The 256,321-nt window shown below is 40.9% G+C and overlaps 7 protein-coding genes, 1 non-coding gene and 1 pseudogene across 16 annotated transcripts; 3 read left to right on the top strand and 6 right to left on the bottom strand.

Annotated features, from left to right (window-relative positions):
- Positions 1-21,681: 21,681 nt before the first annotated feature.
- On the top strand, positions 21,682-29,758 carry LOC116644657 (MARVEL domain-containing protein 3-like). Its single transcript, XM_032424409.1, has 3 exons — positions 21,682-22,067; positions 24,636-24,769; positions 28,517-29,758. The coding sequence occupies exons 1-3, from the start codon at positions 21,682-21,684 to the stop codon at positions 29,125-29,127; spliced, it is 1,131 nt and encodes a 376-aa protein (XP_032280300.1). The 3' UTR covers positions 29,128-29,758.
- Positions 29,759-33,175: 3,417 nt separating this feature from the next.
- Positions 33,176-34,707, top strand: LOC116644658 (MARVEL domain-containing protein 3-like). The gene has a single exon (XM_032424410.1). The coding sequence runs from the start codon at positions 33,251-33,253 to the stop codon at positions 33,851-33,853; it is 603 nt and encodes a 200-aa protein (XP_032280301.1). The 5' UTR covers positions 33,176-33,250; the 3' UTR covers positions 33,854-34,707.
- A 1,965-nt stretch (positions 34,708-36,672) lies between these two features.
- Positions 36,673-112,645, bottom strand: PHLPP2 (PH domain and leucine rich repeat protein phosphatase 2). 2 transcript variants are annotated; one of them, XM_032424175.1, is made up of 19 exons: positions 112,517-112,645; positions 105,379-105,641; positions 91,172-91,305; positions 75,860-76,050; positions 68,938-69,063; positions 67,463-67,617; positions 65,290-65,436; positions 64,686-64,916; positions 63,124-63,326; positions 60,028-60,088; positions 56,234-56,329; positions 54,278-54,433; positions 51,792-51,992; positions 48,388-48,550; positions 48,055-48,185; positions 47,319-47,429; positions 46,327-46,521; positions 44,242-44,473; positions 36,673-41,886 (listed from the first exon to the last, which is right to left on the bottom strand). In XM_032424175.1, the coding sequence occupies exons 1-19, from the start codon at positions 112,613-112,615 to the stop codon at positions 40,732-40,734; spliced, it is 4,050 nt and encodes a 1,349-aa protein (XP_032280066.1). In that variant the 5' UTR covers positions 112,616-112,645; the 3' UTR covers positions 36,673-40,731. The 2 variants fall into 2 exon arrangements, with proteins under 2 accessions (XP_032280066.1, XP_032280067.1); XM_032424176.1 differs by lacking the exon at positions 112,517-112,645 and adding an exon at positions 111,808-112,190.
- LOC116644778 lies at positions 78,754-78,873 on the bottom strand (annotated as a pseudogene).
- Positions 112,646-119,198: 6,553 nt separating the features above from the next.
- AP1G1 (adaptor related protein complex 1 subunit gamma 1) lies at positions 119,199-196,524 on the bottom strand. 2 transcript variants are annotated; one of them, XM_032424101.1, is made up of 24 exons: positions 196,183-196,523; positions 171,462-171,665; positions 159,580-159,704; positions 153,530-153,671; positions 151,674-151,770; positions 150,424-150,500; positions 149,586-149,594; positions 146,922-147,017; positions 146,397-146,477; positions 146,100-146,198; positions 143,453-143,508; positions 142,168-142,281; positions 139,005-139,145; positions 138,185-138,239; positions 133,909-134,031; positions 133,646-133,735; positions 132,900-133,027; positions 131,663-131,767; positions 130,854-130,995; positions 130,536-130,662; positions 125,923-126,030; positions 125,652-125,812; positions 122,764-122,862; positions 119,199-120,595 (listed from the first exon to the last, which is right to left on the bottom strand). In XM_032424101.1, the coding sequence occupies exons 2-24, from the start codon at positions 171,660-171,662 to the stop codon at positions 120,494-120,496; spliced, it is 2,478 nt and encodes an 825-aa protein (XP_032279992.1). In that variant the 5' UTR covers positions 171,663-171,665; positions 196,183-196,523; the 3' UTR covers positions 119,199-120,493. The 2 variants fall into 2 exon arrangements, with proteins under 2 accessions (XP_032279992.1, XP_032279994.1); XM_032424103.1 differs by lacking the exon at positions 149,586-149,594 and having other exon boundaries at positions 196,183-196,524.
- On the bottom strand, positions 141,798-141,882 carry LOC116644793. Its single transcript, XR_004301829.1, has one exon. It is a non-coding gene; the product is annotated as a small nucleolar RNA SNORD71 (small nucleolar RNA).
- Positions 196,525-206,346: 9,822 nt separating the features above from the next.
- Positions 206,347-221,805, bottom strand: LOC116644470 (IST1 homolog). Its single transcript, XM_032424043.1, is given in 10 exon segments — positions 206,347-206,538; positions 212,140-212,250; positions 213,338-213,421; positions 213,766-213,775; positions 213,906-213,983; positions 215,102-215,254; positions 215,256-215,280; positions 218,211-218,262; positions 219,883-219,949; positions 221,732-221,805. Coding segments are annotated over 10 exon segments (846 nt in total).
- A 431-nt stretch (positions 221,806-222,236) lies between these two features.
- On the top strand, positions 222,237-233,090 carry ATXN1L (ataxin 1 like). Of its 2 annotated transcripts, none has more exons than XM_032424407.1 (3): positions 222,237-222,343; positions 224,242-224,309; positions 225,431-233,090. In XM_032424407.1, the coding sequence occupies exon 3, from the start codon at positions 225,548-225,550 to the stop codon at positions 227,612-227,614; it is 2,067 nt and encodes a 688-aa protein (XP_032280298.1). In that variant the 5' UTR covers positions 222,237-222,343; positions 224,242-224,309; positions 225,431-225,547; the 3' UTR covers positions 227,615-233,090. The 2 variants fall into 2 exon arrangements, with proteins under 2 accessions (XP_032280298.1, XP_032280299.1); XM_032424408.1 differs by having other exon boundaries at positions 225,428-233,090.
- Positions 233,091-234,888: 1,798 nt separating this feature from the next.
- On the bottom strand, positions 234,889-252,110 carry ZNF821 (zinc finger protein 821). Of its 6 annotated transcripts, none has more exons than XM_032424359.1 (9): positions 251,853-252,110; positions 251,142-251,204; positions 248,935-249,924; positions 248,425-248,541; positions 241,545-241,670; positions 238,712-238,857; positions 237,935-238,039; positions 236,611-236,777; positions 234,889-235,844 (listed from the first exon to the last, which is right to left on the bottom strand). In XM_032424359.1, exons 4-9 carry the CDS (start codon positions 248,462-248,464, stop codon positions 235,190-235,192), a joined length of 1,239 nt encoding a protein of 412 aa, XP_032280250.1. In that variant the 5' UTR covers positions 248,465-248,541; positions 248,935-249,924; positions 251,142-251,204; positions 251,853-252,110; the 3' UTR covers positions 234,889-235,189. The 6 variants fall into 6 exon arrangements, with proteins under 6 accessions (XP_032280250.1, XP_032280249.1, XP_032280248.1 ...); XM_032424358.1 differs by having other exon boundaries at positions 249,837-249,924; XM_032424357.1 differs by lacking the exon at positions 248,935-249,924.
- Positions 252,111-256,321: the final 4,211 nt, after the last annotated feature.

Here is a 256,321-nt window from a genome sequence, read left to right as displayed (position 1 = left end):
GAAAGTGGAAGTGTCTTTTGTGAACAAAACATATTTTTTGCACACTGTGGCTGCAGTATTGGTGGTAGAATGTACTATAATATGGATCATCTCAACTTCCATATTTATTTATTACTAGACCTCGACCAGTTTCTTTTCTCCTTCCACTTCTTTGCCGGGAGGATGTGCTCTATGGAGTCATGCACTTTGTATTAATATATTAGAAATCTACAAATCTGTCCAGTACTTGTTATACGGTTGGATATTTATAATCAAAATCTTTACTAGGATATTGGATATATTTAGTCTTACTAGAAAATAAACAAAAACAAAACCCTATCCAATATCAGGAGGACATGGGCTTGGAATGGTTTTACCATGAAGAGTCTCCTGATTGGAATACGTCTGCAGGCAGGACGGAACAGACTTGAGTTGGATGATACAAAATCCTTGTCCTCACTGCCATCACACTGGAACACGCAAACCTCCGCAGAATTGCTAGCCCCTGGAGCCTATTCTCCGCGTTCCACAACTAGAGAGATCTCAGACTTTACATTCCTCCTCCAAACCTTTGGAGAGCTTCTCATTCTACTTGGAAGAAAATCCAAACTTTTCATAAGTCCCCACATGACCTGGCCCCTAACAACCTCCTGGACATCACATCCTACCATACACCCCTCACACTCCACGCTTGACCACACTGGACTTTTGGGTCCTTGAACAACGAGCCAAACTCATCTCCACTTGAAGACCACTGACCCAGACAGATTAGGATCATAGTGCCACGCCTTTCCAACTACTTAAATTGGGCAAATTACTTAGTCCTGTGCCTCAGTTTCTCATTGGTAAATATGAGAATAATAATAATAATAATACCAATGTCACAGGGTGGTGGTGATATCTGGGAAATGAACATACATGAAGCACTTTAAACAATGCTGAACATGTAAATGTTCAATAAACGTTAGCTATTATTATTTCTGGTTCTGGAAACTCTTGTCTTTTGTACCCTTTGTTCCTATTATCCAGAACTGTTTGCATGCATGAGCATGGCTACTGGGCAAAATATCTTACAGAGAAACTATGTCCAAACAAGTCAGTTATTTCTTGGTAAACAGAGTGGTTTCAAGTATACTAATAACATTGTTCTGGTTAAACTTTTTCCTTGGGGGTAATATTAGATATACAGAAAAGTTGTAAAGGTAATACAGAGATTTTCTGTATACCCTTCACCCAGCTTCTACTAACATTGATATAACCACAGTATAATTATAGAGACTAAGATATTAATATTGGTTTGGTACCTACCTAGACTACAGATTTCATTCATACTTCACCACTTTCTCCACTAATATCTTATTTCTGTTCAAAGAGCCCATCCAGGATACTACATTGTATCTACCACTAATAATATTTTAAATGATGATTTTATTAAATAATATGGCTTTTGACTTCTAAAATATGAGTGTGAAGATACAGGGGTATATTTAAATTGCAAACTTATACCATATGCAAGTTGCAGACCTTCCCAAGTTCTCTGTGATCCTCCCTGCTTTAATTTTTTCCTTATCACTGATTCTATCTAACATGCTCTCACATTACATCAGATCTGAGGTTCCATCGATTGAAATGTGTATCATCGTTTTATATACAAAAGAAAAAAACGCTAGCAATTACAATTGCAAAATGCTATCAGTTGTAAGACGTATCTCAATTTCTGAGATATTAATACATGAAAAATTGTGTGTCTTAAAATCTATAAAACATGGTATGCATTTTACAGGTTCTATTTATTGTCTATTTGCTTCATTAGAATGATGATTCCATGACAACAGGATTTTTGTCTGTTTCCCACTCAACGTATCCTGGTGTCTAGCATACAGTGCTCAAAAAATATTTGTTAAATGAACAAATGAATAATAATATAATACCAGCTAATATTTACTGAGCACTGTGTCAGGCACCATTCCAAGCTCTTTATTTGTATTAACTCTTCTGATTGTGTTGGATATTTTATCAGAAAGGGAATTTATCATAAATAAGCAAAAACCAGACAGTAGTACTTTTCAATACCTAGCCTACCCAGAACATAAAATTAAGCAACTGAAAGAAAAATAGATTATCTAGGGGCACCTGGGTGTCTCAGATGGTTAAGCGTCTGCCTTTGGCTCAGGTCATGATCCCAGGGTCCTGGGATCAAGTGCCACATTGGGCTCCCTGCTCCTTGGGAGCCTGCTTCTCCCTCTGCCTCTCTCTCTCTCTCTGTCTCTCATGAATAAATAAATAAAATCTTAAAAAAAAAAAAAAAAGATTACCTAAATATCTTCTTTAACAATGAACTGAAAATTAAAAAATAAAAATTTTATTCATTAACAAATACTGATCAAGCACCTCTCTATTCTTGGCACTTTTGCAAGTTCTAAATACTTTACAAATGTTAACTCCTCTAATTCTCACAACAGGAGGCCGGTAGTATTACAAGGCACAGAACCCAGGCACAGAAAGGTTAAGGAACTTGCCAAAGGTCACACAGCAACTAAATGGCAGAGTCAAAACTTAGGCCAACGCAGCCTACTCTAGCACTAGCATTCTTACCCACCAGGCTATACTACTCATAGCCACTAAAACATCCTACCCTGTGTTCATGGCACTTAAGTGACAGTTAAAAAGTCAATAAAGCAATAAAAATCATTAACTTTTGTGACCACCCCCTTAGCTCCTGGTTAATTAGGCCATTCAGTTTGCTGGCCAATTATCAAATGACGAAAGGAAGGCAGAGCCCATCTGCTCTGGTTGGCTTTTGTTCTATTGACATTTGCTGAGTGCCCTTGATGTGACAAGCACTGTGACAGGCACTGGGGAGAGATACATAAAGAGGTTTGTAGACAGATGATCACCACCATGGAAGCCTGTAGAAGATTCAGGATGCTCCCAGAGGAGCAGTGAAGGTTTTGTTGACCCTTGTATGGAAACCTGAAAGAGGAGTCAGTTTGCCAAGCAGACGAGCAAAGGAAGCCTGGACTCACTGCCCTGCAAACCTCCTGGCCTCCAGACCTGAGGCCAGCTGGATTCCTTCCCCTCTTTACAAACTGATTTTCAGTCCCCTAGAACACGAGAGCAGCTCTAGTTCCCTATGTCTCTGCCAGAGCAAATATTGAGAAATGTCCAGCTCAATGACTTCAGTGTTGCACCTTATTGCGTGTGCCACAGAATGGATCCATTCCCCCACCCCCGGCTGCCCAAATGAGAATCATGTGGCCGAGGCGAGACAAGTCCCAGTAAATCAGAGTGGGGAACAATGAGGGGCTGCCGAGGAATGCAGACGGTGACAAAAGAACAGAAAGGGTGACCAGAGACTGATCCTGCAGTTTCCTGCACACCAGGGCGCAGGGAGTGCAGAGATGGTGATGGAATATTGCCTGATGTCAGATCAATAATCCATCCCTGCAAGATATGTGAATGCCAACTGTCTCCCAGGAACCCGTCTCCCTTCTTTAAAAATAAATAAAATAATAGTTACAAGCACACACAAGAACATACATCAGCGTTTCTCAAGAGATTTTGTATATGACCAATCTATCAAAGTGACCAATAAATTTGCTTACAAAAGTTAGATTTTTACTGCTCTATTGATTTTTAACTACCATTAAGTTCGCACTTAGATGTCAGTGAGCCCTAACATGAAAATTATTAACTGCAATGCTTCAAGTGTCTTGTGGATATTGGATCAATGTGTTCCTGGCTTGTGCTTGTGCCAAAGTGTGGACTCTGGGAAAGTGTATATATCTCTAGTTCTTCTCACGTTTGTGCATTTCTGAGGGCAGGGGCCATATCTGTTTAACTTGTTTTATACAGTGCTAGGTCCATGCACAGGGAATACTTAATTCAATTTAATCAAGAGGCAGATGCTTATTTCCAAGAAGGGGTTAAAATAAGAGCACATTCACACATCTCAATTTTTAAAAAAAACTCATAAAACATATATAATTTACAAAGTGCCGAATAAATCAGACCAAAATATACATCCTAACTAATAAAAATGACGGGGTGCCTGGGTGGCTCAGTCGTTAAGCGTCTGCCTTCGGCTCAGGTCATGATCCCAGGGTCCTGGGATCGAGCCCCGAGTCGGGCTCCCCGCTCAGCAGGGAGCCTGCTTCTCCCTCTCCTTCCTGCTCCTGTTCTCTCGCTATCTCTGTCACACTGTCTCTCTCTCTCAAATAAGTATTTTTTTAAAATAATAATAATAAAAATGACAATTTGGGCAAACTCATATATTTTGGCTTGTTGGCACTGAGTGACAATTCTCACCTGGGGACAATGACTGGGGTCTGAGGTCGGCAGGGTCAGAAGAAAATTGCAGCACAGCTGGAGAGTTTCAGCTTCCAACTGTTCTGCTCCATGCATCTTCAAGTCATGTCTATCAATGATTGTTTCCTCTCTTAAAAAAAAAAAAAATTTCATGGTTGTGCTTCCCCTCTTGTGCACAATATAGGAGGATTCAGGTGCAAAGGTATACAAGAGAAAATAAAATAAACTAACACATAGGACTTATTATTTTAAAGATTTATTTATTTTAAAGATTGAGAGAGCGTGAGTGGGGGGAGGGGTAGAGGGAGAGGGAGAGAGGGAATCCCAAGCAGGCTCTGCACCGACTCGAGGCTCCATCTCACGATCCTGATTCACGACCTGAGCCAAAATCAAGAGTCAGACGCTCAACGGACCAAGCCAGCCGAGCATCCCTATAGAGAACTTATATGTCAGTCTGAATTCTAGGTGTTTCATATATATTAACTCATTTAATTCTTACAACTACCCTATGAGTTCAGTTCTGTTATTACGCTTACTTACAATGGAGAAAAAATTTTCACTTCACTGAAGGAAACCTAGGTCCAGAGAGATTAAATATCTTGCTCAAGTTTACAGATCTATCAGGTGGTGGATCTGGGATTCAAACCCAGGTAGTCTGGCTCCCAGATCTATTGTAACCACTAATCAACGACCAGAAAGAACTTCAAGAACATGCCAGTCACCTTTATCTTTATCATGAGTGGCTATGGACTTGGATGCTTAGTAGGTGGTACAATTAACCTCAAGATTTCTTAAAAACCACAGCAAAGGGGCACCTGGGTGGCTCAATCGGTGGAGCCCGCGACTCTTGATCTCAGAGTTGTGAGTTTGAGCCCCATGTTGGTTGTAGAGATTACTTAAAGATAAAAATCTTAAAAAAAAAAAACAAACTTACTTTATCAGGTATATTAATGTGTATGTCATGTGCATTTTGGTAACATGATAGTTAATGGAGACTCCCTCCTGAAAGCTTGGGGACCTCTGATGATACTCAAGCTATTTCTCCAACTTTTTCCAAACATCTGGTACCTACAACTGCCTCCTCCATATTTGATATCCGAGAGGTAACTTAAACTTAACACGTCCCTATTAGTGAGACCAATCAGCACTAACTGCTCTAAACAATCTCCAGTCTCAGTGGCTTAATGAAATTAATGTTTATTTATCAAGCACGTAAAGTTTAAAGCAGGCATTCATGGTTGGGATTTCTCATAGGAAGCTTTTTTCCAGCAGTGATTCAGGGATCCAGACTCTTTCCATCTTGTGGTTCTGACATTTTCACCACATAGCCTCAATGATAACCTGCTTTGGGGGAAATGAAGGTAGGGAAGACAGGGAGTGAATGTAGAAAAGGCAGAACCATTCTTTTTTTAAATTAACATATAATGTATTATTTGTCTCAGGGGCAGAGGTCTGTGATTCATCAATCTTATATAATATTCAGTGCTCATGAGATAGGTTACAACATATACCCTCCCCAATGTCCATCACCCAGTTACCCCATCCCCCTACCCCCTTCCCCTCCAGCAACCCTCAGTTTCTTTCCTATGATTAAGTCTCTTATGGTTTGTCTCCCTCTCTGGTTTCATCTTGTTTCATTTTTTCCTTTCTTCCCCTATGATGCTCTGCCTTGTTTCTTAAATTCCACGTATCAGTGAGATCATATGATAATTGTCTTTCTCTGATTTATTTCGCTTAGCATAATACCCTCTAGTTCCACCCATGTCGTTGCAAATGGCAAGATTTCATTTTTTGATGGCTGCATAATATTCCATTGTATATATACACCACATCTTCTTTATCCATTCATCTGTCGATAGACACCTGGGCTCCTTCCATAGTTTGGCTATTGTGGACATTGCTGCTATAAACATTGGGGTGCAGGTGCCCAATCAGATCACTACATTTGTAGGTTTGGGGTAAATACCCAGTAGTGCAATTGCTAGGTCATAGAGTATCTCTATTTTCAACTTTTTGAGGAACCTCCATACTATTTTCTAGAGTGGCTGCACCAGCTTGCATTCCCAGGGCAGAACCATTCTTAATGGTATCAAACTGGAAGTGACGCATATCATTTCCTCTTAAAATCTATTGGTAAGAACTAGTTGGATGGCCCCATATCTATTACATTCTCCCCTGAAACCTAGTTCTCCTTCAGGCTTCACTTACTGAGTGGATAATATCCCCATTTGGATTGGTTACCTATTAATGCAAAACAAATTGCCTCAAAACTTAGAGGCTTAAAACAACAATAAAAATTTATCATCTCTCACAGTTTCTGTGGGTCAGGAATTCAGAAGCAGTTTAGTTGGGATATTCCTACTCTTGTGGGAAAGCTTTAAGTTTCTCGCCATTAAGTATGATATGACCTTTACATTGTTTTACACATACTCTTCATCAAGTTGAGAAAACTCCCCTCTATTCTAGGTTTACCAGAGTTTTTATCATGAATGGGTGCTGGAGTTTATCAAATGGTTTTTCTGCATCTATGGATATGATCACGTGGCTTTTCTTCATTCATCTGTTGATGAGATAGGTTACATTAATTAATTTTCAAATGCTGAACCAGTCTTGCATACCTGAGATAAATCCCACTGGGTCATGGTGTATAATTCTTTTTATACATTGTTGTATTCAATTTGCTAACATATTGTTGAGAATTTTTACCTCTGGGTTCATGAGAAATATTGGTCTGTAGTTTGTCAGGTTTTGGTATTAGGGTAATGCTGGACTCACAGAATGGGTCAGGAAGCATATCCTCTGGTTCTATCTTTTGAAAGAGATTAGAGAGAACTGATATACTTTTCTTCCTTAAATATTTGGTAGAATTCACCAGTAAGCCCATCTGGGCTTGGTACTTTCTGTTTTGGAAGATTATATATTGTTGAGTCAGCTTCTTTAGGAGATATAGGCCCATTCAGATCATCTATCTCTTACTATGTGAGTCTTGGCAGATTGTGTCTTTCAAGGAATTGGTCCATTTCACCTAGGTTATCAAATTTGTGAACAGAGAGTTGCTCATAGTATTCCTTTATTATCTTTTTAATATCCATGGAATCTGCAATGATATCCCCTCTTTAATTCCTGATCGCGCTGAGCAGGGAGCGCGATGTGGGGCTCGATCTCAGGACTCCGGAACCATGACCTAAGCTGAAGGCAGATGCTTAACCAACTGAGCCACCCAGGTGCCTCTATTTCATTGATTTCTGCTCTAATTTTTATGATTTCTTTTCTTCTGCTTACTTTAGATTTGTTCTTCCATTTCTAGTTTTCTAGAGTGGAAGCTTAGATAAGTGATTTTAGATCAATCTCTCTTGGTGAATGTTCCATGTGAGCCTGAGAGGAATGTGCACCCTCCACATTGGTTGGATGAAGTAGTTTATAGACGTCTATTATATTCCTAATCTTTTTCTTTGTACATAAGCATAAATATAATCTCTATGTGTATATATACATACACATACAAACAAGTACAATTTGCGTAAAGTCCCCTGAATATACAGGTAAATTTGCATAGCTATAATCTGATGGTATACTCTACGCATCAAGTTTTTTTTAATCACACATTTTCGTATTTTACCTTAATCTGCATATTCATGACTTTAATAATCCAAACTATTGACATATGCTTGGAAAACTTTACCTCTGCCTGAGTACTACCACTTTCCAAAGTGAGGAAAAGGGAAGCCAGAATCACCAAAGAGACTCTAAGCACTATGGAGAGCATTAATTTCCCCATATTCTATGACTTCTCGAGGTCATACTAGGGGGAGCATACTAGTTTACTAGGGCTGTGGTACAAAGTACCAAAAACTGGATTGCTTAAACAACAGAAATGTATTGTCTCAGAGTTCCAGAGGCCAGAAGTCCCAGATCAAGGTGTCCACAAGGTTGGTTCCCTCTCAGGGCTGGGAGGGAGAATCTGTTTCATGCCTCTCCCCAGCTCATGGTGGTTTACTGGCAATCTCTGGCATTCTTTGACTTACAGGTGCATCCTCTTGCTCTCTGCCTTCATCTTAACATGGGACTCTCCCTGTGCACCTGTCCGTGTCCAAAATTCCCCTCTTAATAAGAACACAAGTCGTATTGGAATAGAGGCCCACTCTACTTCAGCAACTAATTACACCAGCAATGACCCTACTTCCAAATAAAGTCACATTCTGTGATACTGGGGAGGGAACACAATTAACCCAGAACAAGGAGCAAATAGGAGGGTTGGTGTGACAAAATGGAAAGATATAACAGAATCCGGGTTCCAGTCTTAGGCTGTCGACAAGCTATTGCTGACCTTGAGCAAACTGGGCAAATAAGGGAGATCCTATAGATGATAGCAAAGCTTCTCTTCCGGTCCTGTTGTTCTCAAAATAGCATTGCTGTGCGAAGACTTAGAACGTAAAGTTTTAAATTAGATGTTGGATTTGAAACAAGCCATCCAACTCAAAAGAGAGATCTTTTGAGAGGACTGTAGAATGAAGAGGCCCAGGACACAAGGGGCAGGGTCCCTGGGACTGGTTTGCAAGAAGAGTTGCCCTCACCACACACGGTGTCACAGGACCACTGCCTTCAGGCTGTAATCATTTCCAGCCTTTTTGGAGTTGCAACACCCAACACGTTACGGTTGTTTATTTGATTTCGTGACACTGCCCATTACTCTCCACCTCCCCAAAGCTTCCCTCTCCCCCAGCCCCAGCCCAAAGGAATGGCCAAACATGGACTTACTTTTAAAAGTTAATTAGGTCTTGCAAATTTTGTCATACCCTAAGATAATTCTATCCCCTCTGTCAAGGATATAAACAAAAGCAGATGGCCACTGGGCACAGAAATGGATGGAGGAGAGAATACTTTGGACCACCCACAGGACCATCTTTAGGAAATTATAAATTATTATTTTTTAATACCACCTTACACTATTTTAAAGTACTTTCACGATAGGAAGTATATAAATTTGGATGTGAAAGTTACTGGAAAAAAATATAAAACACTAACGTTACTTGGAATAAAGGGTTATAGATATATGGGTGGTTTTTTATGGGTGATTTTAATTTCTTCTCTACATCTTTCTCTATCTCAAATATTTCTACTATAGTAAGTGCTAATAATCCAAAATAATAATATTGGCTTAATTGATTTATTTCTTTTTAAAGATTTTTCATTTATTTATTTGACAGAGAGAGAGAGAGAGAGCAAGAGCCCAAGCAGGGGGGAGCGACAGAGGGAGAGGGAAAAGCTGGCTCCCCAATAAGCAGGGAGCCCAACACGGGGCTCCATCCCAGGGTCCTGAGATCATGACCTGAGCTGAAGGCAGTCACTTAACCACTGGGCCAGCCAGGCGCTCCAATAATATTGATTTTAAGAGATTAAGTTTATTCCTCAGTAAACAAAGGTTTATTGAGCACTTACTACATGCCAGGCACTATCAGAGCAGTAAGAAAACAACAGCTCCTGTGGGGCTTCTGTTTGGGGGAGGGGTGAGTGATAGCATTAGCACGGATCACTTGTTCATCTGTGTAAAAGTTTACTTTGAGCAGATTTTTTGGGGTGGGTGATATAAGGGGAGAGGGGGTCCCATGTGCCCCCCAAGAAGGAAATCATGCTGAATGGAGAAGTCAGAAGGTGGTGAGCAACACCCTCTGTCTGTGTCCAGATTTTACTGGAAACTGGTTCTTGAAGTCAGAGCTCCACCCCCCCTGGTCCCAGGCTGCCTCTTGTACTCAACTGCCTTCCCAGGGACATTGTGAAACCAGAGCTGGGAATCACCCACACGTGGGTGCTACTGGTCAAGGTGGCGCTAAGAACAGGACAGGGCATTCTGCTGACGTCAGTGTGCAGAAAGCCAACAGCTGATGCAGGTTCGTTCCTGGGCAGGCCAGTGGGTTCTCTCTGAGTCACCTTTGAAGGCAACCGGCTGGACATTTAATGAGATGAAAAGATTGAAGGAACCTGTTTTTGGTTATTGCACATGTGTTACTACCGATGTCCTAAGATTCTGAGAACTGCTAGTCTTTGCTAGCATCCCACAGACTTTTTCACTGAACACTATAATGGAAACGATGATGCTCAGAGGGCAGAGGGCATTACCAAGTGCGCAAAGCCCTGGAGAGGCCCAGAACAGAGACAGATAATTACCCAGGACTTTGATTTGCTAGGGCCATGTTTCAGACATGGACCACCAGAGTGGCCCTTCGAGAAAACAAAGTGGTAAGACACATCAAGAAACAAAAATATCCATATTCCCTGGAGGGAAAAATGAAACAAGACAAAACCAGAGAGGGAGACAAACCGTAAGAGACTCTTAATCTCAGGAAACAAACTGAGAGTTGCTGGAGTGGAGGGGGGTGGGAGGGATGGGGTGGCTGGGTGATGGACACTGGGGAGGGTACGTGCTATGGTGAGCGCTGTGAATTGTGCAAGACTGTTGAATCACAGACCTGTACCCCTGAAACAAATAATACATTATATGTTAATAAAAAAAATCCATATTCCCTGACCCCAGAAATCCCACTCCTGAGAATTTATCCTAAAAAAGTAAACTATTTCTGCATTAGCTATAATACTGTAGCACTGAAAACATCCTAAGTGCCACAGTTGGGGAACAGCTAAATAAACTGTAATAACAGCATTCATTTAATGAATACACATTATAATAACCAGTATAATCACAATTGTAAAGGTATATATTCCATCATAGAAAAGTGTCTGTATTAGTTTGCTAGTGCTGCTATAACAAAGTGCCCCAAACTGGGTGGTTTAAACAACAGAAATTTATTGTCTCACATTTCTGGAAGCTAGAAGTCCAAGATCAAGGTGTTGGTAGGATTGGCTCCTTCTAAGGGCTGTGAGGGAAGAGTCTGCTCCAGGCCCCTCTCCTGGGCTTGCCAAGGACTGTCCTCTCCCTGTCTCTTCACATGGTCTTCCCTCTATGCATGACTATCTCTGTCTTTAAATATCCCCTTTTTTTAATAAGGACACCAATCATATTGGATTAGGGGCCCACTCTAATGACATCATTTAACTTGATGACCTCTGTAAAGACTCCATCTCCAAATAAGGTCACAGTCTGAGGTACCAGAGGTTAGGACTTCCATATATCTTCTTCATTCCTCCCCAGAAAGACATAACAGTGTTTTATGACATAACGATGTTTTATGAAATAATGCTAAGAGAAATGGTAACAATAGCAAATTCTCATTTGACATTTTCTATGTCTCGGGTAGTGTTATAAACACTTTAAATATGTTAACTCATTCAATCTTCACAGTACCCCTATGAGGTATTAGTATCCTCCTGTTGCCAATGAGAATATTGAGGCATAGCAACGTTAAGTCATTTCCTCAAGGTCATGCAGCTAGGAAGTGGTGGAATCAGGCTTTGAATCCAGGCAGTTTGGCTCCACAGAGCAAACTTAACCTCCTCATCATATTGCAAAATGGTATGTGTCATATTTACAAAAGTATTAAAATATGAAAAAAATATATATTTCTGCAAAGTTTTAATAGAATATGCAAAAATGAAAGTAGTTTATAATTATGAGGGGTTATTTTTTATGATGTTACGTTACTTTTGCAAATAATACATACACGTGCATTTAATAGACTTTTCTTAAAAAACAAAGAATGCTTTGAAATGTCTCCACGATCTGAGAAAATTCTTAAGGATACCATACATCAAAAGATTAGTGATGGGGCGCCTGGGTGGCTCAGTCAGTTGGGCATCTGCCTTCGGTTCAGGTCATGATACCAGGGTCCTGGGATCAAGCCCTAAGTCGGGCTCCCCGCTCGGCAGGGAACCTGTTTTTCCCTCTCCCTCTGCCACTCCCCCTGCTTGTGCGCGCGCTCTCTCTCTCTCTCTCTCTCAAATAAATAAAACCTTTAAAAAAAAAAAAAAGGATTAGTGATAACAACCATCAGGGATAGTCAGCCTCCACAATGCCGCCAGTGATCCTTGCCTTCCAGTGGTCATGCCCTTGCATGGTCCTTCCACATGTAATAAGGGTTGACCTGCGTGATCGATGATTCCACTGAAGAGGTGACAGCATGTGACTTCCAAGGCAAAGGTCAAAAAAAACCCAAAAACATTGCAGCTTCCACTATGGTCTCTTGGATCTCTTGCTCTGGGAAAAGCCAGGTGCCATGTCTTGATACCCAAGCAGTCCTATGGACAGCCCCACTGAAGAGGAGCTGAGGCCCCCCAACAGCAGCAGCATTAACTTGTCCACCGTGTGAGTGGATGACCTTTGGAGCAGATCACCCGGCTAGATGATGGTAGCCCTAACCAAACTCTTGGCTGAAGCCTCATGGGAGACTCACGAACCACCCAGCCAAAGCACTCCTGAATCTCTGACCCACAGTGCCCACCTCCAAGATGTCCACAGCCTACTCCCTGGAAACTGTGACTATGTCACCTGATGTGGCAAAAACAACTTTGCAGATACGATTAAGAATCTTAAAATAGGAAAACTGTCCTGGATTATCTGGGTGGGCCCAGTGCCTGGAGCCCGAACTCTATCCTGCCTGGGCTCTAAACCTTTTTGTTGGGGAGGGGGAGGAGAGCTCTAAACCTTTTGCAATCTTTTGAAATGGTAGCTACTGTAGGAGGAGTGATTCTTAATTATGGAGCCACCCAGGCGCCCCATCACTAATCTTTTGATGTATGGTATCCTTAAGAATTTTCTCAGATTGTGGAGACATTTCAAAGCATTCTTTGTTTTTAAGAAACAAAATTAATTAATGAGCTTACACTGAGAGGCATTCCCCAGGCTGTGAGGATTCAGCCTGCCCTTGATAATTTCCTTTCCTCTAGAGAAATGGGTGCTTGTGGATGACGTACAGAAACTATTTTTTATTCTATTTTGTAGAGTATTAAGAAAAATTATTCAATGCTTGGAAATGAAGCAGGAGATAACTTCGTGTTTTCAATGTTCTAAGAAGCATTGTGGAGCAGGCCCACCCCAAAAGTACTGATTCTCTAGTGGTAGTGTGCTTCTGTTTGACTTATCACTGGCTCTTGATCTGGGCTCAGGTTCTGTAAACGTGGATGCTCTTTTGGATTGGTCGATTGCAAATGCTTTTTGGAAACGAAAGAGTGAAGGGATTTCTTGTCTAGTAGAAAGAATAGCTTCAAAGTTTATAGCTTATGGTCCTGTAGGTTGGGTGACCAACTGTTCCCATTTACCTGGGGACGGAGGGACTTCCCAGGACAAAGAACTTGTAGTGCTAAAACCAGGACTGTCCTGGACAAACCAGGGCTATGGCTCATCTGACACGCAAGACATTAGCTAGTTTGGGAGCTGACTTGACCATCTTCTTTTGATGTGTTGTCTTTCATTGGCTGGAAATACTTTGGTCTCTCCCATAGGCCTCTGAATCAGTTTTCTCATACTGCTGTTCTGCCATTAGTAATAAACAATCCAAATTAATAAATAAAGCTAAATAAATAAAAAGGGATAAATAAATCTTTGACATACAATTTATATTTGTGTAAGAGTCATGCTTGTTAGGGGTGCCTGGCTGGCTCTGTCCATGGAGCCTGCTACTCTTGATCTCAGGGTTGTAGGTTCAAGCCCCACCCTGGGTATAGAGATTACTTAAAAATAAAACTTAAGGGGCGCCTGAGTGGCTCAGCTGGTTGAGCATCTGCCTTCGGCTCAGGTCATGATCTCAGGGTCCTGGGATCGAACCCCGCATCAGGCTCTCTGCTCGGCGTGGAGTCTGCTTCTCCCACTTCCTCTCCCTCTGTGATCTCTCTTGCTCTCTTTCAAATAAATAATAATAATAATAAATAATAACTAAAATAAATAAATAAAATAAAAATAAGACTTAAAAAAAAGTCATGGTTTTTAACCATTTTAAATGAGCACTTCGACAAGATAAGGGGTTTCTTTGGTGAGGGGCAGTGGAGTGATACTGAGGGGAGCAGGCCCTGGGGAGGCTCCTGGAAAAGCTGTTTCTATTTTTCATCCCTTTAATGCCCTCTCTCTTGAGCCTATAGATACGCTTAAGTCTCTTCCTTCTAGAAAAACCATCCCCCCTTCCTCCCTGCAATGGTCCTGGCTCCTACTCTTCTCACCCAAGAGTGCAGTCTGGCTCCTTCCTAGCAAGACGGAATCATCGTCCTCTCATGACCTAGTTAAGGTCACTTTTACAGTCCAGATACAACTGACAGTTTCCAATCTTGGATTTACTTATTTCTCTGTAATAAAAAATGTAACAAAAAAAAATTTATAGCACCGGGCGCCTGGGTGGCTCAGTCGTTAAGCGTCTGCCTTCGGCTCAGGTCATGATCCCAGAGTCCTGGGATCGAGCCCCACATCGGGCTCTCTGCTCAGCGGGAAGCCTGCTTCTCCCTCTCCCACTCCCCCTGCTTGTGTTCCCTATCGCTCTCTCTCTCTCTCTGTCAAATAAATAAATAAAATATTAAAAAAAAAAAAAAATTTATAGCACCAATATCTGATAGTCATTGGGGACCTGATGTTCTTTGAGTGTTCTTCGGTGAGCATTTGACATTCTGTTCCCCAAGCTCTCGGCCACCTGGCCACTTACAGATCACCTGCTCCTTCTTGGTTGATGGAACTAAATACCTCCTTAATATCACTCAAGTCCACGCCTTGTCGTCCCCCGTGCCAAGACCTCAACGTGGGCCAGCTCTCCTTCCAAGACATTCTGGAATGTTATTGCTATCACTTCCATTTAAAGCCATCTCTGGTGGCTCTGCATGACCTGTAGTCATAAACCTAGCATGCACCCCAATATACAAATACGGCTGACCCTTGAACATGGGTCTGAACTGTGCAGGTCCACTTACATGTGGATGTTTTTCAGTAAATACAGTACATCATTGTAAATGTATTTTCTCTTCCTTATGACTTTCTTAATAACATTTTCTTTTCTCTCACTTACTTTATTGTAAGAATACAGAATGCAATATGCATAACATACAAAACATGTGTTAATTGACTGTTATGTTACCCTTAAGGCTTCCAGTCAACAGTAGGCTATTAGTAGTTAAGTGCTAGGGGAGTCAAAAGTTATACGCAGATTTTCAACTGGGCAGGGACTTGGTAGTCCTAACACCCACATCATTCAAGGGCCAACTGTATTTATTTGTAAATTTATTTATTTATTTATAAATTTATAAATTTATTTATAAATTATATCTGTATATCATTGTACTAACACATTACTTATATTATAAGTCACGTACAGAGAAAGAAATTCCCAAAAAGGTAACATTTACACATTAAAGCTCTAATATGTCCTTCCTATCCTGCAGTGGAGGTTGTATGCCCTTGCTTGGAGCCCACAGACCGTAGCAATAAGCCCAAGTCCATATGGCTGACTTTCAAGGCTGGTCATGATCTGGTCCCTGCCCCTCTCTTCCCTTTACTTCTTCCCTGTTCCTAGTGCTGGTCCAAGTGGAAGGATTGGAATCTGAAGCTCCCCAAGCCTGCCTGCTTTCTATTTGCTGCCCCCTCCCACCTTTGTTTAGAAGGCTACCCCTTGTCTTTGCTCCCCAAGCCCCAAACCCCTTTGTCTTATTTATTCCTAAAAGCACTCCTTCCTCTGGGAAGCTGTGTTTTGGAGGCTTCTGCCACCCTCCATACCCCATGTACACCCACGCACAGCTTTTCCTTTGCAATATCATACAGTATTTCCCTCTCTGCCTCTTAGAGCTGTGAGCTTTCAAAGACAGTCCCAGGGGCGCCTGAGTGACTCAGTCAGTTAAGGGACAGACTCTTGATTTCAGTTCAGGTCATGATCTCAGGGTCGTGAGATTGAGCCCTATGCAGGGCTCCGTGCTCAGTGGGGAGTCTGCTTGAGATTCTTTCCCTCTGCCCCTCTCCCTGCTCGTGTGCACACGTGTGCGTGCATGCATGCTCTCTCTCTCTCAAATAAATAAATCTTAAAAAAGTCTCATTCACCAGGAGTCCACAGTGCCTGATAAACAGTAACAGTGACAGCAATAACAGCTAATACTTTTATAGCATTAATATATCCTACAACCTCTTCAAGTGTTTTATACATATTTACTTGATTTAATCCTAGGAGATGTGTACAGATCCCTATTCTGCAAACAAGGACACCTGGGCACAGAGAAGTTGAGAAACTTCCTAAGGTCACTTACATAGTATGCAAAGTTCAAGGAATATTGAACTAAACTGAATTGTGTGCTTTCTATCACACCTGTGATGAGAGAAACAGTCACCCAGGCCCAGGTGAGCAGGAAACGCTCAGGCTGAGGAAAGGGAAGATGGCGCAGTCGCTCCAGCCTGAGCCTGCGCTGCCCCCTGCTGGCCATCTCTGCCCTCGCTGCAGACTTAACCCCATCAGAAGCCCCTCTGCCACCTGAGCGTGAGCCTGGAGTCTGGCGCCCAGCACAGGAAATTCTAAGAGGGAGAAGGAGCCAGGAGATCATGCAGGGAATATGCAGGGATTGCCCGTGCATCCACACACCTTAAGGACTGTCTCCCTGATCGGGATGGCTGCATGAAACCACTCAGAGTTAAGAACAGAATTGGGAAAGTAAATCCCTCTCCACACTGCCCCCAAACTGCCATGGAATGTACCCAAAACCAACAGGAATGTTTACTTTTTAAGTAAAAACTTAGGTGAGTATTTGGATTCGTCTCACATTAGGCTCTCCTTTAGGATGGAAAATTGAATGCTAATTTATATTAATAAATTAGTTCTCAAACGGGATGCCTCATGGAACTATTGAAAAATGCAGATGCGCAGGCTTTGCCGCGAGCCTGCTGAGTCAGAAGAGGGTGTGTATACTTCTTCTCCTCAGGGCTAGCCTCTCGCTACATTTTCCCAAACCCACAAATCTCTAAGACCATTTAGCATCTCCCTTTCCCAGTTTAAGTGAAGGCAATGCCCTTCCATTTGTGCCTCAGCAGAAAACTACATTATTTCACAACTCTAAATTGTAATCGATGGCAATGCAAAAAAAAAAAAAAAAAAAATTCGACTATAGACATGGAAATTCTATCTTGTCTGGTAAAGGTGCAACTGATTTTCCTTTCCCTCGTTGCAAGTAATCAGTTTTGCCTCCTTCGTACACTCATTTCATTATTCCTGGCCTATCCTGGGTGTGTTCTTCAGATTTTCTTTTGCACTTGTTGTAACATCTGCCTGATTCCCTCAGTGATTACTGAGTTAAATAAAATGTTTAGCATGTGTCCGTTTTATATCTGAATGAGAGTTGTGATCTTACCTTTTCGGAACATTTCTCTTTAACACACCAATGGCGAGTACTTTCCTTTTCCATTCTTTGGCCGTCTTCTACTGGTGCTCTTTGCTTTGGTTGAACATTCAGGGGTTTCCTCAGAAAAGGGCTCCTGCCCTTGTAACCATCCACCATATGCATAATGTCTGTCCAAGGGTTCCTGGAAGAAGGCAGAATAACCAGAAGATTTTATACTTCTAACTAAGTCTAAAGAAAGGTCAGAACATTGGTTCCGAATCTTTTCTACAAAACCGAAAAGAACACACACGAAACTAAAATTAAATAAACCCATCAGTTTTTCATTGGGCTCTAACTCAGCTACCTTACTTACTCCTTCCTTATTTGTGTAGTTGATTGATTTATAAAAAATTACACATAGCTGGAAGCTTTTATTTTTAATGCATCTTATGCCATCTTGTACCTTATGCAAGACGTTATGGAACATACAAGGTCCCTGTCATCCTTCTCAGAACACAGATTCATCTATAAGAACTAATGTTATTTATCCAACAATTAGTTATTGAGCACCTATGTGCCATGCATAATGGCAAAAACATTGTTCCAGGGAGCTGACAGGCTAGAGAGACAGACAATACAAATAAATGTAAATTTTCAAATATTGGGACCAACAGATAAACTGCATGTTTTGAACCAAAATTGCAATAAATCTGTGATTCAAAAAAGTTCCCTAGTCAGAGAAAGGAGAGGCCAAGATGAGCTAGAGTCATGGAAGGTACAATAGTTATCTTTTGCTGAGTAACAAATCCAATCCCTCTCCACACTCCCATCCCCCCACTCCCCGCCAACTCAGAGGCATAAGACAACCATTTACTATGCTCATGGATTCTGTGGGTCAGGAATTTGGAACGGCCCGGTGGAGATGGCTTGTCTCTCCTTCACAACAGTAGGAACTGAGCAGGAAATCCAAAGACTGGAGGTGATTCAGAGGCTAGGGTTGGAATCAACTGAGCGCTCATTCACCAACCTCTGGCAGGTGACATGGGCTGTCAGCTGGGACTGCAGCTGGGGCTAACAGCCAGAACACCCACACATGGCTTTTTCATGTACCCTGGGATTCCTCACATTACTGTGACTGTGGTCCAAGAGGGAACATTCCCAAAGAGCCAGGGGAAAGCTGCATGGCTTTTTATGACAGGCCCTAGAAGCCATTTTGTCCCTTTGGCACATTCTATTCAGGGCTAGCTTCACAAGACGTGACCTGTGCAGTCACTCAGGACTCCACGCTTAGAGCAGCCCTACACTTGGTTTAACGCTCTGCTGTCACCATATTGAAATTCCTAATAACATTTACACAAAGGGCCCCATATTTTTATTTTGCACTGGACCCCACAAATTATGTAGCCAGCCCTGAATCTCTTCATCCAGGCAACCGCAAAGGCCTGCCTAGGCTCCCAGGGTGGGGATACAGACCTTCCATCTTGATGGGGCAGTGGCATGGTTCTGGAAGAGTATGTGGGACTGGAAATATTGTTGGGACCTTTTTTAGAAAAGGCAATCTGCCATAGACAGTTTGTGGAGAAGTTAAGGAAAGACTTTCCTCCACAGCCTCCCACAAAGATATATCCAGGTCATCCTTGTTCCACAAAGCATCCTAAAGGGAGTAAAAAAGCAGTATGTATCTGTCCATCCTTCCATTCAGCAAATACTGACTGAGCACAGAATGGGGAGTGTTTACAGATGACTCTTAGAGACCCTGCCTTCAGTGGACTTGGTGTTCAGAGTGATGGGGTCTGTGAAGGGAAAAGAGAAAGCAAAGGGTGAAGCACTGTTAAAAAAGAGAAAACAATTGGGCACCTGGGTGGCTCAGTCGGTTAAGCGTCTGCCTTCAGCTCAGGTCATGATCCAGGGGTTGTGTGATCGAGCCCCACATCAGGCTCCTTGCTCAGCGGGGAGCCTGCTTCTCCCTCTCCCTTTGCAGCTCCCCCTGCTTGTGTGTGCTCTCCCTCTCTCTCTCTGTCAAATAAATAAAATCTAAAAAAAAAAAAAAAGCCCAAAATGGAGCCATTTGCCTCCCCCAACAGAAAACCAGTAAGTAGTGTATCAAGGTAAAGATACAAAACAAAACAAAAACAAGGGACACAAAAAGATGGGGTGGTAAGGGCGTTGGTTTATTCAAAAAGAGTGTTCCAGGGGCCCAGAGGGAAGGTCTGAGAGAGGCAGCACTTTGCGACCTCACTAACCATACTGTGTCTGCCTCCTGGATGGCCACAGCTGTCTCAGGGTCAGAACAGGGTGCTGCTCACATAAGTATTTGTGGGAGGCCCTAGGATTTGGCCCACAGTGCTTCTGCAGGATGACGTCTGGCAGGTAGGCCTGGTGACTTCACCCTTCTGGATTTCCTCCTACCTCACTCACCACTTCTTCTTAATCCTTTAGCTCTAAAGGTTAGATTTCCCTGGGGCTCTGCCCAACGTCTTCCTCAGCTTTCTAACTTCCTCCCTCCTTAGGGGGAGCCCTTTTATTCCCACAGAGCATCTCTGCGCCCCACCCCCACTCATTCATCTATCCCTTTGCAACTGGACATCTACACTTGGATGAATCATAGCCACCTCAAATTTAGCATGTCCAAAATAGAACTCTCCACTTTTCCCCACACCCCGTTCCCTCCAGTCTTCCTATTTCAGTCAGCGGTTGCCTCCACCACCCTCACTCCCCCACATCCAAACCATCCTTTAAGTTCTGCCTCCAAACCACAACCCGGATCCACCCACTTCTCACCAGCAACTTAGCCACTATCTCCCCTCACTCGGGTTGCTTTGGCAACTTCCTAATTTATCTCTTGCCTCTACCCTTGGCTGCTTGTCATTCACCCTCTACACAAAAGCCAGAGTGGTTTTTTCAAACCATAAATCACGGGCGCCTGGGTGGCTCAGTCGGTTAAGTGTCTGACTCTTGATTTCTGCTCAGGTCATGATCTCAGGGTTATGAGATCAAGCCCCTTCGGGCTCCATGCTGGGTGTGGAGCCTCTTAAGACTCTCTCAAAAAAAAAAAAAAAGTAATAATAAAAAAAAATAAAACCGTAAATCAGAGTAGCTCGCTCTCTTGCTCAAAATCCTACAATGTTTTCCCATTACTTTCAGAATGAAAACAACTCTTGACGATGGACACCCTACGCCACCTGCCTGCTCCACCTCACAGTCTCATCCTATCCCCACTCATTCCCCTGGAACTTTGTTTCAGCTCTCTGCATTACCCAGCTTCTCTTTCCAGAACATTCTCTCAGCTATCCCCAAAGCTGCCTTCCAGGACTCAATTCAAAGGTCCCTTCTCAGATCTGCAGAAAGAAACCTGCCCTCCTCCATTTTAGACATTGTCTCTTTCTTCGTTTAGCGCCCTTTCTCTCTTCCCACACACGCCAAAAGGGAAACGCCACGCAATGCGAGTTCACCACTGTATCTCCAAGGCCTGCTAGGGTAGGTGCTCACGTATATTTCTCTAAAGGATGAATTAACAGACGGCAGTTTTATGTTTTTAAATATCCTTACTTGGCAAAAGGAAAAGATGCCTATTCTGTGTGGTTAGTCATTTTTAAAATAAAGTTGGTAAGTCCAGGGCCGTTGCAGTAGATGAACTGGCCTCAAGCCCCCTGAACAACACAGTTGTAAAGGATAGCGGGAGACGGAGGAAGCGAGGGCGGGCCAGTGGAGGGGGAGACCACTGGGCGGCTGGAGGGGCAGGAAAAATGGTTGGGCGACTGGATGAGCACGCGACGGGAATGCACACCCGAGGGGCTGGTAAAGTCCAGAGCTCGCTTCCCTATGCCACCCACCTTCCGGGGTCACGGAGAAGACGTTCCAGGGAAGACTAGGCTCGGCGGGCGGGCGGCTGTGCGCTCCGCCGGGTGCTGAGCAGCGAACCACTCGCTTCCCCAGCCCCCAGCCCCGCACACGCTCCCCGCGCGCCTGCACGCCGGCCACGCACAGCCGCGCCCCCTGCCGCCGCGCGCGCTCAGGTGAGCGCTCTCTGAGCCCGCCGTGCCGCTAGCGCGCGTGCGCGCAGGTGAGCGTCCCGCCCCCTCCCGCCCCCGCCCCCGGGCTTGGCCACCTGCCCGCGAAACTTGTGGATTGTTGCCCTCGGGTCGCTCCGGGGCGTGGACAGGGAAACGGGCCATGGAAGGTACGTCGGGGGCTCGCGAGCCCCGGGCCCGGCCGAGAGAGCGGGACCCAGACCGGCACCCCCGCCCGGACCGAGACCGCCATCCCGAGCGACAGCGGGACCGACCGGGGGACCGGCGGAGGGAGAGAAACGGCGGCGAGCGGAGGGACGGGGACCGGGACAGGGGGAGGGACCGAGGCCCTCGCCAGGACAGACACCGGGTCGGGGACCTTCGCGCCGGTGAACAAAGAGTTTGGGAAAAGTCCCACCAAAGCCGGACGCGGGACGGACCCCGGAGGCCGACCTGGGACGCAGCCCCGCCCCCCTGGCCCGCGCCTTGGGAAACCCCGGAGCCGCCGATCCAGAGGAAGGAGCGCTTCGCACCCGGTGGCCCGGCAAGGTGAGGTGGGGCTGCGGGGCGCCCTGCGACCTGGGCACCCGGAAAGCCTAGGTTTGAGACCCACCCCCCACCCCCCGGAGCTGCACCGGCGCCCCAGGCTCCGTGGCCTAGGAAGCCGGCTTCAAGGAAGAAAGTGCCATTCCCCCCTTCTGCGCTCTTAGAGGTGACCTGGGAGGGAAGGAAAACCTTACGGTGCCCCCACTTCTTGATCCGAACCCGATTAACAAAGCAGAAACCACCCCTGTTAGCAGTGGCAGGGCCGGGGACCAAGGAAGGAAGGAGAGAGAACTTCAGGACCGGAAAGGGAAGGGGTGGGAAGGAGTTTAGGGAGGTGGGGTTAACCTGAGGCTCCTCTCTGACCTCCCCCCACCCCACCCCAACGTGCCCACAGGACTGCTCCGTGGGGCTTCAGATTCTTGTCCTGTGTTCCAAAACCGGCCTTCCAAAGTCCCGTCAGGGCCTGATAAGGTCAGCCCAATGAAGGGTTAATAGTTTAATCTGGCCTAGGGGTATATGCATTTCAAAACAGACAGCTGGAAGAAGCTACACTTTTAACCAAACAACTACATCTACCTAAACCCCCCCCCCCCCCCCCCGAAGGGCAGAGATTGCCTACCGCTGTCACTAAAGTCTTTCTGGAAAGCCTCATTCAAATCCCCTCATTGTTTCAGATCCCACCTCCCTGAATGAACCAACTGTGCTGTCCCTGCCTTGTAGAGCACAGAGAATTCCCTTAAGGCCTTGTGAGGTGAAAGCCTCATGCTGTTCTGGAAGGCTTAGGGAGCTAGGAGAGGGTAGGGATGGAAAGGAGGAGAGGAGGCAGTCAGTCCTAGACTCCACACCCCCGTCGGGAGTTGGTCTTTTTTCCATTCCATCCAGCTCCACAAATACTCCTGAATGACCAGATTATGTGCCAGACCAACAAGGAGACAGGTACTGGGGTGATGACTGCCTTCTGGTTTGGGACACCTGCCCTCTTCTCTAAGGAAATGTCAGGCTCCTCTCTGCTGTAGGATTTGGAGGCTTAAGCTCAGTCTCCTTCTCTGTTGTGTCCACACAGCTGGAAAGCTGTTATCCTGAGTTTATGTTCCATTATCTAAAACCAACTAGCCAAACTCTGACAAAGGTTGTGCCCAGATACAGGCACGAGCTGTTGTGCGTCCCTGACTAAAGCCAAATTGCGTTAGTATCTCCTGAGCTGCATTTTGGGTTTCCTTATAAGCCAGTGTCCTGGTCCCCCCCAGCCCCAAGGTGAGTGAAGGGAATACTTTTGATTTTTTGGCTCACAGCCAGTTGGTGGTTTGAAACCAAAGGACAATTTATTTCCACCTTTCCTCCACACAATAAGCTTTTATTTAATGGGCAGGATGGAGGGAGCCAGGGCTCTTACTTAATGGGTGAGATCTACTGACCGTGTCCACAGTCTGGTAGGAGACTGACAGGTAAACGTGCAGGGGAAACAGATTTGGAGAGAACAGATCCCCTGCCTGAGATCTGGAAGATTTCCTGGAGGATACTGACCTCAAAGCTGAGTTCTGGAAAAGGAGCAAGAATGAGGGCACCTGAGTGGCATCTACCTTGGCTCAGATCATGATCCAGGTTCCTGGGATAGAGTCCCACCACAGGCTTTCTGCTCAGAGGGGAGCCCGCTTCTCCCTCTCCCTTTGCCCCTCCCCCGCCAGTGCTCTCTCACAAATAAAATCAAAAAAAGAAAAGGAGCAAGAATGGGAAGACTGGGAGAGGAAATGAAAGGGGTTCCAAGCGGAGAAATAGCTTCCCCAGTGACCTAGAGCATGGGAGTGCAGGTCATCTTTTTGGGGGGCAGGGGGAGAGGAGCAGTTCACTATGGCTGGGTCTATTGAGTGTGAGGTTGTGAGTGACGGGAGATGAGCAAGGGCCTTCTGTGCTGTGCTAAGTTTGGACTATATCCAAGGCCATGAGAGTTTAAGGATTTCAAACCCCAGAGATCCATAGTGAGAACACTGGAAGGATCCCTGGCGCCCAGCAGGTAGAATGCAGCCCCCACCATTGCATCCTGGACAAAGGTCAGGATATGCTGGATAAAGGGGAGGAAGGAAGGAAACTAGCAGAGAAGTAGAGATAGGAAGACTTCCAAAGTTATCTGTATTACCCGTATGCCTAGAGGATTATTGCAGATTCAGCCCTTTTCAAAGTAATAAGAAGGAAGAGAATACCAGCCTGGGCATCAGACTCTTATGCATGTAAACTAGCTTTAAAGAAGGCCCGGTCCGTGCTGAACTGAAAAGTTAGGCTCATAAAGGTGGCTCCCGGCTACCTGGTTAGGTAGCTCCCGCAGCTGGGCAAACCAGCATCCAATCAGCGCTCAGAATTATAGGGATATGCAGCATGGTGCCTTAGCAGTGTTGGGCCAAGTGTTTGGATACCCTGTGGGGCCATTACACCAGAGAATTCTCTGGAATATGAAATGCTGCAGCAAAATTTGTTTCTGTTCTGCACGTCTCTTTAATGACAGCATGAGATGTTCAGGGTTCTAATACTGAACAGGGCGTTGAGTTTGAAGACCCTAATGGCCATGTATGTTTTCAGTTACAGTGAACCCACTTCAGGGAGATACCTGCCCTCGAACCCCAGGTCTGGACTAGAGGAAGTGGAATATTACCAGTCAGAGGCTGAAGGACTCCTGGAATGCCATAAATGCAAATACTTGTGCACTGGAAGAGGTGAGCCATTTGGGAGGCATTTTGACCATTTATGTTTGCTGATGGTTCTGGAAGGGGTCTGAGCTAGTGAAGCAAAAATTCAAGCAGACTTTCCTTTAGGGTTCCTAGCATTTTCATTTATAAAACTGCATGAGGTTCTCATTCTACCCCCCAAAAAAATTGTAGGCACATCTGAAAGGTACACCTAGATTTCCAGTGCTTGTCTTCAAATGTCTGCTGAGGCGAGCAGCCATGCTTGCAGGTTTCAGGTTCCAGGTGGGACTGCGGGAGAACCAGTTATGAGCTGCTGGCTGTGGGAGGGCTGAGTTAGACACAGAAAGCCACCTGGAGGGGCAGCCTGGTAGCAGTTCATGCAACAGCGTGTCTTAAAATTTGTTGAGTGAGATCCATAGTAAGAAATATATCTTGCATGAAGACCCAAGTTCACACACATACACATGTTGTGAAACGGTACTTACCTTATTAGATACCAGCTACGTGGGTAATTTCTATTCCACCCTGTTTCATTGAGAACAGACAAAAACAAAAAAACACAGTTATTGGAACGAGCACGGTTTGCAAAACACATAAATAATATCATGTGTCAGCTCCGAATGTGGTGCCCAGAGTTCCCATCCAAGCATTCGTCCTGGCCTTGCCAGCAATGAAGAAAATCTGGTTTGCCAGGGTGAGCCCTTGTGGCTCATGTGATTTGGTGAGAGATTTTTTCGAGGCTGCATATGACTAAGGGAGGAAACTTCTCAGCCTGAGGGAGAGAAATCAAGGAACTTGTACCTGAAAATGTATCGTAGGATGACTCCAATAATGCAGGTGATTATGGGATTCTCTGGAACTTCCGTTAAAGAGCTCTAGGCAATGCAGGTACAGGAATTTGCACTCTAGTTTACATTTATTGGCACAACCGCATTGCTTCTAATTTGCTCAATGATCCCTGAAGCTCAGAGAGGTATAGTAAGATACCCCAAGCCACACAGCTGTTAACTTGAGAGAGCTGGAATGGAAACTCAGAGCCTAACTCTAAGGCCGGAAATGGTTTACTTGCTTGACCTTTCTTTTTTTTTCCTTGATGATAAAAATAATAGGAGTAAGCCAGAGGCTGGGTTAACAGGTTTCTCAGTAGAAGTATGTTTTCCATTGTGATTATTTTACCAAGAGGGGAGGGCAGGACTTGAGCTTCCTGACCAAAACACACCTTGATTTAGCTTTGACTGCTTCTGGCTATTTGGCTTTGGACCTAGAGATCATTTCTGAGTCAAGGTAGTGAAAGGCTGGTTTAACAGTCAGAAGCTAACCACGGAGGGCTTATAAAGACCTCTGGATATGCAGAGACCCACATCAGTACACAGTACTTGGTGTTGTGTTGAGAGAAAGAGCCATTGAACACCTGGAACTTGTCTCCAGCAGGAAATGCAGGCCTGGATAAAGGTCACCCAAAGATTTTCAGCCCTATCTTAAGAGTAGATCTTTTGTGACTTCTTTTCCTTACTGGTGAAATCGTGTCCTCTTCCAGCAAACTGGTGGAAGTGGGAGGCAGCTATGGCCCTCTCTGACTTCCTAGGGAGACCCGAAGTTTGGGCAGTGAGTCATGCTTTGCAAGTTCAGTGGAACAGTCTGGACACTGATGGTCAGAGATGGGTCTCAAATTCACTTACGAGCAAGTCCCCTGAGATACTAAAATCTTTAGGCGCTGAGACTAAAGATGAGATAAAAAGCAAGTACAGCTGTCCCCATGTGCATATCAGGTCACCAGGGGATCCTGTGCGTGTACAGGTTGTGCTCATTTATTACTTGGGTGAGGAGTTGCAAGACCCCTGGGAAGAAGGCGCATTTCCTGCTCCCCTCCTTGGCTCCCTGCTTTGTTTGGAGCAGTTTCTTTTTTGCCTTTGTTCTTTCTGTCCCTCCTTCAGCTGGGTAATGCTCACATCGTGATGTTTGCATTCAGCTTGTAGCCTGAATTACACAGCTCCCCAGCCCTCCTTATTCTTTCCTGGTTCTATTAAAGCTACAACAGGAACAAGGGGGTTGTAGGGGCTCTGCCCTCCCCACACTGTATTAAGAAATATGTGTATGTATATGTAATTGTCCCCATACAGCAAGACATTGGGAAAACCCTAAATGTCCTTTACACTGGAATTATTTAAATTTATTGTCTTATTCTATACATCCTCTAAAAATATGAAGTAGATTTATATTTGCTGAGATAGAAAAAAAATGTTCATACTATATTCTTAAGTGAAAAAACAGGTTATATAATAGTTATAGAATAGTAGGTAGAGTAGGACCCTGTTCTTCACGTAAAAGCAAATAGCAGCAAAAATGATGCATATATGACAAAAGTCCAGCAGAAAAAATAATGGTCACAGTGGTTGTATTTTTAAATAGTTGGATTTTAGGTAATTATTATATTATATGTTTTTGTCTTTATTTTTTTACCATCAGTATATACTACTTTTATAATTAAAGACAACAATAAGGCTCTCTGCATTTTGGGGGGAACTGAAGAGTGTAAAGACAGTACTTGAGAGTATATCGTTCCATTGGAGAGTGTGTAGGTGTAACACAGCTTCATCCATAAACCACCCGGGCCCAGGAGGCACAAAATCTGGTTCTCTAAATACCAGGGAGCTGCTGACCGTCTACTCCGAGTCAGCTGACCTAGCAGGACCGTGGCAGCATACACAGTTTCCAGCTCAGAAACACCCAGCTTTGTAGAATCCTGAGAAAAAGAAGCCACACACAAGAGTACTTAATTGTATGATTCCATTTACATGAAATTCTAGAAAGGCCAACCTAATTCCTAATGGTAGAAGGCAGATCAGTGATTGTCTGAGGAGGGTAAGGGATTGACCACAAATGTTCTCTTGGGAACTTTCTGGGCAGATAAAGATGTTCTGTATCTTGACTCTGGTGGCGTGGCATGTATGTTTGTCAGAACTCAACAAGCTCTACACTTAACAGGGGTCATTTTGTCCCGTATCCATTATATCTCCATGAAGTTGATTTTAAGGAAAGCAGCCCAGTTTGGGCAGAGAAGCTGGAGCTCTTTCCTTGTCCAAGACAGAGAAACCAAGGGTCACTGAGAGAACCTAGCCCTGTGACAGTATCACGGCCCAGATTTGCTCTTTAGGGAAACTAAAGAAAACAAAGTTAAATTGTAAAACAGACTTACTGAGTTGAAATCTAAGAACAATGAAGCCAATTACGTTTCTTTAATCCAGTAAGGCTTGTGGGTTTAATTAATCTTTCCTGTTTCCAATATACATGAACACGGTTAACATTTGGATGTATAACTTCCATACTTCATTGTATTTTTTTAAGCTCTATGTTCTTTCTTTCAAACTTGGAGAAGTTTCCTCTTTCAAACTGAAGCAAGCCACAAAACATATCTAAAGAGGAGATCACTCTCAGTCTCTTTGGCAGGGAAGGGCTGGGGCAGAGAATGTTCTCGCCTTCCATATAGGATGCCTTTTTCTGGTTGGGAGCTGGCCTGGTTTCTCCCACCGTCTTCCTGCACCCCAGCAGGGGCAGGCTCTCTGGAGAGTTACTCTTTTTAGCTCCGAGTACCTCCGACAGCATTTCCAGAGCCCATCTCGTGCCCCTCACATGGCTGGGGCAGCTCGGGCCTCCCGGGGCGGAATACAGAGCCTGCGGTGGCGTGAGCTACCGCGGGGAAGAGGAGCGCCGAGGCGGAAGTCTCCGAGGACAAAAGAGCAGCTCTCAGAATGGTAACACGCCCTTCTTTTGCAGCCTGCTGCCAGATGCTGGAGGTGCTGCTGAACTTGTTGATCCTGGCCTGCAGCTCTGTGTCTTACAGTTCCACAGGGGGCTACACGGGCATCACCAGCCTGGGGGGCATTTACTACTACCAGTTCGGAGGCGCTTTCAGTGGTTTCGAGGGCGCCGACGGGGAGAAAGCACAGCAGCTGGATGTCCAGTTCTACCAGCTGAAGCTGCCCACGGTCACTGTGGCGATGGCCTACAGCGGAGCCCTCATGGCCTTCTGCTGCCTCCTTGTCGTCCTGGGCGTCCTGCGGGTCCCGTGGCACTGCCCCCCATGGCTGCTGATTGAAGCCTTGTTGGACGCGCTCATCGCGGGGGCCTACGTCCCCGCTCTCTACTTCTACATCCGCCACCTCTCGGCTGCCTACGCGTCCCCGGTGTGCAGAGAGAGGGAGGCGCTCTACCAGAGCAAAGGGTACAGCGGCTTCAGCTGCACTTTCCACGGGGGAGATATAGGAGCTGCCCTCTTCGCTGCCCTGAGCATCGGGCTCTTTGCTCTGGGGGCTGTGCTGGCCATCCGGGGTTACCGGGAGGTCAGGAAGCTCAAAGAGAAGCCTGCAGAGATGTTGGAGTTTTAGGCTTTTTAAGCCGTCCTGCCATATGTGAGCAGTGGAAGTTACTCTGAACCACCGTCTTTCATGGAATAATTGGCCGTGGGCCAACGTCGGTATCCTGGGGGGAGCTCTGGGTTACACCGAGCGGCCTTCTCTGAGGTAATGAGTTCTAGAGTCCTCTGTTGGTGAGCGAGGAGCCAAAATTATTGAAACAGAACAAAACTGGAGGTCAGGACCCACGAGGAGAAGGCACGAGTTGCAGCAATGCACTTTCTTGCACTTTCGATTAGCTCAAGGGAATTAACCAAGTGAGTCTGAAGATCCTTATCTTCAAAGTCCTCGGAAAGCCATATACACTGGAGACAACATTTCGGCTTGAGCTTTTCTAAACACAACTGTCTTAAGCAGATGAGCCCCAAAGTTTTTCCACACTGAGGTCTCGGATCCTTCACTTCCTTAATGCTCTGGATGCAGGGTGTAGAGACACCGGGGAGACTCCGCCTGTACGTTGGAGGTGGGCGTGGGCCGAGCAAAGAGGAATCAGATTCATTCACTGGGTTGCAAAGAAGCTATTCTAACAAGACCCCCACAGTGACCTTGAAAACTCAGTAAGTGTTTTGTACCTCTTGTAAATGTACCATTGTATGAAGAATTAAACCCAACATCTGGAATTCAGGATCCATCCAGAATAAAAGAATGTAAAATCTTTCCCAATGGAAGAATGCTACTTTTGGCCAGACAACTTCATGGGTTCTTACTGCATGTTAAATTATGACTCCTGGAATATTACAATATATTCTTGGTACAAGTGAATATGTTCTTTGCTTTACATGAATCCAGTAAAAGTCCAAAGAAAAATTTTAACTTGGAGGTGATGCTTCTCTTTACAACATATTTTTAACAGGATTCCCTTAAATACAGGCAACTTGTCACATTTAAAAGGTGAGTTCCATTTGGGTTTAGAAAACAAAATAAATGCTTGGCTATGATTAGACGATTTCTTAAAGAATACATAAGAAAGCATGAAGAGTATTTGCTTCCAGAGAGGAGATTTTATTTTCCATTTTAGCATAACTTGACTGCACATCTCAGTTTTTTTTTAGATAAATAAAAAAAATTTATTTTCTCCCCTCTTTGTTCACATTTACAGTGCAAAGGCAGAAGTAGATGTATAATTAAGCGGAGTATTACATGATCAGCCACAAAACCAGCCTCACCCAGAAAGACCCCATTTATAACAAAAATCCCATGTCTGTTTTGGTCTCCACTTCCCTCTCCAGAGCCCTCTGCTCTCTTTCCGGAGACTTGTCCCATCCCACTGTCGAGATAAACTGCTAGCTCTGGCAGTCACCCTTGTTGTCTTCTGAGGGCTGTGAATCTTTCTGCACTGACAGCAAGGTTAGAAACACATGAGCCTGGGAGCGCCTGGGTGGCTCAGTCGGTTAAGTGTCTGCCTTCAGCTCAGGTTATGATCTCAGGGTCCTGGGATCGAGTCCCTGCTCAACTGGGAGTCTGCCTTTCCCTTTGCCCCTCCCCCTGCTTGTGTGTGCTCTCTCTCTCAAAATCTTAAAAAAAAAAAAAAAAAAAGGAAATACATGAGCCTGTTTGATATTAATAGCTAAGCCAGGCCAGGCCTGGCTGGTACCGTGATGATACTCAGTGGCCATATTCCTTCTGCAGACCCAATAGCACTGGACCCGGCAACAGACCATTATTGCTCTCCACTGTCATAGCCAGGGGGTAGTTGACAAGATCTAGATTTATTTCATTTCAGCCTGGCAGATACATGCATGGATCACGACTCCACTGTCCCAGAAGGAAGCGTTCAGCTTCCCCCATCTTATAGCAGGGCAGTGTTCCTGTCTCCCTTCGGTGGGTGAGACGTTAACGTGTGTGCGGAAGGAAAACCAAGGCAGAGAAGAGTATTGGATGTGGGGTAGAACTGCTGCCCCTGAATTAGAGTGATGTTTGGGCCAATTCACTTGCACTGCTACAGGGGGCAAGTGGCCAGTCCCTTACAGCGCCTGGGTGGAGAGTGGGCAGTTCTGATCTGATGCTATTTTCAGATTTAAATTAGAGGAATGTAGTTCCTCAACTGTCAGAGCCTTTGGCTGCTGTGTCCCATGGACCTCCTAGGAATTTGTGTGGGCCCAGCAGGAGTTAGGACCAGCAAGCCCAGGAGCTGGTGCCTCAGTCTGTTAGACTGGTATTTCGCCGCCCCGTTTTTAAACGTTGTGGTACTCCCTAGTGTATTAGCAAGGCTTCCCGATTTCTGGGAATCCACACTTCTCATAATTTGTCCCATTTCTTAAATCTCTCACTAAGCCCCTTCCATTGTCTAAACATTACTGAGTAGCATCACCATCTGCTTGCAGTAACATTTTATGATTTTCGAAATCCTTAGATGTACTTGCTTTCATCAGGGCCCTGTGGAGTAAGACAGGCAGGCCCTACCTTCCTTTGTCAGATGGAGCGTGTGAGGCTTCGTGTCAGTGACTGGGGCAAGATCACTGGCAGCGAAGTGTGGGGACATGAGCCTGGCGTTCCCACTCTAGGTTCATATGCTTTTCTCTTAGTTCTCTGAGCCCTGGAGCATGATAGGAGACATTCTTCCAGAAGTATGCCTAAGCAGAGGCCAGGGCCTCTGTCAGTGATGAACGAAAGCTGACCTTGGACAAGAAGATACTCGGTGTCCAGTCACCTCTTGGTTCCTAAAACTCACCAGAAACCCCCAAGTGAACAGCCCACGTGTCTGTCAGCTGAATAGACTGGTCCATCCACACAGTGGCGCCGGAGCCCATGTAACGAAGTCTGTGGACACTGTGGGAGCGGATCAGAACACACCTCCAGGAACAGTAAATGAACAAGACTGTGTGGTATGCTTCCTGGTGCAAAAAAAAAAAAAAGCAGGGAAGGGGGATGAAATGCAGATTTGAGCCTGCTTTTATTTGCATGAAGGAACACTGGAAAGTTATATTAGGAAATAATGAAAGTGGGTGGGGGCAGACACAGGACGGACAGGGACAGGAGTGATTTTTCTCAGTGTATTCCTTTTTAGGTCATTTTATAGTTTCAAAAAAAACTTTAAAATTTGAAATAATTATAGATCCACGAAATGGTAACAAAACTAGGGCGGAGATCTCGCGCGCCCTCCATCCCGTTTTCCCCAGTGCTCCCGGTGCTCCCATCTCGCGTAACCAGAGCGCGGCGCGGCGCGGTCAGCTCACCAGCTCTACTGCACTCACGTCCGGGTGCGTGCACACACTTCCGTGCCATTCGGTCACGTGTACGTTCACGTCCCCACCACCACGATCAACTACAGAACTCTTCCATGCTCCGGCGTCGCTAGGGCTCCCGCACGTCTCCCCATCCACCGACAGCCATGGGTCTGGGCTCACTGTCCGTAATTGTGTCATTTTGAGACTGTTACATAAATGGAATCACACAGTGTATAACCTTTGAGCCTGGCTTTTTTCTGCTTATCGTAATTCCCCTGAGAGCCATCGAAGCAGTCGCGCGTCTCTGCCGCGCCTCCCCTTTGACCAATGAGTCGAGTTTCCCGTGGTATAGATGTACCTGACTGCTAACCCCTCCTCGCCTGTGGAAGGACATCTGGGCTTCTGATAATGAGGCTATGACAGATAAAGCTCCTGTGAGCTTTCATGCACACGGTTTTGGGTAGACTTTTAGTTTTTGTTTCTTTAGGATAACAGTCGCAGAGATACACCGTAAGTACAGGTTTCTGGTTTTTTTTTTTTTTTAAGAAACTGACAAAATTTTTTCCAGAGTGGCATTTTGTTTTTCGAACATATGAATATTTAAAAAAAAAAAAAACACACAAAACTGGGGTGCCTGGCTGGCTCTGTCGGTAGGATATACAGCTCTTGATCTCAGCGTCATGAGTTCGAGCCCCACATTGGGCATGGAGCCTACTTAAACATCCATCTATACATACATACATACACACATTTAAAAAACAAAAACCAAGGATGTTATTGTTGAATCGGACCGTGTCCTTAAAACCAGGGCACCAGTGGAACTTCTCGAGTCTGACCTAGAGTTTTCCCGGGTGAGTGATGTCAGCGTTAAATCCCAAATCTCTCTCCTCCTAGGTGTGGTCCAGATAGTGGAGGTGATACTGAATGGGATGGTTCTCATGTGTGTCGTGGCCTCCTACTTTGTCCTTGCTGGGTTCACTGCGAGCTTTACCAGTGGCGGAGGCTTTGGGAACAACTACTACTCACCATTCGAGGGCACCGAGCTGGAGCAGGTTCGGCAGCTGGACCAGAAGTACACAGTGCTCCGGGCACCCCTGATCTACGGGGGTGTGGCTGTTTCTCTGGGCCTGGGTGTCCTCACTATGAGTGTTTTACTCCAAGGAGCCAAAAGCCTCACGGAACTGTCGGGGAAGTGGCTCCTCTTGGAGGCCGCCTTCAGCCTCCTGGCGGCGGTGAGCTACGGCGCGGGCATTGGCATTTACCTCCACGTGGCCTTGCGGATCAATGCCACAGACACCTGCAGAGCACGAGCGAGGCTCTATGCCCGCAAGGGCCTCACCTGGATGAACTGCCAACTGGCAGGCACGGACGGGGCGGCGGCCACCTTTGCCTGTCTCCTGGTGGTGATGTACGGCACCAGCGTGGTGCTGGCCCTGCGGAGCTACCGGCGACAGAAGCGCTACAAGGAGAGCCAAGCACAGCACAGTGGCTGCAGCGACGCGCCCGAATACCTGTGGTCGGGAACTCTCTGAGACCGTCTTCTGGAACCTACAGGGCAACGCACCTCCCTTGTTTCTCTCAGAAAGAGGTATCTTTTCAAATGACACATTAGACAACTGTGGTTTTCACACTCTCGAGGTTACAGATGGTCCTGTCGGGACCGACAGAACTAAGGAGCCAGAGAAATTCGGGAAGAGAGGGGAGACTGACAGGTCAGGGGGTAGCAGGCCCAGCGCTACAGCCGAAATAATCTTGCCTGGCATAACTAAAGTCACGACAAGAAATATGCCATTGCTCCCCGTGTTGGGTCCCAGGGGAATGATTTTAAAGCAGTTGTATGATTGAATTCTAAATGAGTGATTACCTTCTGACTCTCCGAGCACGAAGCCGCCATGACTGCCTGGGGCCCAGGGAGCCTTCCTCCCTTCAAGATGGGAAGCAGGATTCCTGAATAAAGAGAGATGCCGGGAGCATGCGTGGTCCGCCTCAGGATCCCTGCAGTCGGGCTGAGAGAAAAAGGGTTTTTGCCAGCATTCCAAGTTCCTTTTTTTGTTGCAAGTCATTCATTTGGATTTCACGTTCCTAAAATATGTTATAATTTTCTTAAATATGAGGCTTTCCAGAGAGTGAGAAATAAAATTCATGAACTTCTTAAATGTGTTATTCAACTGATTTCAAAAATAGAACAGTTAATTTTACTAGACTAGAAGGGCTTATTGGAGGCTTCCCCTTTTCTGCCTTCCCTGACGGTGCCCTCCAGAGTAGGCCTTCAAAGGCAGCTTGTGATCTCTCATGACCCTGGATTGTTTTCATAATGTAATAGATCATTAACACTGAATATTAAAAATAAAATTCTTTCAATTATTTTAATCTCAAGTTTTATAGCTGTTCTTATACTTTATGACTGGTCTCAGATTTTCAGTTCATGTTGGGCGTACCTCGAAATACACACGCCCTTATCATAAAGTTTTTCCCTGATTGCCCTCTTGCTTTTCAACAGCTAGTCCTTTTTTCCCCATAATATCAGTTTGACTTTCATATTATAAATGAGGTTAAAGCTATTAATAAATTAAATTTTTAGTACATTTCTAAAAACAATCTTTTTCCACAATGCAATTCTGACATCATTTTCAGATTCTCTAATTTCTAGTTAGTAAGAAACCAGCAAATGTAAGCCTCTTTCAACAAAGACCAAAATGGCTGTTAAAAGAAAATTAAGTCAGTGTCATTTTCCTCCTCTGCACCTTCCAACTGCTCTCCTCCCTGGAACATACTACTTTTCCTCTCCTCTCAAATCCTTTCAACAGCTCTTTCTTACGGAACCTCTCCAAGCCGAAAGGTCAAAACAACCTCATACAGAAATGGGAAAATATCTAATTGTACTTCTCTAAGAAGTAAAGCTTGGAGGGAAATAATAATCAACTGAGAATCTACATTATTGGGGTTAACGTACAAACACCTGTGCCACTGAGAGTCGCTTCCTCTCTCACCTTCAGCCTTGAGGCAGTGGCCAGAGTCGCCCAGTTTTCACCGAGTGGTAGACAGGATGTTTAACAACAGCGGAAATCAACCCATTCATTCCTCACACACTCCCCCAGAAAAGACTATCCTCCCTCTCCTAGCTCTTCTCAACTAGCATTCTTCCCGGAGACATGTCCCTACATCTGGGTCTTTCGCTCAGTAAAACGGTGACTCTGGCCCATCCAGACCCCAGCGCCGTGCCCGGGGCGGCGACACTCCTGCTCTGGAAGCTCCCCTCCTCCCGAGGGATCGGAGGCCATCCGTCACTGTAATCATAACCTTCCACCTGTGGAGTTTCGTCACGTCCAAAGGCCTGAGCAAACCTGGTCTTATTTACTACCACTTGTCTGATAGGCAAGTCAGGATTTATTGTTCACCCGGTACAGATGTTAAGTGGCTTACCTAACAGCTGACATTCTGTTGACGGCTCACCATTTGCCGGGCCCAGTACTGGGCTAAGGCAGCATTTGCATCGTCTCATTCAAGCTCACAACTGTTGGGAGAGATGGTATTATTCCCATGTAGCAGTTGAGGAAAACGGAGTCTTAGGTTATTTAACTTGCCTAAAGTCAATTTTTTTTAAGAGAGGGAGAGGGAGAGAAAGAATCTTAAGTAGAGTCCATGCCCAGCGTGGAGCCTGATGTGGGGCTTGATCTCATGACTATGAGATCATGACCTGACCCAAAATCAAGAGTTGGACACTTAACCGACTGAGCCACCCACCACCCAGGTGGCCCTAGTCAAATCTTTTACGTAGTAGAGACCAAACTTACCCAATATGTTCAGAACATGTTCTGAGAGACTAACGCATTCTTTTGGCTTTTGTTGTACCAGGGACTATCACACGAGGCAGAGAACACATTCAGAGGACTTGACTTCTGCCGCCCTGGAGTGGGGAGGGAGTGTCTCAGAGAACTGAGGCACTAAAGCACATAGATGGTGGCTCTGAGCCCAGCACATGCAGGTGCTAACGAACAGCTGATGTACCAAAGTTTTAAAATGTTCATTCTGTTAGATAAGGAGGAAACCTGCAAAATGATTTCAATTGGCTTTTATTTAGAGAAACCTGATCTTGCTTGGGAGTCCAGAGATTATGGGAGACAATTGGTGGGGGACGGAGTGGGGTGAAGATTTAATTTAGAGGCTTAACTGGATTTTAAGTATTTTGTGAGTCAGAGTGCACTCCTACATCTGAGGTTCTGACACCAAACCCTTATATTAGGACAAACACGACGACTAGATTATCCAATTGGCTCTTCTATGTCATCATCAGCTCTATGGTTTAGGATCCATCAATTACTTACAACTGAGTTTCCTCTAGTCAGCCAGCAACCTGCATGCAAATAAGGACTGTTTCCTGTCTTTGGATTTATTTAAACATATAAGTCAAGTCAGAATATGTTTAACATAAAAAATCTTTATTGCTATTTCAGCTTAAGAGGTGAAAATATTTATTCTTGCCTTAACTCATAGCTTCATAATGTCGTGGAATGTGGTTTCATTTGTTATCTTCCTCTAAAGCAAACAAAAAAAAAAGGGAGGGGGCAAGAAAAATCCTAAAGGTACTTTTGGTTAAGAAACTAATTCTATATACAAGTTAGAGAAATTACAGTTTCATGCCAAAATATTTATAAAATAACAGGTATTCCATTTTAAAACAAAGCCATGAAAAAGATATTCCATTTTATTTTATTTATTATTATTGTTATTGTTATTTTTTACAAACAATAGATTTGCTGCAACATGCTCTGGCTCATATTATTGAATTAAAAAATTTAACACATTTCAAAAATATCAAAAATACACTATAATGAGTCTTAGGACTACAATACAACGATTGCACAAAACCATAAGATATGAACTCACTGTCTGGATGACATCCACTGGCAACAGTGAGAGAAAACCCTATAGCATCTGGGAGAAGTGCGTGAAATTTAGAATACAAGGATCACCAAATGAAAGAAACAGCAGGATTTACTGTAGCTGCTTTCCTCAATCTAGGAAGTGCTTACCCAACTATGGGGTAAGAGTCACTAACTGGAGAGAAAGATGAACTTGCCTCCGAGACTGGGGGAGTCTGAAAAGGCCCCACCCAGAGGGAAGTAAAAAGTGACACGACGCAGTTCTCTCGTGATGCTGCAGGCATCACTGAATGGCTTGGAGACTAATTATTTAATAAATGGTACATTTATCCATAACAGCCAGATGCTCCCTTATGGAGGTGTCTTCATTAATAATTATTGAGTAGATAGAGAAGGTGAGCCTGTGGCTTCCAAGTACCTGCTTTTGCTGAAGGTCTACATGGGAAGAAGAGCAATGTTTGATATTCAGTAGCTAAACCCAACCCGGCTGGCTCCACCTCCCGGAACATAGCACGGGCTACAGACAACTCTAATAGCACCCAATGATTACCAAGCTGCTTGTGCTGGCTCTTCCATACACCAGGAAAATGAATTCGCCAGCTTATTGCACACATACACTCTACAGTAGTATAATAGTAACGCCCTCAATTGTATGAGGAGTGCCAATTCAATGACTCTCCGGTAGACTCGTAATGACACAGCGGCATTCAAACTTTCGAACGTATTTCCAATCCATTTGGATAAAAATAAGAATACCATGGCTGTCAAGACTCGTGTATTTTTCTTTCTTCCATGGGACTCCTGAACTGCTCCCAGAAGCAGGAGTGATATTCTTTCACAAATTTCTCTTACAGTTCTCTATTAAATGGGAGGTACACGCAGAGACCTGAGAATCACACAGAGGCCAGAATCTCTGGGCTAGAGATCAACAGTACTCTACCCACCGGGGGTACACATCCTCTGGGTAAAGTCCTGGGAAGTAGATTACATTCACCTGGAGAGAGAGTCCTGGATTTCACCACCTGACAACCTAATCAGATCACACAACTGTAAATGACCTCATACATAGGTCAAGAGTTCTGTATGCTATTTTTGGTAATTAATGGACTATGGCCTTTTTTACCCTCTATTTTAATACAGAGCAATTATAGAGGGAAATGAATGAAAAGAAGTTACAGAAAATAGTTTGGTACTAACTATATGAAAGCCTATATGAAAGGTTTCCAATGCAACCTAGTGTTTCCTGAAAATAAATCTACCATGTAAAACAACATCTGGAATTTTAGAGTTCTTCTGACAAAAAAGCAAATACTTTTGGTAAAGTCATTTCAGAACCGGGTTTCATGGTGGTTCCAATAAGGAGAGTGGGAAACGAAGACAAGAAAAGGGTTCACAGAGATAAAGGACTATTTTTAAGAAACTATACTATGAAAGTGGTATATTCCCAAAGTAACTTTCTTCTGCAGACAGCATCAGTGTTGTGTGACTCAAAGGTTCTGCTGTCCGGAAGCAAGACGTTTCACATCACCCATCACTAATATTTTGGGCTTTTTCTTCATTTTCATTTCTCCTTCATCCCCCCCTCCCATTTCCCCATATAAAAATAGGGCAGCAACACACAATTTGTTCCCTTTTCTAATGGCATCTAAACGTTGTATGAACTATTATATTCCCCGCTTCAAATCAAGACCTGAGTTCTAAAACTTTTTAGTAGCTGACCAATAGTTTGATACAGAGAAGTCAAGTTTTCCTGACAATATAGAGACTCAAACTCAGATTCTTGAGGGGTTGAACTTCAGACAGCCACTGGACTGGTATGGAATCCCCCAAGAGTGAACCTCACACACACACACACACACACACACACACACACACACACACGGATGTGGGGCTGCTGAGAAGATGAGGACACTAACCATCTGAAGACAGGTCATCTGGTTTTCTACTATTGCTTTAACAAAAACTTCAAAAACCCCCTCAAAGATATAAATAGATGGACAGACAGATCTATATATATCTCAACCCTATCTTTAACATTTTGTTTCTCATACAGCAAATTCATGGTTCCACACTATTTGCTTTTTAATTGTGAAAGTATTCTAAAAATTCAAAGCACATTCCCCATTGGGTAAAATCAAGCAATGTCAAAATTTTATAGGAATTAAGTAGGAATTAGTTTCCTAAGTAAATCTTGTAATGGAAAAGGCAACAGAACAGAAACATGGAAGGAACTGTATTTTGCTAGGGTTATGTGGAATGTGCAAAAATACAGGAAACCAGGTTTTCTGTAAGCTTAGGATCTTCTCAATTAAGTCTTTCTTCCATTAGTAATTGAGCCCAGTACTCCGAAACCATGTGAGGTGGATAAGCAGTTTTCAGAAGAGTACTCTGTTCAACGTTAAAGATGTGAACTCAACTCATTTCCGACACTTTAGAAAACCATCCCTCTGCTCTAGAGTAAGAAAAGGAACAGGTCTAACCCATGAGCTCCGTTCATCCATCTGCTCTCATTCAGCCTCAGTCTGTGCAGAGTCACCCGCTACACTCAAGGTTACTTGGATGCGAGCAGCATCAGCCTTGGCCCTATACATGAGGAGGCTGGCTGCCAACTCCATCATATGTCATGGGAAGAGGCCAGTCCCAAAACACTTCTCTTGTGATCTGCGGGGCAATTCCTTGCAGGTGTCACATTTGTCAAGGAGTTATTCTCTTTCTCTGATTGGGGGGGGAAGCAGTCTTAGTTCTCTCTCCTTCCCCATCTTCATCCCCAAAGATCCTACTCCCCCAGGTTTCTCAGGAGCTTGCCCAGTCTGCCCTCCAACAGTTCAAAGATTTCCCAGGGCCCTCCCTAGTACCCTCACAGAATGCTCCAACACCTGATGATCACTCTGTCTACAGACAAAGGTGCTGGGCTGCCTCTAAGAAGATTGGCTCGAGTGCAGATTCAAAAATAAAAAGTTCACAGTCAATGAAAAGTGCTCTCATTACATTACATACATAAATTATCTGTGATTGGTTCTACATTTCCAATAAACATCATTTCGAAAGGCTGTATTCTCGTAGAGAAGAATGAAAAGCCATGTGACTAGTCACATCACATCCCATCAGTTAGGCTGAGATATAAGGTGATTTCTCTGTCACAGAGATCCATCAGCAGCAATAAGTAAAGAGAATCAATCTTCAGTTACTTCCTCCACAGAAAGAGTCCCTTTCCTGCCCAGGCAGGCAAATTCTCAAATTATCCTAGGAGAGAAAGGGTTAATGGCAGGTGGTAGGACTGATACAGAACAACATCTGCTTTCTTCCCAGTAACTCTGGGAATTCCAATGCAGGTTAAATGTGAAACTTAACACTGATGGTGTTTACTAGCTTATCCGGAGCAAGACCCTGATAGCTCTCACCATGTCTGGCTCCAAGTTCTACCCCCCTCAGCTATGGTTTAGAAATGCAGAGGCACAATGCCTCTGGAAGGACCCCTACCCCCACAGCGCACAGCCTTCCCTAACACTCCGGCTCCTGGGGGAGGGTTACAGAGCCGTGTCAAACTCCTCCGGGAGCTCGGTCCGACCCTCTTCGTTGGGCTCAGGCTCGGGCCTGCTTTCCTGCTGTTGCTTCATTTGCTCTTTCACTTCTTCTTCCAGGTCACGAGGTACAACAAACTGATCCTCTGGCTCCAGCTGAGTGGGGGCAGCGAAGTAGCCAGTTTTCCTCTTGGGTGCTTCTGTGGCCACTTCGATGAGGTTCAGGCTATCTTGCAGGGGCACGATAGAGCCGTTCGAGAGTTTCTTTCCATACAGACAGGAAGTGGAGGGGGACTTCTGTAACTCCATCCTGTCCTTGCTCACTGGCAGAAGTATGCCACTATTCACACTGTTCTGTCTTCGGATCCCAAAAAACGATCCTCTAGCATGTTCCTCAGGACATGGGGTAGGAGAATTCTCTATAAGAGTGGGAGAGTTCTCGAGATCCCTTCCCCTACAGCAGTGGATATCCACTTCTACTTCTACTTTGCTGCCATTTGTTATGACACCTTCAACAGGCTGGTCGTCATCACTGTCGAGGCCATTGTCAGACTGGTTACTTGAGAAAGTCGCACAAGAAGGCTGGCGCTGAAACACCCCAGAGGTGGGTGTTGGATGGAGGCTGCAGCGCCTCTCTGGCCTTGGAAGCAAGCCAGCATCCAGCCCGACAGTGTTGTGTTCATCAGAAGCAGTGGACCCCACCTCACTGCTCACCTCTGAGGTGGACATCTCGCTGCTGAACTCAGAGGCAATGCCACTACTGGAGGAAGGAGTGGTTGGCTTGGGGGGGTCCTTGATGATGGTGGTGGAAGCAAATCCCACAGGACCCGGGAGGGTGAGCCCATTCATTTCACACGTGCACCCTTCCTCACCGATGTTCAAATAAACCACCATCGCCCCAACATTGTCCTGACAACCATAGCTCTGGGCTAATGTGCACAGCTTCTTGGCAGCTGCTAATGGGTCTTGCACATGGCGTACTGCATTGACAGCTTCTGGATATGACAAGTGTTCCCACAATGCTTTGTTTCCCAGAATCAGCAACTCATCTTGAATAGTAAGTGGAGTGGCAGATATGTGGGGCTTAGGGAGGATCCAAGGATAGAGGTATGTACAGCCCAGCATCCGGGTACAGCAGGTTACCCCATTTACTTTGTTGTCCTAGGAGACAAGCAGAATGCAAATTCTGAGAAACAAGCAACAATGACATACAATTTTTATCTTAGATCACAATGCCTAGGGCTCTACAGTAAAAGAGAACAGACGTATGGTTTTTCCTCAGATCTCTATAATTTAAGGGGACTTACAAAAATGAAATGTACAGAATTCTTAAAGGACAAAATATCATGTGGTTATTATACCAAATAGTTCATAGGACTTGAGGTTAAAACCAATTAAAATTAAGTGGCTAAAAGTTTATAGCACCTGCACCTCAAAAGATATTTGCTCACATGAAGTACAGGCCTCAGCACGTCCTTAAATAGAGAAACATCTGTTAGAAAAACAATAAGCAGAACTGTCATTAGTTCTCCATCACCAGTATTCTCACAAAGGCCAAAACTCAGGTGGGTCACTAAAAATGATTTCTCATTACAGGCACGGTAGGGACGGAAAAGATTCAGTTAGATACTAAGTGGCTAAGAGAATCTTTGTAGCTAAAGCATTAAATGATCTCTACAGCTATTTAGTCTAGAAAAGTAAAGTCTGAAATCCATAGCATAATTTACCTAATCTGTAGGGACTGTACCAGGAAGGATTAGCAGATCAAGTCACAACTGATAGAATTCTAAACTCAGAGGAAAAGGAATAACTTGCTGTCATCTGTCAAATACTTTGTACTGATTTCTTTTCAAGATAAAATCAAACAAAACCCCTAAAGCCATCAATGTATTTGTTTCAGAGTTGTGGTCATTCTCTGGGTGAAAATCTTGGCTCTCTCATTTACCAGAATTTGTCACAAACTCTTAAGTTTTATTTTCCTCATCTGTAAAATGGAAATAAAAGCACTTCTTTCATGGGGATTATTGTGAAAATTAAATAAAATAATAGGAGTCAAGTGCTTAGCAAACAATACACGCCAGAGGTTAAACTGACATTTTAAGAGTAATTCTTGCTTGCCTACGGCATCCCAAGAAAAACCAACACAACATTATCTACATTCTGGAAAAAGAGATTAATCAAACACAAAGTTATCTTTTATCTTTCATTTGTTTTGACTGAAAGACCTTCCTGAGACTAATACCTCAGTATTCCAGAATCTTCTTAATACCAACCCACATTGTAATGGTACTTTTTTTTGGTTTTGTGTTCCTTGGGTGGAATTCTGACAGAACAGACAGCCCAGAAACGGACCCACACAAATACGGTCCCACTGACGGCTGCCAAAGGAGCAAGGGCAGTTCCATGGAGAAAGGACTCGTCTGGTCAGTGAATACGCTGCAACAGCGGGACATCCACATGCAAAAAGGAAAAAGGACTCTAGACACTGAGCTTATATCTGTCACAGATTAATTAAAAACAGATCACAGACCTAAATTAAAACATGAAACTTCTAGAAGCTAACACAGAAGAAAATCTAGGTGACCCTGAGTTTGGCAATGAGTTTGTAAACACCAAAAGCATGAACCCATGAAAGAAAAAAAATGGTAAGTGGGACTTCATTCAAACTAAAAACTTCTCGGGGTGCCTGGGTGGCTCAGTCAGTAGAGCATGTGACTCTTGATCTCACGGTCATGAGTTCAAGCTCCACCCTGGGTGTGGGCGTACTTAAGAAAGAAATGTTTAAAAATTTTAAAAAATTCATACTAAAACTTACGCTTTGCAAACAACACTGTTAAAGGAGTGAAAAGACAGACACGGACTGGGAGAAAGTATGTGCAAAACACATGTCTGATAAGGACCTGTATCCAAAATACACAAAGAACTCTTAAAACTCAACAACAAAGAAACAATTAAAAATGGGCAAAGTATCTGAGCAGAATTCCGCTTTGCAGTAAACAATGTTCACATGCAATTGCTAAAGTCTCTTTGAAAGCAAAAATGTGATGCTAATTACTAAAAAAGGAGACAAGCTATAAAACAGTAGAGATACTGATGCTTTGTTATTAAAAAACAAAACAAAACCACCAGAGCATACTAAGCCATACATAATATAAACTGTAAAAATATTTTAAAACTTTGCATTTCAGAACAGCGATGTCAAACTGTAGAATCTTTTCTTCTTCTGTTTGGAATAACAAACCAGAGGAGTTGGAAATTAATCAAGGGAGACATTTACATTCATTTTACATGCTAGCTATACATCTGAAGGATCACAAATTAGGATTTTTCATTTCTAATTTGTCTTTTCTTTTTGTTAGTCATTGACTATTCATTAGATTTTCTTCTAGTACTATTATCTGGATTGGATACAATTTACCAGGCTTGACAGGAAGAAAATGGACCCTCAGTGCCTGTATGCAGGGCAGCATTCCCTAGATTTGGGAAGAGGAGTAACTGGTAGAGAGCGAGGTTCACCTCTGTTATGATGGCCTTCTGGGCCTTCACCCTCTGAGCCTCCTCCGGGTCCTGCTCCAGGCTGAAGACTTTCGAGAGGGGCACTGGTTTCCCACTGCGGCACAGCACCGCTTGGCACGTGCCGACGTTGGCTACAGTCAGGCTAAAGCTACTTGCTGGGTCGGCAGTGTCAGGGCGGATGTAACAAAGGAGAGCAGAGGAGCCCAGCTTCTGGCCAGCCATTCCCAATTTCCTGTTTAGAAAAAAAAGAAAACAAAGTTTTCAAAGTAAGTGGCAGTCCTTCATGCCCATGCCTGCCTTGTTTCTCTGCCACGTGACTGTGAGCCAGCCGCCCCGTGTTCACCTGAAGGCAGGCTCTTACTATAGGACGTGCCCTCCACGCTCAGCGGACTGAGAAGAGATTTTACAAATAGGCTGAGGGTAGGGGGAGACAGTGAAGATACATCTTTCTCTACGGCTTCTGCCTGTGTCTGATCACAGACTGTTTTTCATTCAGTCATTTTCAACTTCAGCACATCAGAGTCACCTGGAGGGCTCATTAAACCAGATGGCTGGGCTCCCTCCCCAGAGTTTCTGAGGCAGTGGGTAAGGGGCTGGGCCCAGTAATCTGCACTTCTAACAAGTTCCCAGTGATGCTGAGGTGCTGCTCCTAGAACACCACTTTGAGAACCACTCACTTAGGCTGTAAGTTCCTCGAAAGGACCACACTCTTCTTTCTGTATCTCCCATACACACGGCATCCATCCTCTAGTGCATGGCACACAGTACTAAGCACAGAGCAGATACTCTGAGAAAGATCTGGTTGCAAATTCCAGCTCTGCCAATTGCTCACTGCAGATCCATAGCAAGATATTTTTCTGATAAAATACCCACTTCTTTGGCTTGTTTGGAAAATTGAAGATATGGTATGAGAAAGACAGATTGGTCTTCTGCCTGGCTCATGGGGGTGCTTCATAAACAGAGTTCTCTTTCCCAAACTCTTTATTTCACCAAGTTCCTAGCTCAATTCTATTACTGAAAAATAGACTCCTTTCCCAACATCTTTGCTTTGTGTTATAATGAGAGATAATACCAGCTTGGGCTCCAGGCTATTCCGTCTCACCTCGATGATACAAGATTACAACCTCTCAGTTGTGCATGGCCTTCACACAGCCCACCTGGTGTACTTCATGCTGTATTAGCTACTAAGAGATTTTCAATAGTTTGGTTATATAGAGTTTTTGCCCTTAAGTGGCTGAGAAAATTAATTGGTAAATCCCCAATAATAAGTATTCTAAACACACGAATCTGATCAGTGCTTCACCTTTTGTAGATCACTGACTCTTCGTGAAGAATCTTACAAAAGCTTACACCATCTTCCTTCCCCTGAATGTACAAATGCACTTATGCACACACAACCTTCTACACACGATTTCTGGGTTTTCCAGATCCTCAGCAACCTTGGGGTCAACAGGGAAAACAGATGGCTCCACAGGCTCGCTATTTTTTTTTATTTTTTTAAAGATTTTATTTATTTACTTGACAGAGAAATACACAGCGAGAGAGGGAACACAAGCAGGGGGAGTGGGAGAGGGAGAAGCAGGCTTCCCGCAAAGCAGGGAGCCCGATGCGGGGCTCGATCCCAGGACCCTGCAACCACGACCCGAGCCGAAGGCAGACGCTTAATGACTGAGCCACCCAGGCGCCCCTCCACAGGCTCTTTAAAGGACCAAAGTCCCCAGGCCCCTAAGTGGCTCAGTCAGTAAAGCATCTGCCTTCAGCTCAGGTTGTGATCTCAGGGTCCTGGGATCGAGCCCCGCATTGCATGGGGCTCCGCACTCAGCGGGGAGTCTGCTTCTCCATCTCCCTCTGCCCCTCCCCCTGCTCATGCTTTCTCTTTCTCTCAAATAAAAATCTTAAAATAAATAAATAAAGGACCAAAGTCCCCATGTTCCTCCGTGCTGATACAGAGAGCAGTCATAGCAGAAGGATCAAGGTCTCACCTTGATCCTGTACCTATAAATTTAGACCCTGACCTTCTGGCTTAGTGAGATTTACTTTCCAAAAGTAGAACTGAGTTAGGGATTATTCAACCCACCTGCTTACCTGTGAGATACCAAGAAGGTGTTAGCCATGAAAACCGTGTCATTTGTCGACTGCTGTACTTCTTCCAGAAGCACATCTGCCATCGTGCACTGGAGTAGGCGAGGGAGCTCTTCGTTTCGGTCCCCGTCAAACATGCCATACACAGCGCCCACCCCTTCTGCAAAGTTATCCACCGCGAGGGCAGAGACACACAGCCTGTAACACAAACAGGACAAAACCAACAGCAAAGCAAGTTATGTTAAAAGGATTATTCTCCAGGGAGCCTTCTCTGAAAAGTATTAATTAAGGTGGAAAAAACAGTAGTAAATTCTAATCTACACATGAAAACAGTATTAGGTAATTAGTAGCACCTGAAAGAGCTGATGTCATAAGAAACGGGGGAATCCAGCCACACTCAGGGGCAGTACATACTCGCTTTGCAGTGCTGCCCAAGGCTGGGAAGATTCAGCGTTTTCCCTTAGTAGTGATTAAGGACTAGTACGGTCAACATCCTTCAGCCAGAGACCCCCAGGAGCACAACTATGGCGGACTGAGTCGGGCTGATCATGCCTTGCAGCAAGGGAGAATGTGCACCATGGAACTCTGCGGTGAATAGGTAAGTGCGTGCTGGAAAGAACCCACTAAAGGATTTGGGCTTTGGGTGGGTCATTTTGGGGAAGGTCTAATGAAGTGGACCAAGATTAGGTGCTGTCAGAAAGTGGGGCCATTCTACTGGTTATCTCAGTAAATCTTATCTATAGGGAAAGATGATGAGCATGAGGAGAAAGCAGCAGTCACCATTTTAGCCGTGAGAGGGGGTGTGCGGTATTTTGTGGACTGTGCATTCATCTTGTTTCTGTGTCACTGCACCATGGTCTCAGAGGGATCTGCTCTGACGCTGGCATTCTATGATGTGTTTAAGTCCCACAGGAATCAATATGGCCCAGCTTTCAACATCAGATCAGATGTCAGGGGCTGCCTTTTTAATTTCTTTCCATGGCCAAGATACTCACTTATTTCTCTGCCCTGCCATCTCAGCCAGTCCATGGCTCCAGAAGCTTGATGTAACTGTAGGATCGGTGGTTGGCAAAGGTTTCTGATCAATTTTCAAGGTGGTGATATGGCTGTGGGAAGTGTAGGAAGGGAAGATGAGACCACACAGGCTTCTGGGTTTCACAAGAACTATCCCAAAAGAACATGTGTTTTTATAAAATCATCTGCTGACAGACCAAGATTCATCTCCAGAGAGAATGAAGGAAAGTAGTGTGCTGACCCACGGGCCAAGGAGGAGAAAGGAAAAGGGTAGGAGGAAGAAATAGGGGCCAAATATTGTGGCAATTGGTACTGTTCATTTCAATGAAAAACCGAGCACATCCAAAGATTTCAAAGTCTTAGCCCACTATCTACTTAAATATTCTGATACAATGGAGGCTTGGTACAATGAATGAGTTTGCATCATCTCTTAGATGATGTAACGCAATGTAATCGGTGCCACCTAAAATGTCTATGTGAAAATATTCAGTGTGTGGCTGAGCAGGGCCCATGATGCTGAGTTCTGATATAAATGGGCTGTCTACTGGATAGAATATCTATCCATAACTGAATTAAGTAAAAGAACGGAGGGGCTCTATGGCCTGATTCATTCTCTTCCTTTAATTAATCAAGATCCCTACACACCTCTACAGGAGATCCACACATGGCTGGTGGAACTAAGAGCACATGTGGATTCAATTTCAAAATTTTTCCTACCTAAATGTGTCCAGCGTCTTGTGTTCCAGAACCAGATTCGTATTTCCGGTCAAGTCAAGGTCTTGTAAAGTAGCAGGCAGAGCCTCTGGAATCAGGATTTCTGTCAAGTCATTGCAACTGAGGTCTACAAACTGAGAGGAAAATGGGGAAATCAAAAGAAAATACATCACAGACAGCGAATTCTTAACTTCCTAACACTCAGTCCCCTACTATATCCTCAAAGGAAAGAATTTCTTCCCAGGAATCGATTAAATCTGTTGTGATCCCGAACTGTCAAGAAGAGAACGACCCGCCATTTCCCCAGCAGGACACCATTCCGTCACAGAAAAGTACCTGGATCTGAGGCAGCTGCAGGATTTCGGGGAAAATGCTGATGTTGTTGGAGTGTGCCACAAGGGTGTGAAGCCTTTTGCAGTTGCCTATGGTCGTGGGAATGGTTTTAAGCTTGTTGCCACTTAGGTTCAGTTCCTCCAGTTGCTCCAATTTATTTAGTTTGCTGAAAAAGAAACAGCCACATAGCACGGTGCACCTCCAACGGGCAGCCGCCAAGCCGGGGTGACAGCAGCCACCCAGAGTGCAGCGGCGGCCTGGCCCGCTGCCAGAGGGCTGGTCGGAATCCAACAGCCAGACCCCAGCAAAGGGAACGGCTCCCCAAGGTGACTGCTCCCCGAGTCTCAGCCTAACCTGCCTCTCACTGGGTCTCGAGGGTGGAGGCTTCCCTTGCTTCTCCTACAGCTGTTGGATCTTGTGGATATGAACATCTTCCTGTGATCTGACTTACAGGAAGAGGCTGAATCAGCACTGGCCCACGGCTGGTAGATGACTATGGTACTTGCTTGGCCACTAACTAGCTGCAAAATACTGCATAATTTAATGTCAGTGGGCATCAACATCCCCAGCTGTAAAATAAACAAGTTGTACTAAATCATCTCTAAGATTCCTTTCAATGTTAAATTTCTATAGCTACCTGTTCATAACATAATCCATCTTCAGTAAACATTTCAGGAGTGCTTGCTATGCATACCGCAATGTGCCAGGGACTATGATATAAGCAAGTCACACTGTTTTGTGGGACTAAGCAAAGCTTTCTACACAGCAAGCAAAATATCTTCAGACAGCCTAACATCTTTATCTAGATTATTACAAACTGCTCTGATTTATTTATAATTTATTAATTTAAAAATTATAAAAATAATGAACTCCTATAACGTGGAAAGAAAGTTTGGAAAATAAAATAAATAAAACACTAATACCACCAATCTCAAATTACTATTACTCTTTTGGCTAAATTAGATGCATATTCAGAATTTTCATATGCATATTTGTTTTACATAAAATTTATATCCCACCCTTTCCATGTATCATAAATAATTTCTATTGCTAGAAAATTCATAAATACTTTTGAATAATTAAGCGCAGTAAATTAGAACTGTTTTCTTTCCTACTACAAAAGTAATGCATACTCATTGGAAAAAAAACTGAAAAGTAGAGATAAACAGAAAAAAAATCTTTTAATCCTTCTACCACAGATAATCTCTCTTAACAGTCTGGTGGAGGGTATTCTTGTCCTTTTTAATGCAATAAACTATATTTTTCAAATTAAAAAATGTTATATATTGTTTAATAACTTGCCTTTTTTTTTAACTTAACAATACATTTTAAAAGTGTTCCCCTGTCCAAATCTCATGCTTTTCTCTTATACTTATAACTCCCTGCTTAGACCTAACTTGTAACCAGAAATGCAGGATCCCTATCTCACCAGCCTCTTACTAAGCACCCAGAACTATGCTAGATTCTGAAAGTAGTCCAAAAGAAACAGAAGATTTGGACTGTGCCTGTGTAATTAAACATTGTTCAGGAGATGACAGTGGGTTTATGATTCAGTATAGAACAAACATTTTCTTTAATATACTGCTCCTAAATTCCATTTAGTTTTATTACCTGTATTCAGAGTACTCTAATTTTGTGTAATCTCCTATTACTTTTTAGCTTTATTTCTAAGCTGTCTTCATAATCTTATTTTAAGTTTTGTATCAGTCTGCTTTTAATGCTTCCAATAAGAATGTCATCAGATTAAAAAAAATAATAATTAAAAAAAAAAAAGAATGTCATCAGATTAGGAAGAATTCATCAGCTTCAGAGCATTCCATCTGCTATTTCCCAAAAGCTTCATAAACCAGTATGACTTGTCAATGGTCTGTTGTTTCCACTTTACAGGAACATATCTGAGGCCAGTGGAATTAATCTGATAGGATTTCAAGAGATCTTTCACATGCTGAAATTAAGATTCTGCCTTCACTTTATTTTATTTTTTAAGATTTTATTTATTTATTTGAGAGAGAGAGAAAGAGAAGCACGCTCCCCGCTAAGGAGGAACCCTGACGTGGGGCTCGATCCCAGGACCCCGAGATCATGATCTCAGCTGAAAGCAGACGCTCAACTGACTGAGCCACCCAGGTGCCCCAAGATTCTGCCTCCACTTTAAAAGCCATTGTTCAAATTCTTTGAAAGAAGCAATCAAGTTTATCCTGCTTGTCTTCTATAAGCTCCAAATACCTCATTTCATAAACATTCACAAAAATTATAATCTCTATGAATTTTTCTAAGTTTATCACATTTCTAAGAAAATCTGTTAAATAAAATTAGAATCAAAATAGTTTTGTTTTCAAATTATATCAAACATATAATTTCAAATTACAGCAAACATAATTTTATATGATATACATAATCTCACTCAAATTATATCAAATGTCATTTCCCTATAGTCTTCATTTTTTAAAACATGATTTTTGGGGCACTTGGGTGGCTCAGTCAGTTAAGCGTCTGCCTTTGGCTCAAGTCATGATCCCAGAGTTCCAGGACTGAGCCCTGCATCAGGCTCCCTGCTCAGCAGGGAGTCTGCTACTCCCTCTGCCCCTCACCTTGCTGTTGCTTATTCTCTCTCACTCTGTCTCTCTCTCAAATAAATAGATAAAATTATTTTTTTAAAAAAGGAAACATGATTTTTAATGACTACTTTCATGGTATAGGTGGATTTTTCTGGCATCAAATTTTCCAAAATTTTTTTTATCAAATATATTTTGGAAGATATTTATTTCTCCACTGACACTGTTTACAACTTTGACAGCATTAATCATCTCTCTTATGTTTTCTTGTGGGTATAGCCATATATATATGATGAATAAATTAATGGACTCAACAGTATATTATAAAACAGAGCTGACAAGGGAAAGAAAAAATTGTTTTTAGAATGTATTTCTTTTTTTTTTTTTAAAGATTTTATTTATTCATTTGAGAGAGAGAGAATGAGAGAGAGCACATGAGAGGGGGGAGGGTCAGAGGGAGAAGCAGACTCCCCGCCGAGCAGGGAGCCCGATGCGGGACTCGATCCAGGGACTCCAGGATCATGACCTGAGCCGAAGGCAGTCGCCCAACCAACTGAGCCACCCAGGCGCCCTAGAATGTATTTCTTAAGCTTGTACTTTTATAGGTTGAAAATTGAGACCATTATTAAGTAATTAGAACAAAGAATTAAATGCATTTTAGCTACGACTTCTCTGGTTACTGATATTTAACAACTGGGTACAATCAGATTTTCTCATTCAACTAGTGGAATCACCAGCAAGTTGCTCAACATAAAGCAAGAGGATCCAGTAAGATAACTGTAAGGTAGGCTGGCAAATGCAGATTTCACCCTACATGGGTGTCTGAAATGAACAATGGTTGCATTTGCTTACCTTGCAGGAAAGGTCTGTAGCTGGTTGTTGGCAAGATGCAAGATTCGCAGGTGTGGGTGGCCCACCAAAACAGGCACACACTGGTCTGTCAGGAGGTTGTTGGTCAGGTAGAGCAGCTGCAGAGCACTCAGACTCTCCTCGCCCGCGCCAGCAGACGGCAAAGACTCTAGACTGTTTGCAGAGGCATTCAAGTATCTGAGACTGACACAACACACACAAATCACCATTTCCTTTATGGTTATTTGTTACCATCATACCATCTCAGTATGGAACACGGCCATTTCATGCTCCCAAACTTGTGACACAAGTAATTTCCTTCAGGGTATTTTTTTTCTAATTGATTCTATCCACCCAACCAAAGTTCCTTTTATTCAACTCATGCAAGCCAAGCAGAGAGGAAAGAATTTAGGCTTGCTTGTATTCCCAGGCTTCTGCAGTGGCCTGATTCTAACCTAGTTTCATCTTTTACTGTCTGTTGTCCATGGAAAAGGTGTTTTTGAATGTCATGTTCACAAATATCCCAATTGTGAAGACACCCTTCAGAAAAGTTTTTGTCTGACTTTTAACAGGATCATATTTATTTAGCCAATTCCCTGAAAGTCCCCTAATAATGGGCATACAGGCTGTTGGCTACTATTTGCTATTATAGACATCATAATGAGCAACTTTGTGTCCTTATCTAATTATTCCCTTAGGCTATATTCCCAGAAACAGAATTTGTAGGGTCAAAAGATACATCTATCTTTAAGATTTGTGTATATATATTGTCAAACTGAACTCCAGAAACGCAATACCAAGTTATACCTTCTACAAGAAGGATATAAGAAAGTCCGTTTGCTCAATCCTTTGTCAACACTGAGTATCATAATTCATTTTAATCTCCGCCAATCTAACAGGTAAAATATGGTATGATTTTAAAAATTTGCCCAGCATGGTGTCTGGTATATATAGAACATGCTTAATAAAAGACAGTTATTATTATTAACCTTGTTGTGTGTTAAGTCTTCTTATTATGTGATCCACATCCCTAATTAGCTTTTTAGTTGTTGAGGGTAGTTTGTATGTGTGTATATCTTTGTATGTCCCACAAGTTCTCTGTGCAGAGTTAGGGTTAGATTAATATCATTGACAGTTTGCTATAGCTACTAAGTAGCCTCCTTACTACAAATTCTAAGGTTGTAAACTAATTTTATTCAGACTGTCATTAGAACTAAATGCAGTGGGGCGCCTGGCTGGTTCAGTCTGTGGCGTGTGCGACTCTTGATCCTGGGGCTGTGGGTTCAAGACCCATGTTAGGTGTAGAGATTGCTTAAAAATAAAAACTTAAAAACAACAACAACAACAAAGAGGGCACTTGGGTGGCTCAGTCAGTTAAACATCTAACCCTTGATATCGGGGTTGTGGGTTCAATCCCCACATTGGGTGTAGAGATTCCTTAAAAATAAAATCTTGAAAAAAAAAAAAAAAGAAGGTGGTTCAGTCGGTTAAGCATCCAACTCTTGATTTTGGCTCAGGTCATGATCCCAGGGTTGTGAGATCAAGCCCTGTGACGGGCTCCATGCTGGGCATGGAGTCTGCTTAAGATTCTCTCTCCCTCTACCCTTCCCCTTCTCTCTTAAAAAAAAAAAAGAAAGAGCTAAATGCAGTGTTATGCATTACTAACAAAAACTTGTTAATCAAAAAGTTAAATGTTACCGCATTAAAATCCCATATAAACTTTCCAAAAAGAAAATTTCCCTCAACACTTGTGAGCTAAATGCCTTTTGTATGTATCCTATATAGCCTTATGTTAAATTACTAATGCTTATCTCTGTTTTCTCCATTTCTATACTGAAGACAATATTGCAGAAGACTATAATTAAAACTAATTTTCACTTAATGGTGACATAGGCATGAGATAAACCAGATTACAGGAAGTAGCAGGAAGACACACTATTTGTTAATTTACAATGAGAACGCAAATAACACCTTTTGGAACAAAGTTACCTTTAAATGCACAGTTTTCAAAGTAGCTAGTAAAAAAGCACTGCACATTAAGAATGTAACTTGATGATAACCTGGTAAAGCAAGAAGCAAAAACTAAATTAACTTTAGTGATATGTCCTTTTCTCCCATATGCAAAAGCTGAAAATTGCCCAAGAAAGCTTTATCCGAATGCTGTAATTTTTCTTCAAGAGGTCATAAATGTATTCATTTTCAGAGATGAAAGCCTGTTTGAAATTTCCCAAGCTGCTTGAAATTGTTTACAACACTAAAACTTCTTCAGTATTTGATGGTTATTTCAACTTTTGAGTTAAAGACTACTGCGTCATACAAGAGTGCCCTATCTGATTTCATATAAATTACTCATATAAGTAAGTCTCCACCCATAGTTGGGCCATGCAGCAAACACTGTAAATAGAGTTCCAAAGGTCACTCCAATGACAAGTCAATACTGTTTGTTTCGCCAGTGGTTCTCTCTTCTAAAAAAACTCTGTGGCACTTACTTTAAGGCCTTGGAGAAGAGCGTATCTGGCAGCCTGGTGAGTAGGTTATGCTGAATATCCAGCGCCTCGAGAGGGATGTGCTCCACCAGCACCGGCAGGCTCTGCACCTGGTTGTGCCCCGCCATCAGCTTTCTGAGACTCAAGCTACTAAGGATTCTAAGGGCAACAGTACAAAGAAACAAATGAAAAACTTCCTTAAATCATTCTTTCTAGTCCGCCCTTGACCATCTCCCTGAAATCAGTAAACTAACAGAAGCCTATCCTAGACAGTCTCATCACCGGCAAGCACCTGAGCCAACAGAGTGGCCACGACCATATGCTTACCCACCACCCACCAGGAAGTCATTATAAGGTCATTTTGGGAAAAGATGACTTAATGAAAGCAAACAACACAGAACAGATCTAAACAAAAAAAACAGTTTCTAGAATAAATTGATTTATAAGTCTAGACAGCATCAAAAATTCAGTGAGTTTATTAATACAGTTTATCCTTGAACAACATGGATTTGAACTGCGTGGGTCCATTTACATGTGGATTTTTTTTTTTTTAATAAAGGCAGTAGAGTACTGTAAATGTATTTTCCTTATGATTTTCTTAATGAGATTTTCTTTTCTCTAGCTCACTTTAAGAATAGAGTATAAAATACATATAACATACAAAACATGACTGTTTATGTAATCAGTAAGGCTTCCAGTCTACAGTAGGCTCTTAGTAGTTAAGTTTTGGGGGGAGTCAAAAGTTACACGTGGATTTTCAACTGTGCAAGGGTTGGGACCCATAACCCCCACATTGTTCAAGGGTCAACTCTAACTATAATAAATAACAAAATTTATTATAACAAAAACTACTACTTATTTAGTGTTTAAAATGTGCTAGGCCATTTGAACTATGAAGTTCAGAAGAGTTAAGGGACTTTGATTCTCACACTAAATGTGGGAAATAGTATCATAATTTGAACTAAGGTCTGATTCCAAAGGCTGTGTTCACACCTACTGTGTTGCAAGCTGCTAGTTTATTTTAAAGACTCCACTAGGTGACCCCCACACATTTCACACCTCAGTGCTTTTGAATATTCCATTCCCTCACCCCAGATACCTCCCTCTTTCCCCTTCCACATACAGAAATTTCACCATCTTGTAAAAGGTCAAATCAAATATGCAAATCTCTCATGAAGCTTCTCCAATTGTTCAAAGTTGTGAAATTCTAAAACATCTGATTCATACAGTGTAATGATGAAGAGTGAGGGCTTCAGAGTAAGAACAACTACACTCAAATGTCAGCTCCCATCATTTCCTAGTCAAGTGTGACCTTGGGCAAACTACCTAACCGCTGCAGGCCTTCATTCCCTCATCCATAAGATGAGAGTAAGTGTGTCTATCTAATAAGGTGGTTAAAGCTTTAATAAGATAATAAAAGTGAGGTTCTTAGAACATTACTCAGTTCCTAACAACTTATCCAATACAAATGATCTATTATCACAATCAGATCCCTGACCTATGCCAATAACTCTTGTTACATTTTATCACAGTTATCTTTGCACAAGTCATCCCAACTATCTGCTTACTGCAGTTCCATGCAGGCCAAGATTATGCATTAGCCATTACTGTATTCCTTATAGCACTTCACAGTGCCCTACACTCAGAAAGTACTCAATATTTATCAAACAAATGAATGAAAATACCTTTGAAAGGCAACCCAAGGGGCGCCTGGGTGGCTCAATTAAGCGTCTGACTTTGGCTTAGGTCATGATCCCAGAGTCCTGGGATGGAGCCCCATGTCAGGCTCCCTGCTTCTCCCTCTGCCTCTGCCCCTCCCCTTCTGTCTCTCTCTCAAATAAATAAAATCTTAAAAAAAAGAAAAGAAAGGCAACCCAAATCTAGGAAAATAATTACACATACATACAAACACACAAATTAATATATATATACATAATACATACATTAACACACACATACCTCATGGGAACCTCTGTCAGAAGATTATAGCTCACATCTAATATTTCCATCTTCTTTGCTTCACAGGCCCAGTCAGGGACACACTCTAGCAGGTTTCTACAGAAAATATTTAAAAGGCATCACTGAAGATGACAAGTGGAACTCATTTCACTAGTCTGTAAGGTATCTGTTAACTGGCCTGTGAGCTCCTTGAGGACAGGAGCACTCTCCCCAAGGCATCCCTAGCACACCACCTGGAATATAGTAGGTGCTCAATGAATGCTGTAGCTAGGCAGAGAGAGACAAACACACGAACATGTATTATATTGGATCAATTATGCTATCCGCTCAAAGAAGACCCTGAGGAGGCTCTGAGCACTACAGAAAGCACAGAGTAGAGAGATGGGGTGAGGAAAGACAATGAAAGCAGTGGCATTCTAAACAAACTTTCAAAGACAAGTAGGATTTGAACAGGTAATGAATGACTGGAGGAGAAGAGAAAGAAATTGTAGAGAAAATGAACCAAGTGAATACAAGTGAGGAAGCGGGGACAGAAGGTAAGTGGTGGCGGAAGCTGCAAGTCATTTACAACGTGACCCAGACTACCCGGCAGATACTTAGCACAAGAAATTCTATGTTCAGATGCTACTTAGCTTTGCTAAGGCTCAAAGGATCTACTGATGGACAGATCACATAATGAGGCAGAAAGAAGCAGGTGCTGTAGGAGATGCGCAGATACTGTTACAACAGCCTAGTGAAGGATCAGGGCAAGCTCCCCAAGATATATGACATCTGGGTTAGAATCTGAGGAATGTTGTACACTGACCCAAGATGACAAAGACATACTAAGCAAGAGGTGACAACATGAGTTAGAGCAGCAACAAGAAAAGAAATGGCATGATGTATGTGAGGAATAATAAGCAGTCTGGTGACGCCAGAGCAGCAAATATGGAGCCCAGGGGTAGAAAAAACCTGGAGAGACCTAAATCATGTCTAGAAGGTTATGACTTTATCCTGCAGGTACAGGGCGACCACTGAAATGTTTGTAAGCAGCGGAGAGACACGGTCGGTGTTGCACCTTCAACAGCTCACTCTGGGGATACTCAGAGGTCTAGCTGAGGTTCTTTTTTAGTAAAAGGAAGCTGTTATAGATTTCTAGACAAGAAATGGTATGGGCCTAAATGGGTGGTAATACACATGGAAAGGAGGGGAGGGATTCCAGAAACATTTAGGAGGCAAAAATCAAAACAACTGGGAGATGAATTAGACATGGGAGTAGAGCAGAGGGAAGAATAAAAAATGACCTTCAGGCTTCTCGTCTAGAAAGCCAGGGAGAAAAATCATATCCCAAGAAAGGACTGGTAGACTCCAAACAAGGTTGGAAATATTAGTCACAAGTCGTGTCCATCTGATAGGACTATCTTACAATAATGCCAAAAGCTGAAGCAGACACAAGACAACAAGCTAAGCTAGGGCTGGAGGAGTGGATAAGGAGTTTCATTTGGCACATGTGTGAGGTACTTGGAGATGGGCAGGTCAAAAATGCCTAATGCACAAGTAGACACATGGGTCTGAGGCTGGAAGAAGAGGTCTGGGCTGGCGATCCAGGTGATGCTGATGCCGAAGTGTAGCTGAAATCACTGGAGTAAATGAGACTTTGTCACATGAGAATGCAGCAGGTAAGGACAGACCCGGAATAAGTGACCTGTGAAAGGCTGGCTGAGGAAGAAGAGTACACGCAGGAGACAGGAGTGGTCAAAGCAGCATGAAAAAAAAAATCAGATCATATTAGGCAGCTGAGAAAAAAGCATGCTTGAAGAAAAGAGAGCAGGATTAACAGTGTCAATATAGAGAAGTTCCAGATGAGAAGACCGAAAGCAAGCTGTGATGGGATAAACAAATGGGAACCGAGGATCCTGAGAAATGTGGACAAAAAGGGAATGCAAAGAACTAGATAGGACCTAGAGGGGCTGCAAGTATCTGTCTTTGTTAAGACAGAAGAGGTGTGAGTGTGGGCAGACGGAGAAAAAGGAAGACCCTGACCACACCGGAAGGGGAGGAAGTGGTGACTCACAGAGCAAGGTCTGGAGCAGGGAAGCGGATGCCATCCCGGGCCCAGAGGCTGCACTGGACTTGAACAGAGGAAAGCAGCTGAGAATGGATACGAATCTCCATGCATTTAAGCAAGGTGGGAGGAAGCTGAGGGAGATCACCTAGGATGATCTCTCTTTTCCCAGTCAAGTGAGACGCTAAGCTCTAGAGTGAGGAAGATGGGGGGCGGTGCAGCTGAGGGAAGCTGAGCAATGTGGAGCAGATACCCAGGACACTGGAAGGACGTGACAAGAGAAGAGACTGATAAGCTCCAGATGAGGATGGAAACTGTGACTTTACAGTGGTGTCCATATGATTTTCTTTAGCAATGATCAAGCCCAGAGGAGAAGGTAAATCTTAGTACTGACCCATGCTGGGGTTTTGCTGAGAAGATATGACAGAAAGAAATGGATGGAGGGGAATCTAGAACAACAGCTTAATAATAATGGTAACAAAGTAACAACAACAAAAAGAAACCTGGCTCTAACAGTTCATATTTCCTGAAAGACTATTTTATGCCAGGGGTGCCTGGGTGGCTCAGTCGTTAAACGTCTGCCTTTGGCTCAAGTCATGATCCCAGGGTCCTGGGATCGAGCCCCGCGTCGGGCTCCCTGCTCCGCAGGAAGCCTGCTTCTCCCTCTCCCACTCCCCCTGCCTGTGTTCCCTCTCTCGCTGTGTCTCTCTGTCAAAAAATAAATAAAAAATCTTAAAAAAAAAAAAGAAAAGAAAAACATCTTCTTAAAAAAAAAAAAGACTATTTTATGCCAGGCACCATACTAATATTTTGCATTTAGGATCTCATTTAATCTCTGACACTGACCATATAGGACCCCATCCACTTTCTACCTGCTCTATCACTCTATAATCACAGCATTTAAGAAGCTACCCTGTAACTGCTTGTTTGGTTGTCAAACTCTCCACTAGGCTATAAAACTCAACCACCGAATCCTCAATGCCCAACAGCGTTTAAAAAAAAAAAAGGAAAGAAAGCAAACCTCAGTTATATTTGTTCTTGACCACCAATGGAAGTAATAAAATCCTGAATGTAATTAATATCACTCTGACCATCAGACCAACACGGATCATAAGAATACCAAAAAAAATAAGAGAATAAAAATTTAAAAATAAGGCAATAAAAACCAAGAATTATCTGAATTTAATCAGCAAGAAGGAAATCACTACCATGAAGGAGATAAAAGTTCTTCTTTGTTTGCATCTCATTCTAAATTCCCAGACTTTGGGGTGCCTGGGTGGCTCAGTCGGTTAAGCGGCTGCCTTCGGCTCAGGTCATGATCCCAGGGTCCTGGGATCGAGCCCCGCATCGGGCTCCCTGCTCAGCCGGGAGCCTGGTTCTCCCTCTTCCTCTGCCTCTCCCCCTGCTTGTGAACTCTCTCTCTCTTTCTCTGTCAAATAAATAAATAAAATCTTAAAAAAAAATAAAATTAAATAAATAATAAATAAATAAATAAATAAATAAATAAATAATTTCCCAGACTTTAAGAATGAGTAATTCACAGGCACCTTTCTGTTTCAAGAGGACCTTCCCTTGAACTAGATGGTATGGCAATTAAAAGTATTCCTCCACTCATCCTTTCTCCCTTCTCTAGGCTACCCAAATATTTCAGTGTATTAGATCTCTTATACCTCAAAACTACCAAAGTATCCACATCTAACTCTTAAATATTAATAATCAAACAAGCACCACTCTCATGAGACACACTCACCGGGAAAGTTCTAGAGAAGTGAGTTGACTGGGTACTGGATAGACATTCACTGCTGTCAGCCCTAATCAAAAAACAAACAGATGTTAGTGACACTCTCCAAAGAAGAAAGTAACTGAGACTAAACAAGAGCAAGTGGCTCAGTGAGATCACCAGAGAGAAAACTAATGTCATCTACTGAGATGGACTGAAGACAAAAACCTGGGTAACTAGCAATGACTAACTTTGACTACCTGATCCTGATCTGAAACCAAACAGAACAACTAATAGAAGGATCCTGTGTATTGGTCTGGACTCACACTAGCTCAGGCAGTTGTTAAATGTCAGCAGTGACTACTTAGCTTTTAAACTTAAAAAAAAATTAATAACTGGATTTTTACTGGCAATATTTTAACTTTTAATTAAAGTAAAACTTAAATACCGAAAAGTGCAACAATCTTAAGTGTATAGATCAACGAATTTTTACAAACAAAACCCAACGGGGTAACCAGTACCCAGATCAAGAAAGAGCGTATTACCAGTTGCCCCCGAATCCCCTTTTCGTCACTCCCCAGCTGGGCAACCCCACCCTTACTCCCAATACCACAGATCACTTTTGCCTAGCCATATAAATACACACATATAGTCTGCATACTTTTCTGTCCGGCTTTATTTACTCCACACCGTGATTGTGAGATTTGGTCCTATTACTGCATATGGCTGTAGTTCATTCATTCTTGTGGCTGTATCAAATTTTTTATGTAAATATACCACAATTTATTTAACCATTTTAGAGTTGGTGGGCATTGAAGTCTTTTCCAGTTTGGGGTTACTATGAATACTGCTTCCATGAACATTTCTGTCCATGTCTTTTGTGGACTAATGCAAGGAGCATTTATGTTAGATATAAGATAGGAGAGAGAGAGAGAGAAGATAATTCTACGGGTTTCCAAACTGGTTGAACTGATTTACACTCACAACAGCGGACACTGGCATTTTTAGTCTTTTCCATTCTTGTCACTCTGGTGGGTGTGCAGTGGTGTCACACTGGGGTTTCAATTTGCATATCCCTGATGACCAGTGAGGTTGAGTGCCTTTACCTACATTAACTGATCACTTGGATAACCTCTTTTGCAAAGCTGCGTTCTTTACTTTTGAGGCATCAGAACTGCAAGTTTTGGTGTGAATTCTTCCAGGTTGTAGAACTTAAGGATTCCTTCCATCAACAGAGTGGCTAAATTCAAGCAAGCCCCATTTAGTAGGGCTCTGTGAGAGAATCTCAGTCCCCAAAGACAGCGTGTATGTCAATGAGGCCTTTTCTAGCAGGACCACTCATTCAGATTCTCTAGATACATTTAGAATAGAGAATGGGCCTGATAGCAAATATTTATATGACAAAAAGACCGACTACCATCTCACAATAATATCTATATAAACAGCACAAGTGGACACTCATCAGCTTTGACACTATTTTGACCTAAGCAATTAATCTAAGCTACAATTTGAAACTTCTCTAGCATGATAAAAGGCCATGAAAAGAGAAGTCCTTGTCTTTTATCCTAATAATGTATTTTAGAGTCACAGAAAAGAGAATAAAATAATGAACACTCGTCCACCCATCAACCAGCTTTTAACAAATCTTCACATTCTGCCTTATATGCTTCAGACTTTTTTAAGAATTAAAACACTGCATATACCAAGAGGTTCACACCATTCTGAATATGACTTTTATCCTTCCCATGGGTTCTTTTATACTGTTATGGCATACACAGAGCTAAGGAAATAACATTTCTGTGTGTTTGAAAATCTGATACAACTATCTTGGTGTACATATAATTATGCTTTTTTTCCCCTCAAAAAATGTTTATAAGATTTACCCAGATTAATACACAGAGCTTTAGGGCATTCATTTCCATTGCTGTGCAATATTCTACTGTATAAATATTTATGTCACTGTTTACACATCTTCCTATCAACAGTCGTATTTTTTTCTTATTTTTTTTTTTCACTGTAAGGAACAACGCTGTCATGAACCTTCCTGGACACAGCACCTTATGCTCATGTGAGTGTCACTGGGAGATATCTCAAGCAGAGGAACTGGCAGAATATGGGCTACACGCATCTTTGACTTCTCTTAACACTAATTGCTCCCCAAAGTGGCTTTACCAACTGACCCTCTCATTGACCAAGTGTGAGAGCTGCTTCTCCACATCTTCAATAGCACTTAGCAGTATTTTTTTTTAATTTGGTGAGTATACAATGGCATTATCAAAATTTGCATTCTCTGACACTTAGTGATACTGAACATCTTTCCCCATCCCTTCCTTAAACACAGAAAAAGTAATTATAATTTCCTTGGTAAAGAACGCTCCATAAAAAGAATGGTCCCAACAAATATGGGGCCTTTTCTACTGAAAAATATTCATGGAGAAAATCACATTGAAATGAGTGGCTTCTCGTTCTAGAACTGAGGCGGCACAAAGTTTTAGACTAGAGATGGGCAAAACTTTTTCTGTCAAGGGCTAAGCCTGTGGTAAATATTTCAGGCTTTGCAGCCTCCCCACCCCCAGTCTCTCTTATAGCTACTTCATTCTGCCACTGTCTCATGAGACCAGTAACCTGTAAACAAAGACTGTGGGCATGTTCCAATCAAACTCTATTCACTGATACTTGAATTTCATAGAACTTTCCCAAGTCAAATTTATTTTTTTGATTTTTTTTAACCCTGCCATTAAAAAATGTAAAAACCCCTTTCTCATGGGCCATATAGAAACAGGTGGTGGACCAGATCTAGTCCCTGGCCTGTAGTTTGTCAACCCTTGTTTTAGGCTATTATTGATACTCTATTTTGAACATGTTTGCCCACCCTCCTATCCCTTGTTATTTTGCAAAATGCCTCTTATTATACTCACTTAGTGAATCTCCAAGTATCCTGAAATGCCTTTTTATGCCTATCTCAACCACTTAAGTGTTGACAGCAAACTTAAAAAATAAAGCTGGTCTCAATAAACATCAAACTACACTTTGCAGAGTGGCTGAGCAACACCACATGCCACTGTTCTTCGAAAGCTCAGACGAGAGCTACAAGACAGAAAACAGGAGGCTGGATGGAGAACTCACTGTTGGAACTGGCGTAGAGAGTTCGCAGAGAGAAGCCACTGAGTGTCAGCTCTCTCAGCTGGTTCCGTTCACAGTGAAGCTGCTCCAAGCTACATAAGGAGCTAAGATCTAAGTCAGCCAGTTGATTGTCCCGCAAATCCATGTGGGTGATGTACTTATTTCCCTCCAGATTTTCAGTAACCATGGTTTTCAAATGGTTCATCCTTAAATATTCAGAAATAAGGAAATCATTACAAATAAATTCCACTAAATATGCTTACCAAAAGAAAAATAAGAGAGGTATGATCCCTTTCTCTTTCCTAAACAACTCAAAAAGTTCACTACTTGCTTCATTTTGCAAGGTATTAAGTAAATAATCACAGACAGCTGTACCTTGAGTTCTCTGTTTATAAAGTCAGACAATCCAGACTTGCAAATACATATACAAATTAAATAAAGAGAAAGGAAAAAGGGACCATGCCTACAAATTGTTAAAAAACTTAGATCCAAATACTTAATAAAGTTAGGCAGGGATGAAGAAGCATGAACAAGAAGATGAACATAACCTTTCGGGTGAGTAGCAAAGCAGTTGTGGTATACCATGTAGACGACAAGAGGAACCAGCCATACTTTCTCCCGGGGCTCCGCCTACTCTTTCTTGTGCTAAGATTCACATTACATTAATTAATGAAGAGGAAAATAATCTGTATCTATATGGAATAGTTCAAGGGCGAATAATAGAAAATGGCTTCTTAGTTCTCTTCTACACTTGTAGAGAACACACAGGCATGTTCTCATTCCTCTGTATTTCAATAAATTTTTCTGACTACCTTCATTCCAAATCCCAGACAAGCTCCTTATGCTGCAAGGAAATAATGTGTCTAGCAAAAGTCAGATACTTACTTTAGTAGACTGCCAACCTGACTCAGCAGGTCATTACTATTTCTTTACAAGGAACATCAATGGCTTAGTGTAAATGATAGAACATTTACACTATGCATATTTGTCTTTTATGTATATGTGTCTTTTACCAGTTCCCTTTAGGAAAAGATTGTAACTAGAAAATAAAACCTACAAAAACTTCACAGGAAAACCTTAAAATTTTAATTGTAATACAACGGATATCAAGAAGAAACCCAATGATTCAATAGAAAAATGGTCAAGTGTAAGGAAAAATACAAACTCACCAATTAGCATATTAAAAAGATGCTCAACCTCATTCATAAATAAATGCTGATTAAAACACTGAAGTACTATTTTCTCCTACTACACTGACAATAAGGAAAAAGACTGCTAAAATCCAACACTGACAAGGACGTGAAGAAATGGGAATTCTATAAAAGGTTGCTGGGAGGGTAAGTCAGAACAACCTTTGTCAAAGGTAATGTGAAAGTCTCTATCATGTGGTACACCTACCTCACTCATAATCTCTCTGCTACTGAGTGGAAAATGAAGCTTTACTATAGTTTGGAAAATATACACTGTTCTAAAATCCTAATGTTTTAGAGAAGTTTTTATAAAGGGAAAACATAAAAACCATGAGAGGTCCATCTAAAGGAGGACACAGTGAAGAATGGCCTCACCTTAAATCCACGTGTTTGATATGGCTCATCCTGTTCAGCACCCCAAGGTTTAGGACTTCCAGGCGATTTCCTGCCATCACCACTTTATCTAACATAGTGAGTTTCTCATAAACCTCAGGAATTTGACTGAAGTTATTAAAGGAAATTCCCAGGGAAGAAAGCTGTTGCAGATTTCCCAATTCTTCCGGTAAAGTCGTCAGAAAGTTGCCATCAAGACAGAGGGTTTGAAGACTGTAGTAAGAAAACAAGACTTCATGAAAGGTTTTAACTGGAATGGATAGAACTAGAGCGATAGATTCTGACTTACATCACTAATTTATTATGAATCCAATAATGATAAAATAGCCTATCTATAGAGACTCAATGACATACATAACTGCCATGGATGGTCCCTCCAACATCAAAAATCGTCAGAGCTTCTGCTGTTGAAACTGGGGGGCTAAGTAGTCGCCCCTGCAAGCAAGTCACAGCTGCTGTCTAGAATCCTCATAATTACATGACTTACTTCACTGCCAGAGCTCATGCGACTACGTTCATTCCAAATGCCAGACAAGCTCCTTATGCTGCAAATAAAAAATGAGTCTAGCAAAAGTCAGATACTTACTTTAGTAGACTGCCAACCTGACTCGGCAGGTCATGAAATCCGTTACAGGAGAGGTTGAGCTCAGTCAGGGTAGAAATCTCACATAACAATACAGGAAACAACCCAAGTTTATTATGGGACAAGTTCAGGCCCTTCAGCTGAGAAAATCTAAAAAGCAAACATACAAATTACAGTACTGAATGAAAAAGTCATCTGTTTTAAATGTCCACTGTAGAATCTGTTCCACAAATATCTATGAGCACTCACTACATGCCAAACATCATGCACAGCACAGAACACTAAGATGCCTAACCCCAGCTCCATACCAACAAGGAAATCAGGTCTAGGGCAATGGGAGTTCTTCTCTCTTCTCCTTAAAAAGGTGCAAAATCTTAAAAAGCTCATGCTGGTATAAGTATTTTATATCTAGTTATACTGATACGCTTGAAATCTCTTCCTTCATCAAATTTCTATATGCAATATAAAAAACCTTGTAACAATTCATCAACTCATGAACACAGGAAGAACAAAAATGTACACCAAATCCCATTATAAGCAACTTCTTTTTACATATTGAAATTATATTGGCTCAAATGTCACTTGAAATGAATGGGACACTTAGAACTTACAAATATGTATGTGATATGGAGTTTTACTGCAATACAATCTAATAGAGAACATGAAATAGTAATTTTTAGTGCTTCTGTTTTGTTCCTAGAAGTAAAAGTATCTATACCGTCTTACCCAGAGACAGTACCATCATACACTGGATCAACAGGAATCACGCTGGTAATTCTACTTAGGAGTATTATACTAATGATTATACTAGTGCAAGAGGGTAAGCTGAGGTGGTGCTCTCCACGATGATGATCTCTACCACCTGCTTCTAGACTGGAGTCATTGGTACCTCACTCCAATGCTCCTCTTTTAAATTTTCAACTTTTGATTTCCAATTGTCCTGACCTTGAGTACTGATTATTCCTTTGGCTTGGTGTCTTGACTTCAGAATTCCTAATCCAGCCCTCAAACTACATGAACCTTATTTTCATAGTGACTGAGAAGAAAATGCTAGAAACCCACTTCCTTAAAATTATAGCTTCTGTTGTTTTTACATACTAATATAATTAAAATTATTATCTCATTACTAGATGGAGGCTTGCTTATACCTAAAAAGCTTTGTAAAACACATCATATGGGACAAAAATCACAGTGCTTTCTCAAAATTATTTTAGAAATATTAGTTATTAAGTAAAATATGTAATTTCAATGCGTAATTTCAATGTATGTTATCTTTTTTAAAAAAATTTTATTCATTTATTGAGAGAGCAAGCAAGAGAAAGCACGAGTGAGGGAGGGGCAGAGGAAGAGGGAAAGGAACAAGCAGACTCCCCAGTGAGCTCAGAACCCAACACAGGACTCAATCCCAGGATGCTGAGATCATGACCTGACCTGAAGTCAGACACTTAACCGACTGAGCCACACAGGCGCCCCACAATGTGTATTATCTTTTTAATCACCACTTAATTTGAATGCTTTAATTTCCAATTTCTCCCCTGCTCACAAGAAGCCCACACAATTACTTATACTAAATACTTACTTCCATCCACTTTTAAAGGGTGGAGGGTTGGAAGGGAGAATATATTCTAACAAGGAAATTGGAAAATATATGGGCCATAGTCCCTTAGGAGTGAAACGGTTCCTTTATCAGAAGAGAGAGGTTTCACAGCTGTCAAACAGCTTAGAAGCTAGCATTAGCAGGTACACAGGAAAGATAAAAGCCCCAACCTGGGAGTGGAATTCTTGAAATTAGGCCTATTTCCTTTAAGCTATTTAAGTTTGACACTTATGATTCAAAAACTTGCCATATACTCAATCTCCCAATTTACCCTGGCTTCAGATCATACATCACTGTCAGTGACTTATGTAACAAGATTATCCAGATCAATGGCAGCTCAACGTTGCCTCCATAATAGAACATTTGCATCTATCTTCTGTTTGATGGAGGAGAAAAGGGGGTAAGAAAAGGGGTAAGAAAACTATGAATAAAAAATTTTACTTCCTCTTCAAAATGGGAGGGGAAATTTTCAAATATATATACAATGGTAAGCATGCTCACTTCCAGGTACAAACGACTAAGGCGGTGGATCACAATTTGGTTTGAATAAGTTAGTAAGGAAATCCATTCCCCACATACCTGTAAAGAGTGTCAAGGCCCCCAGGTCTCTCCAATTGCATGAAGTTGTGTCGCAAATTGAGGTAGGTGATATCTTGACTGTAGAAGAGATGCTCAGGAACCTCCTCAAGGCTGTAACAGGACAGGTCAACAGTGCTGATTCGCTGGGACACCACCTGAATGGGGTCAAGGAGAATAGCCATCTGAGCTAGCACCAAATGTCTCTCACCCAGCATAGGAAGGAATGACATTTACACAAAAAGGCGCTAATTTTAAAAATGCGAAGGAGAAAAAGGTAATGAGATCCAATTATTCATTTATAAAAACCAGTTCATTTTTGCTTTTTCCTAAAACCATAAGCTGCTTGAAACATGCAACAGTGTAAGTTTTAAAGTGTCTATAAGTAAAAAGTAAAAAAATACAAATCATAAAGATGTAAAGTTAACATTTCATGCAAGAAGTTGAGAGGATTCAAAATAACCATACAAAACTCTGGCAGGCAGTGTGATACTGAAAGCCATGGCCTTTTCTATCTACACGGGCTCTGCTACTTACCAGTGCAGTTGCTTCGTCTGTTGTGAGGATAAAGTTTAATACCCCAGCACACAGCACACTCCTTAGTATGCACAAGGTGCTCAAAAAACACTAACTTCTCTTTATAAGGTCAAAAGAATGGAATAGCTACTTAAAACTGAAACTAGTTTTATTCAGAAGAGATTTTATTACCACTACAACGCATGTACAGAAAATTTAATAAAACCAAAACAAGTTTATATTTCTATAATAGTATGCTCATAAAGAAAGGTTGTGGAAATTGGTCTAAAAACCAAACTAAATGCCACGGAAAAGTCATTCATGTTTTATGGCATCTCATTATACCAAAACAATCCTTTATGCAACTGTTTAGCTCTGCAAAGAAAAATGTGCTAAAATTCTGCAGATAGCTAGAAGAACAAGGGAATTCAGGAACTGCCAACACAATTTTAGGGCACTTCATCTTTAAAGACTAAAAAAGCAGAAATCATGCTGAAAAGCTAATTATCCTCAGCATACAGGAACACAGGTCACATTCCATAATAAGTTCAAATTTAAAGTGGTTCATCACAGCCGTGCTAAATATATACAAGACCAAGAAGCACTAGGCTAGGAATTAGGGAACGGCGCCATCTCTCACTGACTACAGTGGTTGAGGGAAAGTCATGTGAATCTCATTGTGTCCTAATTCCTTCAAGGCCATAGTCTTCTCACAGAGATGGTATAAAGGTAAATGCACCTGCAAACACTTTTGAAAGCCTTCTGTACTACACAAATATAAATGATAAGTTAAGGACCTGCTGGAATTCCATTATTTCATGCATTATATACTTAGAGGGGCCTAAAGTAAGATCCATAAAAATTATAATTCACTCTCCTGGGAGCAAGTTCAGTTTCAAACTACATCTCTCATGGGCTTTTACAGTCTTATCCCCACATCAGGACGTCCGACAGCTTATCACCTTGGATGCTTGTCGCTGCCATCTCTGGCACTCAGCCAACGTCTCAAAGCTGACATGATAGGTCTGAGCTTGGGCTCCGGCTGAGCTGAACGCAAGGGAGTGCTGCCGTCGCTTCACTTCTTCCACCTGAAGAGGAAGAGGGGAGAAAACCAGAATCAAGAAAAAAGATCCTTGTCAGAGAGCAAAGGACAAAAACGAGACAACTCAATTTTCTAAAATAGGCAAAAGAAAGGGGCGCCTGGGTGGCTCAGTCGTTAAGCGTCTGCCTTTGGCTCAGGTCATGATCCCAGGGTCCTGGGATCGAGCCCCGCATCGCGCTCCTTGCTCTGCGGGAAGCCTGCTTCTCCCTCCCCCACTCCGCCTGCTTGTGTTCCCTCTGTCAAATAAATAAATAAGATCTTCAAAAAAACAAAAAATAGGCAAAGGATCTGAATAGACATTTCTCCAAAGAAGACTGAAAAATGGCAGTCGTGACAGGAAATGATGTTCAACATCGTTAGTTATTAGATACATGCAAATCAAAACTGAAAGATACCATGTCACATCTGCTAGGATGACTAAAATTAAAAACAGAAAACAAATGTTTGATAACAAGTATTAGCAAGTTATGTGGAGAAACTGGACCCCTCATACGCTGCAGTGGGAACATAAAATGGCGCGGCCACTTTGGAAAACAGTCTGGCAATTCCTCAAAAGGTTAAATGTAGAGTCACCATGTGACCCAGCAATTCCACTCCTAGATACAAACTCAAGAAAACATACATCCACACAAAAACTTGTACGTGAATTATAGCATTATTCCTAATAGCCCCAAAGGGGAAACAACCCAAAAGTCCATCCATCAACAGGTATATATATAAACAAAATATGGTATATTCAAACAACAGAATATTATTTAGCCATCAACAGAAGATACTGATGCACACTACAACACATATGAACCTTGGAAAGATTATGTAAAGTGAAAGACAGTCACCAAGAACTGTATACGATATTATTCCATTTATATGAAATATCCAGAGTCAGTAAATGTGGGCAGAGAGAAAGTAGATGAGTCGGTTCCCAGGGCTGCGGAAGGAATGGGAGAGATGATAACTAAGGAGTGCAGCGTTCCTCTTCAGGGTCATGGAAGTATTCTAAAACTGATTGTGGTGATGGTCACAAAACTCTGAATATACTAAAAGCCACTGAATTGTTCACTTTAAATGGGCGAATTATATAGCATATAAATCTCTCAATAAAGCTGTTTAGAAAAAGCAAAAGGAATACTTTGTTGGAAGTATGTTGAAGGAATAGGACTCGGGGCATACTCATAAGTAAATCTATTTATTAATTCCTCTGTAAGTCACGACACAGTCTCAATTTGATAATTAGTATTTGTTGCATGAATATATTCTACTGTTCTGCGTGCTGGGGACAAGCAGGGGGAAAACAACAAAGCCCCGCCCTCCGCAGAATTTGTATTTGAGAAAGGGACAAACACTCTAACACCAAAACGGTGACATAATATAATACATAATGAATAATATCAAGAAAAATAAAACAGGGAAAAAGCTTGGCGAACAGGGTGGGCGATCTGAATTATGAAAGGGCAGTCAGGGAAGGACTCACTGAGGTAACCTGTGAGCAAAGACCCTAAGGGGGTCCAGGTGTGGAAACCCCTGGGCGAGGAGTATTCCACACATAGCAACAGCAAGTACAAGCTGCGATGCAAGGCTGCAGGCTGTGTTTCAGAACAGGAGTCTCTAGACCCACGTGATAAGAGCCAAAGTCTCCACTCCACAGTTCCAATCCTTTCCACCTACACTGGCACAATGGAGGTAGCTGCCTGCCTGCAAAGGGTGCCCTGGCCTGGTTTTTGGACTCCTCTCCTTTCTTACTAAGCGCTGGGCTAGATGCCATTTTTGACCCCCTCCAGGGCTGAAGTAGAAAGGGAGGAAGGACAGGAAACTTAAAAGTCCAAAGGTTCTTACTAGACAAGCAGAGTCCTCACGTGACTTCATAGTCTCTGGGACTAGCAGATTTTAAAGAGATGCTTTTCCTCAATGGGTCCTTAAAGGGTTCTTTTGGTTACCCCCCACTCCACCCCAAATAATGATGGCTTCTCACTTACAGATCCCTTGACCTGGCTAATGCATGCTCTTCCAGCACTGGACTACTCCCTCCTCAGACATGAAGGAATCCGGTGGTCCACTGACAGCCTGTCCTCAAGGGAAGCCTATTTGCCCCTCAAGATGGCCCTACTGGACAAGTTCTAAGAGAATCCACCCACTCATCCACCAATTTACCCACTGGTTTTTCCTCTCTCAACCCATCTGGATCACAAACTAACAAACCCAAGGAGCACACAATGATCCCAATGCATCAGCTAGGCTCTCAGGCTACCTGGCTGCTTTGGTTACAGACTCATCTCTGTCCTCAAGACTTCTTGGTCAGAAGGCAGGACACCAATCCACTATGCCCCCCTTACTGCAGGGGACCCATATCAAGCTCTCTTGAATCCTGCGGAAACCTCTTTCACTAGGCTTGAGGAAAAAGGCAGAAGCCATTCCCAGTTGGGGTGGCTATAGGGATTCACAGCACAATAGCAGTTCTCGTCAAAGCAATTCTCCCCCAAAATCCAACAACCCAATTCACATAGCTTTGATAAAGATGAAGTCTTTATAGTTACGAAACCACTTACATCTTTGTCTGACATCTCACTTTGATATGTCATAACTATTGAATCTTGGTGAGTCAGCTGGAAACTTCCAAATTACACTCGTAAATCATTAGGTTTCTGGTGCCAAGTAAAGACTGAATCAAATGGCAAAAACACAAAATAAGCAAAAAGAATCATATTAAAAAGATCCCAATAAGGGGCACTTGGGTGGCTCTGTCAGTCAAGCGTCTGCCTTCAGCTCAGGTCATGATCTCAGGGTCCTGGGATGGAGCCCTATATTGGGCTTTGTACTCAGTGGGGAGTCTGCTTGTCCCTCTCCCTCACCCTCTGCCTCTTACACTGCTCATGCGTGCACACGCTCCCCCTCTCAAAGAAATAAAATCTTTAAGAAAAAAAAAAGATCCCAATAAAATTAAATAATATTCATAATGTTCAATTGCGATCTCAAAACAGGATCATTTTTTGCAAATGAGTGAGTCAAAATAAAGGATCTTATTGAAATGAAGAACAGATATTAATGATTGTTTCAGAATAACCTTTAAGATTTTACTTATTTGACAGAGAGAGAGCACACAAGCAGGCGGAGCAGCAGAGGGAGAGGGAAAAGCAGGCTCCCTGCTGAGCAGGGGAGCAGGACCCTGGGATCAAGACCTGAACTGAAGGCAGACGCTTAACCAAATGAGCCACCCTGGTGCCCGTGTTTTAGAATCAACTTCTTAATATTTTACTATGGGGTATTTGACACAGAAAAATATACTCATACAATGTCAAATACTGAGAAAGATTTGTAAATCTGAGATTCTCTGCCTCTCCCTCTGCCCTTCCCCCACTCCCATGCTTGCTCACTCGCTTGCACACTTGCTTGCTCTCTCTTCTTCTAAAATAAATTAATTTAAAAAAAAAAAGAATGTTTTTAAGATTCATCCTTATTTTGGTGTATATCAGCAGTTCATTCCTTTTTATTGTTCAGTAGTATTCCATTGTGTGGAATGTGCCACATTTGTTTATTAATTCACAAGTAGTCAATGAACATTTGGGTTGTTTCTAGTTTTTGACAATTATGAATAAAGCTGCTATGAAAATTCACATAAAGTCTTTGTAAAGACAGATGTTCATTTCCCAATACCTAGGAGAAATGCTGGGTCGTCTGATATGCATATGTTTCAGTTTATAAGAAATGAAAAACTTGAGGCCCCTGGGTGGCTCAGTCGTTAAGCGTCTGCCTTCGGCTCAGGTCATGATCCCGGGGTCCTGGGATTGAGCCCCACATGGGGCTCCCTGTTCAGCAGGAGGCCTGCTTCTCCCTCTCCCACTCCCCCTGCTTGTGTTCCCTCTCTCACTGTCTCTCTCTCTGTCAAATAAATAAATAAAATCTTAAAAAAAAAAAATGAAAAATTGTTTTCCAAAATGACTGTACTCCCACCAATGATGTGAAAGCATTCCAGTTGCTCCTCATCTTTGCTAAATTTGGTACTCAGCAGTCTTTTGATTTTAGTCATCCTAGTGGTATGCAGAATCTGTCTGTGATATTGATTTGCATTTCCCTAATGACTCATGATGGTGAGAATCGTCCTATGTACTTATTTGCCATCTGTAGATCTTCACTGGTAAAGGATCTGCTCAACTCTTCCGCCTAGTTTTTACTAGGTTATCTGTCTTTCTCTCACTGTGTTGTAAAAGTTCTTTATATATTCTGGAGACAAGTCCCTTGTTGCAGATAAACTTTCATAAAAATGTTTTGTATGATGTTAAGATAACCACACCATTTTCTTTTGGTTCCTATCTGACTAGCACGATTTTCCCACCATTTCACATTCAACCTTCTAAGTGTTGGGTATGTCTCTTATAAACAGCAAGTACTGGGGGCGCCTGGGTGGCTCAGTCGGTTAAGTGTCTGCTTTCAGGTCAGGTCGTGATCCAAGCGTCCTGGGATCAGGCCACACGTTGAGCTCCCTGCTCAGCGGGGAGCCTGCTTGTCCCTCTCTCTCTGCCCCTCCCCCTGCTCATGCTCTCTCTAATAAATAAATAAAATCTTAAAAAATAAAATAAACAGCAAGTACTGGGATTTTAAATGACAACTTACATCACAATTATTATGATTATTGATATATTTCTATATGTGTCTGTCACTATAATGTGTGATAATTTACCATGCTAATCATTTTGTTCCTTTCTCTCCACTCTTTTCCTGCCTTCTTTTAGTGTTACAGAATGTTTTACATTTTCTTTTCCCACTCTACTCTTAGTAGCTATCCTTACAATTTTTACATTCACACTTAAGGTTTTTTCCTAATCCAGTTAAAAGTTATTTGGTATTTCTATTCTCTAATTCCAAAACTGTATCACACGTTACTTATTGAACGTACCACTACATCTTAAGTATCATTTTGAGCTTTAAGAGTTTATATTTAAAATATTTAAAAAATTTAAACTTTTTACAATCAATATTAACTTTACCATCATATTTTATCAATGTCTGCACTCATTGTTTCTTATTTCTTACAACTTCCCTTTGAATTTCCTTTCCTGTGTTGTATTCTTTTCTCTTTTTCTTTTTTTGGGGATGGGGGTGTCATTTTCTTTTAACCTATTTTCTTCATTCTGTCCTTCAGCCTCCAAGACCAGAACCAAGTCTCACATCAGTAAGTGGTAGGCTCCTGCCCCCTGGCTGATACTGGAGTATGCACATTCATTCAGTGGGGACTTGTTCACTTCCTCGTCACAGGCCACATAACTGGTTCCTTCCACCTTTTTAGGACCACAGCAAGAACAAGACTTGATTCCAGTCAGTGGTTAACAGCTGTTTTGGGCTGGTTGGTTTTTTTTTTTCTTTCCAGCTTTCCTTCAGGAGCAGAGTACCACTCATCTCCTGCTTCAAGGAGTAAGCCTGGGCCAGGTTCTTCTCATGAGCAGAGGACTTTTAAACCCAAATACTTACAGGAGCTGAACTCCTGGGCTGCCACGACCTTTCAGGCCCAGAACTCAGCAGGCCCTCAGATTCAGACCTGCTCACCACATATATTTCTAGTCTACATTCCATAGCCCAGCTATGTCTTTTTATATATTTACCTTTCAAATATATCTATTTTATCGATATTGCTGTGCATCTGGACCAGATTGGACCAAAGCATGAATTCACTAAGTCATTTTGTCTGGAAGTTCTCTACAATTCCAACTGTTTTATTGATATTCAAGATGGAAAATAAACAAAATGATGTATAGCTTCATATAAATATTAACATATCTGTTTCCAGTCATTTGTCCGTCTGTTTGACAGACTTGCAATGAACTCCCTGCCTAGGATGGGGAATTTTCTAGCACAGACCAGAAATGGTATGCCTCCACCCCCTTGCTGCTGGACAGGAGCTTGTGACCACCCCCGACTCTGAATTTTAGTCAAATGGGGAAAAAGGAGAAACTGGAAAGAATCTGTTTTGGGGATGGATGTGGCAGGAGGCTGCAAGTGGCAGCATTCTCTGTCTACTCAGGTGTTATGGGTGCCTGACAGTGGGGACCAGGGTATCATCAACAAATGGGTGCTGCAGCGGAATTTGGGGTATGGACAAGGCTTTGGGCCTCCCAGAGAACCTGTGATGTAAATAAACCTGTTTTATGCTTAAATTAGTCTGAGTAAGGTGGGGTGCTTGGGCGGTTTAGTCGGTTAAGTGTATGACTCAGTTTCAGCTCAAGTCATGATTTCATGGGTCCTGAGCTTGTGAGATCATGAGATTGTGAGATTCAGCCCAGCGCTGCGTTCCAAGCTCAGCAGGGAGTCTGCTGTTCTTCTCCCCTTCCCTCTGCCCCTGCCTCCGCTTGCGCACTCTCTCTCTCTCAAATAAATAAATGAATCTTTAAAAAAAGAAAAATTAGCCTGAGGTTTCTTCTGGTTAAACCTAAGAACTCTAAAAAACAAACTTTGTAATACAATCTTTATTAATGCTCATATTGGCTTCTTTAAAAAGATGTGGGTTAAGTGCTGAAAAGTAAATGTGATTTTATTTATTTATTTTTTTAAGATTTATTTATTTATTTGAGAGAGAGACAGTGAGAAAGGGAACACAAGCAGGGGGAGTGGGAGAGGGAGAAGCAGGTTCCCGCTAAGCAGGGAGCCCGAAGCAGGGCTCGATCCTAGGACCCTGGGATCATGACCTGAGCCGAAGGCAGACGCTTAACAACTGAGCCACCCAGGCACCCCTGTAAATGGAATTTTAATTAAGAAGATCAAACAAATGAAGAATAATTCATTTTTATAAGTCTTACCTTTCCCCCAACCAGAGGCAAAATGTGCATCTTTCCAGTCTGACAATCCTTCACTGAGGAAACGATGAGGCAGGTGCCACAGAGAACAACTAGGCGTTCAGCCCACTTATGCAGCTGGGTCTTCCCCTTGCGTACATTATAGATGCCAGACAGAAGGATTCGATCCAGATGATCCATCTGGCATGGTTTTTCTAAAAGAAAACAGAACTTCAGAAGTCACCATTCAAGTATATGAGACTCTTGTAAGGAAAAAGAAAGTACTGTGTGTCAACATTCAACTACCTTGTTTACAGATTTAAGTTACCAAGCAATGTATCACAAAATAAGATCTCAGTTCTAAAATGTTATCCATCACTGAAGTTATACAATGGGAGTACTGTGGATTTTGGGCCAGGGAGCAAGATTTTATTTTGGATGCCATTGTTAATTCTTCTTCTAACACAGTCCTATCTCCCATGTACACAGAGAAAGGCAATCTGGCAAGTCATTAAGATCATAGACTTGGGGGCCAGACATGCACACCTGAGCTTGAATCCTAGTTCTGCCACTTACTTTGTTTCTTTGAACTACTTAATATAATCACTGAGGTTGACTTTCCTCATTTATACAGTTTGGATCTGAATACTACTTATCTTAAGCGTTTTCTTATAAAAAATTTGGATAATTTATGTAAAGTACTGAGCATAGTTTTAGGTAACAAAAGAAGTACTGAATAAATGACAGCCACTATTGTGATTAGTCTATTCTAGAAGGAAGAAATTAATAAGTATGGGAGCACTCTAGTTCTGTACACATTACTCCATTTTCCTGTTCCTTGTGAGGAAATGCTTATGGCTGATACTTCAATCAACTATCCCAATCATGGTGGCAGAAGCTCCTATGTGCATACAAGAGTTTCTTTTTTTTTGTACCCTCCCTCCTCATTAGAATCTTTTTAAGGCTGAGATATAATGAACAAACAGCACATTATGACAGGAGACAGGTTCTTGATCAAAGCGCAGTGAAAAACAGACTAACTCTACCCAGAAATGACAGGAGGAGCACTAGTATGAGGCGGTGCAAACAGCAAGGAACTGGCAAGAGAGAAAACTGCATCGTATTTGATATTATTACAGGATTGATTATGGAACCTGGGCATCGTGTTGCCCTTTTAACTATGTGTTTCCCATATATGATCTGAGGAAATAGGTTAGATCACTTCAAAGCTTTAAAACTTTGCATGCGAACGCTAGCTCTATGGGAGAGCCATCTCTCCTTCTATTTGAGGCCAATCCTTTCATCTATATTCCAAACTCCACCTTTCTCAGGGAGTTTGGTTCTTCTCTCTTCTCACTCTTCAACTCCACCCTCCTTATTGTTCCTGTCAAAGCTACAAAAGCATTCATGTTTGCTCCCATGCCCTCTCAGTCTCAACTGTGGAATTTCTTTAGTTCAGTGACTCTCTGAAGAGAATGCCCAAGACTTATTATGTGAGACTTGTGTGTGCCCAAGACTTATTATGATGAAGCAGGGCTTCATCCCAGGACACTGAGATCATGACCTGAGCAGAAATTAAGAGTCAGAACAGGTTAAAATGTGGGACGATGACACCCACCCACGGAGAGTCTAATCCACAGGGCCTGGGATGGAACACAGAGAAATGTATTTTTAACAACTATTCCAGGTAGTTTAAATGCAGATGGTCCACAAATCATATTTTTAAAAATTTAAGTTTACCCTTTTGAGGCTCTTTTGTTCTCATTTGAGCCTCTATATTAGCTATCTCCCTGTTACCTCACCTCCTATTTACTCAATTTTCTTCAATCTGGCTTCCAGCCTCCAAACTGCCCTATTCATACGATGATAATGGCCCTCAGATTTCTATCTCCTGCCCCAATTTTCCTTTGGTTCTAATCTCATATATCTAATTGTCTGCTAGACATGTCCAAGAGATGTCCCCATCCACCTCAAATTTCCAGTATCAGACTAGAAAGAAAGAAACTATCTTTATTTGCAAACTATAGGATCTTGTATGTAGAAAATCCTAAGTAAGCCACAAAAAAGACAATTATAACCAATAAATGAGTTCAGCAAAGTTGCAGGATACATGGTTTTGTTTTTTTTTTTACTATATTTAAGATTTATTTATTTTGGGGGTGCCTGGGTGTCTCAGTTGGCTAAGCATCTGCTTTCAGCTCAGGTCATTATCCCAGGATCCTGGGATGGAGCCCCGCATCAGTCTCCCTGCTCAGCAGGGGGTCTGCTTCTCCTTCTCCCTCTGCCTCCCCCCTCCCATGCTCTTGTCTCTGTCTCTCTTTCAAATAAATAAATTCTTAAAAAAAAAAAAAAGACTTATTTTTGAGAGAGAGAGAGAGAGAAAACATGCAAGCGGGGGAAGGGAAGGGCAGAGGGAGAGAAATCCTCAAGCCGACTCCCTGCTGAGCACAGAGCCCAATGCAGGGCTTCATTCAAGGACACTGAGTTCATGACCTGAGCAGAAATCAAGAGTCAGATGCTTAACCAACTGAGCCACCCAGCCGCCCCAGATACAAAAATTTTTTTAAAAATCAACTGTATTTCCATGCATAAGGAATAAACAATTCAAAATAAAATTAAGGAACTTACTGCATCTAAGATAGCATCAAAAAGAATAAAATGAAAATAGTACAGTGAAAACTACAAAACATAGTTGCAAGAAGTTACAGACCTAAATAAATGGACAACATCCAGGGTTCATGGGTTAGAAGATTTAATTTTGTTAAGATGGCAAAACTCCCGAAATTGATCTACAGCAATGTATTCCCTATCAAAATTCCAGCTGCTTTCATGGCAAAACTGACAAACTGATCCTAAAATTCATATAGAGAAGTACAGTAGACTCAGAATAGAAAAAACAGTCTTAAAAAGAACAAAACTGAAATTCCCCAATTTCAAAACTTAACTATAAAGTATTGAGTTGGCAAATAGTTTTCAATTAGCAATAATCGCGCCTCGGATAAACCTCATTGGCTATGATACTGCCACTGCGCAAAGCTTGGAGTTGGCATATAAAGTACAGTACTTGGGGCATCTGGCTGGCTCAGTTGGTACAGCATCTGATTCTTGATCTTGGGGTCATGAGTTCAAGCCCCACATTGGGTGAAGAGATTACTTAAAAAAAAAAAAAAAAAAGTACAGTACTGACGTAAGAATAGACATAGAGCAATGGAACAGAATTCACAAATAAACCCCTACACTTATGGACAATTGATTTTTGAGCAGGGTGCCAAGATACTCACTGGGGAAAGAATAGTCTTGTCAACAAATGGTGCTGAACAGCTGGATAGCCAAAGGCAAAAGAATAAAGTCAGATCCCTAACTTCATATCATATACAAAAATTAATTCAAAATGGATTGCAGACCTAAATGTAAGAACTAAAACTATAAAACTCTTAGAAGAAAACACTGGAATAAATCTTGTGGTCTTAAGTTAGGCAAAGATTTCTTATGTATGAACACAAAAAGTAAAAGTGACACGGGGCGCCTGGGTGGCTCAGTCGGTGAAGCGTCTGCCTTTGGCTCAGGTCATGATCCCAGGGCCCTGGGATCAAGTCCAGAATCGGACTCCCTGCTCAGTGGGAGTCCCTGCTTCTCCCTCTGCCCACACCCCCACCCCCTGCTCATGTTCTCTCTCTCAAATAAATAAAAACCTTTAAAAAATAAAGTTAAAAAAAGAAAATATAGAAAAATGGACTTCATCAAAAATAAAAACTTGTTGTGCTTCAACAGACACCATCAAGAAAGTAAAACGATGAGTCACAAAATAGGAGAGAATATTTGCAAATCATATACATAATAAGAGAGTTGTATCCAGAATAAAGAACTGTTACAATTCAGTAATAAAGACAAACAGCACAATTAAAAAATGGGCAAAGAATGTGAACAGATATTATTTCACAGAAGATATATAAAAGGCCAACAAGCACATGAAAAGATGCTCAATCTCATTAGTTACTAGCAAGATGCAAATCAAAACCACAATGAGATACCAGTTTACATCCCCTAGGATGACTAGAATCGAAAAAGACAAACACTAATAAGCATTGGCAAAGACGTAAACAAACACTGCTGGTGCGACTATAAAATGGTGCAGCCACTTTAGAAAACAGTCTGGTAGTTCCTCAAAAGTTTAAACATAGACCCACCATATGATCCAGCAATTCCACTCCTACATCCATCTCCAAGAGAACTGAAAACACATGTCCACACAAAAACTTATACACAAATGTTTGTTCATAGTAGCATTACTCGTCATAGCCAAAAAGTAGAAACAACCAAAATGCCCATCAACCGAGGAATGCATAAGCAAAAGGTGGCATTATCTATACAATGGAACACTGTTTGGCCACAAAAAGAAATGAAGTACTGATACCTACTATAACCTGGATGAGCCTTGAAAACATTATGCCAAGTATAAGAAGCCAGCCACAAAAAGCCACATGTATATGATTCCACTTACATGAATTGTTCAGAATAAGCAAATCCATAAAGACAGAAAGTAGATTTGTGGTTGCCAGGTGCTGCAGGAGTGTGGAATGGAGAATGATGTTAATGGATATGGGGTCTTTTTTATGGTGATGAAAATATTCTAAAATTAGACTGTGGTGGTGGCTGCATAACTCTCTGCACATACTAGAAAGCACTGAATTGCACACTTTTAAAGGGTGAATGTTATGGGATATGAATTATATCTCAATAAAACTGTTATTTTTTTAATCTCATTGTTCTCTCCAAACATGCCAATGGCTTCTATATTCCCCACCCTGGTTAACAGTATCGCCTACTACAAAGTTTGCTAAATTATCTAAAAATGGGACTTCATAATAGTTATCATGTTTTCAAACTGCCTCAGTCTTTTTAAAAGTTTACATGAAAGAGATGTTATATCAATTGATATGTAATTCTCTGAGTCTCTTCTTTCTTGGCCTTATTTCTTTGTATTTTATTACAGAGAAAACTCCTAAATCTATCCACCACCACTCTCAGAAGGGAACATTCAACTGTGTTTTGGATAAGTTATATATGAAATAACATGCTGTTTTATTAATTTTGGAGTGTTTGCTAGACATCCAGTCTCTGATCTTCTTAAAGTGATACAAAAAAAAAAAAAGAATTAGGGGCGCCTGGGTGGCTCAGTCGGTTGAGTGTCCAACTATTGATCTCAGCTCAAGTCTTGATCTCAGGGTCGTGAGTTCAAGCCCCACATTGGGCTCCACGCTGGGTGTAGAGACTACTTAAAAAACAAAAAACAAAAAAACGAGAATGAGAAAGTTCTACTAACTATTCAGAAAGTGTAACGGTTCTAACTAAAAAATAGTTTTACAATCTCAAAAGCCAAGGTTCTAAGTGGAAAATTAGGGATGATTTTAATTTCCTTATATTTATACATCCAAATGTTCTATAAAGAAAATGGAATGTTTTTATAATTTAAAAAAGTTGCTAAAAAAACAATCAAGGGCAACCCTGTAGCAATGAGTTCCTCTACTGCCCAGAATGAAATCTTTAAATACTATCTTTCATTAAAATGAACCAGGAGTCCTTAGAAAAAGGGTCTATTCCTGGTCTGAGTCAGACAATGAAAAGATGAGCTTAGGACATCTTGTTGTGCCAGAACTTAATGGAAAATCCAGAATGCTATCAAAAACTCCTGGGGTCACGATGGAAGGACAGAAGCCAATGTAAAGAGCTCCCACTAGCTGAGATGGGACAAACGGAGCAACAAAAAGAATAACGGCTGTAATGAGCCAAAACAAATATATACAAGCCCATGAGCTCACAATGACAGACAAAAAGACTCATACGGACTGAATATAAATTGAAAGACAAAACAATAGAGCTTCTAGAAAAGGTAAATTTAGACTGTTCAATTGGACTATATTAAAATGAAGTAATCAAAACACACCATTAAGGTTCTGGTTCTGAGTAAGATGGAGAAAGCGCACTCCACCTTGTCTCTCCCACTAAATGCACCTATAAGACCTGGACAGAATGCATGGAGCAGCTATACAAGGATGCTGAAAAGTAAACAGTAGCAGGCAGATTAGGGAAGAAGAACACAATCTGAAATACCACCCAAGCCGTGGCAAGTTTCTCACTGTTTCCTCTTGTGACATCTCCCAGCCCAGGACTTGAGAAAGCCCAAGATCCAGAGGCAAGCACTGGTGTGGACAGAGAGCTCTAGGAAAAGCCCTCAAGTTCTAGCTTCAGGAGTAGAAAAGGGGTCTCCTAACACTCAGAGAGAGTGGGAGAAATTCCTCATTTCTCCCCCTCTTTTCTTCATTTTCTTAAGTTCTAGCCCCCAGGAGTGGGGACACAGGCACCTAAAACTCTGAGGGGTGTGACTTCCTTCTCTGATTGGAAGATCTGCAATCCCAAGAGAGCGGGGTGAAAACCCGTTGAATTTTTGGTCTCCCCCTCCCACTGGGAGCCTTGCAGTGTGGATGCCCTTGCGGGAAGTGCCCAACAGGGCAGGTTAAGTAAAGCCCCAAGAAATCGCAAAGAGGAAGGAGCTCTGGAAAAATGACCTCTCTAGAGCTGTCTACGAACTCCTGGGCTCACCCTTGAGGTTTACAAATGTGGATGTGACCCCAAGCAGCAGGCCAAAAATTCTGAAAACTGAACTAAGAGATAGAGCCAAAGGAAGAGAAGAAACAGCACAATGTTGAAAAATGATTTGAAGAAATAGGGGAAAACTCCTCAAGTGAAAGATACAAATTTATGAATTCAAGAAGTTCAGTGAACCCCAAACAGGATAAACCCAATGAAATTCTAGCCCAGATACTATATAACCAAAGTGCTGAAAATTAAAGACAAAGTCTTGAGAGAAGCCAGAGAAAATGGAAGCACTATTTATACCAGAACAACAATTCAAATGACAGCATGAAGGGTGTGCAGGAGCTCTCTGTACTATCCTTCCAACTGCTCTGAAAATCTAAAGTTAGTTCCAAATAAAAAGTTAAACCAATAAATACTGGCTGATATGTAAGGAGGTGAAAATTAAATATTTACTTACATTTAAAGAACAAAATAGGAAACCTCACAACAAATTTCAAACTTGCAATAGGCTCTCATACAACACAAAAACTTCTATTTGACGTATTTCACTAGAAAACTTGGCAAAGCAGTGGTGGCTAAGGTAATTCCACCATCTGGTTTCATGATCCCAAACAAATCTTCTTACATCTTCAGGCCTTAGTTTCCTGAGTTTTAGACCAAGAAGTTGGATTAGATGTTCTCATTTTATGGATTCCTCATACTTCTCTAAACTCTCTCTCCAACAACTAAATGGTGGAGTAAGTTAGAAGTTAAAAGGATGATATTTAGAAGCAGACAGATTTATCTGCTTCCTGGCTCTGCTATTTGACTGGGGCATATTACAGCCTCTTGGGAATAATAACATCTATCTAGAGGGTTGTAAGGATTACATGAGACAAGGTATACAGAGTGCTCAGCACTTGAGCAAGCGCTCGGCATAGAGGAAGGGTATAAAACACAGCTCGTTATTATAATGAAAATTCTGCCTGCCTTAAGCCCCCTTTCCCTACATATAAGAATTCTTTTCAAGGTATCGTAACAACTTCCACAGCTTTAACATCCCCATGTACTCTACTCCCAGATCTGTATGTCCTAAGCTCTAGTTCCACATTTTCAACTACCTGTCAGACATCTCACCACCACTTAATAAGAAACATTCCCAAAACCAAGTCATCACCATCCCCATGAACCAGCTCCTTCTCCCAACTCAAGTCCTGACATTCTCCTGTATGTAACCCCAGCTTAAAATCTCAGTGTCAGCTTCAACTCTCAGGTTCTCTTCCTCAACTCCCTTTTCAATCAGCCATCAACTCTTACCAATTATCCCTTCAAAATGTCTCTGATATGAATAATTCCTTCCCATTCTCCACTCCAGACCCCTATTAATTCACATCTGAATTATTATCCACACTGGTGCCAGATTCACCTTCTCTGGCTCACTTGGATCCTCTCACTTCCCGCTGTGATCTGCCAAATGAAGACTAAACTCTTGATACTGCCCTCGACGCCCAGAACAATCTGGACTCAAATTATCTGTGATTCACAGAACAGACACTGAAGGGTCTAATCTCCCATCCCGTGTCCTCCTTTTCCTTTCTGCTTAATGAAATTCTGTCAATTTTTAGAGAACCAACTCAAATACTGCTTCTTCACAAAGGCTTCTCTGATTCCAGAGGTCTCCCTGATTTTTCAAAGAACAGTGATAAGGTATTTCCCTACCAGCTATCAAAATATGTCATATACGTCACGAGACAAATTGGTCAACTGGTCAATGTAACAGGATGGAGTCCAAAAATAGAACACTGACCGTATAAGAACTTAAGAATAATAATGATGATATTTCAAATCAGTAGGAAAAGGATGATCTATTCCATAAATGTTGTTGGGACAGAAGGCTATCTACCTATAGAGAAAAAGTAAAGTTAGATCCCTATCTTATGCATATTTTAAAAATATAGAAGTACTGAAAATACAGAATACCTTTATGACCTAGGATAAGGAATATAAATGCATTAAAGGAAAAGACTCATCAAATCTGACTAAATAAAACTTCTGCACAATAAAAAACAATAAAATTTAAGGACAAGTTACAGGCTGAGAAAAAATTTTGTTACAAATATAGTATGCAAAGGATGTACACTTAGAATATATACACAAGTCCTTTAGTAATATCAACATGAAAAAAAGACAAAAATGTGCACAGAAATATCAATGGGTTATTCAAAGAAGAAGAAATCTAAAAATCCAATGAAAATATGAAGCAATATTCAACCATACTAGTACTCAGGGAAACAAAAATTAAAACAAGGAAACCATCGTATTAAAGAGGGCACGTTCTGCATGGAGCACTGGGTGTTATGCACAAACAATGAATCATGGAACACTACATCAAACACTAATGATGCAATGTATGGTGATTAACATAACAATTAAAAATTTTTTAAAAAAACAAGGAAACCATCATTTTATTTATCAGATTAGTAAAAATTTCAAATGCTAATAATATTAAAAAATGAAATTGTGGGCAAAGAGGTACTTTAATATACTGATGGGATATATATTTATTCTGCAGTAGTATTAATATTTTAAATGCAAATATTCTACAACTCATTAATTTCGTTTTTAGAGATCTACTCTGAGGAAACACAGGGGCACAAAGAGGAAATTTTACTATGATGCTGTTTGCAATAGTCAAAACTGGAAATACTGTAAATGTCTATCACTAGCGAAATGGTTACATAAATTATAATACACACATGATATTCAATACTATGCAACTTAGAGGAATGCATATAGAAGATAGCTAAGGAAAGATCTCCAAAACATATGGTTAAGTGAAAAAGCATGAAGACCACAATAAATAATACTATTTATATAAATAAAATATATTTCTACAAATACATATTAGATATGAATATAAGTTAGAAAATTCTGAACAGATATACACCAAGTTGATAGCAGTGAATAGACCTGGGAGGTGATTATAAGAGACTGAAATACTATAGATAATGAGACTGTATCCACATCTTACTGTGTAATTAAAACTGAATTTTTTACAAAGGAAAAATATATGGACACAATGATTACAAATGTGAAATATGCATATAAAATATGACTAAGACATGCACAATCATAAATGTAATTGTATAAGGGTGGTGGAATAGTTTTTTTGGGGATTTTTTTTTTTAAATATTTGAGAGAGAGAGAGAGCATGCGTGCAAGTGGGGGGAAGGCACAGGGAGAGAATCTCAAGCAGACTCCCTGCTAAGCATGGAGCCTGACTTGGGGTTCCATCTCAGGACCCATGAGCCCATGACTTGAGCTGAAACCAAGAGTCAGACACTTAACCAACTTAGGAACCCAGGCACCCTGGAATGTTTTTAAATATATTACTCCTACAGTTTAACAATAAAGTTTAAAATAGGCAAATTAACATGAAAGTATTTTTTGAAAATCGGGACAAAGATTAACTTTTTAAGATTTTATTTATTTGACAGAGAGAGAGAGAGCACAAGCAGGGGGAGTGGCAGGCAGAGGGAGAGGAAGAAGCCAGCTCCCTGCTGAGCAGAGAGCCCAACATAGGGGTGGATCCCAGGACCCTGGGATCATGATCTGATCCAAAGGCAGACACTTAACCAACTGAGTCACCCAGGTGCTCCGGGACAAAGATTAACTTTAACAATAATACCTGATGTCAGCAAAGGTACAAGGAAATGAGCATTCTCAAATGCTATTGATGAAAGCATACATCGGTATCGTCTGTGCAATTTAGGAATATTTTGTCAAAATTTAAAAAATATATACAGGTATTGACTCAAAAATCGTATTTGTAGGAATCATGTCCTTGTCCCTCCACCCTAGAGATCAGCCACTCTCCTGACTTTTATAATAATCATTTCCTTGCTTTCTTTATATTTTTGCCACTTATGTATGCATCCTAGATCAGCTATAGCCGGTTAAACTACTGCAACGAAAAGAACATAATGGCTCAAACACAACAGAAATTTAATTTTCTGTTAGGGTAGACACTGTGGGTTTCCAGAGGTCAACACTATCAAGAAACTCAGGCTGATGGCAGCTCTGCCATTTTCAACACATGACTTCCAATACAGCTCCGAGCCCACGGAAGAAGACAAGGGCACTAACCAGGTGCAGAGGGACACCGGGATGGCTCAGTCGGTTAAGCATCTGCCTTCAGCTCGGGTCATGATTCCTGGGTCCTGGGATCGAGCCCCACATCGATCCCTAAGCAGGGAGCCTGCTTCTCCCTCTGCCTGCTCTCCCTCTCTGACAAATAAATAAATAAAATCTTAAAAAAAAAAAAAAAAAAAGAACTAGGTGCAGAAGTGGTACAACAATTCCACTCCGTACCAGGGAAGAAAATTATGTCACATGTGTGCAAACCTAACCGCAAAAAAGGCTGGGAAATGACGTGTACCTGGGCAGTCATGCACCAACTATAACTCTATTATTATGGAAGGAAAGAACAGATTTTGATGGACAGATAGTAATACTGCCACACATCTCTAAACAATATGGCTGAATTTTGCCTGGTTTTGAACTTTAAATGAATGGAAACTTACTATGTGATCCTTTTGTACCTGGCTTCATTTGTTTTGCTTATGCTCTTTGGAAAAAACTGTCTTAAACAATGTGTGCACAGAATATGGTAGAGGGGCGCCTGGGTGGCTCAGTCAGTTGACATCCAGCTCTTGATTTCGCCTCAGGTCATGATCTCAGGGTCCTGGGATGGAGCCCTGCGCTGTGCTCCGTGCTCAGTGGGGAGTTTGCTTGAGGATTCTCTCTCCCCCTCTGCCCTTTCCCTGGCTCATGCTTTCTTTCTTTCTCCCAAATAAATAAATAAATCTTAAAAACAAAAAAAAAAGAATATGGTACAGAAAGAAATGCTCAGGCTGAGACTTATGCTACCTGAGCCATAGAGCCCCAGAATTACAACTTCACTAGTAAATCACACCTTCTAGACTCCTCCTTTTCCTCATACACAAATAAAGAGTTCATTAATGTGCTCTCTTAATCTCTGTGATTGATCATGCTACCTAATCATCTTTAGTCAATTATGTTTCCACAGCTTTTATCATGAATTTGCCCTGAGCCAGTCATTCCACTAACTCACTTTTCCCCCAGAACTCCTTCTCCAGCAACACTGGTAATGAACATTTGCATGATGGCTGCTTGGTGCACAGGGTATCTTTGAGATCCAGCAAGCACAGCAACATTAACTGGTTTGAACTTAGGCCTTTATGACCCTGGCCTCATTAACACTATATTCTAACTAAGCTAACTTACCAAAGACTCTACATATAAAATATTTAAACTGATTACTAAGCAATTTGCTTCTAAGAGAATATTTCACAGATATTTTTCCTTCTGGTAACAGTGGTTGTCTTCTGGATTCAGGAACAGAGATGAGGAGGAGAAAGGTGAAAGGGAAGCATACTTTTTGTGATGGTTTTAAGATATGTCCACAAATTCTTTGATAGTTCTCTCTCCAAAAGGTGGGGCCTAATTTCCCTCTCCATAGGGTAGGCTGTATATGGTGGCTCACTTCTACTAAACAGAAAGTGGTGAAAATGTAGGTGACTTTGAGGCTAGGTCATAAAAACACTGAGGCGTGTGTGTGTGTGTGTGTGTGTGTGTGCGCGCGCGCGCGCGCATGAGCACGTACACATGCCCGTCCGTATGTCTCATCACTGACAGAAGCTAGTAGCCATGTCATGAAGACACTCAGGCAGCCTTAAAAAGAGGTCTATAAAGTGAAGAACTGAGATCTCTGTCAAAAGCTGGTGAGGAACTGAGACCTACCAAGAGCCATCTGAATCAGCCATGCTAGAAGTTGATTCTTTCAGCCTCAGTCAAGCCTTTGTATGACTACACCTTCAACCAACAGACTGAATACAATCTCATGCAAGCCAAACCAGAACCATCCAACTAAATTACTCCTAGATCTCTGACCCACACAAACTATACAATAAATATTTATTATTATTTTAGGTCACACAGTTTGTTTTTAAGTTTATTTAGGTTTTTTAGTAATCTCTACACCCAACGTGAGCTGCGTGTTGTACCAACTGAGCCAGCCAGGCACCCCATAAGTTACTAAGTTGTTCTTTTTTTAAGATTTTATTTATTTGGGGCGCCTGGGTGGCTCAGTCGTTAAGCATCTGCCTTCGGCTCAGGTCGTGATCCCAGGGTCCTGGGATCAAGCCCCACATCGGGCTCTCTGCTCGGCGGGAAGCCTGCTTCTCCCTCTCCCACTCCCCCTGCTTGTGTTCCCTCTCGCTGTCTCTCTGTCAAATAAATAAATTATTTAAAAAAAAAAAAAAAAGATTTTATTTATTTATTTTAGAGAAAGAGGGAAAGAGCGCATGGGTGGGGGTAGGAGCAGAGGGAGAGGAAGAGAATCTCAAGCAGACTCCACACTGAGCATGGAGCCTGATGCAGGGCTCAGTCTCACAACCCCTGAGATCATGACCTGAGCCAAAACCAAGAGTCAGACACTTAACCAACTGAGCCACCCAGGCGCTCCCATATACTAAGTTTTGAGGTAATTCATTACATAGACAATAGATAATTAATACACTGATATTTTTTTTTACTTTTGTTTTTGGTGCTATATATACATACCATCTAGTTTCAAAAATAATTAGCTTTAAAAACCTCTTTCCCAAACATAATTTTCTCACTCAAATTATACTAGCTTCTCTAAATTAATAGAGCCCATTTTTGGAAATGTTCTCTGTTCAAGACCTCCTCCCCTCAAAAACACAGTAAGAACTACAAACTAGTACTCTTTTAGACTCTACTAGAAATATCTTCTTACGAGTATATGAAGATCCTGGGCATACTATCATGTTTATCAGGTGGTGCAAAAGATTAATGTATCAGGGCCAACAGTTGTGCAATATACAACTGAGTGCAAATGCAATCTCAGTGGTTCAAAATGAGCTCACTGGCACTTTAAGGCTCAACTTTCACCTTAGAATAAAACATATAATGAAGAACTCATTTTCAACCACACTCACAAAAGGAGCATGTTACTGCTCCAAGTTGCTCTTTTTTTAACCCAAGTTTTATAGGTTTAAATGGACAATGCTCCTCAAATTAATCTTAAAGGATGTGCCTATTTAATTTTTTTTTTTAAGGGGGGGTGGTGGGCAGAGGGAGAGGGAGAGAGAGAATCCTAGGCAGGCTCCATGCCTAGCGTGGAACCCGACACAGGGCTCAATGTCACAACCCTGAGATCATGGCGTGAGCCGAAATCAAGAGTTGGACCCAGACGCCCCATGGATTTTCCTATTTAATTTCAATCTAGCAACTATTTTCCTTCCATGAACTAGCAATGAAGAGAAATCAATGGAAATAAAACAAAACCCACTTTTAAGGAACAACATGTCACAAAATAGTGTAATGATGAAAAATTAAACATAAAATCTTTTGTGAAGTGCATTAAATGAAGCTGGCTTGTGACACTGTGTCATAAGAGTTCTATCAAGAGGTATACAGAGGGGTGCCTGGCTGGCTCAGTTAGAAGAGCTCTTGATCTCGGGTGGTAAGTTCAAGCCCAACACTGGGTGTAGAGATTACTTAAAAATAAACAACAGGGCGCCTGGGTGGCTCAGTCGTTAAGCATCTGCCTTCGGCTCAGGTCATGGTCCCAGGGTCCTGAGATCAAGTCCCACATCGGGCTCCCTGCTCAGCAGGAAGCCTCCTTCTCCCTCTCCCACTCCCCCTGCTTGTGTTCCCTCTCTCGCTGTGTCTCCCTCTGTCATATAAATAAATAAATAATCTTTAAAAATAAATAAACAACAACAAAAGAAGTATACAGAAATTTAATCAATAATCTAAGGAATGAGAGCAGGGAATTTCAATAAATGACTTTGCCTACATACACTAATCATTTAGTTTTAGTTCAATTGTTTGATAAGTGGGTCATATTAATTCAAAATTGTTAGGTATTAAATGGCTCTCTCACTTACTAGCTGTATGACCTTAAACAAGTTGCTTAACTTCTCTGTCTCAGTTTTCTCATCTGCTAAATAAGATAATAGTTCTATGGCATAAGGTGGTTGTAACAAACTGGGTAATTCACAAGCATAAAAGCACACAGTAAACAATCAATAGTACTCAACAGTAATAGTATTAGTAGACTATGTATATTTGCAAAGCAATATTCAGAAAGTATTTAGTTTTAGTAAGTCTAATTTTATTATTGAAGTGATCAGGTGAAAAACAGTTGATGGGGGGAAAAAATGCACCAAAAGAGAAGGGAAAGTTAAAAAATCCTAGATTTCAAGCCCACTAAATTTAACAATATATAGATTTGACAAATGTATTCATCAAATGTCAAGTCATATATGATTAATGACCACCTAGCTCTCAACATTCTTGAGCTATCCAGAACTCCGTGGTTTTTATAAGGAACCTGAAAAGTAAAATTGATCCTTTAAAGCATGATTTGATCAAGACTCTGTGACAAAGGGATAAAATGATTCTAGTAAGTAAAAAAAAACAAGAAGAACAAAAATAAAGAAGGGAATGTATTTTGGCTAATACTTTTAAGTCTTCCCTTAACTATACCCCACCTTCTTGTTTTTGTTGTTTTTTTAACCACATTAGTTAACTGGCTTAAAAACACCATTTGCTAAAATACTTTTAAAAAGCTGAAGACAGGGAGAGGCACAAATGATCAACTTAGTGAAGTAGTTAAACACATTCACAAAGCCACTGATAAACTCTTACCACCATAAAATCGAAGCATACAGCCAAGGTCAGGATCTGTTGCCTCTTCCTGTATGCGCACAGGGTCATCAAAGCCCAGCCTGGATAAGTAATCATAAACAATCTGCAGAGGCCGTTCAGTAGGTTCCAGTCTCCTGCTTACACAATTCAAAAGAGAAGTATTTAGTAAGAAATAAAAATGCTTCATTTAATTTTTAAAATCTTTCAATACGTTCTAGATTTTTACTTCTCTATCAAGATTTTCTTTACTATCATATGATACAACTAATCTAAACAGGAAGTGCTCAGAGGTTTTGGTCTCAGGACCCCTCTTTAGTCTTTGACGACCCCCAAAGAGCTTTTGTTTACATGGGGTCTATCTATTGGTATTTACTGAATGAGAAGCTCAAACTAATAATTTCCAAATAATGGGGATGCGTGGGTGGCTCAGTCGGTTAAGCATCTGCCTTCGGCTCAGGTCATGATCCCAGGGTCCTGGGAACCAGCCCCACGTGGCTCCCTGCTCAGCGAGGAGTCTGCTTCTCCCTCTCCTTCTGCCCCTCCCTCCTGCTCATGCTCTCTCTCTCTCTCAAATATAATCCTTTAAAAAAAAAGAATTTCCAAATATTTGTTCATTTTTTAAAAACAATAAACCCATTATATGATAATGTAAATAATAGTTTTTGAAAAATATATTTTCCAAAATCATACAAATTTAGTGAGGAGAATGGCAATTTTAATGTAGGATGGCGAGATTCTCAGATCTGCTTCCACATTCAGTCTGTTGTGTAACATGGTATGTAGCCTCTAGAAAACTCCACTATAACTTCTGAGAGACTGAGAGTAAAAAAGAAAATTAATATCTTACTATTATCATGAAATACTTGTGACCTCATGTACTTCTTCAAAGATTCTCAGGGACCTCCACAGGGTGCTTTGAGAACCTCTGGCCCAAACTTACAAGCAGTGAAATTATGAAATATAATAGATTACACTTGGCCATAAGTGATTTCATATAAGCTGCCCACATAATCAGAGATGCAGTCTTTGAATTTGTCTACTGTGTCTCAGGTACTACGTATTTCTACTGGCTTCAGAGATGATTCTTGCATAAAAATTAGGAGTGAATAACTCCCCAGAAATCATTCTACCATAAGGTCCCAAATGAAAGCTAAATTAAAGTCAGAATATCTAGTAATTATTTGTGGCCTCTGGGGACACTACACATTTTAAATCATATAGACGTAAAACACTTAAAATATTTAAATATTAAAAATATTTTAAAAACAAAAATCTTCCATGCATATTTTGATAGAAAGGGCTACATCAGTAATAACACAAGACAGCCCTTTTACAATTGTTTTATCAGAAAGTAAACAGTTATAAATACAGTCACTAAGAGCACAGGCTCCAAAAGTCAGACTGCCTGGGTCTGAGTCTCAGTTCTGCCACTTGTCAGCTGCATGCCCTTGGACAAATTATTCAACCTGTCTTAAATTCCTCTTCAGTATAATGGGAATAACAGTAGTACCCAACTCACAGAGTTGTTATTAAATTTATTTACTTATAAGATATTATACAGTAAGTAAAGTGTTTAGCAAAACATCTCATATATAGTAGTGTTCAGTAACATACTGATGACTATTATTCAAAAAAAATTCTTAGGACAGGAGTCAAATTTTAATTAGAATAGAAATAGAATATTTCCCCCATCTGAAACAACAACCAAGAAACAAGTATAGGAAAGCATGTGTGTGCTCAAAAGGTCTTGAAGAGGGGCGCCTGGGTGGCTCAGTTGGTTAAACACCTGCCTTTGGCTCAGGTCATGATCTCAGGGTCCTGGGAGTCAGGCTCCCTGCTCAGCAGGGAGTCTACTTCTCCCTCTCCCTCTGTTCCTCCCACCCACCCCGCTCATGCTCGTGCTATCTTTCTCTCTCTCATAAAAAAATAAAACCTTTTAAAGGTTCGTCTTTATGTCTTAAAAGGATTCTGTTTAGAAAACTTAAGGAGCGCCTGGCTGGCTCAGTCAGTAGAGTGTGTAACTCTTGATCTCAGGGTCATGAGTTCGAGTCCCACTTGGGTGTAGAGATGACTTAAAAATAAAACCTTTAAAAAAAATAAAAGAGGGGCACCTGGGTGGCTCAGTTGGTTAAGCATTTGCCTTCAGCTCAGGTCATGATCCCAGGGTCCTGGGATTGAGCCCCACATCAGGCTCCCTGCTCAGCAGGGAGTCTGCTTCTCCCTCTCCCTCTGCCTCTCCCCCTCCTTGTGCTCTGTCTCAAATGAATAAATAAAATCTTTAAAAAATACAAAATAAATAAAGAAAAAGAAAAATAAAGAAAACTTAAGAATTGTATTAATTAAAAGAAACATGAAACACCTCCCATCGTTGCAAAAATATATGAAGGACTTCTGTGTTTTATGGTGAAAGGAGTAGAAAATTCTGTTGGCAGTAAGATTTAAGTAAAAATAACATGAAATAGTAATACTACAAAGCTGAATGTAAACAACTACCAAAATTGTAGAGGCTGCTTTTAGGCAACAGGCCTGAGCAATGGAAACTTGAGCAAGGCAAAAGGGCCCACAGCAACTACCAAGCTGACACAAACAGGCTCATTAAGCCACAGGTCCTAACCAACCAATGGGTCACTTACAACCAGGCATAGTTCTTAAGATTACCAAACAAGGTGTAATTCCATACATCCCATATTCTCTCATACCAACTATAACCTCTCACCACCACCTTGTGGCAGACAGTCTCTCCTTTGCTGTCCTGTCCACTACTCCCTTGCAGTGCACTCAACAAACTTCTACCTCTTCTGCTCTGCCTTGGGTGAATTCTTTCACGGGCCGCACCACCAGCCCCCATCCAATCAGAACGCCCCACAAAAAATGATAATTTAGGAATGTAAATCATACTGATGAGCACAAAAACGCAAAAATAAAACAACTTGGTCCCTCCTGGCTGCTCAGTGCAGGCTTTTACCCATAAACTCAGAAATACCACACGAGGAATGACCAAAGAACTAAAACCCTACTAAGACAAATAAATAGTGAATTTAATAGAAATAGAAAATAAACCTTTCAGAATAAAAACATCATCAGTTACAACTCATCTCAAATAAAATAAAATAAAATAAAAATTCACAAAGGATTATAGTGATAATAGGTACTTTCCCAGTACAGTGGTAGAATTCTTCTAAGGAGGATGTATTGTAAGAGAGACTTCTAATAAGCTGTATTCTGGAGGGGTCAATTAGCCATGTAATCTGAACACTGAAGGATTAACTCGAACACAAGGGCATAAAGAGCTATCTCTATCTTCCAGTGTCAAGAAGGATTAGACTTACTCTGGATCACTCCAAAGAATGGGACTAGGAACAACAAAAAGTTGCACAGGTAAACCTGGATCAGAAATGGGGAAGAACTTTAATAATTAGAGATGTCCAATAATGAAACAGGCTACCTCTCAAAATAGCTCATGAAAGCTAGAAAGCCATCTGTCACAGAAATTTTAGATAAGAGTCTGCTGAAAGAATCAGGATGAGGGGCATTTGGGTGGCTCAGTCAGTAATGCATCCAACTCTTGATCTCAGCTGGAGTCTTGATATCAAGGTCGTGAGTTCAGGCTCCTCATTGGGCTCCACGCTGTGTGTGGAGCCTACTTAAAAAAATAAAAAAATAAAAATAAAAGAATCAGGTTGGGCCAGATGATCTTTAGGTTCTTTTAGAACTCAAGGGTCTATGAGGTATCCAAGACACCTTCCTAATATAATGTACATTCTACCTAAATCTTGCTATCATTTTTAGATACATAGTTCAATGTACTTAAATATCATAATTCCATATAATGATCACATAGCCAGGACCAAGAAATAATACTTTCAGACTAAATCTCACTAGCTCAATTTTTCAATTTCTGTCTAGAAAACCAAGAGAAATGGAAACATCCTAATTCTGATGTATTTTACATGATCAAATTTCCTTCCTAAAGAGGCGCTGTAGATTCTGAAACCCTCTTTATACATCGCCACCTAAGGAAAGTATTTTTCCTGGTAGGAGAAAAAAAAAATCAGGAGAACCTCAACATCTGCTTTTTTTTTTTTTTTTTAAAGATTTTATTTATTCATTTGAAACAGAGAGATACAGAGAGAGAGCGAGAGCATGAGCAGGGGAGAGGCAGAGGGCAAGGGAGAAGCAGGCTCCCCGCCGAGTCAGGAGCCAGACGTGGGGCTCGATCCCGGGACCCTGGGATCATGACCTGAGCCGAAGGCAGATGCTTAACCATCTGAGCCACCCAGGCGCCCCAACATCTGCTCTTATTAATTTAGCATAAATGAGTAAACAAGAAATATTTCAAGAACTGCAAAAACAAGTAAAAAGAGGGATTAATTCCATTTACTCATTAAACTCACCTGCTTAAGAGAGTAGAGAGTATGGGGGGAGGGATATGGTGTAATATGCTTACAGATCAATTTTGTGTTTCAAAGTTCCCAAACTTTTACAAGTTGATACTTAGCTATTTGTTAAATCTCTCACAAATCAAAGGAAAATTATATACTGCAAAAGGAGGTGTAGGAGAGTAATGTTGGCAGTGAAAGGTTCCGTTCAGCATTGGGAATACTTCTGCTACTGCTTTAAGGAAAGACAAAGGACTGTGATAGTTTTAGTCTGCATCCAAGGCTCCTAGGAGCTAGTATGGTCCTTATAAATCTGAATATATATGGTTATTTTTCTCCAAACCAGCCAACCAATACCTTAATGCTTTCAACAGCCATTTAGAGCTCTTAGCCAGGAGTAGCAGTCAACAGTTACTCTAAATGGTGCCCACAGGTAAGACCCAAGTAAGAGAAAAGGACATTTCATTCCATGTCCGTATCATTTCACAAGAATTCTAGTTAACAGTGGGAGGCAAAAGTACATATAATTAAAATATCATACAGGTAATAAAACATTGTTATCAAAGACCCTAACAAAGCACAGCAGCATTCTCTACATCAAATTCAGATTAAAACTCAATCTCTTGGGGTGCCTGGGTGGCTCAGTCGGTTAAGCGTCTGCCTTCGGCTCAGGTCATGATCCCAGGATCTTGGGACTGAGCCCCAGGGCGGGCTCCCTCCTTGGTGGGGAGCCTGATTCTCCCTCTACCACTCCCCCTGCTTGTGCTCTGTCTGTCAAATAAATAAAATCTTAAAAAAAAAAAAAGAAACAAACAAACAACTCAATCTCTGGCTATCTATAAAGGTAAAATTTGCAAATGTTAAGATCAATAATACAGATAATACAAACAGCAATAATAAGGATACTTCAATGAATGTCTACTCCATGCCTAACACTATGCTGAAAAGTGCTTAACATTTTATAAAGCTAGGCCTATTTTGCAAATAAGGAAAACTGAGACTCAGTCACACAATTAGTACATAGTGGCATCAAGGTTTGTTGGTTTCATTACAAATCCTAGTTTCTTTTAGGTAAACCACTTTATTTTATATAGTTAATTTATGCAGAAGAGAGCTCAAAACACTTCATATGTTAACTTACACCAAAGAACCTAAAAAGTTATGTCTTAAAATTATTGTATTCCAGGCTAATACACCATCATTTGAAGATACACTATTTTGTGTGCATCACTGTATAATACAGAATCTTATACTAGTCTTCGTCCCTGATTCTTTTTTTTTAAGGTTTTATTCTTTTTTTAAATTTTTTTTATTATGTTATGTTAATCACCACACGTTACATCATTAGTTTTTGATGTAGTGTCCCAAGATTCATTGTTTGCGTATAACACCCAGGGCTCCATGCAGAACGTACCCTCCTTAATACCCATCACCAGGTTAACCCATCCCCCCACCCCCCTCCTCTCTAGAACCTGTTTGTTTTTCAGAGTCCATTGTCTCTCATGGTTCATCTCCCCCTCCAATTTCGCCCCCTTCATTCTTCCCCTCCTGCTATCTTCTTCCTTTTTTTTTTTTTTAACATATAATGTATTATTTGTTTCAGAGGTACAGGCCTATGATTCAACAGTCTTACACAATTCACAGCGCTCACCATAGCACATACCCTCCCCGATGTCTATCACCCAGCCAGCCCATCCCTCCCACCTCCCACTACTCCAGCAACCCTCAGTTTGTTTCCTGAGATTAAGAATTCCTCATATCAGTGAGGTCATATGATACATGCCTTTCTCTGATTGACTTATTTCGGTTAGCATAATACCCTCCAGCAGTTCCATCACGTCGGATCCCTACATTTGTATCTTTGGGGTAAACACCCAATAGTGCAATTGCTGGATCGTAGGGTAGCTCTATTTTCAACTTTTGAGGAACCTCCATACTGTGTTTTCCAGAGTGGCTGCACCAGCTTGCATTCCCACCATCAGTGTAGGAGGGTTCCCCTTTCTCCTCATCCCCGCCAACATCTGTCATTTCCTGACTTGTTAATTTTAGCCATTCTGACTGGTGTGAGGTGGTATCTCATTGAGGTTTTGATTTGGATTTCCCTGATGCCGAGCGATGCTGAGCACTTTTTCATGTGTCTGTTGGCCATTTGGATGTCTTCTTTGGAAAAATGTCTGTTCGTGTCTTCTGCCCATTTCTTGATTGGATCATTTGTTCTTTGGGTGTTGAGTTTAAGAAGTTCTTTATAGATTTTGGATGCTAGCCCTTTATCTGATGTCATTTGCAAATATCGTCTCCCATTCTGTCTGTTGTCTTTTGGTTTTGTTGACTGTTTCTTTTGCTGTGCAAAAGCTTTTTATCTTGATGGAAGTCCCAATAGTTCATTTTGCCCTTTCTTCCCTTACCTTTGGCGACGTTTCTAGGAAGAAGTTGCTGCGGCTGAGGTAAAAGAGGTTGCTGCCTGTGTTCTCCTTTAGGATTTGGATGGACTCCTGTCTCATATTTAGGTCTTTCAACCATTTTGAGTCTATTTTTGTGTGTGGCGTAAGGAAATGGTCCAGTTTCATTCTTCTGCATGTGGCTGTCCAGTTTTCCCAACACCACTTGTTGAAGAGACTGTCTTTTTTCCATTGGACATTCTTTCCTGCTTTGTCGAAGATTAGTTGGCCATAGAGTTTAGGGTCCATTTCTGGGCTCTCTATTCTGTTCCATTGATCTATGTGTCTGTTTTTGCGCCCTGATTCTTGACGGGAGATTCTAACGCCTTGGAATTTCCTGAATAATACGATTGTCTTAGCCATTCATGAGCCTCTGGCATCACCCCTAACAGATTAGATGACTCAACATGGGGGCTGGTCACCATAAAGACCAAGTGAAGAAAAGGTTGGGGTATGGAGCCAGCCTGACTATAGGGAAGGAAGACAGGGCTGGAAATTGAAGGCCAAGCATGTGGTCAATGAATCAATGAAGCCTACCCAATGCAATGCTAATAAAAACTGTACTGAACTTCTATGGAACTTTCTGGTGAGTGAATAAGAGGAGATATGCTGAGAGGATGACAAGGGAGAGGGCATGGAAGTTCTATGTTCATGACCCTCCCAGACCTCATTCACCCTATGTGTCTCTTCATTTGGCTAGTTCTGATTTGTATCCTTTACTATCCTTTACTAAAACTATAATCATAAGTATACCACTTTTTGAATCTGAATCATTCTAGTGTATTATTAAACCTAAAAGAGTCATGGGAACTCCCAAATTTATATCCAATTGGTCAGCAGTGTGGCTAGAATCTGAAGGGCAGTCTTGTTGGAGACAAGGGCCTTTAACTTGTGAAGTGTGTGAAAAGTCTGGGTGGTTAGTATCAGAACTGTACTGCAGCAAACCAAACAGTATTGCAATAACCATTAAAAAGAAAAAAACACTGCCAATTAAACTATGACCCATCAACAAATATAAAATACAAGATGATTTCAGCAGTATTAAGATGTAAAAACAAAAAAAAATTAACAAAAATTACTTAATGTATAATGGATCATTTTTAAGTTTTAAAATAGCACAGAAAAATGAAGCAAAAAACAAAATTAATCTCCTTTTCCTTCCTCAGCAGTCATCAGTTCAGTATGTATCCTGAAACAGGATTGTTCACGCTACTTTTACAACACCATAATATAGTAAACAAGATTTTAGTGACCTGCACAAGGTCACCCAGCAAGTCAATAACAGAAAAGTAATTAGAATGCAGGATCCCAAACCCCAAGGGTATTTTCTGTTATAAACATCTTAGTGCCTCCTAGCTTATCTTAAAAGATAGTCTATCAAATACAGAAATCTTACTCATTTTGATGACTAAGAATAAAAGTAAATATACGACCATGAGCCAAGGGGCACTCCACTTTGTCATATATGATCTTGTTACAACTTTTCAGGCAGAAGGCAATGATTACACTAAACTTCACTAGGAGTCAGTTATCACTTAAACAGTTCAATAAAATAGACAAACCAAATATCCTCATGTCAGAGCAATGGACTGGGACAGCGACGGACCAGGCAGCAGCAGGAACATGCCTGTTTCACATCAATGAAACAAACGGAAATGGTCTCAGTTATTCCCACTGGGAGGTTACTGGCCTTTTGAGCAAGACAATTCTTGGTTGTACAAGTCTATCCCACACATTGAGGACATTAAACCTTTCTGGCCCTTGCCCCCTAAATGCTGGTAACTTTCCCTAGTAGTTGTGACAACCAGCAAACCCTGCCCCACACATATTTCCAAATGGAAAGGGCAGGGGGTAGGAGGGGGCCGTTAAGTTGAGTAGACTTTGTTTCCCTAGTAGATGATTTCTTTCAGATTCCTTCAAGTGCTACAATTCTATAAATTAGTAATCCTTTAGTTTTACTGAAGTGACAAATCTGTGACTGAAAAGGAGTACGGAAAGAAGGAAGTCATGGGTGATTTAGATAAAACAGGTGGTAATTTTCATCCCAGTAATCCCATTTCTAGCATGAACCCTAGGGAGATCAACAATATAAAGATTCATGAGCTAAGGTTTAGTCATCACAACACCACTTCTAAGAGCTGAATGATCTGAAACAACTCAAATAGGTAACACTCACTGAGCACTTATTGGGTGCCAGACATAAGAGTAAGCACTTTACTTCCTTGCCACTCAAAGTGAAGCACATCACTTAGGAGCTTAATACAGGATCTCAGGCCCCATCCCAGACCTTCTGAATCAGAATCTGTACCGTAACAAGCTCCCAGGTGAATATTAGAGTTTAAAAAGCACTACTTTATAGTATTAATTCATTTGATCTTCATAAGGTGTAATTAATTTTCATCATGACAGCTCTATAATGTAAATATAACCACCCTCCATTTTACACATTAGTAAACTAAGGCACAGAGCATCATATAACTTGTACAAATACTGTCAGAGAAAGGATTTGAACCCACACACTCTCGTTCCAGAATCCAAGCTCTAAATCATCATTGTCTATTATTTCTCAATTTTTAAACAAGTTATAGTATTTCCATAAATTGGAATATCCTGTAGCGATTAAAACTGATGTCTAAGGAATTTTTAATGATGCAGGAAATTAACTGAAGTATGCAGTAAATAAATTGAATATATGGTATGAGCCCCAATACGTAATTTTTAAAAATTACATACACATTCACTTTGAAAAAGATCTGGAAAAAAAAATGGAAGTATGGGGAGTCAATATAAGGGATCTGGTGTCAGAATGCCAGAGTTCAAATTCCAGCTGTATTGCTCATTAGCTCAGTGATGTAGAGGCAGCTCTGAGGTAACAAGCTTGAGCATGGGATACCTGAGTAAGGAAAAGGGGCCCACTGGGACCACGGAGCTGAATGCAAACAGACAATGCAAACAAGCTCATTAAGTGACCCACCTTGAAATAACCAAAGGCCCTAAATGACCAATTACAACCACGCACAGTTTCCTAAGATCACCAAAAAAGGGAAAATTCCATTTGTCCCCATAACCTAACCCCTCACCCCGCCCTCTAACTGGGGCCTCTCTCCTTTGCTATTGTGCCCATGGCTTTCTTGCGGTGTATTGAATAAACTTTTATCTCTTTTATTCTGCCTGGGGTGAATTCTTTCATTGCCCGTGAAGCCACCTCTATCCGATCAGAGCGCCCCACATTTGGTGGCCTCCCCATCCGATGGGGACACCCCATATGTGATCTTAGGTGAGAGGCTTAACCTTTTTAAGCTTCATTTTCTTGATCGATGAAATGAAAATAATATTTACCTCACAAGATCGTTGTGAGGATTCAATGAGGTAATCTACAAAAAGCACAAGCACTGAAGATTATTATTTCTCTTTATGCTTTTATTTGCCAAAATTTCTACAATGACTATATGTTACACTTCAGTAAATAGTAAAAAAAAAAAAAAAAAAAAAAAAAAAAAAACATAATGCCTGAGATTGTCAACTATCTCACAGGCTATTACAAAGAAAGTACCTATTCCTCTGATTAGATAACAAGACTGAACTCACGCAGTAACAGCTGAGTAAGAGATCTAAAAAAGATCTTTAAGTAAGTATGATTAAACAGCGAAACTGAGTAAGGGACGCACTGCCGGTCCTCTCCAGGAGGGCCTTTCCTCGAACAAAGTCCACCACCTACTTTCAATGATTTAGACATTCCAACTGCCTGGCCGTACCTGCCTGACCTTGAACAGGTTACCAGACCTCTTGCAAAGCCTCACTTTTCCTCATCTGAAAGAAAGGATGCTATGGCCCTTGGACTTATTGTGAGGATTTAATGAGAATATGTATGTAAAGAGCTAAGCACAGTGGACAGGTAAACAAAGCACCTGATGTCAGCTCAAATCTATCCTCGTCACCAGCGGCATCACTCTTCGGCTGAGTGACACCTCTTGAGCTGGTCCACCAGCAATGAAAACATACTCATTCTCCAAATGGCAGCTCAACAGTGTTTTCATTATTTTCTAATCAATTAGATCTACGAAGAGCTATTTCATTACAAAATTATCGAGGCCACTCTCCATTTTAAGTAATTTAGATTCACTAAAGCAAATTATTTCACATTTGGATTCTTAACTACACAACTAGTGGTAGCAAGCCAATCCAGGTGGGGGTTTGTCCACATTTCTAGTACCTCTGTATACAAATACATTAGTATACAACTGAGTAAGTCTTAGGTTTAAACACAGAAACTCCATCAATCACTACCAGCTATAATGTAGGTCAAGGCTTCCCACCTGATAAAATTAGATCGGAATCAGTGTTAAGATTTAGAAAAGCCTAAGGATCACCCAGTCTGATCCTTTCGTTTTGCAAATGGATTTAGGAAATGTAGTTAACTAGTGAACAAGGAAAACATTCAAATGCTAATCTACTTTTTCAGAATTAGTCCAAATCCTAAAAGGAAACCTCAGTTTAGACTGACATCAATTTTTAGCTCAGCTAAAGGTGTTACTATTATTACCACATTCTGAGGTGTAAGTGGGAGCTTCCTTTCTCACTTTCAAGAGTACTGAATCTCCAGCTCTGACTTGTTTCAAGACATTTATTTATTATAGGGAAGAGGGAGGAGAGAAAGGTTAGTCACCTTAAACTCTTATTTGATGTCTAATTCAAAGAACTAATGGTCATTTTCTTTTTAATTGAAACAAAGAGTTCATAACCACAGTAAAAGATACTATGAGAATACTCTCCTTCACATTCATATAAAAGATTTTAAACACAAATGGCATTTGAACCTATGAAAATATGCTCTAAAGATATTTGCAAATGACATATCAGATAAAGGGCTAGTATCCAAAATCTATAAAGAACTTATCAAACTCAACACCCAAAGAACAAATGATCCAATCAAGAAATGGGCAGAAGACACAAACAGACATTTTTCCAAAGAAGACATCCAAATGGCCAACAGACACATGAAAAAGTGCTCAACATCGCTCGGCATCAGGGAAGTCCAAATCAAAACCTCAATGAGATACCACCTCACACCAGTCAGAATGGCTAAAATTAACAAGTCAGGAAATGACAGATGTTGGCAAGGATGCGGAGAAAGGGGAACCCTCCTACACTGTTGGTGGGAATGCAAGCTGGTGCAGCCACTCTGGAAAACAGTACGGAGGTTCCTCAAAAAGTTGAAAATTGAGCTACTGTATGACCCAGTAATTGCGCTACTGGGTATTTACCCCAAAGATATAAATGTAGGGATCCGAAGGGGTATGTGCACCCCAATGTTTATAGCAGCAATGTCCACAATAGCCAAACTGTGGAAAGAGCCAAGCTGTCCATCGACAGATGAATGGATAAAGAAGATGTGGTATATATAGACAATGGAATATTATGCAGCCATAAACACACACACACACACACACACACACACACACAAAACCGAAATCTTGCCATTTGCAATGACGTGGATAGAACTGGAGGGTATTATGCTAAGTGAAATAAATCAATCAGAGAAAGACATGTATCATATGACCTCATTGATATGAGGAATTCTTAATCTCAGGAAACAAACTGAGGCTTGCTGGAGTGGTGGGGGGTGGGAGGGATGGGGCAGCTGGGTGATAGACATCGGGGAGGGTATGTGCTATGGTGAGCGCTGTGAATTGTGTAAGACTGTTGAATCACAGGCCTGTACCTCTGAAACAAATAATACATTATATGTTAAAAAGAAAAAAAAAAGATAGTAGGAAGGGAAAAATGAAGGGGGGAAAATCGGAGGGGGAGACGAACCATGAGAGACTATGGACTCTGAAAAACAAATTGAGGGTTCTAGAGGGGAGGGGGTGGGGGGATGGGTTAGCCTGGTGATGGTTATTAGAGAGGGCACATACTGAATGGAGCACTGGGTGTTATACGCAAACAATGAATCATGGAACACTACATCAAAAACTAATGATGTAATGTATGGTGATTAACATAAAATAATAAGGGGCGCCTGGGTGGTTCAGTGGTTAAGCGTCTGCCTTCGGCTCAGGTCATGACCCCAGGGTCCTGGGATCGAGCCCCGCATCAGGTTCCCTGCTCTGCGGGGAGCCTGCTTCTCCCTCTCCCACTCCCCCTGCTTGTGTTCCCTCTCTCGCTGTGTCTCTCTCTGTCAAATAAATAAATAAATTCTTAAAAAAAAAAAATAACATAATAAAATAAAATAAAAAAAAGAAAATATGCTCTACTTCACTCATTAAGATAAATGAAAATTAAAATGACAAAAATAACAAAATTCCTATCAGATTTGCAAAAATATAAGTCATTAGGCTTAAAAAAAGATTTATCCTTGGAATGCTAACTTTATAATTCCCTAATTTAAAAACTGTTGACAATCATTTCTACTCACAAGCAAGTATGCGTTCATGCATGGGTATGTGTCTATATTTATATATAAAATTTAATGCTAACATGTTCTGGAGAAACTAAGGGGAAAATAGGCATACTTTTGTATTATTTGTTGAAGTTTAACTTCTGTGAAGAGAAATCTGACAATATGTATCAAAATTATAAATGCATATATCCTTTGACCAGCAATTCCACTTCTAGGAGTTTATCCTACAGATTACTTCCACATAGAAGAAATATCATAGGTAAAAGAATATTCACTGCAACCCCACTTGTAGAAGTAAAAAACTGGTAACAATTTGAATGTCCCGTAATAGGAGATCGGCTAAAATGATGGTAGACTCATAAAACAGAATATTATACAGCCATTAAATAAATGAAAATTATAAAAATATTAATATAGAAAGATCTCTAAGAGATTTCAAGTCAATAATGTGCTGCATATAGCACCATTAATTTTAAATTTACATATAAATAGAAACATACTTATGCATGAGCATATACACTTCTCATTCTATTTCTTTCTACACATTTCAATTTCATTCTATTTACATGTATTATTTTTTTAAATAATTTTTTTTTTTTTAAGTAGGCTCCACGCCCAGCATAGGGGGCTTGAACTCATGACCCTGAGATTGAGACCTGAGCTAAAATCAAGAGGCAGACGCTTAACCAACTGAGCCACGCAGGCACCCCTATTTTTTTAAATAACTTTAAAATATTTATTTTAAATTTAGATATCTGACCTGTGGTGTCATCCAAATGAAGTAACTATCAAATTTCCCTTCACTGATAGCTTTTAAGTCCAAGAATCATAATTTCAGCATTCCAAAGACAAATCTTATTTCAAGCCTAGTGATCCCATCATCAATATCAGTTCTAAGCACAATTAAAATCCTAAAGCCCGCTTCCAAGCAGAAACGCAGATCACTTATGCGGTGACAGAGTCAGAGGGGTAAAACTCCGAGCTTACCTGACTAGGTCCCCGTGAAGCTGTAAATAAAGACTTTCCCTTCCCTCCCCAGCACAGATTTCTGAGGCTGGCGTCTCCACGGTGCACAGGACAAGATGTAAGTCAGACGAGGTGGCGGCGGGTGTGGCAGCAGAGGTCGAGTCGGCTCCATACAGGTAGACGCAACCTCTCCTGACATCTTCTCTCAGCCAGTCTCTTTCTCGAGAACCAAACCTACTTCGCCTATTCAAACAATTCCTGCTCCCATTGCGTTTCATATTTCTCTAAAAAACATCAAGAGAAAGAAATCATTAGCTAGAATGTCTGGCTCAGTTAAGACACGTTCAGTCCTCACTCCACCTTTCCACTCTCGATTCTCCAACACCTCCTGTCCTGGGGCCTTCCACACCTGCCATGCCCATTCCTAAGCTGGAAAACCATTTTCTCTCCTTCAGCTGTTCATGCCTCTGTCCATCGCTTTGTCTGACCCTTTCTTTGTCTTACGTTTTCAGAAAAATATAAGAATAATAAAACATCTGTGGACCTACTACCCACCTTTCACAAATTTTAATATCATGTCATATTTATTTATTTCAGATCCTTATTCTAAAGAATTCTTACATATAAGAATTACATGTCTTACATACATGTAAGAATATATATGTATATGTACATATATAGCTGAAGTCACCTGATACCCCACCTCAATCCCATTTCCCTCCCTCTCTCCCCAGAAACACTCTACTGTACCTGCTATTCACCATTCCATGCATTTTTATATGTTTGCCATATATGTACATATCTATAAACTAAATACAATTGTTTTCCATGATTTAGAACTTTAAATCCTAACATACTTATTTTTCATTTGGTTCAAAATTGGTCATGCTAATACACCCAGCTCATTCATTTGAATAATATCTCATTATATGAATATACTGCAATTTATATATTCTCCTGCTGATGGCATTTAGTTTGTTTCTAATTTTTTCACTATTAGAAACAATGCTGCGTTAAACATTTCTGCACATGTCTCTACAACGCAAACTGAAAGTTTCTCTAAGGTCCTGACCCTCTGCCTCATATCCCAAATAAGCAAGTACAGAACACGGCACAATGTTGAACAAATGTTCTTTCCATTCTAATCATGTTTCTAAAAAAATTAGTGTTGCATTTGATAATTTAGGTATGTGAAATTCACACACATTACGGTTACCTCAAAGAAAAAACTGCTACAGCAATATGACAAGTCTCTAAAGATCAATATTGACCTACTCTATTTTTATGATGCGCCATTTCTGTTCCCCCTTTTTTTTTAACATTTTATGTATTTATTTGAGAGAGAGAGAGAGGAGGGAGGGGGAAGGAGGAGGGTATGGTAGAGAGGAGGAAGGGAGAAGGACAAACAGACTCACCGCTGAGCATGGAGCCCTACACCTGCAGCCCCATCTCACAACCCTGAGATCATGACCTGAGCTGAAACCAAGAGTCCCACGCTTAACCGACTGAGCCACCCAGGCACCCCTGTTCCCTTTAATATAAAGGCATTTCCGCTAACACACTGCCATACCTCTCTAGCATCATTCTCCATTACCTGTCACTGTTTCAGTCACATCCAGCTATTTGTAACTCCCCAAACACACCACGATTCCACAATTCTGTGACTTGTTTGAAATGTCCTTCTCCGTCTTGTCCATCTGACTAGACAGCCTTCAAAACTCTACTCATATGTCACCCTCTCTTGTGTTCCCTATGGAGCCTTCCATGTATCCCATCCCCATTTTCTCTGCATAGCTAGAATTAGTGACTCTACTTTCTCCACAGCAGAGCCTCTTCACCTTGAACATATGTCTACTACTAGGGGGGTCACAATGGGTTTTAATCGTGTATTTGATACTTCTTCCTCTCTTCCACACTGAGAATCTATTACAGTGCCTTAATACTTGAGTGGCACACTGATGCATGCAGAACTCACAGAAATCACATCACAGAATGTATTCCCAGTTTCTACTACAGCTCAATTTGCTCTGGCAAGAGGTTGAACAAACTTGAGGGGAAAAAAATCTCCTTTTTTACAAAGAACCCTAAAATCTTTTTACCAACCACAAAGTAAATAAAAGACTTTTGCTACTATTCCTCATTGGAAGTCAGAAATACCTATAAATAAAGCAAATATTATTTTTGTAGTTACCGAGATTAAGTATTTGAGGATAACTGTGGCACCTAAAATTCAATTTCTAAGATGATAAAGAAAAGTGAAGGAAAAGTGAGAAGGTATTTCCATATGGGAAGAAATAAAAATATGAGTGAGAATGGCTTCATTGTTTAAATTAAGGATAACAGGTAAATCCATCATTTTACAGATATTAAGGATTAGAATATAGCTATTCAAAACTATGAGGATCATTACTGATTCTAACTTTAGATAAGCAGGATAAACCCCTGCTACAAGTAGGAATTAGGTCTCCTCTTGTCCACAAGATCATTTTCTCAAAGCTGAACTTTTCAGAATTAACAGAGGGCTTTCAATGAAGTCCTTATTTTATAAAGACAAAGGCCATCATATTTGTATCGGTAATTTTAGTCACTGAATACAATTAACCACTGATTAATTTTAAATATTCCTTATTTTTTAGTCTTTGGGAATGATCAACTGGCCCATCTAAAAACAGTATTCTATAAGGTACAGTAACATTTATACAAAGAAGCTCTGCATTCTGCACTGACTGGAGAGAAATTTTGCTCCCCTGCTACTTAAAGAGAGAGCAAGTAGATACTATTCCACACAAACACCAAAAGCATCTTTAAAAAAACTTTTTAAGGTCAAATAATGGCCCAATGATCTTCTCAATCTTAGAAAAGTCAAGAAAAATCCCTGGAAGTTATTATATTAGTTCATCCAAGATTCTTCTTCTGGGAAGATTTTTAAAGTCATTTTTAGGGGCGCCTGGGTGGTTCAGTCGGTTAAGCGTCTCCCTTCGGCTCAGGTCATGATCCAAGGGTCCTGGGATAGAGCCCCACGTCTGGCTCCCTGCTCAGCGGGGAGCCTGCTTCTCCCTCTCCCTCTGCCATTCCCCTTGCTTGTTGTGCTCTCTCTCTTTCAAATAAATAAAATCTTTGAAAAAAAAATTTTTTTTAAGTCATTTTTAAATGCATTTATAGGGGTGCCTGGGTGGCTCAGTTGGTTAAGCATCTGACTTCAGCTGGGGTCATAGTCTCGGTGTCCTGGGATCAAGCTTTATGTCAGGCTCCCCAATCAGAAGGGAGTCTGCTTGTCTCTCTCCCTCTGCCCCTCCCCCTGCTCTCTCTCTCAAATAAATAAAGTCTTAAAAAAAAGTGTTTATATATTTCCCTTAAGACTCTAAATCCTTGGCAGCTCTTTCTGCCCATGGGTCCTGTCCCTATGCTTTAATAAAAACACTTTTTGCATGGGGCGGGGAAGACTATATAAATTCCTTAAGAACTTTATCGAAACACATGTGTTGTTGGTCAAAGAATGATATCTCCTACTTATATGATATATTCCACCCGGTGAAGATAAACTGCGGAGTTAGACCTTTAGTAGGTATCATTCCCTTAAACCTGCTCAATAGGCACTTAAAAGACCTAGATACCAAGCAAGCATGGCCTTCTAGCAACAATCTAGATGGACTGTTCAGCTATTATTAGTTATTGCTGAATTACCTAGTGCTTCCTTCTCCCCTGCGAAAAGCATCAGAAAACCCTGGAAAGGCCAATACTGTCCGCTGATAGACTGTCAGCTTTTAGAATCACTTTTCCACTGAAATTGCTAGATTAAGAACATGCTATTGCTTCCCTTACTCTTATGTAAATCTGCTGACAAACTTTTCTAAAAGGGAACAGGTCTATAATCAACTCTCACATCAAACAAGTGTAAAAGAGCATATTTCAGATTTAAATAGGGGCCCCTCGGTGGCTCAGCTGGTTAAGCGACTGACTTGATTTCGGCTCAGGTCATAATCTCAAGAACGCCAAGAGGCTACAGAGCCTGCTTGAGATTCTCTCTCCCTTTGCCCCTCCCCCACACATTCTCTCCCTCTCAAAAAAAAAAAAATTTACACATACATTTCTAGAAAGTGCAAGTCTTTAAAGTAGGCCATGAATTAAGTACCCACTTCAGTTTTAAGCTTTTAACTCTCTAAAAATTAAAATAACACATGAGGGCTGTGATCAGTTCAAAGGTGATAAACTATTAAACGCCCCCGTACAATTAACTCTAAGATATGTATGGGAAAAACAGAGTCTGGTCAAGTAACTCTCCCTACTCACTGAGTTCTATTAGAATGTGAAATACCATAAGGTAAGAGATAGGCTCCTGCATTCAAAACTTTAAAACAATAAGGGCTCATCTCTAGGAATATATGTTAAGGAATATTTTGGAAAGGGTGGGATGAGATAAGCAGAGGAAGAATATTTCAGTTCATTAAAAATCATTTTAGTATTCTTTGATTTTTAAAAACCATATACACACATTACTTGGCTAAAAACCTGAAACTAGTACTGATGAAAATTGATCTCATGGCACTTGCTGCCCAGTTATAACTTCATATCTTCTACAGTCTGAGTAAAAAAATAATCCCAAAATTGTAGCAAACATCTGGAAAACTATGCTTCATAGCTACTCCCAATAATCTTAAGAGTATTACAAATAGGGCGCCTGGGTGGCTCAGTCATTAAGTGTCTGCCTTCGGCTCAGGTCATGATCCCAGGGTCCTGGGATCGAGTCCCATATCGGGCTCCCTGCTCGGCAGGAAGCCTGCTTCTCCCTCTCCCACTCGCCCTGCTTATGTTCCTGCTCTTGCTATCTCTGTCTCTGTCAAATAAATAAAATCTTTAAAAAAAAAAAAGAGTATTACAAATATCGTACTTATATTCCAACAATAGTAAAGGGGTACATTCTAATTAGCAATTTGCTAAATAAATCTGGGAGTAGATTTTGAATCAAACTTTCCAATACCCCATACTGATGGACCTAGATCTAATCTGGCTAAATTATATTGGCTTAGTTATATTAGCCTTTTTATGAAGATCTGTATTATTTGACAATAATGATGCTCATAACTTTGTAGTTAGTATAAAAGCATTACAAAAAAGAACAGTAAGCTTTTTTCAAAGGGTCTTCAAAGAACAAGCAGGAGATTATGACTTCTACCTATATATTCTTTTCCAGTTTCACTTGGCACAAAATTCAACCACTCAGCTACTTAAGGAAACTTAAGTGTGCAGAACACACAGCACCTGTTCTCCATAGCCAATCCCATTTATTTGCAAGGATTATTTAAAGTGTTAACCATATGCAATAAAGCAAGAGACACAAGGGCATCAGACACTGTCAGCCTCCCATACCACCAACCCAGTACTATAACCAAGATTAATTTCTGGCATCTTTCTAACGGTCCCCAGATTAGAGCCCTAAGGAACCAGCAGTAAATTTTACCACTTCCTGAAAGTCCAGGAAGGCAGGACCCTTTGAATCAAGAGCCTCCTTTCTCAATTCCTTCCATCTCACAATTCACTCCCTCCCCCACAAAAAGTTGTTATTAAAAAAGCCAAGGTTATCTTCTAGACCAGAGGGCATTACCTATCTCTCAGACCTGCCATTTCCTGATAAGCCAGAGCAGCACAACTTTTTTTTTAAAGTTCATTCACAATTTACATTTGATGACCTTATAGTTTTAAATAAATATCTAAAAGCCTTAAAGTAATTATACTTAAAACTTACGGTTAAATAAGTTAAAATAAATATGTACAAGGTTTATGCAGAAGTAAAGGTAAACTATGAAAAGTTATTGCTTTAAGTCACTGCATTAAGACTGAGAGGTAACAGCAGAAAAAAAAATGTTTTATATTTTAGAGAGCTCTATTTTATACTGTTTCATGGATGGATTCACCAGATGCTTCACACCTATTTTTTTTTTTTTCGGTGTTCCCATCTTTGCAGTGTCCTACAAATAATCTCAATATACCGTGCTCACCCTTGATTCCAATTAACAACTATTACTTAATGTATTTTTTAACATCATGTATTTTCACTGTTTTGCAAAGTATTTTTGAAAGACACCAAAACCTCTTAATTTTCTATCCTCTCTTCCGTCTCGCTGGCAAGTTTTAAATACTGCTGATTTCCTCTTCTAAAACTCTAGAAGGAATTCTATTTCATCTCCAGAAGGACATCTAGTTTATATACTTGACCTACAGAAAAAAATCCTCTCCAACTATTTCAGAGGCCAGAAGAAAACCATGCAGAACCCCTCCTTTAAATCATCTTCACTGTCCCCTGCCGACCCTTGTGCATTTAAACTTCTTGCCATCCCCTTCAAGGCTCCACTCCCCGCCTTGCCAGATTCTGCTTTCATTTTCCTCCTACTCCCCCCAATTCCTGCCCCAAAACCCCGCTAGCTGCCTGTTGCATAACCTCTCCCCCATTACCGTCTCCCTGGATTGTTAGCCCGGCTCCCGCAAACAGGAATGCCCTTTTTGCCGAACCCCTCCTCCCTGCTGCAACACGCCCAGAGATTCCCCGAGATTAAGCTCCTCCGCGGATTCTCTCTCCAGGCGGGCTGGTGGAGCTTGCAGGCCGGCGCCTCGGAGCGGAGAGCCGGGTCCTAACTTCGGTGGCGAGCCCCGAGGGCAGAGTCGGCCCGCTCCACCCGGCGTAGCCCCGAGCACACGGCAGCGCCCGGCCAATCACCGCCGCCATCCTCCCGCTGGGGTGATGTCTTCAGGTGTCCGGGGAGAAAGCCCTGCGTACTTCCAGCCCCGCTCTCGGGCCACGGGCGACCGGTCCCCGGCCCTGACCGAGGCCGAGGGCGGCCGAGGCGAGCCCCCGGGTCCCAGAGGAGCCGGGTGGGCGGCGGCGGCGGGGCGGACGCCGCACCGAAGGCGTGGGCCTGCGAGGCGGGTGGCGCGCGCCCAGGGATGGGCAGCGGAGGGGAGACGGAGGCGGCCGAGGCCGAGGTGGGGGCCAGGCGCGGAGGCCGAGGCGGGGACCGCGGCGCCCCCAGCCGGACTGCGGGGCAGCCGGGCGTTGAAGCGGACAGACTGACGCGGCGCGGGGGTCGCCGGCTGCCTCGGCCACTGCGCGGAGCAGGGGCGGCCTCTCCCCGCCCTTGTTCCCTCCCCAGCCCGCCCGCCTCACCTTCAGGACCCGGATCCCTCCCGGCAGGCGGCTCGCGGGCGCTTCGGGTGGCTCCGGGGGCTCGAGCGGGCCCGCGGGCCCCGGCTCCACCTCCCCCATCGGCGGCGGAGGCTGCACAGGGACGCCGGGCCGGCGCGACGGCGCGCGAAGCCTCGGCGGCGCGCGCGAGCAGCCCGCGGCCCCGCCTCCCGCGGCCGCTCGCCCCGCCCCGGGCCCCGCCCCTCCCGCAGCCCCGCGGGACCTGCGTAGCTGCGGGCCCGGCGCGGCCCAGAACTCCGCGAGCCGCATCCTGGCTGGGCGGCTGTGCGGACCCCGCGGGCGGAGCCGGGCGCCTCCGCAAGGCTGGGCCTGCGCCTCCGGCCGCCCTCAGTTTGGAGGACTGAAGCACAGGGAGAGTGATTTACTGCTATCCCCGCCTCCGAAGTATCGGCTGGACTTGGGGCAGGTGGGGTCTGCACCTGTTAGTAGTGACAGGACGCTGCCCTCCGCAGAGGGTGGCTCTTGTAACTTACCTCTCCCAGACGTTTCCTCTTTCACCTCCAAAACTGGCCTGGCACCCTCAAATGCAAAGCCCCACTGAACGGATTGTTGAGAACAGTCACCTTTGCAAGGCCTTTTCTCTTATTAGAGATGCTCACGATGTTCTTTAGCAAATTCGACCCAACCTCGTGTACAAAATGTCAACTCACCTCCCAGCCATATTGTAATTCCCTTTTCTCCTCCTTTAGTAGAAGTATCAGAATTCTTTACTCTGCCTCAAGCCACAATATGGTCTAAGACCATTTTATTATTTGCAAGGCTAATTCAGAAAATCTTTAAAAGTTAATTTATTATTTTAATTCCTGCAGTGATGTACTTTGTGGCTAGCCAGTCGGCCAAATTTGGAGTCAGCCCAATTCCAAATTTGAGCTTTACCTCTTATTACACCTATACCCTTGTGCGATTTACCTGATTTGAGCCTTTGCTTCTTAGCTGTGAAATAGAAATTAGTATCTGTCTGGCAGTTATCATCAAGATTTTGTAAAGGCATACAAAGTGCTTAGTAGGGATTCATAATAGTCATTATAATCCTGATTTTCCAAATTTAGAATTTACTCAATTCCTCAGAGTTCTCTTCCTGTAATTTCTACTCTAGATTTGCCTAGGAAACCTTTTAGACTTCTGGATTTTAGGGCTTTCCTTCTTAAACAAGTGTTAAAGAATCTTCAAGCAATATGTAAGGAATTAAGCAGCAAAAAATCAGTAATTCCCTGAGCTTTGAATTGGTAAAAATAGTATCACCTTATCTACTGCTCCAGCTTGCCTAGCCCATACCAACTATATGGTTAAAATATTTTAATTATAGGCTTAGTACAAGAGAGTTTGAGATCTAACAGTACAGTCTGCACGTGCCCCCTTTCTACTATGAGATATGTATCCATTTGGAGATCTTTTCAATTACAAGACAAAATCTGACTCTGTACAAAAGTTTGGCCACTACTTTCTCCCTTCACATGAACTACTTTGCATATACTAAAATTCCAATGTCCAGTAGTCTTCATTTGTCTCATTTTAAAATTAAAAATGACTTCTATGAGTCTGGTATAAAGTGAAAAAAGCTCTCAGGTTGACTACCTCCTGGGTCTTCCTTCTACCTTGAAACTACTTTCAAGAAAGCTACTCAAAGTAGTTGAATTCCCATTTCCGTGCTTACTGGGTAACTTCTTCCCGCAGGAACACTGGTATATAAGCTGTAAGCACCCATATGGGGAGAGAAGTGGATTTTGACAGAGGAGGGAAGGGACTGTGGAAAGACCAAAATGTGGTTCAGAATTAGTGTTTCTAAAAAGCCTGTTTCTTGAGATTTTATATGTTACATTTTCCTGATCTCATAAGAAGCTTTTTATTGATTAATCACCTGAAGGGAAAGGATTTTATCCCAGGACCAGCATTTTGAGTTCATGCTGGGGAACAGCAGTGGTAGATTGGGTTTTTTAATTAATGGAATAAGGGCTAACGCATCAATTCAGAATACAAGCATATGCTAAAAGTTATGTATTTCCTACTTCTTCATTCATCAACAACAGTAGTACCTCTTTCAAAAGGAAAACCAAAACCAAAAAAAAAACTACCAACCCAGATATTCCAGGGGATCATTTACGATGCAACTCTTGAAAGGTCTCCATGTTTTAAGATCCAATTCGGCAATCAACCAATTGGATTCTCCTTTTTCTTTCCAAATCATGTACTGCCATTAACATTTTATATTGTTTCAAAGGTCATATATTCATGTTCTTCCCCAGTTCAAGGCAGTGTGCATTATGTATGCCAAGGGTTATGTAACTACAATTTCTGGAAATGGTAAACAGCTGAAACTAACCCTAAAAATAAAATCCTCTGGGAATTTCTGTGCAAAAATCCATCTGCCCTCACTGCAGGTTCATGGTTACAAAAATCACTGTTTAGATCAAGCCAAGAGACAGAGAAGTCATTTCTGCCTCCTCTCTGTATCTTTCCTATAAGCAGCTGTATATACCTCTCTCTCCACCTGGGGAGGGAAGGAGACACACACACACTTTATCCCAGGAGCTTTTCCTAATCCTCACTACAAAATCGAAACAAAGTCTAGAGAAGAAAAGTTTGTCCAACTATGGTAGAAGAGCCATAAGGTCTTACCACATTCACTTATTTATAGCTAGTTCCCACTCCTTTAATGATCACAAAGTCATCTGGAGGCCTAAATCTCTTTTCTACCTTAGGTTGAACAGATTTAGATTTTTTTTTTTTTTAAGATTTTATTTATTTGAGAGAGAGAGCACAAGAGTGGGGTGAGGGGCAGAGGGAGCAGCAGACTCCCCACTGAGCAGGGAGCCCGATGCGGGGCTGGATCCCAGGACCCCAGGATCATGACCTGAGCCGAAGGCAGACGCTACCTGACTGAACCACCCAGGTGCTGCAGTTTTAGAAAGTCTTTATTTTAGTTCCAAAGAAACAGGTAGTATTTACCTGGCCTCAGGGTTTGAAGGGATATATTTTCAAAATATGGGGACAATTGAACTAGGGGAGGAAATAGCATGGAAAACCCTTAAAAGTGATAAAAATTACCTCAGTCCTTCTGGACTGAAGTTCAAATCTCAACACTATTCATTGTATTGTTGAGTAAATGCCTGAAGTCTATTACTAGCTAAACTTTTCTATTGTAGCTTTTATATTTTCCTCTAACATGAAATTACATGCAGATGAACATGTTAACTAAATTTAATATTAGAAACAAAAATGAATTTTAACTAAACCACATATAAGATTACAGAAATGTCACTTATCAAACAGTGCCAAAGGGCACTTCTGCATAAACTAGATATATGCCAAGGCTTCTCTTCTCCTTCTCACTTAGGGGGCTTTCACGATCTCCCCCTTCTCAATCAAGGGAGTATCAGGGATCACCCAAGCAATAGAAAGCCTATAGCTTCCAACACCCAGCCACTCTCACTTCTATGGAAGAATTCACATTAAATAGATCATGAAATAGAATTCATTTTGGCTGGTCAAACCTTACTCTTCCCAGTCACAGATACACTTAAACAATTTACAAATAGCTTATAACTAAAACCCCATGACCACCTCTAAATACACATTTCACTTTGATATGATTTCTTTGCCTTGTTTGAAAGTTCACCCATGTGGAGAAGTAAGCATGAGTTAATAATCATTAGTTAAAATTCCCAATTGCACTTTTGACTGTTATAGACTACAAGTTTTTTTTTAGGTTGTTCAAATTCTTCTAGGTGAGATTTCTGCGTAAAAGGAACATTAACAGGTCAGTAAGTTTGGCTCAAAGCTCTGGAATAAGAATTCATTCAAGGCTTCTCCAATCCACTTATAAGAAGCAAGGAAGCAAATTTTAAATCATTGAGTATTGACTTTTTATTATTAGTCACTGTTCATAATTTGTTTCAACCAAAAGACAATACACACAGCAGAATTCTAATGCATCCCATGTAAATGTTTACATCCATTTTATTCCTCACTCGCCTCTAAGACTTATCATTTAATTTTAAATTTTTTTTACATCTCAAAAATATGTCTGCAATAATTAGAATTAGCTGTCCCACTTAGAAACAGCCTTTTAATATTTTTACAGTAAAGAAGATGTGATGGGGCTTAATGAAAATGTAACTTACAACAATTATGAAAGAAAAGGGACTTTACAGGGACACAGTGGGAGTTCACAAAGGAAAGAGTCCAGAAGCTCTTTCCCATGAGCCCCCCCCCCAAACTGAAAACAAAAACAAAACACACAAAGCGCAACAGCAGGTTCCAAAAACAAAAACAAAAAAACTCCGATGCTCCATCCTGAAGCCAGAATCAGCCTCACGGAAGTTCACGGAAGCAACTGTGCAAGCTACTTCATTCAGCACGTTCTTCTGTTTAAGTGCGCTGGGTCCTGGAACCCTGCAGATGGAGCCCACTCGCTACTATTGCTTGAAAAAGAGTGATTCACTTCCACAAGCAGCCCCACCCTCCTGAGCCAAAGCCGGTCAACGTGTTTTAAACTTCAGGACTTTCGGCTCTTCAGTGACCCTCCCCACTCCCAAACACATGAGTATACAGTCATGAACCACCTCTGCACCAACCACAAATTCGTAAATATCCACTTTTTGCTCGCTAGCTCTCATTCGGTTTAGGGCAATGCAGATAAGATACATTCACTAGAAAAAAATAAGACATATTCAAACTCTTTCTTCCCCCCCTAGTTCTCATGGCCCAAGTATTTTCCAATGCATAAAATAATAAAGATGAACCTCAAAAACAGTATCCCCTAACATCCAACCTCTTCCAGAAGAATGTAAAAATGAAAAGCATGTTATACCGTAGATGGAAATACTCAAACCGTTAGTGCTGAACAGTTTCAAATGTCTACTTTCTTATATGAATGGGACAAATAAAGGGTATGAACCACATCTTTAACCCAGTTAAGAGGAAAAAAATCCCCTCCCAAATGTTACACTGAGGAATGTTTCTTTAAATGAGAAAGACCTTAAAATGAACAGATGATCACTACAGACAGCATAAAACATTCCATGACTGTCCCAATCACCTCAAGGTAACAGCACCAGAGCATTGTGGGAGAAGCTTCTCGGGTAGAGCACCCTTCCTGCAGTTTTTTGAGATCACTTAGATGAATTGTCCCTTAGGATTACTTGGGTGGAGGGGGTGGGAGTGATAGGATACACTACTCTGAAAGAGGGGGGGGGGAAATGAGGTAAAAACGCATGTGAAATTGTCCGAGTATGTGTAGGCTCACTGCTCATCACCCTGGGGTTATTAAGACAGCCATGGAAATCACTCTTTCCTCACAATGGCTCTGACGTAAATCTATCCAAATTTGCTCCCCCTTGCATGGTCATACCAGGGAAATAAATTACTGAAATGTGTAAGTATTCATAGAAAGTAAGAGATTTCTCCTTTTAGCAGCAAGGCCAAGTACGAGGAGAACTAATTCTGATCCTAGAAACTAAGGCACGCTGAAGCCTTCAAAGATCCCATCATTTGAAAGAGTCGTCACAACCATCAGGATCCTAGGCAGCTTTCTGGCCGCTAGTTCTTCAGTGTGGTGCTCAGCTTCACTTTCCAAAATCACTCCAAATATTCTAGGCAGCACCCTTTGCGTTAAGGCCATGATTTTTATCCCGTCTAGACAAAGCTATGGATAATCACATAACTCTACCTCAAAACTATAATCACGCACGGAGATGCTTTGTTACTAGAGTAGACCCTTTCCAGCTCCACTAGCTAGCACTGTCTTATAGCATGGTCTTCGGCAGATTTCTCAGATTCAATTCAGTCCAACTAAAGAAACTTGAGCTGGTCAACTATTAATGTGAGAGAAAAATAAAGCCTCTAACCCAGAGAGGAATGTTAGATAAATTCTGTTCGAGAAATCCACCAACACTATGTTAATCCTATTCTGTTTCACAGCATTAAGTATCCATCCAATGAAATCAGTCGGCAAAGAAACCTTGAAAGGCTATTCTCCATTGCCCAGGCTGAACAAGTTGTCTGAAACATACACTAGTCCACACTTGCCTTTACTAAAAACTGTGCATGCACAAGGTAATATCCTGTTCTTGACTCAACCATTTACCCAGTAGAGTAAGTTTTAGCAAATCTTGCTCTTGTTTACGAGTAAGACCAGAAAGTTTCCCCTTTGAAGCCTTTTAGTTCAACCCCAGTTTGTCAAATGTTAGGAATAATCTAGCATCTGATACAGAGCTAGATTTGACAAGACACTGAAGATTTTAAGTAAAGGCTTGGTGAAATGAGGGGGGAGAAAAAAGAGTTTTGTATCCAGGTTTAAGACCAAAGCCAAAGTAGTCCTTATACTGTACTCAATACAGTAATGATTGCAAACATTCTAAGAGCAAGGCAGTCCTGACTCGTCCTCTCTTCTTGAGCACATCAGACATGGCACCTGTGCACGCGAACGTACACAGGACATTCACCATGTGCCACCGAAGTCACCTTACCTCATCCCAGCAACTCAGTGTCAAGGTTTGAGAACACAAGGGTCCTTTCTAAAAAGCACTCGGCACTCTCCCTACTTTCAAAAGCTCCAGACCTCAGGTCTTTGATGCAGATGTTCATGAGACCGGCCTCTCTCATGAGACCAACTTCTCAGACTCAGGAAAGGATACGCCTACTCTATGGTGTCCATAAGACTTCCTCTCACAAGGGGGCAAGGAAGCTACAAGGCTTCATTCCAACACCATAAAGTACAATATAGGAAAGGTTTCTTTAACCGCGTGGTCTTTATTTCAGTGCCAGTGTTACAGATACAACACAAATGTTCCAGTTAGAAGAAGGAATTCAAACGGAATGCCAAGGTCCAAGCCAGGCTCAGGAAATAAAAAGGAAGGTTTGGAGTAATGGAGAAGATGACTCCAATATGCTCTAGGATGAGTCTGATACTCACTCTTCCTATGGGCAAAGGTGCTTTTGTTAAGGAGTCTGATCTTAAAAAGCAAACTCCTCTTTCCACCCATTTACCATAGTTCAACAGGCAAGTTATGGGCTTAGGAGAAACTTTAAAATTTGTGGTGGGGATAGGGGCATTAATAACTATTAATATGCCTTTTAGAAGTTGTCCACTTTGCACTTTCAGGGGAATCAATTTTGAAAATCATGGGGAGTATTCATGACTACAGCTAAAGAATGGAGAGAAAGGGGAGCTGGAAGAGCCTTGGGAGTTTCTATTACAAAGAGAGCACCATATCCTTCATGCCGAATCTCAACACAAGCTCTTTTTAACTGCATCTGTCCAGTGTTTACAAATAACCTCTCCAGGTCTGCCCAGGTCTTGGTAACAAACATACATACATGTGTGTGTCTGTGTGTATACAGCAATGCACAGAAAAGGCTACCAGGAGCCTAATGCCTCTTTCAAACATTGGGGGAACCAGTAGAAAAAGGCAGGGCTCCCTAATGTCCATTGTTAACATTTCCATTCCGAATGCCTGATGTAAAAAGCGCCTGAAGATGGTAACCCAGCTAGTGAGGAGTGGATACCCCCACCTCGCCCAGTCCACAGAAAAACACAGTAGAAAGAAGGGGCAACTCTTTGCTGCAGAGACAGAGTGAGTGTTTTCTTGCCATGGATTCCAGTCCTCTCCTCCAGACCAGCTGCTTATTTCCTCAGGGGCCCAGGGAATGTTGATTCTGGCTGTAAATGTGGGAGGGGTGGAGAAGTGCGGACAAAGGAGAAGAGGAGGAAGAGTGCAAAGTAGCCTCCAGAAGCAGCCGGCCTCAACAGTGGAGGAGAGGAGATTCGTCTTTGACAATGCTTCAAGGTCAGCAATAACTTCAGGAAAATCCTCCTCAACAGTTCTCTTTAGCTCCTCATGCCCATGGTACAGTTGGGGGGGACTTGCCAGCAATCACAACCTCCTTCCCAGGGTTCCTTTGATTGAGTGGGACAAGAATGAGAATGGTGCCGGGCCCTCATTGCCAGGACTGAGGGGGAAAGTTGTTCACTTCTGCTAGATCTTGCATTGCTGAGCCCTTGTGGTTATATGTGAGCTTGATTCGCATTCGCAGCTGTTGCTGTAGAAGAACAGAGAATTGTAAATTACACAGTGAAAGGAAATCTGTAGAATCTGTGTGGTCCACAAATAGACCTTTAACCCAAACAAATTATTTTAGAGCAAAGCTGCCTCTTAAAAATGACACACAGGCGGGCGCCTGGGTGGCTCAGTTGGTTAAGCGACTGCCTTCGGCTCAGGTCATGATCCTGGAGTCCCTGGATCGAGTCCCACATCGGGCTCCCTGCTCGGCAGGGAGTCTGCTTCTCCCTCTGACCCTCCCGACCCTCCCCCCTCTCAGGTGCTCTCTCTCTCTCAAATAAATAAATAAAATCTTTAAAAAAAAAAAAAAAAAATGACACACAGGCAAATAACCACTACCACCACCGTTACTGCCTAGTACTCTGGCCAACATCACGCAGTCGAGTAGAGAAAGTGCATCTCCGGAACACAGCATCAGCTTCAGTCCGAGAACTGCATTCACGGGACAGAACCACTCGGGAGCAGTTTCATAGTAACAGTGGCTGAGGGCTTCTCAAAAAGATTCAACCCTTGTATCCAAGTTTCCAGAAAAATGAGGTAAACATACTCATCTTTTTTTTTTTTTAAAGATTTTTTATTTATTTATTTGACAGAGACAGAGAGAGAGAGCGAGAGCAGGAACACAAGCAGGGAGAGTGGGAGAGGGAGAAGCAGGCTTCCTGCCAAGCAGGGAGCCCGATGTGGGGCTCGATCCCAGGACCCCGGGATCACGACCTGAGCTGAAGGCAGACGCTTAACAACTGAGCCACCCAGGCGCCCCTAAACATACTCATCTTATGCTCTACATTCAGAGATACTGTTGCTCTGTCTGTAAAACCAATAGTAAATGTGAGCATAAACTTGTTTTATTCCCAAGACATAAAAGAAAAAAAAATTATGTTACTTATGGTAATAGAAGTCATTTTAAGAAAACTCAATTATAAACCCCTTTACTTTACGTGGCAGATTTCAAATATTAATGCATTAAATAAATTTTTACCCTTCTGGTATGTTATAATTTTAATTATTTATAAAAATAAAAACAAGGAAAAAAAAGAAAATTTTTACTCTATGTATCAGATCATCAAAGGAATCTAGGCTTGTGCTACAGGCAGATACTCAGAATCCAGTGAGTACCAGAGGAAAGGCAAATGCTGTAAGAGGAAGAAATCATCATGCTGGGGTTATAAGACACTGCTGGACCTCTTTCAAGGTGAAGAAATTCTCTGAACCATTTTCAAAAACTGTTTGAAAACTAGTCAATTGATTGCTATTAAAAGTGGAGTCAATTTACTTCTTTGAGAAGATATAATGAAAATATTGCTTAATTTCAGTTTCTAAAGCTACTTTTCATTTGGCTGCTTCATTAAAAATGCTTCCACTTGTACTGTACACACTTAATAATCACAGTAGTAAATATGGATATATGTGGTTCTACAGATACTCTTACCCCAGACTGCAACTGGTATAAAAATTAAATTGTCTAAGGAGCACCTGGGTGACGCAGTCGGTTGGGCATCTGACTCTTGGTTTCTGCTCGGGTCGTGATTGCAGGGTCGTGATACCAAGCCCCGCGTCAGGCTCTGTGCTCAGCGCGGAGTCTGCTTGAAATTCTCCCCCTCCCCCATGTGCTTTCTCTCTCTCTCCCTCTCTCTAAAAGAAATAAATAAATCTTTAAAAAAAAAAGATTAAACTGTCTAAGCTTTCCCTCTTCTCTTGATAGATATTAGATCTGTAGATAGATAGATCTAAATAGATAATTCCTTAAAGCTGCATTTTAGGGATGCCTGGGTGGCTCAGTTGGTTGAGTGCCTGACTCTTGATTTTGGCTCAGGTCATGATCTCAGGGTCATGAGACTGAGCCCCACATTGAGCTCTGTGCTGGGTGTGGAGCTTCCTAAAGATTCTCTCTGCCCCTCCCGCCCCCTCTCCCTCTCAAAAAAAAAAAAAAAAAAAGGCTGCATTTTAATGCTGCCACTAAGCCATTTCAAGTGTCTAGGCTGTGTTTATTATCTAATCTACAAAAGAATAAAGAGGATAGACTAGACATTTTCACAGATTTCTTCTATAACTATGAGTCAGAGAAAACCTAGAGAAACAAAGCAGAATTTTATTTCAGGAAATATGCTTACACGTCACTCAGACACTGTCTTCAAATGTGCTACTCACCTTCTGCGGGTTGAGAACTTTAATGACTTGTGTAATGGTCCCCGTATTAAATGCTGGGACAACGCTGCTGCTTGGAGACAGAAGCTGCAGCTGGAATGTCTGTGGAGAACAAAGGGCACACTCTTCAGAAAAAAGAATACACTCAATATTATGTCAGAGATGTCAACAAATAAAAAAAGTCAGACACCCAGATAATTACTCAAGTAACAGACTGACCGACTACTACGTTCTGTTTGTTCTCCAGATATCAACAATTCAGAGTATGTGGGCTGACTATAACCTTCACGTTATTTTTAAAAACCCCACTGTTAGGTCTTTGATCATGAAAATTAGCAATGAGCCACCCTCCTCTTTCAGGCAGAAGGAACTTTAGCCTACCACTTTTCAAAAGGTGACCAATTCTTGTTTTGGCAACCTCACTTAATAGTAACTGATCAACTATGCAGGTAAAAAAACGGGTGTGTGTGGCTAAAAAAAAAAAAAAAAGCTAGAAAGAAATGAAAAAGAAAAACAAAAAACCCTTTCTACAAATAACAAACCAGCATACCAATCACCAAGTACAGGCCTTTATGCTTTTGTGTATTTGGATGGTTGGGATAGGGAGACTTAAACTTTTGTTTTCTCAAGTCTACATAATCTGGAATGTGTCAAGGGCTACATGACAGAGGTAAGGAAAGGCTGGAAAGAGCCAAGCTGTTAATATGTATGTGGAATACTCAGGATCTCCCCCATCGGGGTCACAGGTCTTATGAGAACAATTTCCTGCAGAGCTAGCCTATACAGCAAAAAACCTGGAAAAGCCAATTGCCATAATTTGTAGTGTTGGGGGTTTTATTTGTTTGTTTACAGAGAAGAGAGATAAAAGTGCTATCAGCAAGACAGGTAAACCGTAACTGTTAGCACAATATAGTATGTATGTAGCTATTCTACATACTAGGATTTTGCTTTATTTTTTATTTTTTTAAGTAGACTCCATGCCCAGCGTGGAGCCCAACTTAGGGCTTGAACTCATGATCCTGAGATCAAGACCTGAGCTGAGATCAAAAGTCGGACACTTAACTGACTGAGCCACCCAGGCAGCCCCATACTAGGATTTAAAAAATTTTTCCTGAAAGTATAGTTTTCTAAAATAATGGAGAGTGCGGAGAAAAAATAGAGAGGGAAAGAGAGGCAGAGGGAAGAGTGACAGAGAGAAGAGGGAGAAAAAGAGAGAGAGAAAGAGAAGGGAAAGGGGGAGAGAGACAGAAAAAGACAGGTGGGGAGCGGCGCTGGCGGGGGACAAGAGGAGGAAAGTCTATCCAGCCTTCTCTTAGGACCAAAATTGTAAGAGTGAAGAGATTTAATATCAACTCAGACTTATTATGTTGGGTCTTATGATAATTCTATTATCAAGATAGATTATGTAAGCTGAAATATTATTATGTACATTTATTTCATCAAATGTAAGATGCCATTGTTTTTCACACCATTATTTTATATGCACCACTGAGAAAGAAAACAGGCTACCAACTAAATTACGATAAAGTCCCAATTTTAAAATGCATCTCAAGTTCAGAGATAATAAAAAGTAACAGCAGAATCTATGAAATATGATTATTTTGAAGTTCAAGATACATCATGACATGCAAAAAGGTATTATGCAGTCCAACACCAAAAATAAGGCCATACTTTAATGGCAGAGACGCTATGTTGCTAGAGCACAGCCTAGAGTAACGAGTGTAAAACCCAAAGTTGCAGCAGTTAATGTTTACTGAGCAATGAACATATGAAAAGTGCTTTAAAACAGTCCAGAGTACATAAAACTCATCTATCCCTCAAACGAGCCCTAGGAAGTAGGTATCACTGCCACCATCCAGCCTCCCTTTGTAAACAAGAAACTGAGGCACAGAGCCTAAGTGTGCTTAATGTCATACAACTACTACTGAAACCACCCCACTCTAGTGCTTCTAAAAACATCTACATTACTCTGGCTCCTAAAAAATGCAAGTAAAGGAGGCTACAAAGTCAGCAGTAACCACAAATAAAAGGTCTTCAATTTCCAAAAATGTGTTGTTTGAATGTCATACTTCACATGTCACTGCAAAGATTAGATTAGCTTATTCTAAAACAAGGGGTGGCAAACTATGACCCATCGGCCAAGAATGACCCAACATCTGTTTTTGTAAATGTTTTATTGGAACAGAATCACACTCTTTCATTTATATATATGGCTTTTTGTCCCCACTATATCAACAGAAATGAGTAGATGCAACAGAAACCATATAGCCTAAAATACTTACTATCTTGTCTTTGCCAGAAAATTTTGCCCATTCTTCATTCTCAGTATTTCTTTATACAGAACTTTTCATTTTTCAAAGACGGACATAAATTTTCCTTAAACTAAGATTTGGTATAAACAAAGCTTCAATTTACAAAAACAAGCAGTCATTGTATCAATACTAAACTAGATATTAATGAAGAAGGAATGTTTCTTTCACTTAATAAATATCAAGAGATGAAAACTTTTAATTCGGATCCAGTAACTAGAAGAGAATACCAAATAGATAAAGTCCTTCATCTTAATGAATTTTAATTCCATGTTAGAATTTGTGTTTTTTAGGTTTTTACCACTGTATTACTGAACCCCACCCATCCTCAATGACCTGAGCATTAGCAGACCACTTTGTAGAATTCTGCTGTGAATCTCACTAGCTATTACCAGAATGTCCTTTCTTTATATTGTAAGAATATTTCTGACCAAGTAAAAAGCTTTCGAAATGACATGCTTCAATGAACCATAATACATTATTGTCAATTTGGGTTAAATCTGCAAATTTAGTTTAACTTCTAAACATGAAAATATATCACTTATCAAATGCATGAAAAAGGCAAAGAAGACACTGTAGTACCTTTGGTACTGCAGCCTGAAAAACAAAGTCTGTCATGTCCAGCTCCGTGCTGTTGGAGGCCTGTATCGTTATCACGGTGACGCTAGGGTTGGTATTTGACCGTTCAAAGGTGAATTCTATCTTCAAGCCGTTCTTACTGTATGCTGTGATGGAGGGGATGCCTGGAAAGCACAGGAAGATCAGTCTAACTGCAGTCAGCTTAATGCTTACAGAATTATTCTTTTCTTCAATAACCACCTCTCACCGAGGGTGATAACACCAGTAATCGTACCTGTAGTGATGTCATTGAAAAGAGGCTGTGATGAAAGCCCATCCAACAAGAAGGGGGGCTGGGCTACCTGTGGGACTGAGGCAGGGGCAGGAGCAGCAGCTGGAGCACCTAAATGAAACATTCTGGTGGTAAGTCAATCTTAGCCAGCATGACAAAGCTCACCAAAAATAAATAAATAAATAATTAATTAATTAAAAAAAATACAGGAGAAAATTGTTATATCTTAGGTTAAGAGAAGGATTCCTTAAACAAGATGCGAAAAGCATAAACCAGGGGCACTTGGGTGGCCCAGTCAATTAAACATCCCATTTTTGGTTTCAGCTCAGGTCAGGGTTATGAGATCAATCCCCGTGTTGGGTTCCATGCTGAGTGCAGAGCCTGCTTAAGATGCTTTCTTCCCCTCCCACTCTGCCGCTCCCCCTCCTCGCACTCTCTAAATAAATAAATATATATATATAAAGATTTTATTTATTTGACAGAGAGAGAGACACAGCAAGAGAGGGAACACAAGCAGGGGGAGTGGGAGAGGGAGAAGCAGGCTTCCCACTGAGCAGGGAGCCCCATGCGGGGCTCACTCCCAGGACCCTGAGATCATGGTCTGAACCGAAGGCAGACGGTTAACGAATGAGCCACCCAGGCGCCCCAATAATATATTTCTTAAAAAAAAAGAATAAACCATAAAGAGAAAGAACTATTCAAATACTTTAAAATGAATAACTTTTATTCATTAAAAAATACTATAATAAAACAGAAAGACCACAAGCAGGAGAAAATGTTTGCTACAAAATAGCAAATGAATGAGTATCCAGAACTATAAATATTTTCTACAAATCAATAAGAAAAAAAGATAACCCAAGTTAAAATAGTAAGAGATATAAACAAGCAATTCACAGAAGAGGGAACCTTAATGAAAAGAGAATCATATGTGAAGAGACACTGAATAGTACCAGTAATGAGGAATATAAAGTTTAAAACCACAATGAGATACTTCTTCACATCCAATAGAATGGTGAAAATTTCAATGTCTGATAATACCAGATACTGGTAAGAATATGGAGCAATGCAGACTTCTAATCTCTGTGGTAGGGATATAAATTAGTACAAACAACCTGGAGAACAATTTGGCAATAGTAGAGTTGAACATGATTATACCTCTAAACTAAAGTTCCTCAACCTCAAAACTAATGAAATTTTAGGCTAATTATTTGCTGTAGAGGGCTATCTTGCGCACTGCAGGATATTTACCAGCACCCTGGCTTCTACCCATTAAATGACAGTAGCATGCACCCAGTTGTGACAATCAAAAATATCTCCAAACACTGCCAACACCTGGTGGGCAAAGTAATATTTTAGTAATAATAATAATTTAATAAGATTTTATTTTATAAGCTAAGTAGATCAATACTAAATTTTATAGATGTTAAATACTGCATAATAAAATTTTAACACACATGCACCCAGGGAGAGGTGGTATGAAGTGGAGGAAAGTCACCAAATTACATCTTTAGCTGATCCTTCCAAATAAGAACAAGCTGAGGATCATGCAAGTGATAGAAAATGACCATGAACTGACAGAAATCAGGATTCCAAGAAAAGGCATAAGAAAACAGCAAAATAAAGAGTGCATTTTAGGTTTAAATAGATTTCAAACTACTTATGAAATTATCTGAAAATACACCATTTCAAAAAAGATTAACAAAGTGAATGAAGGCTAAAATCTTTTTTTTAAAAAATACCCAAGTACAAGAGAAAAAAATGACATATTAAAAGTGAGCAAGAAAGGTAAAAATACATATGGCTAAGCAAACCATAAAAAATGTGAACACCACAGCCAAGTGCAGTCAAGCACATTACCAATAAAATATACAAAGAAATATTCATATAGTTCTCCTAACTTTTATAACTCTAATCTAGTAATTTTCCCACAATTTCCATTTTCAAAACAATTTTCAGAAATGCATTCCCATGGAAAATCAGAGGCTACTCAAAATATATAGGCAGCATTATGAGTCCCTAAGCCCCTCAGATTTTAGCTCTTTTCTCCTGTAAAGGAACAATAAGTAGTTTTGGGAAACAACAGAAACTCACTGCTCCAGTTCCCCTAAAAACACACACTAAATTTATTTCCTAATTTCCACTTGCTTAAATGACTATGCATTAGGATATATGACTGTAAGGATGGCTTAAAGAATGTAAAACTCAAAAATGTTTAACCTAATAACGAAAATGGGAAAACGCGTTTAAAACACATTGGAATAAGGAAAATTCAGGCTCTTTAACATTTTATCAGTTTGCTTTTTCATGTAACACTAGGAAAGTAAGAAAGTAAAAACAAAAAACAAAAAACAAAAAACAAAACGCTAGGACCCCCTGATGAGTTAAGATACAAAAGGAATATGCAAAAAAGAAATTCATGTGTAATGCAAAAATATGGATAAATGTAACATTCTCTGTGATTGAAAAAAATAAAAATTAACAAAATAATAGGGCCAATCTTTCACCTGTTACAGTTTTTAAAAAAATGATAATACAGAATACTTATGAATATACAGTGAAACTGGTAGCCACATGCACTGAGGAAAAGATACAACCTTTACTAAGTGCCTACTATGTGTCCTGCATGTACTGAATAAGTCCCCATTCCTCACAAAGAGCTCGTAAGGTAAAGTATTTATCATCCTTTTTAATTTTTTTTAAAAGATCTTATTTATTTGACAGAGAGAGAGAGAGCACAAGCAGGGGGAGCAGCAGGCAGAGGGAGAGGGAGAGGCAGGCTCCCCGCTGAGCAGGAAGCCCGATGTGGGGCTTGATCCCAGGACCCTGAGATCATGACCCGAGCCGAAAGCTAATGCTTAACTGACTGAGCCACCTAGGTCCCCCCCATCTTCTTTTTATTTTAAAAGATTTTATTTTTAAGTACTCTCTACATCCAAGGTGGGCTCCGACCCACAACCCCAAGACGAAGAGTTGCACGCTCTACTGATTGAGCCTGCCAGGCACCTCTCATCCTTACTTTAAACAGAACCAGAAAGACTGAGTAACTTGACCTAAGAATGTAATCTAAAATAAGAGGAAATCCGGGGCACCCGGGTGGCTCAGTCGTTAAGCGTCTGCCTTTGGCTCAGGTCATGATCCCAGGGTCCTGGGATCGAGCCCCGCATCAGGCTCCCTCCCTGTTCTGTAGGAAGCCTGCTTCTCCCTCTCCCACTCCCCCTGCTTGTGTTCCCTCTCTTGCTGTGTCTCTCTCTGTCAAATAAATAAATAAAATCTTTAAAAAAAAATAAAATAAGAGGAAATCGATAGAATAATGATATTTGTTGAGGTACATTAATTACAAGAAAAATCTGAAACAAAATGTCCAATAGCAAGGAACTGAGTAAATAATGATGCGAACTTTTTAATGCAATATTAGACAACCATTTAAAATTATAATTGTGAAGATTATGGACTAACATGGAAATGCTAGTATGTTAATAAGTAAGTAAATCATCTATACATTATGTTTTCACTAAGGGGTTGTTTTTGCCTTTTTTTTTTTTTAAAGATTTATTTATTTGACAGAGAGAGACACAGCGAGAGAGGGAACACAAGCAGGGGGAGTGGGAGAGGGAGAAGCAGGCTCCCCACTGAGCAGGGAGCCCGATGTGGGGCTCGATGTGGGGCTCGATCCCAGGACCCTGGGATCATGACCTGAGCTGAAGGCAGACACTTAATGACTGAGCCACCCAGGCGCCCTGCTTTTCGATACATCCAGTAGAACTATGGCACCTGAAGATTTGAAACTATTTGGGAATGACTCAAAAGTATACAACAGTAACATTTTGAAATTTTGTTAAGACATAAATATAAACCATAAGCTCTGGGAAGAAGCTGTATTAGGAAAAATCATTTAGCCTCTGATAGCTTGTCTAGATGACCATCCAAAATCCTTATCCTATGGCTATTTTCTGTTTGAGGGCATATGTGCAGTAACTCACCATTATCCTTTTAGAGAAATCACTTAAGATAGAAATTATATGCTACAGTGATATGCTTGGGACTCGGGGGTTCATAATGTCACTGAACACATCAACAATTACTCATGTCTACTACATATAAACAAACATAAGAAAAAAAATGTTCCCAAATGAAAAGTGATGTTTGAATATTATCATCAAGGATGATTTTCTCCCTCCATTGCTTATTAAGAGGGTGAGAGGAAAACAGGTTAACATCTCTCCACTCTCCACAAATGGCCTTGGCTCCTGAAAGCTAATCATGAGTAGAAAGAAACGTAGAAAAAGTGATGTCTTAGGACACTAACTAAACGCAGAAGTGACTTGAGATATATTTCTTTTCTAGCCTAAAAGAGAAAGTCCTTTCTATCTTAAATACTGTGAGAGCAATTTATCCTCCCAAAATTAAAAAATTGGACTTTAAATATTCCTTGTGAATTAGCTCTATAATGCTAGCATGGCAGTTTATATCCCAGATGTTGTGAAGATTCCATTCCCACTTCTCATTTAGCCTTTCCCCTCTTTAATTGATTCACATGCCAGAAAGTCTATGTTTGTGTAGTTTTTCAAGGCCTTTATCCCCAGCGAAGGCATTAAATAACTCCAGTCTGGTCTCACCTGTAAGGTTGATGTCTCCCAGCAAATCAAGAAGTTCTCCACCAGCAGAAGCTGGTTTGCTCGTAGGTGCAGTTGGAATAACAGGTGTTATGTCATTTCCTCCCAACAAATCCAATAAATCATTGGCCTATACAAGGAAATAATATCTCAGTTCATTAGTCATTTGTCTAATCTGCAGCTAAGGCAAAGCTCTTTCAACACTTAAAAATAAGGAAGAGAGCCATCAATCAATCAATCCAGGACTGAAAGGAATCAGGTGAGAGTTTATAAGGAACTATAAGATAATGAGGATTCCCAGATAAGCAAGTGAAAAGCTACCTGGCTGGTGGGCTGTGGCCCAGAGGGTGGTGGTTTGGTCTCTAGTGGAGCTGGTTCTGTCTCTCCATTTGTCTGCACAATCTCAGTAGGGCCATTTGTGGTCACTTTTTCCATGACAGGCATTCTCTCAAGGAGGGCAGACCTGGAAGAATCTGAAGTGGTTAAATTCTAGGCAGTTAACCTAGATTCCCTACCCAAGACAATCACTGTTACTACACTGGAGTCAAACATGGACAGCCATCTCCCCTCCCCACCCTGTAACACACACACGAAAATAGAAGGTAGATTACAAGAATACATGACCTAAATTCCTGGCTGGATTAAGGGCGAGTAAGAAACCCTGAATAGACAAACTGTCCACCTAAATCCCAAGAGACTGGGATTTCTTGGTGGTAGAAAAATTGGAATGAAAGAAAGGTAAATAAGTAGGTATTAACAATTTCCAATCAAGAAGACACTGCATAAAAGAAGTGGAAAAAAGAACATGCATCACAAAGTTAAACACTGGAATGAGATTCTCTTGAAAAAACACAACTCCCACTTCTTAACCAAATAAAACGGAAAATGAAGCAAACACTTCATACCAAAAGAAAGGGGAGAAGGTGAATGAGAGGACACAGGTATCTTAAGTCTCTACAGGGCAGGCACAATAGAAGATGGACAAATAAAAGCAGTCAAGCAATTAGGACTAAATAGAACTGTGATGTCCAGTTAATAAAGCACAAGGAATGAGTCTCCTTTGCGGATTATCATGACAATGTGTTCAGGACACTAACAGCCACAGGCACTGCTTAGCTTCTTTCACTTACCTCATATGGTCATATTTCTTAAAAAGTGCATTATATTCTACCGCCCTCTGCTGGAGTTCCACATCAATGCTGCTTCCATAGATGGAAACCACTTTCTTAATTCGGCTTTGGGATAAAATGACAAACAAATTCAAATACCCAAAAGAAAGTTCATAAACAAGCAGAGAGAATAAACAAACCAGAGTTTTCTGGTTAAAAATCTGAAATACTCCTCTCTCCTTAATTTACATATCTTTTCAAAAACAAAACACCTTTCCTTTGTCTTCTTTCATCCAACATATACCTCAACACCATCATTTACCACTATACTTGTTCTAATTGTGCGGTGCCTGGGTGGCTCAGTCGTTAAGCGTCTGCTTTCGGCTCAGGTCATGATCCCAGGGTCCTGGGATCAAGACCCGCATCGAGACCCGCATCGAGCCCTGCATCGGGCTCCCTGCTCGGCGGAAAGCCTGCTTCTCCCTCTCCCACTCCCCCTGCTTGTGTTCCCTCTCTTCCTGTGTCTCTCTCTGTCAAATAAATAAATAAAATATTAAAAAAAAACAACAACAAACCTGTTCTGACTGTAATGCTAGATTTTGTCTGTTAAATGTCCCATACCCCAAAATTTGCTAGAAAAAACTACCAATTATTAACTTCTTTTGTAACAAGTGTGTAATGTTCATTCTCTTAACAACTTTAAAATAAGCTTTTATCAACAAAGGGTTACTACCTGACAACAAATTTTTCTAGTTCACAATTTAAAGAGTTAATAAAAAATACAATTTTTCACAGGGCCTTACAGAAAGTCTAAGAGAACTAAGTCTGCCTTAAATATGCCTGGCTGGGAAACTAATCCAATTGACTTTTATTCAAAATAGTGAAGAGAATTTAAACATTTAACCACTAAAACGTTTGTGATTTTCTTCCTCTTCAGAATCTCAAAATATTATAATAAACCAGAACCCTTATAATAGTGAAGTAACTTTTCTACTTTAAAAGAGAGAAAAGGCATTAGAAATCAGATTTTAAAAACATAACTTTTTACCTTCAAAATAATAAATGGTGGGGTGTGAGGATAAGAGGGAGCAAAGTATAGATAAAATAAGGATGAACCATAAATTAATTATTATTGTGGAATAATGGGTATATATAATTCATTTTACTATCCTATTTTTGCCTTTGCTTGAAATTTTCCATAACAAAGTTTTTAAAAATTACAAATAACATGTCCATCCTACTTTTTCTCCATACTCACTTTACAGTACAGGTGAATCGAGTAGAAAGCTTCATAATGGCAGTGAGGGCATAACCTCGGGTCACAGAGGTGGACATATTAGAGATTAAGACACTTTCTAAAATATCCAACACTTCATCTTCCGTTACCTGGTGAGGCAAAAAAATGTAGGATGAATTCTAACAGTAAATATCTAAATCTGATATCAAGTTACAGGATGCCACCAAAAAGACAACCCTACCATCATTACCAAAACTTCTAACACAATCTGTGCTTTGTCACGGTAACTGTCCAAGCTGCCATCAATCAGAAGCAGGTAGGAGGGAGGTTTAAAAAAAAAAAAAAGAGTGGAAAATACCCAGTGAGGGCTGAGAGACACATTATATTAGTTTCAAGAGGCAGAAGTAAAGGAAGAAAAAAAAAGGATAAATAGAGTTCAAGTGTTGTTGCCACAACTTCTCCTAAAGCCAGTCTTTTAATAAGCAAATGCAGACATGTATATGTCTCATTTCTTCTTATCAAGCCACAGGGTAGGAGAAACAATATATTTCAGTCTGATGGGTGAGAAGTAGGTCTGCAGATGGTTTTAAAATCTCACATAGGGTTAGTAAGTTCCATCTCAAAAACTCCCAAGTTTCCCAATATAATTCTGGCATTAACTTCTTTAACAGGTTTTCAAGGAATCAACCTCAACTCCTCATTAAACACTATACTCCTATAACCAAAAAAACTATTTTCTCCCCTCCTGAAAGAGTAACAAAGGGTACCTGAATAGGTTCTTCCTCTTCGCACTGGCCTGATACAAGAAGATCTCCATATTCACCTATACACCATGCAGCCACTTGTACCAAAGGTTGCTGTCAAAAGAAAGTCATCATTTGTCAAAGGCTTTTAACCCTTGCAAGGATTAATGCAAATCACAGGTCATCGAATCATAAAGGTCAAAACCAAGGCATATCCAGAGTGTTAGTAATAAGAACACACCAGGAACATAATGGGTAATTTCCCCACCAAAGTAGGAAGTACCTACTTGAGAATAATCACCAAGAATTGCTTTGTACAAGCGCTGGACGGTATAGGCATGCATCTCCACACTATTGGTTATTAACTGGATCAAGTTGGGGACTGCATCATCACGAACATAGCTTCCTGCCTAAAAGGAAATGCAGTTATCCTTAGAAACATACTGTAATGATAAGAAATGTTAGCTATTGCTTTTATTCAAAGGAGACTACTACAAGGCATCCTCAAAGATAAAGCTGGTTCCAATTCTCAGGTTTATATGCCCCTCAAACTTCAAAGTCTTACTTATTCAAATGACTTATTTCTCATTTAAATGAATATCCAAGTTTTTTATTTTATAAAAAATTAAAAAGTCTCCTTTGTCAAAGTAAAAGTAAAATATAAAGGACCTTTATACATTTGAGTAGAAAAGAAAGGCCTGTTCTACTCAAAACAGATTAGGTTTGAGATTTCAAAAATTTAAGAAGTACATTCACTGGGAACTTAATTACAACAACCTCTCCCTTCTCACAACTCCCCAACACAGTTAAATTCATATGGGCTACTTATAGAAGCCACATTTACTCTGGGGGACGGAGAGGGTCATCAACAGTCCAAAAGGGCAGCAATTTTTAAAATTTTTTTAAAGATTTTATTTATTTGAGAGAGAGAGAGAGCATGTGCACGCACGCACGAGCAGAGGGATGGGGCAGAAGGAGAAGGAGACTCCCTGCTGAGCAGGACCCGGGAATCATGACCTGAGCCGCAGGCAGATGCTTAACCAAATGAGCCACCCAGGCACCCCCAAAAGGGCAATATTCTAAATAAGAATTAAATAAATAGTAACCTTTTTAAAACTTCATTTAAAACATCAGATTGTCCTTTAAAAACTAGAGTTTATAAAAATTACAGAACCATTCGTCCCAGAAACGGGAAATACTTTGTATTTAATCATCCACACTTTAAAAACAGAAACAAACCTGGTCTCTTTAATGTCCTCTTGACTAGTAGAATCTGAGATAATATTTGCAACCATGGAACAAAGTAAAGCTATCTAACCTATGAGGAAACTAAATCTTGGCCTTGTCAGAGGATTATGATAACCAAGCTGTGCAGGACATATAAACAGCGGAACCTGTGACTAGTATCAGCCCATCTTGATCAAGCTCCCATTACTGGACAGAGGAGCAGATCTGATTTACAGGAATGAGACCAAGAAAAAGGAAAAAGAAAAGAAGAAAGAGACAGAGACAGAAACAGAAGCAGAAAAAGAAAAAACCCTAGGTGATTGGGATACCTACTCCTGCTAAAAAAACACAAAGCCAGAGAGAGAAGTTTGGGGAAATGGTCAAAAAGGAATGGAGAGAAGCTAAAAAATAAGTAATTTGCTTTACATTCTTCTTCCCTAATGGGAAAAAGCAGTGTTTTATTTATTTATTTTTAAAGATTTTATTTATTTATTTGACAGAGAGAGAGACAGCGAGAGTGGGAACACAAGCAGGGGGAGTGGAAGAGGGAGAAGCAGGCTTCCCACTGAGCAGGGAGCCTGACGTGGGGCTCGATCCCAGGACCCCGGGACCATGATCTGAGCCGAAGGCAGATGCTTAACAACTGAGCCACCCAGGCGCCCCGAAAAAGCAGTGTCTTAAATAAGAGAAAGCATCAACATGATCTAATTGACATTTATACACCACTTCATCCAACAGCAGAAAACACATTATTCTCAAGCTCAAATGAGAGCTTTATTCTCTCATTATTCTCTGTCTTCACCAAGACAGACAACATTCTGGGACACAAAAAACATCTCAAATTTATTTTTATTTATTTATTTAAAGTAGGTTCCACATCCAACGTGGCGCATGGGCTCATGACATTGAGATCAAGAGTCACGTGCTCTACCAACTGAGACAGCCAGGCGCCCCAGAAACATCTCAAATTTAAAAAAATAAGTCAGGGGCGCCTGAGTAGCTCAGTCGACTAAGTGTCTGCCTTCCGCTCAGGTCATGATTCCGAGGTCCTAGGATGGAGCCCCATATTGAGTTTCCTGCTCAACAGGGAGTGTGCTTCTCCCTCTGCCCCTCCCCCCACTTGTGTTTTCTCTCTCTCTCAAATAAATAAATAAAACCTTTTTAAAAATAAATAAATAGGGGCGCCTGGATGGTTCAAATGGTTAAGCATCTGCCTTCAGCTCAGGTCATGATCTCGGAGTCCTGGGATCGAGCCCCACGTCGGGCTCCCAGCTCAGCGGGGAGTATGCTTCTCCCCCCTCCCTCTGCCTCTCCCCCTGCTTGTGCGCTCTCTCTCTCTCTCTCTCTCAAATGAATAAATAAAATCTTTTATAAATAAATAAATAAAAGCCATACAGGATTTAACTAGAAACCAGTAACACAAAGATAGCTAAGAAATCCCAAAATATTTGGAGATAAAACACAGAGATCAAAGAAAATTATAGACCAGTATCTCTCACCAGTATAGATGCAAAAATCCTAAAAAATATATTAGCAAATCAAATACAGCAATGTATAAAAAGAACTATACACCAAAACCATGTGGGATTTATTCCAGGTATGGAAGGTTAGTTCAACACTCAAAAATCTATTAATGTAATCCAGCACATCAATAGGTTAAAGAGGAAAAACCAGAGGACCACAGTAAGATTATATAAGTCAACTGGAAAAATGAAAAGTAGGAGCATTAAAAAGAATGGTTTTGATTTTGACAACATTTTTTTTCAAGAGCTCTAATTTTTCTCTTCTTTTAAGCCTTATAAAAACTAAAATGTGTCCAGATTCATAGTTCTTGTTAAAATATAGTTTCCCCATCAGTGCATTTATTATTACAAAGTTAATTCAAGTAAACTAGAAAACTAGCATGTCACAGACAGTATTCCACAGCAACAAATATATATACACGCATCATAATTTTAATGATATCACTCCTTCCTACAGATGTTTCATAACTTGCTTAACCAATGCCCATTTGGAGACTTGTATTTATTTCCAGTTTTCTCCCATTATATATGGGATGGGATGAACATCTTTGTATATACATTTTTGTACACTTGTCCTTTTATTTTTCCAAGATAAATTCCTAAAAAGAGAATTAATGAGTTCAAAGGTACAAACTAGGTGCGCCTGGGTGGCTCAGTCAGTTAAGTGGCCAACTCTTGATTTCCAGAAGTGAACATGGGAAAGAGGGCACCATTTTATACCCAATATGAAGTGGAGAGTACTGCCTATTTCTCTATTTCCTAATCAACACTAGGAATTAGATTAGAAAGTATGACAAGTAAAAAATGATGCCTCCCTTGTAATTTTACCAGTAAGTAAAATTTCTTTACTAGTAAAGGTATTTGTCAATGTTAACTAGCCATTTCTTTCTTCTTTTGTGAAATGTCTGTTCAAATGCCAATTTTTTCATTACAGTGTTTGATCTTTCCTATCAATTGTAAATTACTTATAGATTAAAGATATTAACATGCTGTCACATGTTACAGTGTTTTTCCCCCACTTGTCATTTGCTTTTTAACTCTGCAGATCTTTTTCCTTTTGCCTTACAAGTTTTAAATTTTAATGTGATTAAATTTGTGAAAGTTTCCCTTTATGGTATCTACTTCTGGGACAGCAATTAGACATAGGTAGTTATATTTTCCTTATATGCCACTACACTTTCATTTTGACTGTTAAATCTCTGATCCCTATTAACCAAATGATAAACAGAGAAGCTCCAAAACTCTGGAAAACTGCCAAAGAATATCTTATAAAACCATAATTTTAAATCCAGAATAAATTGTCATTCGAAACCCTCCACTGGCTTCCTATATATATTTTTTTAAAAATCCCAAACTCTTCTAAGGCCCTATATCATCCAGCCCCTCCTTCAGTCCTACCATTCTCTGCCTCTCATGCTACTGGCTTCATTTGCCTTCTTATTGCCTCCAAGCAGGCCACACTTGCCACTCAAGGGCTTTGCAACACTTGCTATTCCCTCAAACCTTTGCATGGCTCCTCATTTCACTGAGCTCTCTCCTCAAGTGTTACCTCCAAGTGACCTGCCCTGACTACTCTACCTAAAAAACTTGGCCCATTGCCCCATATTCCACTCTCCCCTGCCATGACTGGTGCTTCAGTGTTTCTCGTAGTATTTTTTTCTTGCCTAACAGGACAGTACATATTTCCCCATGAATTTCCTATCTCCCCCACTAGAACCAGAATATAAAGATTCATGAGAACAAGGGATCTGTCTGCCTCATTAATCAGCACATCCTGCACTTAGTGTATGTTGACTAAAAAAACACTACTTACCGTTGTCAGAACACGCATAATTGTGTCTATATGCCACCGTTTGGAAGGTGCATACCTGGGGAAATAATGGCACCAAATGAAACAATTGGAACCTGTGAAGTATTCTGTGCTCAGTGACTTTCAAAAATCCTGTCCTAGTCTTTTTTAGGTTTACTGGTAAAGTGATTACTTTTGGACACATCTTACCTTCAAATCTAGCAGTTACCCGCATTTCAAAGCGTAATGAAATGGTACACAAACTCAGTTGTTTCACATAATAACTGCAATAGGAGTTACTGAGCTGAGACATGGGACTCCATCTCCAGTTTTTCAGAAAACAAATCATAAAGACAAAGCATGAGGACAGAGAAGAAAGAAGAAAAGGGACTGTTCCCAGACCCAGGCAACACCAGGACTAGAAACTCATTCCCTTAAACTCACAGTGCAGAGAGGAGAAATAACCATACTATTACAGCTGAGGTACTTCTTCCAAAAAGTTTTATACAGAACCACAATTTAGATGCTATGATGCTATAGTTTTTCTATTCTCTACCCAAAACCCACAAACAAATGACAAAAGCTTTTTCTAAATTCTCTTCTTCATAGATGAGAAGCTAAAGAACAGATAGAAGAGGAGATTTTATAAAAGTAGGGTTCTTTTTGGGCTTAGCATACTTAAATAATGGCTAGAATGGCCTTCTATGAAGCAAATTTCTAACTGGGAGCCTGAAACATACATTAGACATTTTAAAGAGGTTTACAACACTTTCCCTATGTTGTAAAGATGCTTTCAAAAAGTTCCAAGCATCTTTTACCAATAAATGTAAAAATTAAATCTTACTTTTCTGCAGCAAGAAAGATTCCAGATGCACAGTCTGCTTTAAATTCTGGCTCACATGAATCCAGAAAATAAAGTAATTCCTTCATCATGCCTCGGATATTATTCCCATTTACCAGGGCAAAACTCAATTCCATTGCACGCCTTGCAGAGGGAAAAATTAAAAAAAAAAAGTTATGATATTTATAGTGGGAATGAAAGACCCAGGTGTGTTGTCTCTGAACATCAAGTACTGGCAGATGTACTGATGCCCTTCCACAATCTTGTGATCCCAATCTTTGTACACAAGATACCAAAGTTAACAAGGTTAGTTTTAACATTCTCAATCTTCATTCAACACTCTTCTTCAAAAAGCTCTAAAAGATACATTACTTATGACCAGAAATGCAGTTTGGGTTCAACAGTCTATGAAGCTGAAATTCAGAATAGTTAAAAGGCTCAAAAAGAGAAGCAACAAAAATTATTACCAAATGATAATACCTCTTTGCATTACTCCTTAAAAATGTGCTAAAGCCACCATGTTCTTTGACTACACCCACTTCTGTCCAAAAATGATGTAACAGTCTACATCAAAAGATATATAGAAAATTGGAATAAAAACATACCTTGAAGGTATTATGCTAAGTGAAATAAGTCAGAGAAAAACAAATACTGTATGATGTCACTTAACACCTGGAAGCTAAAAAAGTCAAAAGCATAGAAACATATTAGAATGGTAGTTACCAGGGTCTCAGGGGTGGGGGGAAAGGGGAGATGTTGATCAAAACTGGTCATAAAATGAGTAAGTTCTGGGGATCTAATGTACAGCATGATAACAACAATTAATAATAATAAAAATGTATTATATACTTGAAAGTTGCTAAGGGAGGGGCGCCTGGGTGGCTCAGATGGTTAAGCGTCTGCCTGTGGCTCAGGTCATGGTTCCGGGCTCCTGGCTCGGCGGGGAGCCTGCTCTTCCCTATCCCTCTACCTCCCCCCGTGCTCATGCTCTCTCTCTGTATCTCTGTGTCTCAAATGAATAAATAAAATCTTTAAAAAAAAAAAAAAAGAAAGTTGCTAAGGGAGTAGATCTTAAATATTCTCACCACAAAAAAGAAATGGTAACTATGTGGCATGATACAGGTGTTCACTAATGCCATGGTGGTAACTATTTTACAATATACATCAAATCAATGCACCTGAACACCTCAAACTTACACAATGTTTATATGTTAATTTTATCTCAATAAAGCTGGGTGTGGGGGGGGGAGGGGGATGAAAGAGAGAATGAGGGCCATGCAAAGGGAAAAAGGGCATGTGCTATGTGGGCAAATAAGAGTTTCCATAACTGCCTATCAAATTTGACAACCAAAGCAAAATGGAAATGTTTAACATATAAGTTAGAAGATTACTACATATATCTTTTCATATTTGGTCAATAATTCCAAACATGGTATATAAATTGACTTTCAAAATACCAATCTAATAAGTAAGAAATACTTTCATCTTAGCTAATCTATAAACAACATTCAATCTTTACAGGAATACAATAATAGCTAATTCTTATACAGTGCTTAAGTACTTTATATATAATAATCCAGTTAATCCTGCATAACCCTTTGAAGTGGGTGCTCTTTTTTTTTAAAGATTTTATTTATTTATTTATTTGAGAGAGAGAGAGAGAGAGAATGAGTGGTGGGGAGGGGCAGAGGGAGAGAGAGAGGGAAAGAGGGAGAGAGAGAGAGAGAGAGAGAGAAGCAGGCTCCCCGCTGAGCAGGAAGCCCAATGAGGGGCTCGACGCCAGGACCCAGAGGTCATGACCTGAGCCGAAGGCAGAGGCTTAATGGACTGAGCCAAACAGATGCCCCTGAAGTGGGTGCTCTTGTATTTGCATTTTACATATGGGACAACCGAGGCAGAGAAAAGTTAAGTAACCAAACCAATTTTAATAAAGACAGAGCCAAAATGTGAAATGAAGCATTCGGGCTCCAAAGTCTGAGCTCCTAGTGTTAAACAGCCTGTCAAGGAGACACAGGTTTTACTTTTGAAATGCAAAGCCAAGTCATGAGCAACAGAGTCAACACAATAGGAGTCAGAAGGTCTAATTTCTATTCCCAGGTCTGCCCTGTACAGGGGTAGGTTTAGAGGAAATAATTTGATTCCTATGGGACTGTATTTTAACTAATTTGTTAAGAGGGGACAGAAGTAATTGTCTTGTCTGTCTCATTGGCTTGCTCTGAGAATCAACTGAGAGGGTACTTATAAATCCTGTGCAAAGCACACTCCCACAAAAAAAAAAATCCTGGGGCGCCTGGCTGGCTCAGTTGGTGGAGCATGCGACTCTTGTAGGGTTGTAGGTTTGAGGCCCACGTTGGGTACAGAGATCACTTAAAAATAAAATCTTTAAAAGAAAATTTTTTTTAGTTAAAAAAAAAATCCTGTGCAAAGCACTAGATGAGTTATTGTTGCTGAGTTTAGGTCTGTCTTTAGATTGCTCACGCACTTAGCATCTGCTCTCTGCAAATAAAAGGAACCCAGTTATCAATAGATATTTGTTAAATGAATGGTTTCAGAGATCATTTCAAATCTAATTTATTCTGGATTTGAACAAACAACCACAGTTCACTGAGGCCAACTATAACTAGGTTTTACAAACATCTCCAGTTCTTCCAATAGATTCAGTAGAGTTACTCCAACAGGGGAAAGAATTTATGCCTTTTCAAAGTGCTATCTGCTGCCTAACGGTCATTCCTAGATGCACTGTTCTAAAAACCACAGCTGCTTCTAGTATCTTGGGGCGTAAGTACTGTGAGAAAACGTGTGCTGTCAGCAACTGAGTTTCAGCATTGTGATAAAACACTTAGCCGATGGATCACTCCGCGTTTTCATCCTCCAGCACACAGAGCTCAGTACCTCTGTTAAACAGACTTCTCCCCAGCTTATCTGTACCTGTTTGTTTATCAAAGAACCAAGGACAACTTTAGTGTGCACTTCAGTATTCCTTATTGGCCTCCTTCATTGACCTAACCTTCTCCCTGCCAATCCTTTCTTAAAAAGGATTTACTCAGCAGAGTTCATCTGTGAAAATAACGACTAAATAAAAACAAATGGCAACATTCTCATTCTCAGAACTATTATGAAGTTATCAGGCGGGGGGTGGGGCAGAGAACTATCAATAATCTGTTACCGTTTTATTGAGACATCCAAATCTTTTAAACAGTCCACAATTGTGCTTCTGTGCCTCTGTACTGCATTATGATCCGTCTGCACAGTCTTCAACAAAGATGTCAAAGCTACATATCTGGATGAAACGAAGTTGCAGAAGACAGAATTAAAATGTAAAATTCAGGATAGCTCTTCTCTACATAAATAATGACAAAGAAGATGTCTAATGACTAAATATTTTTAAATATTTAAAAGACAAGACAGAATTAGAGAGTATAATGGTAACATCTTAAAGGCATAAAAGACACACTAATCTTAAGTAGTAGTAACCAGGAGAATTTAGATTTGCATTCATGGTCAAGTCCATTTAAACTTCTAAAAGTGACTGATTCCAGTTGGTCCGAGGGTTGTGGGTTATTGTTAAGCTGTTTAAAAGTGACTGATTCCATTCTTCCAAATTCTTCCAAGTAGTACAATAAAATAAACATATAGTATGCCTTTCCTTAGCCCCAAAATGCAAGAGGAAATGATTTCAATGTTACCATTTGTATTTTCTCTGCTTTTATTTGATACTAGTACCAAAACTGCCCCTATAAAAATATGAGTTTAAGATTCAAGTATTTAAAAATTCTTTTGGAAGGAGGAGATAATTCAGGGTACCACAGTGATTATTTACACATTTTTAAATGCTCACATGATAAGAAAGAACATTTTCTCCTGATTAAAACAGGAAAAAGAGCAAGCAGGATATACTACACGAAGGAAAGTAACAAAAGAAAATACTGATAAATTCATCTACTTAAAAAAATTAGCTGGAGTTCACAAATACCTTCCAGGTTTGCAATGCAAAATGTATTTTTCTTAATTTGGAGCAGAGGTCAGCAAGCCACAGCGTCTACCTACAAGACTCTATAGCCCTCTGCTGTGTGGTTCTATAAATGAATTTTTATTGGAACACAGCCACTCATCAATTACATAGTCTATGACTGCTTTCATACCAAGATGCAGAGTTTTGAACAGTTGCCACAGAGACCCTAAGGCCCACAGAGCCTAAAATATTGACCATCTGGTCCTTCACAGAAAAAGTTTGCTGACTCCTAATGCTGACAGTGTAAACAAAGTAAAAGTCATGAGGCAAATCCTCAAATTCTTTACAAAACAGCAGTTTTAAGACCAGACTAAAAATAAAAACCGAGTTGAAGTTCTAGATAAGTCACTCAAATACATGCGCAATCTTAAGCAAAGTCACTCCTGAAAACACTGAGTTTGTAATACCAAGATACAAGATATTTTCCAGTTTGACTTACCTAATATTCTTGTCATTGTTCAATAAGAAACGACCCAGGATGTTTATGGCTAGGACCTAAGGGGAAATAGCATAGGTTAAAATCTAAGAAAATTAAACATTTATGTTAAGGATCACCTCCTGGCCTCTGATGGTGTAAACTATTTAAAAGTGATAGTTGTTATTTCTATAGATAGCTAGCAAAAAACAAAACTAAAATCTGAAGGCAAACTCATAAAATCATATTCTATTTCAACAGTAATTGCTAGAAGATTATGTTTTAAAGTTTTTATATTGTTAGTGGAAGAATAATATTGGCACAGCCTCACTGGAGAAAAATCTGGCAATAATTATAATTATTTTTAACATCTCCTCTGCTTCAACAATTCCACTTCTAGAAATTCATCTGAAAAACACACTTGTACACATGCACACGAATCTACTGCAACACTACCTGTAATCACAAATGACTGGGGATATCCTAAGTGTCCATTAATAGCAAATTTGCTAAGTACACTATGGCACATCCACACAATGGAGTATCATGGAGACATTAGGATTCTGACATGTGCTACAACATGGATGAGCCTTGAAGACATTATGTTAAGTGAAATAAGCCAGCTACAAAAGGACAATACTCTATGATTATACTTATATGAGGTATCTAGAAGAGTCAAATTCAGAGACAGAAAGTAGCATGATGGTTGCCAGGCGGCGTTGGGGGTAAGGAATAATGGAAAGTTACTGTTTAATGGGTATACAGTTTGTTTGGGAAGACAAAGAAGTTCAGAAGATGCATGGTTGTGCTGATTGCAAAACAATGTGAATGTACTTAATGTCACTGAACTACAGACTTAGAAATGGTTAACTTTTATATTACGTATATTCCACCATCATTTTTTTTTTAATGGGGATGGTCTCTATACATGAATACTAGCTCCAAGATAATATTAGGTGAAGAGAGTAAGGTGCAGGACAACATATATGATATGTTATCATTTTGCTTGAAAAGGAGGAAGAGGAAGAGAACTAACCTAAATTACTTTGGTTAAGTTATCTGGATACTATGGAATGTTAAAAACAAAAAGAACTGTATACATTTAAATACTGGACTGTATTTGGTAAATCTGTTTCTTACAAGGCTATGAGCTAGCGATTCTTATACCATTAGGTGACTGAAAGAATAAATTCATGAGGGGGAATGAGGAAAAAGTGAGGCAAATAGAAAAGTATCACCGGAACACACCCTATAACTACCGCAGACAAGATTCTCTGATGGATACTACAATGGGTGGGCAAAAAGTCTGAGAAGAGGGAATTTGCATAGTCTCAAAGTGTCTCCCTCAAACTACTTTTAATTACAAAGGAAAAAATAACAACTTTACAGTGGAGACACACAACAGACACCACCTTAACCAAATGACCAAGGTTAATATCACCAGTAATGAGACAAATAGATTAGCATGTACCTCCTGATAGGATACTAAGAAGGGCACATCACTTCTGCGGTGGTCTTGCCAAAAAACCATAACCTCAATTTAATTATGAGAAAATATCAGAGAGAGCCAAATTGAGGGACATTCTACAAAGTAACTGATCAGTACTCTTCAAAAGTGTCAAAGTCATGAAAGACACAGAAAGACGGAGGAACTGCCACAGATTGGAGGACACTAAGGAGACATGACAATTAAATGCAAGGTGGGATCAAGGATCGGCTCCTCAAACAGAAAAATGGCAGAAGTAGAAAAATTGGTGAAATCTGACTAAATTCTATAGTTTAGTACAGTACCAATATTAACTTCTTAGTTTTGATAATTATCTCTAGTTACGCACCATGTTAATATTAGGGGAAACTGAGTGAAGGGTATATGGGAACTCCAAACTATTTTTGCAACTTTTCTGTAAGTCTAAAATTATTACCAAAAGTTTCAAAAAGTGGGGAAAAGAAGAAATACACATGTACAGACACAATTTTTAATTTCTAAAAAAATACATGAGAAAAGGATAACCATATTCCCCACTAGAAGAACGTGAAAGCTACAGGCAAACATTTCCCTCCCTACATACCTCTGGTACTGTTTTAGTTTTTTTACTTTAAGTGTTCATTTCTTAAAAAAACCACACACACAAATATTTAAGAAAAACAAATTAACTCAAATAAGATGTTTTGTTTGGAGTGATGGTACAATTCAAATCATGGCTCTAATAAAAGCTTATTTTGAAATGTTTCCTTCACCCAACAGCATCTATATTATCTAACTATACCTAAGAGCTTCCAAACTTTATTATAATCAATATTAAAAAGCCTTCAATGGAGGGAATGATGCTTCAGATACCAAAACACAGCATTATACATTCTGCACCAAATTTCCAAATGCAATTCATTTCTAAAGTACTCAAGTGGGGCGCCTGGGTGGCTCAGTCGTTAAGCGTCTGCCTTCGGCTCAGGTCATGATCCCAGGGTCCTGGGATCGAGCCCTGCATCGGGCTCCCTGCTCGGCGGGAAGCCTGCTTCTCCCTCTCCCACTCCCCCTGCTTGTGTTCCCTCTCTCACTGCGTCTCTCTCTGTCAAATAAATAAATAAAATCATTAAAGAAAAAAGAAAGTACTCAAGTCTAAGTTATTTATTCTAATTGAAGTGTTTAGGGAAAAGATTAAAAAAGACTTACTCGCAGTCCACTCTCTGACTTAATATCCATGATAGTCAAAACCGTTTCATAAAGAATAGCATTTCCTACATTTTTACTAGTCTCCGTATTTGTGGCAACCTGAAAAGTCACAAGAGGGCAGTACATAAGTGATAAAACAATACTTCTGAAAAATATCCAGAGGTAACAAGAGACATTTTGTGAATGATTACAGCCACCAATGAGGAAACACAAATAAATACTGCTCTAACCACCATCATTCTGCTCCCCACTACACTAAAATGAAGATTTAATATAATGCAGATTAAGTCTACTCACCTGTGCTAATATATCATTCATAGCTTCACTTGAGTCATCATCATTTCGTCCTAAAATTCTTAATAACCGCAAAATTCGTACCTAATGTGCAAAACATGATTAGTTTCAACAAATTATGCCTGGCACAAAGGAACTTACTTGGTAACTTAAATGAAGTCTCAGATCTCATCAGAAATGTCAAGATTCAAAGAGAAGAATTTTAAACCTTATCTTTAGAGAAGTAATAAATACTTCTATGTCTGAATGAAGTAGAGACAACCCACACTTTGTCACTCCACAGCTAAAGGATACCACCACCTACAGAGCTATACTATATTGATAAGTCTCTATGCAATCGCTATTACACATTAAAACTATAATTTTATTCTATTAATCCAGTACAGAACTGTATCACTATTCACTTATTATTGTAATTCGTTTAATCAGTTAACTACCAAATTTCTACTGACACAAACTTAAGAGGAAAGAAACAATCTATTCCAAAGGTATTAAATTAATTTCTCCAAAATTTTCTTTCAACCTCACCTGCAAAAAGGGGTCACTGATACCAGAAACATCATGTTCTGGTGAATATCCCGACATGATGAGGTTCTTTAGAATACGAACTAACTGGGGCACAAGCTGCAAAGAAAGATGCATCAAAACACAGTGAACGTCAAAGAATTTCTCATGAATAGACAAGTAATTTGGCTTTAAAAAAGGGTGCAAGGGTGCGAATCCAAGAAAATTCTATTGATACCATATGCTGGTACACTGCTGACGGTTGATAAATACAACTTAGGAGTACTTAGGCCACGAACTCAAGAAGGAATATGTATTTTACCTGAATTAAAAACGAATGACGTTTTTATTCCAGAGTTATATATGCAAAAATACTACAAGTAACAGGAGGTCAGAAAGCCTATGGGAACCAAGTCAAACAGATGCCTACAGGCCGTGCTGCGTATCTACCCTACAGAACTGGACACACTTAGGTAACACAAACATGTTCGATTTTTATCCATTCAAACATTTGGATATAAAACGTTATCACCAAAAATACTGGTGATCTTATTAAAATTACAGTTTTAAAATATACTATCTCAAACAGAGAAAAAATTTCTTTCCTCTGAGGACAGGGCTAGTTATATTCTTTTCCAACAAATAACAGGGAATACAAAAGCCTCCAACATGGACCAAATGGAAAAACACATGAAAAATTGTATTTTTCACCTTAAGAAGATACCAGGCCATGAATAATTTCCTCTCCCTATTCTTAACTCATAAGATACAATTTTTGGTAAACTTTTATTTCAGCACTTAATTATACACACTTTGTTGCCTGCTTTCTTGTCTCATCTTGGTACTGAAACCATACATTCCTTATGGTCAGAATTCCCTTCTTGTCCTTCCTTTACTTTGTCCATTAGAGTCATAACAAATAGTAGAGGCAATTTTATGGTTAAGCTAAACTTTAAAATACTTTATTTTTTAAAAATGCTTTAAATATTATCATTCATTTCATTCTGTTGATCAGGCACTTAATCTTAAACCCTATTCCAAAACATGTGCCACAATGGGAGCTTTTCCAGGCTCCAACTAAAAACTCAATTTAGCTACATAAACAACTCTAATCACCTAAAATTAAGAAAACAAGTGTCCAAAGTGAAGGAAATGGTATCTCTTTTGGAGGCAATCAGAACAGCCCCAACCAATTTGCTGCAACTCAATTACTTTTTCTCACTGTGTTCTGGCTCTATTCCTCCTTATGCCTCAACTCTAAAGGGGGATCAAGAGTGAAACAAAGGCCAAGGCATGCCCGAGGAATGCACTCACAACATTGAGGCCACTTTTAAATATGAGAACATAATCTGTATGAATTTAAAGAAGTTTGGCCATAACACTTCAGAATTAAGTGATTCATAAGCCATTTAAAAAAAATTCTAACTTGGACAACTCCAAGATTAAAACAAACCTAGGTTATGCTGACCTGTAAATTCTAAACAGAATCCCCATTAAATCTGTCAACTGTGGGCAGATTTAGACTTGAGAATAATATAAATTTGTAAACTGCTTTAAAATGTAATAAAGCCGGGGGGCGCCTGGGTGGCTCAGTCGTTAAGCATCTGCCTTCGGCTCAGGTCATGATCCCGGGGTCCTGGGATCAAGCCCCACATCGGGCTTGATCCCAGGGAGCGGGAAGAGAAGAGAAGCGGGAAGCCCGCTTCTCCCTCTCCCACTCCCCCTGCTGGTGTTCCCTCTCTCGCTGTGTCTCTCTCTGTCAAATAAACAAATAAAATCTTAAAAAAAAAAAAAAAAAAGGCCAGGATCACCTAGTAACCAAGTTCTGCACAAAAAGTGGCTCACCCTGCATACGTCCCAATGGCCTCCCTTTTTGCACTATACATATCCCTGATTGTTTGTTTAATCTGATTTCTTGGAGAAGTCTTTTTCCCTTGGGCTAATAAATTCAGAAATTTTTTTATTCACTGACAAAAGACCAGCACACCACATAAAATTGCCCTGGGACAAAAGGCACAAATGTCTAAATGTTTAACATACAAATCCTTGGGACCCAGCTTTATTTTTCAGACAAAAATGCAAGTCACTAAAACTTATGACAAGACAAACAAAATAAGATGACAAAGGGAAACGCTGCAGCCATGAAAATCAGTTGATGCCCACCCACTCTACCTCAAAATCCTTTTCATATCCCAAAACTTCCAGGCAAGATTAAGTGCAGGTAAGGGAGAAATAAAAGCTCTAAGTCTGAACTGAGAGCTCAGAAGTACATACAGAGCTTTTTATAAAGTATGAGGTTACCCACACATGGTTCTAAAATATCTACTTCAAAAAGAAGCAATGTTTTGTGCCAAGGCTCCAAACTGATCTGGAATTGCCATCACCAAAGCCACTGGGACACTGTTCAAAGTTTCTCAAGTAAAGATGAAGAAAAGGCAGAGAAGGAGGCTTAGAATTTAGGAAAGGCTGCAACTGAAATCCAAGGCTGACTGTGGAGTGAGGAGTTTAAGTGACAAGACAAAAACTGGACTAGGGAGTTAGCCAAAAATGCTAGAACAAATAACTCATAGTATTAAGCACAGCTTCAGCATTAGTGTATGTTTAAAAGCTACATTTGTGGATGGATGCACAAAAGCTACTAAGGACCTAATGCAGGCATGCACCATCTAAAAGAGGGTTAATTCTTACCTTTTCATTCTAACATACAGCAGGATTCCAAACAGACAACAGGAACAAAACATACAAAGCAAGCATTAGGGACAGATACAGGCCTCATACTATTTTATACAATAATTTAATCAAGACATGAACATCTAAGGAAAAAAAAGCCAAAAAAAGAAGTGCTATTAGAGCCTCATTAGATCTAAAATACAAAGTAAGCCCCATTTATTGAGTTATCAGCACCTTATAAAGGAATTAAACCCATGTAACTACCCAAAACACAGTCTTTCCCAGGCCTCCTTACTACCATCTTCTAAAAGCCAGTGAAGAAAACAAAAATTTCCACTTTAGAACGCTGTAAGAAAGGGAGGGGGGAACTTAAGAAAGCTAGACTTCAGTCACCAGAGTCAACGGTCTAAAATGAACAGAAGGTGACCCTGTGTTACATAAAAGTAATGTCAAATTTCACTTTGCAATTTTCACCTTAAAAAAAAAAATTACCTGCCTTTAAACACACACACACACACACACACACACACACACACACAATTCCTGTTTGTAATTTGACCTCAGGTTACATTTCCTGACTTCAATGTGAAAACCGCAGATAAAGCACATGAGAGATTGGTAGGTCTGTCAACACTGAGAGAAGACTTCTATTATGAAAGGAAAACACTGTACTATGCCAGTTCTTATATGCCCAAATCTGGCTTCCAGCCCTACCCACACAGCAGGGCTGGTCAAGTCCTTTATTCAGCTCCATAACTTCCTTTCAAAAGAAAATTCGTAAGTGAGAAAATCATATACTTTTCAGGAAAATCATTTTTCAATCAAGAAAGGCTTAGGTATACAGAATGGTACCTACCTTTCTGAAATGTGCAAGCATGTCTGGGCTTCGTTCACACATTTCCGTGAGGAGGACTACAGATGTGTGAAGGACACCTGAAATATAAGAGCAAACGAAAACTAAAATGAGGCTATATATTATTCAACTTCACAGAACAGGGCTTTGAGTTCTGAAGATCAATTCCAAAAGGATAGTTGCTACTTCTGTTTTTTAATTTCCCAAAAAAGCTAAGCATTGAGGTGAATACAAAGGAAGTATTTAATAGAGGCCCTATTTAATACTGGTCAAATCAATTAAATCAGAATATTTTAAACAACCATGTGACCAAGATAATTGCTAAAAACTGAAAACCAACACACGTGTCTCTCCATCTGAGACCATCCATAAAGAAATACTCACAGTCACTATAAGCTAGGTATCATCTGCCCTGTACTTATTAATAAGCTGTTAACTGAGATGTGATCATTCAAAAAGTAAAAATCTTAGTAAGATTTTAAATTTCCAGATAAAATGAATCAAAACTCCAAGGTAATTATGGATGATCAAGTAAATATGCTTGTTCCAGAGTAAAAAGGATCTCACAATAGTTTCCACTAATAATAAATAAGTACCCTAACCACTCATTTGTTCAGTAAGTTTGAGTCTTCTAGGCATAGGACTGAATTAATCAAATTAAATATACCTTACCATTTTTTCTCTTAGCATTTAGTAGGATACATGAATTTTCTTTACTCAGAATTTGTTTCACTGACTTCAAAATAAGAATAAAATGTATGGGAAAGAATAGCCATGTTCCATTTAATTTCTCTCAAGTTTTATATAAATATATCTGAGTACCCATTATAAATTCCTGTTACAAGTAACCTAAAGGATTTTCATAAATCTTACACTCCTACCACAGGCAATAAAAAAATAATGTTTTTTCTATTATAAGATAGCCAGGAAATCAAAGTGTTTTACATATGAAAATCAAGGCTAGGATCATTTGTGTATTACAATGAATATTAGTAACTTAACACAGTATTTTTAATATAGTAAAAGAGGACTGAAAATGAAAACTGAGTTTTTACTATGAAGGAATCAATCTCTAATTGTAAAAGGAGGATATGAGCAAAGAGAGATTTGACCCATCAACCCTTCCTGGCAAAGTGTCTAAGCACAGTAAAAAGGCAAGTCCACCGCACTCAAAGAGAAGGCCAAAACTGCCTGAAGCCTTTTCTCTTTCCTCTTTTCCTCAATACTTCACAAGCACATCCAAATCACATTACCATGGTTCTTTTCATTCAATAAATTTTTTGTTGCTGGTAAAAACATCTCCATAAGTTCAGGAACCTTCCTGATGACATGAACAGCACACAGTGCTGCCTATAAAGAAAAAGGACAGAAGATTTATTTCAATTAAGTCAGGGCAGCCAATCTTACAAAAAACACCAACAAAAAAAAAAACCTTACCATTTAGTTCACCTACTGAAAGAAGAAAGAACAAAGAAGTCAGATATCAGATTTATTATTTATTAACTGGTTAGGACTTTCCAATTTATACTATTTCATTAATGAGAACTTTTAGCTCACCTATCCCTTCATTCATGTATTACTAAATAAGTGGACAAAAACTTCGTAGACTAGACCATGGTTAACATGAATTTATCAAACAAATTAAATATAACTTCTGTGGAGTTTTACAGAGTAAAAAATAAAGACATCCATCTGTGATACTCATTCTTCTAAGATGACCAAAAGGTTTTATAAAAACACCATGCAATTTAAAGATACATTACTACTGTTACTTTTAATAATACCCATATCTTCCCCCAATTCATTCTCTGCTGATATCAAGAAAACCATTTAATAATTAGCTAATCTCTACTGAAGAAAAGATGGTCTTGGCTTGTTCACTGGAAAGAAAGGTACAAAGACTGATTTTGATTATGCCTGCCAAAACTAACCATAACTACTATTTGTTGGAGTTAAATACCACAAAAGTTCAGATACAGTAACAAGAAAAGATTTCAGCTAATTTTTCCCAAGTTATATTTAGGGGAAAAAAAAATTTTTTTTCCAATCCATAGAAATGTTTTATTTAATGAAATAATGTACTTTTTGAACAAGAGCAGCCCACTCATACTTTAAGAGAAAGCACTGGCTTTGTTTCACAATCAACATTAACAGTCCATGATCCTGGAAAACAGCTTGGCCCTTGCAACGTCTTGTCTCACACCATTAATGTGGAGGCACAGTGAATGTCAACCAGGCAATAGTAAGTGTTCACTTCTTCGAAGTTCTAAATTTTACACCTTTTGTTTATGAAGGTTACAGGGTTAAAGGACAATTTTAAAAAACATAAAATGTTGGTGTGCCTGGGTGGCTCAGTCATTAAGCGTCTGCCTTCGGCTCAGGTCATGATCCCAGGGTCCTGGGATCGAGCCCCACATCGGGCTCCCTGCTCAGCGGGAAGCCTGCTTCTCCCTCTCCCACTCCCCCTGCTTGTGTTCCCTCTCTCACTGTGTCTCTCTCTGTCAAATAAATAAAATCTTAAAAAAAAAAAAATCATAAAATGCTTGTATCAACATATAACAGCAAGTAAGAGATTAAGATCATTGTCTTCCATTACTATTTCATTTAGACACACCAATTTAGAAAGTGTGTTCTAGATCATTCTCTAATAATTACCCAGGTCCCCATGGAACTGTACACTTCCAGAGATTCAAAGGCACTAATACAAAAACATGGGCACTAATTATTAGAATAAAAGTAAATTCTTAAAGTTCTGTTCATTATTACTTTGTTTAATACTGTTTAGAATCTGGTAAATTAGGAAGTAATTAGGTATCCAGGATATCCAGTAACGTTTGTTTATAAATCATTTCCTTGAAAAAAAAGGAATTAAGAGAAGAATTAAAGAGTTCATAATTACCAATTGGAGTTAATCAGCAATAAAAAAAACCCACCTCCAAAATTAGTATAAAAACAGATTTTGACTTATAAACACTTGACTTAAATAAAATATATTTACTGCAGAGAAAGATAGGTTATATCACCATCAGAGCTCTCAAAATAATTTGCCTCCCCATCTCCATAATATTCTCTAATCCAAATGCAGACATCTGACTTCATTAAAAGTTACCTTTTTTCTTAAGTAAGAATTGGAGGTTTTCAGGAGTTTCTCTACCTCTCCTGCAAGATCTCTGCACATCTCTGAAGAGCCCATGCAGCCAAGGGTACAAAGTGCTAGCCCCTGTACATATTGCGTGCTATGATTAAGATCACTGCAAAAGAACAGAAAAAGGTAGAAATGAACATGCTTTTCCTGGTGCTCCCCATAAAGAAGCTTCAAAGTCTAATGAGGTAGCTCTGAATGATTCACAATTTCTCTAGTAAGGAAAATAATTAATAAGATTACTTGTTGCAAAAACATGTTTACTTTATTACAAATTAAGAATACAGTGAACTGATTTACAGTGCCTCCTACAGGCTTACAACTCCATGTTTCCAAATACCAATGCAAAAGAAATTCAACAACATGTTATCTGTTGAAGACAAACTACTTCAGAAAACTCAGCAAATCAATGAAAGTGAAAGCCAACAAAGACAGAAATGTGAAGCACAACTGTATCTTTAAAAGATTTTTTGGGGTGGCGGTGCCTGGGTGGCTCAGTCGTTAAGTGTCTGCCTTCGGCTCAGGTCATGATCCCAGGGTCCTGGGATCAAGTCCCGCATCGGGCTCCCTGCTCAGCGGGCAGCCTGCTTCTCCCTCTCCCACTCCCCCTGCTTGTGTTCCCGCTCTCGCTGTCTTTCTGTCAAATAAATAAATAAATAATCTTTTTTTTTTTTTTTTTAAGATTTTATTTATTTATTTGAGAGAGAGAGAGAGCGAGAGAGAGCACACGAGAGGGGGGAGGGTCAGAGGGAGAAGCAGACTCCCTGCCGAGCAGGGAGCCCGATGCGGGACTCGATCCGGGGACTCCAGGATCATGACCTGAGCCGAAGGCAGTCGCTTAACCAACTGAGCCACCCAGGCGCCCAATAAATAAATAATCTTAAAAAAAAAAAAGAAAAAAGATTTTGGGGGGCGCCTGGATGGCTCAGTCAGTTAAGGGTCTGACTCTTGATTTCATTTCAGGTCATGATCTCAGGGCCGTGAGACTGAGCCCTGCATCAGGCTCCACGCTGGGCAAGGAACCTGCTTAAGATTCTCTCTCTCTCTCCCTCTCCCTCCATCCCTCCTCCCCCCGCACCACCCCCTCACTCTCCCACCTTCCCCCCACCCCGCTCTGGCACATGCACATTCTTGCTCTCTAAAAAATAAAAATAAAAAAATATTTTAATATGCTCTACTATTAATTTCTAAAAAAATGACAAGATCTATATACATCAACCAAAACCTTAAAAAAAAAAATCAGAAAACAGTCCCCACTACTAGAGCATTTAAGGTGACTTAAATATCACAACAGAAATACTCTGAAACCTCTAACCTTACGGTATAGTATTAACCTTGATATCACATTAATTTTTACACTTTTATGTATTCAAAAGAAGAAAAAAAATAGTAACTAGAAAAATTAGCTAATTAAACCACCTTTAACAAACTAAGCTAGATATTTACAGTGAGGCCCAGTATCTGGTGATACAGATATACAAAATCCTATCTCTAATAGACATTGATTACTGTACAAAATTGTTTACAAACCAACCAGGAAGTATACCTTCAGAAAAGCTGAAATACTAAAAGCTTGAACCAGTAAATTCATCTATATATTATAATCAACTTCTACTATTCAGAAGCTGAATTATTGTATGAGTTATGCTACTTCTAAAATGCTTTAAGAGCATTTTAATATTCTTTAGTTAGTGGTTCTCAAGGATTTCAGTAGTTAATGGATCTCTGGAAGCCCCCAAGACTGTTTCACGGGGTCCATGAGAGCCAAACTATTTTCACAATACTAACTCATTATTTGCCAACTGTACTGACATTTGCACTAATGATGCAAAAGCAGTGGGGGGGGGGGAAATTACTGACATATTACAAATCAGAGTAGTGGCACCAAACTGTACTAGTAGTCATTGAATTCACTGCCACACACACAGGAAGGAAGGAAGGAAAGGAGGGAGGGAGGGAATGAGTCTGTTTCACCTAAGACTGCCTCTGAAAAAGCAGTAAAAAAGATTAGTTTTATTAAATCTTGACTCAAATGAGAAGTTTAATATTGTGTGATGAAATAGGAAGTATGCATAAAGAACTTCTGCACACTGAAGTGGCAATCTCAGAGAAAAGCACTTGTGCAACTTGCAAGCTAAACTATGAACTTTTCTTTTAAGTTTTTTTTATTTGAAGTAAGAGAAAGCACGAGCAGGAGGGGCAGAGGGAGAGGGAAAAGCAGGCTCTCAGCCGAGAAGGGAACCCGATGTGGGGGCTCGATCCCAGGACCCTGAGATCGTGACCTGAGCCAAAGGCAGATGCTTAAACGACTGAGCCATGCAGGCGCCCCTAACTATGAACTTTTCAAATGTATATGATTTTGATTTGAAAAATAACTGACAAACAACTATAATTATTAAGATTTGGGTATCTGGCAGACATCTGGAAAAAGAGCCAAGTTGGCCTATCACTTTAAGAGCAACAACTGACAATATTTGTTGCCAATGATAAAAATCCAAGCTTTGAAGCGAGAGTTAGAATTTTGGAAAATTTGTATTGCCATGATGAACTTCACAGTCTACCAATACTTTAACTCAGCCAGTTTTTCCCAAATGACTTAGGCATGGTGTTACAAATGCATACATGAGTAAAAGATTCCAAGTGAGAGACAAACCAATGGGTTTAATATAACAAAATACCAAACTTCACTGATATTGTTTCAAATTCCACATTGTAACTAATCCTTAAGAAACTACCACTTACGGAGTTTTGGTATAGTATCAAAGAAGAATATTTGAAAAGATATTAAAGTCCTCTTCCTTTTTCTAACTACATTATCTGTAAAAGGCTGGATATTCTTCATATACTTTAATCAAAACATAACATAAGAAACTGAATGCAGAAGCAAATATGACATCTGCTGTCTTCCATTAGGCCAGATGTTTAAAGATTTACAAAAATGTGAAATAATGTTATTTTTCTCCTTTGAATTTTTTGCTTTGGAAAATATTTTTCATTAAAAACATTATTTAACATGTAAGGGGTTCATTATTGGTAATTTTAAATGAAATAATAAATGGTTTTAATCTTCCTTGAACAAAGAGGAAAAGAAGGTAAAGCATAAATTAGCCAGGTTTGCTACTTCTTAACAATTTGAGTATTTAAGATATAAATTACTGATAAGGGGCACCATTTAAGTGTCCAATTCTTGATTTTTGGCTCAGGTCATAATCTCAGAGTTGTAAGATAAAGCCCCGAGTTAGGATCCGAGCTGGGCATGGAGCCTGCTTAAGATTCTCTCTCTCCGGGGAGCATGGGTGGCTCAGTCGGTTAAGCATCTGCCTTTGGCTCAGGTCACGATCCCAGGGTCCCAGGATCAAGCCCTGAGTAAAGCTCCTGGCTCAGCAGGGAGCCTGCTTCTCCCTCTCCCTGTGCCTGCCACTCTCCCTGCTTGTGCTCTCTCTGTCAAATAAACAAATAAAATCTTAAAAAAAAAAAAAATTCTCTCTCCCTCTCCTTCTGCCCCACCCTCCCTCTTTCTCAAAAAAAAAAAAATTTTTTTTTTTTTCCTGGTAAAAATAATGTTGAAGTCTTAACTATGCTTTACCATTTAGGCTCCTAGTTTCCAAGAATATTTAGCTGACTTTTCATTTATTTTTCAATGATTAAGAACATTTGCATAATGCAAGCTCTTAAAATATATCCAATTTTTAATGATTCCAAGATCTTTAATTGCTTAGAGCTTTTCTAGGCCAATGAACAGTGAGGGAAACATTCTTTTTTCTTTTTTAAGATTTTATTTATTTATTTGTCAGAGAGACAGCACAAGCAGGGAGAATGGCAGGCAGAGGGAGAAACAGGCTCCTGGCTGAGCAAGGAGGCCGATGTGGGACTCGATCCCAGGACACTGGGTTCATGACCTGAGCCGAAGGCAGACACTTAATTGACTGAGCCACCTAGGCGTCCCAGGAAACATTCATTATTAAACATAAAAACCGCTGGTACACTATGATGCCCTATAATACAAACAAAAACCAAAAAAACCAAAAACAAACCAAAACACCCTCACCAAACAAACCCATTCATTAACAAATATTTTTAAAAAACAAAACTAAATGATCCAATGTCCTTTAACTTGAGCTTAAACTAAAGTGCCAGATCAATTCCCAACTACTAGTTCTCTCTCAAAAAGTTCACTTGAAGCTTGGCTAGGTCTCATTAAAATTCAAAACAAAGATTTCTTCTTTGCCTATGTGCCTCATTCTTCAATTTTTATCAAGCTACAAACGTATACTTGGGTTTGGTATTAACTCTTAATATGAACGTGGTGCTAGGCAGAACTGCCAGATCATCAGCATGTGACTGAAGGCTTAAGTAATAAGGGCAACAAAGCATGCAAGAACAAAAATTAAAGAAACTCTCAGAGACCTAGCCAGAGTAAATGTGTAAGAGTCATGCTGAACATGTAGAATGTAACTTCTTTAATACCAAGGATCTCTGCCAATTTTTTTTTCATTCTCCCTCCCCAGAACTTATAACAGCTCCTGGCACACAACACGTATATAATAAATAGTTGTTGAATAAATGAATCAACTTAGTATTTTCATTAGTATTTATTTCAAGGCCAAAAAATAAGATTCTCCCAAAATTAAGTTCACAGACTCAATGTACTTACATGACACACACTGTATTTACAACCAAATCATAATTCTCATTTTGGGATTTTCCATTATCCATTGGAAAATTTTAAAGTAAAACATTATTGACCACAGAAAAGTGTAAGAGTTCAATACTACAAATATGATTACCTATATCCCCTGCTTCTACTTTCTGTCAAACAAATAAAAACTACAAATGAAAAAGAAATCTACAAAAGGAAATTAAACCAACAGACACACCAAAACCAAACTAAAACAAACCAAAAAGCACCTTTAACCAGTAAAGCCATCAGAACTTCCATAACTTTTTAACAGACATTTGCTGTAAGAGGGATGCTGGGAAGAAAGAACTGCTAATTCCCCTGCTTGGCTACTCTAATTCTTTCATATAGCAAGCATTCCTCAATTTGTAAGTTAAACAAACATGACTGGACTAGTAATGCACCATTAGAGGAAAAAAAAGACATACACAAAATTCACAAGGCTAAGTATAATTTCATGCAACTGAAATCTTGAATTAGACCACTCACAAACAAGACCTCTTCTTTTACCTTTATATGGTATTTACTCAGAACATACACTGGTAATTCTTTAATAAAAGTAACATTTCATTACGTATGGTATTCAAGGTCCTGGAAATACAAGATAAGAAATCTCTGATTTACCAATGTTTTTTCTATTCCATGTAGGCCCAAATTCTTGTTTCATTGCTAAATCGTGTTCCTATACCTGAAGATGTACAGCAATGCCTTCCTTTGTTTAATTACATTATCCTCTACAGGACGCCTAGATGGCTCAGTTAAGTGTCCAACTCTTGATTTGGGCTCAGGTCATGATCTTGGGGACGTGGGATGGAGCCCCACATCAGGCTCTACACTCAGCACGGAGTCTGCTTGAGATTCTCTCTCGCCCTCTCCCACCCTCCTCCCCACCCCCCTCTGCTTGTGCACGCACTTTCTCTAATAAATAAAATCTTTAAGGGGCGCCTGGGTGGCTCAGTCGTTAAGCGTCTGCCTTCGGCTCAGGTCATGATCCCAGGGTCCTGGGATCGAGCCCCGCATCGGGCTCCCTGCTCGGCGGGAAGCCTGCTTCTCCCTCTTGCACTCCCCCTGCTTGTGTTCCCTCTCTCGCTGTGTCTCTCTCTGTCAAATAAATAAATAAAATCTTTAAAAAAAAAATAAATAAAATAAAATCTTTAAAAATAATAATAAATATTCCCCTACAGAAACCTTTGCTTACCCTCTTTACATATAAACTACAAAAGCAATTCAAATATATTCTAGACATTAAATAAAATCAAATAAAAACTCTTGATGTCATATTATAAGAAAACTTTGAAAGCACAAAGTAGTCATTAAAAGAAGGAAAAGTAAGACTTACTTCTTGATACAGTTTGTCATGAGAAGATGGACATCTTGTCTTTCATCTAATAGCAGCATTGCCCCTAAATAGCCAATGCGTTTGTCTGTGAACTTTTGAGAGGCAATAAGCTTGAGGCATTCCAACTGCAAATTTTAAAAAAAGAAAAGAAATTAAGAAATTGCTACCACATTAGGAAAGCAATGTTTTTAACCCAGAGTCAGTGGATGACTAAAATAAGTAGGTATCAAATCGCCTAAGATCCTTAGATGTCTTGATAATAGATACCGAGTTCTGGAATAGATCATCTCAGCAAGGTCCTATGATATACACTATCCAAATAATCTGTGAGGTTTACCTACTTCCACAGATTGAAATAAATAAATACTACTAAAGTATTATAATAAAATATTAATAAACCCAATTCTTAATTTAATCCCCAGGTTGTACAATTTGAACACCTAACTTATGTGTATATTTATGGTCTGTTTCCTATTTTGAATAGCAAAAAATTCAGTAACTGGCAATACATCAAAGTGCCAAACACTATCTTAAACATTAGGAATATACAACTGAGACAACAACTAACTTTAATATAATGTGCAAAGTGCTATATGTAGGGCCTGAACCAAGTAGTAGGGAGAAGTGAGTTTAGCATATGAGGAATAAAAACACAGAGAAAAAAAAAGGCCAGAGGAAATTTCAGGAGTGGAATTAACCTAAAATGTTTTATATGACTTTTTCTTTACATAATTGATAAAAATCCTCAGAGCTTAAGACTCTTTGTAAACAGATTGTCTCTCTACGTAGCCTTTCTTTAACATCACAATCATTTTAATATACTTTATCATTCCATCTTGACTAACATAGAAAAGGCCAAACATTCCCTTGTAACAATGATTTTCAAAGGGTGTACATAAGTTAGACACTCCAAGAAAAGTTTTGCAAACTATGCTCCCATTTAGAATCACTGCATCCCAAAGGAAGGGCCTCAAATGCAGAACTATGTACAACAGTCTAAAATCATGAGACTACTCCCCATCTGAATTTGCCTATAAGTTCAAAACTGAAATTGTGGAAAGTAAAAAAATTTACAAATAAAACTGTTAGGAGCTATTTAAAAATTGCTCTCTTGATGTATCTGCATTAAAAACACTGAAAGTTAACAGAAATGACTATACTATCATGAACAAATCAAAGCCTCCAAGAATAACCAAGATCCAAAAGGGAAACTGAAGTGCCTTCTGAAACTGACAGATTATATAACAACCCTTCCCTTCCTTCTATGCACTCAATTTAAATTTTAAAAAACAATTACTGAAATAGAAAATGAAGAAAGTCATTTTTACAATGTCAGCAGAAAAATTACTGCTGAGGTGAATGAGAAAAACAGGAGGTAAAATATTATCAGAAAATCTTACTCTTTTTCAAACAGAAGAGTTTTTAACCTTCCCATTTAATAATAGTATAAATTAATATTTTAGCAGTGAAAAAAGAGTTCTAAGAATCAGGTATCACTGAAATTTTTATCATCCTTACTGAATCATGCTTTTTTTTTTTTTTTAAAGATTTTATTTATTTGACAGAGCGAGAGAGCACAAGCAGGGAGAACAGTAGAGGGAGAGGGAGAAGCAGGCTCCCCGCCAAGCAGAGAGCCCGATGTGGGGCTCGATCCCAGGACCCTGAGACCATGACCTGAGCTGAAGGCAGACGCTTAACCATCTGAGCCACCCAGGCGCCCCCTGAATCATGCTTTTAACAAATACCAGGCATTACACAAATAAATTATCCAAAAATTTGTTATTAAGATGAACTAATGAGGAAGAAGACTTTACTCTTAGGCATTAATGGGACTTTGTATTTTTTTGGCCAAGTTTTTTTTTAAGATTTTATTTATTTATTTGATAGGAAGAGCACAAGTAGGGTTGAACCCAGGATCCTGGGATCACCACCCAAGCCGAAGGCAGACGCTTAACCGACTGAGCCACCCAGGAGTCCCTACGTCAAGTTTTAAGATAGTCACACTAAAAGTCATCAATGATTAGTGAGTACAATTTATTGCTTTTTGTGACACTTGTTTAAAACTTACCTAAAAATTAAACAGTGAAGAGAATTTAAAGGGATAAACACTAATTCTTTTTAATATTCCCCATTGGTACAGTGACTTTGCTTCAAGAATATACATTTGCTTTATGAAGGTAGCAAATTTTGAGAGGAAAATCTAAGATTAAAGACTGGAAATGGCTGGAAAAATCTAAGATTAAAGACTGGAAACTCCCATTTAGAATCACTGCATCCCAAGGAATAGGGGCTCAAATGCAGAACTATGTACAACAGTCTAAAATCATGAGACTACTCCCCATCTGAATTTGCCTATAAGTTCAGAAGTGAAATTGAGGAAAGTAAAAAAATTTACAAATAAAACTGTTTGGAGCTATTTAAAAACTGCTCTCTTGATGTATTGAAAAACATCCTCTGCTGAAGGATTAACTCTCATCATACGCTACACTTCGGTGTCAGTGGCCAGCAATAGTGCTAAGAAAGTACCATGTTTCATCTTTAAGAATATTATCAAAGTTTTCAGATATTGAAAAAGAAAAAGGATGGAGGGGTGGACAATGGGTTTTTGAGGAAATATAAGGGTAGGGCATCCATTTTTGAGCAGCAACCACTAAAAATGCAACTCTAGTGTGAGTTACAGTACAGGAAAAAAATAGTAAAATCAATTAAATGTTTCTGCCCCTTTGGTAACAACCTCAAACTGAGTACTACTCCGTCTCACTTAAAGCTACTTGAAAATCCCACCTGAAACACTGCTAACCTACAAAGCTAGCATATGCTTAAAGACCACAGTAAACAGTCTAGCTTTTATATTCATGCAACCACAGAGATAAAAAATAACTTTTGGTTTTACTCCAAACTCCCTGAGCAAAGTCAAAAAACAAAAGACAAACTTGGAAAAAATATTTGCAACTTGCTCATAGACATGAAATCCTATATAACAGGATCCTACAAACTGATTTTCAAAAAGACCAACAACTCAATATAAAATGGACAAAGAATATGTACAGTTCAAAGAAAACAAAAATAATTCAAACATATGAAATGGAGTTCAACCACCTCATAAAACAAATGCAAACCCAACTAGGTAAATTCACTTAAAACAAATCACTGAACTGTACACTTGAAAAGTTCATGATATGCAAAATATGCCTCCGTGAAGTTATTAGAAGAGAAAAAGAAATGCAAATGGAAACCATACTGAGATAGTATTTTTTAACCTATTATATTAGCAAAGTTAGACTGTCGTTAACAGTGCGAGGACATTAGTGACTGGATATAAACTGGCACAAGCTGTACTGAGAAAGATCTGTCCTATCTAAAGTACAAATACACATACCCTTCGACGCAACAATTCCACTTTTAGGAACTTAGACTACCTTTACATTCATACATGTGTAAAATAATGGTTATTATTCAACTGTAGTATTACTTTTTTTTTTTTTTAAAGATTTTATTTATTTGACAGAGAGAGAGACAGCCAGAGAGGGAACACAAGCAGGGGGAGCAGGAGAGTTCTGGAGAAGCAGGCTTCCCGCAGAGAAGAGAGCCTAATACGGTGCTCGATCCCAGGAGCCCGGGATCACGATCCGAGCCCAACGCAGACGCCCAACAACTGAGCCACCCAGGTGCCCCGTAGTATTACTTTAAGCAGTAAGACTGGAGGGGCACCTGGTTGGCTCAGTCAATAGAGCATGTGACTCTTGATCTCAGGGTCCTGAGTTTGAGCTTCACAATGGGTGTGGAGCCTACCTAAAATTAAATAAATAAATACTAACACTGGAAACAAATGTCCCTTAATAAGGCATCAGTTTAATAATGACTCATAAATATCATGGAATACGGGCACCTGGGTGGCTCAGTCGGTTAAGCGTGTGCCTTTGGCTCAGGTCATGATCCCAGAATCCTGGGATCAGGCCCTGCACTGGGCTCCCTGCTCACTGGGGAGTCTGTTTCTTCCTCTCCCACTGCCCCTCCCCCCTTTGTGCTTGCGCTCCCTCTCTTTCGCTCTCTCTCTCTCCCTCTCTCAAATAAACCACATCTTTAAAAAATAAAAGAAATATCATGGACTACTATGCTAGATACATTGAGATGAGTATGTCAAAGAAGCTGGCAAAAAAAAGAGCATGTCAAAAAAGCTGGAAAACAGAATGAGGACATGGGCTAACATTCAAGACAGATTAATAAGTAGACAGCACCACACGCGTTTTACAGTGGAGGGGGCATTTCCATTGCCGGGAGATGTATAAAGTATCTCTGGAAGGATAGACACAGACAGTTGCTTATAAAAAGGTAACTAAGTAGGGGTCCTGTATGGCTCAGTCGGTTAAGTGTCTGCCTTCAGCTCAGGTCATGAACCCAGGGTCCTGGGATCGAGCCCCCCGCGAGCCTGCTTCTCCCTCTCCTGCCCCCCCGCTTGTGTTCTCTCGCTCACTCTCTCCTTCTCTCTCTCAAATAAATACATAAAATCTTAAAAAAACCAAAAAACAAAACAGGAAACTAAGTGTCTGGAAGTGGACAGAAAGCAGGGTTTTCATCATATATTCTTTTGTATCTTTTAAATTTTGCATCAGTGAACTGTCATTATCTATTCCAAAGATAAATAATATTGGACTAGAAGTTTAAAACTGCAGGATAAAGGGAACTTATATCTAACTCATGGTTACAAAAGTTAATACAATAATATAATTAAAAAGGAGGAAAAAAAACAACCTAGGGCAATTATTCCCTCTACCAAATTGAGTAACATGTCATTTCAAAAATTAACAAAAAAGGGGCGCCTGGGTGGTTCAGTCGTTGGGCATCTGCCTTCGGCTCAGGTCATGATCCCAGGGTCCTGGGATCGAGCCCTGCATCGGGCTCCCTGCTCCGTGGGAAGCCTGCTTGTCCCACTCCCTCTGCTTGTGTTGCCTCTCTCGCTGTGTCTCTATCAAATAAATAAATAAAATCTTAAAAAAAAAAAATTAACAAAAAAGCATTTGAGCCTTGGAATTGTTTTATGAAAACACTGAAAATTTAAGACCAAAATCTTATGAAAATACAACTCAGTAAATGGGAACAACCAGCCCTTTTTAAATAAATTCAAAATGAACGATTATTGTGCTATTCTTTTATACCTGCAATGCTATAAGAGCTTAAAAAGTTATGTCCGTTCCTTATCTCTAATCCCCATGATGGCTATGCCTTCTTCTGCTGGCAGTTATTTTGTATTTTTCACTGACTATCAGCTTCTTCCTTGCCAACAACACTCTTCTCAACAGCAACCTTCTCACTCTCCCCGCTACCTCCCATCCCAAAGGTCTGACTGCGATAACTTTAAGCTATTCACTGATTTTTACATTTACTTTCCAATTGTTTTTGAAGAAGCTGTGATTTTTCTTTAACTTCATAAAATCCTGCTTTGTTAAAAACCAATGTGCTAGACATTCTCATTGACACCCAGTTAGAAGGGCACACAAAAGGAAACCAACATTTGGATATATATCATAAGTATGATACATATATATACATCAAAGGATATATATATCATATATACATACTGTGACAAATATGCACAAGCTACTATGGAAACAAGTTAGGAAGGGCACTCATTTAAGGTGAGAAACAGTAAGAAAACAGAGAAAGATTCCTATCCCTTTATGTAACACAGAGTGGAATAGAAAGAACCAATTTGATTTAGGAGCCCTAATCCTGGTTCTAGCTTAAGAGACCTAAGCAAGTTATTTCAACAACCTGGGCCTCAGTTTCCTCTTCACTAAAATAACTGAGCCACATCATGAAAGACAACCTTAACGCTGCCCTCAACTCTCTGCTTTCAAGGCAAATACAGTAGTCACTAATTCTCTACAGCTGACCCTTGAAGTGGCCTAAGAATTTTTCTCAGCAGAAACATTCCAGGCATCCATTAGCAAGCCTAAGAGAGGGAAGTTACCACCTCCTTTTGGAATAAATATAATGCCTTAAGGAAGTGGTTTCCAAACTTGACTGATCAAAATCACCTGGGAGAGTTTCGAAATATGTTGGTCACCCCCGAAATATCCTGACACAGTAGGTTTCAGGTAAAGCCTGACAACTGGATTTTTATAAACATTTTCTAGATGACTCAATATTCCAATTTTCTCCGAATTTCAAAGCAATTTTTTTTTAAAAGAAAGGTTTTTGGCCTTGTTACATTGTTCTAAAGCAAGTACAAATATTGCCCTTTATCAACATTTAATCTGGTTGCCCTTGAAAAAAGCTGCACCTATTTTGTTAGCTTTTAGAACAATTTCCCACAAGGTCAAATGCATATATACATTTGCTTTTAAATTTAACATCTAAGCTTTATGATGTGAACAATCACCTTGATTAAAGGCTCTGCAACTGATTGTTTAGGTCTTTTAAAAAGTTACCTTTATTTCAATTTAACATTCAGAAATAAATTTCTAGTTTATACACACAACACACACACACACACACACACACACACACACACACATTTGAAGAATAAGCCTGTAACTGCTTTACCACTATGTAGTCTGGCAACATAAAAATCTATAGGAGAGGGTGCCTGCGTGGCTCAGTCGTTAAGCGTCTGCCTTTGGCTCAGGTCATGATCCCAGGGTCCTGGGATCGAGCCCCGCATCGGGCTCCCTGCTCCGCGGGAAGCCTGCTTCTCCCTCTCCCACTCCCCCTGCTTGTGTTCCCTCTCTCGCGGTCTCTCTCTCTGTCAAATAAATAAATAAATCTTAAAAAAAAAAAAAATCTATAGGAGACCGGTCTATTTTTTCATTCTTCTGGCAGGGGAAAAAAAAAAAAACAACATTCCTATTGCATCCCATTTCTCCTGAGAAAATTTATTATGAAATATTTCACTCAAAAATACACAAAAATCATGTAACAGTCATTGAGGCACCAGCCAGCTTTAGCAAATCTTAACATTTTGCCCTACTTATTTTATTTTACATTTTTTAATATTACAAATTCAATTGAAGCCCTCTGCATACTCTGCCTCGATTCCATTTCCCTTCTCTCCATCCCAGGAGTAACGAAAACTCAAAATTGCTGTTCATCATTGCCACACCATGTGTCTTTACTACATATGTTGAGACAATTGTTTTTGAATGTTTTAAGCTTTATATAAGTATCATACCATAGTCCTGTTCTTTTCATTCAACATCTTTGAGTACTACTCACATTCAGACAAGAAACTGTAATTTAGTTATCTTCATTGCTAATATAGTATCCCACTTGTGAATATACCACAACTTACCTATTCTTTTTGTGGACATATAGATTATTCCCAATGTTTTCATATCAGAAACAATGCTGCAATGAACTCTTATTAAAGTCCCTTGTTAAATGGACAAGATTCTTGATCAGATTCAGGTTTTTCAGTTTTTATTTTATTTTGACTTAGCAAATACACTTCATAGGTGGTGGTATGAACTTTCATCAAGAATGTCATTATTTCTGGTGGTTGTCTCTCTTTTGTGACATTAGCATCGATAATGATCATCAGAGATCACAAAATAGTAATATTCTAATTCTTTTATTCTTTCATTTATTAGCTGGATTTTTCCTCTAAGGAGCAACTTCTCTATATGTACCATTGGGTTACCAAGAGTTCCTTTGGAAGGAACTTACCAATAATTCCTTCAGAAAGAACTACTGGTAGGAAAGGCAGGATAAATGTTTCTTTTCCTTTTATCTACTAGTTTTCAAAATGAGACCCTAGTATGCTCCAAAGATGACCAATGGAGTTTTTAAAAATTTGTTTAATACTTATGAACTCACTGGGGCCCCTGGGTGGCACAATCGGTTAAGCATCCGACTCTTGATTTGGCTCAGGTCATGATATCAGCATCATGAGATCGAGCCCCATGTCAGGCTCCCCGCTCTGTGTGGAGTCTGCTTGAGATTCTCTCTCTCCCTCTGCCCCTCTCCCTGCTCACTTGTGCGTGTGCTCAAATAAATAAAATCTTTAGATAAAAAATTATGAACTCACTGATATAAACTAACTTGGTATATTCAATTATAATTATTCTTATTAATGCTCAAATTTTCTTATTTTGGGGCACAACAAAAAGCCACTTCTGGTGGCTACTAAATCCTTTTAACATGACCTCTGTAGTTTTTGTTTTCTGGCAAAGACAGTTCAGGCTTATTTTGGGCACAATCTCGGTTTAAAGGTGCTCAAGGCAGGAATGCCTACTATCGCCATCCAATTATAGATACATTGTAGTAAAGAAAGAAGAAAAAAAATGATTAAGGACGGAAAGTTAGGGAATTGCCATTGCTTACAGACAACAGTATTGACTATATGGAAGCAATGGAGTCTACAAGGACTCTTAGAACCAAATGCAATAATGTTGCTAAGAAGATAAATATGCAAAAATGAATTATATTTCCGTAATATCTAAAACCTAATTATTAAAGTTTTAAGAGCGCTATTTGCAATAGGACGAAGAACTCTAAGGAACCTATAAATTTCACCAAAGGTTTGTAAGACTTTATTATAGAGAACACTAAAACTTTAAGGAACATAAGGAAGTGAAGTGCTATACTGTATTGATGGAAGGGAAGACTACTATGGACAGGTAACTGAGGATAGGAAGCCAGGCTGGAACAGGAAGGAAACAGACAATGCAAGCCTAGCCTGGACAAGGTCACCAGCCCACTAGTGCCATGGGAAAATGTGGATCCAGTGCTGTCAAATCCTCCCGATTTTCTAAGAGAAACTAGAAATCCAGATTTCCATGAGAAGTTCCTTGATTTTTATGTCGGCAGCAAATTCAAAAAATTTAACGTACTGTGCAAACAAAACACATCTGTGAAAGAGTCTGGCTCCCAAGCTACCATTTTTTACTCCTACAATCTACCCACTTCTTTACTCAACTTTATTTCTGGGTCATGTTTAAGCCAGACACATGAAAGGTTATAAATCCTACAAGAAATTTATCATGGCTTTTGTTGTAAAAATGTTGAGGATACGGTCTTTTACATTACTAAGAGACTCCTAGATAAAAGACCCACATGAGAAAATCTATTTTAGGGGTGCCTGGCTGGTTCAGTTGGAAGAGCATGAAACTCTTGATCTTGGGGTCGTGAGTTTGAGCCCCCCGTTGGGTACCGAGATTACATACACACATACATAAATAAATGAAAATCTATTTTAGAATTCAGTGATTTTTCAAAAAAAAAAAATGTTTTGCTGTCCTTGAGGAAATGGTAAAGTAGTATTTGAGTTTTTTATGTACAAAACATAAATGTTTAACATTTACTAATCTAATTTACTCATCTTCATAATAACCCCATACAGTAGTATGAAGATTGTCCCCATTTTACAGATGAGGAAACTGAGAAAAGAAAGCTTAAGGATCAGGACACCCCTGGGTGGCTCAGTCAGTTAAGCCTCAGGTCATGACCCCAGGTTCCTGGGATCCAGTCCCGCATCGGGCTTCTTGCTCAGCAGGGAGCCTGCTTCTCCCTCTACCTGCTACTAGAAATTTTTAAATTATACACCTGGCTCATATTTTATTTCTATTGAACAGCATCATGCTAGATACTGCAGTAAAAAGTAAAAAGAAACAGGTGAAATTAGTTTGAATAATAGATTTTATTTAACCCAATGTATCTAAAATATCATTTCAACATATAATCAACACAAAAATTATTAGTTAGGTATTTTACAACTTTCTTTTGTACTAAGACTTCTAAATACAGTATTATTTTACACTTACAGCACATCTCAATTTGTATACTACATATCCATCAGAAATATTTTAACTGTATTTAGATTTCATAAAATTTACAATTGATAAAGTGGATTCACATACCCAAGTCGTCTAAAACATTTAAAAGTTTTCCAGTAACTGCATCAAATACCCACCAAAAATTTATTTTCCTTTAATATTCGCCTCAGCTAAACTAGCCACATTTCAAGAGACCAGTGGCTACGCAGCTACTGGCTATCATAATGAACAGCACAAGTCTAACAAGTCTAATAAAATGCAATAAACGGCAGCTGTTTTTACACATAATTAAATGAAAATGGTACTGTGATTCATACATGCAGGTGAGAGAACCTAGATAGGAATCTTTTTATGGGTACATTATAAAGGAAATTCTGATGGGCAAGGTACCAAATTACTGCTTGGATAGGGCCCTGACTTATTCAAATAGAGGAAACAGATGAAGGGACTTAAAATTATGATTGCTATTCCCATTCAGAAAAGTCTTTTCTTTGGTACCACAATTTTAATACAGTTTCCTTCAATATTAACACTTTCCACCTAAGAATTAAATGTTTTATCAAATAATTAAATTCCAGAACACCCAAAAAATGCCATCTAGTAAAGTTGGAAAGCATATTTTATTTAAACATAGTAATGACTCTTAGAAATATAGAGAGTGCTCTTTCACAAAATGAAATATCATCAGTCTTAAATCTATTGTATGATTTTATATTCAACAGTTGGTCTTTAAAGAACTCCTTTAACTCCATGATGTTAATGGTGGTCATTTCTGAATGTAGGGATTAAGTCTCCCCCCCTCCACCCTTGATTATCTTTTACAGCCCAACATATCAGATTTTTGTAAATCTAACCTAAATGTGTCTACTTAAAATCAGCCAACAAAAATATATGGACATCTATTTGCTTTATACGATGACATGCACTAAATGTATAACCACCTGGATCGCTTTTTGATGTGGTAAAAGCATATAACATGTTTTATTCAGAGGAGACAGCTGCTGCTTTTGTTTGCCTAGTACCTGGTCCTCATCCCCCTGATATTAACACCTCAATTTTTCTTTGGGAAGTTAATGCTCTCCCACTCTCAATCACGTATTTCTAGAGAAAGTGACCTCATTCCCAGCCCCAAGATAAGCACAAAACTAACCCAAGTCATTCTGATAGGATTCAAAACCATTACTGTTTTAACTCAGAGGTGGGGGGAATCTCCTTCACCAGAGTTACTGAGCTGAACAAAAGATAAACACGGGCATCTTTCCAGGTAAATTAAATCTATCAAAACATTAACAATAGTTATCTTTGAAAAATGGAAACATGGGTGGTATTTTTCTCCTAATGTTGCACATTCTTTCAGTTTTGCGGTCTTTTCCTTAAAAAGACTATTTAGCATATAATACAATTCTTAAATTGAGATAAAATTTAATAGCATTAATAAGAATTAAAAAAAACAACCCACTATACCCTTCTCTGTGACTCAATCCCCCTTATCACGTATAAACATGGAAAGAAGAAAGCACTTATCACCAAGAGTATCATTCTCAGAGTTTAAACTGGCCATATCTAATAATATGCATTTGTGTGTAGGAGAAAATCAGGAGACAGACCTGCATAGTGGCTATAGCAATCAAGTAATTAGGTAATTACAGCAAAATCGATAAATGCCATTATGTGGCAACCACTTAATTTCTTTTACTTAAAAACATCTGTTCTGAGTGTTTCTCCTTATATCATCGTGCATACAGAATATAATTAAGGAAACATTTAGCAAACATTTCTTAAATATTCATTATAGTCCAGCCCCTCTGACAGACCAATCACAATCTACTGGTTAATCCTGGTCAATCTTTAAGGAGGCTAGTTGTCACCATCAAAACATACTCTAATCCACATAATGAGATTCCCAATGGTAAGCACAACCGACAGCAATATCATGCCCTTCCAGGTCTGCAACTTTCTCAATTCTACCCTCAGTTTCACAATGATCAGACTACATGACTATCAAAAGTATCCTGTCTTTCCTGACAGGAAAAGACTGACCGACCCTCCCTGAGCTACAGTCATTGAAACAAGAGTACCCTTGCTAGATGTGGTCTCAGCCCAGCCTACCTGTCCAAAGTGAGCAGGGTAGCCCAGCATGTGCATATATAGTAATTTTGCCACATTCCGACACCGGTATGTATTGTCTTCTTCTCTAAAAGATGATCGGATTGCAGCACATTCTTTCTGGATCATTTCTCGTTCTTCGGCTTGGGTTCGGGCTGTCCGGATGGTCCGGATCAGCTCCCGCAATCTGATGGGGGCTGGCATCCTCTGGATATGGAAAGACATTAAATAAAAATGTTCACGTTTTTTACTACCAAAACCATTCACACAACTTCCCACAAAAATTTCTAATTTTTAAGAATTCAAGATTTGCTAAAGCCAATGATACAAAGCTTCAGCAAAGCTATTACATACAAATTCAACTCAGTAAATTTCTGGAAAGAATACAAACAAAAGTGTTAAGTATTAAATTAATTAAGATAAGACACAGAATATACCAATATGTAAAATACATCATTATTATCAAAATATCTTAGGAACAAACTCAACTCAAATCTCTACTCAATCCTTAAAGTAATTAAAAAAAGGTCTATGCCTAATCTTAGAGAAGACAAATATTTTCTGCTCAACTGTTAATATAACACAACAAATTATCAGATGAATATTGAATATGATCACAAAGTTCAACTCAAAATGAGAGATTACAAGACCAATTACCATATTTAAACACTTTTCCAAGAAACAATAATCATCTCGGTACACTGGATACTCTGAAAATTGTGATGAGGGGGTGCCTGAACGGCTCAGTCGTTAAGCGTCTGCCTTCGGCTCAGGTCAGGATCCCAGGGTCCTGGGATTGAGCTCCGCATCGGGCTCCCTACTCTGGGGGAAGCCTGCTCCTCCCTCTCCCACTCCCCCTGCTTGTGTTCCCTCTCTGGCTGTGTCTCTCTCTGTCAAATAAATAAATAAAATCTTTGGAAATTGTGACAAGGAAAAAGTAATAAACCAATCTTAGAGGATAAGACTACAGGTTAGACGATAAGACCCTGGGGAGGGTATGAGCTATGGTGAGTGCTGTGAATTGTTTAAGACTGATGAATCACAGGGCGCCTGGGTGGCTCAGATGGTTAAGTGTCTGCCTTCGGCTCAGGTCATGATCTCAGGGTCCTGGGATCGAGTCCCGCATCGGGCTCCCTGCTCCTTGGGAGCCTGCTTCTCTCTCTCTGTCTCTAATGAATAAATAAATAAAATCTTTAAAAAAAAAAAAAGACTGATGAATCACAGACCTGTACCTCTGAAACAAATAATACATTATGTTAAAAAAAAAAAAGAAGAAGAAGATAGTAGGAAAGGAAAAATGAAGAGGGGGAAATCGGAAGGGGAGATGAACCATGAGAGACTATGGACTCTGAGAAACAAACTGAGGGTTCTAGAGGGGAGGGTGGTGGGGGGATGGGTTAGCCTGGTGATGGGTATTAAAGAGGGCACGTATTGAATGGAGCACTGGGTGTTATACGCAAACAAGGAATCATGGAACACTACATCAAAAACTAATGATGTAATGCATGGTGATTAACATAACATAATAAAATAAAATTTAAAAAAAAGACTACTAGAGGGCGCCTGGGTGGCTCAGTTGGTTAAGCGACTGCCTTCGGCTCAGGTCATGATCCTGGAGTCCCTGGATCGAGTCCCGCATCGGGCTCCCTGCTCAGCAAGGAGCCTGCTTCTCCCTCTGACCCTCCCCCGTCTCATGTGCTCTCTCTCTCTCATTCTCTCTGTCTCAAATAAATAAATAAGATCTTAAAAAAAAAAAAAAAAAAAGACTACTAGAGTCATATTCTCATATTTTTTAATTAATAATAATAACAGTAATAAAGGACCTTTAATAGCCAAAACAAGAAAAAAAAAAAGACAAAGTTGGAGAAATTGTACTACCTAATTTGAAGAAATACTACAGAGCTACAGTAATTAGGACAATGTGGAAATGAATTTAAGAGTAGACTCAGAATAATGGAGCAAAATAGAAACTTTAGGAATAGACCCACACAAATAAGCTCAACTGATTTTCAACAGAAAGGCTAAGGTTAGTCAATAAGAGAAAGGGTATTCCTTCAACAAATGGTGCTGGCACAACTCGGTATCTATATGGAGAAAAAATTAAGCTTGGATCCTAACCTCACATAATACACAAAAATTAATTCAAAATGGGTCATAGCCCTAAACAATAAAGCCAAAACTAAAAAATCTTCCATTAGAAAACATAGGAGAAAATCTTTGGGAACTTAGGTTAAGCAGAGATTTCATATATAACAAGCACAAAATATGAAAGAAATAATAAACTTGACTTGACAAAAAGTTACAAGTTTTGTTTTTCACAAGATGCAAATAAGGCAAGCCACAGAGAAAAAAAATAAAATTCCCATCCTACAAAGGGTATGTATTCAAAATATATAATTTTACAACTCAATAATAAGACATCTTATTTAAAAATGAGTAAAAGATTTGAATAGACACTTCTCGAAGAATGGCCATAAACACATGAAAACATGCTTAATGTTATTAGTCAGCAGGGAAATGCAAATTAAAACTGTAAGATATCACCCTACACCATTAGAATGGCTAAAATTTAAAAGACTGGCCATACCAAGTGTTGGCAGGGATGTAAAACTTTCTTTTTTTTTCATTATGTTCAGTTAGCCAGCATATAGTAGTACATCATTAGTTTTTGATGTAGTGTTCAACGATTCATTAGTTACATAAAACACCCAGTGCTCAACTTTCACAGACAACTCATGGAATGCAAATGGGATGGTTCAACTACTTTGGGAAAGTTTGGCAATTTTTTATAAAATTAAATATATACTTAGGATTCAGCAAATCCACTCAGTATTGACCAAAAAGCAATGAAAATATACGTTCTCACCAAGACTTGTACACAAATGTTCACAGGAGCTTCATTTATAATTACTAAAAACTAGGAACAACTCAAATGTCCATAAACTGGTGAATAATAATGGTATACCCACATAAATGAATACTTCTCAGAATAAAACAACGTAACACGGAAGAGTCTCAAAAACATGCTGAGCAAAAGAAGCAGGAACAAGAAAGTACACACTGTATGATTTCACTTATATGAAACTCTAGGCTAATCTATAGTGATGCTAAAGAGATCAATGATTGCCTGGGGTTGAGGGTGGGGATGGGAATCAACTGGGATGCAAGGAAACCTTCTGGGGTGACAGAAATGTTTATGATGGGTATATACACCTCTCAAAATTCAATGAACTGAACACTTACAACAAGTGCATTTTATTGTATGTATATTATACCTCAATAATGTTAAGAAAAATGATAAAAATTAGATAAAAATATCAATCATCTTCAGTACATACAAGCTGTGGAATCCTTAAACCAGTAATACTCAAAGTTGTTCTAATCACACAAACCAGGAAGATATCCCAGTCCCATTAGTTCACTATAGCATCATTCCTCAAGGTAGGGGTAGTATATCAGGAATTTTTTTAGAAAAGTTCTCTAGGTATTGGTATTTTCCTCCCTATGGCCCCCTTAAGATCACATGTACTAAACTATATAAAGCTTCTTGTATAATATTTTGTTACTTTTTAATAGAAATACTGTGGGCCTAGTGTTTAAACATTTCTACATTCACTGTCTTCATTGTTTCATTTGTTCCAACCCATTTTGAAGGGCAGAGATCATTATCCCTGCTTTGCCCATGAAGAAACTTCATCTCAGAGCAATTACGCACTTAAGATCACAAGGTGGTAAGTGACAGAGCCAGCACCTGAACTCCAAGGCCAGAGTTCTTCTCAATACTTGAAAAATGAACATTATCTTTACAGATAAAATTATATGATTGCTAGGATTTGTTTCAAAATACTCCAGGGGAAAAAGTATTGAGGAGGGAAAAAAATGAAACAAATGGGCAAAATGCTGAATGCTGCTGAGGGCATATGATAAGTATATCAAGTTACATTGTATTATTCTCTATTTTTATTTATATTAGAAATTTTCATAATCAAAAGCTTTTTAAAAGTCAAAAAGCTTCAATAAACAAAGCATTTAAGTCTTTAAAATTTTTCATAAATAGGGGCACCTGGGTAGCTCAGTTGGTTAAGCATCCAACTTGGTTTTGGCTCAGGTCCTGACCTCATGGCTCGTGATCACAATCCAGCCCTGAGTCAAGGGTCCGTGCTTAGCATGAGTCTGCTTGGATATTCTTCTCCCTCTGCCCCTTACCCTGCTCATACACATGCGTTCACTCGCTCTCTCTCTCTTTCTCTCTCTCAAATAAATACATCTTTAAGAAAAAAAAAAAAAAGAATCTTATTTGGGGTGCCTGGCTGGCTCAATGGGAGGATCATGCAACTCCTGATCTCAGGGTTGTGAGTTCTCTACACACACTGGGTCGTAGAGATTACCTAAATAAAGATTTTTTTAAAAAAAGAATCTTATTTATCATTAACCCAAATTTGGTGTGTGGGGAACAAAAGAAGACTAAGGCAACTAAAAAAAATCAAGGTCAATTAGTAATACTCTTCTGGAAAATAACTTTTCTCTACGAAGGCCTCGATAATTCTATAAAGCAAACAAGACTATTAGAAAAAGCCTAAATCTATTTCCAAAACACTTAGTCCAACAGGGGGAAAAAATCACAAGAGTTTAAGCCAGCTGAGAGACAAACAAGTTACCTGGAGCCATTTCTCAGCTCAGCCACAGAATCACAGACATACAGTTTATGCCACTAGCTTTTTATGGAGGAAATTGAGGACCCAGGCTGTTAAATACCTTGTACAAGGTCAAAGAATTAATTACTAGCCTGACTCACATCTTGTGATTCCCCCAATCAGCACTCTTTCTCCAGCACCAGGATATCTCTAGAGAAAGCAGTAATTTTTTTCCCTTGGCTGTGACAACCTACTTCTACTTATTTTTTTTATCACAAGAAAATCTCTTAGGCATGAATGAAAAAGTTAATTTACAGAATAAAGAACTTAGTATATTTGAAAATTCATTCTAAGTTCAAAACTAAACAAAAAGTTCTAGTTCCAGGGAAGATGGAGTAAACACACTCCAAGGAGACACCTGTCTCTCCCTCTGACCGTAACTATAAATCCTGGATAAAATGCATACCACAGCTACCCAAGGACTCTGAAAAGTAAATGACAGCAGATTCGAGAAAGACAGAATTTGAAGTTCCATCAAAACGGCAAGAGGTTATCCTTTTTCCTCCAGTATTGCCCAGCCTGGACCCAATGGCAACCCAAAACCCGAAGTGCTCACTGAGTACAGAGAAGGAGCTCTAAGGAAAACCCTCTCTCTCTGGTCCAGGAAGCCAGAAAAGAAGGACGGGAGAAGTTCTCTCTTTTGGCTTTTTATTTTTTCCTTCCCTCCACCCCTGCCTCTAGGCAACACTGCAATGGTGGTGGCTGTGGCAGAACAGCAATGAACAGGCAGGCAGGCATCTAAAAACTGGGGAAAGGGAACTCTTCTCTCTGACCAGAGGAGTTGTAAAAGAGCATGGAGTAAATCACTTTATTCTCCCACTGCATGATAAAAGAGTGAATTCAGGGGCGCCTGGGTGGCTCAGTCGTTGAGCATCTGCCTTCGGCTAGGGTCGTGATCCCGGGGTCCTGGGATCGAGCCCCGCATCGGGCTCCCTGCTCAGCTGGAAACCTGCTTCTCCCTCTCCCACTCCCCCTGCTTGTGTCCCCTCTCTTGCTCTGTCAAATAAATAAATAAAATATTTTTTAAAAAAAGAGTGAATTAGCAAGAAAATACAACAATCCTAATTGCAAATGTATATAACAATAGAGTTAAAAAATATATGAATCAAAAATTGACAGGTATCAAAGATATCCCAATTATAGAGACTTCAACATGCCCCCTAATGATAAAATTACAGAGTATCAGGGGCTTCCGGGTGGCTCAGTCGTTAAGCGTCTGCCTTCGGCTCAAGTCATGATCCCGGGGTCCTGGGATCAAGCCCCGCATCGGGCTCCCTGCTCAGCAGGAAGCCTGCTTCTGCCTCTCCCACTCCCCCTGCTTGTGTTCCTGCTCTCGCTATCTATCAAATAAAGAAATAAAATATTAAAAAAAAAATTACAGAGTATCAGCAAAGATATAAAAGACCTGAATGCCATCATCAACCGACTGGATCTAACCAATAGTTATGGAACACCTCAACCAACAACAGCAGAATATACATTCTTTTCAAGTGCATACAGAACATTCACCAAAATAGACCATTTCCTGGGTCATTAAAAAAAAAAAAGTTAATAAATTAAATGAATGGAAATCATATAAAATAAGGTACGTCTGGCCATTAATAGAATTAAACTAAAAATCATAACAGAAAGCTAACTGGAAAATTCTCCATGGACTTGGAAATTAATACATTCCCAAATAATCCACTGATGAAAGAGGAAATATCAAGGGACATTAGTAAATATATGGAACTGAACAAAAACATAAACACACATTAAAATTTGTGGTACACACTTAGGTAGTGCTTAATGGGACATGAACAGCATTAAATTCTTGTGTCAGAACAGCAGAAACATCTCAAGCAATCTAAGCTTCCATTTAAGAAACTAGAAAAAGAGAAAAATAAATCCAAGAGAAGTAGAAAAAAGCAAATAATAAAAAATAGAAATCAATGAAATTAAAAACAGACATTAGGTCAAGTCAACGAAACCAAAAGCCGGTTCTTTGAGAAGACTAGTAAAACTGATAAACCTCTGGCTAGATGATAAAACAGAAATAACACAAATCACCAGTATTAGTAATGAAAAGGGGATATCACCACAAACATAAAAATGATAATTAAGCGCCTGGGTGGCTCAGTCCTTAAGCACCTGCCTTCGGCTCAGGTATCACAATGCACATCACAACTGGACATTCATATGCAAAAAAACTGAACTTCAACCTAAATCTCACACCTTATAAAATACTAATTCAAAATGGAGCATAGATCTAAATGTAAAACATACAACTATAAAAAACTGTTAGAAGACGACAGAGGAGAAAATCTTCATGACCTGGGGTTAGGCAAAGAGTTCTTAGACATCATATCAAAGTCACACCCATAAAAGAAAAAATTATAAAACTGGACTTCATAAAAATTACAGACTTTTACACTATTAAAAACATTGTTAAGAAAATGAAAAGACAAGTTACAGATTGGGATATTTGCAAACTGCATCAAACAAAGGATTTGTAACCAGACTATTAAAAAGAACTCTCAAGGGGCACCTGGGTGGCTCCACTCGTTAAGCATCTGCCTTCAGCTGAGGTCATGAACCCAGGGTCCTGGGATTGAGGCCCACATCGGGCTCCCTGCTCAGCGGGAAGCCTTCTCCCTTTCCCACTCCCCCTGTTGGTGTTCCCTCTCTCGCTGTGTCTCTGTCAAATAAATAAATAAAATCTTAAAAAAAAACCCTCAAAACACAGCAGTTAAACCCAATTTTTAAAAATGGGCATTAAGGGGCGCTTGGGTGGCTCAGTTGGTTAAGCATCTGCCTTCGGCTCAGGTCATGAACCCAGGGTCCTGGAATTGAGCCCCACATCCGGCTCCCTGCTCAGCGGAAAGCCTGCTTCTCCCTCTCCCTCTGTCTGCTGCTCTGCCTACTTGTGCCCTCTCTCTCTCTGTCAAATAAATAAATAAAATTTTTAAAAGTAAATAAATAAAAATAAAAATGGGCATTAAGTTTTAAGAATCCTGAATTCAGAAAGCAGCAGGATCAAAGTTTTTAATCAAGAAAATGAAAAAAAAAGTTTAACAGTTCAGCACCCATTAACTACAGTTAACAGAGAAAACAGTATCATAAATGATATCAACATAAGCATCATTTATATCCATTTCAAAGAGGGCAGGGAGAATGTAAAAAATATGTAATCAGAAGTTAGCTTCATGCATCTCTTCTTTTTCCCTCCTTATTCAATTCGTTGCACTATCCCATAGATGACCTAAGTAATAGGGAAACATGTTACACCAAAAAGTTGCCAACCACTCTTTAAACAAATATTTGCTGAGCCCTCTCTATGTCAGGCATTGCAATAAATGCTGGTGACTGCCAAGGTCATGATCTCTACCCTTAAGAACTCAAAAGTCCAGTGAGGAAAACAGATTTTGTACAATTCCAGCAATATAAAAAAGCAGCAAGAACTGTTCTGGGGTTTTGGGGGTTTTTGTTGTTGTTGTTTTGTTTTTTTTTTTTAAGCAAGAACTGCTTTTGTTGACCAGTGACAGAATAGAAAATTATATTTATGGTAAGCTAAAGTGTGTCACATGGCCAAACTAATTCAATATATTTAGAAAATTTTTCTTTTGCAAAATTAAGTGCCTTCTTGATCAGCCCAACAACTCCAAAATCCCATGTAGAAAAAGATCTACAGCACAGTACCAGCCCACAATTTCTCATCCAAAACTTTTAAGAACAAAACTTAGAATTTTCTGAATTTTAGAAAAGCAATGCAGTGCATATATTACAGGTCGTAACTCGCCTACTATGTCTGGGGCAGCAGTTCCATTACCAAACAATATTTCTGCAGCACCATATATGAATATTCACTCACACCAAATGAAAAAAAATAAATACTACATCTTCATGTCTAGTCACATCAGATTTTTTTTTTTTAAAGATTTTATTTATTCATTTGAGAGAGAATGAGATAGAGAGAGAGCATGAGAGGGGGGAGGGTCAGAGGGAGAAGCAGACTCCCTGCTGAGCAGGGAGCCCGATGCGGGACTCGATCCTGGGACTCCAGGATCATGACCTGAGCCGATGGCAGTCGCTTAACCAACTGAGCCACCCAGGCGCCCGGTCACATCAGATTTTAACACCAAAAGAATTATGAAGAACTTCTGGGGTTTTGTTTAATTTCAGAAACTGATATAAAAGGATTGTGGAGACTTACCCTTATCCAATGACCCTAACCGTTGTTTAAAATGACGACCCTGGAGTGAAATTACCTGATTTTTAGCCCAGCTCTACCACTTATCAGCTGTGTGTCCTGAGCAAATGACTTAACATCCCAGAGCTTCAATGTCCTTATCTATAAAATGGGGAGAGTACCTACCTCAAATGACTGTTACAAGAATTAAATGAGAATACATGTAAAATTCTTAGCACAGTGCCACGCACACAGTATGCACTAAACAAAAGTTGGTCATAATGGTTTGCTATATAAACCATCCTCGAAAAATTAATTCTAAGCAAAAATAAGTTACAAAAAGATACAGTACTAATATTTTATAAAGATTTAAAATGTATAAAAGAACCTATTCTTTAGAGATACAAAAATGCAGTAAGAGAATAAGAACATGCATGTGAAACATAAAGATCAACAAAGTGGCACATCTGGGAGAGGGGAATATGATGAGGAACAGAATAATACACAGGAGGCTTCAGCTATATTGGTGATGCTTTACTTCTGAGACTAGGTAGTGGGTAAATGAATATTTATCATTATTCTCCATATGTTTTATGTCTGAAGTGCTTCATATTAAAAAATTAAATTCAGAGACACCTGGGTGGCTCAGTGGGTTAAGCATATGCCTTTAGCTCAGGTCATGATGCCAGGGTCCTGCATCGGGCTCCTTGTTCAGCAGGGAGCCTGCTTCTCCCTCTGCCTGCCACTCCCCCTGCTTGTGCTCTGATAACAAATAAAATCTTTTAAAAAAATAAAATAAATAAAAGTTAAATTCAAATACATCTAATCTATGCAGTGAATATTGTAGACCTCATAATCTAGAAAACACAACCTACTTGCCCTTATTACAATGTTGAGAATTTCCTTACTTTTCAGGGCACCTGGGTGGCTCAGCTGGTTAAGCGACTGCCTTCAGCTCAGGTCATGATCCTGGAGTCTCAAGATCCAGTCCCGCATCAGGTTCCCTGCTCAGCAGGGAGTCTGCTTCTCCCTCTCACCCTCCCCCCTCTCATGCTCTCTCTCTCTTTCTCTCTCTCAAATAAATAAAATCTTTAAAAAAATAAAATAAAAAAGAATTTCCCTACTTTTCAAGAATTTTTACTTGCCTTTCAAAATTCTCAAAAACCACAAGATTCCTTAAAATACAACAGCTTAAACAATCTATTATTAGTAATAATAACAAGCTACCATGTTTTTAAAAATAAAGCATGAATATGGTGTATAGTGATGACTCAGCTAAACAGAACATAGATGAGAACTCAAAACACATGTTTATAACCTCATGCAGCAATACAGACAGCATCACATCAACATACTAAAACATCTACTTTACTCTATTTGCACGCTCCAATTTACAAATTAGAGAACTGGAGGGGATGTAGAGGAGGGTGGGAACCAGGAGACAGAGGCTGTTTTAGGGAAGAACACTGATGGTGGTCAAACTGTCATCTAACAGTAAGGGAAGAAACAACAGTAGCCAGAAATGTAAACAAAACCTATATATAGCAGAAACAAGTATCCAAACAGCACAGTAGCAAGATTAATAAATTCTACAAATTTGCTATACAACACTGTGCCTACAGATAACAATACTGTATTGTGCAACTGAAAATTTGTCAAGAGTAGAAATTGCTTGCATTTTTACCACAATTTTTAAAAGTTTGTGTCCTTTAAATCACAGATTTTTATCCTATAAAGATTTTTAAATGATTAATCAAAGAAAAAGATCAAATCACTGGTAAATCTCAGCCTTTGAGTTCCATAATAATTACCTTAATTTATCTTTTGTTTTACAAATCCAAAATTAAAGACTTTATCTTAAACACACACACACACACAGAGCATAGTCATCTGAGCCTATTTAGTGTCCTAGCAAAAAGCATTCAACTCCCCCTAAAGTCTTAAGATTGTTAAATAACAAAGAGTACCATAATTGGTTTTTATAAGACCCTGATTTATCAAGAAATGGTTCAATAACATCAACATTTAACATTTAATGCAGAGGATAGAAAACCTTAATATAAAATTGTATCCTAACATCAAATTATATCCATTAAATATGTTTATTAGTGCATTTATGTATATAATTTATAATTTAATCCATAATGCATTTATAATCCAATTACAGACATTAAATATTGTTTATACCTCAATAAAGCTGTTTTTTAAAACTAAGATGACAATTATATGAAAAAAAATTATACCTGTGGAATAACCAATTTCTAAAAATTGTATAGTACAGTTCAGATACTGTCTGCTCTTACTAAACTACTTGACCCATTCAAGACTGAGATAGATACGTTAAAGTCTACCACTATAGGGGTGCCTGAGTGGCTTAGTCAGTTAAACGCCTGCCTTCAGCTCTAGTCATGGTCCTGGGATCAAGCCCCACATGGGGCTCCCTGCTCAGCAGGAAGCCTGCTTCTCCCTCTCCCTCTGCCCCTCACCTCATCCCTACTCACAATCTCTCTAAAATAAATTTAAAAAACTTTTTTATTTTTATTTTTTTATTAAGGGATTCCTGAGTGGCTCAGTCAATTATGTGTCTGTCTTCATCTTGGGTCATGATCTCAGTGTCCTGGGATTGAGCCCCGTGCCTGGCTCCCTGCTCAGCTCAGCAGGGATTCTGCTTGTCCCTCTCCCTCTGCCTCTCCCCCCACCCGGCCATGCTCTCTCCCCACCCGGCCATGCTCTCTCCCTCTCCCTAATAAGTACATAAAATCTTAAATAAAAAATTTAATTAAGAAAAATAAAGTCTACCAGTATAATTGTGTTTCTGTCCATTTCTCCTTTTATATCTATTTACATTTAGTATTTCAATAGTTGTATTCAATGCCTATGTGTCCATCTGTTTTATATTTACATAGTTGGTACACTGTAAAAATAAAATGTCCTTTTTTGTCCTAAAATACTTCCTAGGGTAGGAACACAGAAAAATCAAAATTCTAACTTGTTAAGATACAGAGACTGCAGATAGGGGCGCCTGGGTGGCTCAGTTGTTAAGTGTCTGCCTTCGACTCAGGTCATGGTCCCAGGGTCCTGGGATCGAGCCCTGCATCGGGCTCCCTGCTCAGCCGGAAGCCTGCTTCTCCCTCTCCCACTCCCCCTGCTTGTGTTCCCTCTCTCGCTATCTCTCTCTCTGTCAAATAAACAAATAAAATCTTTAAAAAAAAAAAAAAAAAAAAGATACAGAGACTGCAGATAAATGTATTTATTTCATTAGTGGCTCTTTGATAAATAACGTTGAGGGGTGCCTGGGTGGCTCAGTCAGTTAAGCATTCGACTCTTTTTTTCTTCTTTTTCTTTTTTAAAGATTTTATTTATTTGAGAGAGAAAGAGAGAGACAGCAAGAGAACACAAGCAGGGGGAGCAGCGGAGGGAGAGGGAGAAGCAGGCTCCCCGCCGAGCAGGGAGCCCAATGTGGGGCTCGATCCCAGGACCAGGGGATCATGACCTGAGCCGAAGGCAGACACTTAACCAACTGAGCCACCCAGGTGCCCCTAAGCGTCCGACTCTTGATTTTGACTCAGGTCATGATCTCAGGGTTGTGAGACTGAGCCCTGTGTCAGACTCTGTGCTGAGTGTGAAACCTGCTTGGGATTCTCTGTTTCCCTCTCCTTCTGCCCCTCTCCCCTCACCCCCCGCCCCGGCACACACTCTCTCTCTCAAAAAAAATAAAATAAAAAATGTTGAAAAATAAGGAGAACATAAGCAAGTATGAATTTCATTTCAAATGTTTCTATCCAAAATGTAAACAAAATTAGGTTTTGGAGCTTAAGCTAAATTAATTACTTGATATACCCCAAAAATAACCAAAATTATGAATGCTTACTATAGGAAAGAAACACAAAAGACAAAAAACCAATGACTATGTTCCAATTCTCCTAAAACTTATTCCAAAACGGAGAAAATGGTTATTTTCCAAAATCTCCACAAATCTCTTTGATATCTTAAAAAAGATTTTATTTATTTATTTGAGAGAAAGAGAGAGCACACATGTACGCCTGAGTCAGGGGGTGGGGGCAGAAGGAGAAGGACACAGGGCTTGATCCCAGGATACTGGGGCCATGACCCAAGCCGAAGGCAGACACCCAACCTACTGAGCTACCAGGCGCCACACAAATCTCTAATTAATAAAGATTTTCCTCATACTGCAATACTAACCTCAAGCCATGATTAGCTTTTTTTTTTCTTTGAAATGTGTACTTTTCCCACTCAACTATAAGCTCCTAAAGGCCAGATCCTTGTTAGTCTTAATTATCCTTGTATTCCCCTTACCTAAGAGTAGGAACTTGAGAAATACTGTATTTAAATGAATTCTAAATGCTAGAAGAACCTTAGATAAAGAAAATGCACTTGTCCTTTCCAAAACAAAGTAAAGGTGCACTGGCTACTTACCAACAACCATGGGAACGCATCAGGACTCAATGCAGTCCTCTATTCTACCCTGCTCAGTTAACTTACTTTCTACTCAGCTCATACTACCTGGCTGTAACCTCTGAACCACTGACAGCCCAGTTAAGAACATATAACCAAAAAGCTGGGGCTTTCTTCCCCCAAACCTGAAGCTCTGTGAGCTCTAATCTAAAAAAATCCTCGGGGCGACTGAGTGGCTCAGTCGTTAAGCGTCTGCCTTTGGCTCAGGTCATGGTCCCGGGGTCCTGGGGTCCTGGGATCGAGCGCCGCATAGGGCTTCCTGCTCGGCGGGAAGCCTGCCCTCTCCCACTCCCCCTGCTTGTGTTCCTGCTCTTGCTCTCTCTCTCTCTCTCTCTCTGTCAAATAAATAAATAAATAAAATCTTAAAAATAAATAAATAAAACCTAAATTAAAAGCAATTTCTCAATATTAAAATTACCTCCTTTCCCATCCAACACAAAAACTGTACTTAAAGTCTTTCTTGCTAAACAATGAGAAAAGATTCAAGAAATTAGATTTCAATTAACTCTGCCAGTGATTACCCTATAACATCCAGTCACAGATTTAAGTATGGCTAAGAACACTCAAGGGACTTAAGTTAACACTAGGCAAAACCCTCCAAAAGCAGTTACTGTGCTCTCTCACCCACATTCTCCACATGGCCTTCTTTTTTTTCAAATAATAACAACAGTGCTTTTATTTTTTATAGTATTTACTTATTAATTTTATATATATATATATGAAAGAGGAGGAGAGGGACAAGCAGACTCCTTGCTAAGCAGAGTCTGGTGCAGGGCTTGATCTCACAACCCTGAGATCATGACCTGAGCCGAAATTGAGTCAGACGGAGGCTTGACTGAGCCACCCAGGGGCCCCTCTCCACATGGCCATATTTTTAGATTATGCTCCACACAGAAGCCCTATTTCAGATTTTTATTGCATATGATATCTGAATTGCTTTAATGCATTTACAACTTAGAAAACACTATGACCAAAGCAGTAAGAAAGCTTATACCAAACTGATACAGTATTAAGCTTTGATCAGACTTTTACTTTCCAATATCTCTTATAGATACCAACTGTCATTAATCTGACTTAGCTGGGTTCTTTTCACCCTCTTTGTGTTTCTGTGGATTGCTTTGAGTATTTGGGGGTAGGGAGGGGGAAGCAGCGCACATGTATCTCCCCTGTATGAAGAAGTGTGCTTATAGAAGGGAAATGTTTTACAGAGTGAAGAAAAAGGGAGAGCAGTGTTAGTACATCACTGTTTGAATAAGAGAGACTATATCTGGGGATAAGTATATTGGTAGAGGTAAACACCATTGTGGGAGAGGGATAGTTCTTTCATGGGGTTTTACCAGGACCTAGAATGATGAAACATTCAAGACCATTCAACTTTACATGCTCTGGCTTCTGCTCATAATGCAACTTTGTAACTATCAATCATCTTTCCAAGTATCTTGTCTCCCAAATTCCTCCACACAAGGAAAGGGCTATTCTTAATTTTGGCTCAGCTCATGACCTCAGGGTCCTGGGATCTAGCCCCGCATCAGGCTCCACACTCAGGAGAGAATTTGCTTGAGAATCCTCTTCTTCCTCTGCCCCTCCTGCCCTCATGTGCTCTCTCTCTAAATAAATCTTTTTTTGAAAAATGCCAAATAAATAATGATAAACACGATTAATATCTAATTTGACACTGGTGAAAAGCAATTTTCTACTCTCAACCCTAATATTAGCAAAAAACGTCCTAAGGAGCCCACAAATATCAAGAATTGTCACCAAATTCTCAAAACAAAAATTTTGTTTTTAAAGCTATGCCCCAAAGGTTATAATAAATGTTAGAGATAGACTATCTCTGCCTTGTATAAATATAGATGCCTTTTTAACTTCTCTATATTTTCTGCTATCTTTTATTTATTTTTTTTTAAGATTTTATTTATTTATTTGAGAGAGAGAGAGATAGCGAGAGAGGGAACACAAGCAGGGGGAGTGGGAGAGGGAGAAGCAGGCTTCCCGCAGAGCAGGGAGCCCGATGCGGGGCTCGATCCCAGGACCCCAGGATCATGACCTGAGGTGAAGGCAGACGCTTAACGACTGAGCCACCCAGGCGCCCCTATTTTCTGCTATCTTTTAAATAATGAACATTTATTTGAGCAATAGATCTTGCTTCGAAAATTCAAAGTAACAAAAATCATAATAATGGATTAGAAAGGAAAACTGTGAACTTTCAAAATAACAAGACAGCATTCATCCTGAAAGGACAGTCACATTTATCTAAAGGCATTTTCTACAGGAGGACATTTGAAAGTTTATTAGAAAGTTACCAGAAAGTGATTTCATACTAAGATAATAAAGTTTTCCTAGCATAGTCTTCATAAATCCAAATTCTGTTAATTCTGGATACCAAGAAAGGAGGGGAGGGGCATCTGGTCCACAGGAAATTAAAGATCCATTTTTAACCCATGTTTCTGACACCAGTTAGAAATAGAGGGGGAAAGGGCACCTGGGTAGCTCAGTTGGTTAAGTGTCCAACTATTGATTTTGGATCAGGTCATGATCTCAGGGTCGTGAGATTGAGCCCCATGTCAGGCTCTGCAGTGGGCATGGAGTCCGTGTAAGATTCTCTCTCCCTCTCTTAAAAAAAAAAAAAAGAAAGAAAGAAAGAAAGAAAAAAGAAATAGAGGAGGAAAAGTCTACTGACAATAGTATCAAAAACTATAAAATGCCTAGGAACAAATTTAGCAAGAAAGGCATAAGAACTACATGAAGAAGACTATCAAATCTATGAAACCTTTATTGAAGAACCTAAAACTGAAACAGGACCTGAACAAATGGAAATTCATTATAAGGAAAAATTTAGGTCATTAAAAATGTCAGGCCTCTCGGGCACCTGGGTGGCTCAGTTGGTTAAGCCACTGCCTTCGGCTCAGGTCATGATCCTGGAGTCCCGGGACTGAGTCCTGGATCGAGTCCCGCATCGGGCTCCCTGCTCAGCAGGGAGTCTGCTTCTCCCTCTGACCCTCCCCCTTCTCATGCTCTATCTCATTCTCTCAAATAAATAAAAATCTTTAAAAAAAAAAAAAATCAGCCCTCTCAAAATTAATAAATGAATATGGTGCAATTCCAAACAGTGGGCTTTTGTGAGGTTTACTGAACCCAACAGAATTATTTTCAGTCAACAGATGTAAAAATAAATGTTCAAGAATAGTTAAGAAAATGAAAAAGTACAGTGATAGGAGCTTTTCTTTTTCTTTTTTTTTTTAAGAATAATTTATTTATTTTAGAGAGAGCAAGAGAGAGAGCACGAGTGGGAGGGGTAGAGGGGAGAGAATCTCAAGCAGACTCCACACTGAGCACAGAGCCTGATGTGGGGCTTGATCTCATGACCCTAAGATCATGACCTGAGCCGAAACCAAGAGTCCCATGCTTAACCAACTGTGCCACTCAGGTGCTCCAATAGGAGCTTTTCTTAACAGAGTGTAACTTTTCACAAAATTATTATACTCAAAAAAGTAAAATAATAGTAAAGAGAAAAAAAGAACCAGAAATAGAGCAAACATATATGAGAACATAACATATACGATGGCATTTAATTGGGGTGCCTGGGTGGCTCAGTTGGTTAAGTGTCTGCCTTCGGCTCAGGTCATGATCTCAGGGTCCTGGGATCAAGCCCCATGTCAGGCTCCCTGCTCGGTGGGGAGTCTGTCTGTCCCTCTCCTGCTGCCTCTTCCCCTGAGTGCATGCTCTTGCTCTCTCCCTCTCAAATAAATAAAATCTTAAAAAAAAAAAAAAGATGGCATTTAATTCACTGAGAAAAGGATAGTTTAATCCTCATGTAGTTGGCTCTCTATACAAAGGAAAACCATGTAAGACCCACTGCTTCTTATCCTATAAAAGTTAATTCCAGGGGAGCCTGGGTGGCTCATTCAGTTGGGCGTCTGCCTTCGGCTCAGGTCATGATCCCAGGGTCCTGGGATCCAGCCCTGCACTGGGCTCCCTGCTCAGTGGGGAGCCTGCTTCTCCCTCTCCCTCTGCCTGCCACTCTGTCTACCTGTGCTCTCTCTACCACTGTCAAACGAGTAAAATCTTTAAAAAAAAAAGTTAATTCCAGATGAATACATGTGTCATACAACAAAGAATTAATATTCCACAAGGTGTTCCTACAAGATAAAAAAAAAAGGAGGAAAAACAACCTAAAAGAAAAATGAACCAAGGACAGGAACAGAAAATTCTCATAAAGGAAATCCAAACAGCAAAAAAACATCAAAAGAGGCTAGCTCCAATAATGGCCAAGAAAATTAAGACAAACTGAAATAGGATTCATCATCCGGCAGACCAGTAAAAATTATTTATTCATCTAATGATGTGATGATATAGAAAACCCACTGCTAGTGGAGGTGGAAATGACAACCTACTTAGAGAATAATCTGGCAATAAAAACATTTAAAGTATATTTCCTTTCACCCAGAAATCCCATCTTGGAGAATCTAGTCTGTACAAATAAAAGTAGCAGCAAATAAGGTGGCGTGTACAAGGATGTTTACTGTATCACTGTTTGTATTAACAAAATCTAGAAATAACCTGAATGTCTTTAAGAAAATAACTGAATAGGTGTGCCTGGGTGGCTCAGTAGGTTAAGCGTCGGACTCTTGATTTCAGCTCAGATCATGATTTCAGAGTCTTGGGATCAAGCTCCGCAATGGGCTCTGCACTCAACTGGGAGCCTGCTTAAGGATTCCCTCCCCCACCCCTCCCCCCCACCCCACTCCCCACACTCTCTAACAATAAATAAATACATTTTACAAAAAAGAACTGAGTAAGTTATGTATGGTACACATTCATGCTATGAGACATAACAGGGATGTTTAAAAAACAAGACTGAATTACATTTTCTAACCAGGATGTGTTAAGAAAAGCTTATTACAGAGTAATATAATAAGTATGATCTCCCTTTTGTAAAAATAAAGAATCCTTATAAATGCACACATTTAGGTTACTATATACAACACTTGACCAAGCATGGAGAGAAATACTGAAGTATACCCATAACCTGGTAAAATAGCTGGGGAATAACAAGAAATTGAGGGAAATTAATAGCTTTAAATATGTTTTTAGATTTTTTTCATTTATTATAATGGACACCTATTATTTTGTAAATTAAAAAGATTTAAAAAAAACTCTTAGCACTATACAAGTATATCATTCAAACAAGAGAGAAATAGTAACAAATCATTGAACTGCATCAACATATTTCCATTTGGGGGGAAAAGACTGAAGTTCTCAACTTACTATCAGTTCCTTTAGCAAAATGAATTACCTATTAGGTATTCAAAAGAAAGAAGATGGGGAAGAGTGGGTTCCTTTGCTGCCACTTGAAACTTTTGCAAAAGAAAGAGTTTGAGTAAATCACAAAGAGAAAAGAATAATGCCAATTTCAAAATTAAACATCTAAATAATATTTTCAAGGACACAGACACAAGGTTTTGTATATGTTTTCTAAATCTGAAAATAAACTTCACTGACATCAACTTTACAGGTCAAAGTAAATGACCTGCAGTAGCTTCTCATTAACTCAAGACCCTGACTGCTTTTGGCTCTGGCATCAACCAATTACCATATATCTGAGTACCTGAACAATTTTTCCATATTATTTTCATTCATAATACCTATTCCGTGGAGTAGCTACTAAGGGCCAGGCACTGTGCTATGCACTATGGATGTCATAAATGAGGTAGTTCTTGTCCTCTGAAAGCTCAAGGAAAGGTAGACAATTCAAGTATTTTGAAGAAAGTGCTACACCCCTTTGCCTGGGGGTGGAGAGGAAGGAAGAACACCTTCACTAGGTAGAAGGGAGAAAAGAAAAGCATTGTAGGTATAGGCTGAACAAGTACAAAGAAAATGTAAGAACATGGAGTATTCAAGGAACAGAAAAAAAAAAAGTTGTGTGTGTAGGGGTGCTTGGTTGGCTCAGTCCATAGAGCATGCAACTCTTGATCTTGGGGTCGCTGAGTTCAAGCCCCACACTGGGTGTAGAGCTTACTTTTAAAAGTTTAAAAATAGGGGTGCCCGGGTGGCTCAGTCTGTTAAGCCTCTGCCTTTGGTCCAGTCGTGGGCCCAGGGTCCTGGGATCAAGCCCCACATCAGGCTCCCTGTTCTGTGGGGAGCCTGCTTCTCCCTCTCCCTCTGCCTGCAGCTCCCCCGCTTGTGCTCTCGCGCCCTCTCTCTCTCTGTCAAATAAATAAATAAAATCTTGGAAAAAAAAGTTTAAAAATAAAGTTCGGTATGTGTAAATAAAAATAACACAACCAAATGCTAGTAAGCTACTTCCCTCATTCTACTCTTTTTTAAAGGGTTCTTTTTTTTTAAGATTTTTATTTATTCATTTGAGACACAGAGATAGAGAGAGAGAGAGAGAGCGTGAGCACGAGCAGGGGGAGAGACGGAGAGGGAGAAGCAAGCTCCCAGCTGAGTAAGGAGCCCGATGTGGGGCTCGATCCCAGGACCCCGGGATCATAACCTGAGCTGAAGACAGACGCTTAACCATCTGAGCCACCCAGGCGTCCCTCATTCTACTTTCTTAAATAACCAACACATTTACTAAGTTTTCATCATGGAATGTTTCTAAAGAAAACAAAGCCCAACTTTCACTGGCAGAGACAAACACACATTTTAAAAACCTCACATATCCAGAGTACTATTAGAAAAAGAAGCTCTTCTCACAACAGCTTACCTTCAATAACTTATACCCAAAACCTAGTATCTACAAAAATATTACTTTGACTTAGTTTCTGCATTCATCTCAAACCAATGTTTTCACCATATTTTAAAAGGATCATGTTTTAAAAAATATCAAAAAGTGGGAAGGGAACCAAATCCTTTGTGCAGACTTTAAAAAGAAATTTTAAAAAATTAACTTCCCTTCCTTTTCTTCAGCTTCAAACGGAATAATTTCCCAATAGTGAGGTTTAGTAAATAGCTTCACTAAAATCAGCTGTAAAAACACTAATGGAACTCCTTTTGAGTTGTACAACTATATGACCATTTACTAAAGTTAGATCTTTTAACACAATAGTGTACATCATCTATTCTGTATGTCTCATTTTTAACCCAAAGGTTTGTGAGGGGAGTGCAAATATTTTACAATCCCAAGGATCTAAGATCATGTCTTTCTCATATTTGCTCTTCCCAAAAATCCGTAACATTAACCTCAAGGCCAAACAAGCTGAGAAGCCCAGGATGCTCAGTAAAACACAAGAAAGCTGGAGTGAGCAAAGCAACTGCCTATCAGGTTACACTGTGACTGCTGCACTGTAACAACAGAGAAAGGGAGTAAAAACTGCTTGCCTTTAAGATGTCTTTAGTTATTTATAAAGTACAAAGGTCACATATGTTTTCATCACCTTTTAAAAAACTACGATTTTTTCCTTTGAAACCTATTTTTCACTGACAACATTTTTAACTTATTTTCTCTCTCCAATTGTCTGAGTAAGCCAAAAAACAAAACAAAACTTCCAAGTACCTACTGAAAAAGCATTTCTCGTTTCAAACATATTACCTTAAACCTTGCCCTTTTTATACAAAAGTGTTTAATGCTGACTCAACAAGTTTGGCAAGTGTGAGGTTTTTTTTTTCCCACTTCTGGGCCCTTCAAACTTTGACAAGAGATTGTTCTAGTAACCAAATCATGCCAAATTAAGTGTTTTGTGTTACTCCTTCAGTGAAGGGGGAAAAAAAAAAAAACCAAACAACATTACATGTATTTTCAAGACAGAAGAATGTCTTCAAGGATATAAAATTTTTTCTTTTTTTTTTTTTAAGATTTTATTCACTTATTTGACAGAGAGAGAGATAGCAAGAGCAGGAACACAAGCAGGGGGAGCGAGGGAGAGGGAGAAGCGGGCTCCCCGCTCAGCAGGGAGCCCGATGTGGGGCTCGATCCCAGGACGCTGGGATCATGACCTGAGCTGAAGGCAGACACTTAACCACTGAGCCACCCAGGCGCCCCAAGGATATAAAATTTTCTATACAAAAAGGCAAATGGAAAAATCCTAATACTTTTTGACACAGATACAATTTTAAAAACCTATAAGCCAAGAAATATGAGAGCTTAGATAAATCTATGTTTTCTTAATTTTAAAATTAGTTGTTACTTTAAATCTTATCCTGCATGAAATGAACTGAATAAAAGTAACAAAGGGATGAAGACGTCAAAATCAAGAACTGAAAACAATTCATAAAGCTGAGAATGAATGAACTTTAAGGACCAAAATTAGCTAAACAAGTAGTTGCAGTTTACAGAAAGGTAAAGTAATAGTTTTAGATTCTCAGAAGCTAAGTCTGAGTAAGAGTTTTGAAGTTTTGCTATCAATTAAGTCCTGCTTTAGACACAAAATTTTTAAATCCTCATCAAATGCAAATAAGGGGATTAAGCATTTCGAAAATCTGTTTTGGTATGCAGTTTCCTAATTCATTTTTTTTAATTAAAAATAATCTTTTGGAAAATACTTTTTCAACTTTTTCAATACATATAGAGTTTTTATAAATCACAAAAAACTTGGGGGCACCTGGGTGGCTCAGTCAGTTAATCGGCTGCCTTTGGCTCAGGTCATGATCTCAGGGTCCTGAGATAGAGCCCCATATCAGGCTCCCTGCTCTGTGGGGAGTCGGCTTCTCCCTCTCCTGCTGCTGCTCCCCCTGCTTGTGCTCTCTCACTCTCTTTCTCAAATAAATAAATAAAATCTTTAAAAAATAAAAATAAATCACAAAAAACTTGGGGGCGCCTGTGTGGCACAATCAGCTGAGGATCCAACTCTTGGTTTTAGCTCAGGTCGTGATCTCAGGGGGGTGAAATCGAGCCCAAAGAGGGGCTCCACGCTCAGTGCAGAGACTGCTTGAGACTCTCTCTCCCTCTGACCCTCCCACCTGCTCCCAAGCTTTTTCTCCTGTGCACGCTCTCTCATTCTCTCTCTCAAATAAATAAATCACAAAAAACTTAGACTTTTGTTTTTGTACATCACTAATTTCAAGACTACTTTTTAAAATAAATAGGGGTGTGAAACATCAGGTATTGCTGACAATTTTTGTACTTTACAGTTTCACTCTAAAATTCACTATCAAGGGGCACCTGGCTGGTCCAGTTGGTAGACCATTCAACTCCTGATCTCAGGGTTTTGAGTTCGAGCCCCAAGTTAGGGGTAGAGTTCACTGAAAAAAAAAAAAAAAATTCACTCTCAAATCTAGAACTGGTAAAAGTGAAACAGATCAAAGAACAAGCAACTGCTCCCAAAAGAAAATGAACTTGTTTCCTAAACAATAATGTTTCTTTCCAGTATAATCCCACAACCTTAAACATAGTAGACATTCAAGTATGTGATCAACAGTGCACTAAACAGCATTTTGCTTGTAATCTGTAAGGCAAAAGAACACTCTCCAATTAAATGCAAACTACCTAAGAATGAATGACGTTTAACTACCAATACATTATACCACGAAATGAATGGAGTTAAATAACACCTATCTGATAGCTCTTCCAATAACCTTGTTTTAAAAAAGCGTAACTCAGAAATGGAACATTTCAGTAACAACAACAAGGGGATACTTAGTAAATGAGTAAGCATTCCATAGATGTTCAGGGGTTTGATCGTTTCTTTAACCAAAAGAGAAAACTCCCTATCTTGGGAGTAAATACACAAATACTAACATAATTTTGAAAAGCCCCTTTAAAACAAATAACAAGAACACTATTTACAATGAAAACATTCAGTCTCCTACTGAGACATCATATGACCGGTACAGGAATTTATCTACCTGATGATAAGAATAATGCACTTAGACATGGATTAGAAGTATTAAAAGGTTTGATCCAAGTTCAAGTTATAAATTTTTTTCACTTTCCTCTTCATCCCTCTACACCCAGTCCATTAAGTTACAAATTTAAATTTCAGCAGTCACTAGGCTGTAATCTGAAATAAGTTATTTCTCTTTTGCATATTTAAAAACCCAGGCTGAGATGAAACAGAAGTGATTCAATCACACTCGCCTAACTTGAAATGTAGAAAATAATCAGTGAATTACTGTTAAATACTTTTTATTCAAGCATGCTATATTGCAAACATACTTTAACAGCAGCATAAAAGTGGTGAGATTATAGATACCTAGAGAGTCTGTATTTTTAAACCAAAAGTTAAGGTGTTACAGTCTGACAAATATTATGGGGAACAGTGGAAGTGAATATTCAAAATTCAACTAACCCCCCAAAAATCCAACACACGAAGTCAACCTAAGTAGTTTTTAGGATCAGTCAGCAAAGATTATTACCGCACAAAACACCTGCAAGTTAAGATCACTAAGAAATCTTCACTCCTCTCTTCTGTTAACTAATCCCTGTAGGGGATTAGTAGCCAAAAAAGTTACTTCCCTTTCTGCCGATGTCGGATTAAGATCCTTCCTTCTCAGGCAATTTTCATGCCCAGAGATATATAACACCAAGACAAATACGTAAGTGTCAACACGCACCAAAAAGCCAAGTGTTCAGCACAGGAAGGGAATTCACAAATGAGAAAACATTTGTTAAGTTAGTTAAAAACTCCCTCCTTCCTAAAAGGATCCTCCCTACCCCTCCCCAAAAGCCATTTAATCAGCTTTACAAACATTTACTGCTGAAGTGTACTCTGAGCGAGTGCTTCATGGATCCCTTCATCAAACCCGAACAAGGAAACATAACCAATCGTCCCGACTCTTTCAGACAGTCAAGACGACAGAATTATTAGAAACGGACGTCCGCAAAATCAAAAGAGTTTGAGAGAGGAGTAAGCAGTGCACTCGCAGGTGAGTTAGGGAGTGGGGGAGGCACCCTGAAAATCGGGAAAGAAGTTGGTTGGAAGGCTAGAGAGAGGCGAGGCCGATGTCCGGTTCTGAGAGGACGGCAGTGCAGGGCAGACAGCGATTAACTGAGCAACTGGAAGAGTTAAAGAGAGTTCTACGAAAGACCTGACCCGAGTACAAGACACAAGAACGCTGATATGTGGCTCACAGAAAACAAGCGGGGGTGGGACCGGGTGGGACCCGCCCCGCTAACCCCCGGCTCCCTGAATGAGCCCTCAAAAGAGGATCGAAGCCCGAGAAAGTCAATGGGTCCAAAGGAGGCCCGCACCGGCCGGGCAACGCCACAGCACAGAACGCAGCCGCGCGCGGAGCCTCCTGGTCCGAGGCCTCGGGTCGGCCCTCAAGAAGTCGGAGCAGCCCCTGGGGCTCCGGGCCCCTCCTGGACCAGCCTCTGTCCTCTCTTCTCACCCCCCAAACCCTAGGACCGGACCTGTGGGATTGACAGGAAGCTTCCGGCCGAGCGCTCCCGGCAGGCGCGGGGCAAAAGAAGCAATATGTTCTTAGCGCTGCGAGTGACACTCACCGGCCCGAAACCTCGAATGAAACCAGCAGCTCCGGGGGCGGCGGCAGCAGTGGCAGCAGGAACCGAACATCCAAAATGGCGGCTCCCTCGGCCTTACCACCGCTACTGCAGGCGGAAGGATCCTTTTAGGAAGGAGGGAGTTTTTAACTAAGTTCACACAGTATCGCAGAAACTTTGGTCTCTATCTTCCTCTCCTTGTCGATTCCGTGTTCCCTGGCTGCAACTTCTTGTGACCCCCTTCTCCTATTATCCAAGAACTCGGACCCCGCCGAGGACTATTTGCCAAGGAGGAGGTGACTGCTCCTAGCAGAGCGACGCAAAGCGTAGCAAGGTACGGGGCGGTCACTGATGACGTGAGACGCTGCTGCCGAGTCACCGCTGCGAAGAGTCTGAGAGAGAAAGGTCCGGCTGACCCTGGAAGACTCCGAATATTGGTTCCGCTTGCGGGGGAGGAGCAGGCTGGGCTACCAGGAAGCGACGGGCCACCTGCAGGGGGCGGGGCTATCAAGGTAGCTGAGGAAGTGGGCGAGGCGAGGCAGGTGGGGGCGGGGACCTAATACACAAATATACCCAAACTGTTTTCTATCGTATTTGAGACCTTACCTTTCTCTCTAGGTTAACTTCGGGAACAGGCTCCAAGTGGTCTCGGATTCTAGAGATTAGATTAGAGAATGACACAGAAGAATGGATTCCAAACCCAGTACTATCGCTCAACCTCCTGCACTGAACAAGTCATTTAAACTCTCAGGGCCTCAGTTTCCTCATAATGTAAAAACAAAGGATTTGGACTAGTGAGCGTTAAAACCCTTCCAGAGTGGGCTGTGTCTCCATCAACTAATGACCTGAGCCAAAGACAGTCTACCCGGACAGTTCCCGGCTTGATAAATAATTACTAACACCTGACTCAAATATTTTCCACGTGAACGGTAAAGAGGGTCATGATACCTTGGCCCATTTAAGGGAAAGGTGACCTATCTAAAATTCTTCAGGTAGATTGGCAGTAAAGTAGTCCTGAAAATGAATAAAGCGCAGCACCTGGCTGGATGCCAAAAAGAACTGACCTAAGCATAAATCTTGAGTTTAGAACCTGTCATAGACAGGAGGTTGCACTTTTTTCCTTAGACAGGCACTTTCAGGGATTTCAAGACATTTTCCAAAAATTGAATTGAAGAGGGGCTCCTGGGTGGCTCAGTGGGTTAAGCGTCTGCCTTCCAGGCATGATCCTGGGGTCCTGGGATCCAGCCCTGCGTGAGCTCCCTGCTCAGCGGGGAGTTTGATTCTGCCTCTGCCTTTCCCCAATGCTCCTGTTTTCTCTCTCCTCTCTCTCTCTCAAATAAATAAAATATTTTTTTAAAAATTGAATTGAGGGGGTCAACCTGTACAATTTTACTCCTGAACTACTAGGACTTACCAAGTGACTGGAAACAAAGCCCAGGGGCATGATAATAGTAATTACCATTTTTTATTATTAAGTATTGATATCACATTGTTTATAAACGCATCTTCCTTGTGTAATCTAATTTGACCCTCCCACCAACCTCCTAAATCAGACTAGGCAAGCATAAGTAACTTAGTTTTACAAATAAGGAGACTGAGGGGCGCCTGGGTGGCTCAGTCCATTAACCGTCTGCCTTCTGCTCAGGTCATGATCCTGCGGTCCTGGAATCCAGTCCCGCATCTGCTCCTTGCTCAGCGGGGGGCCTGCTTCTCCCTCTGCCTGCCGCTCCCCCCCCCCCCGCCTGTATGCTCTCTCTCTCTGTCTCTTTCTCTGACAAATAAATAAATCTTAAAAAAAAAAGAGAGAGAGAGAGAGACTGAGGCTCACAGAAACTGTTACTTACTGAAAGACCCTCCCCCTTCCCTCCCACATTGGGATTCTGCTAGATGGTGCCACCTCCTGAATTAGAAAAGAGTACACACCCACCCACCCCCACACCCACACTCAAGGTAGAATCAGCCCAAATGGTCTGAGGAACAGAATGCTTGTGGAATTCAGTTGCCTCATACCCCTCAAAGCACTACTGTGCAGTACAGCCTTGGATCATGCATCTAGTCAGTAGTAGCATAAAACTAGAACATGGTGATGTCACAACACATATTCCTCTGAAGTATAGCTAGGCATGAACACATGTTAAGAACAGTTTCCTGGGGGTGCCTGGGTGGCTCACTGGGTTGAGCTTCTGCCTTAGGCTCAGGTCAGGATCTCAGGGTCCTGGAATCAAGCCCTGAGTCCAGGTCCCTGCTCAGCGGGAGCCTGCTTCTCCCTCTCCCTCTGCTCCTCTGCTCAGGCTTTCTCTCTCAAATAAATAAAAAAAACTTAAAAAAAGACAAAAAAAAAAAAAAAAAAAAAGGAAAGAAAGACAGAAAGAACAGTTTGGGGCTCCTATGAAAGTAAGAAGTTTGCAGGTTGCAGAGGCACCTGGGTAGCTCAGTCAGTTAAGCGTCTTCCTTTGGCTCAGGTCATGATCCCATCTGGCTCCCTGCTCAGCAGGGAGTCTGCTTCTCCCTCTCCCTCTGACCCTCCCCCCTGTTCTTGCTTGATCTCTTGCTCTCTCTCAAAAATAAAAAATCTTTAAAAAAAAAAAAATTGGTTTGCCTTTAAAAAAAAAAAAAAAGATGCCTGGGTGGCTCGGTCAGTTAAGAGTCTGCCTTCTGCTCAGGTCATGATCCCAGGGTTCCAGGATCGAGTCCTGCATCTGGATTCTTGCTCGGCAGGGCGCCTGCTTCTCCCTCTGCCTCCCACTCCTCCTGCTTGTGCTCTCTCTCTCTCTGACAAATAAATAAAATCTTTAAAAAAGAATAAATAGATATAAAAGTTAAAAAATAAAAAAAGCTTGCATGTTGCAAAGCAGTTAAGGTATTTTGTTTGCAATGTCACAAAAATTTGCTTAGAGGTTGAATTTAAGTGTTTACCACTGCAAACCACAAAAGAAAAATTAAACTATCTTCCTGAGAAAGAGGAAGGAGCTTTTCTAGTACCATGCCAAGTGGCAGAGCTTTAAAGAGAATATGGCAGACATTATAAAATGTAAACCCTCTCCATGTATCTTTTTACTTATATTTATCTTCATATTTACCAAACTCCTCCAATGCAACTGAAAAATAAAAGCAATTGACCCAGTATAGAACATGGTCATCGTTATCCTAAGAGCTTTGGTTTCTGTGGTTAGCCATTAAAGTTTGGGAAGATTTACTCCCCATCTAGTCAAGCATAATCCTCAGTTTCAGATAAATTACAGCACATCAATAAAATAGAATGCTATGCTGACAATAAAAATGAAGCTATAGCTCTATCTTTATTATCATGGTATGACAGATTAGAAAAAACATTACAAAATGATATTATAATAATACTGTAAAAAGTGTATATGTACACAGAAAAAAGTTGAAGGACAAAACTAAAATGTGAAAATGGTTATCTTTGGATCGTGGAATTATAGAGGATTTTTACTTTATTACATTTTGTTTTTGCAATAAGCATACTGTACGTTTTGGGAAAAAAAGACTTACATTTTTGGGGAAAAAAAGGTTCTTATAAGATAATGCAGTTTTACAGATCCAAATGCTAAAGGAGATCTGTTTTTATTTATTTATTTTAAAGTTTATTTAGTATTTTAGTAAAACTCTACACCTGACGTAGGGCTGGAACTCACTACCCTGAGATCAAGAGTCACATGCTCTTCTGACTGAGCCAGCCAGGCGCCCCAGGAGATTTTTTTTTTATACAGCAACATTCTGAAAGAATGAACAAAACTTGTAGGAAGAAAGAATGGCTGGGAGAAATAATCATTATTTTTATAGTGTTGTTTATTATTGATGACTCATATGTTCAATCAACAAATAATAACAGCAAAAAACAAAAACAAAACTAAAGAGGCATCAGCCAGGAGTCAGACCATTCGCATGCTAGTCCTGACTGGGTTACTAACTTCCTGTTCTAAGCAAGGTGTTTCACATCTCTGGGCCTGTTACTTCAGCTGTCCCATATGTATTTATGACCAGCTTTGTTCCAAAATGGATTAAAAGTGGCTTATTATCCCAAGGGATCAAATGTGTGAAGGCACTTTGAAAAGTATCAAGGAGGGGCGCCTGGGTGGCTCAGTTGGTTAAGCGACTGCCTTCGGCTCAGGTCATGATCCTGGAGTCCCGGGATCGAGTCCCACATCGGGCTCCCTGCTCAGCTGGGGGTCTGCTTCTCCCTCTGACCCTCTTCCCTCTCATGCTCTCTGTCTCTCATTCTCTCTCTCTCAAATAAATAAATAAAATCTTTAAAAAAAAAAAGAAAGAAAAGTATCAAGGATCATTAGAATGTAAGTATAAGTACTCGTGCCACCACACAATTCAGCTAAACCATTTATTGATCGTCCACTACAAGTAACAGTAGTGCATCGTGTCTTACAATTCACAAAAGTGTTCTTATATACATTGATTCATTTGCTCCTCATCCATCATGAGTTTGCAGACCATGGAGGCATTCCTTATACCATAGCAGTTAAAAGTGTTGGTTTCTGGTGCTAGACTGCCTGGGTTTAAAATGCTGCTCTTTTCTTTATTGTGTGACCTGCAGCAAGTTACTTAACATCTCTGAGGATTTCTGAACCTCAATGTACCCATCAATAAAATGGAGCTAATAATAGGAAGTAGCATTGGCATATTAAAGCTGGTGTCTTTATCAAATGGGCCGATACATTTAAAGTACTTAGGACAGTGGCAGGCATATAGTAAGGGCTCAATAAATATGAGGTCTAAATTTTTAGGATAAATCTTATCTAAATTTTAGTGTAGATCTCAGGGAAGAAACTTGGCAGGGACACTCACTGCTCAGTGTGCATGCTGCCTCTGTAAAAACTCACTGCAAAACAAACGCTGAATGCCATTTTCACTTTTCTTTCTTTCTTTCTTTCTTTCTTTTTTTTTTTTTGTATAAGTGAAAATCTTCAGATTTCCTTTGGTTAGCTAAAATAGGTACTAATGTAGGTCATTCATAAAAGTGAAGCGGTCTAATGTGACCTTTTGAAAAGTGAGGAGTAACTGTATATATCTTTTAGTCTACATAGCAATCATTTAATAAACGGACTGCCTGAGTCTTTCCACTACACCACACTGCCCTGGGTGCACAGAATCTGTAAGAGACATTTCAAAAGAGACTACCGTACCTTCCTTAATCTCATTAAGGCAAACTAGATTTTTTTTTAAATCCTCAAATACAAAAATATCAATGATATTTTCACTCAGCAGATAAATCCTAGTCCCAAAAGAGGCAGAAAAATGAGAGGTCTTTGGGCCCCAGAGCAGTGAAAGAGGTATTTTGGAAGACACGGCATGTCAGTTGGAATCTGTGGTAATGGGGGCGGAGGGGCTTCTTTTTTGGGCTCAGATGCAGTGGGGTTCTTAAATGACTCAGTACCAGCAGCTGAATCCATATGATTTTTACAGCAGATAGGGAAAGCTCTCCCTGCAGAAATGTGGTGAGCGTCTTTCACAAGGAACCCTTCCTGCTTCTCCACGTCCCAGAGACCTCAGCCGAGAAAGGAGAGTGAAGGAGATACAACCCTGTAGGAAATACAGTGACAGTGACGTGAGTCAAAGAGGCAGCTCCACTCGTTTGAGTCACCCAAATCTATAAATAAGCCTGAAAGTCAGAGAGAAATTAGTCCCTCTGTTGTTTATGTAATGTTTTTACAAAAAACATTTTTACAATTCTTTTAAGCATGGTCCCTACTCACAATTTTTTTTTAAAGATTTTATTTATTTATTTGAGAGAGAGAATGAGAGAGAGAGAGAGCACATGAGAGGGGGGAGGGTCAGAGGGAGAAGCAGACTCCCCGCCGAGCAGGGAGCTCGATGCGGGACTCGATCCCGGGACTCCAGGATCATGACCTGAGCTGAAGGCAGTCGCTCAACCAACTGAGCCATCCAGGCGCCCCCTACTCACAATTTATCCTGGTTTGAGAAAAGGGTTTAGGAATTAATCTTTCAGATGTGACAAAAGAGCTAGAAATGATGTAAAAATTGAAACTCTAAAAGCCAACTCCATATGCTTTTTGACCTCCTACCAAGACCATTAGGAAATCTACTCCATGTTCCTTCAAAGCGCATAGGATACAAGGCTCAGCCAAGCTCCTTTTTTGCTTTAGAGATTTTTAAAAGAGGCAGTCCAGAGTGCCACTCGAGATGTTTTGTGTCACAATATTTTCGTTTTTGTAGAGTACTTATATTTGGTTTGTAAATGATTCTATATTATGTTGGCACTTTTGGAGTGAAAACTCTCACCAGATATGAGACTGCAACCAATTGAAACCCCAACTTGAGGAAATAGTGCCATTCTCTAGTTTAGGAAGACAGAACTGTGACCACCAGAGAGGGCTGCACTATCCAGAAACACAGCAGGGCTTCTGACTCATTTCCTACTCAAGTAATTTTAGTTCCTTAATATAGGCACCATCATTTGTCTAGAAGATTCCATGGTAAATTGGTTTTGTTTTCCTTGAAGTGCATAGCCCTATCCTTACTCCTCTAAAATCAGGCAGATCTACAATTTGCTTTAAAATTAGCCTGGGAAAAGGCACCTGGATGGCTCAGCCAGTTGAGCATCTGACTCTCTTTTTTTATTCACGAGCATTTGACTCTTGATCTCAGGTCAGGTCTTGATTCATGGTCGGAGGGTTCGATCTCAGGGTTGCGGGTTCAAGCCCTTGGGTTGAGCTCCATGCTGGCCATGGAGCCTACTTAAAATAAAAAAATTAAAATAAAATAAAATAAAATAAAATAAAATAAAATAAAATTAGGCTGGGAAGTCTAAGAAGTGTTGGGACATATACAGTAACTGATGCAGCAAATTTCCTGGTTGAGGAAACACCAAAATCCTCCACCAAACTGCTAACACATTCTTGAGGATAATCTAGGACTCAAACAAGTGCCAGAGTGAGGCGCTATACTCCATAGGAGAGGCAGCTGGCTTGCTGTGCAAGTGGGTCCTTGGCCTTGGATTTGGAAGATCCTCCATCTGACCCCATATTCTTTGAATAAATGTGCTTTATATGAGGAGGGGTAAATCCTTCAATGAAACAATCAAGAACAAACTGATTTTTTTTAAAGGGAGAAGTTGGTTTACAGGTATCACTTTGTCACCTGCAAAAGGGCAATGTAAACTCTCCTAGGCACAAAATAGGATTCTGAAAAAAGATTTTGCATAACCAATAATTGCATTTAAAAATTAATTTGGGGGGCACCTGGGTGGTTCAGTCATTAAGTGTCTGCCTTCGTCTCAGGTCATGATCCCAGGGTCCTGGGATCAAGCCCTGCATCGGGCTCCCTGCTCCACAGGAAGCCTGCTTCTCCCTCTCCCACTCCCCCTGCTTGTGTTCTGTCTCTCGCCTTGTCTCTCTCTGTCAAATAAATAAAAAATCTTAAAAAAAAAAATTAATTTGGGGGGGCGCCTGGGTGGCTCAGTCAGTTGAGCGACCAACTCTTGATTTCAGCTCAGGTCATGATCTCAGGGTGGTGAGAACAAGCCCTGCATGGGTCAGGCTCCTCCTTCAGCAGGGAGTCTGTTTGTCCCTCTCCCTCTGGTCCACCCCGCCCACAACCCCCGCTTGCTTGCTCTCTCTCTAAAATAAATAAACAAATAATATTTTATTTTATTTTATTTTTAAAGATTTTATTTATTTATTTGACAGAGAGAGACACAGCGAGAGAGGGAACACAAGCAGGGGGAGTGGGAGAGGAGAAGCAGGCTTCCCGCTGAGCGGGGAGCCCGATGCCAGATCATGACCTGAGCCGAAGGCAGACGCCCAACGACTGAGCCACCCAGGCGCCCCAAATAAATAATATTTTTTAAAAAATTAATTTAGGAGTGCTTAGGTGGCTCAGTCGGTTGTATCCGACTCTTGGTTTTGGTTTGGGTCACGATCTCATGGGTTGTGGAATTGAGCCCCAAGTCAGGCTCCGCGCTCAGTAGGGAATCTGCTTCTCCATCTCCGTCTGCTCCACCCCCCCCCATGCTCTCTCCCTCTCTCTTAAATGAATAAATAGATCTTTAATAAAATAAAATAAAATAAATTAATTTGGGGGTGCCTGGGTGGCTCAGACTGTTAAGCGTCTGCTTTCGGCTCAGGTCATGATCCCGGGTGCTGGGATGGAGCCCCGCATCGGGCTCCCTGCTCGGCGGGAAGCCTGCTTCTCCCTCTCCCACTCCCCCTGCTTGTGTTCCTTCTCTTTCTGGCTGTGTCTCTCTCTGTCAAATAAATAAAATCTTTTAAAAATAATAAATAAATAAATAAATAAATAAATAAATAAATAAATAAAATCTTAAAAAAATCAATTTGACTAAATAAAAATCTTAAAAAAAAAAATGGGACGCCTGCGTGGCTTAGTCGCTTGAGCATCTGCCTTCGGCTCAGGTCACGATCCCGGGGTCCTGAGATCTAGTCCCACATCGGGCTCTTTGTTCAGCTGGGAGCCTGCTTCTCCCTCTGCCTCTGCCTCAGCCTGCCGCTCCCCATGCTTGTGTGCGCGCTCTCTCTCTCTCTGGTAAATAAATAAAAACCTTTAAAAAAAAAAATAAATCTAGGGCGCCTGGGTGGCTCAGTCATTGGGCGTCTGCCTTCGGCTCGGGTCATGATCCCAGGGTCCTGGGATCGAGTCCCACATCGGGCTCCCTGCTCAGCGGGAAGCCTGCTTCTCCCTCTCCCACTCCCCCTGCTTGTGTTCCTGCTCTTGCTGTCTCTCTCTCTGTCAAATAAATAAATAAAATCTTTAAAAAAATAAAAAATAAAAATAAATAAATCTGGCATTTTGCTGTGAACCTAAAACTGTTCTAAAACATAAAGGCAATTAAAAAGAAAACAGGGGTGCCTGTGTAGTTCAGTTGGTTAAGTGTCCAACTCTTGATCTTGGCTCAAGAGTAAGTTGGAGCTCCACACTGGGCATGGAGCCTGCTAAAAACAAAAACCAAAACAATTATACAAGAAACAAAATAATCTGACCATCTTGTTTTCTCAGCCTCTCCTTTATCCAATCTCACAGAGTCACTAATACTTAGCCCACTGGAACTTAGCAAATAATAGAAACTGAAAAGGAAACTAATATTTATTGAGCACCTATTAAGTGCTAAAGAGCTTTACATACACTATTTCTTTTAATTCTCATTATTGTCTCCATTTTATAGGTGAGAAAAAGGAGGCTCACAGCTAGTAAGTGGCAGATCCCAGACACACAGGATTCCACTGATTTCCTGACAGCACTTCTCATTCATTGTTTGCACACTTCCTTTAAAATACTCATTTTTTTAAAAGATTTTATTTATTTATTTATTTATTTATTTATTTATTTATTTAAGAGAGGGCGGGCAGGAGCAGAGGGAGAGGGACAAACTGACTCCATGCTGAGTGCAGTGCCCACCACGGGGCTTGATCCCACAACCCTGAGATCAGGAGCCTGAGATCATGACCTGAGCCAAAACCAAGAGTCAGATGCTTATCTGACTGAGTCACAAAAAGACACTTATTCCGGGATGCCTGGGTGGCTCAGTCGGTTAAGCGTCTGCCTTCAGCTCAGGTCATGATTCCGGGGTCTTGGGATGGAGTCCGCATCGGGCTCCCTGCTCAGCGGGGAGGCTGCTTCTCCCTCTGCCTGCCACTCCCCTTGCTTGTGCTCTCTCTCTCTTTCTGACAAATAAATAAATAAAATCTTTTCAAAAATGTTTTTAAAAAAGACACATATTCTTCTAGTTTCTTTGCTCTCTCATGCACATCTGACAGAGGTACCATTTACCAAAAGTCTTACAGCTAGTAAGTGGGTAGGGTTTAAATACACACCATTCTGCCTCCCTGGAAAAACTAATAATTATGAGAGAAATAAGGATTCAGGAGAAAACAAGAGTTTATTGACTATAATTAATAAAATTCTTTAGGTCAGGAATCTTCATCTAAAATTTATGGAATTTTAAGAGACAGGAATAATTATTTGAGTATACATAAACAGACAGGCAGACACACACACACACACACACACACACACTATTTCAGAGAACCACAGACTTTAAGAGATGGAAGAGATTGTAAATGAGGAAACTTCAGACCCACACATGAGTAGCCATATTAAAGTTTGTGCTGAAGAACCGTGATTCCCAGATAATTAATTGCCCAATCCAAGACCAAGGAATTATGTGGTTTTCTTCAGCATTTCAAGTCTCCGGTTAAGATCTTCAAAATTGACTTCCTCAGAACCATAAGGGTCAATGGATAGGCTTGCTTGAGGTTTTACACTGGGCAAATCAGGCAGCATGAAGTTATCAAAACCAATCTTGGATTTGGATTCTGGCTGTGGAGAAGTTGGGGGGGTTGAGTTCTGGACCTGTTCATTTCAATAAATATAATTAAAAGTCACAATAATACAGACTGCCAGAAAGAAATCCCAGACTTAAAGACAGTAGGCTATTATTACTTTTGAGAGGGCAGCATATAATCGGGCTGGAGAGCTAGACAACTCCCCCAGCATGTAAATGGTGGTAGTGGTGACATTTTGTTGGCCCTTGCTTCAAGGGCAATCTGGCTTTTTTAAAAAGCACACTTTTTCAAAATATGTGCCATGATGATCCAGTGTGGTAGTGGTTTTAAAACCTTTTTTTGTGTGTGTGTTAAAGATGTCTCGGAGATCTACATCCACTTTGAAAACTGTTAGCTACCATAAAGGAACCCACTGTACTCCTAGTGAATCACTAATAACCTCTCATCTATGGAGGAACAGTCCGGTTTTTGTTTTTTGTTTTTTTTACCTAGACTCCATGCCCAGCATGGAGCCCAGTATGGGGCTTGAACTCACAACACTGAGCTCAAGACCTGAGCTGAGATCAAGGGTCAGATGCTTAACTGACTGAGCCACACAGGCACCCCAAGGAATAGTCTTACAACAACTGGAAAACTTCAACAGATATAAAACAATTCCAGTTTCTACAAGCATTCCCTATACTTATTAGGAACCAGTAAAGGAAGCAAATTGTTCTCCTCATGGGAGTCATTCTGAAAGAAAAAAGATCACCGGGATGTCATTGGTTTGAGTTCCAAATACAAAATTTTTAATAGTAAGCCTTCAATAAATATTTCATATAATTAACTCAATCACAGTCAAGCTTCCTTCTTGTGAAGCAGAATTCTTTTTTTTTTTATGCCTTCTGGAAATTAGCTTTAGGAGTAACTATGAGTTTTACTTCTTCTGTCACCTGTGGTCTCATATAAGAATTGAGAAATCTTTTATCTTTAAGCCTGGAGATGCTACTTGTGAAAGATAATTCAGTTTAATAAAGTCAGAGGACCCTTTCTCCAACAAATAAGTGGCAAGGAGAAAAGGACAAGCAGGAAGAAGGAAGTATTAGGATGAAAAGATTTAAAAGATATATCAGCAAATACAATGTGTAGATCTTTTTGGATCTTGATTTCAACAAAATAACTGTAAAAATGCATTTTTGAGACAATTAGCAAATATAATGTATACTGAGTATTATATAATATTAAGGAATTATTTTTAATTGTATTGGGCATCATAATGGCATTGTTTTATATTATAAAAACAAAGGGCTTGTGTTAGAAATAAATACTGAAGTATTTACAGGTGAAATTATATGATGTCTGAGATTTGCTTTAAATTCCTTCTTCCTGGGGTGCCTGGGTGGCTCAGTCATTAAGCTTCTGCCTTTGGCACAGGTCATGATCCCAGAGTCCTGGGATCGAGCCCCTCATCAGACTCCCTGCTCAGCGGGAAGCCTGCTTCACCCTCTCCCTCTCCCACTCCCCCTGCTTGTGTCCCCTCTCTCGCTGTCTCTCTCTGTCAAATAAATAAATAAAATCTATAAAAAATTAATAAATAAATTCCTTCTTCCCCACCAAAAAAAGTGTCAGGAAGAGAGAGAGAAAAGAAATAAAAGAAGCAGAATGTTGACAACTGTTAAAATTGATGGGTACATGGAAGTTCATTATATTATTCTCTCTAATTTTCTATATGTTTAAAGTTTCCATAATAAAGTTTTCTTTTTCATTTTTATTTTACTTCTTTAAGGTTTTATTTTAATTCCAGTTAGTTAGCATGCAGTGTTATATTAGTTTCAGGTGTACAATATAGTGATTCAACAATTCCATACAACACCTCGTGCTCATCACAACAAGTGCACTCTTTAATCCCCATCACCTGTTTCACCCATTCCCCCCCCTTCTGGCAACCATCAGTTTGTTCTGTATAGTTAAGACTCTTTCTTGGTTTGTCCCTCTCTCTCTCTTCTTTTTTCCTTCTGTTTGTTTTTTCTTATTCCACATATGAGTGAAATCATATGGTATTTGCCTTTCTCTGAATGACTTATAGCAGCATTACTTACAATAGCCAAGATATGGAAGCAGCCCAAGTGTCCATCAATTGATGAATGGATAAAGAAGATGTGGTATATATACACAATGGAATATTATTCAGCCATAAAAGGAATGAAATCCTGCCATTTGCAATGACATGGATGGAGCTAGAGATTATAACTCTTTTTTATTTTAAATTAGAGGACTTGCCTTCCAAGACTGGAAGCTGAGCCATACACAAGGTGTGGTTCAGACAAATAATTTCAACAAGGAAAATCAGAGTTAAATTATGTCTGAAATATAAAATCTTTAAAAAAGAGTTTCATGGGGTCAGAAATGCCTAGCAAGGTAAAAAGAATAAAAACAGTTTCTCTTTACTTCATACTGAAAGAAGAGAGAACAAAGAAAATTAATGTCTAAGGCTCTTTAGCTTCTATTTATTTGACTTTTCTAGATTTATATATACAAAGTTTTGAGATTTTTGTACTATTTTCAACAAGAGAGTAAACTGTTTTCACTACATATAAATTAAATATTGAAGCATGCGTCTAAATCACTGTACATTAAAGACTTTCAGATTTGTCCAGCTTATAAAAATGTTCCTTGCAGTCTTACTTTGGTATTGTCAAGAGGCTGATAAAAGACGAAAGGCCTAGTTCTCATGAGTTCAGCATAAAAACACATCAACCGTCAGCTAAATGACTGTAAATATGCCCCTTAAAAACTTCACAAAGATTATTGTACTATTCAAAAAGCCCATGCAGAAATCTACTCTACCACTACTGGTAGTAGCATTCCAGATTCAGTTTCCCTTTCTGTACTGATCTGACTTTCAGGAGGAAGGCATGAGAAACAAGGGGCTGGGGATCTCATAGGAAAGGGCCCCAGTGCAGACGTCGGCAATGCCCTGAGGGGATCACCAGTTCCTGCGGAAGTCCCACCTGTTCTGCCACGGGTGCCTTTCTTGACGTCCTTAGGAAATCCAACACTGACCAGGTCTGTTGGGGCTTAGCCTGAGGCAAGAGGGTAAGAATCACATTGGGTTCTCAGTTGATCACACATTTGTTTATTGCATCCCTACCACCTGCCAAACATTCTTGGAAGCACAGGGGAAGAAATGGTGAGCAAAGAGACATGGGTCCTGCCCTCATGCAGCTTAGACCCAAGTGTAAGTCAATGACAGTTAAAGCAACCTTTGAGCCTCTGGCCCACAAGCGTCTTCTTTCTCTTTCAGTGACTATGTTTTGAGTGCCTATGAGGTCAGACCCTGTGGTACATCAATGATCAAGAGCTACACATAAATATGCATAGATAGATCTACAAGAAAGTTTATCAAACTTCAGCAGCGGTAAACTCTGGATTCATTCATTCATTTGACAGAATCTATTGACCACTTAATGTAAGGTCGGCACAGTACTAGGGATGCTGCAGTGAACAAAACAGACAAAAGTCCCTGTCCACCTACAACTGATAGAGATAAGAGCAATAGGAAAAAAAAAAAAAACATAAAGCAGAGAAGAGGGAAGAGGTTGACATTTCAGAGAAGGTAGCTGGGAAGGGACTCAGAGAAGAGAACATGTAAGTGCAGACCTGAAGGAAGTGAGGGAGGGATGGGGCAGATAGCTGGAGAACACAGAGTACCGGAAGTACAAAGGTCCTGAGGTGGGAACTAGCATGTGTGTTTGAAGAAGCCCGAGGAGGCCAGTGTGGTTGAGGCAGAGTAAATAGGAGGGGAGAGTAGAGAGAATGAGGCCAGAGAGAAGAGTTGAGAGTGCCTGTGGGCCACATCCTTGGTCAGAGGAAAGCTGCTGCCTGTTATTCTAAGTGAAATAAAAAGCCAATGGAAGGAGGCCTCTGGGTGGCTCAGTGGGTTAAGCGTCTGATTTCAGCTCAGGTCACGATCTCAGGGTCCAGGGATTGAGCCCCACCCCAAGTCCCGCTCAGCAGGGAGTCTGCTTCTTCTCCCTCTGTCCCTCCCCTCCAGCTTGTGTGCGTGCTCTCTCTCAAATAAATAATTTTTTTTAAGCCATTGGAAGGCTTTAAAAGCAGAGGAGTGACATGATCCGACTTAGGTACTAACCGGTCTCTGACTGCTATATTGAACATCAGTTAATGGGGAAGAGGAGTACAAGCAGGAAAACCAGTTAAGAGGCTATTGCAGTCATCCAGGCAAGAGATTGTTGTAGATTAGATCAGTGTGCTGTCAGTGGAGGTGGTGGGAAGTGACAGGATTCTGGATATATTTAGAAGGTAGAATGGTTACTCAACAGATTTGCTGAAGATTGGATGGGGGCTAGGCATTGCGAGAAGGGGTAGAGTCAAGGAAAATATCAGGATTTTGCCTTAGCATAGAATTGCCGTCAACTATAGAATGAGTAGGTCCTTGAAAGGGGTAGGAGCACTTTTGGACATGTTAAGTTTGAGATGCATCTGAAACATCCAGGTGAAGATATCAAGAAGGTGGGTGGATTTATCAGTCTGGAGTTTGTATCAGCCTAGAGGCCTTAGCTAGTGATATACATGTGGAAGTCCTCACCATAAAGATGAGATTGAAAACCATGAGGTAGGATGAAATCATCTAAAGAAGAGAGAAGGAAGAGGAAAAGTCTAGAGACTGAGCCCTTGGGTACATCTCTAGTGGCATTTCATGTGGCTTTTACTTCTTCAAAGTCCCTTTCTGTATTGTCTAAATTTCTACAAAGTGTCTTTTTTCAACAAACCATAGAACTCTTTGTAAGAGAGAGAAAAAAAAAAAAAGAGTAAAAGAGTCCCTATCAGGAAACCATCAGGAGCAAAGCATCAGAGAAATGTGCCCCTTAACCACAATCCAACATGGTACATGCCACCTCAGCAATTCAAAGGTATTAGGGGGATATCCCTCTTTCCCTAAAACATTCCATGACTACCTTTTGGAAGCTTAAACCACCCTCAGTGATGATGATGAAAAGCAAAACTTGATTACATTGGCTACGTGCCAGGCATTGCATTTAACATCCTTATTCATACTCACTCATTTAATCACCTCAACGAACTTATGAGACTTGGTAATAATTATTAACTATTATTATCCCCCTTCTTAAAGTTCAGAGGACTGAGTCTTTGAAAGGGTAATGCCTAAGGTCTCAGGGTTAATAAATGGTGAATCTAGGATCTGAATATGGGCCATTTCACTTTTGAACTCATACTCTTAACCAACACCAAAAGAGAGTGCCTTATACCTTAGCATCTTGCAGTCTTTATTCCAAGAACTCTTTATTAAAATGCAAATTATCTCTGGGATAAAACTGAGATCTTAAGAACTAAAAATGTTTAACACACTTCTTAGTGTGTGTGTGTTTTGTTTTTTATTTGTTTTTTTACACACTTCTAAGTATAACACTTTAGATATCTTCATCTTTGTTTTCTACTCTGTTGTTACCCGCTTAGAAGGGTCATGTGACAGCAGAAGTCAAGCTCTGTTAGGAAAAGTATGTGGGCGGAGAAAAGGTGCAAATGTCACCTGCTTTACAATCCTGCCAGAGTTACTCTGGAAGGCACATTCCTAAGCAGAAGAAAAGTCTTCTGGTGCACAATAAAAATCTCAGCTTTAAGTCAAGTCTCCGTTCTTGAAAGTACTCACCATAATGGTTGCCTTGGATTTATATGGTACATTATAGTTCTTAGCAATTTCTATCAGGTACTGTTCTACTAGAACCTGGGGTAGAGTGTTCACATTTAATTTACACATTAACTGCAAGATAAACAACATAACAGATTTGGTCACACGCGTATCTACAAACTCAGAAATAAAAAGAGTTTAGTTTATATCATAAGGCAGCCCTCTCCTGGGATGAAAGAACCCCAAACCAAGTAAAATAAGAGGAAGAAAATAAACAAAAGAAAAAACACTTTGAATGGAGGATTCTGATTTTATAAGTGTTTGAATTATGTCAGAGGTGATATTCAACACACTCAACAACCAGTACAGCAAGGCACCATCCAGTCAGAATGGACACTCTGAATGCTGAGAGTGTCTACCTGCATGAAACAAACTGCAGCTACATCTCTGTGTCTCAGCTGATTGTCAGTCCTGAATTATATGTGTGGTCATGATGTAAGACGTTCAAAAGCTGAAGCTTCTAAGTTTATTAACTTCCTTTATATTACTAAGCGAGTTTCATTTAGGAAAATGTATGCTTTCTTCATAAAAAACCATCTCAGCTTGCTTGAGGCTAGTTTTTTGATAAGCATCTGAATTCCCCTAGTCCAAAATCTTTATCCAAGTTGCTCTTCCTCCAATGCAAAACTTCTTTCTTTTTTTTTTTTTAAGATTTTATTTATTTATTTGAGAGAGAGAGAATGAGAGAGAGCACATGAGAAGGGGGAGGGTCAGAGGGAGAAGCAGACTCCCTGCTGAGTAGGGAGCCCGATGCGGGACTCGATCCAGGGACTCCAGGATCATGACCTGAGCCAAAGGCAGTCGCTTAACCAACTGAGCCACCCAGGCGCCCGCAAAACTTATTTCTTTTTCTTTTTTTTTTTTTTAAAGATTTTATTTATTTATTTGACAGAGAGGGGACACAAGCAAGGGGAGTGGGAGATGGAGAAACAGGCTTCCCACGGAGCAGGGAGCCCGATGCGGGGTCGATCCCAGGACCCTGGGACCATGACCTGAGTCAAAGGCAGACGCTTAACGACTGAGCCACCCAGGTGCCCCCGCAAAACTTATTTCTAAACATCTTTCAGTCTGCACAAAATTATGTGCTCTGAGTTTTCTCATATTTGCTTTTCCTGGACTTCTTGGCTTAGAAAAATGTGTGTCTCTGGAAGGGTACTACCTGAGAGCTGGCAGTTCCAGTCTTGTTTGTTCGGCAGAGTTGGCCATATACTTGGCTGTACTTTGCATACAGCTGATTAGATACCTGGAGCAAACCATCACCAAGAAAGAAATAGAGGCAAAATTCATCAAGTTATGGCAAATTTGCTTGAGATGAAGAACCACCAAAAGAGCAGAAATCACTTTTATCTTACCTCATTGGAATTATATTCTTTTAGCATCTAAACAACAGCAATAGCAACAGAACAGTGCTTTGCTTTGTTTTTAAATATCTGATAAACATGAAACTTAAAAACTCTAATCCTAAACACCTTATAAATTATGATTCCTGTCTCCATACAAAAGAAATCCAATTTCAAATTTTGCTTTATTATTTTGTTTTAGGTAAGGTTTATTTATTTGTTTCTACCATTGCCATTAAAAGGAAACTATTTTTTCACTTAAAGACTAGCAGGAGAAAATACTTTTATGGCTGTCCTTTAAGAGAAGAAAGGATTCCTCGAACTAATCCCACAATTCCAAACAAGTAGCTCTAGTGATCCCCTCACCTACAGTCATGGCACGGGTACTCAGGTACCTCTGACTGGAGGCAAGGAGCTGCCCAGATTAGTGTAGATACAGATTCGGCGAGACCAGAATCCAATTCCCTAAGACAAACACAAAGTTATGCGACACAGGGTTCTATGTTTCTTCCCCCAACTCCTGCCCCTGCTTCAAAGGTAGCCCATGGGTGTGCCTGGGTGGCTCAGTCGGTTAAGCGTCTGCCTTCAGCTCAGGTCATGATCCCTGAGGGGATGTGCGATTGAGCTTCTCCCTCTGTCCCTTCCCCCTGCTCCTGCCCTCTCTCTCTCTCTCTCTCAAATAAATAAATAAAATCTTAAAAAAAAAAAAAAAAAGATAGGGGCGCCTGGGTGGCTCAGTCAGTTAAGCGTCTGCCTTCAGCTCAGGTCATGACCCCAGGTTTCTGGGATAGAGCCCCGCATTGGGCTCCTTGCTCAGCGGGGAGCCTGCTTCTCTCTTTGCCTGCCGCTCCCCCTGCTTGTGCTCTCTCTCTCTCTCTCTCTCTCTGACAAATAAATAAATAAAGTCTTTTTTTTTAAAGATTTTATTTATTTGACAGAGAGAGAGACACAGCGAGAGAGGGAACACAAGCAGGGGGAGTGGGAGAGGGAGAAGCAGGCTTCCCGCTGAGCAGGGAGCCCGATGCGGGGCTCGATCCCAGGACCCTGGGACCACGGAGCTACCCAGGCGCCCCTAAATAAAATCTTCTAATAAATAAATAAATAAATAAATAAATAAATAAATAAATAAAAGGTAGCCCATGGACAATGTTCAAAATATAATGTAAAATAATTCTTCTTAACTGAAATTAGATACATGTATATATAGGTATATATAACTATATATACACACACACATATGTGTTTATACAACATAGATAAATACAGAAATACATATATAGACTGAAAGAAATATACCAAAATTCTTAGCTCCAGATTTGGTGATTATGGATTCTTTTTCTGTCTGTATTTCCCCACTTTTCTACAAGCTCAGGGGGAAAAAAGACAACCATCTGGTTCTAAAAATGGCTCTTTGGACTGACCTAGTCTCTCTGAACAGCACTACTTCTCCCTATAAAAATTAGAGACAAAGTCCTTTGGCATAGTCCTAACAAGTTGAAGCCCACCCTCTCCCTCACAAGGGGGCAGGGATGCCTTCTCACCCCTTTGAGCCTAAGAAATGGTAAAAGTCCCATAGGTCTTACTTTGTGGCCTGGATCAAGCTAAACCGAGCCAGCAGCAGATCACAATACAGCTCCAGCATCTCCATGGCCTCCACAAGGTAGTCTTCTCGGATAATGTGCTCTACTCGGATCCGAGCTCGTTCATCTTTCCCAGCAGTCAGACGGTCAGCAATCTTTCCTTGCTTTCTGAGCCTGCTCGGCTGCAGCACGAAGCACGTGTATAGAGAAATGCATGTACAAAGTGGAGTTCATTGAATAAAAAAGGCAGGTTATATGATAGGGTGAAGCAGTGTTTTCATAAATTAACAATAAAAAATATACACCGTATACGCATATATAAAGTTATTAGTGTTTTGCACTAGGTCAGTCGACAACACCAACATCACCTGGGAACCTGTTGGAAATGCAGATTCTTGGTGCCTACCCCAGAAATACTGAATCAGAAACTCTGGAAGTGAGCCCAGCAATCTGTGTTTGAACAAGCCCTCCAATTCTGACACGTGCTGAAGGCTAAGGACTACTGCTCTAGGGGGTGCTTTGACGAGTGGCCTTGGTTTTATCCTTTCGGGTTGCCTAGCTTTTCTAAAATGTCCCATAGTGAACATTTTTTTTTTTGTAATAAAAAGATTATTTAAAGATTTTATTTATTTATTTGAGAGAGAGAGAGCACAAGCAGGGGTAGGGGCAAAGGGACAAGCAGATTCCCCACTGAGTGCAGAATCCCAAGTGGGGCTCGATCCCAGGACCCTGAGATCATGACCTTAGCCGAAGTCAGAGGCTTAACTGACTGAGCCACCCAGGCGCCCCCATAATAAAAAGATTATTTAAAAAAGAAGAATGCATGAAGTGCTTTGCATTTAAAAAAACTGTCCTCAGAGACGCCTGGTTGGTTCAGTCAGTGGATCATGCAACTCCTGATCTCAGGGTTTTGGGTTCAAGCCCCGTGTTGGGTGTAGAGATTACTTAAAAATAAAATCTTAAAAAATAAAATAAAAAATAAGAAACTGTTTTCACATATACAGTTCCATTTGATCCCTGTAACACTTGTGTGAGGTTCATATTGTTATTTGCATTTTACAGCAGAGAAAATTGAAATACTGAGAGGTTAAATTGCTTGCCCATGGTCACATGATTAGGAGTGACTGAATTAGAACAAGGCCAAATCTTCAGACTGCAAGTTCCTATGCTTTTTCACCATAGTATGCCAATAAAATGAACAAGTAGAGTCATGCTGGGGAGGTAACAAATGTAACCTGTCCCAGGCCAATCCACTGAGATAAGTCTTACCACCTTGTTTTATCAACTGATGACTGAGCCTGGGGAAAGAGGCGTTTCACAAGTCAGGAAAACCTGAGCCTCCAAACTATGTAACCCGTCTGTTCACTGAGTTATGCTCACCTTCTAATCATGAACAGAGTTACTCTGTCATTGCAAGCAAATCTTGACATGAGACTACTTTTGAATCTGAAGTAAACACAAAGCTCAGGGCTTGAAAGGTTGCTTAGCCAAGTCCAAAGTAGGAAAATGTTCTCTGCTCTAGACATCATAGGGAAAAGAAATTACAGTAGAACTGGACTTGTTTCAGATAAATAGTGAACTGTTGTTACACCACTACTAATATTGGCAAACATTTATTGTGTGCCCAGGTTATAGTTTGTGTTACAAATAGAACTCTGGAGTGATAGAAAGTCAAGATTAAAAAAAAAAAAAAAAAAAGAAAGTCAAGATTACTGTCTCCCTTTAAAGAGGACTAAGTTTAGGTAAGACAGAGCTAATTTGCTTTACTTACCTCAAATCACTCCAGCAGTCCAAGTTTACATTTCATTTGTAAAAAGAGGATATAATTTCTCTGGATAATTATATGTGTCACTGAATTGCCAGGATCAAATAAAAGGACACTTGGGCATGCAGTTTAAAATTTACAAGTTCTGGGGCACCTGGGTGGCTCAGTCATTAAGCATCTGTCTTTGGCTCAGGTCATGATCCCAGGGTCCTGGGATCGAGCCCCACATCGGGCTCCCTGCTCAGCAGGGAGCCTGCTTCTCCCTCTCCCACTCCCCCTGCTTGTGTTCCCTCTCTCGCTGTGTCTCTCTCTATCAAATAAATAAATAAAATCTTAAAAATAATAATAAAAAATAAAATAAAATTCACAAGTTCTGTGTACACCACCAATGTCATCATCATGGTTCATGGTAACAATGATGGGTACCATTGGGTTTGCCTAAATCTTATTTGTTTAAGGTATTTTTCTTAGGCCCTAATTTTCTAAAGAATGCCCAAAAATCAATTTGGAAGTTAAAGTAATAGCTGCCTCTCCACCGACAGATCACAGTAATTCAAGAGTAAATAGTGCTATTTATGGGGCACTCAGAAGACTGCACACACAAGCAATACTTATTTTACCTGAACCGTCCTCATAATCAGAGATCATCGGTTTTTCAGTTTTTTGAGGGGTTAATGGCTCATGTGACCCACTGAAATGAGGAAAGAGCAAGAGGCAACAGAAAATAGGTTGGATTTAAAGAAAGAAGACAACACTTGTCAGCTACCACTCTAGCTCATGGGTATAACACTCACTACTTGAGCTGTCACCTGATAGAAGAAATAGCTTTTTTTTTTTTTTTGGTGTGTTCAAAAACACGTAAAGAAGCCCTTCCAGAAAAATTTGCCCAGCAGCTCAAATTTAATAGCTACTGCCCATTTGAAAAGGCCTGACTAGATAAAGTTCTCTGATTTGGTGAAGAAGAGTCCAGTAATCTGGACATTGTTTTATATTTTAAGTCTTTGGAAACTTTTTTTTTAAATTAAACTTTTTATTTTGAGATCATCGTAGATTCACGTGCAGTTTGTGAGAAGTAATACAGAAAGATCCAGGGTTCCCTTTACTTAGTTTCATGCAGGGATCACATCTTACAAAACCAAAATACTGATATTGATACCATCAAGATACAGAACAGTCTTTGCAAACTTTTAAGTGATTTGATCACTATAATCATCATTCCCACAAGTCAGGCACATTCCTTTGAATTCCAAAATTGCTAACTAACGTCTTAGGAGATCTCCTGGGTGGGGGAGGGTAGTGCTCAGTGATGAGAGGCAGCTTGTTGTGCTGTCTGGAGTATTTACTCACTTTTCCTTTTTTCCAGGAGTTTTAGGCGATTGACAACCAGTTGCAGGTTGACCTGAAGCCATCAGCTTGGAAGGCAGAAATGAACACGATTTCACCACAAGGCACAGCAGCAAATCACCTTGCTGAGCCAGTTTCACAGAGCAAGAGTTATCAATGTCACGGGGGCATTAATTTAACCACATCTACTTTATTCATTCACTAGTCCCCTGTAAGGAATTCCTGGCTGCTCAGCAATGGCCTAAATGTATTTCCTTCTCTGTGGCCCAATTCCCCAGATACGACTCTTACAATTCAAATAAGGGTTAGGTTTCCTTCAGTTTATTCCAATCGTCAGTGTTCTGACTGCAACTTTTCAGAGTTCTGCAGGAAGTTTCTGATAAAAATGAAAGCCTTTGGCAAGTGTCTGAGGAAGCAGACAGCAGATCGAGATTCCCCTCCCCAAAGGATGTATTAGTCACTTATGGAGAAATTCCAAGACCTCCTTGTAAATAAAATATTAATGAATTTGAAAGGGAGATCCCCACTGGAATCTGGAGAGGGCACAGAACATTAAAAGCATGTGGAAATAAGGACACAGAATTGTTCAGAAAAGTAGAACAGAAGCTTGAAAACTGCACATTTCTACATTTGGACATCTAGAAAAGCTTTTGAAAAATAATCTAATACCAGGCACCAACACATGTCTTGGGAAAGCTGAATCTGCCAAGTATTCCCAGAATTTCAACCTATACTTGAGATTGTTGTTTCTGCCATTGGCATACAAAGATAAAGTTCTCCCCTACAACGACACCTTTACGTGCTGAGCAATACAAGCAAAAAGACATGACAGTATGAAAAAAACCACCTATTCCTCTTGTTATGACACACATGGTTCCCCAAATTACCAGCACTTCTCCCTGGTTTGATCCCTTAACGTCAAAAAAGAGTTGGGATAGTTGTCTGAACGTCCCCTGCCTGTACGACAGGTCTAGAAAAATCACCAATGAGGAACTAGACAACACAGAGAGCTGGTTTGAAACTCGTGCCTGATTAGGGAGAAGAAGAACCAGCTCAGCAGGGTTTTGTGGTCATTGTTGTTTTCCTCTCAACAGAGTAGCTCAAACTCTCCCATCACACAAATTCAATCTACACACATCAAAGGAATTCAGTGGGAATCCAAGGAAAGAGAAGAGGTAGACAAAACAGATGGAAGTATAACTTTTCAGTTCCAAAATGTCTCAAATACCTTTAAAAATCTCCTTTTATGGGGCAGGGAATTTTTTTTTAAATGAAAGAAATCTCCTTTCACTTTATCAGTTCTTAAAACTCCATGGAAATTAAACAAACAAATCTGGTGAAAGAAAATGAAGGAATTTTCAGATGAGAGAGACTGAAAACAGGTAACAAATAGGCAAAACTATGTAAGAATAGAAATGAGGAAATGGGAGCAAAAAAATTAGCAAGGAGAGTCTCCCAGTTTGAGATATCTTTGTGAAATTTCATTCAACAACTATTTATTGAGCCAGTTACAATGAATACGACCCTGGGTTTACTTACTATAAATAACTTACACAGGGAATTATCCAGGTTCCAGAGAATAATACAGATTTTTGGAGAAATGAGGTAACTTTTAGTTACTTTAGTGTCTTAAATCTAAAAGCTATGTTACTTATTACTAATACTCCTTTCAAACTGTCACTATGGAGCTTCCTACGTCAATATGTACAATCAAAGAAATGAAGATTGCTTGGAGTAGAGTCCTAGAAGAGAATACAGCAGAGATATGACCCACTCTTTTGGGACTGCCGAATAGAGAACCTGGTTTTGGTTCCTACCAAACCAGGAAATCACCTGTGTCTCACCAATCAGAACATCCTGTTTTTTTTGTTTTTAAATCAGACACGCCTTTGCACTATGTAATCATGTTAATGGCTGGTAGCCAAAAAATTCTTTTTGCTTGCATCTACCTGTGTCTGCTCTCTCAGTTTTGTCTGAAACACCAGCTCTCTGAGAGCGTATCTTAGTCTAGGAGGCAATGGATATCCTGGTTGATCCAAGGGTCTCTATCTTGGCAGAGGTTGTTTTGTTGTTTTTTTTTAATTTATTGATATGGAAAAAATTGGCAAAGACAGCAGTATGTATATCATTTTGATTTAAAAAAAGAGTATGGGGGTGCCTGGGTGGCTCAGTTGGTTAAGCATCTACCTTATGATCCCAGGGTCCTGGGATTGAGTCTGGCATCGGGCTCCCTGCTCAGCAGGGAGCCTGCTTCTTCCTTTCCTGCTCCTCCTGCTTGTGCTCTCTCTCTCTCTGTCAAATAAATAAATAAAATCTTTAAAAATAAATAAATAAATAAATAAATAAATAAATAAATAAATAGTATAGGCTTATCTGTCTATCTTGGCAGTTTTTTTTTAATCTTGATAGTTTTAATTCCAATTTAGTGAGCTAAGCAATGGATTAGAAGCCAGAATGCCAGTTAGTGCTAAAACGGAATCACTGTGTGACCACAGGACTTCCTCCTTGGCCAAACTGAGAGAGAAGACGACTGTCATGAATAATACTAATATCCTCGAAGCACAGCCCTCTGCTGATTTAGATGGCTACAGATCAGTAGCTTCACTGTTTCACACACTGGTGCAAGGTGTGTGTGTGGTGGCATTCAATGATTTTAATGATCCTTTGTGCCCATCCAGGTGAGAAAATACCAAAATTGAGGTCTACTGATTCCCTAGAAAGAATCTTAGAAACCATATACTTTACTTGTATTTTAACTTACTCATCTTAATATTTCTAAGATAATATTTTCATAAGAAATCCAAACAGTAAGTCCCTTTTGTATCTTTTGGTCACCACCCAATGCCACTTTCCTCTCCCGAGATAACCAATGTTAACTAGTTGTTACATAGCCTTCCATTCCTTTTCTGTACTGATACATAAATATGTCTTCATATGTTACATGTGATTTTCACATTAAATACATGATATCACACTGTACATATTTGCTTATATTTTCACTTAAAATATTTATAGAGAGCTCTTTAATCTACATTTTACTCCCACCCCTTCATCTAATTTAAGTTCCTCATTTTGCAGAAGTGGAAACCTAAGTCTAAAGTAGTAAAATGATTTTCCTAAGGTCAGAGTAGGGACCAGAGCCCAGTCAGTACTTTTAAAATCAAACAAAAATCAATTGTTATTTAGTGAACAGAGTTTGCAGAAAGTGAAAGGGGAAAAATCCACTCAGATCCAATCTCTCTAATAGTTAAACTTATTTTTTCCCTCAGTTTAGCTTGTTTCTGTCTGTATGCAGAACTCCTTTTTTTACATAGTTGTAATCAAATCACAAATTCGACTGGTGTTCACTTTTTCACTTATGGTTAATCAGATGTTCATGTTACTATGAAGTTGCCTAGTTAACTGGCAATGAATGGTGACCTAATATTTGATCGAGTAGTCAAGCCCTCTTCCACTGAACTAAGCTCTTCCCACTGTACTGAACCCTTTCCTCTCATCCCTCAAGTTCCCACTACTTGCTTCACCTTCCCCTAGATCCTGGATCGTGTCCATTCTCATCCCCGTCAAAGTCATTTCTCAACTCAAAGAGCTCCCCCATCTCGACCCTGGGTCTCCAGGGGTATCTTCTTACTTTCCTGGACAGGGATCGCCTCGGGGGTTCCGAGGTTCCCAAGAGGAGGCTTCACCTGTCAGGCCCCGGAAGTCCAGGAAATGAGGGTGGCTGTTGGCCACGCCCCAGGGCTCTGTTTGGGAACCCCCAGAATTTATTGGAGTAGAGAGATTGCAGGGGTCATGGTGGGGTCAGGGCGAGAGGGCCGGCCAACCTTCTTCACGTGATCCTGTTTCCCCCGGGGAGGAGTTCGTTTTCCCACCACAGGGGGCGCTGGGGCCGAGGGGCGAGGGGCTAGGGGCCGCCTCCCTCCCTTCCCGGGTACTTCTGGGCGTCGCTCTTGGGCCTGGGCGGTGACGCCATCTGCCCGCGACGGGGGCGGAACGCACTTGACGCCATCTCCGGGCGCCCGGCTTGGGGGGGCGCTGGGTGTGGGGCGGCTCCGGGGCCGGGGATGGCGGCGGCCGCGGTCGCGGCGGCTCCGGGACGAGCGGGAGGAGCCCGAGGAGCGCCGTGAGATGGGCCGGTGAGTGTCGCCGGGAGTGAGGGCAGCTGGGCCGGCCTCACTGAGGCCAAGCAGGCCTGGGCTCGCAGCTTAGGAGGAAGTGGCCCCCTGGAGCCCATTGCCCCGCCGGACCGGGGCCCGAGAACCGCGGACGGGGAGAGCGAAAGAGGCCGCGCCTAGAGTCCCGCGCGCTTTTCTCCGGCCCAGCCCAGAAGGCGGCCTCAGGCCCCGGCGCCCCCGCGGCTGTATCCCGGTGGACCGGGGTGTCCGAGTCTTCGGGGCGGGAAGGGGCCCCCAAACAAGGAAGCATCGCCTGCGGGGCCTTGTCCCTGTCCCTCTACTTCAAGGATCGACTCCTCACCCCTAAACGTTAAATTCCCAATTTCGGGCCCTACCCTTGTTGCAGCAAGGATTGCAGGATCACGGGAAGCCATAACCCGTAGTCTCTTCCAAGCTCCACTCTTTGCTGGCGGGCGTACCTCTCGTCCTCACTGAATTTTGGGTTCAATCTCTTGATTCTGGGCTGTGACTAGCAGCGTTGGCAGCTCACCGGAACAGACCCCCTTCCCTGTTAGTTCGGTTAGGGTTACGAGCTGCATCTTCCCTCTGAGAAGTCCTCATCGAGCCTCTCCTGAGGCCGAGGTTTCAGATTCCGAAATGTGTTTTGCATTGTTGGACCCTGGTGGGCAGGCTTGGCTCTTTGTTGTCATTCCCCCAGACCTCTTGCCTCTTTTATTGCTTTTATTCGGCTGTGTTTGGCTAACCTAGAGGCAGGTTTTCCTTAAGGTTTTAGTTGCAGGAAGCAAAGATCATTCAGGGATTGGAGATATGACCCCAATTTCTGTTGCAAACGAGGGAGAAAGCTAATTGCTTTTCAGTTACTGGAATTGCTGGCGAAGAAGGGATGCAAGACTCGTGCCCACTGTGTAATTTGTGTTTATGGAACTGAGAATTTTTCTTTCCCCCTTGTTTTCCTGTCTCATCACCTTTTCTTGTACATACACACCTTGCCAATCTTAAGAGGTAAATGTTGCTTCAGTTTGGTTAGAGGCTTGCAGTTCTGTAGGACTTGGACAGGAAAGTGGATAGTTTCTCAGAGTACTGGTCATACTGCTTTATCTGTTGTCAGAGATTAAGGCTCCATTCTTCAGTATTTGATGTTCCTGGCATGTGTAGATTCAGATATTGATAATTTAGTGTGAGCTTTGTTTCCCCATTGTTAATAGCTACATGAGGACCCAGGCAGTGTTTTCATTTTCTGTCACACCTGATTCAACACTTGGTACGAAGTTGTCACTCAGAAAATTTTACACTCACACACAGGATCCTATTTTTTTACCCTGGAAATCTGTTAATAAGGCTTCCCCTTGAGTGACTCCCCCTTGACCTCTTTTTCTGCCCCAGAAACATAAATAATTGTTCTTTTTCCTCTAGTGCCACTTTTCTCATTTAAATAACCTCCATATCTGTGTTTTCATCAGCCCTGAATAAAGGTGAAATCCATGTAGTTGATTTTTCCAGCTTCCCATTGTTCACATGGGAATAATGTTGAATCTTCCATTTTTAGTTGCACATTTACCTGAAATTGGGATTGGAAGTAAATTTAACCTTTGGGGAATAAGTACAGGTAGAGAATGAAGAATATGATGTTAAGGAAAACAATGAAATTTGACACACATTGAAAATTTTTTTTCAGGGATGTCTTTCTACAAATTAGAGCTTAAGAGATAGCTTTTTCTCTATTCAAATGCCTAGAAACTCGATAAATGTGCTGGTACCTCTGGAGCAGAACATGAGGCAAGGACTCATGGACTTTAATGTTTTTGTGGCTTTAGAATTACCTTTAGAATTACCTTGATGACACTGGGGAAGTGAGAGGCTAGACTCCTGCTTACTTTATTCCTATTTCTGTCTTCTAGGCTCCCAAGGCAGCGGGGAGGACACTGCTTCTTACTACAGCTGCTCAGAGGCACTACTGGAAGCTCAGGTAATAAAGGGAAATTTGGATACCTTGTTGCCAGAAAAAACCATCTGGGATTCAACAGTGGAAAAACAGAACAGTGTAATATCCAGATCCAAAGAACTGGAGCCTTGATTGGAAGAAATAGGTGACAAAGTTCATGCGTTGAAATGTTCAGACGAAAAGTGTACTTTATGACAATGGACAAAAGCATGTATGAGAGGTGACAGCAAGAGAAAGGAGGGAGAGAACTTTCTTATGAATCATAGAGACCCAGACAGGTTTGGAGGAATGGAACCAGAATTTAGGAAGTGGTGCCTAGAGCAGACCTATAGTGGAAAAGGAACCATTGGCAAAAGAAAGAGAATGAATGAAGAAAGTACATTGAAGATGGTTAATGAGAAGAAAAGAAGTCTTTCCAGACTAGGGTGGGAAGTCTGTGTGTGGTCAGGAGAGTTTTGTTGCTCTTTAGGGAAGAGGAGAAACAAATACATTATAGAACACACTAGTACAATCACTTTCCCCATAAGGCGCAAGTTTGAATGTAGTATTTCATGGGGCAAAGAAGACGCTATTTTTCAGTGGCACCTGGGTCTTTGAGGTAGTGGTGATATGAGGCAAAGGAGGATGAGAGTTTAACCAGGCCTGGGGTGGGGGGATGGGGAAAGGTGAGATCATAACCTGAATTGGGCTGGGGAAAGGAAGCAAGGATGAGGTCATATATTGGAAAGAAGATAGCATGGTAATCTTTGGTGACAAAAGGAGAAGCTTAGGAAAAAGAACCAGCAGCAACAACCATGTGGTCAAATCTTTTCGAGGAGAGGGCTGGGAAGAGTCAAGGTCCCCATCAGAGGCACACCTGATCATGAAACTGTTGGTCTCTCTGGGGTTGTAGAGCCCACAGGTTGTTTACGCGTCGTTGAATGTTTGTTCCTGTAGCTCTCTTTGGTTTCCCTGACTGTTTCTTTCATGTCCTGGGCTGGATGAATGAGGGAAGGGTAGCATCCTTGTTTGCCCCTTTCTCATGCCTTTTTTTCCCAGCAGTCCCCTTTGTTACATCTTCCTCTGTGGGCACAGTTTCTGCTACTTCCTTTGACTTGGTTTGCCCCTAGGTTACTTTTCTTTGCTTCTGATTTGTTCCCTAGCAGATGTGGGCGCCCCCGCCAGCAGCAGAGAGGGGTGCAGGGGAGCCACAGAGAAGCCCCTTCTGATGTCCCAAGGAGCAAGCCGACCCCTTCCAGGCTCCAGGAACACCACAAAGCAATATGAAACCTGTTCATGAGAGGAGTCAGGAATGCCTTCCACCAAAGAAACGAGACCTCCCCGTGACCAGCGAGGATATGGGGAGAACTACCAGCTGCTCAACTAACCACACACCCTCCAGTGATGCCTCTGAATGGTCCCGGGGGGTTGTGGTGGCCGGGCAGAGCCAGGCAGGAGCCAGAGTCAGCCTGGGGGGTGATGGAGCTGAGGCCATCACTGGTCTGACGGTGGACCAGTATGGTATGCTGTATAAGGTGGCTGTGCCACCTGCTACCTTCTCCCCAACTGGCCTCCCATCTGTGGTGAACATGAACCCCTTGCCCCCCACATTTAATGTAGCGTCTTCACTGATTCAACATCCAGGAATCCACTATCCCCCAATCCACTATGCTCAACTCCCGTCCACCTCTCTGCAGTTTATCGGGTCTCCTTATAGCCTTCCCTATGCTGTGCCACCTAATTTCCTACCAAGTCCCCTCCTTTCTCCTTCTGCCAACCTCGCCACCTCTCACCTTCCACACTTTGTGCCATATGCCTCACTCCTGGCAGAAGGAGCCACTCCCCCTCCCCAGGCTTCATCCCCAGCCCACTCATTCAACAAAGCCCCTTCTGCCACCTCCCCACCTGGGCAGTTGCCACATCACTCGAGTACTCAGCCACTGGACCTTGCTCCAGGCCGGATGCCCATTTATTATCAGATGTCCAGGCTACCTGCTGGGTACACTCTGCATGAAACCCCTCCAGCAGGTGCCAGCCCGATTCTTACCCCTCAGGAGGGCCAGTCTGCTCTGGAAGCAGCCGCTGCCAACGGACAGAGACAGCGAGAACGAAATTTAGTAAGACGGGAAAGCGAAGCCCTCGACTCCCCCAACAGCAAGAGTGAAGGCCAGGGCCTGGTGCCAGTGGTAGAATGTGTGGTGGATGGACCGTTGTTTTCAGGTTCTCAGACTGCACGGGTAGAGGTGGCAGTGCCGGCACACCGAGGGACCCCAGACACCGACCTTGAGGTCCAGCGGGTGGTTGGCGCTTTAGCTTCTCAGGACTATCGTGTGGTGACAGCTCAGAGGAAGGATGAGCCCAGCCCCCTCAACCTGTCGCATCATACCCCTGACCATCAGGGTGAGGGGCGAGGGTCAGCCAGGAACCCAGCAGAGATGGCCGAGAAAAATCAGGCCCGAGGGTTCTACCCTCAATCCCATCAGGAACCGGTGAAACATAGACCTTTACCCAAAGCAATGGTTGTAGCTAATGGCAACCTGGTGCCCACTGGAACTGACCCAGGTCTGCTGTCCGTGGGCTCGGAGATCCTGGTGGCATCAAGTTTGGACATGCAGGCCAGAGCCACCTTCCCAGATAAGGAGCCAACGCCACCCCCCATTACCTCCTCCCACTTGCCCTCCCATTTCATGAAAGGCGCCATCATCCAGCTGGCTACAGGGGAGCTGAAGCGGGTGGAGGACCTCCAGACCCAGGACTTTGTGCGCAGTGCCGAAGTGAGCGGGGGGCTGAAGATTGACTCTAGCACGGTCGTGGACATTCAGGAGAGCCAGTGGCCTGGATTTGTCATGCTGCATTTTGTGGTTGGTGAGCAGCAGAGCAAAGTGAGCATCGAGGTGCCCCCCGAGCACCCCTTCTTTGTGTATGGCCAGGGCTGGTCCTCCTGCAGCCCTGGGCGGACTGCACAGCTCTTCTCTTTGCCCTGCCATCGGCTGCAGGTGGGAGATGTCTGCATCTCTATCAGTTTACAGAGCTTGAACAGTAACTCAGTTTCTCAGGCTAGCTGTGCTCCCCCAGGCCAGCTGGGTCCCCCCCGAGAAAGGCCTGAGAGGACAGTCTTGGGACCCAGAGAGCAATGTGACAGTGAGGGGAAGAGCCAGCCGTCAGGTGAGGGCTCCCAGATGGTAGAGCCCTCGCAGCCGGAGCCTGGTGCTCAGGCCTGCTGGCCAGCCCCAAGCTTCCAAAGATACAGCATGCAAGGGGAGGAGGCACGGGCTGCACTGCTCCGTCCCTCTTTCATTCCGCAGGAGGTAAAGCTGTCCATCGAAGGGCGTTCCAATGCAGGAAAATGAACCTCTCTCCCAGACCAGGACTGGGGCTTTACCCCAGAGCTGGGCCTCACCGTGAGCAGGCAGAGGATTTGCACATGCCGAGCAGGGAATGGCTCTCTTGGCAGTGAGATTGGGGGGAAAGAGGAGGCATAAAGGCAGCCTCCCAAGGCAGGGTCTGTTGCTCATTACCCCATGGCATCCTTTCAGGACAGCCCCAGAGGGTGCTGTGATGGGGAGCAGCGGGCCTGAGCCAAGGAAGGATGGGGGTGCACACAGGATAAGAAACATTCCAAATATCAGGGCCTCCCTGTTCTTTCCTCCCCATCCCTAGCTCCTGCAAGGGGAAAGTCGGGCTTTGGGGGCAGGTGGCAGAGGGAGGGAGCAAAGAAAGAGCCAAAAATGATGATCCACAGCTTATAGTAGCAGTTCAACTGTCTGAAGTTTTTTTCCTTTCTTTTTTGTGGTGGGAGGGCAGGAAGCCCCATGATTGGGATTAAGAGGGTTCCCACCCAGAACTCTTCTTTTGAGAGCTGTGCACTTTAAAGGGTGATTTTGTTACAGATGTCTGTGGGTTTGTGGGGAGGAGCACTCATCTACAGGACTCTGCTTGATCCTGTGCTTCAGCCCTTTCCCATCTCCCCACCATTCCTCCCACAAGGCTTCTAGCACTGGGAGAAAGAGAAGCCCCTCCAGGGTTCAGAGTGAAGTACTGCGTTGGCGGGACCCAGTCGGGACTTTGGGAGAAAGACCTGATGGCCAGGTGACCGGTCTCTAGGCAGGGCTTCTGGAAAGGTAGCTGACTTAACAGAGCTCCTTGTACCCAGCATGCCAGACCTACTTCAAAATCGTACCGAATTTCTAGTTGGTAATGGTGACTTTTGAAAGAACCAGTGGACCTTTGTCCCTAGTCCCCTACTCTCCTCCTTTGTCTATGTTGTGCCTAAGTGCCTGCGCTGCCCCCACCCTTCTCCTGCCCTGTCCTCTGCATGGTGTCTTGACCTCGGCCTGATTTGTAGCTGCACTGCCTTTCCCCTTCTGCAAAATTGTTTTTGTCCACTCTGACCAAGACCTCTAGTTTTTGGTGTGGAGGGGTCTCTCTGATTTCCTCTTCAGTTATATTCCCTGTTTTTCAAAACTCATAAAGAAAGAATCATGTCCCCTCCTCTTCTGCAGCTGAAGAGCTTGGTAGAGAAGCAAGAAGGGAACTGTGCCCTGGGTCAGGGCAAATACACCTGGCTGGGCAGTGCCCGTCCTGGTGTTTTTACACAGCCCCTCCCATCTTATTCCACTTCCTGTCAGCATTCAGGCTTCTCCCAGCCATCCCCTCCCACAGCCAGCTCTAAGGTTCTGGTATAGTCTTGATAAGTTTCCAGTCCCTGAAGTCTCCTAGATCTCGTTTTGTGGTGGAGTGTTCCTCTGCAAAGAGCATTCTCAATCTTAGTTGCATTTACTCCCCCTTGTGTCTTAAGCCCACGTTTTCACAACTTTTAGCATCAGCTTGGACTATGGGTTTCCACTGGGTATTGAGAATTAGGCTCCCCCACCAGCTTTTAGGTGGGTGGGTGGGTTTTTTGTTTGTTTTTCAGGGGTCTTCAGACTCTTGAAGCAACTCAGGGTATTGTCCACTCAGCTCTCTGATGAGGCTTCTCCCAGTGTATGATCCTGGCATTTCATTTAGAAATGCACCTGAACTGGCCGAGGCCTTGCCTGTCATCAGGAGTCCCAAACCTCTGAGGTCTGATCTCTGCTCTGTCAAGGACTTCAGGCAAGTCTTGTGACCTCTCGCTCTTTCACTTCCTCCCCAGCTGCCAAATGGGGATAAATAATCTTACCTACCTCCTGGGGGGAGGGGGAGTTCTGAGAATGGAGTCATTCTTAGTGTTCAGGTGCTAAAGGTTGTTCTCCTGGGGGAACAAAGTGACTGAGACCGGCTTGTTTGCTACAAGCCCTACACGCCACTGTTTCATTCCTAGAGAGCAGTCAGTCAGGTTTTAGAGGCCCATCCAAAGGAAGCTGCTGACCTGACTGTGAGTACTTAAGTCTCCGGGTCACCTCAGAACCAAACACCAACTCTGGTGAACACTCAACCTTGGATGCGTTTGGGATCCTCACCTTTCCCTTCTCTGTCCCCCATTTTCTCTGAATGCTGCTTTCTCTGGCTTGTTTCCTACAGAGGGGGCCGATGGGGCTAAGTCTTGAGGAACCCTCTCCAATGACAGCCCTGGGAGAAGGCCACATCTCTGGCTGTTCTGTGATCAGCTCATTCCTAGGGATTATTGTTTGCACGGGTTTCTCAGAAACCTCCTTCCTCATAGGAATGCTCACCAACTGAAGACAGTGGCATGCACACAGTAGACACTCAAGAAGTGTCCACCAAGGACACCAGTTAAGCTTCCTCCTGGTGGGAGCAAACTTACGTCCAACCAGAGACAGTAGTTTAAACCAAGTGACCCTCCACTTCCCAGCCTGGTAATTTCCACTTAATCCTGGAAAGAGAACATCTTGTGCACGTTGGCAGGTTGGGCTCTGACTTTGCTGCTGCTGTTCCTCTTCTGTCTCTTGCCCGTGAAGGAATAGCCGCAGCTCTTCTAGTACCATGCCATGTGTACGTAGTATATGAATGCTCCGTTTGCGAAGCTGCAGAGGTGTCTTGTGAAGTGTGGGCTCCCAGGAACTGAAGCTCTGCTCTCAATCTTGGTCAGAGCTGTGGCATTCCGCTTGTCTTTTCCCGCCGGTTCAGTCTTTTCTTCCAGGTATGAGAAATGAGAGGAGCCTCTGGTGGTCTGTTCTTCCTTAAAGGAATTTCCTAAGTTGGCAAGAGACCTAAGAGTGGTTTTGAGATAGTGAGCATTTTAGTGGGAAGCTGTCAGCTTTTTGGGAAATGGGCAATTGAAGAAGGCCAGCTCCGCTCCCTTATCAGTAGTAGGAAATTCCCAGAGTTTAGGAATAGAAAGGAGGACCGCTAACTCTGGCACTAACCAGGAATGCCTATACCAGTTTGGGAGTAGAGTGATCAGGTAAAGGATGGGTAATACATCCAAGTCTTGGATCATCGTTCCTCTCAAGATGTATATGGTGTACATGGTGGGGGGGCATGGAGGGTGGTGGCATGGGGGAAGGGGATTCAGAGCTGAATACTTATACCCAAGGGGAGGGGCCCTAGCAGATCTGGACTGACCCTTCTGCAGTCTTGGTCCCAGTCAGTCATAACACCAAGGGCTTTGCTCTGTGCTGCTTTGCCACTGCTGCTGTCTGCTCACTGTCCTGCCTGCTACCTTTGTAGCGCCCTGCCCTTCCCTGTCTGACCATATGGAGGAAATCCAGGCATCCTGTCCATTCTTACTGTGCAACTGTTACTTTATAGCAAAGTCACGTTGAATAGGGATAGTATGAAATGCTGCTGGTGGGCTGGTGAACCCAAAGGGATGTGGCTTCAGTGCTTGTTGGGAGCCCTTAGGCTCCAGATATCTGTCTTGAGGGAGAAGCAAACAGGTCTTATTAGTGGGCGTTTTCTATGTATTAACTGCTTTCCTTTGTGGTATGTTTTATCCTGTTTTTAAAAATAAATGATGGGGAACCAGGTTAGGGCCTTTGCCAGCATCCTAGGGAGGGTCCATCTAGCTCTAGTTATGTTGGTTCTGGGACTGAAGAGGGTTTGAAGTTTGACCGAAATAGCCCCTCAGTGGGGTTTAGTTTTATTTTTACCAGTGGACATCATAGGAGATAAACAGGGTGGTGTATGATTTAAACCTGCAACATGCATGCACATTGGAGAGTTGAATGATCACACTGGAGGTGAAGGGTGGACATGGGCTGACTGGGAAAGGGCCTGGGTCCTTTGGAGTAAAGACACCTGATTAACTGAATTGGCCATGGAGATTAGGTCACAGTCTTAAGAGCAAAGTAAATTGGGTAGAGGCCAAGTTTTAGGGAGACTTCCTGGCCTCCTAGGGCTAAGTTTACTAAACCACACTGAAGCTACAATACTTTCCAGATGGGAAAAAGTGTACACTACAGTTGAAGAGCTGGACTGTGCAAGGTTGGATGTTGACCAGGAACCTATTAGCCCTTTGCTGGGAAGCCTTCACCGTCCAGCTTCCCTGGGCTAGAGAAGGCCTCCCACATTATGCAATAATAAAATAAGCATCTGGGTCTTTGCAGCTATCAGTTGCTCTTTCAACTCTAGGGTCCATCTTTGGGCCAGAAGCCTGATATGGGCCTAGGATGACACTGGCCCTCGAGATGCTAGAGTCAACTGCACTCTCTCCTTACCTGCAGACTATGCACAGTGCCTGGGGTGGAAGGAGGAGAGGTGGTGCGGTTTGCCCTGCTGAGCCTCCCCAGCAGGAACAGTAGTAATAAATGCACTTTTCACACTAAGGTTTCTTTATTAGTTCTCCCGTTAAGCCTAGATCCTCCCCCAGTAGGTTGCGAACTCAAAGTCTGTGTGATCCCAAAGCCATTCTACTGCAAATGCCCAGCAGTGAAGATGGCCTCAAATTGGGTTCCTGTCTACAGTGTGTGTATGGCAGCAGCCCATGTGCCTTTACCTATTGTCAAACTTGCAAGCATTTATTTGTCTTTATGACTGTCACGGGGACTGAGGTTCTTCAGAGAGCGAGCTGGTGACACCGTGGTTTTACACCCACTCCCTGGACAGGGAGTTTGCACGTAGTTGTGAGCTGTGAGTGGTTAGTGCATTGCTGGTATTGCTGAAGGCAGGGTTCATCCCTCATTTGCTTGATACTCACACTCGAGAGAATACAGATTGTGCTGGGAAGAGACTGTACTCGTGGCAAACTTGAAGTATTAAAATAAGGCTGTCCCCTACAACCTTCCTAGTCACACACAGGATCCCTGTAGCCAAAACAGTATATGTTCCAGCCGCAGAGAGCAGACTGCTCTCAGCTTGCACAGCACCTTAGGGGAGGGAAGAATATATGGATAGGGAATGGGGTGGAGAAAGGAAAGTGGGAATGTTGCCATCAGGTGGCTTTAGGGTCCTGAGGAGTAAAGAAGGACGGCACTGGGGAGGTCTGGATGGATCTGATTTGTGTAGGAGTTCCCTGTAGATAAATTACTGATCCCCCAACTACTATCCCCAGTATGTAATGGCTGAATTAATATGTAATCAACTGCATTGTATCTAAAGCCTTAGAACTAGTCAGGTGCTCCCCCCACCCAGTACCATTTCTTACCCTCTAATCCTACCTGATCTTTAACAAAGCATTAATAATTCTAAGGATAATCTCTATTTTGTTGTGCTTTTTTGTAACTGTTTTAAATAAATCAATTTGTACTGTATATTTGTACTTTTGTGAGATCCTTTTTGCTGTTTTACCATTTTAAGTCTCTGTACTTGGCTACACACAGATTGTATTTTTATTGTTAATGCTCTTCTTATGGATACCTGCATTTAACTTGTGGACTATGTAAACACAATATATATCAATATCTATATATCTATATATCTATCTATATAAACTACTAGCTTTTCCTTTTGGTGTTTGCGCCTTCTTCTTATCCCAGCCTTAGATGGTGGCTGTTGGGTGGGGGATAGAAGCCCTTCATGGGAGAGCTTGTAATGGCTAATAGTGCCCATCTTTATGTGGTGGGCTCTGGGCAGATCTGCACGTTCTGGTGGTGTGTATTTCAGTGACCCAGAAGTCTACCTATAGACATAGATAACTAGCACAATCAATCACAAGGACTTGTAGATGTCCTCACTGCTGGCCTTTTCTCCAATTCTTTTCTTTCCCCAGGAATGCTTCCAGAAATTGCTGGAATACATCAGCTGCAATCATAGCTACTGCTTCTAAACTAGAAAGCTTGTCAGTAGTAAGAGGCGAAACACTCAGATACAGGATTGTGACTCAGATACATTTATTGAGCACTTACTAGGTGCCACAAACCATCCTAAGTTACATATATTAATAATTATATATATTAATACATGTTTATATAGTATATATATTAATTATATATTAATAGTCATTTGTTGCTTATACTAGTATTTCCATATTGTGTTTGGGGAAACCAAGACAGGTTAAGTAACTTGCCCAAAGTTAGTTTTTAAATGGCAGTGCAGCATTTTAAATCTAGGCATTGGGGTCCTGAGTTTGTATTAACTCCTAGTTTGCTGTGAAAATTAAATGAGATAATCCATGTAAAGTGCTCAGAATAATCTTTGACACATAGTGAGTGCTCAACAATTTTGAGGCATCCCAAGTAGGACTTCAGTATGGAGCTCTGTGAGAGACATTTGACGCAATTAAGTACTTTCCTTCCAATGTCCAGTACTTTGGAATAAGATTAAAATTTTTGTGTTCCTAGAACAGAAATATTTCAGCCTGCCTGGTAGGAATTAACCCTAGTTTGATGGTGGGAATGGGGTCAGTTAACACTATTAAATAGCCTTAAACCTATGGAGGTCGGAGAGGAGTCCAAGTTTCCTTGTTATGATATTGGAAGAGGTCCACATTCCTGGCATAGTTATTTCTCTGGCTATAACTTAACTAGGGCACTTCCTTCTGGACCTCAAGATCTATAATTATCTAAACTGTACACAACCTTTGGTGCAGGCTAAGGAAAGTTCTGTACTTGTTCTGTACCATCACAGACACTTTTTAGAAATGACCTCAGCTCTTGTCTCCTCCTTGTTTGGCAGACATACAAACTGGTCATTTTGCTCTGGCTTTGACCACTGTCAACTTGAGCTCTCATCTCACCTTAATTCTGGATTTTTCTCAATGGGTGTTAACCTACCTTGGCTCTGGAACATAAATAAGAAGATGGATCATCTCTTCTTTCAAACAAGAGTTCCTTGGTGCTATAGACCTTAATATTAGAGCTATTTCTATGAACATATTCCTAAATGAAGGTGACTGCTGTCTAGGATAGAATTTTTAAAGTCTGGCAACTAAAATCTGCTGGGAAAAGTAGCCAATACCTAAGCCTCAATACTGCATCTCTTTAGAAAATGCCAGTTAGGAGGAAAGGCGTCTACTGAATTTGGAAAAGGTAAGCTAAGTTTAAGTGGCCTTTGCGGCCATAGATGATCTTCATTAGGGTTGTGGGAATGGACCCACAAAGTCAGCATCGGTTCTTTCTTTAATGTCATGCCTCATCAACTTGTAAAGGCCCAAACAAGGGATCACTGGGTCACCTAAACTGAGGAGCACCCTCCCTTCAGAAGACAATCCGCCAGAAGTCTCTGCCTAAAATTTCCACCCATGTCTTTCCTAGATCACTTCATTTGCTAGAATGAAATGGAGAGAAAAGCACAAAAAGACCAGTAAAGATAAAATTAATTTATTTGCCCTCACAACTCCGTGGGCCACACTGGGCCCCATAGTCCTATAAGCATGCCCTGCAGCAGTGGGCTGGGAGTCTAGTTCTCTGGAGTGCCTACTCCCTTGTCTAGAGCTGCCTTAAGCCGGCTCCCTGCTGACCCCATCATCCTGCTCCCACATGCAAGAGGTGCTTAGGTCCACCTGCAACAAACCCAGGCCTGCCTCTGGCAGTAAGGACAGGGCCCTGTGGGTTGGCTGTAGCACGGATCCCTGTGGACCTGGGTGAGTGGGAGGGCAGGCGGGTTCAGTGCAGAGAGCCACTGTTCTGCTCTTCAAAGGCCATCTTGCCCAGGAGCTGGCTGTCCAACTCCACCCCACTCACAGGTAGCTGGAAGAAGTTCATTTCAGCTGCTAAGGCTGCCATGGCAGAAGGGTCCTGGCCAAACTGAGCTCGCAACATCATGTCCATTTTCTCCAGCCTCCTCTTGAGCCGCTTGGCTTCCCGCTCCCGGATAAGCCGGGCCTGCCTCTTCTCTGGGGTTTCATTGGCCCGCTTCAGCCTCATAGCCTCCCGATCCCGCTGCAGCCGACGTGCCCGCTGCTCATCTGTCTCCTGCATGCGCTGCAGGCGCTTGGCTTCACGGTCCCTCATGCGCCTTACTTCCCGCTCCTCTGGAGTCTCATTGTCCCGCCGACTTTTCTTGGCTGTACGCTCTCGTTCCAGCCGCTGCAGCCGTACTTCCAATGGCTCATTCTGTCGGCGTAGGGCCCACTTGCGAACAGTGGGGGTCTGTGCTTCCAGTAGCTTACGGTAGGCAGCACAATTGTTGCACACAAGCAGAATTCCAGCAGGGTACACGGGAGGGCTAAAGGCAATGTCCTTCCCCTCAGCACTGGACGGACCCTCACTATGGGCTGGGGGTAGGGATTCCATATTAAGTACTTCAGGGAGTTTCTCGCTGGAATACAAAAATTTGGGTGGTTAGTGTCTCCTTCTAGCAAGGCTCAGGTATCCAGCTCTGACTTACACTGGTCCTACCAGGCCAGTTGCTCCAAGTTCACTACCAGGGGTGAGATTTGAGTACTTGGGAGACCTCTTCTACCTCCCCACCCCGCACCTTTTCTGGGCTAGGGTATCTACGAAGTTTTAAAGCCCTCCTGGAGTTAGAGACTGAGCCAAATGCCAGATATGCCCCACAGATGTGCAGTTTTCATTCCAGCTGGTTGATGGTGTTCCTAAGAGCTGTGCAGGGCAGTCCTTCTGTAGAAATGGCAGTCCTTCTTGAGGTGGAGGCTGCCTTTAGGGCAGTCCACTGGCTTAACCCCTCCTTCCCTGGCCAACTCTGCATTGTACCCTAGACAAATTTAACTAGGACACAATTCGCACAGTTCCAGTCTTCCTGGGACACAGTACAGACTGTGTCCTCACATCAGGGGCCTCTCAGCACCCTGTGACTTCTCTAAGCTTTATCATGAATGTTATTGGACTACCCCCCCATCTCTTTGTAGATGAAAATATTATTCTAATGGGGGAAAGAAATGAGAATTCATTTCCCTTTGGAGATATCTAATGGAACAGGCATATTTACTGGCTTCATTACTTGTATTTCCAGAGAGTCAGTTGCCTTTGCATTACCTATCTCTAGGCTTTCTTTTGATTTGGGAAAGCAGAACCCACACCCAGTAATTTGTTCCCAGAGCAAGAGGGTTAGGTGACCAGCTAACCTGTTAAACGTGGCATGGCTGGTAAAACGGGCTCCACACACAGCACAGTTAGACCTCTGGTCCTCTGAGTGGATTAGGAGGTGACGACCCAATGACCCTGGGGAGCTCAGGGCCCGGCCACAGACAGGACACATGTAGCTCTTGGCGCTCACCACTGCTGCAGTGTGCTGTAAAACAGAGCTTTAATTTGTCAACTCATGCTACCTTTAAGATAATCTACACCCACTTAGAAACTGCTTTCTGTGAAATGTCCCCTTTCCTTAGTCTCAGAACAAGGGATTTGCAATTATATTCTCCCTGCTTAGCACCTGGAAAAGTAAGAGTCTCTTGTGTTAACAGGCCTTCAAAAGGGCCAGGCCATACAGATTATTGTTCAGATTTCATTAGAGTTTTGACTATATTCTGGAACATGTGGCTGGCTTGGTGAAAACAGGGCTCCAGAGTCAGAGTCCTCTTCAAAACCTGCAAAGAATTCATGCTTGGGATAATTTCTATCTGTTGCCTCACACTGTGCAGGTACAGGTGCATATTAAGGGAGCAATGAAGGCCAAGTGTAGAAGGTAGTTAGGAAGACTGGTATCCAAAAGCATTTTGTCTTGCCTTTTCTTCAATCTTTTAAAAACAATCTTCTAAAGAAAGGCCTCCTTTCATGAACCAACTATCTTTATGGTAAAACCCAGGCTGCCATGTGTGCTGATGCCTTTCTAATACAGATCACAAGGCACAGGTGCTCTGCAATTGGATCAGGGGAAAAAAAGCACAAAAAGCTTGTGTTCTTCTGATCCCCTCATTCATACTTTTTCTAATATTATAGAAACATTTATGTTAACTCATTTTTTCTTCTTTAAAACAAGGCCTCATTATCAACAGATGTTAGTTTCTATTTCACTATTTAAAATATGCATTGAGGCACCTGGGTGGCTCAGTGGGTTAAGGGCCTGACTCTTGATTTTGGCTCAGGTCATGATTTCAGGGTTGTGAGATCAAACCCCTCACCCTGCATTGGGCTCCATGCTGGGTGTGGAGGCTGCTTAGGATTCTCTCTCCCTCTGCTCCTGCCCCACCCCCATCTCAAATAAATAAACAAACAAATAAATATGCATTAAGTAATCTGGAAAAAAATAATACTTAATTTTCATAGTATGTCTATCTGGGAGCCCAGAACAGGTTTACCCAACATATCCACTTATTCTTTAAAACATCTGGGGACTGGAGTGGAGTCTTACTGGAAGCAACAACCCAAGGCTCCCCTGGGAGCTGGAGGCAAAGGCTAAACAAGCTGCTGGCACTCGTGTTCCGGAGCACGTGGCTCCCCAGCCCATACCTGGTACACATGAGCAATCAGCTGCTCCCGACACCCACAATCTAGCTGGCAGAGGGGACACTGGCAGAGTCCAAGTAAGGGGTCAGAATTCAAGTTCCCTGTGACCTGCAATTCAACAAGTAGGCAATTCATTAAGACTGTTTACCACTCTTTGCCCTGCCCCTACTTCTTGTAACAGGGCATCCTGTTCAAAGGAACACAACCTGATATCACATGTTATTCTTAGGTTCCCATTATGGACTGAAGGGAAAAGTAATAGGGAAAGGGAATCACATTTGCTCCTATCTTCATTTTCTCCAAGGCTTCCTGCCCTGAGGACATAGGGCTGCCCCAGGAGAGCCGATCTATTCCCCCCCCCCCCCACAGTAAACTTGCAGAGAGAGGATTAGCTTCCCTCCTGCTGTGCTTCTTGCAGCAATCCTCAGGAAACAATTTAGAGAGGAGGTGGCACCTCAGGTAATGCTTGGACTTATATTTGCAAGCATATTCAAGAGTACATACACTTCAGGAAATCGGCTGATAGTCTTGCAAAAGTGGATATTCTGCCTGGAAAGAAGTGGGGAAGCTGTACCTGGGTTAGTGATATGTGGATGGACAGGAAAGCTGGTGTGATGAGAGTTGTGTGTGAGGTTTGGGTAAATGGAGCTGTGAAGGAAGAAAGGCTTCAGATGAAGGCCCAGGAGATCACCAGAGGCAAGACCGTTACTGTGGATCAAGTGCATCAGGGCCGAGTAGGAAGTGGGGGTGCTCCCGGACCTGGGAGCTGTTGTCACTTGCCTCATGCTCTGCCACTTCATTCCCACCAACAGGCTGTTCCGTATTTTCTAACTCTTTTTCCACTTTGACCACCCCTCCATCTTCCTCTGATGTGTGGGAAGAGACTTCATCTTGTGTGGTCTCCTCTTCATCACCCTCACTGTCACCTGGAACATACACATTGGTCACTTGTTCTGATTTTTGCATTAATACACCTTGAGTTGCTTTCCACCTTAGAGTTTGTAGCTATAATGGAAAACATTTTCAGATCTTCTGTAATAGAGTCTGTATCAATGTACAGTTTGTATAGTTGGGTACTAATCATGCTGGTGGAAGAGCTATAGCTATTGTTGATGATGCCATTTACACTAAAGAGAAAATCTGAGGCAAAATTGCATTAGACAATAGTTATTGGGCCCTGTACATTATCATAAAAATGATTCTTCTTACACGATTCCCAAATATCTCGTACTTGAAATCACACCTCCCACGTACCTCACACCATGCTCATTCCCACAACACAGCACCTCTGACTTACCCACACTTCTCACTGATTTTATTACTTACTTTTCTCCATAACCCCCCTGCACAATTTTTCCAATGGTATCGCATGTACTATTCTGAGTCCCACTAATCTCTTCTCTCCCAACAAACCCTAAGGCACACTCAGAGAAAAACCAACAAGTTTTTTCTTCCTCTTATCAAGAAAGGAGGCAGTACTAAATTAGTTAAAAATGATGTCACCTTATAGGGAAGGTTTGTTCAGTCCAATGGAAAAAAGAGTACAGCAACCAACTTTAGGCCATTTGTTGTACAACCTGACTCAAGGTGTTCTTACTCTGCTAGTAACTTAGAATTCTAGGCTAAATAAATCCATTGTTCTGTTGGTTCTCTGGATTATCTGACAGATAACTGACTGCATTAAGTGAAGGGAACAGGCCATTCTTTAGGATGAAATATAATTTCTTGTGACTAAAGGAAAAATTGAGTTTGTTTTCATTTAGTGGATAGGATGTGGCTCGGGGGGGATCTGCTTGTGGCTGGGGGATCTGCAAGGTTTTTGTGGGCTGATGTTTTCCCCTATTACTTATAAAATAGGGGGGGGGGAAGATTTTTTAAAAACCATGATAAAAAAGGGAATTTGTTCTGAAAGGGAAAAAAAGAAGGGCTAGTACCTTGAAGATCATAAGAGGAAGCCACGCCTAGCGAAGCTGTGAGACTCCAGCCCCATCCCAACCACACTTAGATCCTGGATTCCTGGGCCTGACTGTGAGCAAGAGAAATACAAGGTAGACTTTCACCTGTGAGACAGCTTTCCTAGCTAACGGTGCTTCTTATCTTCTCTCTCCTATCCCTATCCCTTGTGTAATTTTGAAATCCACCAGTATCTGGGCAAAACTGATTACATTCCTTTTCTTCATAAGAAAATCTAACCAAATCTTCTACTAGTAGTTACATGTGTCTCTATTAGATATTCTACTTGTTTGGTGGACTGGATTTGGGCCCTGGAAGGATCTATGGTATGTATGCCTTATTCCCTAGCCCAAAGCTTTCATCTGAATTCATCTCAATAATGAAGGATTGGAACAGATTAAATCATACAATATTTTCTCACCAGCTTATGGAATATTTGTAAACTTAGTCTAAGACAACATTGTATCAAACACATTACACGACTGATCAAAAACCCAAACACATCTCTCTACTAAAATGATTTTTAAAAAATAAGTATGCCATCTAGAGGGATGATGCAGCTTTTCCAGAATGGAAACCTATTTACTTTATAGATGTTGCCATTCCTATCCTGTTATTCAAACTGGTGGCTCCCACAGGTTTTCTAGAAATCTTTGGGTTTACTTTTCTGTACCTGAGCAATTAGATGCTAAATTATTATTGTTTTTTTTGTTGTTGTTGCTAAATTATTAGTTTGAGTGGAAACTGTAGTTCCTAGAAGGCTGCTGAACTCTTTCCCTCTTTGTTATTCTTCAACCCCAAATGTGGAGAAAAATAAAAAATGTCACTCTGAATTGACAGTAATACCAACCAATATCAGATGGATGTGATTAGTAAAGTAAGGAAATCATCCTAGGAAATAACACATCTCAAAATGTATTTGTTCAGACAGGTCATGGAACAGATGATCCACAAGGCTCAGCTAGTTACCAGCCACTGTCTTTTCCATCTCTTTCCAGGGATTTACTTAGCACTTGGTGTGGGAAGACCTTGACTTTAGCATTTTATTCTTTTTTTTTTTAATTCCATTAAAAAAAAAATTTTTTTTTTTTAAGTAATCTCTACACCCACTGTGGGGCTCAAACTCACGACTCCAAGATCAAGAGTCACCTGCTCTACCAACTGAGCCAGCCAGGTGCTCTGACTTTGACTTTAGCATTTTATACGAGGCATAATTAGTAAGGAAATCCTCTTATATAACATTAAAACTGGGTCCTCAAGCAAAAATTTCATTAAAGCCACTCTTATATTTTGTTAATTATGAGTAAATAGATTCTAGGAGACAGAGATTCTTTTCTTTTCATTTGACCTAACCCAGGGACAGGTTGAGTACTAATTATCCCTATGCCCCTGTCTATCACAATCATCACAAACCTATCTGTGTATGGTACTGCGCCAAGTACTGCAGTCCATGAGTTAAAAAAATATGTAATGCCAAACCTGTCCTCTCTCTGGATAAGCATATGCTCATACACCTTAGAACACCTTTGGGAACACAGGATCCACAAATCTCCTTCTTCATGTCTTCCTCCCAACCCCCACGCACAATCCCCAGAGCACACACACTCTGATAATTCTTCTCCCATTGCCCTGAGTCATTACCAGAAGGTGCAGAACTCACTGCTACTGGAGTCCTGATCTCTTAGTTGTTGGATAGCTTGTCGCTGACTGCCAAGGTCTCCAGGAAAATCAGTTTTCATCATCGCCTGGCGGGCTTGCTCTTCTAGCCCAGCAAATACTTGATCCCCTGGTGGTCACAAGGAAAAATAGTCAGGCCACCAGCTGGGCAGCATATATCCCCAGGGAAGCTGGTTGGAAAGTCAGACCATTCAAAGGTAGGAGACAGGCAGGTACCCTATGGTGGGGTCATCCATCTCTAAGTCAGCTTGCTGCCTCCTGGAATTTCTGGGCGTGGCTACTCTTCCCTGGGCAGTAAGCCAGATGCTCTAGGAAGCATCACTTGCTTAAATCCTCCTAATCTTGACTCCTTTCAAAAGGTAATCAATTGCTACTTTACAAATTTAACTTCGGTATCTCAATTCCATTTATAACCAACCTTCCATCAGGATGGGCGAGAGAGGCAGAAGAGGCAAAGTGATAGGATGATAAAGGCAGGGCAACAAATCTGGGCCCAATCTCTGATTCTTAGTGTACTAACATTATGGCCCTGACTTAGTGTCTATCTCTTACTATAAACAAGTGCTTCAAATAATCCTTACAAATAACAATCTCTCTAAGCTCATCTTTCAGCCACCCTCCTTCCAAGACATGCTCTGGAAGTTCCTCCTTGACTCTACTTCTATGTCTATCAGAATTAACCACAAGCAAATCAACAACTGGCTGAATAATAGATTAAAAGAACAGATAATATATGAACTCATTTTTGCTGAGTAACAAACTTCCTGAAAGACACCAACTAATTTGCAACAAATGATATTTTATCTAGTTTCCTTGGTCAATGTAGTCTGTTTTCTTTTCTTGTATGGAATATCCAAAAGCCCTGAACCTGTCCTTGATTATGCATTTACTTTCTATGAACTCTGCCTAGGATCTGTGTGGTTACTGAAGAGTTAACATTTAAGTGCTCTTTTATTTCCAAGAGGCCAGGCATAAGGAGAAAAGAGAATTGGGTTTCTCGAGGTTTCCATTATCTCAGTCAGAGTGGAAACTACAGTCCCCATTCTCCAGCCACCAAGAGAGAATAATAAAAAGCCCTAGTGAAATGTCTGACAATAGGCCAGGCGCTTTCTTACTGGAGAGAAAGGAAAGTAAACAGGCTCGGGTTCCAAGACAGGATACAATGAGGTAGGAGAAATGGTCAGTTGACCTGTGCTATCAGTCCTTTGGCAATGAAAGAACTGATATGAAGTAGGCTTCATGTAATTCACTTAGGCATTTGTTCAGCAAAAATTCAGTGAGCATCCATATGCTAAGTGTTAAACACTAATAATTACTATTTGGCATGTCCTAGTTCCAGGCTCTATGTTAAGTGCTTTTAGTTTCTACCTTAATTCTCTGCAAAACTCTATGTGGTAGGTATTCCTACCCAAATTTTACTTAAGAGAAAACTAAGGTTTATAGGAGAGCAAAGTATTTGAACCCAGGTCTGTACAGCTCTAATATCCATATTTTAAACTGCTTTCAAGCAGAGCTGTAAGCAGGTTAGATGGTTCATCAGAGTGGTTTTGCTGAAAACAAACGCTTGTCTCTGTGTGAGAAGAATGGCTCTGATCCTAGCAATAATGTTACCTTCGTACCATAAGAAACTGATGCTACATCTCAAATACCAAAATAATGTTCTCAGGGCCAGTAAATGACAAAGGGACCCATCATTTTGATGGTTCTGATACCCTGTGGTGAGTCACCATGCTGGGGCTGGACTAACTAATACGGGGGCTACTCTGATCAATACTGTGAGTGGGAGTAGAGGTGGTGAGGGTTCAAGTGAACTAGCCACACAGCCCTCAAGTATAAGCTGCTTTAAGTCCATTTTCAAAGTATCACAATCACAAACTGGATATACATTACTGCCAGGGAAAGCAAACAGTGAATTCTGTTATAGCACCTCCTCATCCTTTTTGCAGAAGGAAAATATTTTTCTTCAGGGTGGTTGCACTGTAACCACAAGACCATGGACTAGTTATTGAATTCTTCTAGGTAGATGCATGCTTTCGGACCTGGAAACCATGGGCAGAAATGGCACTAAGGGACACATTATATTCCAGCAGATAATTATCAAGGGGCAGATCATTCTCATCAGTGACACTTCTCATCTCTAAAGAAACCTACTCAGAAACAAAGTAGGTTTATAACCTATGAAGAATCCTTTTTTTCCCTTAATAGGCAAATACCACTGGATTAGGAGAAGGGCATCTAAAAGGATAAGTACCTTTCAAGATCAACTAGTAATTCAGTTTAGACCCACCAACTTGAGGTCAACATTTTTGTCTATTGATATTGTCTAAATATTTAGGCCTTCACAGAACAGAGAAGAGTATATCCCATACGACATCCCTATCTAGGACTTTTGCTGGCAATCTCACTTAGGATAGTTGGAATAAATTAATTGTTATTCCTTTTTGGCAGTTTGGAAAGAAAAGCTGTGCTCTTACATTTGGTTCTATTCCCGACTTGGGAAAAAGGCTAAGGGAAACTTTATTTCTCAGGGCTACTCCTATCTTAAACATCAATATAAAGCAAAATATATAAAAACCATTAAAAAAGTGATTTTGGCATATCTCATAGGAGAAGATACATGAATGATCTTCCAGTAGTCACTATTTACCTAAGCTCTAAATCCCACTGTCCAGAATTATCCTTTCACAAAAAGACAGTGATACCTTTTACTATGATACTAAAAGATACTAAAACTAAAACTACCTTTTACATACCTAAAAGTATGTCATAGTAACTCAAGTCAAATGTGATCCATAGAGATACTGGTGCTTAAGAAGTGTTTTATAATTGCCTGCTTTTATAATGTAGAATTATTATTTCCTTCTATCTTGAGACTATTGGAGGTTAAAAAAAAAACCTCAGGTCTCTAGATATTAATGTAGGGCAACCATCTTATTTAATTTAACATGGTATTTATTTGTCTATTAATAGTTGAGAACAAGTCATCTAAGCTCTACAGTAAAAAGCAAGCTGCCACCTCTTTATTTTTTTGGTATGAAATCAAGATACTGTTTGATTTGGCTAAGGTTTTTCAGACCAGACAAGAACAAGGCCATCCAAGCAAGTCTGGAGAACAGATGAGAAGCCTGGGATGAAAGTTACTAGAAAGGCAAAGATTTTACAATTTTCTGTATTGAGTCCTTGATGCAATTAAATAAATGCAATTTCTGGCTGACTGAAATTAAGTAAAGCAAGCAGCTGAAAAAAATTCTAAGAGAGCAGATGTCAAATTCAGAAAAAAATGAGCTAATCTTGGGAATGAGGAGCTTAGGATTCCATTCCAGGTAACAGTCTCTGTAACCCAAGGTGCTACCACATGCTGGGAACACAGCCATATTCCTCACAAGGATGCTGACAGAACGAACAAGGGAAAAACAAGTTGTGCTTTTTGGAAGAAAAGGGACTTTAAAGGCTTTTTTTCCTACTTCTCTGTAAAAGCCGAGAAGCTTTTATTGAAGTTCAAAGTTTTTATTCTTGTTTGTACTTTGCAATCTGAAAACAAAAGTGTCTTAAGAAAAAGTTTTTCTTAAAAAAAAAAAAGTTTTCCTTTTCCTAGTGGTTTGCTTGGCATAAACACACCAAATGAGAGTGTACAAGAGACTCTATTTTCAACCTCCCTAGAAACAGCTGACAGAAACTTGTACTCAGAAGGAGGTGAGATGAGGAAGGTCTAACAGCCCATCCACAGTTTCTCTGAGACTAAAAATTCTGGGCTTTTATTCAGAAAGTTCTGTGTCAAATCTGTTAATGAACTGAGCAAACTACACGAATAAGCCTGGATGTTGCTGAGAAAAGGAGAGATCATGACGGTAATTTAGACACAGAGACAGTCCTGAGGAAAGCCAAGTAACTGCCAGTGCAGCCTGCCCACTGGCTTCCAAAGTGGATCTGACAAATGCTGTCAGGCCACAGCAGTGGGATTCTTATCACATTCTTTTAGGCGGGCTTGGAGCTTCATGCCACATAATCTTCTTCCCGGAAGGCAGATGTAATGGAGCTCAGCCATTACTCTACTCAGTGCCGACTGGCTTTAACATTTCAGCAAAGCGGGTACAGACATTCTTGCCTCCCAGACCTTGAGTCCATTGCATTTACTTTAAATAGATGAGCAGCATTAAATTCAATACATTTGATTGGTTCCATTTCACTGCAAGGGAATAGGAGGCTCAAGTGGCCAGAAGACTGAAATTACCTATTCCTACTTGCCATTATTGCCATGCGCAATGAGAAGATGCCCTTTTGAAAAAGGTATGATCGGCTTCAGTCCCCAAATAGTCAATAAGCAGAAATTCCTGAGACAACAGCAAATCTCAGTGCCTTTTCTTCTTTAGTCAGGCTTAGTCTGTTACCTGAGAAGCCTCCACGGTTCCCTACCCCAGTGCATCACTGAACACTGCCCCTCCCTGGGGGTCTGCTTTTTGGTGGCAGCGGAACATTTTTGTTCACAGCCCTCTTAATGGTCCCCACCATAGGGCCTGCACAGTCCCACGCACTCCACCACAATACACTGTTCACTCGCTCTGGAAACTGTATTTCTGCCACTGTGGATGTGTGATACTCTCTTCTCCGTGGCCTGTTCGTCCATCTGTTTTCTGACCCAATACCAGCTCATCCTGCATTCAGCTATGGTGGGAAGAGATTCAGCGGACAAATATAAGCTCCGTGGACACAGGCACAGACCATACAAGCCTTCATTGGCTTCCCCTGGCCTTATCACAATCATGCCATCATCTAGGCCAACTACTCTCCTTAAATCTAACCAAGTCTTTTTGGACAGGTGGTTTTTATAAGTAAATGCCCAACTCCTATGACTGCCTTATTTGTGAACCCCTCATCTCTACTAAGAGTACCTTTCCTGCCCTGCCTTCTTGGGGTCACATCTGTGTCTTTTATTAATACTAATTTTCAACCAGAGAGGAGAAGACTATCCTCCTAAACCTCTGGTTTGGATTACTTAGGCTAGAGATATCTCTCTTGACAATCCTCACATTCAGGCCCACGACATTTCACTTTCTAGCAGCAATTTCTAAACCCTTCCTAAACTACTCATTCACCTTTATATTAAGCAGACTTTCACATCCACCTATTCCAGAATATACTCCTAGTAGCATCAAACTTGTTCTCTTATAAAACCTTTCCAAGACTTAAATTGAAGAATTAATTGTATGTGGAGGTTTGCCACCCTAATCTCATTAACCTATACAATGTTAAAGTCCTCCTAATTCCTCTGTTCCTACTGTTTCCTCTCTCACTCTTGAAATTACCCAATAAGTTAAGGTACATAGTACCTGGCATCCAGTGTGTTTTTAATAAATTTTAATCCTCTTATCTTAAACTCCTTGACTATTCTATTCTCTCATATGTACAGTTCTTTCCTCAAGAAAAAACCCATCATAATTATACCACTGAATTCTCTTCAGATGTTGCTGTACCTTATTTAGTCAGTCCTCCATAATAATAGGGTGCTATTTGGCTCTCTTTTAAAACATTTGGGTGAGGACGCTTATCTGCCCAGATCACAGGAAATTGGTTAATTCCATCAAATCTGCATAGACACATTAATGTTAATTTAAAGAGACACTTTTGAACATCCTCTATAAGCAGTGCTAGAAGTAGAGAGGAATAGCAGGAAATATAAATGGGACATAATCTCTACCCTCTAGAATTTTACAGTCTAATTGATAAAATAAAACATACATATAAAACTGCTGAGAAACAATGAAAGGCAATAATGCCTACCTGGTTTCCCTGTTACTAGTCTTTCTCTCATCTGATCCATCCCACACACGGCTTCATAGTCCTACAACACTGCATTTTAAATGTCACTCCACTTGCTCTGCTTGAAAACCTTCAGGACCTCCTTAGAGTCCACAGTATAAAGTATGAACTCGGACGGGGCTTCAGGCCTCTACGATATAAACATCTCCAACCTCATCTTGCGTCCTACGACATCTGGATAAATAAAACTGCCGCTTCATACAAAGTCTCCTTATCCCCTGAACATGTGCATTCCTTCTTTTTTAAAAAGATTTTATTTATTTATTATTTATTTATTTTAGAGAAAGACAGAGAGAGACAGAGAACGCATATCCAAGTGGAGGGAGGGACAGAGGGAGAGAGAGAGCATTCCAAGCAGACTCCGTGCTGAGCATGGAGCCCAATGCAGGGCTCCATCTCACGACCCTGAGATCATAACCTAAGCCAAAAATCAAGAGTAAGACACTCAACCAACTGAGCCACCCAGGAGCCCCTGTGCATTCCTTCTTGTATCTTTGCTCACATCATTTCCCCATCTGATTTTCCCTCTTCCTTCTTCCTTTTTTAAAAATCCACTTCCTACCTTCTAAGGCCCAGTTCAAGTTCACAGTCTAGGGCCTCTTCCATGAAGCATTCCCTGCTTCCTCAGTCCATGGAAGTCTCTCCCTCCTCTTAACCTCTGTAGTACACACCGTCTGCAGCACCCCTATATGGCACTCAGCTATACTATCTTGTGTTTTTAGATATCATTTTATGTATCTGTGGCTACATTACAGCCTTATATATCCTTACATTGCTTTATAGCCCTGGCATCTAGCACAAGGCTTTGTACAGATATCCTATAAGTGTCTGTTAATGTGAATACTAAGGATGAATCAAGTTCACCTACTAAAACAGGTTTCTAACACCTCCTCCAGCAACCAGACGTACTTTAAACCCATCCTGTTCAATCTCTTTAACCCTTTTTTCCTTCACAAACTATTGGAGCCTTTCACCTGAATTCAGATTACTCTTTCATTTCAACCCTCAATGTTCCCAGGTTCCAGAAGACAAAACCCAGTACTCACAGTGAACTTTATTCGGATTTGTCTGTTTCCGACGGGACATGTTTCCCTGATCCAAGAGCTCTGGCCTTTCCCAGTTTCACAACTGGATATATTACTACCTCCTTGCGGGATGCTGACCTACAATAAAAAGGATATTGTTAGCACATGTCATTTTTCCCAGAAATTAGACAAAATTAAAAACGACTTTAAAAAATAGTTACTGAGCATATAAAACTCACCAGTTATAAATAATTGAATTTTAAAAAGAAAGAAATGAATAGATCTCTAGCACAACATCAAGATCCCAAGAAGTTTAAGAGGGGACTCCTTCAAAGGATTCCATTAGAGAATTCCACTCTAAATCTATCTGCGGAATCCAGAATACTGTTAAATGATCATGATCCAGGTCACAGGATAGAAAAGGAAGCAAAAAACTTAGGCAAACAGCTTTAGAAGCACAGCAGGCTCAAAGGGATAACCCCTGTGAATGCAAAAGGAAGCAAAAGGAAGCAAAAGAGGGTGGCAGCTCACATGTTACACGCCCACTGGAAGTCAAGCCTTGCAGTCTGCACAAATGGGAGCCTCCAGATGTTTTTTTCGAAAAGTTATCTTGTCTGGAGGTGACAAAGCATCACATTCCTGCGAGACAGGAAACGTCTCAAAACTTTTAGGCATCTACAAATGAGATCCACATGGAAAATAGAGCCTCTATCTAGTAGGGTTGGCACAGTGCTGGGCACTGTGGATGACAGGGCACTAAATCCAATCAGGCTTCCAATGTTGAAGATGAGCTCTCACCAGAAGGGCCAGATGCCATCCACACTGTTGAGTACTAATTCAACACCCCAGTGTGGAACATCAATCTGGCTCTGTTCACATGCTCTGGAGTGCTGGTCAAAGTTAATAACTTTAGTGCCTCCTTTTAATCCAGCCTCTATGTAGCAAAAAGATCAGTGGGAAGAACAAAGAGAAAAGCTCCCCAAGTGAGAAGTGCTGCAGAGACCTGCATCTGCTTCCCTGAAATTTGAGGGAACAGATACTTAAGCTTGGAGGTTCCTGGTTAGTTTCTAAGACTTTCCCAGCAGTAAGTGTTGTTAGAGAGTCTGAAATGGATTAGTAGTGAAAACTGTGAAATTTTCTATGAAAGGCACAGTGAATAAATAGACAAATTAAAAAGAGAGATTCTCTTTCCTACCAAAGACAAGAATATGGACCTAGTCACCCTCTAAGTTTTCTTTCAGTTCCTGCCTTTTCAAATTGTACTTACACTGAATAAGCAAGTAGTTTAATGACTTAAGAGGCCTTATGAGAGGCTACTGCTAACGATACTTTGCACTCCAGTTAGTGAAGACTCATCTCTTGTTATGCCAACTAACTCCCTGATGTAGCTAGAAAGGACCTCAGACCTGTAATCAGATCCTGCCTCCCCTTACCAAAAGAAGAAAGAAACCGCAAATGGCAAAGACAGGCCTCCACAGGAAGTGGCAAAGGAAGCAGCTTTCAGGCAGTCTTCTATCATATCTGCATATCAAACACAGTTCTTTTTCAGACCTTTAATTAAAAAATAACAACAACAACAACAACAAAACAACAACAAAAAAGCCCAACTCCAAATGTATACAGTAAAAATCAATGTTAACTAGTTAGAGGGCAATATGCTGAGTGCTAATGGTATGTATTCTCTGTTCTAAGTTTTGTTTGCATAGGTCATTTCTTTCTAATCAAGTAGTTACTTTATTAATGGAAGCAGTGAAGGAATATTGATTTTGGGTCTTTTCCTATAACTGTGGAATCACAAAGTAGAAAGCTGAATGAAATGCAGGTTGTCTATCATTTTTTTCTAAAATTTGCAGAGCTACACCTCTCTATTATACAAGGGAAAAAATGAAAATATTAACTAATCCTTAAATTTTCTCATCAAGATCAGAAACTGAAACTGTGAGATAAAAGTAATGAAGATCCTTCTGAATGAAGATCAAATAACTTGAGACAGGCTCAATTCACATCATCTTGGTGAGACAACAGTTCAATACTAAAGCTACAAGTCAGAAACACAGATGAGTATCTGCATATTTAAATAGGCAGTGTCCACTGCATCTCACAATCCTCCTAGTGGCCGAATGGGGAACTGACCAGATGGTACCCAATGGGACTTCACACCTGAGGGATTAAGGGAAAAAAACAAGCAAACACCCTTTCCTCCCTCAAAAAAAGAAAGCCTGTGGAATCGTGGACTCTAAAAAATAAATAAAATAGATACATACATAAACGGCAATGTAAGTGCATTCTTGACTACACAGCAAGATCTCAGAGGTTAGACAACAGTTTTATAGGCAGTAAAAGCTAAAATTCATAAGACACATTGCCCTAAAGATCACTCATTCAGTTTTACTTTTAACACTGCCTCAGTTCCCAAGCCCGAATCTAAAACCAACACAAAAATGTAAATGCAAAGCCGCCTGAACATCACCATCTGGAAGAAAAAACGGGACAGGAAGAAAGATAAACGGTGAGATTCAGGTTTACAAGGGATGTTCTATGTAAAAAGGAAGGAAGCTTTGTCTTTAGAACGAGGTTAAGAGTCCTTTGGAGGGGGACCAACATCTCCCCTTAACATTGTCCCTGCTCTCCCACAGGTGTTAGGTTGCAGCTTCCAGAACACACCACAGACTTGAGCATGGAAAAAAAAAAAAAAACAGGTGAAATCCAATCTTTAAAAAAAGAGGGTGCACTCCCACCTCCAGCTCTGGTGCAGTTCCCACGGAGCAAAGTAAACTCGCCTGAATCCCAGTGATTTGTATCTGCCAAAAAGGAGAGGACAAGAAAGCTGGTCACGTAGCTGTCTCATTGACCCTGTTCCCACTTTCTTTGGTCTGGAGCATGTGTACAATCAGCCGAGATGGTCCCTTTGGCTTCTTCAAGCATGAGCACAGGTAGATTCCCAGGAATTATCGACAAAAGCCAGAGGTCTTTCGAGGCGGCTCAGACAAACCCTCAGACGATACAGTCTTCTCAGAAATCTAAATTTAGAAGCCGTTCTGCGAGACCGCGACGCGGGACTGACACCCGGGTCTGCACTCCCACGCCCATCCTCCCCCTCCTCCAGCTCCACCCCAGCCTGTCAGACGCCGGGGCCGCCCCGGCTGTGCCCGGCCCTGCCCGACCTGGGCCCACGGCGGGAGGGCGGCGGCGCGGACGCCCCTCCCGCGCCCGAGACCGCCAGAGGGACTGAAAGAGGAACGGCCGGTGCGGAGCCAGCCGGGTCCGGCCTCGTCTCGGGAACCCGGCGCTGGGGGAGCGTCGGCGCCTGGGCTGCCCCCGCCCCCCCGGAGCCCCCTCCCTAGACATAGACAGACAAAAGGACCGACAGCCGGCGAACAAGGGGGAGGGCGAGGAGCCCCGGCATCCTCAGCCTAGCCCCGGAGAGAAGGAGACGGGGGTCTTTTTACCCGGCGCCTCGGCGCTCCGCGGCGCTCCGCGTCCCTGGGCCCCGCCTCCGGACAGACGGACCGCCGGACAATGGGCCCCGGGCCGCAGCTCGGGCCGGCCGGGCCGGGGCTCTCCGGGACTGGGCCCGGCAGGCGGAGGGCGGCTTCGAGCCAAGCCGGTGGCGGGGAGCCGAGGGGCGGCGCTGCAGACGGACAAAGCCAACGGCAGACAGACAGACGGAGGGGGAAAAGATGGCGACGCGGGCGGCGGGAGCGCGCGGCTCGCGCACCCGCAGCCAGTGGGGCGCGTGCACGAGCCTCTCCTCTCCCCCTCCCCCTTCTCCAGCCTGGTCCCCCTCCCGGCTCCCCAGGCGCGCGCCCGGCGGCGTGGGCGGGGCTTGAGGGGAGAGGGGGTCTGGGGAGGCGGGACTTAAGGGAGCATCCAATCATAGACGTGTGAGGGGGGCCTCGCCTCCATCCTCGCGCCGCGAAGACCACCCAACCTCGCCTCCTCTTTGGTCTTTCTTCAGCCGGGTCAGCCCCTCAGCTCCCCCATCCTTTTTTAGACCTGTGAACTCCGCCCTGACAGTCAGCTCCGATACTGGTTTCTTACCCCACCTTTGAGTTCAGCCACAAAACCCACATCCCCCAACCACAGCTCCACCGCAGGCTCCCCCTCTCCTTAACCCAACCTTAGTCTCTCCCCCAACCCAAACCCTCTTCCCTTGGTTCCCCCTACACTTGGAGGTTTCTTCGACCCCCAAGGCATTTAATGTGATCGAGACCTAGGGGCCATGGGCCTTTGTGGGAGGGGCCAAGTTCCACTGTCAGACCTCAGAGGAGAAAAATCTTAAGATTTCTTTTAGGCGTTTAAGTCTCCAACATGATTCTTAACTAGTAAAATAACAGCTGTAGACCTAGGGGCAAAAGATACAGAGCAGAGTAACTTTAGCACTGTTGCCACTTAAGGGGCATTTGGGGCAATTGAAAGTGGTTAGCTCACTTCCTAATAAGACACTTCCTCCCCTTGTCATCATCCCTATTTCCTCACTACTTTTCTTTCCTTCCTCTTACTCCGTCTTGTAGAATGCCTAAGGCTGCCTCTGACATAGCTTACCTGAAGTAGGGAATGCGGTGAAAAGAAGATGGGATCTGGTAATAGAAGATCTAGCCTTGAGTCCCAGCCCTGCCACTGACCAGCCTGGTGACTTTGAGCAAATCCCTATTCTGAATCTCTGTTTCCTAAAATGTAAACTGGAGAATACTGTAATAATTCCCAACCTCTACTCTCATAGGGTTGTTGTAATCAGAGGATTAAGTAAGATGAAGATATGAAAGCATTACGCAAATAGTCCTTGTGATTCCTGGTCCCAGAAGGGAGAAGAGCTAATGAAGATGCTGACCCTTGTTTTTAAAGCAACAAGTCCTGGTATTTGCATAAAGTGTTCTTGCAAAATGTTCTTCCCATAAATCTCCAATGAGATGATATCAATGTCTGCGTCATTAATGTGAGAGAATGGCTGTACTGAAGGAACTTGGTCCCTCACAATTGTGTGGTAAATAGCTTCATTCATTCATTCATTCATTCATTGTGGCTGGGATATTTAGGTAGAAATTATTCTCTAATTTCAGGTAAGGAAACATTTTAATTTCATTTTAAATTTTAATTCCCAGATAGCCAGGAAGTGGGATATTCTCATCTAACCAGAAGTTTTTAGACAATTTCATATAAGAATGCAAGGTAGAATAAATTGCATTACTAGGTATTTACCCAAAGAATACAAAAATACTAATTTGAAGGGATACCGGCACCCCAATGTTTATAGCAGCATTATCTACAATAGCCAAATTATGGAAAGATCCCAAATGTCCATCAGCTGATAAATGGATAAAGAAGATGTAGTGTGGGGTGCCTGGGTGGCTCAGTTGGTTAAGCGTTCGACTCTCAATTTCAGCTCAGATCATGATCTCAGGATCATGGTATGAGCCCCATGTTGGGCTCTGTGCTCAGTGGGGAGTCTGCTTGAGATTCTCTCTCCCTCTCCCTCTGCCCCTCCCCCTGTTCATGCATACACACGCTCTCTCTCTCTCAAATAAATAATCTTAAAAAAAAAAGATGTAGTGTGTGTGTGTGTGTGTGTGTGTGTAATGGAATATTACTCAGCCATAAAAAAGTGAAATCTTGCCATCTACAATGACATGAATGGAGCTAGAGAGTATTATGCTAAGAGAAATAAGTCAGAGAAAGACAACTACCATATGATTTCACTCATGTGGAATTTAAGAAACAAAATAAATGAATATAGGAGGGAAACAAAAGAGGCAAACCAAAAAACAGACTTTTAACTATAGGGAGGGGGAAATGATGGGTTAAATAGGTGATGGGGATTAAGGAGTGTGGCACGTGTGATGAGCACCGGGTGTTGTATGTAAGTGTTGAATCACTAAATTCTACACCCGAAATTAATTTAACGCTGTATCTTAACTAACTGGAATTTAAATAAAAACTTGGGGAAAAAAAGAATGCAAGCTGGAATAAACATTGGCTTCCATACTTAACAGTAATTCTTGATGAGTTTAGACTGAGGGATGCAAATACAGCTTCATTATGTCACTTTAAAGTTGACATAGATGATATTTTCAACATGAAAATAGCAAGCAGGTAAAACATTAGGAGAAAGTCTCCAGTGAAATTTCTTGGTTTCATCATTAAGTTACTGTGTGAAGCTAGCTGGGCAGCTTGTTCTATCTCCTTGAGCTGCAAATAAAATAAAATCATAATAATGCCATTCTTATAACCTTCCTGTGTCTCTGAGGTGGTGTGACTCAGGGTTGTAATCAAATAAGGGAAAAATTACTAAATAAGGAATTAGTTTCTTTTTCCTCTGTTCTCACCTAAACTTGTGGATCTAGAATACTTTTTTATTAATCATGGATTTTCTTCAGCTTCATTTTTTATTTCTACTTTCCCAATCAACTCAGAGTTGTGCTATTATTTTGCCACTTCAACTCTATAAACTTTTCCTTGAAATATCTTCCTAATCAGTTTTATATTTACTGGCTTCTACAATGACCTCATTAGGGCTTCATATTACAACAATATTGGTAAGATAATTTAAAGAACTTCATTTAAAAATTTATTAAGATATAATTCACAATCCATGAAATTCACACTTTTTTTTTTGTAAAGATTTTATTTTTAAGTAATCTCCACACCCAACACAGGGTTTGAACTTACAACCCCAAGATCAATAGTCTCCTCTACCTACTGAGCCAGCCAGGTGCCCCTGAAATTCATACGTTTAGAGTATGTAATTCAGTGGTTTTTAGTATATTCACAAGGTCATGCAACATCACCATTATCTAATTCCAAAACATTTTCATTGCCCCAAATAGAAACCTTATACTCATTAGCAGTCATTCCTCACTCTTCCTCCCCCCAGCCCTTGGCAATCACTCATCTACTTTCTGTCTCTGCAGATTTGCCTATTCTGGACATTTCACATAAATGGAATCATACAGTATGGGGCCTTTTGTTTCTGTTCCTTTCACTTGGCATAATGTTTTCAAGGTTCATCCATGTTGTAGTATGTGTCAGTACTTCATTCCTTTTTTTTTTTTAGATTTTTTTTATTTTTTAAGTAAACACTACCTCCAATGTGGGGCTCTAACTCATGACCCTGAGATCATGAGTCACATGCTCTATGAACTGAGCTGCCCCAGTACTTCATTCTTTTTATGGCCAAATAATATTCCAGTATATGGATATATTACATATTACTTCCATTTGTCAGTTGATGGATATTTGTGTTGTTTCCACTTTTGGGCTCTTCTGAATACTGTTGCTGTGAACATTTGTGTATAATTTTTGGGTGAACATATTTTTTCAATTTTCTTAGGTATGTACCTAGGAGTGAAATTACTGGGTCACATGGTAACTCTAACTTTCTGAGGAACAGCCAGCCTGTTTCCCAAAGTGCCTGCATCCATTTATATTCCTACCAGCAATGTAGGAGGGTTCCAATTTATCCACATCCTAGACTATACTTGTTAGTTTTTCTTTTTTACTATAGCCCTATTGTAGTGGGTGTGAAGGGACAGCTTACTGTGGGTTTGACTTACATTTCCCTGATGACTAAGGATGTTGAACACCTTCTCATGTGCTTATTATTGACCATTTGAAGAATGCCTTATACAACTTCTTTGCCCATTTTTAAATTGGGTTATTTGGCTTTTCAGTGTTGTTTTGTAAGAGTTGTTGTTTTTTAATATTCTGGATACTAGACCCTTATAGGATATGTGACTTCCAAAAATGTTCTGCCACTATGTCAGCTGTCTTTTTACTTTCTTGGTAGTGTCCTTGAAAGCACCAAAGATTTTTATGTATGAAGTCCAACCTGTATATTTTTTCTTTGGCTGCTTGTGATTTAGGTGTCATATCTATGAAGCCACCTCGTAGTCTACAGTCATGAAGATTTACATCCATGTTT

This window comes from Phoca vitulina, unplaced genomic scaffold (assembly GCF_004348235.1).
Source record: "Phoca vitulina isolate PV1807 unplaced genomic scaffold, GSC_HSeal_1.0 scaffold30, whole genome shotgun sequence".
NCBI lineage: Eukaryota > Metazoa > Chordata > Mammalia > Carnivora > Phocidae > Phoca > Phoca vitulina.
This window is presented reverse-complemented; position numbering and strand designations above follow the sequence as displayed.

Bases quoted from the DNA above. Each gene is read 5' to 3' on its own strand.
- PHLPP2 (XM_032424175.1), bottom strand. From the start codon at position 112,615: ATGGGGGAGGTGGAGCCGGGGCCCGCGGGCCCGCTCGAGCCCCCGGAG. The intron at 65,437-67,462 runs GTATGTGGGGAA...TTTGCTTTTTAG, and splicing joins GGCCTTGACACTCTTTACAG to ATTTTCTCAGCTGAAGGGCC. The intron at 47,430-48,054 runs GTAGGAAAAATT...CACTTCCCACAG, and splicing joins AAGACGCTGGACACATTTAG to CCATATCACCACCTTGAAAA.
- AP1G1 (XM_032424101.1), bottom strand. From the start codon at position 171,662: ATGCCAGCCCCCATCAGATTGCGGGAGCTGATCCGGACCATCCGGACA. The intron at 146,478-146,921 runs GTGAGGTTGAAA...TTTGCACATTAG, and splicing joins TCAGTGACCCCTTTTTGCAG to GTACGAATTTTGCGGTTATT. The intron at 133,028-133,645 runs GTACCCTTTGTT...TTGCCTCACCAG, and splicing joins AAGAGGAAGAACCTATTCAG to GTAACGGAAGATGAAGTGTT.
- LOC116644658 (XM_032424410.1), top strand. From the start codon at position 33,251: ATGGTTCTCATGTGTGTCGTGGCCTCCTACTTTGTCCTTGCTGGGTTC.
- LOC116644657 (XM_032424409.1), top strand. From the start codon at position 21,682: ATGGAAGGTACGTCGGGGGCTCGCGAGCCCCGGGCCCGGCCGAGAGAG. The intron at 22,068-24,635 runs GTGAGGTGGGGC...GTATGTTTTCAG, and splicing joins GCACCCGGTGGCCCGGCAAG to TTACAGTGAACCCACTTCAG. The intron at 24,770-28,516 runs GTGAGCCATTTG...CTTCTTTTGCAG, and splicing joins ATACTTGTGCACTGGAAGAG to CCTGCTGCCAGATGCTGGAG.
- ATXN1L (XM_032424407.1), top strand. From the start codon at position 225,548: ATGAAACCTGTTCATGAGAGGAGTCAGGAATGCCTTCCACCAAAGAAA.
- ZNF821 (XM_032424359.1), bottom strand. From the start codon at position 248,464: ATGTCCCGTCGGAAACAGACAAATCCGAATAAAGTTCACT. The intron at 238,858-241,544 runs GTGAGTTCTGCA...TGTATGTTCCAG, and splicing joins AGATCAGGACTCCAGTAGCA to GTGACAGTGAGGGTGATGAA. The intron at 235,845-236,610 runs GTTAGCTGGTCA...TTTGTATTCCAG, and splicing joins AGCCATGCCACGTTTAACAG to CGAGAAACTCCCTGAAGTAC.